This window comes from Saccopteryx leptura, chromosome 2, assembly GCF_036850995.1.
Source record: "Saccopteryx leptura isolate mSacLep1 chromosome 2, mSacLep1_pri_phased_curated, whole genome shotgun sequence".
NCBI lineage: Eukaryota > Metazoa > Chordata > Mammalia > Chiroptera > Emballonuridae > Saccopteryx > Saccopteryx leptura.
Window position 1 is genome coordinate 381436465 of NC_089504.1, and position 251662 is coordinate 381688126.

Below are 251662 nucleotides of genomic sequence, written 5' to 3' on the forward strand. Positions count from 1 at the left end.
TAGGATGAAGCTTGGCCTGATGAAAGCCAGGAAAACAGAGATCAGCCCCAGGGCCTGGACTGCAGAGGTCCCATGGTTGCTCCATGAGCCCACCTCCCATTCCCTGCTGACAATTGAGCAGCGGCCAAAGCAGATTAACCCGGGTGCTAATCCCCCCTAATGGCTTCAGAATCCCCGGTACGGAGCAGCTAAGCCTGCCTTTCTCCGCTGTCACGGCCGGCCTCCTTGGCGGCTTCAGACCCGCGGCCCGGCGATGCTATCTCCTCCCGGCGGCCGCAAGTCCGCGCTAATCCCCACCGCTCGCTTTCTTCCCCGTCCCGCTCGAGATCGGGCCGATTGGCGTTTGATTACGGCCTCTATCGAGGCCCTCTTTGTGAGATCCGTTCTAAATCCTCTAATTCCGTGATAAAGGAGGCATTAGCGGGCGTTTGCTGCAGAGAAAGGCACCACGATGAAAGAAAGCAATCAGGGGAATCCTGATGGCATCGCCTGCTGCCCGCTGGGGAGGAAGGTGGGAAAGAGGGTCCAAGTGGGGGATGGGGAAAGAGGGAGGGAAGAAGCCTCTGAGAGCAGAGAGCATCCCTAGCTCCCCACCTCCATCCCCTGTCTGCCTTCCCCAACCCTGAGCTGCACCCACCCTGGACCCTCTCCCCACCTCTATCCTGGGAGCCATCTCGGCTGAATGCTGAGAGACCACACAAAACCCACTCTCCTCTAGCCTCACCCCTGCTCTTGCTGAGACCTAACCCCAAACCCACTTTGGACCTTGCTGGGCCTACCTTTCTGTTCTGGCCTCTGACAGTCCAGTCAGTGGTCTCTCAGGACTCATCTGCACATCCATTCCTCCCTGGCCCCTGATGCTCCCCTAGTCCTTCCCACTACCCCACCTCCACAGGCCCTTCCCTTCCCTTCCCTTTTGCACTGACCATCTTTGACCAGTCCTGGAAGCAGGTGGGCCTGCTCTTCAGTGCTCTTCAGTCTGAGAAACAGAAGTGATGGCAGCTAGGATTGTCAGTAAGTGTGTGCATGTGGAGGGAGCCTGAGACCTCCGTTGGAGGGCAGGTGGGATAAGTTGAGAGGGACCCTCTTCTGAGGCCACAGTGAGCCCCAGAGCAGGCACACTGAGCCCCAGGGTGGCTGAGAGGGACCAGGCTGGCTGAAAGCGGTGTGAATTGGAAGAGCTGATTTGGAGACTGCACAGCTGGAGAGAGGAGGCAGAAACCTGATGGGACAGATGGACTGCAGTGGCAGAGAACAGGGGCCGAAGGACCATGGGGATGGGCAGCTGATCCTCTTATCCTGAGAGTTTGAAGCAGGGGAGCACCTTGACTAGATTTGTGTTTGCAGAGATCACAGCCTCTGGGGTAGGCTCACATTAGAAAGGATTCAGGGGCCCTGGCCGGTTGGCTCAGCGGTAGAGCGTCGGCCTGGCGTGTGGGGGACCCGGGTTCGATTCCCGGCCAGGGCACATAGGAGAAGCACCCATTTGCTTCTCCACCCCCCCTTCCTCTCTGTCTCTCTCTTCCCCTCCCCAGCCAAGGCTCCATTGGAGCAAAGATGGCCCGGGCGCTAGGGATGGCTCCTTGGCCTCTGCCCCAGGCGCTAGAGTGGCTCTGGTCGCAGCAAAGTGACGCCCTGGAGGGGCAGAGCATCGCCCCCTGGCGGGCAGAGCATTGCCCCTGGTGGGTGTGCCGGGTGGATCCCGGTCAGGCCATGCGGGAGTCTAACTGTCTCTCCCCGTTTCCAGCTTCAGAAAAAAAAGAAAGAAAGAAAGAAAGAAAAGATTCAGGGAGGGAAAGTGGCTAGAAGTGGGTTGGACAGTGATGGTAGGGGCCCACGTAGCAGGAATCTGCAGCTAGCACTGTGAAGGGAGCAGTGCAGAGGTCCAGACTCAGGCAATAAATCCAATGAGATTTGGGGGTGGGATGCAAAGGGAATATCAAGCTTGAGTTTGAGGCTTGAGCAGCTCTGGGGCAGGTGAAGGCTTACCAAGGTGCACAGGTAGGTGAATTGGTGGAACGCTTACCTGAGTGGATGGGTGTGCATTTACCAAGGTCAACAGGAGTCTTGGTGCGTGTTTACCCAGGCAGGTAGGTGGAAAGATGAGCCTTTAACCAAGGGAGAGAAGTGAATACTGGTGAGTGGTGCTTTGGAGGCCACTGGGCTTTGCCCAGATCCTTTCAGTAGTCAGTGCATCCATCCTGCTTCTCTGAGTGTTAGTGGCTAATGGCACACATCAGCTTCCACCTGGGAGCATTGCCCTGGGTGATGAAGCTGCTCATACAACAGCGGTCCAGAGCTGGAGGCAGAGCTCAGACAAGGACCGACAGGCATGGACATAAAAATGTAGACCCTGCTTTGCCTCAAGGTGGTTCAATTCTGAAGCACTCTGTGTCTGTGACCCACTTCCATGAGGATTAATGGACATTGGCCTCTAACTGAGACCACCTTCTTGTTTAGTACTCTGTACCCCATTCCCAGCTCTGTCCTGCTTCCAGGGTGACCAACCATCTGTTTCCCAAGAGGCAAGACTCTGAGTGCATAAACTAGGATATTTAGTCATCCTATGTTTCTGTTGTGTCTCCCAAAAGGGATGTTGAAGACATAAGACCTGGTACCTGTAAATGTGCACTTAATTTGGAAATAGAGGCTTTGCAAGTGTAATTTAGATGTAAATTAAGATGAGATCATACTGGAGTAACACGGGCTCTTAATCCAATATGATTGATAGCTTTCTTTTTTTTTCTTTCTTTCCTTCTTTCTTTCATTTTATCTTTTTAAGCAAGAGGAGGGTAGGCAGTGACAGACTCCTGCTAGCACCCTGACCAGGATCCACCCAGCAAGCCCCTACAGGACAATGCTCTGCCCATCTGGAGCATTGCTCCATTGCTCAGCAACTGAGCTATTTTAGTGCCTGAGGCAGAAGCCATGGAGCCATCCTCAGCACCCAGGAGCAACTTGTTCCAATCAACAATCAAGCCATGGCTGCAGGAGAGGAGGAGGAGGAGGAGGAAGAGGAGAGACAGAGAGAGAACAGAGAGAGAGACAGAGAGAGAGAAGCAAGAGGGGGAGGGTGGAGAAGCAGATGGTTGCTTCTCCTGTGTGCCCTGACCAGGAATCGAACCCAAGACATCCATATGCTGGTCCAACGCTCTATCACTGAGCCAACTGGCCAGGACCTAGACTCCTTTTTTTGTAGAGAAAAAGGGATAGAGAGAGACAGAAACATTGATCTGTTCCTGTAAGTGTCCTGATCAGGGATTGAACCCACAACCTGTGTGTGGTGGAACAATGTTCTAACCAACCAAGCTATCTGGCCAGGGCAACTGACATCCTTCTAAGGAGAGGAGGAGAGACACAGATGTTGGAATTAGCAAACAACATTCTTAGAAAACCATTTTACTAAAGCACACTAAACTACCATAAACCACATGTATTTAGCCTGGCTAGATGGCTCGGTTTGTTAGAGTGTTGCCTGGATATGCAAAGGTTAAGGGATTGATCCCCAGTCGGGGCACATACAGATACAGATTGATGTTTCTGTCTGTTTGTCTCTCTTCCTTCCTCTCTCCAAAATTAATAAATAAAATTTAAAAACAGTAAAGTTTATATGCCCTGTCTAAGTAGCTGAGTTGGTTAGACTGTCATCCTGATATGCCAAGGTTGTGGGTTCAATCCCCAGTCAGGGCATGTACAAGGCCTGTGGTGTTGCAGTGGATAAGCATCTATCTAGTATGCTAAGGTCGCCTGTTCAAGACCCTGGGCTTGCCTGGTCAAGGTACATATGACAAGCAACAAGCAGTAATGAGCAACTAAAGTGAAGCAACTATGAGTTGATACTTCTTGCTCCCCAGCCTCCTGTAAAATCAATAGATAAAATATAAAAATAGAATATATTAAATAATTTAAAACAGGGACTCAAGTAGATATTATACATCCACAATCACAACAGCACTATTTAGAATAGTCAGTGGAAACAACCCAAATGTTCACCAGTAAATAAGTGGATTTAATTTTATTTTTTTTTTAATTTATTGATTGATTTTTAGAGAGACAGAGAGAGGAAGGGAGAGCAAGAGAGAGAGAGGGAAGCATTCATTTGTTGTTGCACTTAGTTGTGCTTCCCGTATGTGCACCGACTGGGAATCAAACCTGCAAGCTTGGCATTTTGGGAGGGTGCCCCAACTGACTGAGCTAACAGCCAGGGAAGGTAAATTGATTTTTAAATGTATTATAGTATATGCATTTAATTGATTTCAGCCATAAACCCTGATTGTCAGGCATTAAAGGTGGGAGGAAATAAAGTGTTAGTGATTATTTAATGAGTATAGAGTTTCTGTAAGGGATAATAAAAATGATCTCCAAGTGATAGTGATGATGGTTATACAACATTGTGAATGGACTTAATGCCAGTGACTTGTGTACTTTAAAACAGTTAAAACAGCCTGACCTGTGGTAGCCCAGTGGATAAAGCATCAACCTGGAACACTGAGGTTGCCGGTTCAAAACTCTGGGCTTGCCTGGTCAAGGCACATATGGAAGTTGATGCTTCCTGCTCCTCCCTCTTCTCTCTCTCTGTCTCTTCTCTCTAAAATTAATTTAAAAAATTAAAATAGTTAAAACAGTAAATTCTATATTGTGTGTATTTCACCACATTAAAAAATAAATATGGCCAGGGCATAAACAGGAGCAGCTCAGTGTTCCTGTCTCTCTCTCTCCCTGCCTCTTTCAAAAAATAAAAATTAAACAAATGCCCTGGCTGGATAGCTCAGTTGGTTGGAGAATTGTCCCAAAGTGCAGAGGTTGCCCATTCAATATGCAGTCAGGGGCACATACAACAACAGATGTTCCTGTCTCTCTGCTCTTTCCCTTTCTTTTTCTAAAGTCAATGAAATAAACAAAGGTAAGTGAATAAATAAAAATAATAGAAAAGCAAGAGGCTGAGGTCACTAGATCTAATGGACTCTCATGATCTCTTGCACAATTTCTAGCCAGTTCTCAGGCCCAGATATTATCTACTGAAGTCCTCTTTCCATGAGGAAGTATCCAGCAACACCATGAAAAATATTTATAGGAGTGATGCTCATAACCCTTCTGCAAAGGGACCTATGTCCTTCTCCTCAGGTAATTGTATACTGAAAAAAGGGAAAATCCAGATCATTATAGAGTTGTTGGATACATGTTCCCAATTAACACTCACACAGTAGATCTATGGGGTTCATAACCTACATACTGGTTCTTTCTCCAGTTTCTGAATGTATAATTGGAATATACACATTTGGCATTTGCCAGAACTTCCACAGTGGTTTCTGACCTTTAGGGTAGGACTTATTATGTGAGAGCTCCTGAACTGTCCCTCCTACCAAAAAAAAAACAAAACAAATAAATAATGCTGTCTCAGAGGAAGAACATCAGAGGTGAATGTCATGGTTAAAGACTTAAAAGATGCAGGGTGGTGTTCTCTAGCAAATTTCTATTTAATTTACTAGTCTGGCTCCTGCAAAAACTGGGTGGGTCATACAAAACTCCTTAATGATAAAACACTCAACAAACCTGCAACAGAAGGGAACACCCTCAACTTGATAAAGGGCGTCTATAAAAAATACACAGCTAACATCATACTTCATGATGGAGACTAAATCCTTCACCTCCAAGATCATGAGCAATATGAGAATGCCCACTCTCACCACTTTTGGTTGACACTGTATTGGATGTTCTAGTAAGGGCAGTTACACAAGAAAATGAAGTAGAAGGCAGATTGTAAAGACATAAAGATTTCGCCCTGGCCAGATAGCTCAGTTGGTTAGAGCATCAACCCAGAGTGCAAAGGTTGCTGGTTCAATCCCTGGTTAGGACACATACAAGAACAGATGTTGTCTCTCTCTCTCTCTCCTGCTCTCTCCCTTTCTTTCACTAAAAAAAAAAATAAAAAAAAAAATAAAAAAAAATAAAAAAAAATAAAAAATCAATAAAGAAAACCCAAAAAAGTTATAAAAAACATTTAAGACATAAAGATCTCTGTTCATAAATGACATGATCCAGTATATAGAAAATCATATAGATTTCACACCAAAAATAAACCCCACAATCGTATTAGTTTTTTTTTTTTTAATTTTTAATTTTTTTTTAATTTTTTTTTACAGAGACAGAGAGTCAGAGAGAGGGATAGATAGGGACAGACAGACAGGAACGGAGAGAGATAAGAAGCATCAATCATCAATTTTTTGTTGCAACACCTTAGTTCTTCATTGATTGCTTTCTCATATGTGCCTTGACCGTGGGCCTTCAGCAGACCGAGTGATCCCTTGCTTGAGCTAGTGACCTTGGGTCCAAGCTGGTGAGCTTTGCTCAAACCAGATGAGCCCTCGCTCAAGCTAGCGACTTGGGGGTCTCGAACCTGGGCCCTTCCACATCCCGTCCAACGCTCTATCCACTGCACCACCGCCTGGTCAGGCAATCCTATTAGATTTAATAAACAAGTCCATCAGGTTGCAAGATAAAAGGTCGATGTACAAAAATCATTTGTATTTCTATACACTTGCAGTGAACAATCTGAAAATGAAGATAACCATTCATAATAACATTAAATAGAACAAAATAACTAGAAGTACACTTAACCAAATAAGTGAACATACTATACTTTGAAAATCACAAAACATAACTAAAATAAAGAAGAGCTAAATAAATGGAAGACATCCCCTGTTTATGGGTTGGAAGAATTAATGTCAAGATGGTAGTACTACCCAAACTGATAAATGTATAAAGATTCAATGCAATCTCTGTAAAAATTCCAGCTGATTTCTTTGCAGCAACTGAAAAACTGGTCCTAAAATTTAATTGAAATTCAAGAGAACCAGAATAGCTCAACCAATGTTGAAAAAGAACAAAGTTGGAGAGCTCACACTTTCCTGTCACAAAACTGACTGCAAGAATTCAGCAAGGCAGCATAGTATTGCCATTAGAGGAGGCACATGGATCAATGGAGCACAGTTCATAATAAACAAGTCCTTTCATTTATGGTCAATTTATTTGTTTGTTTGTTTGGGACAGATGGGGACCAACAAGAAAGGAGAGAGATAAGCATCAACTTAAAGTAGCAGCACATTAGTTGTTCATTGATTGCTTTCTCACATGTGCCTTGACCAGGGGGTTCCAGCTGACCCAGTAACCTCTTGCTCAAGCCAGCAACCTTAGGCTCAATCCTGCGACCATGGGGTCATGTCTATGATCCCACGTGCAAGCCAGTGCTGCCGCGGACCAGCGCGGCTCCAAATAACGGTGCGGAATTGAGAAAACACACTTTGTCAGAACAAAACCAATGGGACCGGGAGGACTCCTCAAACTGCCTGGCAGTATCCTGGTGCCTCATAGCCCCAGTTTGCTTTATTATATAGACCTATGCAAATCAAGGACCCTGATACAAAGTTGCACATCAAAGGCTAAGACAAGAACTCTCCCAAGGCAAAAACAGGATACATTAGTGAAATTTACAAACATCTGAAATAAAGAGTCAGAGGAAGGGCATGTATATTGCTTCCCGCAACCCAAGGAAGCAAGTGGAGTGGGTACAAATACTCAGCATCAAAGCCAAATATGGAGATGGAGGGGGGAGAATTTAGCCTTTTGCTAAGCCTTGAATCTATAATGGCTTCCTGTCATTAACGGTCCACAACACAGTGCTGCGCACTCAAGCTGGTGATTTCAGTTTCCAACGTGGAATGTATGCTCTATCCACTGCGCCACCATCTGGTCAGGCTGATCAACTGATTTTCAACAGGAGTGCAAAAACAGTACAACAGTGGAAAAGAATCTTTACAACAAATGATTCTAGGACAACTGGATAGCTGCATGCAAAAAATTAAATTGGACCCTTACCTCACATCATATATGGAAATTAACTCAAATGTATAAGTTTAAAAGGTAAAACTATAAAACTTATAGTTTATAAAAGTGTAAAACATTGGGGCCAATCTTCATAACCTTGGATTTGATAATGGTTTCTTAGATATGACTCCAAAAGCACAAGCAATCAAAATAAAAAATTATTTGACATTAAAAAAGTAAAAAATTGTGTTAAATTTTTATTTTTTTATTTATTTTTAGAGCAAGAGTAAGAAAGGGAGAGGGAGAAGAGAGAAACATTGACTTGTTGTTCCACTTATTTATGCAATTATTGATTGATTCTTATATTTGCCCTGATGGGATTGAACCCACATCCTTGGTGTCTGGAGTATGCTCTAACGGCTCCAGGGGTGGTCAACCTTTTTATACCTACTGCCCACTTTTGTATCTCTGTTAGCAGTAAAATTTTCTAACCGCCCACCAGTTCCACAGTAGTGGTGATTTATAAAGTGGGTAAGTAACTTTACTTTATAAAATTTATAAAGCAGAGTTACAGCAAGTTAAAGCATATAATAATAATTACTTACCAAGTACTTTATGTTGGACTTTTGCTAAGTTTGGCAGAATAAATCTTTATAAAACAACTTACTATAGTTAAATCTATCTTTTTATTTTATATTTATACTTTGGTTGCTCTGCTACCGCCCACCATGAAAGCTGGAACGCCCACTAGTGGGCGGTAGGGACCAGGTTGACTACCACTGATATCAACCCTGTCTGGTTATCTAGAACTACTACAATCAGGAGGATGGGTTTTTCCAGAGCACTAAGGTATTGAGGGTTGGATAGAATCTCAAAGTCTCCCCTGACTCAGGAAAGAGGCTAGGAATTGGAGGTGTGGAGCCTGGTGCTTTCGGGTTTGGTGATGAGCAGAAATACAGTAGTCACTGTTGTTGCCCCTCATTTCCTCCAGGAGGCTGAGACTAGGCTCCGAAGCTGGTGGGAGGTTTGAGGTCCGTGAGCGGTGGGGTTGTGTGGGGTTGCTGACGGGCCCCATTTGAGGCTGGAGCGCAGCAGTTCTGGGGCTATAAGTCTGTGCAGTTTGAGTGGGTTTCTACAGACCTGTTCACCTGCCTAGGTTGGGCCCCGAAGGGGACAAAGAGCAGCCCTGGCCGCCTTGGCTACAGGAGGAAGGGACCCAGGAGGCACCCACACACTCTGGGGGTTGCCAGAGTCGGCGTCCGCGGGGCGGCGACCCTACCTAGCAGTCAGGCGAGAACGACCAGTCCCCGTGGGCAGTGAGAATCGCCCTCCGTGCCTCCCTGGCCGCCGGACAAGAGGATGTACCTGGGCCCCAGGGCTTCCTGCAGACCCCTCCCCGAGACCTGGCCGGCCCCCGCGGGCCGTTGAGGGGCAGGATTTCCCGCCGCCACGGTCGGGGATTAGCGCGCTCGCTGCCACGCAGCAGGATTAGCCCGCGTGTGGACCAGGCGCCTGGCCCAGAGATTACGGCGCGCTCCCCCCGACGTATATATTCCAGAGGATGCGGCGGCCGGGCCGCGCCAGCATGGCGGCGGCAGGGGGCGCGACGAACCGCGGGGGCCCCGGGCGACCCTGCTCTTTCTCTATCGAGCACATCCTCTTCAGCTTGCCCGAGCGGAGCTCTCCGGCCCGGGCCACCCACCCGCCGCAGCCGGCAGGCCGCCAAAGCCCTGCGGAGCCTGCGGAGTCCGGGGCGCCCGAGGCCGCGCCATGCGCCTGCTGCTGCTGCTGCTGCGGACCCCGCAGGTCCCCGGAGCTGGCCGCCGGGCTGGGTGAGTGGGCGCGGGGCACGGGCGTGGGAGGCTCGGGGTCGCGGCCAGGTCGTTGCTCAGCGCAAACCTGTCCCTGCGCCTCACCGCGCCCTCGCCCCGCAGGCGCGCGGCTGCCCTGGCCGCTGAGGCTGGGGCCTTCGGCACCCTTGCCCTTGACCGTGCCACCTGGAAGCTCCGGAGTGCTGTCTGGCACGGTCGGCCCCGGCCCGCAGCGGCGCACGCGGCGCCACCGCACCATCTTCAGCGAGGAGCAGCTGCAGGCGCTGGAGGCGCTCTTTGTGCAGAACCAGTACCCCGACGTGGGCACGCGCGAGCGCCTGGCCGGCCGCATCCGCCTGCGGGAGGAGCGCGTAGAGGTGGGGGCCCGCCTGCTGGACTGCCAGAAGGTCCCTAAAGGTTTCGGTCGCTGGCTTCCTAACTCCTTTGGCAAAGACCACCTTGGCGCAGGGGGCTGGCAACGAGGCGGGAGGAGGCACGGGAGACCTCGGGACAGCAGTGGGGTGAGGGGTCAGTTCCGAGGCAAGGGGCGGGCGGGGACAGGCACATGCGGGAAAACATCGCTAGAACTAGAAGGGAAGTAAGGCTAGTTTTCCTCTCCTTTGTTTTAAACTTTCTTTTCCCCTGATGGCAAATGAGGCGCGCGTTCATGTTCCAGAATTGGGGGAGCTCAGAAGAGCACAGAGCGGCAGAAAGGGCGCCCTGGGCGCTGCGGGGAAAAGGTGGGGACGGGAAGGGCTTGGGAGGGGATGGTTGTTCCGAGTGGGAAGGGGTTTCCCGTCCGGCGACCGTCTTTGTGGCGAGCAGCCGCTACTTGGTGCCGGCCCCGTAGCCCTCGTCCACCCATACGCCCGTAGGGACGTACGCCTCCAGGTCCACTATTGCGAGCCCGGCGGGACACGGGTTCTGCCTGAGCAGCCCCCTCGTTCTCCTCAGGTCTGGTTCAAGAACCGCCGGGCCAAATGGCGACACCAGAAGCGAGCGTCCGCGGCCGCAAGGCTCCTGCCCGGAGCCAAGAAGGCCTCCAAGGAGAGCTGCTGATCCTCTGTGAGCTATTCCTGGGCTTGGCCGCTTCCAGGCCGGCTCAGAGAGTCAGCACTCCTGCCCGAAAAACAACTGAGAGGACTCCTGCCTCTTCCCGTCTGCACAGCTTCCTTTGTCCTGGAGCTCAAAGCAGGACTCCCTCTGCAGGATCGTGTGTGCCTCCCTGTGCCACCTGCGCATAAAAGAGAACACCCAGTAGCCAGGTGTGCTTTCCTTCCCAGTGGCAAACAGGCAAGAGAACAGGGAGATTTCCTGGGAGGTAGAGGGGTGGGGCACAGAGCAGGTCGGTTTCTTCACCCCTCTTTCCAGACACTAATCTTGCCCCAGGACAGGAATCACCCTTTGTCAACAGGAGACCAGGAGACCTCTTTTCCGGGGATGCGCTGGCCTCCCTCCTCTCCTCAGCCTGGATGTGGCCCCTTGACCTGGCCTACAACCCTCCCGAGGCAGGGGTGAGTGGTGTCTGTGCATCCTGGGGTGGCTGCCAGCTCCAGGGTACTGCACTGGGTTCTGTGCCCATACCTTTATAATGAGAAAGTTGGGTGAGGTCTCTCCAGAAGACCCCCATCCCCAATCCTGTGAGCCTATTATAATAATAGTGAAAAATAAACAAGCAACTAAAAACACCACAAAAGCAATTGAGTCCAAAGTCTGCGCTGGCTTCATTTCCACCCGGGGCAGGGAGGGGACACGACCTACCCCTCTTCTCTCCTTCCCAGGGAGTAGGAGCCAGCTTGTCTTGGGGAGCACAACCCAGAGAGGACTCAGTCTGTGCGCCAGGGTGCCCCTCAGCAGAGCAGACTGCCCAGCAGTAGTGGCCTGGCACCCTGGGGGCATGTACTGGCCTCCAGGAGCTTCTTCATGGGTGGGTGTCCTTGGTTTCCGTCCCCCGCGGTGGGGGTAGATTTCCATGCTGTGGTGTCTGCCTCCCTCACAGAAGTCAATATCTGCCACTCTGTGGGACAAAAGAAGGCACAACTGGGAAGACCTACCTACACACACTGCCTTGGAAAATGTCTGTTCTCCTCTCCATCATCCTGCCCCCCAGATGAAAGAATAGCACGAAAGCTCAACTTCATTTTCCCAAGTAAACCCAAACATTGGGCCCAAGGAACCTAACGCCTCCCATATCTGGCTTGAGAACCTTATTTTGCCCCCTCACAGTTCCCAGAGGGAGTTTGGGGGGAGTGTCGGACAGGAAACACAGTTCACCGTAAAAGTCACAGCTGTGGTTCTCAGAACCGTCCCATGCTGGCCAGCTTAAATAACAGTGAGCAGGCATAGTGTCCCCAGCCAGAACTGCCTAAAACTGCTAGGTGCCTCCAAGGCAGCAGCTGTTGCTTCACCACCCGCTCTGCACACTTCTGGCTGTCACGGAGCCGTTCCCCTGAATCCTGGCATGACCACTGCAGTCTGCCTGTGGAGGTCCCCTGCAGGCTGGGACACCCTGCTCTTGCTGGGTTCCAGGACCCACACCTTCCTTGGCTGAGTGTCTTTTTTTCCATTGTGTGGGGCAACCAGGATCAGAGTTCCACCTACAAGGGACTGGTGGCTATGATGCCATCTTGATTTTTCTCCTTTCTTCTCTTGCTGCTCTTGAGAAGGCTCACCTCACAGCTGGCTGTTAACATAGGTGTCCTTGAGGCTGAATTCCAGGCACTTCCCTCTTAACCTCCATTCCCAGCCTGGTTTATCTTCTCAGCTGCCACATTTACATCTCCAGCTAAGGCCTCTCCTCTGAGCTACATATTTATGTCCAGCTGTCCCTTTGACTACTCTACGTGGAAGCTCCTCTAAGTCACTTTGTCCTGGGAAGGTGACCTCTTCTGTGCACACCAAGTGCATGAACCAGAGGGCAGACAACCACCCCACTCCCAGACCCGCCAGACACAGGCCAACAGCAAGTTGATCTCACTTCCAAAAAACAATCCCAGAATCTACCTTCTTCCTAGCTTCAAATTGCACCAACCTGGTGAAAATCTCCATCATCTCTCACCTTGATCATTGCAATCACTTCCAGTCTTGTGATCTCTGTCCACTCTGGTTCCTCTTTACTTCATTCTTCGTAAAGTCTGCAAGTCTGAACCTGCCTCTCCCCTGCCACCAGCAATCCAAGGGCTTCCATTGCCCCTACAGAAAAGAAAAAACTCACCATGACCCACAAGATCCCACCCCGTGCAGCCTGGCCTGCCGCTCTGGCACCATGTCACCTCACTGCTCTTTGTACTCTGTATATCCAAAGGTCTTCCCCTTCTGGCTGCTGGGCCTGTGCCCATGCTTTTTCCTGTACACCTGATCAACGCCTGTTTCTCTTTTGGATCTGCAATCACATCCTGCTCAGGAAATCTTCCCCTGACTGCCCCTAGATAGCAACCCTCAAGTACAAACTTTTCTTGCTTCTGTCAACTGGAGTTCTAAACTTGTTCATGGGATGACCTAACCAGAGTCTGTCTTCCTCACTGGAATGTCAGCTCTTTGAGAGCAGGAACCATTACCATGGAGACCCTGGTGGATAAAGGAATGACTGTCTATTGTACTAAATCATTCTGGGGCAAAATTTACTTGTTTGACATAATTCACAACCTCCTTTTGGGTAGAAATGATCAGTCCTGAAAAATGCTTAGGTAGTTTCTGGTCCATTTCAATGAAAATTAATGCTCTTCTGGGAAGCCCACTCTGGCAGTTAAGGACCTGATATTTTTAAAAAATGTTTATTGATTTTATTTTTTCTTTAAATTTATTCATTTTTATTAGAGAAATAGAGAGAAGAGAGAGAGAGAGAGAACAGGGGGAGGAGTAGGAAGCATCAACTCCCATATGTGCCTTGACCAGGCAAGCCTGGGGTTTTGAACCAGCGACCTAAGCATTCTAGGTCAATGCTTTATCCACTGCGCCACCACAGGTCAGGCTGTTTATTGATTTTAGAGAGAGTAAGGGGGAGAAGGAGAAAGAGACAGGAATATGAATCTGTTCCCATATGTTCGACCCAGGTTCGAACCAGCAACCTACCAACTGAGCCATCTGGTTAGGGTGGGATCTGATCATTTTTAACCAGACATTTCTTTATTAAAACATCGTATTTTCCTTCCTTCCTTCCTTTTCTTTCTCTTCTCTCTTTTCTTCCTAACTTCCTTTCTAAATTTATTGATTTTGGAGCAAAGGGGGAGGGGGAAAGAAAGAAAGAAACTCTGATCTGTTCCTATATGTACCCTGACTGAGGACCCAATCGGCAACCTCTGCATCTCTGGATGACTCTGACCAACCCAGCTATCTTGCCAGGGCGTATTTTTCTTTTTTCAAAAATTTGTCTCGCCTGACCAGGTGGTGGCACAGTGGATAGAGCATCAGACCGGGATACGGAAAGACCCAGGTTCGAGACCCCGAGGTCACCAGCTTGAGTGCGGGTTCATCTGGCTTGAGCAAAAAGCTCACCAGCTTGATTGGACCCAAGGTCGCTGGCTTGAGCAAGGAGTTACTCGGTCTGCTGAAGGCCCACTTTCACATACGAGAAAGCAATCAATGAACAACTAAGGTGTCGCAATAAAAAACTGATGATTGATGCTTCTCATCTCTCTCTGTTCCTGTTTATCGCTCTCTCTGACCCTCTCTGTCCTTGTAAAAAAAAACCAAAAAACAAACAAACAAAAAACTTGTCTTATCCCTGACGGGTTGGCTCAGCAGTAGAGCTTCGGCCCAGCGTGTAGAAGTCCCAGGTTTGATTCCCAGCCAAGGCACACAGGAGAAGAGCCCATCTGCTTCTCCACCCTTCCCCCTCTCCTTCCCCTCTGTCTCTCTCTTCCCTTCTGCAGCCAAGGCTACATGGGAGCAAAGTTGGCCCCAGCACTGAGGACTGCTCCATGGACTCCACCTAAGGGCTAGAATGGCTGCGATTGCAGTGGAGCAACGCCCCAGAGGGGCTGAGCATCGCCTCCTTGTGGGCATGCTGGGTGGATCCCTGTCGGTTGCTTGTTGGGAGTCTGCCTGTCTGCGCGCCCCACTTTTCATTCCGGAAAAATACAAAAAAAAAAAAAGGCAGAAACTTGTCTCAGGGCATAACCAGGCAATGGTGCAGTGGATAGAACGTTGGACTGGGACACGGAGGAAGCAGGTTCGAAACCCCGAGATCACCAACTTGAGCACGGGCTCATCTGGTTTGAGCAAGGCTCAACAGCTTGAGTACAAGGTTGCTGGCTTGAGTAAGGGGTCAGGTCACTTGGTCTGCTATAGCCCCCAGTTAAGGCACATATGAGAAAGCAATCAACGAACAGCTAAGGTGCCACAACGAAGAACTGATGTTTCTCATCTCTCTCCCTTCCTGTCTGTCCCTAGCTGTGTCTCTCTCTGTCTCTGTCTCTGTCACAAACAGAAAAATCCCAAAAAAACTTGTCTTAGGATTCTTTGCGTGAATAAAGTTCAAATAAAGTCTTTGAAACGCATATATAATCAAATTTTTTGAAGAGTGTGTTTTTGTTAATAATATAGAAGCATACGCAGTGTTTATTTGAGAGAAATTGGAATTCCAAGGCCAAACTTAGCGCAGGAACTTGTCAAGATTAGCGTGAAGGACACGCCCCTTATCCCTACTATCACAGCGCCGCCTAGTGCCCATAGTTCAATTATACATAAACAGTGCGAGGTGGGAAGAAAACTACAGTTCCCATAAGAGCGAGGGCCTGCAGTGACGTCAGAGCGCGGATTGGCCTTTGAAACTCGAAGCTTCCCCATTGGCCAACTATTGGAAGCGCCCTGTACATCTAGCATAGTCCCGCCCCTCTGAGGCTGTGACGCGTCATTTGAGCAATCCTGGGACAGCGATGGAGACGCCCAGTGCGTCTCCCCGGGCCTTGTTGCTCCCTACCGGTTCTGGGCCCGGGAGAAATCGGGCAGCTGGGGAGGCCCGGGCTGCGACAAGGAAGCAACGCGTCTTGGACGAGGAAGAGTATATCGAGGTAAGACCTCAAGTGCGGGCGCCAGCGACTTCTGGGTTCTCCGATCCCCTCCCCTCCCCGCTGCGCTCACTAGGGTGTCTCTTCTCAGGTCGTGGCACTCTCGTCCCCTCGCGGAGATGGATAAGCTCGAATCCCTGCCCTTGGGGTATGGACAGTACGACAGCCAAATAAGCACAATGAAGATTAAGAGGCACTAGCTGTGTTGTCGGGGGAGAGAGGAGGCAGTTCTGCTTGTGTGTGGTAGGGAGCTAGGGAAATGAGGTTTCTATGAAAGCGTGAGGAAGGAAAGAAAAAGCGTAAGCGTGAGGAAGGCTGGCGGCAAAGAGGACTTTCTTGAGAGCAGTTAATAGCAAGTGCAAAGGCTGTGGCAGCACCTTGAAATAATAGATCTTAGTGCTACCGCAGATAGTCTGGAAGGAGGAGTTGGCACGCGATTGGTGGAGGAAGTGCACCAGTTTGGTTTGGGACTGGTTAAGTTTGCCAGGCCTCCAAGCTGTACAAGCAGGTGACATTAGTGGACAGCTGGTTGCAGAGATGTGTATCTGAGGAGCAAGGCCTGGTTGGAGGTACAGATTGGGGATCTGAACTGGTGCTGGTGGTGACTGGCTGACGTCTTCCAGGTAAAGGGTTTATATTGGAAACAAAAAGTTACTGTTGGAATGAAGTTACTGTTGGTCCAGCTGCTGTAGGGCTAGCAAATGAGAATGAGAATGACCAGTTACTGAGGGGAGAGAGAAGGGCTGCATGAAAATCAGTGGAGCGTTTAGTAACCTTAGATGTTGCAGCAAGGCCGCATGTTATATTAGCCTCAGACCAGGTGGTGGCGCAGTGGATAAAGCCTCAGCCTGGGACACTGAGGAACCAGGTAGGTTCGAAACCCGGTGTTTGCTGGCTTGAGTGCAGGGTCACTGGCTCAGCTCCAGCCCCTCCCTCCCCAGGCAGGTATGAGAAAGCAATCAATGAACAACTAAAGTGATAACAACTACAAGTTGATGCTTCTCATCTCTCTCCCTTCCTGTCTGTCTGTCTGTCTGTCTGTCTCTCTCTCTAAAAAAGAAAGAGAAATGCCCTAAGCTCTGGGGATCATTGGCAGAGATTCGAGGCCAGGGGTGGTGGTGATCAGCAACCTTAGCATCGTTGACTGAGAAGTGGGGGGTCCAAGGTGGCAGCTCTGACTTTGATTTTGATCTCCCCTGATAGGGCCTCCAGACAGTCATCCAGAGGGACTTCTTTCCTGACGTGGAAAAGCTGCAGGCACAGAAGGAATACCTGGAGGCTGAGGAGAATGGAGACCTGGAACGGATGCGTCAGATTGCCATCAAGTTTGGCTCTGCTCTGGGCAAGATGTCCCGAGAGCCCCCACCACCCTGTAAGAGGACTCCTGTGATGGGAATACCCGCTGAACTGTTGCCTCAGGCTTGCTTTAATCTCCATTCCCTCTCTTCCCCAGATGTGACTCCAGCCACATTTGAAACCCCTGAGGTGCACACAGGCACTGGATTGGTGGGCCAGAAGCCCCGTGGCAGGGGCCGGGGCCTGGAGGATGGCGATGGTGAGTGAGCGGCCTCTTTCTGTCACCTGTTTGGGATTGACAGGGAATCAGTGGTCCAGAGGCAGGTCACATCTTGTACCTGAGTTGTCTCCTTGCCGAAATGGCAACCTAGTGGGTCAAAGAGCACTGGTCTAGGAGGCAGAAGATCTAGGTCCAGCTCCCAAATGTGGGCCAGTCTTCTGAGCCTCTGGTCCTTTTCCATGCTCTGGGAATCTTGCTTCCTATCTGTGTGCTGGCCTCTGCCTGGTGGGTTTAATAGGCCTCAGAGGGTACCTTTTCTTGCTGTCTCCTTACGATGCCCTAGGGCCTCTGCACCTGTTTCTTCCAAGTTGGCCACTTCCCTTAAATAACGGCACAGCTCACTCCTCTTTCTCCAGGTTTCTTCTCAAATGTTACCCACTTAAGGAACCCTTCCTGACCTCCCAGAAAAAAATCACATCAGCCTTGATGCTCTGTGCTTTACTGGCTTGCTTTTCTCATCAAGGGACATGACATTTAAAGAGGCATTTCTGTTTGTTTATTGTTTCTTCTTTCCACAAGAGCAAGTTCTTTTTTTTTTTTTTTTTTTTTTACAGAGCCAGAGAGAGAGTCAGAGAGCAGGATAGATAGGGACAGACAGACAAGAATGGAGAGAGATGAGAAGCATCAATCATCAGTTTTTTGTTGTGACACCTTAGTTGTTCATTGATTGCTTTCTCATATGTGCCTTGACTGTGGGGTTGCAGAAGACCGAGTAACCCTTTGCTCAAGCCAGCGACCTTGGGCTTCAAGCTGGTGAGCTTTTTTGCTCAAACCAGATGAGCCCGCGCTCAAGCTGGCGACCTCGGGGTCTCGAACCTGGGTCCTCCGCATCCCAGTCCAACGCTCTATCCATTGCGCCACTGCTTGGTCAGGCAAGAGCAGGTTCTTGATCTTGCTTATGTTGACATATTCTGCACTGGAATATGTAGTTCATGGTATGTTGTGTGTCTTCCACAAATATGCATAGAACAAATGAGTAAGTTTTTTCAATACATTTCCTGAGTTGTGTATGATACATCTTGACTTTATGATATCTTTCTAGGGTAGAGCATTCAGAACTCTGTTGAACATAGGTGTACCAAATGCTACAAGATTTCCTCATGGGTTGTTCAGTGTTTTCACCAGTATTATGGTGCCAGTGCCCATACAGACAGACAAGATGCTGTTCTCTATTAGGTGCTGGTCTAGGGTGTGGTGTTATATGCTAACATAGTTGCCCTGTGTATTCACACAAAGATAGTGTTTTCTGCTTAAAAAGCTAATTCTTTTTGCCATTAACACAGTCCATTGTGTTATATCCTTGGACAATGATTCTTCATTGCAGTATGGCACATAAATCACAGGCAACTTGCTGATTCTTTTTCTTTTTTTTCTTTTCTTTTTTGTGTCAGAGACAGAGAGAGTATAGTTAGGGACAGACAGGCAGGAAAGGAGAGAGATGAGAAGCATCAATTCTTTGTTGTGGCTCCTCCCCACTTCTAGCTTAGAGGAAAAAAGAAAAACTATTATGAGAGTGGAAGAAGAATCTCTGCTCCTGACGGCCTTGCTGAAGTTTGCACTGCCGAGCACAGTGTAGGAACACCCCTCGATGGGGATGCCACTTCTGATGGCAGCTGGGGTTGTGGCCCAGTGCCTGTGAGGCCCTGTCCAGAGCACTATATCATACGGAGTCCCTGTCATCGGACCCTTCGATAGGTTGGGAGGCTTAGGTGACAGTCACCCACCGGTACCATAGGTTTGAGGATGGGAGGAGCAGTCTGGGTAAGGGAATCCCAGGGATGGAGGGAGAGCCTGGGCTTTGGAAGCAGGTAGTACAGGACTAGCATAGTTATGTTGGGGGAAGTCTTGCTATGATCACCTGCTCATTCATTGATTGATTTCTCATATGTGCCTTGCCCGTGGGCCTTCAGCAGACTGAGTAACCCCTTGCTTGAGCCAGCGACCTTGGGTCCAAGCTGGTGAGCCTTGCTCAAACCAGATGAGCCCACACTCAAGCTGGCGACCTCGGGTACTCGAACCTGGGTCCTCCACATCCCAGTTTGATGCTCTATCCACTGTGCCACCACCTGGTCAGGCGCTGATTATTTTTCTTTAAGTACTTCTTACTGGTCAGTAAATAGAGGAGTCCTTTTAGTAACCTAAGTGGTATCATCATTGTTCATAGTTATAAATGAGAAATCTGAGGCTCAGGAGGCAGTAACTTCTGCAGATTTCACAGCTGGTTGTGGCATAGTAGAGTTTGAGTCCTCACTTTTCTGACCCTGGTCTTGAACTTTTAGCCACTTTGCTTTGCACAGTCTAGCAAGTATTAGTAGGTGGTCAAGATTGTCACTAGGTTGGCCCTGGTCGGGTAGCTCAGTTGGTTAGAGCATTGTCTTGAAGTGCAGAGGTTGTTGGTTCGATTCTCTGGTTAGGGCACATACAGGAACAGATCAATGTTTCTTTTGTGCTCTCTCTCTGTCCATTTCTCTCTCACTAAAATCAATTTAAAAAAAAAAAAAAGGTGCCTGACCAGGCAGTGGCGCAGTGGATAGAGCGTCGGATTGGGATGAAGAGGACCCAGGTTCGAGACTCCGAGGTCGCCAGCTTGAGCGCAGGCTTATCTGGTTTGAGCAAAAAGCTCACCAGCTTGAACCGAAGGTCGCTGGCTCCAGCAAGGGGTCACTCAGTCGGCTGAAGGCTCGCGGTCAAGGCACATATGAGAAAGCAATCAGGCCCTGGCCGGTTCGCTCAGTGGTAGAGCATCGGCCTGGCGTGCAGAGGTCCCGGGTTCGACTCCCGGCCAGGGCACACAGGAGAAGCACCTATCTGCTTCTCCACCCTTCCCCCTTCTTCCTCTCTGTCTCTCTCTTCCCCTCCCGCAGCCCAGGCTCCATTAGAGCAAAGATGGCCCGGGCTCTGGGGATGGCTCCTTGGCCTCTGCCCCAGGCGCTAGAGCGGCTCTGGTCGCAACAGAGCGGTGCCCCGGAGGGGCAGAGCGTCGCCCCCTGGTGGGCGTGCCGGGGGCAGGGGCGGGAGATCCCGGTCGGGCACATGCGCGAGTCTGTCTGACTGCCTCTCCCCGTTTCAAGCTTCAGAAAGAAAAGAAAAAAAAAAAAAATAATAAAATAAAGAAAGCAATCAATAAACAACTAAGGTGTTGCAATGCGCAATGAAGAACTGATGATTGATGCTTCTCATGTCTCTCCATTCCTGTCTGTCTGTCTCTGTCTATCCCTCTCTCTGACTCACTCTCTGTCTCTGTAAAAAATAAATAAATAAATGAAAGATTAAAAAAAAAGGCCCTGGTTGGATGGCTCAGCGGTAGAGCATCAGTCTGGCATAGAGAGGTCTCAGGTATGATTCCCGGTTGAGACACATAGGAGAAGTGAAAATCTGCTTCTCCACCCCTACTCCTCTCCCTTCTCTCTCTCTTTTTCTCTCTCTTTCTTGCCCTTTCACAACTATGGCTCAATTGGAGCAAGTTGGCCCCGGGCACTGATGTTGGCTCCATAGCGTCTGCCTTTGGTGCTACAAAATGGCTCCGATTAAAAAAAAAAAAAAAAAAAAAAAGGGTCTGATTGCAACGGAGCAATGGCCCCAGATGTATAGAGCATCGCCCTGTAGGGGGCTTGCCAGGTAGATTCTGGTCAGGGCATATGCAGGAGTCTGTCTCTCTGCCTCCCCACTTCTAACTTAGAGGAAAAAAAGAAAGACTATTACTAGAGTGGAAGAAGAATCTCTGCTCCTGACGGCCTTGCTGAAGTCTACACTGCCGAGCACAGTGTAGGGACACCCCTCGATGGGGATGCCACTTCTGATGGCAGCTGGGGTTGTGGCCCAGTGCCTGTGAGGCCCTGTCCAGAGCACTATATCATACGGAGTCCCTGCCATCGGACCCTTCGATAGGTTGGGAGGCTTAGGTGACAGTCAACCACCGGTACCATAGGTATGAGGAAGGGAGGAGCAGTCTGGGTAAGGGAATCCCAGGGATGGAGGGAGAGCCTGGGCTTTGGAATCAGGTAGTACAGGACTAGCATAGTTTTGTTGGGGGAAGTCCTGCTATGATCACCTACCTGCTCTATCTCTAATGCCTTGATGGTCCCCTTCCAGTCAGATAGCACACTTCTCTTGGCTTCCAGCAGATGAGGAAGGCTCCTAAGGGCTCCCTTGGCAGTTGGGGGGGGTGTTGATTCTGCCAATGGGTGGGGAGTTCTCTGTCAGTGTGGACTCTCACAGACAGACATAGGTCCAGGTGTGGGGGTTCTAGCCTTGCTGGTAGGGCGTTGCAGGTCCCAGGACCGACAGACTGCAAAGTGGCATTTATGCCACTGATGGTTCTGTGTCACCCCACCTGTACCCATGAGCAGGAGAGGTAGGAGAGGAGGAGGAGAAGGAGCCCTTGCCCAGCCTGGATGACTTCCTGAGCCGGTACACAAGCGAGGACAACGCCTCCTTCCAGGAGATCATGGAGGTGGCCAAGGAGAAGAGCCGGGCACGCCATGCCTGGCTCTACCAGGCTGAGGAGGAGTTTGAGAAGGTATCCCTGGGTGCAGGGTTAGAAGCACCCTCTGTTGGGGCGGGGGAGTCCCAGAGCCAGGGCACAGTGCCTGGGGGCTCTCTGACCCTCACTTTTCCTCATGTGATGCAGAGGGAGAAAGATAATCTTGCACTCCCATCGGCAGAGCACCAAGCCATTGAGAGCAGCCAGGCCGGTGTGGAGACCTGGAAATACAAGGCCAAGAACTCGCTCATGTACTACCCAGAGGGTGAGCAGGCGATGTGGGCGGGGCTGTGTGTTTGGATCTGGCTTTCAGAGTGTGTCTGTGTTTCTTGCATTCTGGGCCTCGGGGGGTCCTGGTCTGTCTCAGAGCAATTCGGTCTATGTGTGAGGTGAGTGAGGGAGTGAGGCCCTCCCCAGCTGTGTTCAGGTTTTGTGTTGTGGAGACTGAAGTAGGTTCCATGCTTCACTCAGCGGGGAGTGACTTGTCCTCTCTTAGGACCAGAACATGGGGTGGTGGTGGGACCTTCCCACCCCTCTGACACCTGCTATCCTCTCTCCTTGGTATGCCAGGCGTCCCTGATGAGGAGCAGCTATTTAAGAAGCCCCGGCAGGTGGTACATAGGAATACACGCTTCCTCAAGGACCCCTTCAGCCAGGCCCTGAGCAGGTCTCAGCTGCAGCAAGCTGCTGCCCTCAATGCCCAGGTGGGTGGTGGGAGCCAACAGCAGGCTGACTATGTAAAAATAACCTCTTTGGTCTTGGCTATCACTCTTAAATTAGGACTGTTCTTGGGCTTGGTGGAGCTCAGCAGTACAGAGGTATTTGGGCCCCTGTGTGGCAGGGTCCTGAGTCTTCTCGACCCATGTGGTCTTCCACTGGGGTGCTGTTTTGGTCAGAAACATTCTGGGGGTGTCAATTCCCTTGGGGGATAAGGGCATGAGACAGTGGCTCTGGGGGTCATGGGGTTGAAGAGTAGGAGACAGAAGGTAGAGAAATTGCTCTAGAGGCCTTTTGGGAAGAGATCAGAGCATAGGCACCCTACAGGTACCTGAAGTCAGTGGTCCCTGAAAGTACCCTGCGTGGGGTGTGGCCAAGCCTTGCCCTGCGTGGAGGTGGGGTACCGAGGGCAGCTTTCTTCTTTGGGTGCCTGCTCTGACAGGTCCTCAGGGTCTTTGCAAGGATCAGAATCCTCCCTCTCTTTCCTCAAGGGTGCTATGAGCCCCAGAGCCCTGACTCCGCCCTGCGTGGGAGGGAAGTGTTTCCACTGTGTTCCTGTGCACTTGCCCGTCTGCCAGTTGGGGCCCCCTGACACTAGCCTCTCTGCTTGTTCCAGCACAAACAGGGCAAGGTGGGCCCTGACGGCAAGGAGTTGATCCCCCAGGAATCCCCTCGAGTTGGCGGATTTGGATTTGTTGCTACCCCTTCTCCTGCCCCTGGTGAGAAATGTACCTGCTGGCCCATCTGGGGGACGGCCTGGGGAGCAGAGGCTTGGTTGGCCCTGGCCACTCTTGGCGCTCCTGTAGAGTCTGCCCCTCACCTTGTATGACTCAAGGACCCAGTGTCCCATCCACAAGAGCAGGGCTGGTCTTAGGCAGACTTGACCTGAGATGTGTGGGGTCTGGTCTGTTTAGCTGGGGGTCACACTCCCTCACTCTGAGCTGGGCAGGACAAACTGAGTTTGTTGGAAGCAGGGTGTTGGGGCTCTACTGGACAGACTGGTGTGGTGAGCATGCTGAGGGGAACAGGGGGAGGCCTGGGACCTGATCTGCAGTTAGGGCAGTGTAGTTCAGTGGGTGCCAGGCAGGCATCTTCCTAAGTGGAAGGCAAACCATTGCCTGCAGGAGGTGGGGTACACCTGGGGCCTCAAGGGGCCATGCCTGGCCTGTGCGGAGTAGGCAAGATAGGCCTTGGGCAGCTGCAGGATTGTGCCTCTTTCTCAGGCTGCCCACCTCCTGCCACTAGCCTGGGCTAGGGCTGGATGTCCCCTCAGCCCTGAGGTAACGTTTTCTTGTTCCGGGTCTCACGTTAGCAGGTGTACCGTGCTTACAAACCTAAATCCACAGAGCACTGTAAGGAGGCGTCTCTGGGCCTCAGCCCTGCGTCTTCTCCCACAGAAGGTATATGAACCATGGGGACAGTCTCGCAGTACACATGCTGTCCCTCTGCCCTTCCATGCGCTGGCCCTTGCACTCTGGGGAGCTGGTTGCCATGGCACAGGCTAGGTCATGTGGAAATGCCACAGGTGTGCCCAGGATCCTGGGCGACATGAGAGCTCTCGAAGTCCCTGTCTCTTGCCTTGGGGTGAAGTACCATTAGCGACCCCTAGGAGGCTTCCCTGGCCCTGTGCTAGGAAGGGGGAATTTCTGTGTGTGTGTATGTGTGTAAGAGAGAGAGAGGGAGAGAGACAGATAGGGACAGACAGGAAGGGAGAGAGATGAGAAGCATCAATTCTTTGTTGCTGCACCTTAGTTGTTAATTGATTGCTTTATCATATGTGCTTTGGGGCGGGGAGACTTCTGCAGACCAAGTAACCCCTTGCTCAAGCCAGCTACCTTGGACTCAACCAGATGAGCCCACGCTCAAGCTGGTGACCTCGGGGTTTCTAACCTGGGTCCTCTGCGTCCAGTCCGACAGTCCAACACTCTATCTACTGCGCCACCTCCCGGTCAGGTGGAAGAGGGATTTTCTAACCCAGCCCAACTTCTCTAGGGAGCCCCCCTTCTCCAAACTATAGTGGCCCATGTCTGTAAGGGCCTGGGCCTGCCTGGCCTTATAGTGGCCTTGATGTTTCCCTCTCAGAGGACTGAGAAGCCAGGGTTCAAAAGTCCTGGGGAAGGAGAAAGGGCCAGCTAGCTGCCAATTTGGTGGAATGTGCATGGGGTTCGGGGAGATGGCTGTGGTGGGAGGGAGGCTGCATCCTGACTTGGCCTCCCTAGCCTGAGGTGGCTGTGGGTTCTCCATCTGCAGGTGTGAACGAATCCCCACTTATGACCTGGGGGGAGGTTGAGAACACACCATTGAGAGTTGAAGGATCGGAAACCCCCTACGTGGACAGGACACCAGGGCCAGCCTTCAAGGTGGGTTGTGGTGAAGGAGCACAGGTGGGACCCCAAGTGGATGGGTGGTCTTCTGACCACTTCTGGCTCAGTGCACAGGGGTTGGCCTAACTGCCGCTGGTCAAAGTGGAGCTTTGAGAGGACTATGATGACAGGTGGGGTGGACTGGACCCTTGTGGGTGGGCAGCCAGCCTCACTGGTTGGGGACGTTTTTGCATTGTTGGGATCATGGGGGCCGTGGAAAGAGGCAGCCCTCCAGCAGAAAGGGACTGCCTGGCTAATGGCAAGCTGACACACCCACTTTGTAGATCTTGGAGCCTGGCCGCAGGGAGCGTCTGGGGCTAAAGATGGCCAACGAGGCTGCTGCCAAGAACAGAGCCAAGAAGCAGGAGGCCTTGCGGAGAGTGACGGAAAACCTGGCCAGGTGAGGGGTGCTGAGCCTTGTGGGGGTTTCTTCCTGCTCCTGCTTGGACCCACCATTCACAATGTGGACATTCGGTCTGTAGGACAAGCCCAGGGGTCCTTTGATGGCTCCTGGCAGCTCTTCTGGTCCAAAGTGAAGCCCTGTAGGAACCCTCTGTATCTTTGCTTCAGTCTTCTCTTAGACACATCTCTAAGAGGCACCTTTAGACCTTTTGTCCCCTAGCTCCTGTCAGTCCTGTGAAAACAGCTGCCATCATTCCCCTTGGAGGAAGTTGGAGCCCACCCCAGCCCCCTAGTCAAGGAATCCTTAGCACTTGACCTCAAGTTAGGCTGGTGCTCTCAGCCCAGAATGACCACAGGTCTCCTGTGTGTCTTCTTGTGGAGTTGTGGCAGGATCTGCTGCTGGCATTGCCCCATCCAGCCTAATTCTACCTCTCTTGCTCACCGCCTCCACCCCAGCCTCACCCCCAAAGGCCTGAGCCCAGCCATGTCTCCAGCCCTGCAGCGCCTTGTAAGCAGGACAGCCAGCAAGTACACAGATCGAGCCCTGCGGGCCAGCTACACACCATCCCCAGCACGCTCAACCCACCTCAAGACCCCAGCCGGCGGGCCCCAGACCCCAACGAGCACACCAGCTCCTGGCTCTGCCACGCGCACCCCCCTCAGCCAGGACCCAGCCTCCATTACGGACAACCTGCTGCAACTCCCTGCTCGGCGCAAAGCCTCAGACTTCTTCTAGGGCTAGGCCTGGGCTGGGCTCATGGGAGATTCTTGGAGCCTGCAGGGCAGCTGTCCAATCAGCAGAGAACTCCGGCCTTCTGGGGACCCATGCCCGGGCCAACAGCAGTGACTATTCCAGGAGCCACAGAAGAAAGGTGCCATGTCACAGCCAGGCTGGCACAGGACTCACCCCATGGCTCTTAGGGTGCATCCCAGGTCTCATCTGGTACTCTTTTCTATGGAACCCCTGCCCGTTTCTATTTAACCGTAATTAAAGAACACATAGCCCAGTCTGTAGGGCCATCTCTTTATCCCGCCTCCTTCACGGCCCCAAGGCCGCCCTCCTACTTGCATCGAGGTCTCAGGACTGTGGGCCTCCTGGGGAGGAAGCTGCTGTGTGGGGTGACCCTCGGAGGGCCAGGGTGTCTGGCCCTTCCTGCCACCACCTGTGTTGCTTTCTGTGGCACTGCTGTACTTCTGAACCAAGCTCACAGCATGTTGATTCCCTACTCTGTCCACCCCCACCCCAAGTTCTATTCCCCTGAGAGAGGGACAGAGCCATTGGGAGTTCAGCCTCTAGGGTTCACCTGGGGCTCTGGGTCCAGGTCTGCAACCTCTCCAGCTAGGCCTGGCCTGCATGGTTTGCTAGTACTGCATGGGTCCTACATGAGTGTCAGGCCACACTGTGGCATCAGGGACTTTGCCAGTGCTCTCACCATGACCTTCAAGAGACTGATTTATAGGTCAGGTAGGGCAGGGGTATCTCCATCTGCCTTTCTCTCCTAGTGCTCCAGGCACTGCCATCTATAGGCTGCTGAGTCATCCATCTCCCCTCGTCATTTCCATCCGTAGTAATCCCAGGTAACAGTAACCCAGGCCCCAGTGTCAAGCATTGGAGCCTGGCTCCTTGCAGACCTGACAGCACCACGTGCACCACCAGCCAGCACTTGCTTGGCAGCCTGAGCACATTGGTGCTCAACTGCCAGGAGGCCCAGAGCCAGCTTCTTCGCATGGGGGTGGGGACCAAGACTGTGGCTGCTTGCCAGATGAGTCTCTTCTGGCCTCAAGTGGGGTCAGATTGTGCCCTTGGGGGGCTTGCTGCTCAGGGAGCCAACCTGGAATCCCTCAGACTGGAGTTCTGCTTTGAGCACACCAGCCCTGCATGAGGCCATCTTCCTGGGTACCTTTGCATCGGCCCTCTTCTGCCCTTCATGAGTGCCAATGTCTTCTGGAGGCTGGCGCAGGGCCTTCTGCCTGCCTGGGTACCACTAGCCTAAGCTCAGCAGTGAGTCCCTGCAAGCTTCCAGGGCCGAGCCCTGGCTGTGCCATGTGACCCATCAAGGGGGTTGGGGGTGGACTTAGCAGGTAAGCTTGGACCAAGAGCAGGGACTAGAAAACATGCGTTTTCATGCTTTTCCTTCATAGGGAAGGATGACCTTGGGCCTGAGGGTGCCCCCCAAGAAGTGGGATGCCAGAGGTTTGAGGGGGGGTGAGTGAGATGCAGAGAGGGACACTGCCTGGGCAGTGCTTACCACTACCTAAGGCCAGGTGCTTACCACTTCCAGCACTTGGCTGGCCTATTGGGAGTGTGCCCTGAGGGTGACAGGTGACAAAATAAGACTGCTGTGTGGGGCCGTCAGGGTGTAGTGGAGAGGGTACAGATCAGACGTCTTGGCTGAGGTTACCTGCCTGGTGGGTGAAGGGGGTCCTCTGGAGGGAGGGCAGGAGAGGGAAGAAGAGAACTTTGAAGAAGGGCTGTCTGAGGGAGTGGGCGGGGGTCAGAGAGGGCTGTGCAGCACCTGAGGTGGGAGACATGCATCTATCTATCCAGCCTTGAAGGCGCTGGGCGGGGGCAAGTGAGAGGGAGACCAGTGGTGGCTTGGCAGATGGTCTGTGGCTGTGATCTTTTTGCCCATGAGATCTCTCTGTGAATACCTTTGTCTGAGCACCAGTCCCTGGACCCCTATGCTGGCTGAGTCCTGGATAACAAGACTCTTCAGGGAGCACTCTCAATGTTTATTTACACTTTGTGGTTTATTGAATTGTCAGTAATTACTGTTTTTGCTCCTAAGTGGAAGAAAGCTAATAGAACGTAATCAAAATAGTGGTTTAATTGACAGATTTTACTTGTTCCTTGCACCTGTGCCTTCTTCAGCTCCTACCTACCTACTTAGTTTATGTGGGCACCACCATGTACCACACCTCCCAGCCCTTCGCATCCTAGGTGCCTGCCTTCCCCATCTCAGCTCCGGAGATGTGATGTTCTTTGGCCCTGGAGGTCTCGGCCAGCCTGTCCTCCTTTTTGTTCTCATTCTCAGGTGCCCCCAGCAGCCGGTGCTGGGTTTTAGCCCCCAGCTTGTGATCGGGCCGGTGCTCGGGCCGTGAGCCTGGTCGGGTGTCTAGTTTGCACTCGGCCCGGTACTTGCCCTCACCCTCCCTCTTGAAGGAGACAGAAGACAGGGCTTTGGGCTTGGGGGGCTGCAACCACGAGTGGCTGAGGATCTCGTCGATGTGCAGCCGCCTGCTGACGTCCGGCTGCAGGATACGGTAGATGAGGTCCTTGCACTCACCCGTCAGATTCTTAGAGCGTGGGAAGTCCACACGGTGCTCCTTCTGGATGCGCAGCATCTTCTTGATGTCAGAGTCATCGTAGGGCATGGAGCCACAGACCATGATGTAGAGGATCACGCCCAGGCTCCAGATGTCATAGACCTTGGGCTGGTAGGGGATGCCCTGGAGGACCTCAGGGGCCGCGTACGCTGCTGACCCACAGAAGGTCTTGCTGAGAATGATGCGCCCGCTGCAATCACGCAGGCAGCGCTTGGAGAAGCCAAAGTCAGACAGCTTGATGTTGAAGTCCTTGTCAAGGAGAAGGTTCTCGCACTTGAGGTCTCGGTGGACGACATCCAAGTCATGACAGTACTTAACAGCTGAGGAGAGCTGGCGGAACATCTTGCGTGCCACATCCTCGTGCAGGGCCCCCCGGCACTTGATGAATTCAAGGAGGTCGCCCTGGACGCCAAGCTCCATGACAATGTAGATGCGCCCATCCGAGGTCTCGAAGATCTCATAAGTCTTGATGATGGAGCGGTGATTGACAGTTGCCAGGATGTCCATCTCCCGAGGAAGGAATCTCTCCACAAAGTCGGTGGGTGTTTTCTTGCGGTCAATAATCTTGACCGCCACATTGAACTTGAGGCGCTCGGAGTAGGCTGATTTGACTTTTGCGTAGGAGCCCTTTCCAAGACTGATGCCTACGATGTAACCCTTCTTCCTTAGGACCGTGGCATCGTCCATGGTGCCAGGAGCGGCCGGCGCCCTCTACATCCCCTCCCCACGTGGGCCAGCAGGCATTGTCCTCATTTACAGCATGGGGAGCTGTCTAGCTGGGCTGGCCTGGACCTGTTGAGGAATGCTCAGCATTATCTCCATGTGACTTCAGCATGTGAAGTCATAAAGCCAGGCAGCCAGGAGTGGGGACTAGGCTGGGGGGAACAGGGCCCCTGGAACCCTGGAAGCCAGGCTGACCTGGCAGGAGTGCCCACTCCCTACCCACTGGAAGGAAGCTGGCACCCAGGACTGTGGTAATCTGTCCTGCTTCTCCTCGCCATGGCTTACCTGTCACAAGTCAGGCCCAATGTGGGGGCTGCCCAGGTCCATCTGGAGCACCAGCCCTGTGCTAGTTTTCTTCTCCTGGCTGTGGGGACTGACCCTGCTTTGGTTCCTGTCTCACTAAGGCCAGTTTCCTGCAGCTTCTTTGGGGTGTGAAGAAAACTGCATCTAGGGCTTGTGTCCTCGGAACTGGCAGTGCTTGGGAGGGACTGCTTTAGTCTGGCCAGCCTGGTGGTGGTTCCAAGAGCAGCCTCTGTTTGGGGCAGAGAACTAGGTGGATGAGTGCTGCTGCCGCAGTGAGCAGAACATGCACGGGGTGGAAGGACAGGAAAGGCTCTGGGGTGCTGCAGGTCCCAGGTTCGCAGATGAGTTCCAAGGATTGGGGCAGGCCTGGAGGCTGAGTCCGGCTCCAGTCAGGTAGAGGAGGTGATGAGGCTCCCAGGTAGAGAAGAGCCTGGGGGAGGAGAGGGCTTGTTCTGAGAATGGCTGAGTCTAACAGGCAGGAGGGAAATGGAGGTAAGTTAAGGGCCTTTCCCTGAATGATAGAGAGCCATTGCAGGGCACAGGGCAAGAAGAGCTGTGACCCAAGTCACATTTAAAGATGGCATCATAGAGAATGGACTTCGGGGTTAGTGGAGGCTGGTGCCTTTGCCTGGGCAAGAGGAGGTGGGCCTGGAAGTCTGGGGGACAGAGAAACAACAGTGTCCAGTGTACTGATCAGCAATCAGGCAGGGCCCTGGGAAGAGCCTTGGTGCTGGGGTCCTGGCGATGCTGAGGGCCAGCAGCACCCAGAGCATCAACTGTTAAGCCCAAGCACCTGGCTGAGAAGAGGTCCTATATTATGTCAGTTTGGGTTTTGTGAGGAATGGCATGTTGTAGCTGTTGGAACCCTGGGAAAGTACATTGTTCGCATCTCTCAGATCGCCTTTTGAGCTTGGGAGCAATGTGAAAACCCTCTTTAAGGGTACATGTGTGGTGTTCTGCTTTGGAAAATAGGGTCTCCTCTATACATCCCTTAGATACTTTGAAAGCCCTGCTATTAATTTGTTTTCTGTCATAGGCACCCCGTGCCCACATGTAGCAAATTGTCAGAACAGGTGTGCCATGTACTCTATTCAGAGGAGAGGGAGGAAGTCCTGCTTCTGTGTGCGTGGCTAGGGGCTGAGATGGAGCTGGCAAGCAGCTTCACCAGTAGGGCTCCACCATGGTGACAGGAGGCAAGACATGACAGGCGATGTAACGTATTGACCAGAGCATGGCCGTGTGGATGCACCTGGAGCACGTGAGGAGTACCCTGTGTCTGGAGCCCCATGTGGAAGTTGGTAGCAGCAGGGCAGCCAGAGTACAGGTGCCTGGCGGGAGTGACTGGTCTGGGCAGGATGAGCCCACAGCGGGCAACTAGCATGAACCTTCAGCAGCCAGGCCACTTTAGGGCCCGCTTTCTCCTGGGGGCTCTATCTGGCCTAAATGACCAGTACTTTACTCCTTTGTGTCCCAGAAAGGGCTGGCTATGAGAATTTGCAGGTCAGGGCTCAGTTCTGTCCTCACAGCTGGGTGAGGATGACTCCCCAACTTTCTTCTGTGCCCCAAATGTTCTACTTGGAGTAATCCTGCATGTCTTCCTTCTTGGCTGACTCTGCTGACACATTTTGTGGATTCTACTCCCCCATACCCTGCTCTTTCTTGGACAGTGTGGCCTCTTTGGTTTTTTTGTTTTGTTTTGTTTTGTTTTGCCTCTTTGGTTCTTGGAGGAGGCAGGTCTCAGCATCGTGCAGGGGTATAAAGCAGGTAGCTTTGTCCAGGATGTGCATGCCGAGGCAGGAACTCTTGGTGTGTTGGAGGCAGGAGCTTAGGCTTAATGGTTGATGCTCTGGGTGCTGCTGGCCCCCAGCATCACTAGGACCCCTGGTGTGTAAGCCTGGACCAGGGGCCCTCCAATGGGACTCCGAACTGGCAGTCCTTTGGGTCAGAGACCTGCAGACTCTGGGAATGCCACTCTTGAGCTATGGTTTCCCTCATAAATTTAGTGCCCACTTGTCCATTCACCTCGTAGGCTTTTGAGGGTCAGGTCCAGGTGCTGGGGTACACTGATGAACTAGAAAGGGCTCATGCCTTCCTGGAGCCCAGACGTCAGGGAGGCTGAGTGTCACACCAGTAAGTGTGAATGCCCCATATTGACTGTGTTGTGACACCAGGAACATGAAGCAATGACAACAGAACTGGGGACTGGACTTGGAAAGACTGGAAAGCTAGGGAAGGCTGAAGTTGTAGGAGTTAGCCACATGGAGGAGGATGAGGACTGCTAGTGTACAGGATGGCCTGAATGGACAATGTGTTGAGAGCGTGCAGCGCTGGGAGGGAGGGCGCACTGGGCCACAGTGTCCATGCCAAGGGTCCTGATTTTAAAGGCTTTAGTGGGTCACTGAAGGGGTCTAAACCAGGAACGAGCCCCGTTCATTGGGCAGCTCACAGGACTGACCTGCATATTTGGCTACCTGGGGAGGTGTGGCTTCAGTCACCCACTGCTACTCCATATTGTGTGATTCAGGAAGTCCTCTATTCTTTTTTTCTTTTCTTTTTTTTTTCTGAAGCTGGAAACGGGGAGAGACAGTCAGACAGACTCCCGCATGCGCCTGACCGGAATCCGCCCGACCGGGATCCACCCGGCACGCCCACCAGGGTCGATGCTCTGCCCCTCTGGGGCGTCGCTCTGCCGTGACCAGAGCCACTCTAGTGCCTGGGGCAGAGGCCAAGGAGCCATCCCCAGCGCCAGGGCCATCTTTGCTCCAGTGGAGCCTTGGCTGCAGGGGGTGGGGGGGAGAGACAGAGAGAAAGGGGGGGCGGGGGTGGAGAAGCAAATGGGCGCTTCTCCTATGTGCCCTGGCCGGGAATCGAACCCGGGTCCCCCGCAAGCCAGGCCGACGCTCTTCCGCTGAGCCAACCGGCCAGTGCCAAGTCCTCTATTCTTGCTGAGCTGTCTCCCCACCTGGAGAGCATACACTAAGAGCTCCTTCCTGCAGCCTCTACCGCCTAGGCCCTCTTGCCACACATTGCCCACTGCCTTGAGGACTGCAGCAGGCTGCAGAGAGGACCGCAGAACCCCCATCCCAATTCTACTCCATCGTACTCTGCAATTCCACTCCACCACCAGTCAAGTTGCATGGCTCTAGGCTCTTGGAGCCTTTAGTCTTACTATAATTTTTTTAAATTGTATTTTAGAGAGAAAGAAACAACGATTTGTTGCTTCACTCATTCATGCCATCATTGGTTGATTCTTTGTGTGTGGCAGAGACAGAGATAGTCAGAGAGAAGGACAGATAAGGACAGACAGACAGGAAGGGAGAGAGATGAGAAACATCAATTCTTCATTGTGGCTCCTTAGTTGTTCATTGATTGCTTTCTCACAGCAGACTGAGTGACCCCTTGCTCAAGCCAGCGACCTTGGGCTCAACCTGGTGAGACTTGCTCAAATCAGATGAGCCCGTACTCAAGCTGGAAACCTTGGGGTCTCGAGCCTGGATCCTCTGCATCCCAGTCCAACACTCTATCCACTGTGCCACCGCCTGGTCAGGCGGCTCCTGCCCTTTTAGTGGCCAACCACATGAGGCTGTCAGAGTGAGTGCAGGGCAGGGAGAGAAAGGGCCATCACAGCAGAGGTGAGGACTGCACAAGGAAGGGCCCTGCAGAGCATGGTGGTTGGTGATGCAAAATGCAAGCTTGCTCCCACTGTGGGAGACTGATGGCTGCAGGGTCCAGGCATGCATTGTGAGGATACCTGTCCTGTCTCTTGCTCACTGGTATCAGCTTATCCACTCTGGCAGGGAGCATCACGCCTGAGGACAGACTGAGAGTATAGGGAAACAAACCGGGTGTGGTCAAGGCCACATAGTTGTGGGACAAGCAGGCTGGAGTATGGCTGGGCTGTCCAGTAGCGCCCTGCTTCCCCTGGGTCAGGGGGAATGATCACAGGGTGGGATGACTCAGGGCACCATTGAGAACTGGGAGCCAGGTGAACACAAGGGAACTCCCAGTGGACAGAGTAGAAAAACTAAGTTGCCAAGAGAGTCTGAGAAGCTGGTCCACTGCCCTCTGCAGGTCTCTCCCCACCAGCAGCCTTGTGGGTTCTCTTCCCACCCTTCTCTACTGGCAGCCACCTTGCCCTCCTTGGTCCTGTCTTCTCCATGTCCCCTCCCCCCAGCACCATACTCATGGCCTCCCTCTTGATGCAGCATCTTCCTCATTCAACGCTCTGTGCTGGTCCAGGGCCTGAGATCATGGTCAGGGCTGGGCACAATGAGATATATTTTCCAAACTTGGGGGGTGGGTGGAGTGGCATAGGATGGATGGACGACCAGAGTCAGCTCAGGCAAACACATTCACCTTAGAGTCTGCACTAATATAGTGATTTATTGCCCTTTACCATGTGGGTTACCACATTCAAAGGAAGGGAAAAGAAATTGATAAGAAACAGTTGCTCATCCAGGACTATCTTCCTTCACTGGCTTGTCCCTTGGCTTTTTAGAGCTCAGGCTCGAAGCTGTGAGCTCGGCCTCATTCCCTACCAGCCCATGGGCCATGAGAGGCTCAATCGGTGTGTGTCTCTGGAGGCTTCAGGGATCCCCCTGCCACTGGCTCCTTGCTTGGCTGCTTATCTGTGAGCCTAAGGTTCATGGTCTGCAACTGGTTTGACACCTGCATTTCCAGCCTATCCTTCTTGGATTTGGACTCCTGCTTCATGTTGGGCTGTGCCTCCTCCTGGGGCTCTGGCTTGGTGACAGCCTTCTTGGGGAGCTCAGCATCTTGGGGGCTCTCTTCCTCCTTGTTGATGGCTGCAGAGGACAGGCACTGGGCCTTGGGCTGCACCCAGCAGTGGTTGAGGATCTCGTCGATGTGCAGCCGCCTGCTGACATCTGGCTGTAACATGCGGTAGATGAGGTCCTTGCACTCACCCGTCAGGTTCTTGAGGCGAGGGAAGTTAATGCGGTGCTCCTTCTGGATGCGCAGCATCTTCTTCATATTGGAGTCATCATAGGGCATGGAGCCACAGACCATGATGTAGAGGATCACGCCCAGGCTCCAGATGTCATAGACCTTGGGCTGGTAGGGGATGCCCTGCAGGACCTCGGGGGCCGCGTACGCTGCTGACCCACAGAAGGTCTTGCTCAGTGTCAGGTGGCCACCATCATCCCGCAGGCAGCGCTTGGAGAAGCCAAAGTCAGACAGCTTGATGTTGAAGTCCTTGTCGAGGAGAAGGTTCTCACACTTGAGGTCTCGGTGGACAATGTCCAGGTCATGACAGTACTTGATGGCTGAGGAGAGCTGGTGGAACTTCTTGCGAGCATCATCTTCATGTAGGGCCCCCCGGGTTTTGATGAACTCGAGGAGGTCACCCTGGACTCCGAGTTCCATGACAATATAGACTTTGCCATGTGATGTCTCGAAGATCTCGTAGGTCTTGATGATGGAGCGGTGGTTTAGCATGGTCAGAATCTCAATTTCCCGGGGAAGGAATTTCTCCAAGAAGTCTGTGGGGGCTTTCTTGCGGTCGATGATCTTGACTGCCACATTGAACTTTAGACGCTCAGAATAAGCGGATTTGACTTTTGCATATGAGCCCTCTCCCAAGTTTATCCCCATGATGTAGCCTCGTCGCTTGAGGATGGTAGCGTCATCCATGGTGCCAGGAGTACCCAGTGCCTCTGAGGCTGCCCTCTACATCTGTGCAAGACGTGGGCCAGCAGTGTCCTCATTTATACTGTGGACGGAGAGTCCTCTGGGCAAGCCTACTATCCCTGCCTCCTAGAGGCCCAGACTCTGGAGTGGAACGTTCAGGATTGTTGCCCAGGTGATTCAGTGGGTGAAGTCATAAAGGAGGAGTACCCTGGGGAATGAGTCTCTCTCTGGCTTAAGCCACTTGGACTTGGAACCCTGGAAGGTCAGCCAGTGGGCTGGACCAAACCAAAGGCCCACAGAGAGTGGCCCTGCACTTAGTTGGGACTCTAGATAGCAGGGGTTCGTGGGGACACATTGGTCTGCCCATGCCTACAAACCCAGAGCCAAGACTGCTTGTTGAGTGGTGGGACTGATTAGTGCAACTTGGGAAATCCAGGGCAGGTGGTTGTATCAGTCCAGGTCCCTATAGGAAACAAGACATACTCCAGTTGGGGCAGTCTGAGAGTTTACAAAGGAGGGAGCAGAGTGTAGGAAACCCCAACAGTCACATAGTTCTGGAAGAAGGGAGGGATGATCACAGGAACCTGGAAGGGGTAGTTTAGGGAGGGTGACCTTGAGAGAGGCAGTTACCTTAAGTGGAGACCACAGTGACCCCACAGACAAGGAGCCAGGGAGAAATGTCCCTGATCTTTTCCCCTTCCAGTCCTGGAAGCCCTTACCTGTGTCCACACAGGTGGCCTGCCAGCCATGCAGCAGGGTGAGGGTGGAGGTGGATCAAGAGGGAAAAAGACTCCAGGCCCAGGGGTTTCTGTCTTTAGGAGGCCAGGGCTCTGCCTTCTCCTGCATGGTTTGGCTGGACTCTTCACCTCCTTGTACCTCTTATTCCTCATCCAAACCTTTGCCGGACTGTTTCTATGACAGTGACTCTGTGCAGGGGACAAATGGCAGGAATTTCTTCTCTTGGCCATGTGTTCCCCCTTGGGGTTCTGTCAAGTTGGTAGCCTTGGCTGGGCTCCCAGGGCAGATCTTGGGCTGGGGCATTAGCTGGACCTGGATCTTGCTTTGAGTGCCATCAGCTGCTCCCGGAATGCTTCCTGAGGACAATGCAAGTGCAGAGATCAGCAGTGACCAGGGACTAGTTTCTGCCAGGAGTAGAGGCCCTCTGCTGTGACAGCTCCTTGCACTTGCTTGGGACCATGCCCTTAGAAGCAAGAGCAGGCAGGTCTGGACTTGCTTTGGGTTTAACCTTGGCTATATCTACCCAGAGGGAGTGGGTGTGTATCTCTCAGATGACCCCGAGTGTCCCAGGATTAAGAGACATTCAGGAGAACCATGGCTTGTGGGAGCGTTGAGAGGACTGCTCCTGGGGAGTGAGTCCGTGGTGCTAGAGGTGGGGCAGGTAGGGATGGGTCTTCACCAGCCTTGGCCTTTCTTCTGTCTCTACTCCCACCATTACCCTCTTTTCCAGCCCTGACACCCTGCACCAGCCTTATGAGCATGACTGTTGGCTCTTCCTTTGGACAGTTTGCTCCTCTCTCTCCTGCTGAGAACACCCTATGTGCTGTGTCCCCTCTCCCCTCTCATGGTCACCTTGTTCCCAATAACAGGTGCAATGTCAGTACTTAGAGCTTTGTCCCCAGTGGCTATCTTCATCAGATGTGACCTGATGTGGCAGCAGCTCTGTCCAGTGTTCCTTCCCTCCCCCATTGTGTAGGCAGGGCCCTTCCTCCAGAAGCCAGCTTTACTACAGGGTCTCTAGAATCGGGCTTCCCTGTCACCTCTCCTTATATGACACTCCTTTAAGCTATTTCCTCATCTATCTGAAACATTTTCAGTTGTGTGTGCCGATGAAATCACACCTACCTGTGCCTGACAGCACTGATCCTCCTCCTTCCCCACCTCCTCAAAGATAGTCTGGATCCTTACAGTTTCCCTCATCCCTTTCTTGCAGCCTGTTGGTCAAATAAGTTTGTAAATATGATATATATGTTTGCTCGCTTGTGACTTATATTGGGTGTGGGAGACAGGCTATAAGTAGGCCAGGTCGTTGTAGCCTAAGGTTTGGTTTTAGGACTAAGCTTTTCCCCACACCCTTGACTGGTTGTATGATCTGGGTGGTGCACTCTCATGAGGAATCCAATTATGCCTTGGATAAGTGACTTTGTATCAGAGACTTCCTTGTTTGTATATTGGATTAAGGGATTTTGGTTTTCTACACTATAAAATGGGACAGACCAGGAGCTGGCTCACTCAGTTCCTGCTATCACGATTGCAGGGGCTTCCCTGATCCCTTGCCCTTCATGGGAAAAGCTGGTTTTCTGCTTTTCCCTTGTCTTCTTTTGTGGTTTGCCTGTCTTGGTGAGACACCAATAAATAGGATGGCCCCCCATCCTCCGACTCCGCCATTTCTTTATCGTCTGCCCGAATCCAATGGGAACCTGCATGTGAATGGCCAAGATGGCGGCTCCTGGCCTTACACAGCCCTTCTCTCCTGTGTTTTTTTTTTTACAACCCTTCTTAAAAAGGCCACTTTAGGCAGCACTCTTGGGCCTCTGACAGGACCTCGGCCTGCGGGTATGCAAGGTGTGAAGACCTTTTGTGTCTCTGTTTCTCTTGCTTCCTCTGAGTTCCGTCCCTCTTCTTTCACGCTCCACCCCGTGGGCCACCCACGGCCCCTCGGGTCCCCACCTCTTGGCCCATTGTGCCTCGCCCCTTTCCGTGTCGGTCATCTTGGTCCTGTTAGATTCAGGGAGTACTGATATGCTGGTGCTGCCAAGAGTGTAACGATTGAAGGAACAGGGAGTGCTGACAAGGTCCCTGTGACGCCGAGAACAAAGAGTTCAGATGAGTCAGAGACCCTTATCAGAAGTTTATGTTTGAAATTCTCCACTGAGGAATACCCCCCCCCCGTAACTGCGCACGACCTCCCTAGCCAATAGCTAACAGCCACATCAGCTTCTGTAGAATGCTTGCTCAACCTAGATAGCCACCCTATAAAAAGGAGCCATTTTAGAAGCTCGGGGCTGCAGTGTTCCCCTGTGTGGGTTACCTGCAGTCCCTGCACAGGTTTGGGGGGCTGCAGTGTTCCCCTGTGTGGGTTACCTGCAGTCTCTGTGCAGGTTTGGGGGGCTGCAGTGTTCCCCTGTGTGGGTTACCTGCAGTCCCTGCACAGGTTTGGGGGGCTGCAGTGTTCCCCTGTGTGGGTTACCTGCAGTCCCTGCGCAGGTTTGCAATAAAACTTATAAAATTCACTTTGTGTCTGCTGTGGTCTATCTCGCTGGGATATAACACATGGAGGCCCCAGCGAGATAGACCGTGTAAGATCCCTCCTCGCGGAGTGGGCTGCAGCAGACGTTGGCAGCTGGCCAGCCTCCGGCAGTTGCCGTTTGGAAACTGAATTTGGCTGATTCGAAATATTTGGAGTCTCGAGACTGTTTGGTAAGGAAGCTTCCTCTTTGAATATTTGGAAACTGAGCTCTGGTTAGAAAAGGGTGTAGTGGAGCAGGCGGGACACCACCTGATTTCTCCCCACCCGGTCAGTCGGGGAACTCAGGACGCTGCCTTCTCCCTTTGGTTTTGGTTTAGAAGTTTTGTTTGTTTTGTGTGCATATTTGGTTTGTTTGTCTGCTTTGCCCATTGCTTCCTCACAGGATTCCTTCGAGGGTCAAGGGCCATGGGTCAGGGGCAATCTGCTGCCCTAATGCCTCTTCAGTGCTTGCTTGATAACTTTTCTGATTTCTCTCGCAGGGCACGAGACTATAGGACTCCTGTTGATTCTGCCACATTGCGGACTCTTTATGAACTAGAATGGCCAATTTAAGAGCAGACTGGCCAAAGCAAGGATTGCTAGACCCATAGAAAACATAGAGAGTCTAGCGTACTATCACCAGCACTCACCCGCAGGCAGGTGGCATGGTCAGTATGCAGCCCAGTATAGCAGCAGAAGTAGAGAAAGAAAAGGCAGCCAGGCTGCAGCTGGCTGCAGGAGAAGTGGCAGGCTCCCCTCACAGTTTCAGGCACTTGCTCCTCCCCCTTGGGCACCGGCTCAAGGGCTGAGCCACTGCTTAGTGAGGCAAAAGATAACAGCGCTGTAAGTTAGAGGTTATCATCACCTTGCTACAGCCCCTGCCCTCCTCTGCTTTGGCTCCGGGGAATCCCCACCTCCTATCTGGAGCCAGACCCGAGGAGAAGATTTAGGGAATACGGCCCCTTCTAAACCCACTGCCTTAGGGTTCTTTAAATACAGGATTCCCAATTTTGCTCTCCTAGTCAAACCCCTCAGTGAGATCTTCTGAGCATGGTTTTTAAGGTCTATAATGACCAAGGAAGTAACAGAAAAGGCAAATAAGGCCCAAAGGAAGTCAGGAAATACCAACTTTTGGCTCCAGCGCCCTAAGGCGCTTCATAGCATGTCATCAAGGCCCTGCTCCAGAGTGGAAAGAAAGGTCATTGAACTGAAGCCTGCCAGGCTTCCCTGCCCCACCGGTTGAGACACCTGTGCTTTGGAAAGAGGGACATGAGAAGGTTGTTGCACTCGCCGGGTAAAACAAACACTGGAGACATTTGGAGAGTTTTCGACAAAGTTTTATGGCCAAGAGAAAAAGAAAAAAAAAACAAACCTGCGCAGGGGTGAGCTCAGGTGGCAGTCACCAGAGTCACACCGAGCGCCTACAGTCTAGGGGTTTTTATAGCGTAGCAAGCAAGCAGTTCATACAGAAGCTGATGTGGCTGTTAGTCATTGGCTAGGGAGGTGGTGCGCAGTTACAGGGGGGGTATTACTCAGTGGAGAATTTCAAACATAAACTTTTGATAAGGGTCTGTGACTCAATGCAGGATGTTGCTGAACTCTTTGTTCTCAGCATCACAGGGACCTTGTACACTCTTGGCAGCCCCAGCATGTCAGTACTCCTTGAATCTAACATTCCCCCATCTCTTTTGGGCATAAATCAAATCCTTGATTCTTCATCAGTGGGGAGAATGGTATAAGGCTGGGGCTCATGAGAATTTTCTACTTTAGCTGTAGGTATAGGCTAATTAGGTCAGGGGTCCTCCCTAGTATGTGCTGGCACGCTGATAGTGTGCCCATAGTACTACAAGCTTTATTATTCTATAGTGGTAGCTATGAGCACATATATAACTTTCATTTACCTTGTAGCTTCTCTCTCAGCCAAGGGACTTACACCCCCTTTCTGTATGACTCATAGCAGTACATGCATCAAACCTTAAGATGACTTACTTGGCTTTCCTTTACCTTAGTTTCCCTCCCTCCCCAAAGTCTCCATGCGTGGACCAGTTAACTTCTGGTTTATGGCTGAAGCAGGGCATGCTGTCCTTCTCAGGGTCAGCTTACAAGGGTTGGCGAGGTCAGTCTTCGCTGTCCACAAAGGTGTCTCTGCTGGGACTGCAAGCTTCAGCCGGCTGCGGTGGCCCCAGGCGGGTATGCCTTCTACCTTGGCAGTAGGGGGAGTGGTCAGGATCATGGTGTCTGGACCCATCTACATGGGAGTCAGTCCTTGGGTGGTGTACTGCTAGAAGTGCCTCTTGAACAGTCTTTGAACAGTTTTCTGAGTAACCTATAAAACCTGTAAGTACTTAGGGAAAGGGTGTTACATTTCTACACTTTGCAGTTAGAGTTAAGTCCTAGTGACTACTGCTTCTAGCTGGAATTAGCAGCAGGTCCCAGTCTATAATAGGCATGGGGCATCGAGATAAGAGAAATAAAGGAGACACTAAACATAAAGCAATAAAACCAAACTGTCAATACCCACAGTAGAGATCTTTGAGGGATAAATAAAACTTAAATATTCAAGCAAGGCATAGTAGATGGCCCTTGTGTTATTAGCTTATCTGCTACTTGGAAGAAATACCTTAGGCTCCTGAACGATGTCCTTAGGCCTTCAGTGGGCAATTCCCAGCATGCTGGGCAAGGTCAGGTCACAGGTAGCTGGAGCAGGGCTAGAAGAGACTGAACCCTCCCTCCATGGAGCAAGGGGGCAGCTTACCTTCTCATGTCCCTCTTTCCACAGCACAGGTGTGTCAACCTGTGGGACCAGGAAGCCTGGTGGCTTCAGTTCAATGACCTTTCTTTCCACTCTGGAGCAGGGCCTTGATGACATGCTATGAAGCACCTTAGGGTGCTAGAGCCAAAAGTTGGTATTTCCTGACTTCTTTTGGGCCTTATTTGCCTTTTCTGTTATTTCCTTGGTCATTATAGACCTTAAAAGCCATGCTCAGAAGATCTCACTGAGGGGCTTGACTAAGAGAGCAAAATTGGGAATCCTGTATTTAAAGAACCCTAAGGCAGTGGGTTTAGAAGGGGCCGTATTCCCTAAATCTTCTCCTCGGGTCTGGCTCCAGATAGGAGGCGGGGATTCCCCGGAGCCAAAGCAGAGGAGGGCAGAGGGTTGTAGCAAGTTGATGATAGCCTCTAGCTAACTGTGCTGTTATCTTTTGTCTGACTAAGCAGTGGCACAGCCCTTGAGCCGGTGCCCAAGTGGGAGGGGCAAGTGCCTGAAACTGTGAGGGGAGCCTGCCACTTCTCCTGCAGCCAGCTGCAGCCTGGCTGCCTTTTCTTTCTCTACCTCTGCTGCTATCCTGGGCTGCATACTGACTGTGCCACCTGCCTGCAGGTGGGTGCTGGTGATAGTACGCTAGACTCTCTGTGTTTTCTAATAGTTCACTCCTATTCTTTCCCTCAAATCCTTCTATTTTCTGGAGCTTTTTTCTAATGTCTGGGGTTGCCTGAGTGACGAAGGCTATGTTTATTAGCCTCCGATTTTCCTCTGCCTCAGGATCAATAGGGGTATAAACCCGGTAGGCCTCCATTAGCCGCTCTAAATATGCAGCAGGGGACTCATCCCTACCCTGAATTACCTCACCTACCTTACTAAAGTTGGTTGGTTTCTTAGCAGCTGCCTTTATTCCCATTAATAGAGCCCGGCGATATTGGGTAAGTGATTCCCTATCCCTGGTATTGTTTGGATCCCAACTGGGGGGGGGGGCTCCTGGGGAGCGTCCTCTCTAGTTCCCTTTCAGTGCCCCCATCTTCCTTAAATACTTTTTCAGCTTCTTGGCCGATGTGGGTTCTTTCTTCCGTTGTGAACAGAGTGTGCAAAAGCTGCTGACAATCATCCCAAGTTGGTTGATGGGTCCTGAAAACAGTCTCAAGCAAAGAAATTAACCCCTGGGGTTTCTCTGAAAATGACGGGGTCTGCTGTTTCCAATTATAAAGGTCACTAGTAGAGAAAGGAATATAAATCATTCGGGACGGTGCGTGTGGTCCTTCATCTAGTGGGGGCAGCACCTCCCTAAGAGGTAACATTGGGGCACTTCCAGCAAAGGGAGGTTGAGCATAAGGGGTTCCCCCCCCCGAGTGTGGGGAGGACTCTGGACATTCTCGGGCACAGTTGAATCCGGCTCCCTGGGCTTCTGATAAGGAGGAGGATAATTTACAGGGTCTACTATATCCTCAGTAACGTCAGGAAGGACCGGATACGATTTGGGAGGCTCTTTTTCAGGTGCAGGTGGAGCGGAGGGAGGGCGAGGCTTAATGTCTGCTGCGCTCACACAAAAAGCTCTCTTAACCTTTTGATTTGCTTTTATGCACCTCTTAATGTACCCAGGTTTGTCTGTAGCTATATCTATCCAAATATCTATATACACATATTGATCTGGATGAGGCACCTGATATATAATGGCTCTTACTTCAAAAACTATGGGCAGATCAAAGGTTCCTTCAGATGGCCATCCAACCTTAAGAGATCGCCACTCCACTTGGCTTAAGGTCCGGAGAGTTTCTCGATCGGGTGGAGGTCCCCCATAACCCTGAGCTCTCTTCTGAAAATCAGAGAAGTTACTTAAAATGCAGTCAAGAGGGGATTTAAGTGTAGATTCTTGCTGTCCCATCTCGCGGTACTTGTTCTTCTTAGCCAGGTATGCTTCTAGTCCTACAAAGACAACACACAGGATTCCCCACCCTATAAGCAGGGTGATCCAGATAGATGAACGTTGATCACACTGTACTGGCAAACAAATTAACACCACAACAGTGCAGCAAATCTGAGGAGGGCAATACACAAAATTTCCCACACAGTCATTCAGGCTAAACAAACAACCAGACAGCAGCGCGGCGCGGCGCAAGTGAGCTCACGACTTCAAAACGATCGATCGATTTCAGACAGAAACAGAAACCTCGGCCGGCAGCGTCCTGCCCTTGGCCCGAGTGTCTGGGCGGGTCACTGACAGCGTCCTGTCTGCCACCACAGACTGCAAATGCTCCGAAGCCAGATTACAGAAACAAGGAATTCCACAACAAAATACTCACCAGCTCGAGCTGTTCCGCCTGTCCCCAGCCAAAATTCCTGTAATGGGAATCCCGGGACGAGCCCCCATAAATGTTGCACTCGCCGGGTAAAACAAACACTGGAGACGTTTGGAGAGTTTTAGACAAAGTTTTATGGCCAAGAGAAAAAGAAAAAAAAAAACAAACCTGCGCAGGGGTGAGCTCAGGTAGCAGTCACCAGAGTCACACCGAGCGCCTACAGTCTAGGGGTTTTTATAGCATAGCAAGCAAGTGGTTCATACAGAAGCTGATGTGGCTGTTAGTCATTGGCTAGGGAGGTGGTGTGCAGTTACAGGGGGGGTATTACTCAGTGGAGAATTTCAAACATAAACTTTTGATAAGGGTCTGTGACTCAATGCAGGATTTTGCTGAACTCTTTGTTCTCAGTGTCACAGGGACCTTGTACACTCTTGGCAGCCCCAGCATGTCAGTACTCCTTGAATCTAAAAAGGTAAGCTGCCCCCTTGCTCCATGGAGGAAGGGTTCAGTCTCTTCTAGCCCTGCTCCAGCTACCTGTGACCTGACCTTGCCCAGGGTGCTGGGAATTGCCACTGAAGGCCCAAGGACATCGTTCACGAGCCTAAGGTATTTCTTCCAAGTAGCAGATAAGCTAATCTCATTTCTTGTAAACACAAGGGCCAATACTATGCCTTGCTTGAATATTTAAGTTTTATTTATCCCTCAAAGATCTCTACTGTGGGTATTGACAGTCTGATTTTATTATTTTATTTAATGTTTAGTATCTCCTTTATTTCTCTTATCTCAATGCCCCATGCCTATTATAGACTGGGACCTGCTGCTAATTCCAGCTAGAAGCAGTGGTCACTAGGACTTAAACTCTAACTGCAAAGTGTAGAAATGTAACACCCTTTTCCTAAGTACTTGCAGGTTTTATAGGTTACTCAGCAAACTGTTCAAAGACTGTCCAAGAGGCACTTCTAGCAGTACACCTCCCAAGGACTGACTCCCATGTAGATGGGTCCAGACACCATGATCCTGACTACTCCCACTGCTGCCAAGGTAGAAGGCATACCCGCCTGGGGCCACCGCAGCCGGCTGAAGCTTGCAGTCCCAGCAGAGACCTTTGTGAACAGCGAAGACTGACCCCACCAACCCTTGTAAGCTGACCCTGAGAAGGACAGCATGCCCTGCTTCAGCCACAAACCAGAAGTTAACTGGTCCACGCATGGCTAATGCCTAGAGAAACTCACTAAGGACCTCCTTTTAATTAGACTTTGGGGAGGGAGGGAAACTAAGGTAAAGGAAAGCCAAGTAAGTCATCTTAAGGTTTGATGCATGTACTGCTATGAGTCATACAGAAAGGGGGTGTAGGTCCTTTGGCTGAGAGAGAAGCTACAAGGTAAATGAAAATGATATATGTGCTCATAGCTACCACTATAAAATAACCTATGAATATTGGTCATGTGTCCAATAGGCTACTTAGGAAAAGGACACCCCCAAAAAGCAATCTTTAAAAGAGGATTACTTATTGCTAACTTAGTCCTTGCTGAAGGTTAAGGTTTTTAGGAATTAAGAATTCTGATTAGTTAGAAAGGAATTGTATGGTTTGATAATAGAAGGTATAAGGTGTAGAGGTACTTTTGAAAAGGAAAGGAAAAAGTAAGTTGTTATGAAGGCCAGTTATTTCTGGATAAGTGTAAGGCCAGGAGCCATGGCTGTCACTATCAAAGCAGCCGCCTGGCCCATGGAGGTTCCCATTGGATTCAGGCAGATGGTAAAGAAACGGCGGAGTCGGTGGATGGTGGGCCATCCTATTTATTGGTGTCTCACCAAGACAGGCAAACCACAAAAGAAGACAAGGGAAAAGCAGAAAACCAGCTTTTCCCATGAAGGGCAAGGGATCAAGGAAGCCCCTGTGTTGGGCAGATAAAATGTATTATGCTCACTTTGTTAAAGAGGCCATTGCCCAGGTGATATTAATGTGTGTTGAGAATCCTTGTAGCCTGGGACTTGGTTTTTGGATTAAGCCTTTCCCACCCATTTTGATGTGGGGTGGTACAATCCAATCATGCCTCAGAGAAGTGACTGTATTAGAGACTTCCCTATTTTGTATATTGGATTAAGGGTTTGGATTTCTACACTATAAAATAGGGACTGAGCGGGACCTTGCACTCTTGGTTCCTGAGATTATCATTAGAAGAGAGAGCAGAGGAGAGCAGAGAAAGGCCACGTGGAGGAGGCCAGGAGAAGCAGCCAAGATGGTGGAGTGCTGAGTGAGATGCCAGTTTGTGTAGAGTTTGTATTTGGGATAAGGAAGGAGATGGGGAACAGAGGTGAATAAGTCTGGTGAGCTAGAAACCTTTGATTCTAGGAAACTCGGATAAGTCAGTGGCTTTGTGAGCACTGAATGTGACTGGGTTTTGGAGCCCAGTGTGTGTTTTTACTTGCCTGCCGGGTGCAAGCTAGAATTAAAGACTATGGCCCATCAGTTCTTGGCTCTGCTGTTTCTTTACCGACTGTCCGAATCCAATGTGAACCTGCATGAGCTGGGCTGCTCTGATAGTGGCCCTGGCCCTGCCTCCTGGCTTTACACCTTGGCCACTGGCTTTACACCCTGCAATCGTGATAGCAGGAACTGAGTGAACAAGCTCCTGGTCTGTCCCACTTTATAGTGTAGAAAACCAAAATCGCTTAATCCAATATACAAACAAGGAAGTCTCTGATACAAAGTCACTTATCCAAGGCATAATTGGATTCCTCATGAGAGTGCACCACCCAGGTCATACAATCAGTCAAGGGTGTGGGGAAAAGCTTAGTCCTAAAACCAAACCTTAGGCTACAACGACCTGGCCTGCTTATAGCCTGTCCCCCACACCCAATATAAGTCACAAGCGAGCAAACATATATATTATATTTATAAATTTATTTGACCAACAATAAGAAAGTGCATAAAAGTTGAAGGTTTAGGGGTACAGAGAGAACTGGAGGGTGGCGGAGGACGATCTCTCTTCGGGTGATGGTTATGCAACAGAACTAAATGACAAGATAACCTGGAAATGTTTTCTTTGAATGTATGTACCCTGATTTATTGATGTCACCCCATTAAAATAAAAATTTATTTATAAAAAAAAAAAGTTGAAGGTTTGTGTAAGTTGCAGAAGGTTAGTGTAAGTTGCAGAAGGTTTGTGCAAGTTGTAAGAAGTTAGTACAGAGAAGAAAAATGCAAGGCAGAAAGAAATTAGTTCGTAAAGCGTGTAGTACTAAGGGCACACTATCAGCATACCAGCACATACTAGTGCGGACCCCTGACCCAATTAGCTTTTAGCTACAGCTAAAGTAGAAAATTCTCATGAGCCCCAGCCTTATACCATTCTCCCCACTGATGAAGAATCAAGGGTTTGATTTATGCCCAAAAGAGATGGGGGAATGTTAGATTCAGGGAGTACTGATATGCTGGGGCTGCCAAGTGTGTAACTATTGAAGGAACAGGGAGTGCTGACAAGGTCCCTGTGACGCCGAGAACAAAGAGTTCAGATGAGTCAGAGACCCTTATCAGAAATTTATGTTTGAAATTCTCCACTGAGCAATATGCCCCCCCCCCAACTGCGCGCGACCTCCCTAGCCATAGCTGACAGCCACATCAGCTTCTGTAGAATGCTTGCTCAACCTAGATAGCCACCCTATAAAAAGGAGTTATTTTAGAAGCTCCGGGCTGCAGTGTTCCCCTGTGTGGGTTACCTGCAGTCCCTGCGCATGTTTGGGGGACTGCAGTGTTCTCCTGTGTGGGTTACCTGCAGTCCCTGTGCAGGTTTGCAATAAAACTTATAATATTCACTTTGTGTCTGCTGTGGTCTCTCTCGCTGGAATGAAACAGTCTCATTGCCCCTCTCCTACCGCCGCTACCCTGAGCCCTACCCCTAAGATTCCACTACCAAGCCCCACCTCTCTGTTTAGCCAATGGCACACCTCACTTCTTAAATCCTTCTTTCCGTTGGGCCCGCCCCTCGCCATCCCGACCTTAGGCCTCGCCCCTTTCGGGCACTAATGCCCAGGCTCCGCCTCAGCTCGGCCAATGGTCCATACGCACTGGCATTGCGCAGGCCCCGCCCCTCTCGGCGCTCATTGGCCAGCGCCGGCACTAAGGGCGGGAGGCGCGGCGTCGCGGAGCGGAGAAGGACGGCTGCCATCTTGCGCGGAGCCGGAGTTGATATCTCAGGTTGCGGCCGAGAGTGAGCGCGAGCCCGCGGCCCAGTGCAGCCGCGGCCCAGTCGGAGTCCTCTCCCCCCGCCTCTCTGCACCCGGCTTCGGCCCGACCCCGACCCTCAGCCAGGCCCGGTCCGACCTCCCCGCGGGGTCAAACGGCCGCCTCGGGGACGATGAACGGAGGATAATTGGTGCCCAAGGCAGACAGCGGTGCCTTTCTGCTGCTCTTCCTGCTCGTGCTCACCGTCACCGAGCCGCTGCGACCAGGTGCGCGGCGCGGAGTGTGCAGGCGGGCGGCCAGGGGCGGGGCGAGCGGGGCCGGGGTCGCCAGGGACCTCCTTCCACCTGGCGGGCCGCGTCCGGGCAGGCCGCCGGCTGAGGCCTGACTGCAGGCCTCCGCGTCCCCCGCCCCGGACCGTGCACCTCCGGGACCATACCTTGAGTTTACCTGGGTCCGAGCGCTTCCTACACCATGGAACTTTGTTTTCGATGGATGTTGCCCTTGGGTCCACGATCGGGAAGCAGTACATGCTTTGAGGTTGACGGGACGGAGATTGATGGAGTCCTCTCGCCTAGGACCTGCGCCCTGGGCGCGAGCTCTTTGCTGGTCCAGCGGCTGTGATTAGGCTGGAATGCTGGGGGTCGAGAGGCACCTAGTTTCTCTTGCAGTGGGTTGGTGCCAAGCGTCTCAACCCTGGAAATCCCTCGGCTAGAAGGCGGTAGCCGTGTCGTTTATTGTCACTCAGGTGTTACACTTGAGAAGTACTCAGTTCAGAGAGCGGCCCCGAGGAGGTGCTAGGAGGCCGCTCAGCCTCGCGCGCGGGGGTGGGGGGGTGGGGCTGAGGAAGAGACTGACGCGCTGCCCCCCAGGTGTGTTTCAGTCGTAGGAACCTTGACAGTGCCTGGTACTTAAGACTACTCTTTGTATGTGATGATTAAATGCTTTCGGAAGTCCCGTTCGAACTGTGTTTCTATAAAAAAAAAAAAAGTCTGTCTGTGTAGGGGGAAATGGATTCAAAATCAAAGCAGCTTAAGGTCCCAGACAATTTTTATTTGTTCCTGGAGGACCACTCCTCTGAACTGTAGCAATAAATCGAATCTCCAAGTGCAGGACCTATTTATTTATCTAACAGGCACAGGAGATGCAATGCTGGGTGCTCACAGTGCCCCTAAAAGGGGACTGTGCAAATGATTTTTTTTTAAATAAGCAGGGAAATAAAAAACTTTTAGGTCAAAGAAAATGAATTGTGCATATATACACATTCATTTTATAACAGTACAGTTGAAAAGTATGGTTCTTAGCTTTTTTTTTGTTTTTAGTGCAGAAAGGGGTCCCTGAAGGTAGAAGTGCCTAGGGCCTCTTCTGTAAGCACTGTCAGGCCTCAGTGGGTAAAGGCAGGCTGGAGAGCAGAGCTGTTTGTGGCCCTCCACCATACCCTAGCCTGGCTCCTCCCACCTCAGACACACTGAACGTCTGGATTCCGTAGTGCCTACCTAGTGGCCAAGGCCCTGGGCCCGCACTCAACCTGGAGTCTTTCCAGTGATACTTCTCAGGGCTCCCTGAGTAGAGCTGGTTGCTCATTGCTTTTAGATGTTCTCTTGGCAGCAGGGTGACTGGTTCTGAGATAGCCGTGGTAGGATGGAGACCTGGAAAAGGCCTACCTGTCTAGGAGGGTACTGTATAGGCTCTTGGGGACCAGAGCCAATGGACTATGGGTTGTGATTACGGTAAGTCCTTTAGAAAACATGTCTACTTCTGTAGAAAGGTGAGAGAGACATTATCCTATTCTGGCTCCTGGGTCTCAGTTTTGCACATCAAGTGACTGGACCCTGAGGGGTGAACCCATGCATCACGGATACCTATCTTCCTTGGGGTGCCTCTGGTTCCAGATTCAGCATCTCTTGCCAGGACGATAGAGGTGACCAATGTCCCCAGCTCCTTTTCTCTCTGTCCACATATCCTGCCAGCTGGCCAGCAGCTATTCAACAAGTGTCTGAGTGCTTGATGCCTGCCCATCCCTAGGGATGCTCAAATGGAGAGAATAAACCCCTCCCTCTGGGAGTGCCCTTTCGGTGTGGAAGGAGAGACAAGGTATAAATCAGTCCATTGAGTGTGGGAGCCCAGGCAGGTAGCAGAGGTGGCCGACCATTTGTATCTTTGAAGCAGGGGAGGGCTTCTTCATGGAAGACATCCTGCTTAGGTCTGTGTTGGGGCACGGAAGCATCTCTGGCAGAGGAAGTAAACTTACCCTTTTCATTTCACGACTCTTCAGAACTTCACAGCGGCCCCCAGTGGTGTATAGACTTGCCCTCCAAAATTGGGGAAATCCAATTGGCTCCCTGACTTTGGGCAGTGAGGGCACATCTCACTTTGGGTCAAGTGTTCTCCTTGTGTGCCAAATGTGCTCTCCGTCCTTCCAGGCAGGAGTCTGCTGGCTGGCATTTTCTGGTCTTAGCCTGCATTCTTTCTGTTGGGTTCCTGACAGACTTATACTTGGGGTTGTGAGGAAGGCACCAGTTAGAACGTGTTTCCTGGGAAGGAGGCAGGCAGGCAGGCGAGTGCGGAGGGTCCTCTGATTTCTGTCAGATGGAACCCTTGACGACTGGAACCAAGCCACTTTTGGCTACTCTCTTATGCAGGCTAGGGTGTGAGGCCTTTCACAGAGTGGGATCAATGGGCAACACAAGAGTGCAGAACTTGACTTTTCACCAAAGTTTCTTAGAGCATTGTCCCTATATGCCAAGGTTGTAGGTTCAATTCCTGGTCAGGGCATATGCAAGAATCAACTGAAGAATGAATAAATAAGTGAAACATTGAGTCGATATTTCTCTCTTCCCTTTCTTCTCTCTCTAAAATCAATAAAAAAAGATTAAAAAACAATAAAATGCATGTCTCATTGAGGATGTGTTACATGTCAGGTACTGTAGTACCAACACATGTTGATTAATTTTACTCTCAGGTGGCCCTCTGAGGTAGATATCGTTATTAGCCCCGTTTACAGATGGGGAAGTTTGAATATGGAGATCTCATCAAGCTAAGTGACTGGAATGAGATTCAGTCCTAGAATTCTGGCCTGACTCCAACATAAACCCTTCCCAGGGGTTTGTGTATGTCCTGCTTGCTGTCTTTACCCCTTGCTGTGGAGCCCCAGCCCACTTCTCTTCTGATGGACCCAGTGGTTTACCAGGTGGGATGCTGAGGCTTACTCCATCTGAGTACCCTGATCTGAGGGTTAGAACCAACTCTTCTCCAAAATTCCTTCTGTGGTTAACCATAATGACCAACAGAGATGTGCATTATGTCTACCAGGGGTGTGGTGTGAATGAAAGGTTGGAGCTCTCTGCCAAAGGGTGACAAATGAGCATTTTAGGGGCCACTGACTAGGGTATCATCTCACTGACCCTTTATCTGTACAGGGAATGCAGCATCAATTACTGATTCTAGCCTGACCAGGCGGTGGTGCAGTGGATAGAGCGTCAGCCAAGGATGCTGAGGATTCAGGTTCAAAACTGCAAGGTCATTGGCCTGAGCACGGACTCACCAGCTTGAGTGTGGGGTTGCCAGCTTCCCGATGGTCAGTGGCTTGAGCAAGGGGTTACTGGCTTGGCTAGAGCCCTGCAGTCAAGGCACATATGAGAAAGCAATGAACAACTAAGATGCTGCAACTGTGAGTTGATGCTTCTTATCTCTCTCCCTCTCTTTTTCTTGCTAAAACAAACAAACAAAAAAAATAAGTGCTGATTCTAAAACTGTTTTTCTAGCATCGACAATGAAAGAAAATCATGCCATTGTTTTAGCCACAGCTTCATCCAAAGTGACCTCACCATGCATAGCTGAGAAAACATTTACCTTTACCGAGTGAACACAGTCTCAGCTGAGATCCCCAGCCCTATAAAAGGCTTGTGCTTGCCTGACCTGTGGTGGCGCAGTGGATAAAGCCTCGACCTGGAAATGCTGAGGTTTCCGGTTCGAAACCCTGGGCTTGCCTGGTCAAGGCACATATGGGAGTTGATGCTTCTAGCTCCTCCCCCCTGCTCTCTCTATGTCTCTCTCCTCTCTCTCTTCCTCTCTGTCTCTCTCTCTCCCTTTCTCTCTCCTCTCTAAAATGAATAAATAAAATTAAAAAAAAAAAAAAAAAAAGGTGCTTGGCCAGGCCGCTTGGTGAGGTAGCAGGACTATAGAGCTGTGTTTCTTGGGAGAAGGGAAGCTGGCTGGGAGAGGCAGGTGACTTGTATAAAGTCACATAGCTGAGCTGGTAAGCAGCATAGCTGGGATTCAAACCCAGGTAAGCTGGCTCTTAGTTCAGGGTTCCTTCCCCTTGGCCATTAGGGACTATGAGAGGCCTGCTGGGTATGCTGGACTGGTAAGTACTCAGTGAGCTGAGAAGTGGCTGCAGTACCATGCGGGTTAACAAATAGGAAGTGTGTGAATATTTTATAAGCAGAAAAGTGGCTAAGGTGCTTTTTGAGTTTGGAGCTCTTTCTTCCACAGCCTATCACACTATAGAACTTGCCCTGCTAGCAAACTGGGCTTTGGGCTTTACAATTTCATTCTTTTTTTATTTTTCAGGGACAGAGAGAGAGTTAGAAAGACAGATAGGGACAGACAGACAGGAACAGAGAGAGATGAGAAGCATCAATCATTAGTTTTTCATTGCGCGTTGCAACACCTTAGTTGTTCATTGATTGCTTTCTCATATGTGCCTTGACCGTGGGCCTTCAGCAGACTGAGTAACCCCTTGCTGGATCCAGCGACCTTGGGTTCAAGCTGGTGGGCTTTTTTGCTCAAACCAGATGAGCCCGCGCTCAAGCCAGAGACCTCGGGGTCTTGAACCTGGGTCCTCTGCAACCCAGTCCGATGCTCTATCCACTGCGCCACTGCCTGGTCAGGCCAGGCACTTCCCTCTTAACCTCCATTCCCAGCCTGGTTTATCTAATTCGTTCTCAGCTGCCACATTTACGTCTCCAGCTAAGGCCTTTCCTCTGAGCTATATATTTATGTCCAACTGTCCCTTTGACTATACGTGGAAGCTCCTCTAAGTCACTTTGTCCTGGGAAGGTGACCTCTTCTGTGCACACCAGGTGCATGAACCAGAGGGCAGACAACCACCCCACTCCCAGACCCGCCAGACACAGGCCAACAGCAAGTTGATCTCACTTCCAAAAAACAATCCCAGAATCTACCTTCTTCCTAGCTTCAAATTGCACCAACCTGGTGAAAATCTCCATCATCTCTCACCTTGATCATTGCAATCACTTCCAGTCTTGTGATCTCTGTCCACTCTGGTTCCTCTTTACTTCATTCTTCGTAAAGTCTGCAAGTCTGAACCTGCCTCTCCCCTGCCACCAGCAATCCAAGGGCTTCCATTGCCCCTACAGAAAAGAAAAAACTCACCATGACCCACAAGATCCCACCCCGTGCAGCCTGGCCTGCCGCTCTGGCACCATGTCACCTCACTGCTCTTTGTACTCTGTATATCCAAAGGTCTTCCCCTTCTGGCTGCTGGGCCTGTGCCCATGCTTTTTCCTGTACACCTGATCAACGCCTGTTTCTCTTTTGGATCTGCAATCACATCCTGCTCAGGAAATCTTCCCCTGACTGCCCCTAGATAGCAACCCTCAAGTACAAACTTTTCTTGCTTCTGTCAACTGGAGTTCTAAACTTGTTCATGGGATGACCTAACCAGAGTCTGTCTTCCTCACTGGAATGTCAGCTCTTTGAGAGCAGGAACCATTACCATGGAGACCCTGGTGGATAAAGGAATGACTGTCTATTGTACTAAATCATTCTGGGGCAAAATTTACTTGTTTGACATAATTCACAACCTCTTTGGGTAGAAATGATCAGTTCTGAAAAATGTTTAGGTAGTTTCTGGTCCAATTCAATGAAAATTAATGCTCTTCTGGGAAGCCCACTCTGGCAGTTAAGGACCTGATATATATATATATATATATATATTTTAATGTTTATTGATTTTAGAGAGAGTAAGGGAGAGAAGGTGAGAGAGACAGGACTATGGATCTGTTCCCATATGTTCAACCCAGGCTTGAACCTGCAACCTCTGTGCTTTGGGAGGATGCTCTAACCAACTGAGTCATCTGGTTACGGTGGGATCTGATCATTTTTAACCAGACATTTCTTTATTAAAACATCGTATTTTCCTTCCTTCCTTTTCTTTCTCTTCTCTCTTTTCTTCCTAATTTCCTTTCTAAATTTATTGATTTTGGAGCAAAGGGGGAGGGGGAGAGAAAGAGAAACTCTGATTTGTTCCTATATATACCCTGACTGAGGGCCCAGTCGGCAACCTCTGCATCTCTGGATGATTCTGACCAACCAAGGTATCTTGCCAGGGCGTTTTTTTGTTTTTGTTTTTTTTTCTTCAAAAATTTGTCTTGCCTGACCTGGTGGTGGCGCAGTGGATAGAGCGTCGGACTGGGATGCACAAAGACCCAGGTTTGAGACCCCGAGGTCACCACTTGAGTGCAGGCTTATCTGGCTTGAGCAAAAAGCTCACCAGGTTGATTGGACCCAAGGTCGCTGGCTCCGGCAAGGGGTTACTCGGTCTGCTGAAGGCCCGCTGTCAAGGCACATATGAGAAAGCAATCTATGAACAACTAAGGCAGGGGTCCCCAAACTTTTTACACAGGGGGCCAGTTCACTGTCCCTCAGACTGTTGGAGGGCTGGACTATAAAAAAAACTATGAACAAATCCCTATGCACACTGCACATATCTTATTTTAAAGTAAAAAATCAAAACGGGAACAAATACAATATTTAAAATAAAGAACAAGTAAATTTAAATCAACAAACTGACCAGTATTTCTTTTTTTATTATTATTTATTTAATTTTTTTTTTTTTTCCATTTTTCTGAAGCTGGAAACAGAGAGAGACAGTCAGACAGACTCCCGCATGCGCCCGACTGGGATCTACCCGGCACGCCCACCATGGGGCCACGCTCTGCCCACCAGGGGGCGATGCTCTGCCCATCCTGGGCGTCGCCATGTTGCGACCAGAGCCACTCCAGCGCCTGGGGGAGAGGCCAGAGAGCCATCCCCAGCACCCGGGCCATGTTTGCTCCAATGGAGCCTTGGCTGCAGGAGGGGAAGAGAGAGACAGAGAGGAAAGCGCGACGGAGGGGTGGAGAAGCAAATGGGCGCTTCTCCTGTGTGCCCTGGCCGGGAATCGAACCCGGGTCCTCCGCACGCTAGGCCGACGCTCTACCGCTGAGCCAACCGGCCAGGGCGCTGACCAGTATTTCTATGGGAACTATGCTCCTCTCACTGACCACCAATGAAAGATGTGCCCCTTCCGGAAGTGCGGCGGGGGCCGGATAAATGACCTCAGGGGGCCGCATGCGGCCCGCGGGCCGTAGTTTGGGGACCCCTGAACTAAGGTGTTGCAATGAAAAACTGATGATTGATGCTTCTCTCTCTCCCCGTTCCTGTCTGTCTATCCCTTTCTCTGACTCTCTCTGTCCTTGTAAGAAAAAAACTCAAAAAACAAACAAAAAAAATTGTCTTAGCCCTGGCGGGTTGGCTCACCAGTAGAGCGTTGGCCCAGCGTGTAGAAGTCTCAGGTTTGATTCCCGGGCAAGGCACACAGGAGAAGCACCTATCTGCTTCTCCACCCTTCCCCCTCTCCTTCCCCTCTGTCTCTCTCTTCCCTTCTGTAGCCAAGGATACATGGGAGCAAAGTTGGTCCCAACACTGACCACTGCTCCATGGCCTCCACCTTAGGGCTAGAATGGCTGTAATTGCAGTGGAGCAACGCCCCAGAGGGGCTGAGCACCGCCCCCTTCTGGGCATGCTGGGTGGATCCCTGTCTGGCGCTTGTGGGAGTCTGTCTGTCTGCGCGTCCCACTTTTCATTTCGGAAAAATACAAAAAAAAAAAAAACCCAAAAAACAAACTTGTCTTAGGGCGTAACCAGGCAATGGCGCAGTTGATATAGCGTCAGACTGGGACACAGTGGACGCAGGTTTGAAACCCCGAGGTCACCAACTTGAGCATGGGCTTATCTGGTTTGAGCAAGGCTCAATGTCTTGAGTCCAAGGTTGCTGGCTTGAGTAAGAGGTCAGGTCACTCGGTCTGCTGTAGCCTCCAGTCAAGGTACATATGAGAAAGCAATCAATGAACAGCTAAGGTGCCACAACGAAGAACTGATGCTTCTCATCTCTCTCCAGTCCTGTCTGTCTGTCCCTAACTGTGTCTCTCTTTGTCTCTGTCAAAAAAAGAAAAACCCAAAAAAACTTGTCTTAGGATTCTTTGCGTGCATAAAGTTCAAATAAAGGCTTTGAAACGCGTGTATAATCAAGTTTTTTGAAGAGTGTGTTTTTGTTAATAATATAGAAGCATACGCAGTGATTATTTGAGAGAAATTGGAATTCCAAGGCCATACTTAGCGCAGGAAGTTTTCGAGATTAGCGTGAAGGACACGCCCCTTATCCCTACTATCACAGCGCCGCCTAGTGCCCACAGTCTAATTATTCTTAAACAGCGCGAGGTGGGAAGAAAACTACAGTTCCCATAAGAGCGAGGGCCTGCAGTTGGGAGCGCGTATTGGCCTTTGAAACTCGAAGCTTCCCCATTCGCCAACTATTGAAAGCGCCCTGTACATCTAGCATAGTCCCGCCCCTTTGACGCTGTGACGCGTCATTTGAGCAATCCTGGGACAGCGATGGAAACCCCCAGTGCGTCTCCCAGGGCCCGGTTGCTCCCTACCGGATCTGGGCCGGGGAGAAAGCGGGCAGCAGAGGAGGCCCGGGCTGTGACAAGGAAGCATCGGGTCTTGGACGAGGAAGAGTATATCGAGGTAAGACCTCGGTGCGGGCGCCAGCGACTTCTGGGTTCTTCTCCGATCCCCTCCCCTCCGCGCTGGGCTCCTAGGCTATCTCTTCTCAGGTCGTGGCACTCTCGGAGATGGATAAGCCCGAGTGCCTGCCCTTGGGGTATGGACAGTACGACAGCCAAATAAGCACAATGAAGATTATGAGGCACAGGCTGTGTTGTCGGGGGAGAGAGAAGGCAGTTCTGCTTGTGTGTGGTAGGGAGCTAGGGAAATGAGGTTTCTATGAAAGCGTGAGGAAGGAAAGAAAAAGCGTAAGCGTGAGGAAGGCTGGCGGCAAAGAGGACTTTCTTGAGAGCAGTTAATAGCAAGTGCAAAGGCTGTGGCAGCACCTTGAAATAATAGATCTTAGTGCTACCGCAGATAGGCTGGAAGGAGGAGTTGGCACGCAATTGGTGGAGGAAGTGCACCAGTTTGGTTTGGGACTGGTTAAGTTTGCCAGGCCTCTAAGCTGTACAAGCAGGTGACATTAGTGGACAGCTGGCTGCAGAGATGTGTATCTGAGGAGCAAGGCCTGGTTGGAGGTACAGATTGGGGATCTGAACTGGTGCTGGTGGTGACTGGCTGACGTCTTCCAGGTAAAGGGTTTATATTGGAAACAAAAAGTTACTGTTGGAATGAAGTTACTGTTGGTCCAGCTGCTGTAGGGCTAGCAAATGAGAATGAGAATGACCAGTTACTGAGGGGAGAGAGAAGGGCTGCATGAAAATCAGTGGAGCGTTTAGTAACCTTAGATGTTGCAGCAAGGCCGCATGTTATATTAGCCTCAGACCAGGTGGTGTTGCAGTGGATAAAACCTCAGCCTGGGACACTGAGGAACCAGGTAGGTTCGAAACCCGGTGTTTGCTGGCTTGAGTGCAGGCTCATCTGGCTTCAGCGTGGGATCAGAGACATAGAGACATGACTGTGTGGTTGCTGGCTTGAAGCCCAAGGTTGCTGGCTTGAGTACAGGGTCACTGGCTCAGCTCCAGCCCCTCCCTCCCCAGGCAGGTATGAGAAAGCAATCAATGAACAACTAAAGTGATAACAACTACAAGTTGATGCTTCTCATCTCTCTCCCTTCCTGTCTGTCTGTCTCTCTCTCTAAAAAAGAAAGAGAAATGCCCTAAGCTCTGGTGATCATTGGGCAGAGATTCAGGGCCAAGGGGTGGTGGTGAACGGCAACCTTAGCATCGTTAACTCAGAAGTGGGGGATCCAAGGTGGCAGCTCTGACTTTGATTTTATTTTATTATTTTATTTTATTTTTTATGAATGCTCTTTTATTATTTTATTTTAGTCATTTATTTTAGAGAGGAGAGAGAGAGAGAGAGAAGGAGGGGAGGAGCAGGAAGCATCAACTCCCATATGTGCCTTGACCAGGTGAGCCCAGGGTATCGATCCAGTGACCTCAGTGTTTCCAGGTCGACGCTTTATCCACTGCCACCACAGGTCAGGCCTGACTTTGATTTTGATCTCCCCTGATAGGGCCTCCAGACAGTCATCCAGAGGGACTTCTTTCCTGACGTGGAAAAGCTGCAGGCACAGAAGGAATACCTGGAGGCTGAGGAGAATGGAGACCTGGAACGGATGCGTCAGATTGCCATCAAGTTTGGCTCTGCTCTGGGCAAGATGTCCCGAGAGCCCCCACCACCCTGTAAGAGGACTCCTGTGATGGGAATACCCGCTGAACTGTTGCCTCAGGCTTGCTTTAATCTCCATTCCCTCTCTTCCCCAGATGTGACTCCAGCCACATTTTAAACCCTTGAGGTGCACACAGGCACTGGAGTGGTGGGCCAGAAGCCCCGTGGCAAGGGCCGGGGCCTGGAAGATGGTGATGGTGCGTGAGCGGCCTCTTTCTGTTACCTGTTTGGGAATGACAGGGAATCAGTGGTCCAGAGGCAGGTCACATCTTGTACCTGAGGTGTCTCCTTGCCGAAAAGGCAACCCACTGGGTCAAAGAGCACTGGTCTAGGAGGCAGAAGATCTAGGTTCTGCTTCCAAATGTGGGTCAGTCCTCTGAGCCTCTGGTCCTTTTCCATGCTCTGGGAATCTTGCTTCCTATCTGTGTGCTGGCCTCTGCCTGGTGGGTTTCATAGGCCTAAGAGGGTAGCTTTTCTTGTTGGGTCAGGGGGAATGATCACAGGGTGGGATGACTCAGGGCACCATTGAGAACTGGGAGCCAGGTGAACACAAGGGAACTCCCAGTGGACAGAGTAGAAAAACTAAGTTGCCAAGAGAGTCTGAGAAGCTGGTCCACTGCCCTCTGCAGGTCTCTCCCCACCAGCAGCCTTGTGGGTTCTCTTCCCACCCTTCCTCTACTGGCAGCCACCTTGCCCTCCTTGGTCCTGTCTTCTCCATGTCCCCTCCCCCCAGCACCATACTCATGGCCTCCCTCTTGATGCAGCATCTTCCTCATTCAACGCTCTGTGCTGGTCCAGGGCCTGAGGTCATGGTCAGGGCTGGGCACAATGAGATATATTTTCCAAACTTGGGGGGTGGGTGGGGTGGCATAGGATGGATACTCTTATTGGACGACCACAGTCAGCTCAGGCAAACACATTCACCTTAGAGTCTGCACTAATATAGTGATTTATTGCCCTTTACCATGTGGGTTACCACGTTCAAAGGAAGGGAAAAGAAATTGATAAGAAACAGTTGCTCATCCAGGACTATCTTCCTTCACTGGCTTGTCCCTTGGCTTTTTGGAGCTCAGGCTCGAAGCTGTGAACTCGGCCTCATTCCCTACCAGCCCATGGGCCATGAGAGGCTCAATCGGTGTGTGTCTCTGGAGGCTTCCGGGAGCCCCCTGCCACTGGCTCCTTGCTTGGCTGCTTATCTGTGAGCCTAAGGTTCATGGTCTGCAACTGGTTTGACACCTGCATTTTCAACTTTTCCTCCTTGTGTTTGGACTCCTACTTCATGCTGGGTTGTGCCTCCTCCTGGGGCTCCGGCTTGGTGACAGCCTTCTTGTTGGGGAGCTCAGCATCTTGGGGGCTCTCTTCCTCCTTGTTGATGGCTGCAGAGGACAGGCACTGGGCCTTGGGCTGCACCCAGCAGTGGTTGAGGATCTCATCGATGTGCAGCCGCCTGCTATCATCTGGCTGTAACATGCGGTAGATGAGGTCCTTGCACTCACCCGTCAGGTTCTTGAAGCGAGGGAAGTTAATGCGGTGCTCCTTCTGGATGCGCAGCATATTCATATTGGAGTCATCATAGGGCATGGAGCCACAGACCATGATGTAGAGGATCACGCCCAGGCTCCAGATGTCATAGACCTTGGACTGGTAGGGGATGCCCTGCAGGACCTCGGGGGCCGCGTACGCTGCTGACCCACAGAAGGTCTTGCTCAGTGTCAGGTGGCCACCATCATCCCGCAGGCAGCGCTTGGAGAAGCCAAAGTCAGACAGCTTGATGTTGAAGTCCTTGTCGAGGAGAAGGTTCTCACACTTGAGGTCTCGGTGGACAATGTCCAGGTCATGACAGTACTTGATGGCTGAGGAGAGCTGGTGGAACTTCTTGCGAGCATCATCTTCATGTAGGGCCCCCCGGGTTTTTTTTTTTTTGTTTTTGTTTTTGTTTTTTTTTTTTTCCTGAAGAAAAACACAAACTTTAAATTTATTCTAACTTTTAAAAGTACAAAGTGTGAAAACTTAGTGTGATTGACTCATTTGAGAGAGTAGAGAAAGTTTCACACCAGCACATTTGAGCTCTTAGCACCTTTGAGCAGAAATCGAGTTAAGACAAGTGGCGGCCCAGGCTTCTACTGCCTGTGGTGAACAACTCCTATGACGAGGTGTGCCGACTGCAGAACAGTGCGGTCGTTTGGTGTTTTCTCTCCATTTTGAGAGTGCTACAAAAACAAAGAACGGGGAAGGTGCTCACTGAATTCACGGCTGGTGGTTAGCAGATGGAGAGAGGGTGCCAGAGGAGAAGAGCGCGGGCGACGACGAGGTCAGATGGACAGCCCGAAGGTGGTGATGATGCAGTACATGGTGTTGTTCTCCCACCGCACGGTGCAGCTCCCGTCAGTAGAGTTGTCCCAGAAGCAAGAACTCGCTGAGTGCAATCCTGCTCCGTTCTTCTGCATAATTACACAGGTCACAATGTATTTAAATGGTTTTCCCAGCTTGCTGAGTTGGCTCAGAGTTTTTTCCACTACGTCGTTGGTCCACTGCTTGACCTTGCTGTGCTTGTAGGCGCTGCCTCAGATGACACTTTCCACGGCCTCTTTTACAATTTTGCTCACTTCATCAACAACAAACGTCTCCTCTGGGGAACCCTGAGGGTTTTCCATCTTCCCTCCAACGCGTTGCCAACGCCTCGCCTTGCCCCCCCTGGGTTTTGATGAACTCAAGGAGGTCTCCCTGGACTCCGAGTTCCATGACAATATAGACTTTGCCATATGATGTCTTAAAGATCTCGTAGGTCTTGATAGAGTGGTGGTTTAGCATGGTCAGAATCTCAATTTCCGGGGAAGGAATTTCTCCAAGAAGACTGTGGGGGCTTTCTTGCGGTCGATGATCTTGACTGCCACATTGAACTTTAGACGCTCAGAATAAGCGAATTTGACTTTTGCATATGAGCCCTCTCCCAAGTTTATCCCCATGATGTAGCCCCGTCGCTTGAGGATGGCAGCGTATCCATGGTGCCAGGAGTACCCAGTGCCTCTGAGGCTGCCCTCAACATCTGTGCAAGACGTGGGCCAGCAGTGTCCTCATTTACACTGTGGACAGAGAGTCCTCTGGGCAAGCCTACTATCCCTGCCTCCTAGAGGCCCAGACTCGAGTGGAACGTTCAGCATTGTTGCCCAGGTGATTCAGTGGGTGAAGTCATAAAGGAGGAGTACCCTGGGGAATGAGTCTCTCTCTGGCTTAAGCCACTTGGACTTGGAACCCTGAAAGGTCAGCCAGTGGGCTGGACCAAACCAAAGGCCCACAGAGAGTGGCCCTGCACTTAGTTGGGACTCAAGATAGCAGGGGTTTTGGGGACACATTGGTCTGCCCATGCCTCCAAACCCAGAGCCAAGACTGCTTGTTGAGTGGTGGGACTGATTAGTGCAACTTGGGAAATCCAGGGCAGGTGGTTGTATCAGTCCAGGTCCCTGTAGGAAACAAGACATACTCCAGTTGGGGCAGTCTGAGAGTTTAATAAGGCCATGGTTTACAAAGGAGGGAGCAGAGTGTAGGAAACCCCAACAGTCACATAGTTCTGGAAGAAGGGAGGGATGATCACAGGAACCTGGAAGGGGTAGTTTAGAGAGGGTGACCTTGAGAGAGGCAGTTACCTTAAGTGGAGACCACAGTGACCCCACAGACAAGGAGCCAGGGAGAAATGTCCCTGATCTTTTCCCCTTCCAGTCCTGGAAGCCCTTACCTGTGTCCACACAGGTGGCCTGCCAGCCATGCAGCAGGGTGAGGGTGGAGGTGGATCAAGAGGGAAAAAGACTCCAGGCCCAGGGGTTTCTGTCTTTAGGAGGCCAGGGCTCTGCCTTCTCCTGCATGGTTTGGCTGGACTCTTCACCTCCTTGTACTTCTTATTCCTCATCCAAACCTTTGCCGGACTGTTACTATGACAGTGACTCTGTGCAGGGGACAAATGGCAGGAATTTCTTCTCTTGGCCATGTGTTCCCCCTTGGGGTTCTGTCAAGTTGGTAGCCTTGGCTGGGCTCCCAGGGCAGATCTTGGGCTGGGGCATTAGCTGGACCTGGATCTTGTTTTGAGTGCCATCAGCTGCTCCCGGAATGCTTCCTGAGGACAATGCAAGTGGAGAGATCAGCAGTGACCAGGGACTAGTTTCTGCCAGGAGTAGAGGCCCTCTGCTGTGACAACTCCTTGCACTTGCTTGGGACCATGCCCTTAGAAGCAAGAGCAGGCAGGTCTGGACTTGCTTTGGGTTTAACCTTGGCTATATCTACCCAGAAGGAGTGGGTGTGTATCTCTCAGATGACCCCTAGTGTCCCAGGATTAAGAGACATTCAGGAGAACCATGGCTTGTGGGAGCGTTGAGAGGACTGCTCCTGGGGAGTGAGTCCGTGGTGCTAGAGGTGGGGCAGGTAGGGATGGGTCTTCACCAGCCTTGGCCTTTCTTCTGTCTCTACTCCCACCATTACCCTCTTTTCCAGCCCTGACACCCTGCACCAGCCTTATGAGCATGACTGTTGGCTCTTCCTTTGGACAGTTTGCTCCTCTCTCTCCTGCTGAGAACACCCTATGTACTGTGTCCCCTCTCCCCTCTCATGGTCACCTTGTTCCCAATAACAGGTGCAATGTCAGTACTTAGAGCTTTGTCCCCAGTGGCTATCTTCATCAGATGTGACCTGATGTGGCAGCAGCTCTGTCCAGTGTTCCTTCCCTCCCCCATTGTGTAGGCAGGGCCCTTCCTCCAGAAGCCAGCTTTACTACAGGGTCTCTAGAATCGGGGCTTCCCTGTCACCTCTCCTTATATGACACTCCTTTAAGCTATTTCCTCATCTATCTGAAACATTTTCAGTTGTGTGTGCCGATGAAATCACACCTACCTGTGCCTGACAGCACTGATCCTCCTCCTTCCCCACCTCCTCAAAGATAGTCTGGATCCTTTCAGTTTTCCTCATCCTTTTCTTGCAGCCCTTCTCTCCTGTTTTTTTATTTTTTATTTTTTTTACAACCCTTCTTAAAAAGGCCACTTTAGGCAGCACTCTTGGGCCTCTGACTGGACCTCGGCCTGCGGGTATGCAAGGTGTGAAGACCTTTTGTGTCTCTGTTCCTCTTGCTCCCTCTGAGTTCCTTCCCTCTCCTTTCACGCTCCACCCCGTGGGCTACCCACGGCCCCTCGGGTCCTCACCTCTTGGCCCATTGTGCCTCGCCCCTTTCCGTGTTGGTCATCTTGGTCCTGTTAGATTTAGGGAGTACTGATATGCTGGTGCTGCCAAGAGTGTAACTATTGAAGGAACAGGGAGTGCTGACAAGGTCCCTGTGACGCCGAGAACAAAGAGTTCAGATGAATCAGAGACCCTTATCAGAAGTTTATGTTAGAAATTCTCCACTGAGCAATACTCTCCCCCCGTAACTGCGCACAATCTCCCTAGCCAATAGCTAACAGCCACATCAGCTTCTGTATAATGCTTGCTAACCTAGATAGCCACCATATATAAAGGAGCCATTTTAGAAGCTCGGGGCTGCAGTGTTCCCCTGTGTGGGTTACCTGCAGTCCCTGCGCAGGTTTGCGGGGCTGCAGTGTTCCCCTGTGTGGGTTACCTGCAGTCCCTGCACAGGTTTGGGGGGCTGCAGTGTTCCCCTGTGTGGGTTACCTGCAGTCCCTGCGCAGGTTTGGGGGCTGCAGTGTTCCCCTGTGTTGGTTACCTGCAGTCCCTGCGCAGGTTTGCAATAAAACTTATAAAATTCACTTTGTGTCTGCTGTGGTCTATCTCGCATGCGATGTAACACATGGAGGCCCCAGCGAGGTAGACCGTGTAAGATCCCTCCTCGCGGAGTGGGCTGCAGCAGACGTTGGCAGCTGGCCAGCCTCCGGCATTTGCCATTTGAAAACTGAATTTGGCTGATTCGAAACATTTGGAGTCTCGAGACTGTTTGGTAAGGAAGCTTCCTCTTTGAATATTTGGAAACAGAGCTCTGGTTAGAAAAGGGTGTAGTGGAGCAGGCGGGACACCACCTGATTTCTCCCCACCCGGTTAGTCGGGGAACTCAGGACGCTGCCTTCTCCCTTTGGTTTTGGTTTAGAAGTTTTGTTTGTTTTGTGTGCATATTTGGTTTGTTTGTCTGCTTTGCCCATTGCTTCCTCACAGGATTCCTTCGAGGGTCAAGGGCCATGGGTCAGGGGCAATCTGCTGCCCTAATGCCTCTTCAGTGCTTGCTTGATAACTTTTCTGATTTCTCTCGCAGGGCACGAGACTATAGGACTCCTGTTGATTCTGCCACATTGCGGACTCTTTATGAACTAGAATGGCCAATTTAAGAGCAGACTGGCCAAAGCAAGGATTGCTAGACCCATAGAAAACATAGAGAGTCTAGCGTACTATCACCAGCACTCACCCGCAGGCAGGTGGCATGGTCAGTATGCAGCCAGTATAGCAGCAGAGGTAGAGAAAGAAAAGGCAGCCAGGCTGCAGCTGGCTGCAGGAGAAGTGGCAGGCTCCCCTCACAGTTTCAGGCACTTGCTCCTCCCCCTTGGGCACCGGCTCAAGGGCTGAGCCACTGCTTAGTGAGGCAAAAGATAACAGCGCTGTAAGTTAGAGGTTATCATCACCTTGCTACAGCCCCTGCCCTCCTCTGCTTTGGCTCCGGGGAATCCCTGCCTCCTATCTGGAGCCAGACCCGAGGAGAAGATTTAGGGAATACGGCCCCTTCTAAACCCACTGCCTTAGGGTTCTTTAAATACAGGATTCCCAATTTTGCTCTCCTAGTCAAACCCCTCAGTGAGATCTTCTGAGCATGGCTTTTAAGGTCTATAATGACCAAGGAAGTAACAGAAAAGGCAAATAAGGCCCAAAGGAAGTCAGGAAATACCAACTTTTGGCTCCAGCGCCCTAAGGCGCTTCATAGCATGTCATCAAGGCCCTGCTCCAGAGTGGAAAGAAAGGTCATTGAACTGAAGCCTGCCAGGCTTCCCTGCCCCACCGTTTGAGACACCTGTGCTTTGGAAAGAGGGACATGAGAAGGTAAGCTGCCCCCTTGCTCCATGGAGGGAGGGTTCAGTCTCTTCTAGCCCTGCTCCAGCTACCTGTGACCTGACCTTTCCCAGGGTGCTGGGAATTGCCACTGAAGGCCCAAGGACATCGTTCACGAGCCTAAGGTATTTCTTCCAAGTAGCAGATAAGCTAATCTCATTTCTTGTAAACACAAGGGCCAATACTATGCCTTGCTTGAATATTTAAGTTTTATTTATCCCTCAAAGATCTCTACTGTGGGTATTGACAGTCTGATTTTATTACTTTATTTAATGTTTAGTATCTCCTTTATTTCTCTTATCTAAATGCCCCATGCCTATTATAGGCTGGGACCTGCTGCTAATTCCAGCTAGAAGCAGTGGTCACTAGGACTTAAATTCTAACTGCAAAGTGTAGAAATGTAACACCCTTTCCCTAAGTACTTGCAGGTTTTATAGGTTACTCAGCAAACTGTTCAAAGACTGTCCAAGAGGCACTTCTAGCAGTACACCACCCAAGGACTGACTCCCATGTAGATGGGTCCAGACACCATGATCCTGACCACTCCCACTGCTGCTAAGGTAGAAGGCATACCCACCTGGGGCCACCGCATCGGCTGAAGCTTGCAGTCCCAGCAGAGACCTTTGTGAACAGCGAAGACTGACCCCACCAACCCTTGTAAGCTGACCCTGAGAAGGACAGCATGCCCTGCTTCAGCCATAAACCAGAAGTTAACTGGTCCACAATTGGCTAATGCCTAGAGAAACTCACTAAGGACCTCCTTTTAATTAGACTTTGGGGAGGGAGGGAAACTAAGGTAAAGGAAAGCGAAGTAAGTCATCTTAAGGTTTGATGCATGTACTGCTAGGAGTCATACAGAAAGGGGGTGTAGGTCCTTTGGCTGAGAGAGAAGCTACAAGGTAAATGAAAATGATATATGTGCTCATAGCTACCACTGTAAAATAACCTATGAATATTGGTCATGTGTCCAATAGGCTACTTAGGAAAAGGACACCCCCAAAAAGCAATCTTTAAAAGAGGATTACTTATTGCTAACTTAGTCCTCGCTGAAGGTTAAGGTTTTTAGGAATTAAGAATTCTGATTAGTTAGAAAGGAATTGTATGGTTTGATAATAGAAGGTATAAGGTGTAGAGGTACTTTTGAAAAGGAAAGGAAAAAGTAAGTTGTTATGAAGGCCAGTTATTTCTGGATAAGAAAGTGCATAAAAGTTGAAGGTTTGTGTAAGTTGCAGAAGGTTAGTGTAAGTTGCAGAAGGTTTGTGCAAGTTGTAAGAAGTTAGTACAGAGAAGAAAAATGCAAGGCAGAAAGAAATTAGTTCGTAAAGCTTGTAGTACTAAGGGCACACTATCAGCATACCAGCACATACTAGGGAGGACCCCTGACCCAATTAGCTTATAGCTACAGCTAAAGTAGAAAATTCTCATGAGCCCCAGCCTTATACCATTCTCCCCACTGATGAAGAATCAAGGGTTTGATTTATGCCCAAAAGAGATGGGGGAATGTTAGCTTCAGGGAGTACTGATATGCTGGGGCTGCCAAGTGTGTAACTATTGAAGGAACAGGGAGTGCTGACAAGGTCCCTGTGACGCCGAGAACAAAGAGTTCAGATGAGTCAGAGACCCTTATCAGAATTTTATGTTTGAAATTCTCCACTGAGCAATATGCCACCCCCCCCCCCCCCCGCCACCCCCCCCCCACCCCCGTAACTGCGTGCGACCTCCCTAGCCATAGCTAACAGCCACATCAGCTTCTGTAGAATGCTTGCTCAACCTAGATAGCCACCTTATAAAAAGGAGTTATTTTAGAAGCTCGGGGCTGCAGTGTTCCCCTGTGTGGCTTACCTGCAGTCCCTGTGCAGGTTTGCAATAAAACTTATAATATTCACTTTGTGTCTGCTGTGGTCTCTCTCGCTGGGATGAAACAGTCCCATTTCCCCTCTCCTACCGCCCCTGTCCTGAGCCCTACCGCTAAGATTCCACTACCAAGCCCCACCTCTCTGTTTAGCCAATGGCACACCTCACTTCTTAAGTCCTGGCTTTCCGTTGGGCCCGCCCCTCGGCGTCCGGACCTTAGGCCTCGCCCCTTTCGGGCACTAATGCCCAGGTCCCGCCTCAGCTCCGCAAATGGGCCGTACGCACTGGAATTGCGCAGGCCCCGCCCCTCTTGGTGTTCATTGGCCAATGCCGGCACTAAGGGTGGGAGGCGGGGCGTCGCGGAGCCGAGCAGGACGGCCGCCATCTTGCGCGGAGCCGGAGTTGGAATCTCAGGTTGCGCCCAAGGGTGAGCGAGAGCCCGCGGCCCAGTGCAGCCGCGGCCCAATCGGAGTCCTCTCCCGCCACCTCTCTGCACCCGGCTTCGGCCCGACCCCGACCCTCAGCCAGGCCCGGTCCGACCTCCCCGCGGGGTCAAGCAGCCGCCCCGGGGACGATGAACGGAGGATAAATGGTGCCCAACGCAGACAGCGGTGCCTTTCTGCTGCTCTTCCTGCTCGTGCTCACCGTCACCGAGCCGCTGCGACCAGGTGCGCGGCGCGGAGTGTGCAGGCGGGCGGCCAGGGGCGGGGCGGGCGGCCAGGGGCGGGGCGGGCGGGGCCGGGGTCGCCCGGGACCTCCCTCCACCTGGCGGGCCGCGTCCGGGCAGGCCGCCGGTTGAGTCCTGCCTGCGGGCCGCCGCGTCCCCCGCCCCGGACCGTGCACCTCCGGGACCATGCCTTGAGTTTACCTGGGTCCGAGCGCTTCCTACACCATGGAACTTTTATTTCGATGGATGTTGCCCTTGGGTCCACGATCGTGAAGCAGTACATGCTTTGAGGTTGACGGGACGGAGATTGATGGAGTCCTCTCGCCTAGGACCTGCGCCCTGGGCGCGAGCTCTTTGCTGGTCCAGCGGCTGTGATTAGGCTGGAGTGCTGGGGGTCGAGAGAGCAGCTCGTGGAGGCACCTAGTTTCTCTTGCAGTGGGTTGGTGCCAAGCGTCTCAACCCTGGAAATCCCTCGGCTAGAAGGCGGTAGCCGTGTCGTTTATTGTCACTCAGGTGTTACACTTGAGAAGTACTCAGTTCAGAGAGCGGCCCCGAGGAGGTGCTAGGAGGCCGCTCAGCCTCGCGCGCGGGGGTGGGGGGTGGGGCTGAGGAAGAGACTGACGCGCTGCCTCCCAGGTGTGTTTCAGTCGTAGGAACCTTGACAGTGCCTGGTACTTAAGACTACTCTTTGTATGTGATGATTAAATGCTTTCGGAACTCCCGTTCGAACTGTGTTTCTATAAAAAAAAAAGTCTGTCTGTGTAGGGGGAAATGGATTCAGAATCAAAGCAGCTTAAGGTCCCAGACAATTTTTATTTGTTCCTGGAGGACCAATCCTCTGAACTGTAGCAATAAATCGAATCTCCAAGTGCAGGACCTATTTATTTATCTAACAGGCACAGAAGATGCAATGCTGGGTGCTCACAGTGCCCCTAAAAGGGGACTGCAAATGATTTTTATTTTTTTTTTTTCATTTTTCTGAAGCTGGAAACGGAGAGACAGTCAGACTCCCGCATGCGCCCGACCGGGATCCACCCGGCACGCCCACCAGGGGCGACGCTCTGCCCACCAGGGGGCGATGCTCTGCCCATCCTGGGCGTCGCCATGTTGCGACCAGAGCCACTCTAGCGCCTGAGGAAGAGGCCACAGAGCCATCCCCAGCGCCCGGGCCATCTTTGCTCCAATGGAGCCTTGGCTGCGGGAGGGGAAGAGAGAAACAGAGAGGAAAGCGCGGCGGAGGGGTGGAGAAGCAAATGGGCGCTTCTCCTGTGTGCCCTGGCCGGGAATCGAACCCGGGTCCTCCGCACGCTAGGCCGATGCTCTACCGCTGAGCCAACCGGCCAGGGCCAAATGATTTTTTTTTAAATAAGCAGGGAAATAAAAAACTTATAGGTCAAAGAAAATGAATTGTGCACATATACACATTTATTTTATAACAGTACAGTTGAAAAGTATGGTTTCTAGCTTTTTTTTTTGTTTTTAGTGCAGAAAAGGGGTCCTTGAAGGTAGAAGTGCCTAGGACCTCTTCTGTAAGCACTGTCAGGCCTCAGTGGGTAAAGGCAGGCTGGAGAGCAGAGCTGTTTGTGGCCCTCCACCATGCCCTAGCCTGGCTCCTCCCACCTCAGACACACTGAACGTCTGGATTCCGTAGTGCCTACCTAGTGGCCAAGGCCCTGGGCCCGCACTCAACCTGGAGTCTTTCCAGTGATACTTCTCAGGGCTCCCTGAGTAGAGCTGGTTGCTCATTGCTTTTAGATGTTCTCTTGGCAGCAGGGTGACTGGTTCTGAGATAGCCGTGGTAGGATGGAGACCTGGAAAAGGCCTACCTGTCTAGGACGGTACTGTATATATAGGCTCTTGGGGACCAGAGCCAATGGACTATGGGTTGTGATTACGGTAAGTCCTTTAGAAAACATGTCTACTTCTGTAGAAAGGTGAGAGAGACATTATCCTATTCTGGCTCCTGGGTCTCAGTTTTGCACATCAAGTGACTGGACCCTGAGGGGTGAACCCATGCATCACGGATACCTATCTTCCTTGGGGTGCCTCTGGTTCCAGATTCAGCATCTCTTGCCAGGACGATAGAGGTGACCAATGTCCCCAGCTCCTTTTCTCTCTGTCCACATATCCTGCCAGCTGGCCAGCAGCTATTCAACAAGTGTCTGAGTGCTTGATGCCTGCCCATCCCTAGGGATGCTCAAATGGAGAGAATAAACCCCTCCCTCTGGGAGTGCCCTTTCGGTGTGGAAGGAGAGACAAGGTATAAATCAGTCCATTGAGTGTGGGAGCCCAGGCAGGTAGCAGAGGTGGCCGACCATTTGTATCTTTGAAGCAGGGGAGGGCTTCTTCATGGAAGACATCCTGCTTAGGTCTGTGTTGGGGCACGGAAGCATCTCTGGCAGAGGAAGTAAACTTACCCTTTTCATTTCACGACTCTTCAGAACTTCACAGCGGCCCCCAGTGGTGTATAGACTTGCCCTCCAAAATTGGGGAAATCCAATTGGCTCCCTGACTTTGGGCAGTGAGGGCACATCTCACTTTGGGTCAAGTGTTCTCCTTGTGTGCCAAATGTGCTCTCCGTCCTTCCAGGCAGGAGTCTGCTGGCTGGCATTTTCTGGTCTTAGCCTGCATTCTTTTTGTTGGGGGTGTGAGGAAGGCACCAGTTAGAACGTGTTTCCTGGGAAGGAGGCAGGCAGGCAGGCGAGTGCGGAGGGTCCTCTGATTTCTGTCAGATGGAACCCTTGACGACTGGAACCAAGCCACTTTTGGCTACTCTCTTATGCAGGCTAGGGTGTGAGGCCTTTCACAGAGTGGGATCAATGGGCAACACAAGAGTGCAGAACTTGACTTTTCACCAAAGTTTCTTAGAGCATTGTCCCTATATGCCAAGGTTGTAGGTTCAATTCCTGGTCAGGGCATATGCAAGAATCTACCGAAGAATGAATAAATAAGTGAAACATTGAGTCGATATTTCTCTCTTTCTCTCTTCCCTTTCTTCTCTCTCTAAAATCAATAAAAAAAGATTAAAAAACAATAAAATGCATGTCTCATTGAGGATGTGTTACATGTCAGGTACTGTAGTACCAACACATGTTGATTAATTTTACTCTCAGGTGGCCCTCTGAGGTAGATATCGTTATTAGCCCCGTTTACAGATGGGGAAGTTTGAATATGGAGATCTCATCAAGCTAAGTGACTGGAATGAGATTCAGTCCTAGAATTCTGGCCTGACTCCAACATAAACCCTTCCCAGGGGTTTGTGTATGTCCTGCTTGCTGTCTTTACCCCTTGCTGTGGAGCCCCAGCCCACTTCTCTTCTGATGGACCCAGTGGTTTACCAGGTGGGATGCTGAGGCTTACTCCATCTGAGTACCCTGATCTGAGGGTTAGAACCAACTCTTCTCCAAAATTCCTTCTGTGGTTAACCATAATGACCAACAGAGATGTGCATTATGTCTACCAGGGGTGTGGTGTGAATGAAAGGTTGGAGCTCTCTGCCAAAGGGTGACAAATGAGCATTTTAGGGGCCACTGACTAGGGTATCATCTCACTGACCCTTTATCTGTACAGGGAATGCAGTATCAATTACTGATTCTAGCCTGACCCGGCGGTGGTGCAGTGGATAGAGCGTCAGCCAAGGATGCTGAGGATTCAGGTTCAAAACTGCAAGGTCATTGGCCTGAGCACGGACTCACCAGCTTGAGTGTGGGGTTGCCAGCTTCCCGATGGTCAGTGGCTTGAGCAAGGGGTTACTGGCTTGGCTAGAGCCCTGCAGTCAAGGCACATATGAGAAAGCAATGAACAACTAAGATGCTGCAACTGTGAGTTGATGCTTCTTATCTCTCTCTCTCTTTTTCTTGCTAAAACAAACAAACAAAAAAAACAATGCTGATGCTAAAACGGTTTTTCTAGCATCGACAATGAAAGAAAATCATGCCATTGTTTTAGCCACAGCTTCATCCAAAGTGACCCCATCATGCATAGCTGAGAAAACATTTACCTTTACCGAGTGAACACAGTCTCAGCTGAGATCCCCAGCCCTATAAAAGGCTTGTGCTTGCCTGACCTGTGGTGGCGCAGTGGATAAAGCCTCGACCTGGAAATGCTGAGGTTTCCGGTTCGAAACCCTGGGCTTGCCTGGTCAAGGCACATATGGGAGTTGATGCTTCTAGCTCCTCCCCCCTGCTCTCTCTATGTCTCTCTCCTCTCTCTCTTCCTCTCTGTCTCTCTCTCTCCCTTTCTCTCTCCTCTCTAAAATGAATAAATAAAATTAAAAAAAAAAAAAAAAAAAAAAAGGTGCTTGGCCAGGCCGCTTGGTGAGGTAGCAGGACTATAGAGCTGTGTTCCTTGGGAGAAGGGAAGCTGGCTGGGAGAGGCAGGTGACTTGTATAAAGTCACATAGCTGAGCTGGTAAGCAGCATAGCTGGGATTCAAACCCAGGTAAGCTGGCTCTTAGTTCAGGGTTCCTTCCCCTTGGCCATTAGGGACTATGAGAGGCCTGCTGGGTATGCTGGACTGGTAAGTCCTCAGTGAGCTGAGAAGTGGCTGCAGTACCATGCGGGTTAACAAATAGGAAGTGTGTGAATATTTTATAAGCAGAAAATTGGCTAAGGTGCTTTTTTTGAGTTTGGAGCTCTTTCTTCCACAGCCTATCACACTATAGAACTTGCCCTGCTAGCAAACTGGGCTTTGGGCTTTACAATTTCATTCTTTTTTTTTCAGGGACAGAGAGAGAGAAGGACAGACAGGGACAGACAGACAGGAACAAAGAGAGATGAGAAGCATCAATCATCAGTTTTTTGTTTTGATACCTTAGTTGTTCATTGATTGCTTTCTCATATGTGCCTTGACCGCGGGCCGTCAGCAGACCAAGTAACCCCTTGCTGGAGCCAGCGACCTTGGGTTCAAGCTGGTGGGCTTTTTTGCTCAAACCAGATGAGCCCGCGCTCACGCCAGAGACCTTGAGTTCTTGAACCTGGGTCCTCTGCATCCCTGTCCGATGCTCTATCCACTGCGCCACTGCCTGGTCAGGCCAGGCACTTCCCTCTTAACCTCCATTCCCAGCCTGGTTTATCTTCTTCGTTCTCAGCTGCCACATTTACGTCTCCAGCTAAGGCCTTTCCTCTGAGCTATATATTTATGTCCAACTGTCGCTTTGACTACTCTACGTGGAAGCTCCTCTAAGTCACTTTGTCCTGGGAAGGTGACCTCTTCTGTGCACACCAAGTGCATGAACCAGAGGGCAGACAACCACCCCACTCCCAGACCCGCCAGACACAGGCCAACAGCAAGTTGATCTCACTTCCAAAAAACAATCCCAGAATCTACCTTCTTCCTAGCTTCAAATTGCACCAACCTGGTGAAAATCTCCATCATCTCTCACCTTGATCATTGCAATCACTTCCAGTCTTGTGATCTCTGTCCACTCTGGTTCCTCTTTACTTCATTCTTCGTAAAGTCTGCAAGTCTGAACCTGCCTCTCCCCTGCCACCAGCAATCCAAGGGCTTCCATTGCCCCTACAGAAAAGAAAAAACTCACCATGACCCACAAGATCCCACCCCGTGCAGCCTGGCCTGCCGCTCTGGCACCATGTCACCTCACTGCTCTTTGTACTCTGTATATCCAAAGGTCTTCCCCTTCTGGCTGCTGGGCCTGTGCCCATGCTTTTTCCTGTACACCTGATCAACGCCTGTTTCTCTTTTGGATCTGCAATCACACCCTGCTCAGGAAAACTTCCCCTGACTGCCCCTAGATAGCAACCCTCAAGTACAAACTTTTCTTGCTTCTGTCAACTGGAGTTCTAAACTTGTTCATGGGATGACCTAACCAGAGTCTGTCTTCCTCACTGGAATGTCAGCTCTTTGAGAGCAGGAACCATTACCATGGAGACCCTGGTGGATAAAGGAATGACTGTCTATTGTACTAAATCATTCTGGGGCAAAATTTACTTGTTTGACATAATTCACAACCTCCTTTTGGGTAGAAATGATCAGTCCTGAAAAATGCTTAGGTAGTTTCTGGTCCATTTCAATGAAAATTAATGCTCTTCTGGGAAGCCCACTCTGGCAGTTAAGGACCTGATATTTTTAAAAAATGTTTATTGATTTTAGAGAGAGTAAGGGGGAGAAGGAGAGAGAGACAGGAATATGGATCTGTTCCCATATGTTCGACCCAGGCTCGAACCAGCAACCTACCAACTGAGCCATTCGATGTGGGCGGGATCTGATCATTTTTTTTTTTTTTCTTTTTTTTCTTTTTTTTTTTTCATTTTTCTGAAGCTGGAAACGGGGAGAGACAGTCAGACAGACTCCCGCATGCGCCCGACCGGGATCCACCCGGCACGCCCACCATGGGGCGACGCTCTGCCCACCAGGGGGCGATGCTCTGCCCATCCTGGGCGTCGCCATATTGCGACCAGAGCCACTCTAGCGCCTGGGACAGAGGCCACAGAGCCATCCCCATCGCCCGGGCCATCTTTGCTCCAATGGAGCCTTGGCTGCGGGAGGGGAAGAGAGAGACAGAGAGGAAAGCGCGGCGGAGGGGTGGAGAAGCAAATGGGCGCCTCTCCCGTGTGCCCTGGCTGGGAATCGAACCCGGGTCCTCCGCACGCCAGGCCGACGCTCTACCGCTGAGCCAACCGGCCAGGGCCGGATCTGATCATTTTTAACCAGACGTTTCTTTATTAAAACATTGTATTTTCCTTCCTTCCTTCCTTTTCTTTCTCTTCTCTCTTTTCTTCCTAACTTCCTTTCTAAATTTATTGATTTAGGAGCAAAGGAGGAGGGGGAAAGAAAGAGACAGAAACTCTGATCTGTTTCTATATGTACCCTGACTGAGGGCCCAGTCGGCAACCTCTGCATCTCTGGATGACTGACCAACCCAGCTATCTTGCCAGGGCGTATTTTTCTTTTTTCAAAAACTTGTCTCGAGGAGACAAAATGACGCTGGAGTAGGCGGACGTACCAACATCCACCTCCCAGAACCAAAGTGGATTACAAACTAATTTTATGAACTATCATCTGGAAAAACCAACTTTGGAGTAAACTAAGAGGACTCTTCAACCACGGAACACTGAAGAAGCCACACCGAGACTGCTTAGTGTATCCCAAGGTTCTCTTTACCATGCTACAGTCGCAGAGCTCCAGGAAAGAGCAACCTGGTCTCATCTCTCCAGGCAGAGGAGAACAGAAGCTCCACATTCACGCATACTGCAAATAAATGGCTTTTCCAGTCTACCTGAATCCTTACCAGCTAGAAGCAGCGGTCATTGGGACTTGGACATGAGCTGCAAAGTATAGAATGGTGACAACAATTCCAGTGCCATGCGGACTTTTCCTGGATATGGACTTTTCCTGGACTCCTGCTCCCTGTGACAGCTCCTAACAGACTGAACTGTGGTTAGGTTGCATTTTTCAGGAATTTGGCATGGTGATGGGGCCATGTTGGACTTGGTGAACATGTTGAGGACACTACTCTTTTATGGATTCTTGCTGTATTGGCCAAGAGTTTGCTTAAAGGCTTTAATCACTGTAAAAAAAAAAATAGAAGACTGGATAAAGAAGATGGGGCACATATACACCATGGTATACTATTCAGCTAGAAGAAATGATGACATCGGATCATTTACAGCAGAATGGTGGAATCTTGATAACATTATGTGGAGTGAAATAAGTGAATTAGAAAAAACAAGAACTGCAGGATTCCATACAGTGGTGGGACATAAAAACGAGACTAAGAGACATGGACAGGAGTGGGGTGGTTACGGGGTGGGGGGGGTGGGGGGAGGGGAGGAGGGAGAGGGGGAGGGGGAGAGGGAGGGGTACAAAGAAAACTGGATAGAGGGGGACGGAGGATGATCTCTCTTTGGGTGATGGGTATGCAACAGAACTAAGTGACAAGATAACCTGGAAATGTTTTCTTTGAATATATGTACCCTGATTTATTGATGTCACCTCATTAAAATAAAAATTTATTTATTAAAAAAAAAAAAAGAAAACCCTGTAGTGGTACAATGGGTAAAGCATCGACCTGGAACTCTGAGGTTTCTGGTTAGAAACCCTGGGCTCGCCCAGTCAAGGCACAAAGGAGAAGCAACAGCTATGAGTTGATGCTTCCTGCTCCTACCCCACCACCTTTCTCTCTCTCCTCTCTCTCTCTAAAATCAATAAGTAAAATTTTAAAAAAATGATTTTAAGGAAAAAACAAACAAAAAAAAACTTGACTCGCCTGACCAGGTGGTTGCGCAGTGGATAGAGCGTCGGACTGGGATGAAGAAAGACTCAGGTTCGAGACCCCAAGGTCACCAGCTTGAGTGTGGGCTCATCTGGCTTGAGCAAAAAGCTCACCAGCTTAATTGGACCCAAGGTCGCTGGCTCAAGCAAGGAGTTACTCCGTCTGCTGAAGGCCCGCTGTCAAGGCACATATGAGAAAGCAGTCAATGAACAACTAAGGTGTCGCAATGAAAAACTGATGATTGATGCTTCTCATCTCTCTCTGTTCCTGTTTATTCCTCTCTCTGACTCTCTCTGTCCTTGTAAAAAAAAACCCAAAAACAAACAAACAAACAAAACCCTTGTGTTAGCCCTGTCGGGTTGGCTCAGCAGTAGAGCTTGGGCCCAGCGTGTAGAAGTCCCAGGTTTGAATCCCAGCCAAGGCACACAGGAGAAGAACCCATCTGCTTCTCCACCCTTCCCCCCTCCTTCCCCCTCTCCTTCCCCTCTGTCTCTCTCTTCCCTTCTGCAGCCAAGGCTACATGGGAGCAAAGCTAGCCCCAGCACTGAGGACTGCTCTATGGACTCCACCTCAGGGTTAGAATGGCTGCGATTGCAGTGGAGCAACGCCCCAGAGGGGCTGAGCATCGCCCCCTTGTGGGCATGCTGGGTGGATCCCTGTCGGACGCTTGTTGGGAGTCTGTCTGTCTGCGCACCCCACTTTTCATTTCCAGAAAAATAAAAAATAAAAAAAGGCAGAAACTTGTCTTAGGGCGTAACCAGGCAATGGTGCAGTGGATAGAGTGTTGGACTGGGACACGGAGGACGCAGGTTCAAAACCCCGAGGTCACCAACTTGTGCACGGGCTCATCTGGTTTGAGCAAGGCTCAACAGCTTGAGTCCAAGGTTCCTGGCTTGAGTAAGGGGTCAGTTCACTCGATCTGCTGTAGCCCCCAGTTAAGGCACATATGAGAAAGCAATCAACGAACAGCTAAGGTGCCACAACGAAGAACTGATGTTTCTCATCCCTCTCCGTTCCTGTCTGTCACTAGGGTATCTCTTCTCAGGTCGAGGCACTCTCGTCCCCTCTCAGAGATGGATAAGCTTGAGTCCCTGCTCTTGGGGGTATGGACAGTACGACAGCCAAATAAGCATAATGAAGATTAAGAGGCACTAGCTGTGTTGTCGGGGGAGAGAGGGGGCAGTTCTGCTTGTGTGTGGTAGGGAGCTAGGGAAATGAGGTTTCTATGAAAGCATGAGGAAGGAAAGAAAAAGCGTAAGCGTGAGGAAGGCTGGCGGCAAAGAGGACTTTCTTGAGAGCAGTTAATAGCAAGTGCAAAGGCTGTGGCAGCACCTTGAAATAATAGATCTTAGTGCTACTGCAGATAGGCTGGAAGGAGGAGCTGGCACGCGATTGGTGGAGGAAGTGCACCAGTTTGGTTTGGGACTGGTTAAGTTTGCCAGGCCTCCAAGCTGTACAAGCAGGTGACATTAGTGGACAGCTGGCTGCAGAGATGTGTATCTGAGGAGCAAGGCCTGGTTGGAGGTACAGATTGGGGATCTGAACTGGTGCTGGTGGTGACTGGCTGACGTCTTCCAGGTAAAGGGTTTATATTGGAAACAAAAAGTTACTGTTGGAATGAAGTTACTGTTGGTCCAGCTGCTGTAGGGCTAGCAAATGAGAATGAGAATGACCAGTTACTGAGGGGAGAGAGAAGGGCTGCATGAAAATCAGTGGAGCGTTTAGTAACCTTAGATGTTGCAGCAAGGCCGCATGTTATATTAGCCTCAGACCAGGTGGTGGCGCAGTGGATAAAGCCTCAGCCTGGGACACTGAGGAACCAGGTAGGTTCGAAACCCGGTGTTTGCTGGCTTGAGTGCAGGGTCACTGGCTCAGCTCCAGCCCCTCCCTCCCCAGGCAGGTATGAGAAAGCAATCAATGAACAACTAAAGTGATAACAACTACAAGTTGATGCTTCTCATCTCTCTCCCTTCCTGTCTGTCTGTCTGTCTGTCTGTCTCTCTCTCTAAAAAAGAAAGAGAAATGCCCTAAGCTCTGGGGATCATTGGCAGAGATTCGAGGCCAGGGGTGGTGGTGATCAGCAACCTTAGCATCGTTGACTGAGAAGTGGGGGGTCCAAGGTGGCAGCTCTGACTTTGATTTTGATCTCCCCTGATAGGGCCTCCAGACAGTCATCCAGAGGGACTTCTTTCCTGACGTGGAAAAGCTGCAGGCACAGAAGGAATACCTGGAGGCTGAGGAGAATGGAGACCTGGAACGGATGCGTCAGATTGCCATCAAGTTTGGCTCTGCTCTGGGCAAGATGTCCCGAGAGCCCCCACCACCCTGTAAGAGGACTCCTGTGATGGGAATACCCGCTGAACTGTTGCCTCAGGCTTGCTTTAATCTCCATTCCCTCTCTTCCCCAGATGTGACTCCAGCCACATTTGAAACCCCTGAGGTGCACACAGGCACTGGATTGGTGGGCCAGAAGCCCCGTGGCAGGGGCCGGGGCCTGGAGGATGGCGATGGTGAGTGAGCGGCCTCTTTCTGTCACCTGTTTGGGATTGACAGGGAATCAGTGGTCCAGAGGCAGGTCACATCTTGTACCTGAGTTGTCTCCTTGCCGAAATGGCAACCTAGTGGGTCAAAGAGCACTGGTCTAGGAGGCAGAAGATCTAGGTCCAGCTCCCAAATGTGGGCCAGTCTTCTGAGCCTCTGGTCCTTTTCCATGCTCTGGGAATCTTGCTTCCTATCTGTGTGCTGGCCTCTGCCTGGTGGGTTTCATAGAAGGCCTCAGAGGGTACCTTTTCTTGCTGTCTCCTTACGATGCCCTAGGGCCTCTGCACCTGTTTCTTCCAAGTTGGCCACTTCCCTTAAATAACGGCACAGCTCACTCCTCTTTCTCCAGGTTTCTTCTCAAATGTTACCCACTTAAGGAACCCTTCCTGACCTCCCAGAAAAAAGTCACATCACCCCTGATGCTCTGTGCTTTACTGTCTTGGTTTTCTCATCAAGGGACATGACATTTAAAGAGGCGTTTCTGTTTGTTTATTGTTTCTTCTTTCCACAAGAGCAAGTTCTTTTTTTTTTTTTTTTTTACAGAGCCAGAGAGAGAGTCAGAGAGCAGGATAGATAGGGACAGACAGACAAGAATGGAGAGAGATGAGAAGCATCAATCATCAGTTTTTTGTTGTGACACCTTAGTTGTTCATTGATTGCTTTCTCATGTGTGTCTTGACTGTGGGGCTACAGAAGACCGAGTAACCCTTTGCTCAAGCCAGCGACCTTGGGCTTCAAGCTGGTGAGCTTTTTTGCTCAAACCAGATGAGCCCGCGCTCAAGCTGGCGACCTCGGGGTCTCGAACCTGGGTCCTCCGCATCCCAGTCCAACGCTCTATCCATTGCGCCACTGCTTGGTCAGGCAAGAGCAGGTTCTTGATCTTGCTTATGTTGACATATTCTGCACTGGAATATGTAGTTCATGGTATGTTGTGTGTCTTCCACAAATATGCATAGAATAAATGAGTAAGTTTTTTCAACACATTTTCTGAGTTGTATATGATACATCTTGACTTTATGACGACATCTTTCTAGGGTAGAGCATTCAGAACCCTGTTGAACATAGGTGTACCAAATGCTACAAGATTTCCTCATGGGTTGTTCAGTGTTTTCACCAGTATTATGGTGCCAGTGCCCATACAGACAGACAAGATGCTGTTCTCTATTAGGTGCTGGTCTAGGGTGTGGTGTTATATGCTAACATAGTTGCCCTGTGTATTCACACAAAGATAGTGTTTTCTGCTTTAAAAGCTAATTCTTTTTGCCATTAACACAGTCCATTGCTCAAACCAGATGAGCCCGCATTCAAGCTGGCGACCTCGGGTACTCGAACCTGGGTCCTCCACATCCCAGTTTGATGCTCTATCCACTGTGCCACCACCTGGTCAGGCGCTGATTATTTTTCTTTAAGTACTTCTTACTGGTCAGTAAATAGAGGAGTCCTTTTAGTAACCTAAGTGGTATCATCATTGTTCATAGTTATAAATGAGAAATCTGAGGCTCAGGAGGCAGTAACTTCTGCAGATTTCACAGCTGGTTGTGGCATAGTAGAGTTTGAGTCCTCACTTTTCTGACCCTGGTCTTGAACTTTTAGCCACTTTGCTTTGCACAGTCTAGCAAGTATTAGTAGGTGGTCAAGATTGTCACTAGGTTGGCCCTGGTCGGGTAGCTCAGTTGGTTAGAGCATTGTCTTGAAGTGCAGAGGTTGTTGGTTCGATTCTCTGGTTAGGGCACATACAGGAACAGATCAATGTTTCTTTTGTGCTCTCTCTCTGTCCATTTCTCTCTCACTAAAATCAATTTAAAAAGAAAAAAAAGGTGCCTGACCAGGCAGTGGCGCAGTGGATAGAGTGTCGGACTGGGATGAAGAGGACCCAGGTTCGAGACTCCGAGGTCGCCAGCTTGAGCGCAGGCTTATCTGGTTTGAGCAAAAAGCTCACCAGCTTGAACCGAAGGTCGCTGGCTCCAGCAAGGGGTCACTCAGTCGGCTGAAGGCTCGCGGTCAAGGCACATATGAGAAAGCAATCAGGCCCTGGCCGGTTCGCTCAGTGGTAGAGCATCGGCCTGGCGTGCAGAGGTCCCGGGTTCAATTCCCGGCCAGGGCACACAGGAGAAGCACCCATCTGCTTCTCCACCCCTCCCCCTCCTTCCTCTCTGTCTCTCTCTTCCCCTCCCACAGCTAAGGCTCCATTGGAGCAAAGATGGCCCGGGCTCTGGGGATGGCTCCTTGGCCTCTGCCCCAGGCGCTAGAGCGGCTCTGGTCGCAACAGAGCGGTCGCCCCCTGGTGGGCGTGCCGGGGGGGGGGGGGGGGGAGATCCCAGTCGGGTGCATGCGGGAGTCTGTCTGACTGTCTCTCCCCGTTTCCAGCTTCAGAAAGAAAAGAAAAAAAATAAAATAAAATAAAATAAAGAAAGCAATCAATGAACAACTAAGGTGTTGCAATGCGCAATGAAGAACTGATGATTGATGCTTCTCATGTCTCTCCATTCCTGTCTGTCTGTCTCTGTCTATCCCTCTCTCTGACTCTCTCTCTGTCTCTGTAAAAAATAAATAAATAAATGAAAGTTTAAAAAAAAAAGGCCCTGGTTGGTTGGCTCAGCGGTAGAGCATCAGTCTGGCATAGAGAGGTCCCAGGTATGATTCCCGGTTGAGACACATAGGAGAAGTGAAAATCTGCTTCTCCACCCCTACTCCTCTCCCTTCTCTCTCTCTTTTTCTCTCTCTTTCTTGCCCTTTCACAGCTATGGCTCAATTGGAGCAAGTTGGCCCCGGGCACTGATGTTGGCTCCATGGCGTCTGCCTTTGGTGCTACAAAATGGCTCCGATTTAAAAAAAAAAAAAAAAAAAAAGGTTCCGATTGCAACGGGGCAATGGCCCCAGATGTATAGAGCATCGCCCTGTAGGGGGCTTGCCAGGTAGATTCTGGTCAGGGCATATGCAGGAGTCTGTCTCTCTGCCTCCCCACTTCTAACTTAGAGGAAAAAAAGAAAGACTATTACTAGAGTGGAAGAAGAATCTCTGCTCCTGACGGCCTTGCTGAAGTCTACACTGCCGAGCACAGTGTAGGGACACCCCTCGATGGGGATGCCACTTCTGATGGCAGCTGGGGTTGTGGCCCAGTGCCTGTGAGGCCCTGTCCAGAGCACTATATCATACGGAGTCCCTGCCATCGGACCCTTCGATAGGTTGGGAGGCTTAGGTGACAGTCAACCACCGGTACCATAGGTATGAGGAAGGGAGGAGCAGTCTGGGTAAGGGAATCCCAGGGATGGAGGGAGAGCCTGGGCTTTGGAAGCAGGTAGTACAGGACTAGCATAGTTTTGTTGGGGGAAGTCCTGCTATGATCACCTATCTGCTCTATCTCTAATGCCTTGATGGTCCCCTTCCAGTCAGACAGCACACTTCTCTTGGCTTCCAGCAGATGAGGAAGGCTCCTAAGGGCTCCCTAGGCAGTTGCGGGGGGGGTGTTGATTCTGCCAATGGGTGGGGAGTTCTCTGTCAGTGTGGACTCTCACAGACAGACATAGGTCCAGGTGTGGGGGTTCTATCCTTGCTGGTAGGGCGTTGCAGGTCCCAGGACCGACAGACTGCAAAGTGGCATTTATGCCACTGATGGTTCTGTGTCACCCCACCTGTACCCATGAGCAGGAGAGGTAGGAGAGGAGGAGGAGAAGGAGCCCTTGCCCAGCCTGGATGACTTCCTGAGCCGGTACACAAGTGAGGACAACGCCTCCTTCCAGGAGACCATGGAGGTGGCCAAGGAGAAGAGCCGGGCACGCCATGCCTGGCTCTACCAGGCTGAGGAGGAGTTTGAGAAGGTATCCCTGGGTGCAGGGTTAGAAGCACCCTCTGTTGGGGCGGGGGAGTCCCAGAGCCAGGGCACAGTGCCTGGGGGCTCTCTGACCCTCACTTTTCCTCATGTGATGCAGAGGGAGAAAGATAATCTTGCACTCCCATCGGCAGAGCACCAAGCCATTGAGAGCAGCCAGGCCGGTGTGGAGACCTGGAAATACAAGGCCAAGAACTCGCTCATGTACTACCTAGAGGGTGAGCAGGCGGTGTGGGCGGGGCTGTGTGTTTGGATCTGGCTTTCAGAGTGTGTCTGTGTTTCTTGCATTCTGGGCCTCGGGGGGTCCTGGTCTGTCTCAGAGCAATTCAGTCTATGTGTGAGGTGAGTGAGGGAGTGAGGCCCTCCCCAGCTGTGTTCAGGTTTTGTGTTGTGGAGACTGAAGTAGGTTCCATGCTTCACTCAGCGGGGAGTGACTTGTCCTCTCTTAGGACCAGAACATGGGGTGGTGATGGGACCTTCCCACCCCTCTGACACCTGCTATCCTCTCTCCTTGGTATGCCAGGCGTCCCTGATGAGGAGCAGCTATTTAAGAAGCCCCAGCAGGTGGTACATAGGAATACACGCTTCCTCAGGGACCCCTTCAGCCAGGCCCTGAGCAGGTCTCAGCTGCAGCAAGCTGCTGCCCTCAATGCCCAGGTGGGTGGTGGGAGCCAACAGCAGGCTGACTATGTAAAAATAACCTCTTTGGTCTTGGCTATCACTCTTAAATTAGGACTGTTCTTGGGCTTGGTGGAGCTCAGCAGTACAGAGGTATTTGGGCCCCTGTGTGGCAGGGTCCTGAGTCTTCTCGACCCATGTGGTCTTCCACTGGGGTGCTGTTTTGGTCAGAAACATTCTGGGGGTGTCAATTCCCTTGGGGGATAAGGGCATGAGACAGTGGCTCTGGGGGTCATGGGGTTGAAGAGTAGGAGACAGGAGGTAGAGAAATTGCTCTAGAGGCCTTTTTGGAAGAGATCAGAGCATAGGCACCCTACAGGTACCTGAAGTCAGTGGTCCCTGAAAGTACCCTGCGTGGGGTGTGGCCAAGCCTTGCCCTTCGTGGAGGTGGGGTACCGAGGGCAGCTTTCTTCTTTGGGTGCCTGCTCTGACAGGTCCTCAGGGTCTTTGCAAGGATCAGAATCCTCCCTCTCTTTCCTCAAGGGTGCTATGAGCCCCAGAGCCCTGACTCCGCCCTGCGTGGGAGGGAAGTGTTTCCACTGTGTTCCTGTGCACTTGCCCGTCTGCCAGTTGGGGCCCCCTGACACTAGCCTCTCTGCTTGTTCCAGCACAAACAGGGCAAGGTGGGCCCTGACGGCAAGGAGTTGATCCCCCAGGAATCCCCTCGAGTTGGCGGATTTGGATTTGTTGCTTCCCCTTCTCCTGCCACTGGTGAGAAATGTACCTGCTGGCCCATCTGGGGGACGGCCTGGGGAGCAGAGGCTTGGTTGGCCCTGGCCACTCTTGGCGCTCCTGTAGAGTCTGCCCCTCACCTTGTATGACTCAAGGACCCAGTGTCCCATCCACAAGAGCAGGGCTGGTCTTAGGCAGACTTGACCTGAGATGTGTGGGGTCTGGTCTGTTTAGCTGGGGGGTCACACTCCCTCACTCTGAGCTGGGCAGGACAAACTGAGTTTGTTGGAAGCAGGGTGTTGGGGCTCTACTGGACAGACTGGTGTGGTGAGCATGCTGAGGGGAACAGGGGGAGGCCTGGGACCTGATCTGCAGTTAGGGCAGTGTAGTTCAGTGGGTGCCAGGCAGGCATCTTCCTAAGTGGAAGGCAAACCATTGCCTGCAGGAGGTGGGGTGCACCTGGGGCCTCAAGGGGCCATGCCTGGCCTGTGCGGAGTAGGCAAGATAGGCCTTGGGCAGCTGCAGGATTGTGCCTCTTTCTCAGGCTGCCCACCTCCTGCCACTAGCCTGGGCTAGGTCTGGATGTCCCCTCAGCCCTGAGGTAACGTTTTCTTGTTCCGGGCCTCACGTTAGCAGGTGTACCGTGCTTACAAACGTAAATCCACAGAGCACTGTAAGAAGGCGTCTCTGGGCCTCAGCCCTGCGTCTTCTCCCACAGAAGGTATATGAACCATGGGGACAGTCTCGCAGTACACATGCTGTCCCTCTGCCCTTCCATGCGCTGGCCCTTGCACTCTGGGGAGCTGGTTGCCATGGCACAGGCTAGGTCATGTGGAAATGCCACAGGTGTGCCCAGGATCCTGGGCGACATGAGAGCTCTCGAAGTCCCTGTCTCTTGCCTTGGGGTGAAGTACCATTAGCGACCCCTAGGAGGCTTCCCTGGCCCTGTGCTAGGAAGGGGGAATTTCTGTGTGTGTGTATGTGTGTAAGAGAGAGAGAGGGAGAGAGACAGATAGGGACAGACAGGAAGGGAGAGAGATGAGAAGCATCAATTCTTTGTTGCTGTACCTTAGTTGTTAATTGATTGCTTTATCATATGTGCTTTGGGGCGGGGAGACTTCTGCAGACCAAGTAACCCCTTGCTCAAGCCAGCTACTTTGGACTCAACCAGATGAGCCCACGCTCAAGCTGGTGACCTCGGGGTTTCTAACCTGGGTCCTCTGCGTCCAGTCCGACAGTCCAACACTCTATCTACTGCGCCACCTCCCGGTCAGGTGGAAGAGGGATTTTCTAACCCAGCCCAACTTCTCTAGGGAGCCCCCCTTCTCCAAACTATAGTGGCCCATGTCTGTAAGGGCCTGGGCCTGCCTGGCCTTATAGTGGCCTTGATGTTTCCCTCTCAGAGGACTGAGAAGCCAGGGTTCAAAAGTCCTGGGGAAGGAGAAAGGGCCAGCTAGCTGCCAATTTGGTGGAATGTGCATGGGGTTCGGGGAGATGGCTGTGGTGGGAGGGAGGCTGCATCCTGACTTGGCCTCCCTAGCCTGAGGTGGCTGTGGGTTCTCCATCTGCAGGTGTGAACGAATCCCCACTTATGACCTGGGGGGAGGTTGAGAACACACCATTGAGAGTTGAAGGATCGGAAACCCCCTACGTGGACAGGACACCAGGGCCAGCCTTCAAGGTGGGTTGTGGTGAAGGAGCACAGGTGGGACCCCAAGTGGATGGGTGGTCTTCTGACCACTTCTGGCTCAGTGCACAGGGGTTGGCCTAACTGCCGCTGGTCAAAGTGGAGCTTTGAGAGGACTATGATGACAGGTGGGGTGGACTGGACCCTTGTGGGTGGGCAGCCAGCCTCACTGGTTGGGGACGTTTTTGCATTGTTGGGATCATGGGGGCCGTGGAAAGAGGCAGCCCTCCAGCAGAAAGGGACTGCCTGGCTAATGGCAAGCTGACACACCCACTTTGTAGATCTTGGAGCCTGGCCGCAGGGAGCGTCTGGGGCTAAAGATGGCCAACGAGGCTGCTGCCAAGAACAGAGCCAAGAAGCAGGAGGCCTTGCGGAGAGTGACGGAAAACCTGGCCAGGTGAGGGGTGCTGAGCCTTGTGGGGGTTTCTTCCTGCTCCTGCTTGGACCCACCATTCACAATGTGGACATTCGGTCTGTAGGACAAGCCCAGGGGTCCTTTGATGGCTCCTGGCAGCTCTTCTGGTCCAAAGTGAAGCCCTGTAGGAACCCTCTGTATCTTTGCTTCAGTCTTCTCTTAGACACATCTCTAAGAGGCACCTTTAGACCTTTTGTCCCCTAGCTCCTGTCAGTCCTGTGAAAACAGCTGCCATCATTCCCCTTGGAGGAAGTTGGAGCCCACCCCAGCCCCCTAGTTAAGGCATCCTTAGCACTTGACCTCAAGTTAGGCTGGTGCTCTCAGCCCAGAATGACCACAGGTCTCCTGTGTGTCTTCTTGTGGAGTTGTGGCAGGATCTGCTGCTGGCATTGCCCCATCCAGCCTAATTCTACCTCTCTTGCTCACCGCCTCCACCCCAGCCTCACCCCCAAAGGCCTGAGCCCAGCCATGTCTCCAGCCCTGCAGCGCCTTGTAAGCAGGACAGCCAGCAAGTACACAGATCGAGCCCTGCGGGCCAGCTACACACCATCCCCAGCACGCTCAACCCACCTCAAGACCCCGGCCGGCGGGCCACAGACCCCAACGAGCACACCAGCTCCTGTCTCTGCCACGCGCACCCACCTCAGCCAGGACCCAGCCTCCATTACGGACAACCTGCTGCAACTCCCTGCTCGGCGCAAAGCCTCAGACTTCTTCTAGGGCTAGGCCTGGGCTGGGCTCATGGGAGATTCTTGGAGCCTGCAGGGCAGCTGTCCAATCAGCAGAGAACTCCGGCCTTCTGGGGACCCATGCCCTGGCCAACAGCAGTGACTATTCCAGGAGCCACAGAAGAAAGGTGCCATGTCACAGCCAGGCTGGCACAGGACTCACCCCATGGCTCTTAGGGTGCATCCCAGGTCTCATCTGGTACTCTTTTCTATGGAACCCCTGCCCGTTTCTATTTAACCGTAATTAAAGAACACATAGCCCAATCTGTAGGGCCATCTCTTTATCCCGCCTCCTTCACGGCCCCAAGGCCGCCCTCCTACTTGCATCGAGGTCTCAGGACTGTGGGCCTCCTGGGGAGGAAGCTGCTGTGTGGGGTGACCCTCGGAGGGCCAGGGTGTCTGGCCCTTCCTGCCACCACCTGTGTTGCTTTCTGTGGCACTGCTGTACTTCTGAACCAAGCTCACAGCATGTTGATTCCCTACTCTGTCCACCCCCACCCCAAGTTCTATTCCCCTGAGAGAGGGACAGAGCCATTGGGAGTTCAGCCTCTAGGGTTCACCTGGGGCTCTGGGTCCAGGTCTGCAACCTCTCCAGCTAGGCCTGGCCTGCATGGTTTGCTAGTACTGCATGGGTCCTACATGAGTGTCAGGCCACACTGTGGCATCAGGGACTTTGCCAGTGCCCTCACCATGACCTTCAAGAGACTGATTTATAGGTCAGGTAGGGCAGGGGTATCTCCATCTGCCTTTCTCTCCTAGTGCTCCAGGCACTGCCATCTATAGGCTGCTGAGTCATCCATCTCCCCTCGTCATTTCCATCCGTAGTAATCCCAGGTAACAGTAACCCAGGCCCCAGTGTCAAGCATTGGAGCCTGGCTCCTTGCAGACCTGACAGCACCACGTGCACCACCAGCCAGCACTTGCTTGGCAGCCTGAGCACATTGGTGCTCAACTGCCAGGAGGCCCAGAGCCAGCTTCTTCGCATGGGGGTGGGGACCAAGACTGTGGCTGCTTGCCAGATGAGTCTCTTCTGGCCTCAAGTGGGGTCAGATTGTGCCCTTGGGGGGCTTGCTGCTCAGGGAGCCAACCTGGAATCCCTCAGACTGGAGTTCTGCTTTGAGCACACCAACCCCGCATGAGGCCATCTTCCTGGGTACCTTTGCATCGGCCCTCTTCTGCCCTTCATGAGTGCCAATGTCTTCTGGAGGCTGGCGCAGGGCCTTCTGCCTGCCTGGGTACCACTAGCCTAAGCTCAGCAGTGAGTCCCTGCAAGCTTCCAGGGCCGAGCCCTGGCTGTGCCATGTGACCCATCAAGGGGGTTGGGGGTGGACTTAGCAGGTAAGCTTGGACCAAGAGCAGGGACTAGAAAACATGCGTTTTCATGCTTTTCCTTCATAGGGAAGGATGACCTTGGGCCTGAGGGTGCCCCCCAAGAAGTGGGATGCCAGAGGTTTGAGGGGGGGTGAGTGAGATGCAGAGAGGGACACTGCCTGGGCAGTGCTTACCACTACCTAAGGCCAGGTGCTTACCACTTCCAGCACTTGGCTGGCCTATTGGGAGTGTGCCCTGAGGGTGACAGGTGACAAAATAAGACTGCTGTGTGGGGCCGTCAGGGTGTAGTGGAGAGGGTACAGATCAGACGTCTTGGCTGAGGTTACCTGCCTGGTGGGTGAAGGGGGTCCTCTGGAGGGAGGGCAGGAGAGGGAAGAAGAGAACTTTGAAGAAGGGCTGTCTGAGGGAGTGGGCGGGGGTCAGAGAGGGCTGTGCAGCACCTGAGGTGGGAGACATGCATCTATCTATCCAGCCTTGAAGGCGCTGGGCGGGGGCAAGTGAGAGGGAGACCAGTGGTGGCTTGGCAGATGGTCTGTGGCTGTGATCTTTTTGCCCATGAGATCTCTCTGTGAATACCTTTGTCTGAGCACCAGTCCCTGGACCCCTATGCTGGCTGAGTCCTGGATAACAAGACTCTTCAGGGAGCACTCTCAATGTTTATTTACACTTTGTGGTTTATTGAATTGTCAGTAATTACTGTTTTTGCTCCTAAGTGGAAGAAAGCTAATAGAACGTAATCAAAATAGTGGTTTAATTGACAGATTTTACTTGTTCCTTGCACCTGTGCCTTCTTCAGCTCCTACCTACCTACTTAGTTTATGTGGGCACCACCATGTACCACACCTCCCAGCCCTTCGCATCCTAGGTGCCTGCCTTCCCCATCTCAGCTCCGGAGATGTGATGTTCTTTGGCCCTGGAGGTCTCGGCCAGCCTGTCCTCCTTTTTGTTCTCATTCTCAGGTGCCCCCAGCAGCCGGTGCTGGGTTTTAGCCCCCAGCTTGTGATCGGGCCGGTGCTCGGGCCGTGAGCCTGGTCGGGTGTCTAGTTTGCACTCGGCCCGGTACTTGCCCTCACCCTCCCTCTTGAAGGAGACAGAAGACAGGGCTTTGGGCTTGGGGGGCTGCAACCACGAGTGGCTGAGGATCTCGTCGATGTGCAGCCGCCTGCTGACGTCCGGCTGCAGGATACGGTAGATGAGGTCCTTGCACTCACCCGTCAGATTCTTAGAGCGTGGGAAGTCCACACGGTGCTCCTTCTGGATGCGCAGCATCTTCTTGATGTCAGAGTCATCGTAGGGCATGGAGCCACAGACCATGATGTAGAGGATCACGCCCAGGCTCCAGATGTCATAGACCTTGGGCTGGTAGGGGATGCCCTGGAGGACCTCAGGGGCCGCGTACGCTGCTGACCCACAGAAGGTCTTGCTGAGAATGATGCGCCCGCTGCAATCACGCAGGCAGCGCTTGGAGAAGCCAAAGTCAGACAGCTTGATGTTGAAGTCCTTGTCAAGGAGAAGGTTCTCGCACTTGAGGTCTCGGTGGACGACATCCAAGTCATGACAGTACTTAACAGCTGAGGAGAGCTGGCGGAACATCTTGCGTGCCACATCCTCGTGCAGGGCCCCCCGGCACTTGATGAATTCAAGGAGGTCGCCCTGGACGCCAAGCTCCATGACAATGTAGATGCGCCCATCCGAGGTCTCGAAGATCTCATAAGTCTTGATGATGGAGCGGTGATTGACAGTTGCCAGGATGTCCATCTCCCGAGGAAGGAATCTCTCCACAAAGTCGGTGGGTGTTTTCTTGCGGTCAATAATCTTGACCGCCACATTGAACTTGAGGCGCTCGGAGTAGGCTGATTTGACTTTTGCGTAGGAGCCCTTTCCAAGACTGATGCCTACGATGTAACCCTTCTTCCTTAGGACCGTGGCATCGTCCATGGTGCCAGGAGCGGCCGGCGCCCTCTACATCCCCTCCCCACGTGGGCCAGCAGGCATTGTCCTCATTTACAGCATGGGGAGCTGTCTAGCTGGGCTGGCCTGGACCTGTTGAGGAATGCTCAGCATTATCTCCATGTGACTTCAGCATGTGAAGTCATAAAGCCAGGCAGCCAGGAGTGGGGACTAGGCTGGGGGGAACAGGGCCCCTGGAACCCTGGAAGCCAGGCTGACCTGGCAGGAGTGCCCACTCCCTACCCACTGGAAGGAAGCTGGCACCCAGGACTGTGGTAATCTGTCCTGCTTCTCCTCGCCATGGCTTACCTGTCACAAGTCAGGCCCAATGTGGGGGCTGCCCAGGTCCATCTGGAGCACCAGCCCTGTGCTAGTTTTCTTCTCCTGGCTGTGGGGACTGACCCTGCTTTGGTTCCTGTCTCACTAAGGCCAGTTTCCTGCAGCTTCTTTGGGGTGTGAAGAAAACTGCATCTAGGGCTTGTGTCCTCGGAACTGGCAGTGCTTGGGAGGGACTGCTTTAGTCTGGCCAGCCTGGTGGTGGTTCCAAGAGCAGCCTCTGTTTGGGGCAGAGAACTAGGTGGATGAGTGCTGCTGCCGCAGTGAGCAGGACATGCACGGGGTGGAAGGACAGGAAGGGCTCTGGGGTGCTGCAGGTCCCAGGTTGGCAGATGAGTTCCAAGGATTGGGGCAGGCCTGGAGGCTGAGTCCGGCTCCAGTCAGGTAGAGGAGGTGATGAGGCTCCCAGGTAGAGAAGAGCCTGGGGGAGGAGAGGGCTTGTTCTGAGAATGGCTGAGTCTAACAGGCAGGAGGGAAATGGAGGTAAGTTAAGGGCCTTTCCCTGAATGATAGAGAGCCATTGCAGGGCACAGGGCAAGAAGAGCTGTGACCCAAGTCACATTTAAAGATGGCATCATAGAGAATGGACTTCGGGGTTAGTGGAGGCTGGTGCCTTTGCCTGGGCAAGAGGAGGTGGGCCTGGAAGTCTGGGGGACAGAGAAACAACAGTGTCCAGTGTACTGATCAGCAATCAGGCAGGGCCCTGGGAAGAGCCTTGGTGCTGGGGTCCTGGCGATGCTGAGGGCCAGCAGCACCCAGAGCATCAACTGTTAAGCCCAAGCACCTGGCTGAGAAGAGGTCCTATATTATGTCAGTTTGGGTTTTGTGAGGAATGGCATGTTGTAGCTGTTGGAACCCTGGGAAAGTACATTGTTCGCATCTCTCAGATCGCCTTTTGAGCTTGGGAGCAATGTGAAAACCCTCTTTAAGGGTACATGTGTGGTGTTCTGCTTTGGAAAATAGGGTCTCCTCTATACATCCCTTAGATACTTTGAAAGCCCTGCTATTAATTTGTTTTCTGTCATAGGCACCCCGTGCCCACATGTAGCAAATTGTCAGAACAGGTGTGCCATGTACTCTATTCAGAGGAGAGGGAGGAAGTCTGTGTGCGTGGCTAGGGGCTGAGATGGAGCTGGCAAGCAGCTTCACCAGTAGGGCTCCACCATGGTGACAGGAGGCAAGACATGACAGGCGATGTAACGTATTGACCAGAGCATGGCCATGTGGATGCACCTGGAGCACGTGAGGAGTACCCTGTGTCTGGAGCCCCATGTGGAAGTTGGTAGCAGCAGGGCAGCCAGAGTACAGGTGCCTGGCGGGAGTGACTGGTCTGGGCAGGATGAGCCCACAGCGGGCAACTAGCATGAACCTTCAGCAGCCAGGCCACTTTAGGGCCCGCTTTCTCCTGGGGGCTCTGTCTGGCCTAAATGACCAGTACTTTACTCCTTTGTGTCCCAGAAAGGGCTGGCTATGAGAATTTGCAGGTCAGGGCTCAGTTCTGTCCTCACAGCTGGGTGAGGATGACTCCCCAACTTTCTTCTGTGCCCCAAATGTTCTACTTGGAGTAATCCTGCATGTCTTCCTTCTTGGCTGACTCTGCTGACACATTTTGTGGATTCTACTCCCCCATACCCTGCTCTTTCTTGGACAGTGTGGCCTCTTTGGTTTTTTTGTTTTGTTTTGTTTTGTTTTGCCTCTTTGGTTCTTGGAGGAGGCAGGTCTCAGCATCGTGCAGGGGTATAAAGCAGGTAGCTTTGTCCAGGATGTGCATGCCGAGGCAGGAACTCTTGGTGTGTTGGAGGCAGGAGCTTAGGCTTAATGGTTGATGCTCTGGGTGCTGCTGGCCCCCAGCATCACTAGGACCCCTGGTGTGTAAGCCTGGACCAGGGGCCCTCCAATGGGACTCCGAACTGGCAGTCCTTTGGGTCAGAGACCTGCAGACTCTGGGAATGCCACTCTTGAGCTATGGTTTCCCTCATAAATTTAGTGCCCACTTGTCCATTCACCTCGTAGGCTTTTGAGGGTCAGGTCCAGGTGCTGGAGTACACTGATGAACTAGAAAGGGCTCATGCCTTCCTGGAGCCCAGACGTCAGGGAGGCTGAGTGTCACACCAGTAATTGTGAATGCCCCATATTGACTGTGTTGTGACACCAAGGAACATGAAGCGATGACAACAGAACTGGGGACTGGACTTGGAAAGACTGGAAAGCTAGGGAAGGCTGAAGTTGTAGGAGTTAGCCACATGGAGGAGGATGAGGACTGCTAGTGTACAGGATGGCCTGAATGGACAATGTGTTGAGAGCGTGCAGCGCTGGGAGGGAGGGCGCACTGGGCCACAGTGTCCATGCCAAGGGTCCTGATTTTAAAGGCTTTAGTGGGTCACTGAAGGGGTCTAAACCAGGAACGAGCCCCGTTCATTGGGCAGCTCACAGGACTGACCTGCATATTTGGCTACCTGGGGAGGTGTGGCTTCAGTCACCCACTGCTACTCCATATTGTGTGATTCAGGAAGTCCTCTATTCTTTTTTTCTTTTCTTTTTTTTTTCTGAAGCTGGAAACGGGGAGAGACAGTCAGACAGACTCCCGCATGCGCCCTACCGGGATCCACCCGGCACGCCCACCAGGGGGCGACGCTCTGCCCACCAGGGGGCGATGCTCTGCCCTTCCGGGCATCACTCTGTTGTGACCAGAGCCACTCTAGCGCCTGGGGCAGAGGCCAAGGAGCCATCCCCAGCGCCCGGGCCATCTTTACTCCAATGGAGCCTTGGCTGCGGGAGGGGAAGAGAGAGACAGAGAGGAAGGAGGGGGGAGGGGGGGAGAAGCAGATGGGCGCTTCTCCTGTGTGCCCTGGTCAGGAATCGAACCCGGGACTTCTGCACGCTAGGCCGACGCTCTACCACTGAGCCAACCGGCCAGGGCCAAGTCCTCTATTCTTTCTTTTCTTTTTTTTTTTTTTTTTTTTTTTTTGTATTTTTCTGAAGCTGGAAACAGGGAGAGACAGTCAGACAGACTCCTGCATGCGCCCGACCGGGATCCACCCGGCACGCCCACCAGGGGCGATGCTCTGCCCCTCCGGGGCATCGCTCTGCCGTGACCAGAGCCACTCTAGCGCCTGGGGCAGAGGCCAAGGAGCCATCCCCAGCGCCAGGGCCATCTTTGCTCCAATGGAGCCTTGGCTGCGGGAGGGGAAGAGAGAGACAGAGAGGAAGGAGGGGGGTAAGGGGGGAGAAGCAGATGGGCGCTTCTCCTGTGTGCCCTGGCCGGGAATCGAACCGGGACTTCTGCACGCCAGGCCGACACTCTACCACTGATCCAACCGGCCAGGGCCAAGTCCTTTATTCTTGCTGAGCTGTCTCCCCACCTGGAGAGCATACACTAAGAGCTCCTTCCTGCAGCCTCTACCGCCTAGGCCCTCTTGCCACACATTGCCCACTGCCTTGAGGACTGCAGCAGGCTGCAGAGAGGACCGCAGAACCCCCATCCCAATTCTACTCCATCGTACTCTGCAATTCCACTCCACCACCAGTCAAGTTGCATGGCTCTAGGCTCTTGGAGCCTTTAGTCTTACTATAATTTTTTTAAATTGTATTTTAGAGAGAGAGAAACAACAATTTGTTGCTTCACTCATTCATGCCATCATTGGTTGATTCTTTTTGTGTGTGTGGCAGAGACAGAGATAGTCAGAGAGAAGGACAGATAAGGACAGACAGACAGGAAGGGAGAGAGATGAGAAACATCAATTCTTCATTGTGGCTCCTTAGTTGTTCATTGATTGCTTTCTCACAGCAGACTGAGTGACCCCTTGCTCAAGCCAGCGACCTTGGGCTCAACCTGGTTAGACTTGCTCAAACCAGATGAGCCCGTGCTCAAGCTGGCAACCTTGGGGTCTCGAACCTGTGTCCTCCACATCCCAGTCCAATGCTCTATCCACTGCACCACCGCCTGGTCAGGCCATTGGTTGATTCTTGTATGTGCCCGGACCAGTGATCAAACCTACAACCTTGGCATGTGGGACCACACTCTGATCAACTGTGCTACCCACCCAGAAGCTGGAGCCTTCAGTCTTCACTAAAAAATTGGGTGGTTACTCCAGTATTACTAGGGCCTGTTCTGTGCCTGGTCCCTGGACACTCACTGGTCTGTTCTGGGTGAGCTCAGCAGCTGGCTGCCGAGTACTGTTGAGGCTCCCAGAAGGCCTTGTTGGAGGCCATGGACCCTTGGCTGAGCCTGGAGAAATGGGCAGGGTCTGCAGGGATGCATCCACAAGCATGAGTTAACATGTACATGTGGGGTATGGGGTTGAGGGAAGAGTCCGGGAGGCCAGGATGAGGCCAGACCTGGGAGGACCTTAAGGCCAAGCACTGGGACCCTTCCCTCAGCAGAGGAAGCCAGACTGGGTGCTGTGGGAGGCGATAGCAGGGCAGGGACAGAGGCCTTGATGGTGGCTGAGCAATGACACACAGGAACACGGAGACATGAGGACACAGTCTATATGAAGGTGGCTGTGGGTTGCGTGGCAGAGGGCTGGTCCGGGCTACTTGCCAGGTCTCACTTCTCACTGAAGCCTGCAGGTTGGAATCTTCCCAAGAAGATGTGGGGGAAGAGGTGAGTCTAAAGGCTCCTGCCCAATTTTTTTTTTTTTTTTTTTTTTTTTACAGACAGAGTCAGACAGAGGGATAGATAGGGACAGACAGGAATGGAGAGAAATGAGAAGCATCAATCATTAGTTTTTCGTTGAGACACCTTAGTTGTTCATTGATTGCTTTCTCATATGTGCCTTGACCATGGGGCTACAGCAGACCACGTGATCCCTTGCTTGAGCCAGCGACCTTGGGCTCCAGCTGGTGAGCTTTGCTCAAACCAGATGAGCCCGCGCTCAAGCTGGCAACCTCGAGGTCTCGAGCCTGGATCCTCTGCATCCCAGTCCAACGCTCTATCCACTGCGCCACCGCCCGGTCAGGCGGCTCCTGCCCTTTTAGTGGCCTACCACATGAGGCTGTCAGAGTGAGTGCAGGGCAGGGAGAGAAAGGGCCATCACAGCAGAGGTGAGGACTGCACAAGGAAGGGCCCTGCAGAGCATGGTGGTTGGTGATGCAAAATGCAAGCTTGCTCCCACTGTGGGAGACTGATGGCTGCAGGGTCCAGGCATGCATTGTGAGGATACCTGTCCTGTCTCTTGCTCACTGGTATCAGCTTATCCACTCTGGCAGGGAGCATCACGCCTGAGGACAGACTGAGAGTATAGGGAAACAAACCGGGTGTGGTCAAGGCCACATAGTTGTGGGACAAGCAGGCTGGAGTATGGCTAGGCTGTCCAGCAGCGCCCTGCTTCCCCTGGGTCAGGGGGAATGATCACAGGGTGGGATGACTCAGGGCACCATTGAGAACTGGGAGCCAGGTGAACACAAGGGAACTCCCAGTGGACAGAGTAGAAAAACTAAGTTGCCAAGAGAGTCTGAGAAGCTGGTCCACTGCCCTCTGCAGGTCTCTCCCCACCAGCAGCCTTGTGGGTTCTCTTCCCACCCTTCCTCTACTGGCAGCCACCTTGCCCTCCTTGGTCCTGTCTTCTCCATGTCCCCTCCCCCCAGCACCATACTCATGGCTTCCCTCTTTTTTTTTTTTTTTTTTATATTTTCTTTATTGATTTTTAGAGAGAGAGGAGAGAGAGAGAGAGAGGGAGAGAGAAGGGGGAGGAGCAGGAAGCATCAACTCCCATATGTGCCTTGACCAGGCAAGCCCAAGGTTTCGCTTTTTTTTTTTTTTTTATTTATTCATTTTATAGAGGAGAGGGTGGAACAGAGAGAGAGAGAGAGAGAGAGAGAGAGAGAGAAGAGACAGAGAGAGAGAAGTGGGGGAGAAGCTGGAAGCATCAACTCCTATATGTGCCTTGACCAGGCAAGCCCAGGGTTTCGAACCGACGACCTCAGCATTTCCAGGTCAACGCTTTATCCACTGTGCCACCACAGGTCAGGCCAAGCCCAAGGTTTCGAACCGGTGACCTCAGTGTTCCAGGTCAACGCTTTATCCCACTGCGCCACCACAGGTCAGGCCCATGGCCTCCCTCTTGATGCAGCATCTTCCTCATTCAACGCTCTGCGCTGGTCCAGGGTCTGAGGTCATGGTCAGGGCTGGGCACAATGAGATATATTTTCCAAACTTGGGGGGTGGGTGGGGTGGCATAGGATGGATACTCTTATTGGACGACCACAGTCAGCTCAGGCAAACACATTCACCTTAGAGTCTGCACTAATATAGTGATTTATTGCCCTTTACCATGTGGGTTACCACGTTCAAAGGAAGGGAAAAGAAATCGATAAGAAACAGTTGCTCATCCAGTACTATCTTCCTTCACTGGCTTGTCCCTTGGCTTTTTAGAGCTCAGGCTCGAAGCTGTGAGCTCGGCCTCATTCCCTACCAGCCCATGGGCCATGAGAGGCTCAATCGGTGTGTGTCTCAGGAGGCTTCAGGGAGCCCCCTGCCACTGGCTCCTTGCTTGGCTGCTTATCTGTGAGCCTAAGGTTCATGGTCTGCAACTGGTTTGACACCTGCATTTCCAGCCTATCCTTCTTGGATTTGGACTCCTGCTTCATGTTGGGCTGTGCCTCCTCCTGGGGCTCTGGCTTGGTGACAGCCTTCTTGGGGAGCTCAGCATCTTGGGGGCTCTCTCCCTCCTTGTTGATGGCTGCAGAGGACAGGCACTGGGCCTTGGGCTGCACCCAGCAGTGGTTGAGGATCTCGTCGATGTGCAACCGCCTGCTGACATCTGGCTGTAACATGCGGTAGATGAGGTCCTTGCACTCACCCGTCAGGTTCTTGAAGCGAGGGAAGTTAATGCGGTGCTCCTTCTGGATGCGCAGCATCTTCTTCATATTGGAGTCATCGTAGGGCATGGAGCCACAGACCATGATGTAGAGGATCACGCCTAGGCTCCAGATGTCATAGACCTTGGGCTGGTAGGGGATGCCCTGCAGGACCTCGGGGGCCGCGTACGCTGCTGACCCACAGAAGGTCTTGCTCAGTGTCAGGTGGCCACCATCATCCCGCAGGCAGCGCTTGGAGAAGCCAAAGTCAGACAGCTTGATGTTGAAGTCCTTGTCGAGGAGAAGGTTCTCACACTTGAGGTCTCGGTGGACAATGTCCAGGTCATGACAGTACTTGATGGCTGAGGAGAGCTGGTGGAACTTCTTGCGAGCATCATCTTCATGTAGGGCCCCCCGGGTTTTGATGAACTCGAGGAGGTCACCCTGGACTCCGAGTTCCATGACAATATAGACTTTGCCATGTGATGTCTCGAAGATCTCGTAGGTCTTGATGATGGAGCGGTGGTTTAGCATGGTCAGAATCTCAATTTCCCGGGGAAGGAATTTCTCCAAGAAGTCTGTGGGGGCTTTCTTGCGGTCGATGATCTTGACTGCCACATTGAACTTTAGACGCTCAGAATAAGCGAATTTGACTTTTGCAAATGAGCCCTCTCCCAAGTTTATCCCCATGATGTAGCCTCGTCGCTTGAGGATGGCAGCGTCATCCATGGTGCCAGGAGTACCCAGTGCCTCTGAGGCTGCCCTCTACATCTGTGCAAGACGTGAGCCAGCAGTGTCCTCATTTACACTGTGGACGGAGGGTCCTCTGGGCAAGCCTACTATCCCTGCCTCCTAGAGGCCCAGACTCTGGAGTGGAACGTTCAGCATTGTTGCCCAGGTGATTCAGTGGGTGAAGTCATAAAGGAGGAGTACCTTGGGGAATGAGTCTCTCTCTGGCTTAAGCCACTTGGACTTGGAACCCTGGAAGGTCAGCCAGTGGGCTGGACCAAACCAAAGGCCCACAGAGAGTGGCCCTGCACTTAGTTGGGACTCAAGATAGCAGGGGTTTTGGGGACACATTGGTCTGCCCATGCCTCCAAACCCAGAGCCAAGACTGCTTGTTGAGTGGTGGGAGTGATTAGTGCAACTTGGGAAATCCAGGGCAAGTGGTTGTATCAGTCCAGGTCCCTGTAGGAAACAAGACATACTCTAGTTGGGGCAGTCTGAGAGTTTAATAAGGGCATGGTTTACAAAGGAGGGAGCAGAGTGTAGGAAACCCCAACAGTCACATAGTTCTGGAAGAAGGGAGGGATGATCACAGGAACCTGGAAGGGGTAGTTTAGGGAGGGTGACCTTGAGAGAGGCAGTTACCTTAAGTGGAGACCACAGTGACCCCACAGACAAGGAGCCAGGGAGAAATGTCGCTGATCTTTTCCCCTTCCAGTCCTGGAAGCCCTTACCTGTGTCCACACAGGTGGCCTGCCAGCCATGCAGCAGGGTGAGGGTGGAGGTGGATCAAGAGGGAAAAAGACTCCAGGCCCAGGGGTTTCTGTCTTTAGGAGGCCAGGGCTCTGCCTTCTCCTGCATGGTTTGGCTGGACTCTTCACCTCCTTGTACCTCTTATTCCTCATCCAAACCTTTGCCGGACTGTTTCTATGACAGTGACTCTGTGCAGGGGACAAATGGCAGGAATTTCTTCTCTTGGCCATGTGTTCCCCCTTGGGGTTCTGTCAAGTTGGTAGCCTTGGCTGGGCTCCCAGGGCAGATCTTGGGCTGGGGCATTAGCTGGACCTGGATCTTGTTTTGAGTGCCATCAGCTGCTCCCGGAATGCTTCCTGAGGACGATGCAAGTGTTGAGATCAGCAGTGACCAGGGACTAGTTTCTGCCAGGAGTAGAGGCCCTCTGCTGTGACAGCTCCTTGCACTTGCTTGGGACCATGCCCTTAGAAGCAAGAGCAGGCAGGTCTGGACTTGCTTTGGGTTTAACCTTGGCTATATCTACCCAGAGGGAGTGGGTGTGTATCTCTCAGATGACCCCGAGTGTCCCAGGATTAAGAGACATTCAGGAGAACCATGGCTTGTGGGAGCTTTGAGAGGACTGCTCCTGGGGAGTGAGTCCGTGGTGCTAGAGGTGGGGCAGGTAGGGATGGGTCTTCACCAGCCTTGGCCTTTCTTCTGTCTCTACTCCCACCATTACCCTCTTTTCCAGCCCTGACACCCTGCACCAGCCTTATGAGCATGACTGTTGGCTCTTCCTTTGGACAGTTTGCTCCTCTCTCTCCTGCTGAGAACACCCTATGTGCTGTGTCCCCTCTCCCCTCTCATGGTCACCTTGTTCCCAATAACAGGTGCAATGTCAGTACTTAGAGCTTTGTCCCCAGTGGCTATCTTCATCAGATGTGACCTGATGTGGCAGCAGCTCTGTCCAGTGTTCCTTCCCTCCCCCATTGTGTAGGCAGGGCCCTTCCTCCAGAAGCCAGCTTTACTACAGGGTCTCTAGAATCGGGGCTTCCCTGTCACCTCTCCTTATATGACACTCCTTTAAGCTATTTCCTCATCTATCTGAAACATTTTCAGTTGTGTGTGCCGATGAAATCACACCTACCTGTGCCTGACAGCACTGATCCTCCTCCTTCCCCACCTCCTCAAAGATAGTCTGGATCCTTTCAGTTTTCCTCATCCTTTTCTTGCAGCCCTTCTCTCCTGTTTTTTTATTTTTTATTTTTTTTACAACCCTTCTTAAAAAGGCCACTTTAGGCAGCACTCCTCGGCCTCTGACTGGACCTCGGCCTGCGGGTATGCAAGGTGTGAAGACCTTTTGTGTCTCTGTTCCTCTTGCTCCGTCTGAGTTCCGTCCCTCTCCTTTCACTCTCCTCCCCGTGGGCCACCCACGGTCCCTCGGGTCCCCACCTCTTGGCCCATTGTGCCTCGCCCCTTTCCGCGTTGGTCATCTTGGCCCCATTTCCCCTCTCCTACCGCCCCTGTCCTGAGCCCTACCGTAAGGTTCCACTACCAAGCCCCACCTCTCTGTTTAGCCAATGGCACACCTCACTTCTTAAGTCCTGGCTTTCCGTTGAGCCCGCCCCTCGGCGTCCCGACCTTAGGCCTCGCCCCTTTCGGGCACTAATACCCAGGTCCCGCCTCAGCTCGGCCAATGGGCCGTACGCACTGGAATTGCGCAGGCCCCGCCCCTCTCCTCGGTGTTCATTGGCCAATGCCGGCACTAAGGGTGGGAGGCGGGGCGTCGCGGAGCCGAGCAGGACGGCCGCCATCTTGCGCGGAGCCGGAGTTGGAATCTCGGGTTGCGTCCAAGAGTGAGCGAGAGCCCGCGGCCCAGTGCAGCCGCGTCCCAATCGGAGTCTTCTCCCGCCACCTCTCTGCACCCGGCTTCGGCCCGACCCCGACCCTCAGCCAGGCCCGGTCCGGCCTCCCCGCGGGGTCAAGCGGCCGCCCCGGGGACGATGAACGGAGGATAAATGGTGCCCAAGGCAGACAGCGGTGCCTTTCTGCTGCTCTTCCTGCTCGTGCTCACCGTCACCGAGCCGCTGCGACCAGGTGCGCGGCGCGGAGTGTGCAGGCGGGCGGCCAGGGGCGGGGCGGGCGGGGCCGGGGTCGCCCGGGACCTCCCTCCACCTGGCGGGCCGCCTCCGTGCAGGACGCCGGCTGAGGCCTGCCTGCGGGCCGCCGCGTCCCCCGCCCCGGACCGTGCACCTCCGGGATCATGCCTTGAGTTTACCAGGGTCCGAGAGCTTCCTACACCATGGAACTTTGTTTTCGATGGATGTTGCCCTTGGGTCCACGATCGTGAAGCAGTACATGCTTTGAGGTTGACGGGACGGAGATTGATGGAGTCCTCTCGCCTAGGACCTGCGCCCTGGGCGCGAGCTCTTTGCTGGTCCAGCGGCTGTGATTAGGCTGGAGTGCTGGGGGTCGAGAGAGCAGCTCGTGGAGGCACCTAGTTTCTCTTGCAGTGGGTTGGTGCCAAGCGTCTCAACCCTGGAAATCCCTCGGCTAGAAGGCGGTAGCCGTGTCGTTTATTGTCACTCAGGTGTTACACTTGAGAAGTACTCAGTTCAGAGAGCGGCCCCGAGGAGGTGCTAGGAGGCCGCTCAGCCTCGCGCGCGGGGGTGGGGGGGTGGGGCTGAGGAAGAGACTGACGCGCTGCCCCCCAGGTGTGTTTCAGTCGTAGGAACCTTGACAGTGCCTGGTACTTAAGACTACTCTTTGTATGTGATGATTAAATGCTTTCGGAAGTCCCGTTCGAACTGTGTTTCTATAAAAAAAAAAAGTCTGTCTGTGCAGGGGGAAATGGATTTAGAATCAAAGCAGTTTAAGGTCCCAGACAATTTTTATTTGTTCCTGGAGGACCACTCCTCTGAACTGCAGCAAAAAAATCGAATCTCCAAGTGCAGGACCTATTTATTTATCTAACAGGCACAGGAGATGCAATGCTGGGTGCTCACAGTGCCCCTAAAAGGGGACTGTGCAAATGATTTTTTTTTAAATAAGCAGGGAAATAAAAAACTTTTAGGTCAAAGAAAATGAATTCTGCACATATACACATTCATTTTATAACAGTACAGTTGAAAAGTATGGTTCTTAGCTTTTTTTTTGTTTTTAGTGCAGAAAGGGGTCCCTGAAGGTAGAAGTGCCTAGGGCCTCTTCTGTAAGCACTGTCAGGCCTCAGTGGGTAAAGGCAGGCTGGAGAGCAGAGCTGTTTGTGGCCCTCCACCATGCCCTAGCCTGGCTCCTCCCACCTCAGACACACTGAACGTCTGGATTCCGTAGTGCCTACCTAGTGGCCAAGGCCCTGGGCCCACACTCAACCTGGAGTCTTTCCAGTGATACTTCTCAGGGCTCCCTGAGTAGAGCTGGTTGCTCATTGCTTTTAGATGTTCTCTTGGCAGCAGGGTGACTGGTTCTGAGATAGCCGTGGTAGGATGGAAACCAGGAAAAGGCCTACCTGTCTAGGAGGGTACTGTACAGGCTCTTGGGGACCAGAGCCAATGGACTATGGGTTGTGATTACGGTAAATCCTTTAGAAAACATGTCTACTTCTGTAGAAAGGTGAGACATTATCTTCTTCTGGCTCCTGGGTCTCAGTTTTGCACCTCAAGTGACTGGACCCTGAGGGGTGAACCCATGCATCACGCATACCTATCTTCCTTGGGGTGCCTCTGGTTCCAGATTCAGCATCTCTTGCCTGGACGATCGAGGTGACCAATGTCCCCAGCTCCTTTTCTCTCTGTCCACATATCCTGCCAGCTGGCCAGCAGCTATTCAACAAGTGTCTGAGTGCTTGATGCCTGCCCATCCCTAGGGATGCTCAAATGGAGAGAATAAACCCCTCCCTCTGGGAGTGCCCTTTCGGTGTGGAAGGAGAGACAAGGTATAAATCAGTCCATTGAGTGTGGGAGCCCAGGCAGGTAGCAGAGGTGGCCGACCATTTGTATCTTTGAAGCAGGGGAGGGCTTCTTCATGGAAGACATCCTGCTTAGGTCTGTGTTGGGGCACGGAAGCATCTCTGGCAGAGGAAGTAAACTTACCCTTTTCATTTCACGACTCTTCAGAACTTCACAGCGGCCCCCAGTGGTGTATAGACTTGCCCTCCAAAATTGGGGAAATCCAATTGGCTCCCTGACTTTGGGCAGTGAGGGCACATCTCACTTTGGGTCAAGTGTTCTCCTTGTGTGCCAAATGTGCTCTCCGTCCTTCCAGGCAGGAGTCTGCTGGCTGGCATTTTCTGGTCTTAGCCTGCATTCTTTCTGTTGGGTTCCTGACAGACTTATACTTGGGGTTGTGAGGAAGGCACCAGTTAGAACGTGTTTCCTGGGAAGGAGGCAGGCAGGCAGGCGAGTGTGGAGGGTCCTCTGATTTCTGTCAGATGGAACCCTTGACGACTGGAACCAAGCCACTTTTGGCTACTCTCTTATGCAGGCTAGGGTGTGAGGCCTTTCACAGAGTGGGATCAATGGGCAACACAAGAGTGCAGAACTTGACTTTTCACCAAAGTTTCTTAGAGCATTGTCCCTATATGCCAAGGTTGTAGGTTCAATTCCTGGTCAGGGCATATGCAAGAATCAACCGAAGAATGAATAAATAAGTGAAACATTAAGTCGATATTTCTCTCTTTCTCTCTTCCCTTTCTTCTCTCTCTAAAATCAATAAAAAAAGATTAAAAAACAATAAAATGCATGTCTCATTGAGGATGTGTTACATGTCAGGTACTGTAGTACCAACACATATGTTGATTAATTTTACTCTCAGGTGGCCCTCTGAGGTAGATATCGTTATTAGCCCCATTTATAGATGGGGAAGTTTGAATATGGAGATCTCATCAAGCTAAGTGACTGGAATGAGATTCAGTCCTAGAATTCTGGCCTGACTCCAACATAAACCCTTCCCAGGGGTTTGTGTATGTCCTGCTTGCTGTCTTTACCCCTTGCTGTGGAGCCCCAGCCCACTTCTCTTCTGATGGACCCAGTGGTTTACCAGGTGGGATGCTGTGGCTTACTCTATCTGAGTACCCTGATCTGAGGGTTAGAACCAACCCTCCTCCAAAATTCCTTCTGTGGTTAACCATAATGACCAACAGAGATGTGCATTATGTCTACCAGGGGTGTGGTGAGAATAAAAGGTTGGAGCTCTTTGCCAAAGGGTGACAAATGAGCATTTTAGGGACCAATGACTAGGTTATCATCTCACTGACCCTTTATCTGTACAGGGAATGCAGCATCAATTACTGATTCTAGCCTGACCAGGCGGTGGTGCAGTGGATAGAGCATCAGCCAAGGATGCTGAGGATTCAGGTTCAAAACTGCAAGGTCATTGGCCTGAGCACGGACTCACCAGCTTGAGTGTGGGGTTGCCAGCTTCCCGATGGTCAGTGGCTTGAGCAAGGGGTTACTGGCTTGGCTAGAGCCCTGCAGTCAAGGCACATATGAGAAAGCAATGAACAACTAAGATGCTGCAACTATGAGTCGATGCTTCTTATCTCTCTCCCTCTCTTTTTCTTGCTAAAACAAACAAAAAAAACAATTGCTGATTCTAAAACTGTTTTTCTAGCATCGACAATGAAAGAAAATCATGCCATTGTTTTAGCCACAGCTTCATCCAAAGTGACCCCACCATGCATAGCTGAGAAAATATTTACCTTTACCGAGTGAACACAGTCTCAGCTGAGGTCCCCAGCCCTATAGAAGGCTTGTGCTTGCCTGACCTGTGGTGGCGCAGTGGATAAAGCCTCGACCTGGAAATGCTGAGGTTTCCGGTTCGAAACCCTGGGCTTGCCTGGTCAAGGCACATATGGGAGTTGATGCTTCTAGCTCCTCCCCCCTGCTCTCTCTATCTCTCTCTCCTCTCTCTCTCCTTTTTGTCTCTCTCTGTCCTCTCTAAAATGAATGAATAAAATTAAAAAAAAAAAAAAAAAGGTGCTTGGCCAGGCCGCTTGGTGAGGTAGCAGGACTAGAGCTGTGTTTCTTGGGAGAAGGGAAGCTGGCTGGGAGAGGCAGGTGACTTGTATAAAGTCACATAGCTGAGCTGGTAAGCAGCATAGCTGGGATTCAAACCCAGGTAAGCTGGCTCTTAGTTCAGAGTTCCTTCCCCTTGGCCATTAGGGACTATGAGAGGCCTGCTGGGTATGCTGGACTGGTAAGTCCTCAGTGAGCTGAGAAGTGGCTGCAGTACCATGCGGGTTAACAAATAGGAAGTGTGTGAATATTTTATAAGCAGAAAAGTGGCTAAGGTGCTTTTTGAGTTTGGAGCTCTTTCTTCCACAGCCTATCACACTATAGAACTTGCCCTGCTAGCAAACTGGGCTTTGGGCTTTACAATTTCATTCTTTTTCTTTCAGGGACAGAGAGAGAGAAGGACAGACAGGGACAGACAGACAGGAACAAAGAGAGATGAGAAGCATCAATCATCAGTTTTTTGTTTTGACACCTTAGTTGTTCATTGATTGCTTTCTCATATGTGCCTTGACCGCTGGCCTTTAGCAGACCGAGTAACCAGCGACCTTGGGTCCAAACTGGTGAGCTTTTTGCTCAAACCAGATGAACCCGCGCTTAAGCTGGCGACTTCAGGGTCTTGAACCTGGGTCCTTCCGCATCCCCGACGCTCTATCTACTGCGCCACCGCCTGGTCAGGCCAATTTCATTGTTTTTAGTTAGAAAGTAGTCTGACACTTTCCAACTTCACTAGCTAATGAATTATTATTTTTTTTAAATCTTTTTTTGGAAAATAATTTCAAACTTACAGAAAAGTTGCAAGAATACAATTAGTGCAGAGAACGCTTGCATATCCTGTACTAGACATACCTGTTATTAGCATTTTGTTTTATTTGCCTTATCCCTCCTTGTGTCTGTACTTTTGCATAGAAATGTATGCATGCATAAAATTTTTTCCGAATCATTTGATGGTAAGCTGCCTATGTTATGGCCCTTTTCCCCCTGAACAGTTAGATCACTTCTGAGAACAGCAGCAGGCTCCTGGTACTTAGTACCCCTGAGAGATATAAGGTGATGGTCCCCACCCCATTGCTTGCATTCATCCTGTAACAAGCCCTCACTACCACCTGCTGTGTGCCAGGCACTGTGTCACCACAGATGGTATTGCAGGTACAGGATGTGCTGTGGTTAAAGCTTCAGTTTGCCCAGGTGGCAGCTAGTCAGGGTTCGTATTTCAGTTGGTGGTTCTAGTCTTAGAAGTGAAGAATGTACTGTTATTGCACACTTTGACAAATGTGTCTGTACCTTCTTGCTCCTGTTAGGCTATGTCTTTCCTGTTCCTCTGGTCCAGATCGCTGTTGCCTCAGCTTTCTTGTCCTTCTTTCCATGCCTAGCTCCTGGCACTGTCTTCCCCCTGCCCTCCCTTGATAGTTAGTTCTGCAGCACTTAATAAAGGCATACATCATGGGAGGTGATCTAGTTGTGGGCCCTCCCTGCAAGTAATGATATCTTCTTACCTCTGTTCCTCTCCCTCTTGGCATAGGTGAACACCAAGTAAATTCTTGACTCTATGTGGAATGTGTCAGTGACAACATTTAGGACCTAGTAGATAGCAAGAAACTGATTAAATGTCTTGTGCTGCTAGATTGTTCCCTTGTCACATGTGATTTTTTTTTTTTTGTATTTTTTTGTATTTTTTTCTGAAGTTGGAAACGGGGAGGCAGTCAGACTCCCGCATGTGCCTGACCAGGATCCACCCAGGCATGCCCACCAGGGGGTGATGCTCCGCCCATCGGGAACGTTGCTCTGTTGCAACCAGAGCCATTCTAGCACCTGAGGTAGAGGTCACAGAGCCATCCTCAGCGCCTGGGCAAACTCTGGTCCAATGGAGCCTCGGCTGTGGGAGGGCAAGAGAGAGACAGAGAGGAAGGAGAGGAGAAGGGGTGGAGAAGCAGATGGGCGCCTCTCCTGTGTGCCCTGGCCGGGAATCTAACCTGGGACTCCTGCACGCCAGGCCGACGCTCTACCACTGAGCCAACCGGCCAGGGCCCACATGTGCTTTTGTGTTTGAGTTGTTGAAGAGCTGGTGACCAATCCCTTCCACTTGCTGTCTGCAGAACATTTCAGTAATCCCAAGAGCCCAATTTTGGGCCATCATTTTGCCAGAGGAAGGGTGGGATCACCGTATCGTTTTTTTTTTGTAACCCTGATACTGATTTACCAACCGACTTGGCATGTTTAGTAAAAGACAGTCCTGCCATACTTACCTGGCAGGGGAGAGACCATGATCATAAAGGTGATTTTCCCAGGGTGAGGCTTATCCATTGCACTCTGGATGTGCTGACCCCTGCACTTTCCCCAAATGTGGGAAACTTGTGCAGAATTTGTGGTAATGGGGGCCTGCATTCGCACTGTCCCCTGAAAAATAAGAATAAAAAAAGACAGTCTTGCCACTTCAAGATGGGCCATGGTCTGGGCAGGGCAATTCCAGGGGAGGGTGAATGGTATGTGGGCAGTGGTCAAGAGTGCAGCAGGCTGTGGACCCAGAGTGTCCTGGGGCTTCTGGGCGTCGACCTGGGAGGAATGAAAGCTCAGGTTTGGCGTTATTCTAAGTGAGCTGTCTGTAGAGGAGTGCTGCGATTAGATCAAGGTGAGTTGTGGTTTAAGAATATGAACCATAGAGCCGCACTGCTTGGTGTCAGGTCTCAATCTGCAACCCACTCTGTGACTTCTTTGTGCCTCAGTTTCCTTATCTGTAACATGGACATAACAATAGAACTTCATACAGATGTTGTGAGAATTAAAATGGGTAGATATAAAGTTCTAAGAATTTGATATAAAACAAATGCTTTGTAAAGTCCAACTGTGTTATCCATGAATGGACATCAGGGAGTGTAGGGACACTGCCTTAAACTGTAAGCAAGACTGCACACACACACACACACACACACACACACATACACACACGCGTGCGCATGCATGGGCGTGCGGCCTATTTATCAGCAGAGGGTCTGGTTCGTGTGTGTCTTGCCCCAGGCAGCAGAACACAGTGGCTTTCAGCAGTGTCTGATACATAGTGCTGAATGAGTCTACCATTTTTGATGGTCTGGGTGGGGGTGTGTAGCTTGCAGAGAGGCCACCAAATAGCCGCAGTACTTTGGACAGGGCTAGGATTGTTCATATGGACATGTTTTGCTCTTTGTCACGTTTGTGCTATGTTCCCTGGGCCTGGTCTGGCACAGAGTGGGCTTTCGGAAATCAGTTATTGAATAAAACACAAATGGCTATTTATATTTTGACATAAAGAGCAACAGCTCCCTTAGCCAGTGAGCCTTGCAGCTGCCCCTGGTTGCCGGGAGTGGTGAGGACAGGGTCCTTGTGGCTGCCTACAAGAATGCCTATGGAAGACTTTGGCGGGGGGTGTTGCCGTAGAGCCAGCTGACCTGACTCACAATGGGGGCAGCTTGCTTCTGCAGATATGGGCTGAGTTGAGAGGTAAGGGCAGGTGAGGGCTTCTCACAAACAGGGATCCTTGCTGAAACTCATCCCCCACCCAGCCTGGAATTTGAAGGGACTGGGGGCCTGGCTGCTTCTCTGATGGACTTGCCTGGCTCTGAGGCTTTAGAAGTGGATTGCCTCCTGCATGAGGAAGTGACTTGCCCTTCCACAGGCCATTGCACAGTTCAGACTTACTTGAGAGGTGGTAGTTCAGGGACTGCGCACACCTATTAGCCATCTCTTTCTCTTCTCTGCCTGGTGTGACTGTCACTTCAATAAACCAGGACTGGTTATTGTCTTTAGTCAGTGCCCCTGCTCCCTTCCGGTCCCTCTGTGTAAGCTGACTTCTGGATCCCTGGCAGCCAGCCATTAGTTTGATCAGTTTCTTGTCTGTCTGGCCTCAGCTGTTGACTGCTCTGTGTTGGACAGGATAGAGCTGAGAGCAGAGCCTTATTGGGTATTCTGGACCTAGATGGACTGCAGGTCCACCCTGCGCGCTGCCTTGTCTCAGAAGTCTTGTTCCCTGGGGACTTTGCTTAGGATTTCATCACTTTTGAGAGAATTGCTCGGGGCTGTGCAGGGCATTGGACAAGGGGCAGGAACCACAGTAGGGTGCATCCCAGAAGCCAGCCAGGAGACGTGAGCTTCCAGGACCCGCATGCCATTAGATTGACATCATGTCTCTTGATGCAGGGTGCTTTCAAGTGCCAGTGGTTACCTCTAGGGTTCCTGGATCGATTGGAATACCAGCAAAGCTTTGTGGTCTTAGAAGACAGAATAAGAGGACTTGTATACAGTACCTGAAAGGGATGAGGCTCGCTTGGGGCTCTGGCAGGCTTTTGCTGCAGCCCTTAGTCTTTGTTGATCATACCTGGGAGGGAAGATTATCTTCAGATTCCCCTCCACCCTATTGGTGTGAAGAATGCATGTACAGACACCAGCATGGTGAGCCACAGTGAAAGCCTAGGACAGTCGAGAAAACATTCATACACAAAGTATTTTTTTTTTATTTTATTTTTGTATTTTTCCGAAGTTGGAAATGGGGAGGCAGTCAGACAGACTCCCGCATGTGCCCAACCAGGATCCACCTGGCATGCCCACCAGGGGGCGATACTCTGCCCATCTGGGGCGTTGCTCTGTTGCTACCAGAGCCATTCTAGCGCCTGAGGCAGAGGCCATGGAGCCATCCTCAGCGCCCGGGCCAGCTTTGCTCCAATGGAGCCTCGGCTGCGGGAGGGGAAGAGAGAGACAGAGAGGAAGGAGAGGGGGAGGGGTGGAGAAGCAGATGGGCACTTCTCCTGTGTGCCCTGGCCGGGAATCGAACCCGGGACTCCTGCACGCCAGGCCGATGCTCTCTACCACTGAGCCAACCGGCCAGGGCCCACAAAGTATTTTATATACATTGAATTAATACTTTTTATATGATTTTTGATGTTTTAATTTGACAATGTTTGGGGGATCTTTGTAAGTTACTTCATTCTTTTTCTTTATAAGACAGAACTTTCCTCAGTCTTATTTTGTCTCTGGGGTATGGTTCTGGGAGAGACCTCTTATCAAAACTTTTCATCAACCAGAGCTGCAATTTAGTGAAATTTACAATTGGAGACGGTATATAGCCAATAGGCTGGGATACCCAACTCATGAAATACACAGAGAGTGCTTAAAACTGTTAATCCAACTCTTGTGGATTTGTCTAATTTGAAAACTGTATCTGCAATATTTCCAGTCTGGACTCCTGATTTTTACAAGTCTTTGTATTGTAACTCAAATTTGTGTGCTGATAGAGCTAAATGGCATAATTTCATCAAGAATAATTTAGAATTAAAGTGGTCATTTAGGTCCTGGCCGGTTGGCTCAGTGGTAGAGCATCAGCCTAGCATGCAGGAGTCCTGGGTTCGATTCCCGGCCAGAGCACACAGGAGAAGCGCCCATCTGCTTCTCCACCCCTCCCCCTCTCCTTCCTCTCTGTCTCTCTTCCCCTCTCACAGCCGAGGCTCCATTGGAGCAAAAGTTGGCCTGGGCGCTGAGGATGGCTCCATGGCCTCACCTCAGGTGCTAGAATGGCTCTGGTCACAACAGAGCAACGCCCCAGATGGGCAGAGCATCGCCCCCTGGTGGGCATGCCAGATGGATCCTGGTTGGTTGCATGCAGGAGTCTGACTGCCTCCCTGTTTCCAACTTCAGAAAAATACACACACACACACACACACACAAAAAGTGGTCGTTTAGGGGAATTTTGACGTAAACAAAATTATTTTAGCCTTAAGAGCAAAACCTAAATCTAGTGGTCTACATTGTTTTATTGTTACGAGGAAGCCTTAATTCCAAAAATAATTAAGATTTCAAAACATCTCCCTTCAGAGTGGGGGATATTTCATTCTTTTTTTAAAAACTTTGTAAACATTTCATACCTACAGAAAAGTTGCAAGAATGGTATGAATTCCAGCTGTATATAGTTCATCTAACACCAGTTAACATTTGACTCACCATATATTTGCACAGGCTCTCTCTGTGAGTGTACACAGATGTATTATCTGTATGCACTATGCACAGGCACAATTTTTTTGTTTTGGCAGAAATACTTGAAACTAAGTTGCATACATTATGACCCTTCTTAGTTTATACTTTCTAAGAGCAGGCCATTCTTTTTTAAATTTTATTTATTGATATTATAGAGGGATGGAGAGAGAGATAGAAACAGCAGTCTGTTCCAGTACATTCCCTGACCGGGGATCAAAACCTGTAACTCTTGTGTTTCAGGAAGATGCTCCAACCAACCGAGCCATCTTGCCAAGGCAAGGCCATTCTTACAAGCAAGGTGCCGTTAGCAAATGTACTAAGTTTAATATTGATATAGTATTGTTAGCCATACCTTTGTTTTGCCAGTGCATTTTTTTCCTCCAATCCAGCACAGCTAAGCAGGGATTGGGTCAGGAATTGGGTTGGAATTGAAGTTACCCCTTGCCAGGATGCCCTTCGTTTTGATTTGAGGTGTAGCCAACCCATCCTCTTCAAAGGACTGGGTCCAGACTTTCCGCTTCTGACCTATTTCCTCTTTGTTAAGACAGAAGACAGGACTTATGAAATGCTGTGCCTCCACAGAGTCCAGCAGTGCAAAGCCCCAGGGAATCAGGAGTGTTTGCCAGTGGGGATCTGCAGAGTCAGGGATGTACAAGATATACTGTGAACATGAAGACACTTCTGTTGTGCCCTGGCCAGGTAGCTCAGTTGGTTGAAGCATCATCCTGATATGCCAAGATTGCTGTTTTGGTCCTTGATCAAGGTACATACACGAGTCAGCCAATGAATGCATGAATGGGTGAAAGAACAGAAAGTCAATGTTTTCCTCTCTCTCCCTCTCTAGAATAAATATAAATAAAAAGAAAGATCATCTTTAAAAAAAAAAAAAAAAAAAAGTCCTGCTTAGCAGAGTTGCTCTCTGTTGTGTGTTTTTAGTGAATTATATTGTCGTCAGTGGTTTCTGTCCCCTCTTGAAGGTGTCCAGAGAGTAGACACCTGGCCCAAGTTGTATGGTGCTAGATAGGACCCAGCATCCCACAGGAGCTGTCCTTCTAGAGTTGTCATGTCACTTGTACAACAGGGCTCAGCCAGCCCTTATTTTCCAATCTTCTCCCTTCTGGTTCTAACTGGTGTGCTGGATAAATATCTCTGTCCCAGTGCTGCCCTGTATAGGGAATAGAATGAGTACCCATGGAAACATCCCGCCCTACTGGGAAGCAGATGTTAGCTCTTTCCAAGGAAGAATGTTGCAATAGTCTGATGGAGGCTCCACTGCCCACTGGGAAGCTGGGACCTCCTGGTCCTGGGGTGAGTGCTCCAACGTGGCACAGGGGCTAAGGATCTCCGTTTACTGGTATAAGCCATAGAGTGGTCTGTGGGCAGTGGGAAGAGGTGGGGTAGCATTCTCTCTTGCATTTCTTGGCAGGAAATTTTTTGATTTCCTGAGTGATGTGACTGCACATATGTACTTCCACTGTACTCTGTCTTCCTCTATTTCTTTGTGGACAAATGTTGAAAAATCAGTTCCAAACAATTCAGACAGTATACTAAATTTCACACAGTAATTTGAGACAGCTCAGTTTACATAATTCAAAATGAGGCCAAGGCTTGCTGACAAAGAATAAATGGAATCTAAAGAAAGACTGTATTGCAGAAACTTGTAAATTTCTATAGGGCATGAATCCTTTAATTCTCAGACATTGCATACTTAAAAGGAGTAGTTCTTCAAGTGGGGCCCAGGGATCTGGGGGTGGGGGGTCTACTATGTCAAAACTATTTTTATAATAATACCAAGGTGTTATTTGCTCCTCTCTTGTTCTCTCACAAATGCACAGTGGTGTTTCCAGAGGCTGCTTAACATGTATTGATGGCTAACAGAATGTTTGGTTGGGGTTCCATCTCTTTTTATTTATTTATTTTTTTTGCTTTTTTTTTTTTTTTTTTACAGAGACAGAGAGAGAGTCAGAGAGAGGGATAGATAGGAACAGACAGACAGGAATGGAGAGAGATGAGAAGCATCAATCATTAGTTTTTTGTTGCGACACCTTAGTTGTTCATTGATTGCTTTCTCATATGTGCCTTGACCACGAGCCTTCAGCAGACCGAGTAACCCCTTGCTCAAGCCAGTGACCTTGGGTCCAAGCTGGTGAACTTTTGCTCAAAGCAGATGAGCCCACGCTCAAGCTGGCAACCTCGGGGTCTCGAACCCGGGTCTTCCGCATCCCAGTCCGATGCTCTATCCACTGCGCCACTGCCTGGTCAGGCCCTTCTCTTTTTATTTTTTAAAGGATTTTTAAATATTGTGATAGAATACACATAACAAAATTTACCACTTTAACCATTGTTAAGTGTACACTTAAGTGGCAGTAAATATGTTGTGACAGTGTTGTACAACTATCACCCAGTGTTTATTTCCAGAACTTTTTCATTTTCCCAAACTGAAACTCTATATCCCTTAAAGCAGTGGTCTTCAATTTTTTTTGGCCCATGGACCGGTTTAATGTCAGAAAAAAAATTTTTTTTTTTCATTTTTCTGAAGCTGGAAACAGGGAGAGACAGTCAGACAGACTCCCGCATGCGCCCGACTGGGATCCACCCGGCATGCCCACCATGGGGCAATGCTCTGCCCATCCTGGGCATCGCCATGTTGCAACCAGAGCCACTCCAGCGCCTGAGGCAGAGGCCACAGAGCCATCCCCAGCGCCCGGGCCATCTTTGCTCCAATGGAGCCTTGGCTGTGGGAGGGGAAGAGAGAGACAGAGAGGAAAGCGCGGCGGAGGGGTGGAGAAGCAAATGGGCGCTTCTCCTGTGTGCCCTGGCCGGGAATCGAACTCGGGTCCTCCGCATGCTAGGCCGACGCTCTACCGCTGAGCCAACCGGCCAGGGCTGTCAGAAAATATTTTAACGGACTGGCCTTTAGGGTGGGACGGATAAATGTATCACGTGACCGAGACAAGCGTATAGAGTGAGTCTTAGACGGATGTAACAGAGGGAATCTGGTCATTTTTTAAAAATAAAACATCGTTCAGACTTAAATATAAATAAAACAGAAATAATGTAAGTTATTTATTCTTTCTCTGCAGACCGGTACCAAATGGCCCACGGACCGGTACCGGTCCACGGCCCGGGGTTTGGAGACCACTGCCTTAAAGTGTAACTCCCTATCACTTCTCCCTCAGCCCCTGGCAACCTACGTTCTACTTTGTGTCTGTGTATTTGACTACTCTAGGGACCCCATATAAGTAGAATCATATAGCATTCGTCCTTCTCTGTCTAGCTTATTTCACCCAGCATCATATCTTTAGGGTCCCTCCATTTTGTAGTATGTGCCTGTTTCCTGCTTTTTTATGACCCAGTAATATTCTATAGCAGGGGTCCCCAAACTTTTTACACAGGGGGCCAGTTCACTATCCCTCAGACCATTGGAGGGCCAGACTATAAAAAAAACTATGAACAAATCCCTATGCACACTGCACATATCTTATTTATTTATTTATTTTGCACATATCTTATTTTAAAGTAAAAATACAAAATGGGAACAAATACAATATTTAAAATAAAGAACAAGTAAATTTAAATCAACAAACTGACCAGTTTTTCAATGGAAACTATGGGCCTGCTTTTGGCTAATGATATGGTCAATGTGTTCCTCTCACTGACCATCAATGAAAGAGGTGCCCCTTCCGGAAGTGTGGCGGGGGCCGGATAAATGGCCTCAGGGGGCCGCAGTTTGGGGACCCCTTTTCTTTCTTTCTTTATTTATTCATTTTAGAGAGGAGAGAGAGAGAGAGAGAGACAGAAAGAGAGAGGAGAGAGAGACGGGGGGAGGAGCTGGAAGCATCAACTCCCATATGTGCCTTGACCAGGCAAGCCCAGGGTTTCGAACCGGTGACCTCAGCATTTCCAGGTCGACGCTTTATCCACTGCGCCACCACAGGTCAGGCTGGGGACCCCTTTTCTATAATATAGCTTATACCACATTTTGTTTATCCATTCATCTGTTGGTGAACATTTAGGTTGTTTCCACCTTGTGTTTGAGTCCCTGCTTTTACCTAGGAGTGAGATTGCTAAAACATGTGGTAGGTGTGTGTTTAACCTTTTGAGTATATACTTGGGAATCGTATGTATGTATGTATATATGTATGTATGTATGTATGTATTTATTTCAGAGAGAGGGACAGATAGGGACAGACAGAAAGGGAGAGAGATGAGAAGCATCAATTCTTTTTTTTTTTTTTTTTTTTTTTTTAAACAGAGCTTATTTTTTTTTTAATTTATTTATTCATTTTTAGAGAGGAGAGAGAGAGAGGGAGAGAGAGAGAGAGAGACAGAGAGGGAGAAAGAGGAGAGGGGAGGAGCTGGAAGTATCAACTCCCATATGTGCCTTGACCAGGCAAGCCCAGGGTTTTGAACCGGCGACCTCAGCATTTCCAGGTCGACGCTTTATCCACTGCGCCACCACAGGTTAGGCAAGAAGCATCAATTCTTTGTTGCAGCACCTTAGTTGTTCATTGATTGCTTTCTCATATGTGCCTTGACCGGGGGAGGAGGGCTACAGCAGACCGAGTACCCCTTGCTCAAGCCAGCGACTTTGGGGTCAAGCTAGTGAGCCTTGCTTAAACTAGATGAACCTGTGCTCAGCTGGCGACCTCAGGGTCTCGAACCTGGGTCCTCTGCATCCTAGTCCTATGCTCTATCCATTGCGCCACTGCCTTGTCAGGCTGGGAGTCTTATGTTTAAAAACATTTATTGCCTGACCACATGGTGGTGCAGTGGATAGAGTGGTTGGTCTGGGATACTGAGGACCCAGTTTCAAAACCTTGATGTTGCCAGCTTGAGCAAGGGGTCACTGGCTTGACTGGAGCCTCCCAGTCAAGGCACGTATGAGAAAGCAATCAATGAACAACTAAGGTGCTGCAACTATGAGTTTATGTTTTTCATCTCTTTTCCTTCCTTTCTTCCTTTCTGTCTGTCTCTGTCGCTAAAAAACAACAACAACAACAAAAAAATCACTCCTGGGCCCTGGCTGGTTGGCTCAGTGGTAGAGCGTCGGCCTGACGTGCAGAGGTCCCGGGTTCGATTCCCAGCCAGGGCACACAGGAGAAGTGCCCATCTGCTTCTCCACCCCTCCCCCTCTTCTTCCTCTCTGTCTCTCTCTTCCCCTCCCGCAGCCAAGGCTCCACTGGAGCAAAGATGGCCCGGGCGCTGGGGATGGCTCCTTGGCCTCTGCCCCAGGCGCTAGAGTGGCTCTGGTCGCAACAGAGCGACGCCCCAGAGGGGCAGAACATTGCCCCCTGGTGGGCGTGCCGGGTGGATCCCGGTCCGGCGCATGCGGGAGTCTGTCTGACTGTCTCTCCCCGTTTCTGGCTTCAGAAAAATACAGAAGGGAAAAAAAAACAAAACATCGCTCCTGGCTGCATGGTTCCATGGATAAAGTGTCAACCTGGCATGCCAGACGTCACAGGGTTTGAATGGGCATGTTTGAAAAGCAATCACTTAATGAGTACACAACTAGAGTGAAACATTGATGCTTCTCTTGCTCTCCTGCTGTTTCTCCCTCTCTCTCTTGAATCATTGGAAAAAATTTAAAAAAAATTCTTTTCTCATTTTTAATTTCTCATACAGTAAATGTCAATAGGTATAACCCACATAAACAAAAGATCTTTGTGGTCTTCAGAAATTTTAAGAGTGTAATGGGGTCTTGGGAGCAAAAACGTTTGAGAACGAAAAAAGCATGTTCGAGAACAGCTAATGTGATAGAAGCTTAGTATTGTGACCTTGCACTTACATGATGAGGGCATGGATTATTTCAAAAAGTATCAACAGTCCGTTGGCTAGGAAGAGCCTGCTTAGCTCTCCCATTTTACACCCAGGAGATAGTCATCACAACAGAAGGCCTGGGATAGGACCTTGGCAAAGCCAGTAGTGAGAGGAGAAGGTGACTGTTTTGAGCAACTTTGAGGCAGAAATTGTGCTGGACTAAAGAAGAAAGGAATGGAATGTTGATTTATATGCAGGGGTAGTCAACCTTTTATACCTACTGCCCACTTTTGTATCTCTGTTAGTAAAATTTTCCAACTGCCCACCAGTTCCACAGTAATGGTGATTTATAAAGTAGGGAAGTAACTTTACTTTATAAAATTTATAAAGCAAAGTTACAGCAAGTTAAAGCATATAATAATAATTACTTACCAAGTACTTTATGTCGGATTTTCGCTAAGTTTGGCAGAATAAATCTTTATAAAACAACTTACTATATAGTTAAATCTTTTATTTATACTTTGGTTGCTCTGCTACCGCCCACCATGAAAGCTGGAATGCCCACTAGTGGGCGGTAGGGACCAGGTTGACTACCACTGATTTAAAGCAAGAGTCATGCAAATTAGAACCATTGGAATTACTCGCTGACGCTGACGTACTAAGCAGCTGAAGGAGCATCAGTCTCCCCCACACAATGCATGTTCTGGGGTTTAACTGCTCTGTTTGTTACTCTGACCCAGTCACCTGGAGAGTTGCCTGGAACAAAGGAGGTGCTCAGTAAATAATTTTTGAATGAGTGACTCACGTGTATTAACCAGTGACTCACATGCTGGATTGATTGCAGAATAGCCCCTGTGCTAGAGTTGAATCAGTACCGGACAGAACTTTCCCCAGATATCAGAGGATTGTTGACATTGTTATGGACTTAAAGAATAGAGGAAGATCTTTGACTAGCTCAGTTCATCAGACATTTAGTGACTGCCTTCCTTTGCTGGATGTTGGGTATGGGGTGGAACATAAAGTATTATCCCTACACTTAAACTGTTGGCAGACTACAGCCTACAGCTGACCTCTTGTTTTTTGCTCTGTTTTACTTTATTTTTACATGTTGCTGTGTATATCTGTGGTTCATTCCTTTTTATTGTTGAGTAATATTCCATTGTACGATCATACTGCAATTGGTTTATCTATTCACTTGTTTTGGGCATTTGGGTTGTTTCCAGCTTTTGGCTATTACAAATAAAATTACTTTGAACAAGTCTTTGTATGGACATGTACTTTCATTTCTCCTGGGTTGATAAATAGGAGTGGAGTGACTGGTTCATATGGTAGGTATATATTCAACATTTTAGAAACTGTCACTTGTTTTCAAAGTAGTTGTACTATTTTGCATTCCCATTAACAATGTAGGAAAGTTCCAGTTACTTCATATATTTGCCAACACTTCATGGTATTCTTTTATGGTTTTAATTTCCATTTCCTTATGTGCTTATTTGCCATCTGTATATCTTCTTTGGTTAAGTGTCCATTAAAATCTGTTGCCCATTTAAAAAATTCGGTGGGTTTTTTAACAAATAAAATAAAGTAAAATGTTTTTTATTGATTCTAGAGAGAGGAAGAGAGTAAGTGAGAGAGAGAGAGATAGAAAAACATTGATTTGTTCTTTCACTCATTCATTCATTCATTGGTTGATTCATGTATGTGCCCTGACTGGGGATCAAGCTCACAACTTTGACATGTTGGGAAGATCCTCTGACCAACTGAACTACCTGGCCATGTTGAGTGGGTTGTTTTTTTATTGAAATTTGAAAGTTCTTAATATATTCTGGATATAAGTACCTTATCAGATACTTGATTTACAAATGTTTTCTTCCATTATGTCACTTGTCTTTATTCTCTTAACAGTATCTTTTGAAGAAGAAAAGTTCTCAACTTTTTATTCCTCTTATTTCTTTTTCTTTTTTAATGAGGGAGGGGAGATAGTGAGACAGACTCCTGCATGGACCCTGACTGGGACACAACCGGCAACCCCATCTGGGACCAATGCTTGAGTACCTAGCTATTTTTAGTGACTGAGGCTGACACTCTCAAACCAACCAAGCTATCCTCAGCACCCGGGGCTACACTTGAACCATTTGAGCCACTGCCTGCAAAAAGGGGAGAGGGAGAGAGAGAGAGAAGATATTTACTTCTCCTATGTGTCCTGACTGGGAATCGAACCCAAGATATCCATACACTGGACCAATGCTCTATCCACTGAGCCATTGGCCAGGGCCAAAAAGTTCTCAGTTTTATTGAAGTCCAATTTATCAAGCTTTTTTTTTTTTTTTATAGTGAGAGAGAGAGAGAGAGACGGGGAAAGACAAGAAGGGAGAGAAATGAGAAGCCTCAACTCTTCATTGTGGCACCTTAGTTGTTCATTGATTGTTTTCTCATATGTGCCTTGACTAGGGGGCTACAGCGACCCCTTGCTCAAGCCAGTGACCTTGGACTCAAGCCAACAACCTTGGGTTTCAAGCCAGCAACTTTTGGGCTCAAGCCAGCAACTATGGGGTCATGTCTATGATCCCATTCTCAAGCCAGCAACCCTGCACTCAAGCCAAATGAGCCTGTGCTCAAGCCAGCGACCTTGGGGTTTCAAACCTGGTGGGTCCTCAGCATCTCAGGCTGACACTCTTATTCTCTGCACCACCTCCTGGTCAGGCTCAACTTTTTCTTTTGTGAATCATACTTCTGAAACGTGTCTAAGAAATTTTTGCCTAACCCAGGGTCACAAAGATTTTTTCTTATTTCTTCTAGAAGTTTTGCAGTTTTAGGTTTTCCAGTTAGGTCTATGATATATTTTGAGTTAATTTTTGATACATGGAATAAATCAAAGTTGTTTTTTTTTTGTTGTTGTTGTTTTTACAGAGACAGAGTGAGTCAGAGAGAGGGATAGTAGACAGGGACAGACAGACAGGAACGGAGAGAGATGAGAAGCATCAATTATTAGTTCTTCACTGTGCGTTGCAACACCTTAGTTGTTCATTGATTGCTTTCTCATATGTGCCCTGACCGCGGGCCTTCAGCAGACCGAGTAGCCCCTTGCTGGAGCCAGCAACCTTGGGTTCAAGCTGGTGGGCTTGGCTTTTGCTCAAACCAGATGAGCCCGCGCTCAAGCTGGTGACCTCGGGTCTCGAACCTGGGTCTTCTGCATCCCAGTCTGATGCTCTATTCACTGCGCCACCGCCTGGTCAGGCTTTTTTTTTTTTTAATGGATATCTAGTTGTCCCAGTACTATTTGTTGAAAGGACTATTCTTTCTCCAGGGAATTACTCATAAATCAGTTGCCCATATATGGGTGGGCCTATTTCTGGACACTTTTCTAGTTCCCTTGTTGTTTTTTTTGTGGCAGAGACAGAATCAGAGAGAGGGACAGATAGGGACAGACAGACACGAAGGGAGAGAGATGAGAAACATCAATTCTTTGTTGCGACACCTTAGTTGTTCATTGATTGATTTCTCATATGTGCTTTGACGGGGCGGGGGGGGGGCGGGGAGCTACAGCAGACTGAGTGACTCCTTGCTCGAGCCGGCGACCTTGGGCTCAAGCTGGTGAGCCTTGCTCAAACCAGATGAGCCTGCGCTCAAGCTGGCGACCTTGGGGTCTCAAACCTGGGTCCTCCGCATCCCAGTCTGACGCTCTATACACTGCGCCACCGCCTGGTCAAGCATGGTTCCATTGGTCTTGATGTTTATCTTGATGCTTACGCCACACTGTCTTGATTATTGTACCTTTATAGTAAGTACTCACGTTAAGTACCTGTATTGTGGGTCCTCCAGCTTTGTTCTTCCTTTTCAAAGTTGTCTTGGGTATTCTATGTCTTTTGCATTTCCATATGAGTTTTAGAGTCCGTTTGTCAATTCCTACAAAAAGGCCAACTGGAGTATTGATTGAGATTGCATTGAAACTGAAATGAATTTGAGTAGAATTGTTATCTTAGCAGTGTTGAGTTTACTGATCTGTGAGCACTTAGTGTATCCCCATAGATTTAGGTTTTTAAAAAGTTTCTCTTAGTGCTTGACCAGGCGGTGTGCAGTGGATAAAATGTTGAACTAGGATGCGGAGGACCCAGGTTCGAAACTTCAAGGTCACCAGCTTGAGTGCAGGGTTGCCGGCTTGAGTGTGGGATCGTAGACATGACCCCCAAGGTCGCTGGTTTGAGCAAGGGGTCACTCACTCTGCTTTAGCCTCCCTGTCAAGGCACATATGAGAAAGCAATCACTGAACAATTGAGCTGCAACGAGAATTGATGCTTCTCATCTCTTTCCCTTCCTGTCTGTCTGTCCCTCCTTGGCTCTGTAAAAAAAAAAAAATTTCTCTTAACAATGTTCTATAGTTTTCAGTGTCTATAATTTGCACACCTGTCATTACATTTACCCCTAAGTGTTTTCTGTTGTTGATACTATTGTTATGGTAATTTTTATATATTTAAATTTTTGGAAGAGTTTGTATGGAATTGGTGTTATTTCTTCCTTAAATATTTAGTAGAACTTTCCAGTCAAGACATCTTGGCCTAGATTTTTATTTATGTGAAGTTTTTAAACTAAAAATTAAATTTCTTTTGTAGCTACAAGGCTACTCAGATTATTGATTTCTTTTTTCTTTTCTTTTTTTTTAGCAAGCGAGAGAGACAGACAGGAAGGGAGAGAGGTGAGAAGCATCAGCTCACAATTGCGTCACCTTAGTTGTTCACTGATTGCTTTCTCCTATGTGCCTTGACTGGGAGGTTGCAGCTGAGCCAGTGACCCCTTGCTCAAGCCAGTGACCTTTAGGCTCATGCCAGCGACCATGGGGTTATGTCTATGATCCCATGCTCAAACCTGCGATCCCACACTCAAGCCGATGACCCTGTGCTCAGGTTGGTGACCTCAGGGTTTCAAACCTGGGTTCTTAGCATTCCAAGCCAATGCCCTATTCACTGAGCTACCACCTGGTCAGGCAGACAGCTATTTCTTTTTTCAGAACTTAACAATGTTTCTCTACTTCTTATAGCTTGTATTGTTTATAGTGAGAAATCTGTTGTTGATACTTGTTTTTCTGTGTCATATGTCTTTTTTCCTCTGGCTACTTTTAAGATTTTCTCTATTCGTGGCTTTAAGCAATTTGATTATGATGTGCCTTGGAGTAATTTTCTTTATATTTCTCATGTTTGGGTTCATTGAGCTTTTGGATCTGTAGGTTCATAGTTTCTATAAAATTGGGAAGTTTTGGCCCTGGCCGGTTGGCTCAGCGGTAGAGCGTCGGCCTGGCATGTGGGGGACCCAGGTTCGATTCCCGGCCAGGGCACACGGGAGAAGCGCCTATTTGCTTTTCCACCCCCGCCTTCCTCTCTGTCTCTCTCTTCCCCTCCAGCAGCCGAGGCTCCATTGGAGCAGAGATGGCCCGGGCGCTGGGGATGGCTCCTTGGCCTCTGCCCAGGCGCCGGAGTGGCTCTGGTCTTGGCAGAGCGACGCCCCGGAGGGGCAGAGCATCGCCCCCTGGTGGGCAGAGCTTCGCCCCTGGTGGGCGTGCCGGGTGGATCCCGGTCGGGTGCATGCGGGAGTCTGTCTGACTGTCTCTCCCCGTTTCCAGCTTCAGAAAAATACAAAAAAAAAAATTTAAAAAATTGGGAAGTTTTTCTGCTATTGTTTCTTCAAGTATTTTTGCCTGATCCCCCCTCTAAGAACATGTATGTTAGGGTGCTTGAAGGGTTTTGTTTTGTTTTGTTTTTTGGTGACAGGGAAACAGAGAGAGGGACAGATAGACAGATAGGAAGGGAAAGAGATGAGAAGCATCAATTCTTGATTGCAGCACCTTAGCTGTTCATTGATTGCTTTCTCATATGTGCCTTGACCACCAGGGGCTACAGTCGACCGAGTGACCTCTTGCTCAAGCCAGCAACCTTGGGCTTCAAGCCAGTAACCATGGGGTCATGTCTGTGATCTCATGCTCAAACTGGTGAGCCTGCACTCAAGCCAGCGACCTCGGGGTTTCGAACCTGGGTCCTCTGTGTACCAGACCGACACTCTATCCACTGCGCCACCGCCTGGTTAGGCAGGGTGCTTGAAGTTATCCCACAGCTCACAGTCCATTTATCCCAGCAGTTTTGTTTTATGTGGTTTAGTTTAGAGAACCTCTGTTGTCTTCAGGTCTCCATTTCTTCAGTCCATAAAACTGAATCTTTTAATCTTATGTAGTATATTTTTCATCTCAGACACTGTAATTCTCATCTCTAGAAAGTAGGTTTGCTTCTTTTTTAAATCTTCCATATCTCTACTTTAATGTTTTTAATTTTCCGTCTAGCTTCTTGAGCATTTGTGATAGTTAGAATGTTCAGTGTTCTTGTTTATGTTCTCATTTGTACCATTTATCAATCAATTTTGATTGTATTTTTTTCTCATTTTGGCTGTAATTTCATGTTTCTTTGCATGTCAGGAATTTTTAATTAATTTCTTTAGCAAGTGAGAGAGACAGGAACAGATAGAAAGGGAGAAAGATGAGAAGCATCAACTTGTAGTTGCTGCACTCTAGTTCATTGATTGCTTTCTCATACGTGCCTTGACTGGGGGTCTCTAGCTGAGCCAGTGACCCCTTGCTCAAGCCAGTGACCTTGGGCTCCAAGCCAGAGAGACCTTGGGATCATGTCGATGATTCGATGCTTAAGCTGAAGACATTGGGGTTTCATACCTGGGTCCTCAGTATGCCAGGTAATTGCTCTGTCCACTGTGCTACCACCTGGCTGTCTGGTAATTTTTTATTGAATTCCATACTTTGTGAATTTTGCCTTTTGGGCTGTTGCATATTTTTCCATTCCTATAAATATTCTTGAGCTTTGTTTTAGGCTGCAACTTGGAAACAATTTGATTTTGTCAGCTCTTTCTTTTAATCTTTGTTAGGTAATGCTTTGAGCAGCATTTAGTCTGGAGTTCTTTTTTGCCCACTAAGAAGGCAAGACTCTTCTGAATACTTGATTCAGTGCCCCATGGATTGTGAATTTTTCAGTTCTGGCTCAGATCAGGGACTATTTGTAGCCTTGCTGAATTTTGGTTCCTCTTTCCTCTTCCCTTTTAGGTTGGTCTTTCTTCAGGCTGGGGTAGTTTCCTCATACCACACACTGATCAGCACTCTCCCTACTGCCTCAGGGGTCCCTATGTGCGTCTCTGGAGTCTTGTCTGTACAGCTGTTTCTTGTCCCGTGATCTCCAGAGTGCTGCCCCATGAGAGCTACCTGCCTCAGTTTTTAGCTGCATCCACTTATTTCCAAGTGTCTTCCAGGCCCCCCTGGAGTCCCTGTCCCTGCTCTATAGCCTGGAAAAGCTAGTCAGACAGTAAGGCTTGTATGTTTCCTGACTCTTCAGGGATCTCTCTTCTTTGTTGTCTGATGTCCAGATTCTGGAGACCTTTCTTATATTTTGTCCTTTGTTGCTACAGGGGAGTGGTTAAATTCATTCCTATAATTTCATCTATTCTTCCTCTTATCACATTGGTGTGCAGGGCCTCATTCCTCACCCCTCAAGTGTTTTTCCTTGGCTTCAATGTTTGCCCCTTTATCACCTGCCACCTCAGTTCTGGAGGCTGCCAACTTTTTCTTGAAGGACCAGAGAGTAAATATTTTCAGCTCTGCAGGTCATACAGTCTCTCATACAACCATTCAACTCTGCTGTTGTAGCTTGAAAGCAGCCATAGACAAGATATATTTGTGGCTGAGTTCCAATAAAACAGGGGTCCCCAAACTACGGCTCTGCTGCACTTCCAGAAGGGGCACCTCTTTCATTGGTGGTCAGTGAGAGGAACATAGTTCCCATTGAAATACTGGTCAGTTTGTTGATTTAAATTTACTTGTTCTTTATTTTAAATAGTGTATTTGTTCCCATTTTGTTTTTTTACTTTAAAATAAGATATGTGCAGTATGCATAGGGATTTGTTCATAGTGTTTTTTATAGTCTGGCCCTCCAGTGGTCTGAGGGACAGTGAACTGGCCCCCTGTGTAAAAAGTTTGGGGACCCCTGCAATAAAACTTTATTTTATAAAACCAGTGGGAAGGGCAAGAGTTGGCCTGTGGGCTATGATTGCTGACCTCGGCCTCAGTTGGAGATCTTACTTGGTTGAGTTATTTAAAATTTTTGTCCCCTACTTTAATTGCTTCCAGAAACCATTGCCAGTGATATCTGCTTAAAATACAGATTTTTTTTTTTTTTTTTTTTTTTTTTTTTTTTTTTTACAGGGACAGAGAGAGAGTCAGAGAGAGGGATAGATGGGGACAGACAGACAGGAACAGAGAGAGATGAGAAGCATCAATCATCAGTTTTTCGTTGCGACACCTTAGTTGTTCATTGATTGCTTTCTCAAATGTGCCCTGACGGCAGGCCTTCAACAGACTGAGCAACCCCTTGCTGGAGCCAGCGACCTTGGGTCCAAGCTAGTGAGCTTTTTTTTTTTTTGCTCAAGCCAGATGAGCTCGTGCTCAAGCCAGCCACCTTGAGGTCTCGAACCTGGGTCCTCCGCATCCCAGTCCGACACTCCATCCACTGCACCACCGCCTGGTCAGGCTAAAACACATCTTATCACATTACTTGTTGACTCTCTACAACATACCAAGTAAAGGTCAGAATTATCTTACTGTGGTAGCCTCCACAGTCTGATTCCTCTTACATTTCCAATCTTGCCTCCAGTGATTCCGCATCCGTCAGCTCATAACATCTAATTGGCATGTTCTCTGCCCTGTGATGTTTCCTTAAGTCCTGTCTTTTTTGTGTTGCTCTTCCCTTCCTATTATGGTACATGTACCATCTGAAACCATTGACCTGCCTTGGGAACTGTGTTCACATCTGACCTTCTTCAAGAAGCATTCCAGAACCCTGCAAGTGGAGGCCATTTCTACTTCATGTTGTTTTAGCATGCTGTTTGCGTGCTCCTGTGGTGGTGACCTCTGCCTGCGTTTTGTCAGAAACCTTGACTGTGTGTGTTTGTCTGTATATGTGTATCAAATGTATGTGTTCTCTATTGACCCAGAATCCCTCAGGAGGTGAGAGCGGTGCCCTCTTGTTTCTGTTTCCTCTGAGTGTAGCACAGATCCTGATGTGAAGCAGAACTACAGTAGTGTATGTTTGACTTGGCACATGAAGACCAATGTCTTGGGGGGGATATGATGCTTTGGGGAGTTATGGCATATTGATTGGGTATAGCTTTTGGCTCCTCCTTAGGGTGTACATGCAGTTCCCTAAGGAGGTGGGCTATAGGCAGGTTCCCCGGTGTCTAGCCCAAATTCATGGGGACTGGACAGTGGCAGGACCAGGCCGTGGCAGGCCTGGCTACTCCAGGTTTCTGCTGCTACTGCCGCTTCCTCAATGGCCTCTTGCCCTTTGGTTTCACAGAGCTGCGGTGCAACCCTGGGCAGTTTGCCTGTCGCAGCGGCACCATCCAGTGCATCCCCCTCCCCTGGCAGTGTGACGGCTGGGTGACTTGTGAGGATGAGAGCGACGAAGCCGACTGTCCAGGTGAGTGTGCCGGGCAGGTAGATGCATGTGCCCAGTGCTTCCCATCAAGGGGAGATGGTGTCAGCCGCTAACCTATGCTATATCCACACATTGGACAGTTACTTTGAGCTCTTCCTCCCCTTTCTCTTTCCCTGTCTTTTTAAAAAATAGATGCCCAACACGGATAGATCTTAGAACTTGTAAGATGGCAGGGTCAGGGCTGTGGTGAGGCAAGAGAGGTGCCCATAATGTCACATTTTGGGAGGTGCTGCTGGCCCTGAGAACAGTGCTCTGAAATGTGGTACTGTCTTGTCTCCCTCTTGCCCAGCTTTGGAGGTAGGTGCCTTTGAGACTTGGCTAGAATCCTGACATGGAAATTTGGACTGGCTTTGGCTCTGCCTATCTGTCCTGCTCACTCAGTCACTAGTAGTCTTTCACTTGGGGGTTTTCTTCTTCTGTGTGTGCTCATAAAGATATCAAATGCTGGAGAAAGTCCAGATTGTTGGTTCTCCATTTGTTCTGCTCCAACACCCTCAAAGAAAATAATACACCCCATGAGTAATGGTGTTCACTACATCCCTGGTTCTCAACTTGGGCTAGGGTGGACAGTGTAGTGTCTTGTGTGTACTCCTAATAGAGGCCCTAGGAGAAGGGTGAGTCTTATTCCAGCCTGAGAATCTTAGACCTAAACTCTTTTGCCTGGCATTCAAATTTCTTCACAGTCTGGCTTGGTTTTTTGCCAGTCCAATTTATTACTATTTTCCCTTCAGTGACTTAGCTAGGCTGTTTCCTGTGCCCACTTCATTAAGAACTTCCTAGGTAGGTGCTTCATTTATGCCTTTGTCTTCTGGAATCCTCTGTTCTTTTTCTGTGTGGACAGATCCTGCCCATCCTTCAAGGCTTGACTACATGATTCCACAAGAAGGCATCTCTGGTTGTAGGTTGACTTCTCTAACACTTGCTCTTTCTCTCTCTGACCACACATAGAATCGTTGGTAATTCTTACCATCACTTAGGCCCATGCTTGATCTCTCCTTCCAGACTGAGCTCGCTGAGGGCAGGAGACCTGTCTTTTTCCTCAGTGGGACCTGGCCTAGGATGAGATCCTTTTTAGCGCTCAGTAAATGAAAAGAGTATTGTAATTTCTGTAGATCAGGTGCTGAAGAAAACGGATCAACTGCAACCAAGAGATCAAGTGGGACATCAAGTAGAATTTGACATTTGAGCTTGGGACAGTTCATTGAGGGGTGTTCCAAAATAAGAAATAGAGGTGGTCTGTTTGGACTATATTTACCTATAAAGACCCCTTTTAATTATCCCTTGTGCCTGTTCTTCCTTCATTGGATGCGAATGTCTGTGGTTGAGGTGTCTGCCTTTTCAAATGAGAGTTGGAATGGCGGTGGCTGGATTAGGAGCCTTTGGGATAGTCTTTGTGTCTGGGAGCCCACTGGTCATTCCTTGAGTCACAGCCAAGAGAATGTGAACTTCCCAGTGCTTGGGACACAGGTACTATGTGCTGGGTCAGCCTGGTGAGGACTGCAGATCATGCCTGGGAGCTTCCCCTGGACTGACTTGGGGGGTGAGACTTCATATCTAACCTCCTAGAGAATTTTTTGAACAAAGAACTAAATGGTTCTTGGCTTGCTTTAAAAGAGAAACATGATTCTCTGCTGTTCTCAAAACACCTTTTGGCTTAGCTTTTAAGATTATATGTGATAACTGCCCTGTTATAGATACTGAAGACAATGCTAGGCACTTTTGTGGTTCAGCTTGTTCATCTATCAATGCACTGTGGACTTGGTGCAGGCAAGAACGAGATCTGATTTCTCTTTTGGGTCATGTGTTTGACACAGAGGGTGACAAGTCTGCTCAGTTACTTGTTGACTTGAAATTACATAGGTTTCTATATTTTCTCCCCAGACAGAAAAGTAAAGTCTGTGCTACAGGAGCCCAGAGTTCTGAGTAGATGGCATGTTCCAGGCCCTGACAATTGACAATGATGACAACAACAGTATGCGCAAACTCACTGAGTCCTGACAGAGGCTGGCATACTCGAGGAGGGGTGAGAAGGCTGAGGCCCTGTTGGACCTCTGAACTCACTCCTACTTTCCTCAGCTTCCTGGTACTGTGCCTTTCTTGTGTTATAGTGCCACACCATGATCCAGGTAGAATAATAGCTGATTGATTTCTCATTGTTTTAGAGTTGGGATTCTGAGAAATTTAAGTTGTCAACATACACAAAGAATAGCCTGACCTGTGGTGGCGCAGTGGATAAAACGTTTACCTGGAATGCTGAGGTTGCCAGTTCAAAGCCCTGGGCTTGTCTGGTCAAGACACATATGGGAAACAACTACTATATAAGTTGATGCTTCCCACTTCCCCCTTCTCTCTCCTTCCCCCTCCCTCTCTCCTCTCTCTAAAAATTAATAAATTTAAAACATCTTAAAATATGTGTATGCATATATATATATATATATACACACACACACACAAAGAATAATATAATATTTGTTTCTCACTTCCTTGAATTAATAACTGCTGAAATTTCTGTATATCACTTAGTTCATAAGATCCTTCCAGTGAAATTTGGGAGGTGGAAGAGAGGTAGAAGAATCCTTCTTCCTCTGGCACTGGTGTGAGTTTGTGGACTTGGACCTAGATAAGGGGGTGTAGTGACTCACATTCCCCTATCATTTTTTTCTAGTTTATTTTAAAAGAAATTAAAAATTTTTTTTTAAAGATTATATTTATTGATTTTACAGAAGATGGGGTGACAAGAAGTATCAACACAGAGTTGCTTCACTTTAGTTGTTCATTGCTTGCTTGCTGTATGTGCCTTGACCATGCAAGCCCAGGGCTTCAAACTGGTGACTTCAGTGTTTTAGGTCACTGCTGTATTCACTGCACGACCACAGGCCAGGCAAAATTAATTTTTTCTAACATTGTGAATAAACATAGGTTAAGTACCATTAACCTATACAAGGAGTTTGTGGACAGGAAGTTAATTAGCTAATGACCACCTTTGCTGTGGCCTTCCTCTCTGTAGGGAGAGTTTAAGTAAACCATTGGGAAGCCCTAAGCATGCATGCTTGATCAGTTTGCTTTTAAACATGGGGATTATTTCATTGCTCTGCTAAAAGCCTGTTAAAATTACAGTAAAAGATATAAAACCACAGGGTCAAAGAAAATAGACAAAGATGTAAAAGTAGATCAGTAATTTCAGTGTGGTTTCAGAAGATAGAAAATGGGTAGTATGCTAGATATAGTCTAGGCGTTTGGTACATTCCTGTCTTTCGAGGCTGGAGCTGTACCACTCAGACTGCCTGCCAGGTGGCTTCTGGATGTCACTTAGTCCATAAGATCCTTCTAGTGAAATTTGGCCTGACCAGGCGGTGGCGCAGTGGATAGAGCGTCGGACTGGGATGCAGAGGACCCAGGTTCGAGACCCCAAGGTCGCTGGCTCCAGCAAGGGGTTACTCGGTCAGCTGTAGCCCCACGGTCAAGGCACATATGAGAAAGCAAGCAATGAACAACTAAGGTGTCACAACGTGCAACGAAAAACTAATGATTGATGCTTCTCATCTCTCTCCGTTCCTGTCTATCTGTGCTTGTCTATCCCTCCCTCTGACTCTCTGTAAAAAAAATAAAAATTAAAAAAATTTAAAAAAAAAATGAGAGGAGGGGAGATAGACAGACTCCTGATGTGCCCTGACCAGGCTCTACCTGGCAACCCCCATCTGGGGCTGATGTTTGAATCAACTGAGCTATCTTCAGTGCTTGAGGCCAACACTAGGAATAACCAAGCTATCCTCAGTGCCCAGGGATGATGCTCAAACCATTTGAGCCATTGGCTGCGAGAGGGAGAAAGGGAGGGGAAGAGAAGCAGATGGTTGCTTATCATGTGTGTCCTGACTGGGGATTGAACCCAGGACATCTGTACATCGGGTAGACACTCTATCCACTGAGCCAACTGGGCAAGTACAGAAAAGATTAAAAAAAATTATTTTCTATTGACTTAAGAGAAAAGAAGTAGGGGAATGGGGAAGAAGCATCAACTTGCTGTTCCACTTAGTTGTGTACTCATTGTTTGCTTCTCCTATGTGTCTTGATGGTTGATCGAACCATGACCTCAGCATACTGGGACAATGCTTTATTCCTTGAGCCAGCCAGCGAGGGCAAGAAAATATCTTGAGACAAATGAAAATGAAAACACAACATACCAAAACTAGTAAGATGCAATGAAAACAATGCCAAGAGGTCCTGGCCGGTTGGCTCAGTGGTAGAGCGTCGGCCTGGCGTGCAGAAGTCCCGGGTTCGATTCCCGGCCAGGGCACACAGGAGAAGTGCCCATCTGCTTCTCCACCCCTCCCCCTCTTCTTCCTCTCTGTCTCTCTCTTCCCCTCCCACAGCGAGGCTCCATTGGAGCAAAGATGGCCCTGGCGCTGGGGATGGCTCCTTGGCCTCTGCCCCAGGCACTGGAGTGGCTCTGGTCGCAACAGAGCGATGCCCCCTGGTGGGCAGAGCGTAGCCCCCTGGTGGGCGTGCCAGGTGGATCCCGGTCGGGCGTATGCGGGAGTCTGTCTGACTGTCTCTCCCCGTTTCCAGCTTCAGAAAAATACACGAAAAAAAAAAGAAAAGAAAAGAAAACAATGCCAAGAAAGAAATATATAGCTATAAACCCTTAAATTTTAAAAAGAAAGATTTAAATCAACAACCTAACTTTACATCTTAAGGAACTAGAAATAGAACAAATTAAACCCAAAGGTAGAAGATAAAGAACAGAAAAACAATTGAGAGCCTGACCAGGCAGTGGCGCCGTGGATAGAGCATTGGACTGGGACACAGAAGACCCAGGTTTTAAACCCCGAGGTCACTGGCTTGAGTGCGGGCTCATCTGGTTTGAGCAAGGGGTCATTCGGTCTGCTGTAACCCCCCAGGTCATGGCACATATGAGAAAGCAATCAATGAACAACTAAGGCGCCGTAAAGAAGAGTTGTTACTTTTCATCTCTCTCCCTTCCTGTCTGTCTGTCTGTCTCTCTCTCTCTCTCTCTCTCTCACACACATACACACACACAATTGAGAAAAATTACTAAAACCAAAGATCAACAAAATTGAAAACCTTTAGCTAGATTGACTAGAGAGAGAACATCCAGAAAGTTCTCCAAACTGAAAAGGATTATAAGAGAGTACTCTGAAGAATTGTATGTCAAGAAATTGGATAGCCTAGATGAAATATACAAATTTCTAGGAACACAACCTGCCAAAAGAAAATAATAGGACAATATTCCATGAACACTGATGCAAAAACCCTGAACAGAGTACTGCCAAAGAGAATTTAATAGCATATTAAAAGGATTACATACCATGACCAAATGCATTTATTTTTGAAATACAAGGACGGTCCAACAAACTCAAATCAGTGTAATATACCACAGTAACAGAATGGGGTGGGGAGAACCGCAGGACCATCAAACTGCAGAAAAAGCATTTGACAAAATTGAACATTCTTTTATGCACCAACCACAAGCCCAGGCTCTTCCCTGTGCTTCTTACCAACCAGCTGTAGATAGAGGTTTCAACAACCCTCTCTTTAGGTTCAGTTAATTTGTCAGAACTGCTCAGAACTCAGGTCACCATGAAAACATCAGCAATCAGTGTGACATTAGACATCTTAGCACAGCACTGATATGAGTGCTGCCTGGATCTAAGAGCCACTGATTTTAATTGACAGTCAAAATTTTAGGGTTTTTTTTTTCCAGGTTATTTATACACACAAATTGAATATTCAAATAGGTCTGTAACTTTTTATTTAAAAAATAGCACTCCCAATGGGCCCCTTCAGTTTCCACTTCTCAGAAGCAAATACTTGAAATTACTTTAGCTATTCCATTTGGTGTGCATCTGTGCCTTTAAATTGCATGGTTGCAGGCATTCTCTATTGACTTGCCCTAAACAAGGTGGCTGACTCTTCGGCCCTCATCTCTTCACTCCCAGAGTTCTCTCTCACTGCAGGTGCTACTCTTAGCTGGGCCATGGTAGAGGGGCTCCATTTCCATTTTGCTGTCACAACATTTTGTTTTTACCTTAGAGTTGAACACTGTTATTAGCTTCTTTTTGTTGTTTTGATAATAGCTTTATTGAAATGTAATTCCGAAATTTGCTGACTTAGCATGGTTTTCAGGATATTTGCAGAGTTGTACAGCCGTCACCACAATCAATTTTAGAACATTTTTGTCACGCCAAAATGAAACCTGGTACCCATCAGCAAGCACTCTCCATTTCTTCTCAAGCCTCAGCCCTAGGCAACCACTAATCTACCTCTGTCTCTGTGGATTTGCCTCTTCTGCACATTTCACAGAAGTGGAGTCAAACACCATGTGGTCTTCTGTGTCTGGCTTCTTTCACTTAGCATAATGTTTTTAAGGTTGATCCATGTCATTTTGTTTTACTTTTATTTAAACCTACATATATACTTAAAAAGAAACCTTTATGTGTCCTTTTAGTCTTTTAATTTTTAATAGCATTATTGACAGAAGTTATGTACCAAGAGATTTACTGGTTTTAACAGTGTACAAGTTAGTGATTTTTGGCAAATTAACAGAATTCTGCTCTCATCCACCACAGTGAATTTAGAACATTTCCATCACCCCCACAGGATCCCTGTGTCCATTTGCAGTTGCTCCCTGTTCTCTCCCCCATTCCCAGGGACCTACTAATCTATTTTGTCTTTTACAGAATTGCTTTTCTGGACACTAGATATAAAATGAATCATACAATCTGTGTTCTTCTGTGTCTGGCTTATTTCACTTAGCATAATGATTTTATAGATCATCCATGTGTCAGTTTGTTCCTTTTCCTCACCAAATATTCCCTTGTATGGATAATACCATACTTTGTTTAACCATCTGTTTATTTGGCAGGTATTTTAATTGCTTCCATTTTGTGAATAAAGTGGCAATGAACATTAGCATACATGTTTTTGATGGGACATATGCTTTCATTTCTCTTGGGCAAATATGGAGGAGTGGAATTTGTGGGTCATATTGTAAATTTAAGATTAACTTTTTAAGAAGTTGCCAAATTGTTTTCCAAAGTAGCTACAGATGTACTTTTTTTTTTTTTTTTTAAATATCCTTACTAGGACCTCTTTCCTGATTTTCCTTCAGTTGTAGATCTATCACATATTCTTCCAGAGTCATTTCAGAATCCTTTTTCCTGGAGACCCTGACTTTGCCATTCAGGTTTGGTACTGACAGGCTCACTGCCCACTTTCTTTTCTTTTTTTCTTTACAGGGACAGAGAGAGAGTCAGAAAGAGGGATAGATAGGGACAGACAGACAGGAACAGAGAGAGATGAGAAGCATCAATCATCAGTTTTTCTTTGTGACACCTTAGTTGTTTATTGATTGCTTTCTCATATGTGCCTTGACCACGGGTCTTCAGCAGACCGAGTAACCCCTTGGTCGAGCCAGTGACCTTGGGTCCAAGCTGATGAGCTTTTTTGCTCAAGCCAGATGAGCCCGTGCGACCTCAGGGTCTCGAACCTGGGTCCTCCGCATCCCAGTCCGACATTCTATCCACTGTGCCACCACCTGGTCAGGCTCGCTGCCCACTTTCCCATCTGCCCTCTTGGTGTTTCCCATCATCACCAGCATGAAAGGATCAGAGTTCTCCGTGTCTCTCTATTCTGATTTCCTGTTTTGATTTATTCCCTCATTTAAGAGGTACACTTCCTTCAGTTACTTCTGCAAAAGAAGAACACAGGAAACAAAAGTCTGAAAGTGCCATTATTTTACCCTCAAAACTGATAGATTGGGCTGGATTTTAGAATTATAAGCTAGATATCATTTTCCCCTATAATTTTGAAGATCTTTATTTTTTACAAGCTTCCAATGTTGTTGATGGTTTTTTGAATGTATATAACCTGTTTCCTTCTTCATGGAAATTGTCAAAGAGCCTGACCTATGGTGGCGCAGTGAATAAACCATCGACCTGGAGCACTGAGGTCACCAATTTGAAACCCTGTGATTGCCTGGTCAAGGCACATTATGGGATTTGATGTTTCCTGCTCCTCCCCTCTTCTCTCTCTCTTTCTCTTTCTCTCTCTCCCTCTACCCCTTTCCTCTCTAAAAAATGAATAAATAAAAACTATTTTTTTTTCCTTCCATTTTTCTGAAGCTGGAAACGGAGAGACAGTCAGACAGACTCCCGCATGCGCCCGACCGGGATCCACCCGGTACGCCCACCAGGGGCGACGCTCTGCCCACCAGGGGGGCGATGCTCTGCCCATCCTGGGCGTCGCCATATTGCGACCAGAGCCACTCTAGCGCCTGAGGCAGAGGCCACAGAGCCATCCCCAGCGCCCGGGCCATCTTTGCTCCAATGGAGCCTCGGCTGCGGGAGGGGAAGAGAGAGACAGAGAGGAAAGCGCGGCGGAGGGGTGGAGAAGCAAATGGGTGCTTCTCCTATGTGCCCTGGCCGGGAATCGAACCCGGGTCCTCCGCACGCTAGGCTGACGCTATAAAAACTTTTTAAAAAATTGTAAAAGAGCCCTGGCCGGTTGGCTTAGTGGTAGAGCGTCGGCCTGGAGTGCAGGAGTCCCGGGTTCGATTCCCGGCCAGGGCACACAGGAGAAGCGCCCATATGCTTCTCCACTCCTCCCCCTCTCCTTCCTCTCTGTCTCTCTCTTCCCCTCCTACAGCCGAGGCTCCATTGGAGCAAGGTTGGCCCGGGCGCTGAGGATGGCTCCAAGGCCTCTGCCTCACGCGCTAAAATGGCTCTGGTTGCAACAGAGCAACGCCCCAGATGGGCAGAGCATTGCCCCCTGGTGGGCGTGCCGGGTGGATCTCAGTCGGGCGCATGCGTGAGTCTCTCTGACTGCGTCCCCGTTTCCAACTTCAGAAAATACAAAAAAAAAAAAAAAAATTGTAAAAGAAAGGGGGGTGCAGGGAGCAGCAGGAAGCATCCACTCATAGTTGCTTGTCATATGTGCCTTGACCAGGCAAGCACTGGGTTTTGAACTAGCTACTTCAGCTCTCCAGATTGATGACTTACCCACTGTGCCACCACAGGTCACGCAAGGAAAACTATTTTTAAAAATAATAAGTCCAGGCCTGACCAGGCAGTGGCGCAGTGGGTAGAGCGTCACACTGGGACGCGGAGGGCTCAGGTTTGAGACTTCGAGGTCGCCAGCTTGAGCGCAGGTTCATCTGGTTTGAGCAAGACTCACCAGCTTGGGCCCAAGGTTGCTGACTCGAGCAAGGGGTCACTTGATCTGCTGTAGCCCCCCTGGTCAAAGCACATATGAGAAAGTAATCAATGAACAACTAAAGTGCTGCAACAAAAAATTGATGCTTTTCATCTCTCCCTTCCTGTCTGTCCCTATCTATCCCTCTCTCTGACTCTCTCTCTCTCTCTCTCTGTAAAAAAAAAAAAGTTGAGGCCCTGGCCAGTTGGCTCAGAGGTAGAGTATCGGCCTGGCGTGTGGAAATCCTGGGTTCAATTCCTCTGCTTCTTCACCCTTCCCTCTCCTTTCTCTCTCTCTCTCTCCCTCCTGCAGCCAAGGCTCCAGTGGAGCAAAGTTGGCCTGGGCGCTAAGGATGGCTCCATGGCCTCTGCCTCAGGCACTAGAATGGCTCAGGTTGTAACCGAGCAATGCCCCAGATGGGCATAGCATCACCCCCTAGTGGGCATGCCGGGTGTATCCCGACCAGTCGCATGCGGGAGTCTGTCTGTCTGCCTCCCTGCTTCTCACTTCAGAAAAATACCAAAAAATAAAAAAATAAAAAAAAATAATAGTTTAGTGCTTGCCTCAGCAGCACATAAACTAAAAATAATAAGTTTATATTTATTGATACCTCAGATTCTGATCTACATTAGAGATCTTCCTCTCCTTCTTCCATCTCATATTTATATTTCTTTTTTCCCCATAGTAAGAACACTGGTGTCCAATATCCTTTATATGTCTACCCATTTGGCCAATCCAAAAATACACATAAAAGAGTTTTGGAATAACTATGTCTATACCACCACTACTAAGAACAAATCTATTAGCAAAGTCTGGGACTTCTTCTCAGTTTTTTATGTTGTTAGGCTATTTCCCCACAGAGGGTGTAAAATCTGGTCTCTTGTCAAAAAGTCATTAAAATTCTCTTTTCTCTTTGATTAGGTTAACATTTGATTCTGTTTGTACCCAGTTTTAGGATTGCTTCCTCATCTTGTTGATTTTTTTTTTTTTTTCATTTTTCTGAAGCTGGAAACGGAGAGACAGTCAGACAGACTCCCGCAAGCGCCCGACCGGGATCCACCCGGCACGCCCACCATGGGTGATGCTCTGCCCACCAGGGGGCGATGCTCTGCCCATCCTGGGCGTCGCCATGTTGCGACCAGAGCCACTCTAGCGCCTGGGGCAGAGGCCACAGAGCCATCCCCAGCGCCCGGGCCATCTTTGCTCCAATGGAGCCTTGGCTGCGGGAGGGGACGAGAGAGACAGAGTTGGAAAGCGCGGCGGAGGGGTGGAGAAGCAAATGGGTGCTTCTCCTGTGTGCCCTGGCCGGGAATCAAACCTGGGTCCTCCGCACGCTAGGCCGACGCTCTACCGCTGAGCCAACCAGCCAGGGCATCTTGTTGATTTTTAACTTGATTGCGATATAAATTCATGTACCATAAACTTCACCTCTTTATGGTATATAATTTCATGGGTTTTAGTATATTTTCAAGGTTGTGTAACTGATATAATTTTAGAATATGTAAAACATAAAACAAGATTCAAAAGTTGTAACTAAAAAAAAGTTGTAACTATATAAAGGCATAATCTTAGAAGTTCTATTTCCTTTTATATTCCTTTGTCCTGATCCCACTCACTTCCTATAGGTATTTTGATTAGTTTCTAGTTTTATCTTTCCTGAGTTTTTGTTTTTACTTTTATTAATCACAAAAATAAGAAAATATGTATATTTTTACTTCTTTTCCTTTGCTCCTTTCTTATGTAAGAAGGTATTTCACAGTATATATATATATATATATATATATATATATATATACTCCCTGCACTGACTTTCTTTTTAACAAAATATTCTTGAAATCACTCTTATTTATTCATAGGAATTTTTTTTTTCATAGACAGAGAGGGATAGACAGGGACAGACAGGAACGGAGAGATGAGAAGCATCAATCATTAGATTTTCGTTGCACATTGCAACACTTTAGTTGTTCATTGATTGCATTCTCATATGTGCCTTGACCGCGGGCCTTCAGCAGACCTAGTAACCCCTTGCTGGAGCCAGCGACCTTGGGTCCAAGCTGGTGAGCTTTTTTGCTCTAACCAGATGAGCCCGCGCTCAAGTTGGCAACCTCAGAGTCTCGAACCTGGATCCTCTGCGTCTCAATCCGATGCACTATCCACTGCGCCACTGCCTGGTTAGGCTATTCATAGGATTAAAAAATATATATTGATTTGGTGAAAGAGGCTGGGAGGGTAGAGAGAGGAACATCAAGCTGTTCCTGTATGTGCCCTGACTGGGGATCGAACTGGCAACCTCTGTGCTTCGGGACAACACTCTTAACCAATTGAACATCCGGCCAGGGCCAAAGGATCTTTTTCATTCTTTTTTTTTTGTTTTTTTGTTGTTGTTTTTTTGTATTTTTCTGAAGCTGGAAATGGGGAGAGACAGTCAGACAGACTCCCGCATTCGCCCGACCAGGATCCACCCGGCACGCCCACCAGGGGGCGACGCTCTGCCGCGACCAGAGCCACTCTAGTGCCTGGGGCAGAGGCCAAGGAGCCATCCCCAGCACCCGGGCCATCTTTGCTCCAATGGAGCCTCGGCTGCGGGAGGGGAAGAGAGACAGAGAGGAAGGAGAGGGGGAGGGGTGGAGAAGCAGATGGGCGCTTCTCCTGTGTGCCCTGGCCGGGAATCGAACCCGGGACTTCTGCACGCCAGGCCGACGCTCTACCGCTGAGCCAACTGGCCAGGGCTCATTCTTTTTTTACAGCTATATTGCACTCCATCTTAGGGATGTACCATATGTTATTTAACCAATCTTCTGTGTATGCGCCTTTAGGTTGTTCTCATTGGTTTGCTATTATATTGCCACAAAAAATAATCTTGTGCATATGTATCATGCCCCTCCTTAAATTGTTGGAAATATAGCTTCAGTATAAAATCTTAAATGTTAAATTGCTGGGTTAAAGTCTCAATGCAACCTGACCAGGCAGTGGCGCAGTGGATAGAGTGTCGGACTGGGATGCGGAGGACCCAGGTTCAAGACCCCAAGGTCGCCAACTTGAGTGCAAGCTCATCTGGTTTGAGCAAAAGCTCACCAGCGTGGACCCAAGGTTGCTGGCTTGAGCAAGGGGTTACTTGGTCTGCTGTAGCCCCATGGTCAAGGCACATATGAGAAAGCAATCAATGAACAACTAAGGTGTCGCAACAAAAAACTAATGATTGATGCTTCTCATCTCTCTCAGTTCCTGTCTGTCTGTCCCTGTCCATCTCTCTCTCTCTTTCTGTCTCTAAAAAAAAAAAAAAAAGTCTCAATGCATACGTAGTTTTGCTAAATATTGTCAGATTCCTTTTCCACTTTTTTTTTTTTTTGTATTTTTCTGAAGTTGGAAACAGAGAGGCAGTCAGACAGACTCCCGCATGTGCCCGACCGGGATCCACCCGGCACATCTACCAGGGGGCAATGCTCTGCCCATCTGGGCTTTACTCTGTTGCAACCAGAGTCATTCTAGCGCCTGAAGCAGAGGCCATAGAGCCATCCTCAGTGCCCGGGCTATCTTTGCTCTAATGGAGCCCTGGCTGTGGGAGGGGAAGAGAGAGAGAGGAAGGAGAGGGGGAGGGGTGGAGAAGCAGATGGGGGCTTCTCCTGTGTGCCCTGGCCGGGAATCGAACCCGGGACTCCTGCACTCCAGGCCGACGCTCTACCTCTGAGCCAACCGGCCAGGGCCTCCTTTTCCACTTTTGAAGCTATTGGCCTAGGATTTAGCTTTCTGAGCTCAAATAAGTTTAGACTGATTTATTTCTAAAATAAAACAATTCTTGAGACTAAAAAATACTAAAAAGTTTAGGAAAGGATTCTGAGACACTAGCATAAATAGGCATTTCCAAATGCAAATTACAAGGTGTGATGGTCACCTTCTCTAAGTTAATTATCACTTTGTCCTTGGTTTTCCAATTTTTAGAACTTTGTCATCCGCTTCTGTATTGTTTGTTCTTGTAACTTTGTGCCTTTTTAAAAAAATTCTATTACAATTTTGTTAATGTGTTCCAGGAGAGGCTAAAGGTTAATAAACATGTTTGTTCAATCTGATATCTTTAACTGGAAGCTTCAGTTTTCAGAAATTTTCAGTTGGTCTGCCCTTTTTTAGGAAGATGTGATCTTGTAAAAGGAGAGAATAAAGCAAGAAAGAAGATGGCCTGGGGTCCAGGAAACAGAATCCCAGCCATCTGCAGGCCAGAGGACCACTCATTCAAATTGGTGCTGGAAGGTGGGCAGAGGAGAGGCTTTCCAGGGAACAAAGCAGAGCAGGAGACTGAGACAGTATTTTTTGTGTCTTAAATTTTTATTTTTAGCTTTTTTTATTTGCTGTAACAGCTAAAAAAAATTAGTGGTAGCTAGCCTGACCTGTGGTGGCGCAGTGGATAAAGCGTTGAACTGGAATGCTGAGGTTGCCAGTTCAAAACCCTGGGCTTGCCCGGTCAAGGCACATATGGGAGTTGAAGCTTCCTGCTCCTCCCCCTTCTCTCTCTCTCAATCTCTCTCTCTCTCTCTCTCTCTCCTCTAAAATGAATAAAAAAAAAAAAAAAAATTAGTGGTAGCTATACGGAATACCTGAAAATCAATGCAAATAATAACTTTTGGAAAAAAAGTTGTTAAAGAATTAAAATAACCTTAGTATGTATGCCTGACCTGTGGTAGCACAATGGATAAAGTGTCGACCTGGAATGCTGAGGTTGCCAGTTTGAAGCCTGGTCAACGCACAAACCAGAAGCAACTACTAGGAGTTGATGTTTCCCGCTCCCTCTAAAATCAATAAATAAAATCTTTTTAAGAAACAGTAACCTTGGCCTTGGGTGGTTGGCTCAGCAGTAGAGTGTTGGCCTGGTATGTGGAAGTCCCAGGTTTGATTCCCGGTCAGGGCACACAGGAGAAGCACCCATTTGCTTCTCTGCACTTCCTCCTCTTCTTCCTCTCTCTATCTCCTGCAGCCAAGGCTCCATTGGAGCAGAGTTGGCCCGGGCATTGAGGACGGCTCCTTGGCCTCTGCCTCAGGCACTAGAATGGCTCCGACCACAGCGGAGCAACATCACAGATGGGTAGAGCATCGCCCCATGGTGAGCATACCAGGTGGATCCTGGTCGGGCACATACAGGAGTCTGACTGCCTCCCTGCTTCTAACTTTGGACAAATAAAAAAACAAACAAACAGAAAACAAAGAAACAACAACAATAACCTTAGTATAATCTTTGGCTAACATACATTATTATGTTGTTCTATTGGCTTTAGTTAAGAAATTGATTCTACTCTGTTGGGAAGGTAAGAGTGTGTGGGAGCTAAATCTTCACCCACTCTAACATGAGTCAATTGGTATATCAAAAGAAATAAAACAGTTGTCTATGAGAAAGGGATTAGGAACAGAGTGCTGGGAAGAGGGGAAGCAGGGTTTTCTGTTTTATCTTGTGATATACATATGTAGCAATTAAGACCTTGGATGAGGTGTTCTACCCAGGTCAGTCTGTTTCTGCCATATCTCTGCTGGCAGTTGAGACCAAAGGCTACAGCTTGAGTGTCATAGGACTGTCTCAGCTCTTATTAGGGCCAGTAGCAAAGGTAAGATATTCCATTTGTGACCTTGTGCTGGAGACATTTGAGGACTCAGAAGCAACAGGACAGAGGCGATTTTTGGAGCTAACAGGGCTGTCTCTTTGCAGTTATTCTCTGTATTGTGTTATTCATGTCCACATGGGCGTAAAATGGGACGACAGAAGTGCTCCTATTGGTGTTTCAGAAGCTTAGGTCTCAAGACCCTGATAGAATAGAAACAAAGATGGTGGTCACTGGGCTAACAAAAGCTTAGCCCGCAGTGAGATTCTCATCAGTGAGGCCACCCTGGCCCCACCTGGGAGGAAGAAGAAAATTTAAAGAACATGTATGACATAATGGAAACACTATTAGGAATTTCATATTTTTAGGCTCTCATGCTAGAAATCCTGTATTGGTAATCAGGTATTAAACTTGACTTACTGAGTAACATCTGATTTTTTACCATGATGCTAAACCTGTTTTGGTATAAAATAGGAAAGTGATGTGTATTCTGACAGCTTGGAGTGCTGAAGAGTCTCCAGTTCATCTTACCCTCTCCTTCATTCAGAGAAGTTATAACCTCTTCTGGACCCTACTATTGTATTTAGACAAGTTCTAGAAACAAATTAGAATCACTCACATTTTGTCTTTTATTGGCAAATAATCCTCATTTCTGGCCAAATGCTATTGAGGAGTAAACATGCCACTACCTGCTCTGACTCAGTTTCCCTATTGGACTTTAGGCTATCGAGTGGCCGCCCAGCCACTTTGAGGCATGTGTTAAGAAAGCAGAAAGTCCGGTGCCCCAGTGGAGCTGAATGCCAGGAAAGGAGGTGGCTGCCCAGGGGTCCAGGCGTTGAGGTGTGGTGGCTCACATCCTGTTCTACTTCGGTTCTGAAACAAGTCTCATAACACTTCTGAGCCTGCTTTACTGTTTGTAAAACAGTTGCCTTTTTTCTCATTTGGTTTGTTTGTTTAGTAGCAAGTCAACCATGTTGGCTTCTTGCTTCACACCTCTGTCTGTGAGCTCCCATTCAGTCTTTGATGGCCAGAGCTGCTTGAAGTCCTGGTGAGGACTTCTGAGGAGAGAAGAGCACAAATGGCAGCCTGTGGTGCAGGAAGCACTCTTTCCAGGAATTCAGGGATGGACTTGGAGTTGGGTAATGGACTTGGACTCAGCCCCATCTCAGTCCCAGTCACAGCCAGTTGCTAGTGGAAGCAGAGCACTGAGGAGGGTGTGTCTTATCACTAAGGGTCACAGGGTCATCTGCTGTTTTGTTCACTGCTCACTGCAGTATTCCCCATGCCTAGAACAGGGCCTGGCACTAAGATGGAGAGGGCATGGAGGGAGAGGGAAAGTTGTTTTGGGGTGTCTGCATAGCTGCATCTGAATTGGCTCAGCTGCGAGAGCAGCACACCCTCCAGCTGGCCCTAATGGGGAAACACTGTCTAGGTCTCAGAAGCAAGTTCTTTATTGTCAAAGACAATCCTAAGAGGTCTATAAGTATGCTAGTCCTATACTCTGTCTCCTCCCAGCCGCTCCATCTCCTGCTCCTCCAGGTCACTCAGGAACCCCTTGTCTGTCATCATCATCTTCTTGTCCAAGCCCTTCCACTTCTTGCTGGCAAAGGCTCATGTCTTGTTGGTGTGTTTCCTTGGCAGCATGTAATAGGCACTAAATAAACGAGTGATGAGGAGATGGATGTGAGCATGCAGATAGGAAGAGAAATGATGGAAAAGAGAAGGGCTCAAAATGGCCACCTGAACCTCAGAGGAGCCTGCTCAGCACAAAGTAGCTTCTTTCATCACCACTGTGCTTTCTTTCCCTAATATTTCACCTGTTCCACTTCACCTCAGGCTGCAGGTGGCTGCTTTCCTGTGAAGTCAGCATGTAGGCCACCTCATGGTCAGTACCCTGTAACCAGCACAACACCCTTCTTTCTCTTCCCACTCTGTCCTAGATCAGCAATTTTCAACCGGTGTGCTGCAAGAAATTTTAAAACATGGAATATCTGACTATTTAGTCAGAGACTTTGACCCCTTTTCCCTTAGATTGTCAAATAGAAAAAGTGACAACTGCCAATGCAACACAATGTGAATGAATCAAAATTATACCTATTTTTTTTGTCAGATCAGCAAAAAATAATTTTTTGGTGTGCCATAGAATTTAGATAATTAGTTTATGTATGCCATGAAATAGAAAAGGTTGGAAATCGCTGTCCTAGTTCCATCTGTCTTTCTGTGAGCATTGTGGCCTGTTATAGACCAGATGCTGTTCTTGGGCTTGGGAAGAAGCCAAGACACAAAGTGGTATTTCAGGTCTTGCTTGTTTGAGCAGATAGAAAGGAGATGCGAAATTTAGGCATAGCTTCTGCCACACCCAAGCTTGTCCTCAAGCCTGTCCCAGACCTGCCTGCCCTTGCCCAAGCAGTGCCCTCCGCTGGAAGTCCTTGTGTTCCCCTCCCTCATCGCTGAAGCTTAAGTTCACCCTCCTCCGAAGGCCATTCTGGTTCTTCCTGATCCTCTGCCCTCCTGGGGAAGGGAAGAGAGGGGCCTTGAGCACTGTCCCTGTATCAGAGCTACCAGTCTCTTCCTAGAAGCTGTGGTGCTTAGGACATATGCATGGGGCATTCCAGTCCAAGAGATGGAATCGCTGACCCCTAAGGCTGGGTGTTGGAAGAAAGCGGCTATAGCCTCTGGCACCTTCCACAGGGACAGCAGCACATGAGGCAGTTGTGTTGGTTGTGAGGTTGCTCTGAAGGCCTTGGAGATATTTCTTCTTTTTAAAATTTTTTTAATTTAATTTTTAAAACTTCCCCTTGATTTTGGTGGGGGGGGGGGGTAAGGGGAAAAGCATCATCTTGTTCCACTTAGTAGTTCCATTTAGTTGTGTACTCATTGGTTGTTTCTCACATGTGCCTGGACAAGAGATCAAACCCTCAACCTCAGTGCACAGGGATGATGTTCTACCCACTGAGCCACTCAGCCAGGACCAAGATACTTCTTTGAGATTTTTGCTTTATGTTGAGCTTATCTCAGACATTGGTAGCATTTATTGTATTTTAGAATGATTCACAGTCAACTGGCACCTGATCTCCATCATATGCCTGAGAAAGAGCTGGAAATACTCTCCTGAATACTTAGTGGGGGGAAAAGTTGAATCTAGTAGGGCTCATAACTGTCCAGGAGCTCAGAAGTAAATGAGGCACAAAAAGGTTTCTGTACAGGTCGTTCTGTGCAACCCTTTGTAGAGTAACAGACGAATGCAAACAACCTGAACTTTGACTTTTTAAAAAACTTTATTTTATTGATTTTACAGAGAGAGGAAGGGGGGGAGAGAGAAAGACAGGAACCTCAGTCTATTCCTCTATGTTCCCTGACTAGAGTCAAACCAGTAATCTCTGCTCTTCCAGAAGGTGTTCTAATCAACTGAGTTATCTGGCCAGGGCTAACAACCTAAACTTTGTACTATAGGAGATTGTAGTGATTAAAGAAACCCATTCACAGAATACTATGCAGCTATTAAAAGTGATCTTCTTAAGTTTATTTAGAAATATGGAAAGCTGTTTATAGTCTTAAGCTTACAAAGCAAATCCTAAAATAAAGTGTTTGATGTGATCCTAATATTTTTAGGGATTATATAGAAAAAAAGAGACTGAAGGATGGACCTTAACAAAGTTATAGTTAGTGTGTTTCATCTTTCCAAATTTTAATATTTTTCAAAGATTTCACATTGAATATTTCTCATGTTATAATGAGAAAGATGGGTAATTTATGAAATAAAAACAGTATCAATCAGAGTCTGTGATCATAGCAGAACAAGATGTTGGAGAAGCTTTAGTCAGTGGGGCTAACTGCCAGCCAGAGTCAGGGAAGGTGGGTTTGTGGGACACCACCCCACCCTGCAACTTCTTGCCCTTGATCTGCTATACTCTTCCACCACCCCCCTATGCCATGCCATGCCATACCATGCCAGTTGCCAAGCCAAACCCAAGCCCACTGTGTCCTTTGCCTCAGGCTAGCCATGCACACCAGTGGCTCGGGTGTCTGGTTTTGTCTGTAATATAGCCATGCAGACCAAGTTTGTTACTGTCTGTCCTGACTTTACACCAGGTATCCTTCACTGTGTACCAAGGTGCCCCCTGCAGGCAGAGTGGGAGGAGGGTGGCTTAGGAGGGACATTGTCTCTCACTCTTTCCTACACTGTGCCATGGGTAAATCCCCTTCCTTCTCTGAAAGGGAGGAGAGTGGTTCTCTTACATGGGGTTGGAGAATCCCAAAAAGAGACTGGAAGGACTGACCTACAAGTTACTGTTAGACCATGATACATAAAACTAGAACTCTTCCTCATCTTCAACTTCCTATTCACACTTCCAACCATGCATCGAGGTCTGCTGCACACCAAGGCCTCAGGCACCAGGGGGCTAGGTAGGACTGTACCGAGACCCTACCCCTGAGACTGTGAGAGGGACCAGCAGGGAGGTGGACAAATGGCAACTCAGGCCCAGTGCCAAGAGGGTCACACAGCGGTTTTCCCTTTATGCTAACGGGAGGCTCCCTGGCGGCCTAGTCTCTGGAAGAAACCCCCCATGAGGCTGAGAGTTTTTGGCAAGAATGACTGACCCTGTGCTGTGCTAGTAGTAGCCTGTTAGAAAATGCAATGAATGAGAGACCTCATTTCATGACAGTTGTAAAGAAATGAAGACTTCTGAGAGATCCTTTTTAAAACTTTTTCCATTGATTTGAGGAAGGTGGGGAGAGAGAGAAACATCAACTCATTCCACTTAGCTGTTCCATTTAGTTGTACACTAAGGGATAATTTTAATAAGACCCATTTGATAAAATCAGTAACATTTTATGGTGTTCTTGAGAAAACCTGAATACATTGAATATGTACTGCACCCACCTCTGGTGCTCCCAGGTTCAAGCAGTTTGCACTGTGGGGAGAGCGGTGCTGACAGCCCACTTCTCTCTTTGCTTTCAGAAGTGACTGGGGACTCACGTTCTTACCATGGGAAGGAGGCCGTGGATCCGAGTCAGGGGCGGGCCCGAGGTGGTGACCCTCCGCATTTCCACGTAGTGAATGTGGCGCAGCCTGTCCGCTTCAGCAGTAAGTTGCAGACCTGCCCTGTTTGTGCCCTAAGCCTCACAACCCCACATGTTCCCTGGTTCTGCTGGTGCCACTGGCTACGAGAGGAGTGCGATGCATCTTTTAAAACAGCCTTTCAGGGTGGTCTGGAATCATCTTCCTATAATAAGAGGCTGCATGGTGACCTACCCAAGGCCATCCAAGCCGAGAATGGTGAAGCCTTCCTGCCAACCCAGGCTCTGGAACCAGGCTGCTTATTTTCACAAGATGGCTGCCTTTCAGAGCTGGGCTGCAGAAGCCCTTCCCTAGATGGGAACAGGCTCCAAGAAACTAGGTATAGCTGATGACTTGGGAAGGTTCTAAAAATGTAAACATTTCTTTGTTTTTTCCCTTTTTTCGGAGACGGAGTCAGAGAGAGGGATAGACAAGGGACAGACAGGAACGGAGAGATGAGAAGCATCAATCATTAGTTTTTCGTTGTGCGTTGCGACACCTTAGTTGTTCATTGATTGCTTTCTCATATGTGCCTTGACTGCGGGCCTTCAGCAGACCGAGTAACCCCTTGCTCGAGCCAGCGACCTTGGGTCCAAGCTGGTGAGCTTTTGCTCAAACCAGATAAGCCTGCGCTCAAGCTGGTGACCTCAGGGTCTCAAACCTGGGTCGTCTGCATCCCAGTCTGACGCTCTATCCACTGCGCCACCACCTGGTCAGGCTAAACATTTCTTAAGTAACTGTAATGACATTAAGATTTTAGAGGAGCATAACAAGATTAAGGAGGGTTGGAAGGCAGAAAAGCCACAGCCAGACAGACCTGCTTAGGTGTGATGCCATGCATAGTAGGTATGGTGAGCAGTGATTCTCTAAGACAGGAGGAGCTGGCATGACATGTGATACTGGGCCTAGGTGTTGGGTGGTCATATTACTCCTCAGCACATGGCGAGTGAGGAAACTGAGCCTCCAAGAAGTCACGTAGCCAACATGGCAGCCCATAGAATTGTGACTCTCGGTTCCATGCGCTTTCTTTCCATCACTTACCTACTTTCTTTTGAATAGGTAACGTAGGTAATACTGGGAATAATTCAACAAGTTCAACAGGTGAAAAGAGATATTCCCTCTGTCTGTTGCTCCCACTCACTGGCTTCTTTCCTCAGAGGGCTTCCTGTATTTATCCCAAGAATGTGGGTGAGGAGCCAGGGTTGAAGCCTGAGCTGACGCTCACCAGCCAAGATGCTTGGCCTCTGCACACCTCAGTGTCCCCTTTTCTAGCCTGGGGACAGGATGGAATAGGGGGCCTGTGGCAGGTTAAACACATCGTCATGGTAGGGAGCTTAGAAAACATGCAGTGAAAGACAGCCTGGTGATGCCTCGATCTTCACACCTATGCCACACACTCCTCACACCTCCCTGTTCCCTGTGTGGTAGTCCCTGAGGGCTGGCTCCTGTCTACAGTGCAGGCCTTCCTGTGAGCTCAGTCGTATGCAAGCAGTCCCTCCCAGTGGACAGGTGGCTCTGTCCTGCTGTTTATGTTGCAGCAGTGCTGGGCATACCTTGTTGGCTCTGGGGCCAGAGATAACTTTTCTTTCAGGTAATCTCAATCCCATTGTTCATAAGTCACACACACATGTGCTCTAAATAATAAAATCACAAGCATCAGTCTTTAAGTTTTACTAGTTCCACAGGATGTTAATGCATGGAAAAAATTGCATTTTGTTAACTGGCTTTGTTAAAAAGTGTTATTCTTCATCAGTGTACTCTGCAGCTAGGAGGTAGGTTCCCCAGCATTTGAAGGTTATAGATCCTGTAGAACAGGTTGTTACCCTGACCCAAAGCCAGCCATATGGTATGGAGCTTTGCCAGCCCTTGGGGTGCGTCCACCTTTCATGGAAATACCTAGCTCAGCTCAAATAGTGGAGACTCTGACCTCAACTGGCTACTACACTTTTGCCTGCTGTGGAACCAGCGAGGCCTCATGTTTTCATCTGTGGGAGGCAAGAGTTGGTCCACAGTCTCAATGGTTTTTCCAGCTCTGATCTCCTGAACTTCTGTTTTAGGAAAGCACTGGCCAGCACCCAAGTGAACAGAAAAAGAAGGCCGAGGACTAGGTTCAGGAAGCAGTGCATTTGCTGACAGGGTGTCCAATGAGCCAGCAAGGGCAGTGTGGGCAGGGAGCCTCTTTGCTCACTCCCATCAGGACTTGCAGTGAGCTGATGTGGGCAGTTCTGCTGTCTTGTCAAACCAGACTTAACCAGAGAATAAAATCCACTTTCTTGAAAGAATTCAGCAGCCCGTCTTTACTGTCAAGTAAATTAAAGACTATAGAAATAGGAGGAACAACTGAATATACTTGAACCTTGGGTTGCATCCACATCTTAGAGAAACATGAGTATTTCACAAAGTACGTGCATAGTCTCAGAGGCAGAACTTTTCCTCTTGAGCCTCAGTTTCCCCATTTCTCAAGTGATTTCTGAGCAGCATATATACTGTATTTCCCCATGTATAAGATGCACCTTCATTTTAGAGCCCAAAAATTGGGAGGGAAAATGTATTCCATAAAGTTATTGAACTCAAGTTTTATTCATCATAAAATTCATACAAGTATCCTCATCTGCGCAAAAAAAGTGGGAAATGCAAATAAAATAAACTACAACCACTGTATAAGATGCACCCAGTTTTTAGACCCCAAATTTTTTTGAAAAGGGTTGCATCTTATACATGGGAAAATACGGTAGTTTTGTTTTGGAGCAAGGATCCTAATTTGGGGGGACAACTCCCCTCTGTTCTTCATGTTTCCTAGGGAAGTGCCCGACAGGGTGGCACCACTATGAAGGCACAGCCAGCTGCTACAGGGTCTACCTAAGCGGGGAGAACTACTGGGATGCTGCGCAGACCTGCCAGCGTGTCAACGGCTCCCTCGCCACCTTCTCCACTGACCAGGAGCTGCGCTTCGTCCTGGCCCAGGAATGGGAGCAGCCAGAGCGGAGTTTTGCTTGGCAGGACCAACACAAGTGAGTCCTGGGTGGGGAATCGGGGGTTGGGCCAGTGCCCACCAAGCACATGGCCTCTTGGCCACTATTAACAGTTTTAAGACATAACAGCTGGCATTTTGGGGAAAAGCACCACTTGGAAAGGCAGAGACAGGCTGCCATCTTGTGTTGCCTTGAAGCAGTTCCTTTTGTTGGTCTTCTTAATAAGTTCAGCTACAGATGCTGACCTGCAAAGGCACCTGGCCTGTGTTAGGAGGGGTTAAAGGCCAGCACAAGGGGTGCACAGGTGGGTGGTAGTTCCTTCTGAGAAAGTGGACTCTGCCAGGCCTTCTGCTCAGCACTTTCCATGGGCTCACTCATTCAGTCCTTCCAGAAACCACAGGCGGCCTGTAGGTGAGAAGACTGAGGCCCAGGTGGGCAAACCCATGACCTTTGGCACACACTAGCTGGGGTGTGCCTGGGTTCCAACCAAGGCACTCTGGCTCCAGAAACTGGTCTTGACCCCCAGGCTTTGTAGCATTGAAGAGACTATGGAAACTAGCCAACTGCCATCATCTGCCAGCCCCCGAGTTGTAGGGCAGGCATGTGCTGAGGCCTGTGGTCTGTGGCCTCATGTTGCCCCATCCGCACTGCTGGGAGCAGGAGTGTGAATTGCAGGTGTTGCCAGATGGACAGTACTCCCTTTCAGTGATGGCACAGGCTACCATGCCACCATAGGAACAAGATAATCATGTCAGGTGGGCAGAGAGCCTTCATTTTAAGATAAGAGCTGGGTTTGGGCTCTACATCGTACCCCATGACATTGGCAAATCGGGAGACCACGCTGATTTATCTTCTGCAGCTATGAACTGAGGAAAATAACTCCTAACTCACAGGGTGGTTATAAGTTCATGGAAAAGCAAGAGGGCCCTGCCCAGAGGGCTGTCTTCTCAAAGTGGGTATGTCCATAGGCTGAAGGGGCAGAGTGGTACTAGCCAGGGATTCCTCAGTAGTAGTGGACCTGCTGAAGGTACCTCTTGGCCTGGGCTGGAAGGCTGGAGTGAGGGATCCACACTCAGCAGGTGTCTGTGGCAGTCATAGGCTTGAGACAAAGGTGTGGCTTGAGCAACGTGTCACTGTCTCAGCTGGAGCCCCCCCCATCAAGGCACATATGAGAAACGATCAATGAACAACTAAAATGCCACAACTACGAGTTGATGCTTCTCATCTTCCTTCTTGTCCGTCTGTGTCTCTCTCGCTTAAAAAAAAGTGAAAGCTTTTTTCTTTTCTTAGAGAGGAAGCGGGTGAAGAGAGAGAGCACTGCTTTCATTTGTTGTTCCACTTAGTTATGCTTTCATTGGTCGCTTCTCGTATGTGCCCTCACCAGAAATTGAACCCGCAACCTTGGCATTTTGGGACCCACTGAGCTAAGCAGCTAGGGTCAGAATCTGAAAGCTTTTTTGGGTCAACTAATAATAAGAGTCTTGACAGGAGTCCCTCAAAATAAAACTTTCTGACCTATGAACTTATTGTTCAGAACTTTAATATATTTCATTAAAATTAAGTATGAAAAACTTAAAAAATCATTAGTACTTTAGAAGTTTTATACTGTAATGATCAGTGTAACTGTTAAATTACACTACATTCATGCACAATCAGTGGCTGCTTCTCTGCTACAGTGCTGAGGTCCCCTGTGTTTCTGTCCTCTCACAGGTTGTGGGTTGGCTATCAGTATGTCGTCACTGGCCGGAACCACTCCGTAGAGGGTCATTGGGAAGTAGCATTCAAAGGTAAGCCTTTCTGATTTTTCAAAAGAGTTGTTGAATTCGAAATTGGGATATGTGATTGTGACTAGGGGTATATTGCTAGGGTCTCCTCTCCTCCCCCTCCTCCTCATCAATGGTGCCTGGCCTGTATAGGTACTTGACAACAGGGGACATGGAGAGGAATGAACCCACATCACGGGGAGGACTATGATGATGGGCATACACCCCAGGGTCAGGCCCCTTTCCAGGTCGGGGCCTTTTCTGGAACCTATGGCTGTTTCTCACTTGGTCAGATTTCTAGACCAACCATTCTCCTTTTACAGTTAAGGACTTTAATTAGGGCATAAATATTAGCCTACAAAGTGTGAGCTGGCATGAGCCAGCAAGGGAAGGACAAGTTCTTTAGGACAGAGAAGTTCAGAAATCCAAAACTTGAAGGAAAGCTATCAGACAATAAAATATAGGAATGTGCTAGAGCCGGAGACATAGGGGTCCCCCTGACTCTTCATATCACACACCCTTTCAGACACGTCCAAAATCTTACTTGTTGCCCGATCGCAGCTGCCAGATCTGCCGTCACTCATCTAAATTACTTCAGCCACCACTGCCAGCCTGATCTCTTTGCTCCATCATCCACCTACCCCCTTCTCTGCAAATGTCTGAGGGTCCTCTACTTCTCTGCCCGCATTGCCCCCCCCCCCATTCTTGACTCTCCTTCCACAAAGGCATTATCCTCACTGAGGCCTGTAGTGCCTTTCCCTCTGCCGTCCCCTTCCACCACTCCCCTGGCCCTCCTCTTCAGCCACAGGGATGCTGCTCTTCTCACCTGCTCTTCCCACGGGTCACCTTTGCTCCCACCGAAGCCCTCCTTGGGCCACTGCTTCCCGGCCCAGGGCTCATTCCCGTGCAGTGTAGCCAGGCTGGCCCTGGCTAGCATTTGGGACCAGCTTGGGGAGTAGTTGGAGGCTGCTATGCCACGCTGCCTGGACTACACAGATGGGGATTTATGGTGAACATCTGTTTCCCTTAGCAAATTGTGGTGGGCAGGGGGTTGGTACCCCGGCAAATTGTAGGCAGGCGGTTGGCACCCATGCATGCTTTCTGAGCAGAAATGTGTTGCAGTGCTGCTGGCAGTGGCCTGCTCTCTGGCACCTTCTTTTATTTTTATTTATTTATTTATTTATTTTTGTGACAGAGACAGGAGAGAGGGACAAATACGGACAGACAGACCAAAAGAGAGAGAGATGAGAAGCATCAGTTTTTCACTGCAGCACCTTAGTTGTTCATTGATTGCTTTCTCATGTGCCTTGACCATGGGCTACAGAAGACTGAGTGACCCCTTGCTCAAGCCAGCGACCTTGGGCTCAAGCTGGTGAGCCCTTGCTCAAACCAGAAGAACCCGCGCTCAAGCTGGTGACCTCGGGGTTTTGAACCTGGGTCCTTCACGTCCCAGTCTGACACTTTATCCCCTGTGCCACCGCCTGGTCAGGCTGTGTGGTACCTTGCTTGGAGGGCAAGTGCTGGGGAAGCCTGGCCTGGATTTTTCCAGACTCTGCCTGAACTGTCCCTTCCCTTGCTGCTGGTGTATCTTGCTGCATCGCTGTCATAAGTCTTAGCCATGACTATGATTAGATGCAGGGTCCCTAGAGTCCTAGCAAAGCAGTGAGCCAGTAGATAGCGTGAGACCCCAACCCAAGCATTGTCAGGAATGTTGGAGTACCCCCTTCCTCCATTCTCTGCTCCAAAGCGTGCCTTCCCCTTCGTGCTTCAGCTTTTTGTTTTAGCAGCCATGACTTTCTGATAGGTATTCCTCACTCTGTAGTTGGACATCTGTCTCTACCATTTACACACCCCACTCAGATGTCAACTCCACAAGGCTAGTTGTTGTTGCCCAATGTACTCCTGCCCATTTACAGGATTAGAGCTTGCCAGTATTTGTTAAATCTCAAGGGAGAATGATCAGGAGGCTGTGTGAGATTCTTGGGACTTAGAAAAGAAGCTTAGGTTCACGGCCCCTCCTCCAACACCCCTGCACCCCCACCTTGGGCTGTAGTGGTATTGTGGTTTCTGATTGCCTGATTTCCGGCTTGGAAGGCAGTAGCTGAGTGGCTGACACAGAGGCTCCCTGGAGCTGGGAGTGAGTCCCAGGGAGCCAGTGCTTTCCAGGAGTTCACCTGGTCAGCTGGTGCTCCTGTTGGATGTGGGAGCCACGATTCTGCCTAAATTATCCTTTCATGGCAGGTACAATGGGCTTCTTCTTGAGTTCTCTAACAGTCAACACTCTGTTGTAAGGGAGAACTTTCCCCTCTCCTCCCTTATATCTGTTTGTTTTACCCATATGAACTCATGCATTTTCTCCCTCACTTTTAATTTAATTTGTTTATCTATTTATTTATTTTTATTAGGGTGATGCTAGGTAACATAATTATACAGGTTGCACAAACTCATACATTATCACTACCATGTTATAACCCATTGCTTCACTCTGCATGTTGTTGCTCTACCTTTAAATATCCCCGGCTAAGCATGATCCTCCTCAGGCTCTCAGTATGGTTTGTTTGTGTACTTCCCTCCCTGGCTCCACAGAAGCATGACCCCTGTCATCTGGTGCCCATACCTGCACTTACTGGAGCTAAGGGAGGTTGTGAATGAATGCCGAAACTACAGTCCAGCTCTGCTTGGTGGTGCATGAGCTCTTTGATAGTGTACTTATGGGGGCACTATTCCTGTTGGGATGTTGACATGGTGTAATGGCCAGCCCTCCCTTTTGTCTCCCCAAACAGGTTCCTCAGAGGTTTTCCTACCCCCAGACCCCATCTTCGCCTCGGCCATGTCTGAAAGTGACAACGTGTTCTGTGCCCAGCTCCAGTGCTTCCACTTCCCCACCCTCCGCCACCACGACCTGCACAGCTGGCATGCTGAGAACTGCTATGAGAAGTCCTCATTTCTTTGTAAAAGAAGTAAGCCACCTTGAACATGACTCCTTTAGTGAGCTGTAAGAAATGTCGCTTCTTGTGAGCATGTGGCTTTCTAATTTCTGAAACCTTGATGTCGACCTTGAGTGGACTTAGCCATTTTATAGTGAGCAGCAGGCATCCTGTGCCTGGCTGGCCTGCTACTTAGTTCTGTGACCTGGGCAGCAATTGCTATTTCTGTCCCTCATTTCTCTTTCCCCGGATAGAGGTAATAATTCCTACCCTCTCCACCTGGGTGGTGTTAGGGGATTAAATGAAAATGGTGATGGGACTTGCCAATATCATGGTATCAAGGAGCCTCTGACTCCTTTGGTCACCTCCCCCTCCTTTCTGTAGTCTTTCTAAGACCCCTCATTCTGCTTCTGAGTCCTGTCTGGACCGCTCCCCCTCTTCAGTTGGGTCTTGCCCTGTCTCTCTGCCAGCTCTCACCCACGTTCTACATCAAGGTCTCTTCCAGCTTTGGGGGCTTACAGTGTGGTTGTGCAGACCTAAGGGAGGGCTCCCTTCCCAGCTTGAGTGTAGGGTCATAGTCACGACCTGATGGTCACTGGCTTGAGCCCAAGGTCACTGACTTGAGCAAGGGGTCACTGGCACAGCTGGAGCCCCCCAGTCAAGGCACATATGAGAAAGCAATCAATGAACAACTAAAGTGCTGCAACCAGTTGATACTTCTCATCTCTCTCCCTTTCTGTCTGTCTCTGTCTCTCCCTCTCTCCCACTTAAAAAATGTATTTTATTTATTGATTTTAGAGAGAGGAAAGAGAGAAATCAGGAAGAGGAGAAGCAGGAAGCATCAACTCATAGTAGTTGCTTCTCGTAGGTGCTTTGACCGGGCAAGCCCGGGATTTTGAACTGGCAACCTCAGCATTCTAGGTCAATGCTTCATCCACTGTGCCACCACAGGTCAGGCCTTGAATAAGTTTCTTGAGCTCTGTCCCTTGGGCTCCACATTAGGGAAAAAGGGTAACAGAACACCCACCTCATCATGTTGTTGGGAGAAATTAGTATATACAGTGCAAAGAATACTCCTTGGCATATAGAAAGCTCTCAGTACACAGTAACTTTTTATGATTATTACGTCATATTTTTGTGCTAGCTTTCTTTTAATATACTTTTTCACACTTTTTTTTTTTTTTTTTTTTTTAGGTGAGAGGCAGGGAGTTAGTGAGGCAAGCTTCTGCATGCACCCCAACCAGCAACCCCTTCTGGGGCTAATGTGTGAGCTACTTTTAGAGCCTGAGGCTGTTGTACTCCAGTGGAGGAGCTTTCCTCAGTGTCCAAGGCCACACTCGAACCAATGAAGCCACTGGCTGTGGGAAGGGAAGAGGGAGAGGAGACGGGGGTGGGGTGGGTGGTTCTGAGGTTTGCTTCTCCTGTGTGCCCTGACAGGCAATCAAACCCAGGACCTCCATATGCTGAGCCAATGCGTTATCCTTGAGCCACTGGCCAGGACAATTTTTACACTTTTTTTTTTTTTTTTTACAGAGAGAGCGATAGATAACGACAGACAGACAGGAATGGAGAGAGATGAGAAGCATCAATCATTAGTTTTTCGTTGCGGCACCTTAGTTGTTCATTGATTGCTTTCTCATATGTGCCTTGACCGCGGGCATTCAGCAGACCCAGTAACCCCTTGCTCAAGCCAGCAACCTTGGGTCCAAGCTGGTGAGCCTTGCTCAAACCAGATGAGCCCGCGCTCAAGCTGGCGACCTTGGGGTCTTGAACCTGGGTTCTCTGCATCCCAGTCCGACTCTCTATCCACTGTGCCACCGCCTGGTCAGACAGACACATTAGATCTCTTAATGTTACAAATCCAATCATACATTGTTGTAATTACTTGTCATCTGCAGTCATTTTCTCAGCCCAGTACACCTTTGTTTCCATATACCTTCTTGGTGCTATTACTGGTAAATAACATTATACAAATACTATTACTTGCATATTATTTGATACAATTGATTTTTAAGTTAAGAGTATTGGAGAAAAAATATTCATTTATACTTATGTATTTTATAATGCATAATTACCTTTACTGTTGCTTTTTTTTTTTTTCCTTTTCCGAAGCTGTAAACGGGGAGGCAGTCAGACAGACTCCCGCATGCGCCCGACCTGGTACGCCCACCAGGGGTGATGCTCTGCCCATCCGGGGCGTCACTCTGTTGCGACCAGAGCCACTCTAGCGCCTGAGGCAGAGGCCATGGAGCCATTCCCAGCGCCTGGGCTATCTTTGCTCCATTGGAGCCTCGGCTGCGAGAGGGGAAGAGAGACAGAGAGGAAGGAGAGGGGGAAGGGTGGAGAAGCAGATGGGCGCTTCTCCTGTGTGCCCTGGCCAGGAATCGATCCCGGGACCCCCGCATGCCAGGCCGACACTCTACCACTGAGCCAACCGGCCAGGGCCCACTGTTGCTTTTTGTTTCTGTGTATGGACTCAAAATTCTCTCTGAGTGTCACTTCCTTTTAGACTTAAGAACTTCCTTTGGTGTTTCTTGTACAACAAGTTCTCTTGTTTTTGTTTATCTAGGAAAGCATTTTATCTTCATTTTTTGAAAGATAGCCTTGCTGGATATAGGAGTCTTCATTGACAGTTTTTTCTTTGATTTGAAAATGTTGTTTTACTTTCTCTAGCCTCTATTTTTTCTGCTAAAAAGTCAGCTATTAAACTTATTAGGGTTTCCTTATAAGAAACTAGTTATCTTTTGCTTAGTATTTTTAAGATTTTTCCCTTGCTTTTGACATTCAGCATTTTTGCTGTGGTGTGTCTGAGGTGTTAGGTCTTTGCAATGATACTATTGCATTTTGTTATACTTCCCAGATATCTAGGTTTTAGATTTTCAATGAATTTGAGAAGTCTTCAGCTATTGTCTCTTCAGATTTTTTTTTTTTGCTCCTTACCCTCCCTTCTCCTGTAGGTCCTTCCATTCTGTGTATGTTGGTGCACTTGATGTGTCCCATTTTGCTTCAGTGCTCTCTCATTTCTCCTTGCTCTTTTATTCTCTGTTTTACAGAGAACAATTCTATGTGAGTTTCATCATTGCTCTATATATAATATGAGTTATATATAGATTTGACTCCAACCTTAAGTGAGGCATAAACCAATGGTTTTGAAATTTTTAAAAAGTTTTTGTAGACATTCCTACCTTATTTAGAGACCAGAGTCAAGGTTTTTTCTTGTCTCATCTTTCACTGAGCATGCATCCCTTTGGAGACCGCCTCCACTTGATCCCTAGTCCCTTTTGCAAGCATATGTCGTGTTTGCCAGCTTAAGGCTCTGAGTTCTCAGCTTTCTCCTGACTCTGGCCATGGTTATTCCTCTTCCTCTAGTTCCAGGTCAGCTCTGCACAGTTTGTTGTGTGTGTCTTAGTAGTGGACTGAGTGGACTGTCTTCCTAAGTAGTACCAGCAACTTCTTAGGAGACTCATTCAAGACACATTTGAATTTTTAAATGGTTAATATGTGTAGCAGCTTCACCTTAGAATTGAGGAACTTTCAAAAGTAAACTGCGTAGGCACATTAAAAATCAGACCCTTCCATGGGCTTTCCCCTGGAGTCTGGCACTGTCCTCTGCCCTGGTTGTCGAGGCTTGTGGCTGGGTGTGCCTTGGCCAGGTGCACTTTTTCCTAACAGTTCTGTCATGACCACTCTTGAACAGCTTTTTACAGGAGGGCTCTCAGGTTGGTCTTGCCATCTCCTCTGTAGTTGTGTTTATGGGGATTGTCAGGGCTGGTTCTGCTGCTAACACGTATGTTTGTGCTTTTGTGTGCCTGTTGCAGGTCAAACGTGTGTTGACATCAAGGACAATGTAGTGGATGAAGGGTTCTACTTCACTCCCAAAGGAGATGACCCGTGTTTGAGCTGCGCCTGCCATGGAGGGGAACCAGAGATGTGTGTGGCTGCCCTCTGTGAGCGGCCCCAGGGCTGCCAGCAGTACCGCAAGGACCCGAAGGAGTGCTGCAAGTTCATGTGCCTGGACCCAGGTGAGACAGATGGTGGGTCACAAGTCAGCTTCCCCGTTCGAGGCCAAAGGCTCTGTGGCTTATCACTTTCTCGGCAGGGACTTGTGAGAGCTCACAGCACAGGCTGTAGCAGCGATGGCAGCGTTTGCTCACAGAGCTATTTCACATCTTTGATGGACAAATACTCTAATGAGCATGTGCCTCTAATACAGCCTGGCTTTCTCTAACTTCCACCTTGCCAGGGCTCATTTCAGATCTTGGGTAATACATATGAACTTGAACCTGAGTGTAGCAGTATGTTCACAAATCAACTGTAAGTTATGGCTTCAGACCTGTCTTTCTCCTCTCCTTTAAGACTAAGAGCAAGACTTCCAACTTACATCCCCATTTAAGCATTTCCTATCTTCTGAGTATGGTGATTTGATGGGAAATGAGTTTTCATTGCTTATAGTCATCAATTCATCAGTTTTTACTATTAGAATCTTTAAGAAAAAAAGTACCATATTTTTCACTCCAGAACATGCACCTAACCATAAGACACACTTAGGGTTTTAAGGAGGAAAATAAGAAAAAAAATATTCTGAACCAAATGGTGTGTTAAAATATTTAATAGCCTGACCAGGTGGTGGCACAGTGGATAGAGCATCAGACTGGGATGCGGAAGACCCAGGTTCGAGACCCCGAGGTCGCCAGCTTGAGTGCGGGCTCATCTGTCTTGAGCAAAAAGCTCACCAGGTTGGAGCCAAGGTCACTGGCTCAAGCAAGGCGTTACTCAGTCTGCTGAAGGCCCGCAGTCAAGGCACATGTGAGAAAGCAATCAATGAACAACTAAAGTGTCGCAATGAAAAACTAATGATTGATGCCTCTCATCTCTTTGTTCCTGCCTGTCTGTCCCCATCTATCCCTCTCTCTGACTCTCTCTCTCTGTCCCTGTAAGTAAATAAATAAATAAATAAATAAATAAATAAATAAAATAAAAATAAAAAAGAATATAAAAAAAGATAGTGGCTGAATAGCCAATTATCTATCAAAAAAAAATTTAATAAAATATCATATTTTTCACTCCATAAGATGCACGGGCATTTTGCCCTCCACTTTGGGGGGGGGTGCATTTTATGGAGTGAAAAATATAGCAAATACTACCCTGAGTTTCATGATAAAAATTCCCACTCTGTTCTATCTATGAACAAGTTGGAAATTGACATTTTAAGAATAATACAGCTAAAATATAAAAAGAAGAGTACCATGTACAATAGCCGAAAAGCATGAAATATTTTGGTATTAATCTTACAAAATATGTGCATATCTGTATGCTACAAATGATAAAACACTGATGAGCAAAATCAAAGGTATAGATAAAAGGAGAACTATACCATGGTCATGGATTAGAAGACTCAATATCATTAGGAGGTGAATTCTCCCCAAATTATCTGTAGATTCAGTGCAGTCCCAACCAAAATTCTAGCACATTTTTTGTAGACATTGACAAGCTGATTCTAAAATGTATGTGGAAAGGGCTGGCTTTGGCTCAGCAGTTGCTTCGAGTCAAGTACTTGAAAATATTTAGCCTGCTAAAATGTATGGGGGTGCCCTGGCCGGTTGGCTCAGCGGTAGAGCATCGGCCTAGCGTGCGGAGGACCCGGGTTCGATTCCCGGCCAGGGCACACAGGAGAAGCGCCCATTTGCTTCTCCACCCCTCCGCCGCGCTTTCCTCTCTGTCTCTCTCTTCCCCTCCCGCAGCCAAGGCTCCATTGGAGCAAAGATGGCCCGGGCGCTGGGGATGGCTCTGTGGCCTCTGCCTCAGGCGCTAGAGTGGCTCTGGTCGCAACATGGCGACGTCCAGGATGGGCAGAGCATCGCCCCCTGGTGGGCAGAGCGTCGCCCCTGGTGGGCGTGCCGGGTGGATCCCGGTCGGGCGCATGCGGGAGTCTGTCTGACTGTCTCTCCCTGTTTCCAGCTTCAGAAAAATGAAAACAAACAAACAAACAAACAAAAAAAAAAACAAATAAAATGTATGGGGGAAGGCAAAGGAATTAGAATAACCAAAACAGTTTTTAAAAAGAAGAAACTTGGATTCATGTTACCTGATTTAAAATTACTATACAGTCATAATCAAAACAATGTCCATTCACAAAAGAATGGACACATAGATCAGTGAAATAGAATAAAGAGTCTAGAAATACTGTCACATTTACATGGTCAACTATGACAAAAGCACACAGGCAGCATTTTTAGATACGACATCAAAAGTGTGACCCATAAAAGGAAAGCTGATAAATTTGACTTTATTAAAATTGAAAATTTCAGGCCCTGAGTGGAATGCTCAGAATATAGAGCAGTGGTTCTCAACCTTTCTAATGCTGTGACCCCACAATACAGTTCCTCATGTTGCAGTGACCCCAAACCAAAAAATAATTTTGGTGGCTACTTCATAACTGTAATTTTGCTACAGTTATGATTCGGAATGTAAATACCTGATATGCATTATGTATTTTCTGATGGCTTTAGGGGTCGCAACCCACAGGTTGAGAACCGCTGATATATAGCATTGTCCCATTGTACCAAGGTCGCAGGTTTGATTCATAGTCAGGGCACATACGAGAAGCAACCAGTGAGTTCACAAGTACATGAAACAACTGCTGTAACTGGAACAGCAAGTTGATGCCTCTCTCTCTCTCTCTCTTTTATTTCTATTTCTCCCTCCCTCCTCCCTCTCTCTCCGTCTCCCTCTCCCTCTCCCTCCCTCTTTCCTTTTCCCTTCCCCTCCTTCCTCTCCCCACACCCAAATCAGTGGGAAAAAAAATATTTTTAATCTTTTTATTGATTTTAGAGAGAGAGCCAGAAACATTGATTTGGTTCGGTATGTGCCCTGACCAGGATCAAACCCGCAACCTTTGTGTTTCGGGACAATGTTCTAACCAACCAAACTATCCTCAGCTCCAGAGATCAACACTCGAAAGAACCAGTCGTGCCACTGGCTATGATAAGGGAAGAGAGAGAGAAGAGAGAGAAGGAGGGGAAAAGAAGCAGGTAGTCGCTTCTCATATGTTGCCCTGACTGGGGATCAAACCCAGGAGGTGTGCACGCCAGGCCAGTGCCCCACTGAGCAAATCGACCAGGGCCTAGAAAAAAAATGTTTTTTAATTGAAAATTTCTGCTCTTTGAAAGACATTTAAGGGAATGAAAAGATAAACCGTGATCTAAGAGAAAATATTTGCAAAAAATGAGTTGGACAAAGGGTCTTGTGTTCAGAGTATATAAAGAACTGTAAACACTCAATGATAAGAAACTACCCAATTAAGGGCTATTAGTCAAGGTTTCAGAGGCCCTGACCAGGTAACTCAGTTAGTTGGAGCGTCATCCTTAAACAAAAAGGTAGTGGATTTGATCCTAGGTCAGAGTACATGTGGGAAGCAGCCAATGAGTGCACAACTAAGTGAAACAACAAATGAATGCTTCTCTCTCTTTCTCTCTTTTTTTCTTTCTCCCTCTCTCTCCTCTCTCCGTTCCCTCATCTTTCCTCTTCCTCCTTCCCTCCCTCTCCTCTCTTCCTTCCTTTCTCTCTCTGAAAGCAAGAAATTAAAGAAAAATATGGCACAGAATATAAGTAAATGCAGTCTTTACATCCTCCCACAACCACATCAAAATTGTAACTAAACTATAAAACAGCCATTAATGAGAGCTGCCTGAAATCTAGCTAAACAGAAGCCTTAAAACTAACGATATAAACAATTCATGTCGAGACTGGTAGGAGGGGTGGAGATACTCAACAGACTGGTCCCACGCCCATGTGTGGTGTGTTAAAAATCGAGATATCCCAGCTTTGGAGGTACCATGATAAGCTAGGGACCCTAGCCCCACACCAGGCTCCCCAACCCAGGGTTTCAGTGTTGGGAAGAGAAGTCCCCATAACTTCTGGCTATGAAAACCAGCAGGGATTATAGCTGAGTGAGATGGTGAGAGTACCAGGCAATTCCTCCTAAAGGGCTCACAGACTTACTCGGACTCTCTTGCTCTGAGCTCCATGGACAAATGGGGAGAAATTGAATTGTCCAACTTCGGTGCGGGGGCTGGAGGGGCAGCTTTCTCCCAGGCAAAAGTTCTGACAAAGGTCATTGTTTCTTTATTGTGCCCTTCCCCCACAGAGCCACCAGGCCAGTGACATATCTGAGTGTCCGTCAACCTGGCTAACACTGTTCATCCTACCCTGGGAGTTTCCTGAGACCCTGCCCTACCCAACTTGCTGTTTCTGGTGGCTTTTCTATGCAGATAGCCTGTCATGGCTCATGGCAATGGACTTTCCTAAAATCTCAAAGATCCACAAACCCCAAGCAAGTAGCATCTGGCTTTGGTGTGCCTTGTTTGTCTTGCTAAGCATCCTTAAGTCTGGCACTAGCAGCAGCCTACCCATTTCCCAGCTTGCCCCTTCCCAGGTACTTCTAGGGTCAACATAAGTGGCAACCATCTGCAAATCATTTTGTAGCAATTGCTGAGTGGCCTTGGGCAGGGCATAGGCAGTGGCTAACCTTGGCCTGCACCTTCTAGGAAGCCCCAGAACCAGTACACCCATTGAGGAGCTCCAGCTAGAGCACCACCCAACCACATCCATGAATATATTTAAGTGAGTCCTGCTTCATGGGGTAGGCTTCTGCACAGCAACTCCTCCACTGTGGTTGTGGCCAGTCTTTTTAGCCTATCAGCCTTGGGGGTAAATCCAATCCATTGATGTGTCAACAGCAATCAAAGTTCAATTACAACAGGTACACACAGCCCACAAGGAGGGTGGGGGGGCACAGCTGGAGCAACCCCATTTGGATGATCCAGGAGACTGCACCACTGTGGCCTGCAGTACACCTACTATATAAGGCCACTCTACAAAGACTGGGAGATATAGCAGCTCTACATAATAACACAGTAACAGAGAGGCAGCCAAAATGGGAAGACAAAGAAATGTCCCAAATGAAAGAACATTACAAAACTCCAGAGCCCTGGCCATTTGGCTCAGTGTTAGAGCATTGGCCCAGCGTGTAGAAGGCCCAGGTTTGATTCCCAGCCAGGGCACACAGGAGAAGCGCCCATCTGCTTCTCCACTCTTCCCCTCTACTTTCTCTCTCTCTCTCTCTTCCCTTCCCACAGCCAAGGCTCCACTGGAGCAAAGTTGGCCCAGGCACTGAGGTTGGCTCCATGGCCTCCATCTCAGGCGCTAGAATGGCTCTGATTGCAGCGGAGCAGCCCCAGAGGGACTGAGCATCGCCCCCTGGTGGGCATGCCAGGTGGATCCTGGTCGGGTGCATGCAGGAGTCTGTCTGCCTGCCTCCCCCTGCTTCTCACTTCGGAAAAATTAAAAAAAAAAAAAAAAAAAGGGAAAAAAAAATAGAAAAAGAACCAAACAAAATGGAGACAGGCTATCTCCCAGATACAGAATTCAGAATGCTGGTTATAAGGATGCTCAAAGAACTTATGGGACTGACCAGTAGTGGCTCAGTGGATAAAGTGTCAACCTGGAAACATTGAGGTTGCCAGTTCAAAACCCTGGGCTTGCCTGGTCAAGGCACATATGGGAGTTGATACTTCTGGCTCCTCCCCCCCCCCCCCCCTCTCTCTTCCCTCTCTAAAAAAAAATGAATAAATCTTAAAAAAAAAAAAAAAAAGAACTTATGGGAACTTCAACAAAAGTGGGTGATACAAAACATAGGAAAGAACCATTTAGAAAGCAGATTACAATAACTGAAATGAAGCATACATTGCAGGGAATCAACAGTAGAATAGATGAAGCAGAGAATCACATCAGTGGTTTGGAAGATAAGGAAACAAGAAACACCCAATCAGAACTGCAAAGAAGAAAAAAATGATTGTTTAAGGAGCCTCTGGGGCAACTTTAATTGTACCGATATTCACAGCATGGGGGGTGCCAGAAGGAGGAGAGAGAGATAGCAAGGAATTAAAAACCTACTGGAAAAAATAATGATGGAACTTTTCTAAACTGGTGAAGGAAATAGACATCCCAGTCCAGGAAACGCAGAGTGTCCCAAAGACACATCCATCCCAAGATGAACCTAAAGAGCTCACACCAAGACACATCATGATTAAAATGCCAAAGGTTCAAGACAGACAATCTTTTTTGTAAGGTTTTACTTATTGATTTTAGAGAGAGAGAAATGGGGAGGGGGGCAGAAAGATCTTTTTGTAGTTGCTTCTAGTATGTACCTTGACCAGGCAAGCCCATGGTTTGAACCGGTGACCTCAGTGTTTCAGGTTGATACTTGATCCACTGTGCCACCCCAGTCATACAGAAGAGACAATCTTAAAAGCAACAAGAGAAAAGCAGTTCGTTTTCTACAAGAGAGCTCCCATAAGACTCAGCTGATTTCTCAACAGAAACTTTGCAAGCCAGAAGGAATTGGTATGAAAGAGTCAAAGTGATGAAAAGCAATGACCGCCTAACCAGGCGGTGGTGCAGTGGATAGAACGTAGGACTGGAATGTGGAGGACCCAGGTTCAAGACTCTGAGGTCGCCAGCTTGAGCACGGGCTCATCTGGTTTGAGCAAAGCTCACCAGCTTGGACCCAAGGTCGCTGGCTTGAGCAAGAGGTTACTCGGTCTACTGAAGGCCCATGGTCAAGGCACATATGAGAAAGCAATCAATGAACAACTAAGATGTTGCAACGAAAAACTGATGATTGATGCTTCTCGTCTCTCTCCGTTCCTGTCTGTCTGTCCCTATGTATCCCTCTCTCTGACTCTCTCTCTGTCTCTGTAAAACAAAAAGGAAAAGAAAAGAAAAGCAATGATGTACAGCCAAGATTACTCTACCCAGCAAAGCTATCATTTAGAATGGAAGGACATATAAAGAATTCCCCAGTGCCTGACCAGGCGGTGGCGCAGTGGATAGAGCGTCGGACTGGGATGCCGAGGACCCAGGTTTGAGACCCCAAGGTCGCCAGCTTGAGTGCGGGCTCATCTGGTTTGAGCAAAAGCTCACTAGCTTGGACCCAAGGTCGCTGGCTCGAGCAAGGAGTAACTCGGTCTGCTGAAGGCCCACGGTCAAGGCACGTATGAGAAAGCAATCAATGAACAACTAAGATGTCGCAATGTGCAACGAAAAACTAATGATTGATGCTTCTCATCTCTTCATTCTTGTCTGTCTGTCCCTGTCTATCCCTCTCTCTGACTGTCTCTGTAAAAAAATAAATAAAATAAAAAATAAAAAAAGAGTTCCCCAGATAAGAAAAAACTAAAGGAGTTTATCACCACCAAACTAATATTACAAGAAATGTCAAAGGCCTTCTTTAAGAAGAAGAAGAAGGGGGAAAAATATGAATAATAAATGGCAGTAGGTACATGCTTATCAACAATTACTTTAAATGCAAGTGGATTAAATACTCCAATCAAAAGTTATAGAGTTACTGAATGGATAAGAAAACAAGTCCCTTATATACTCTGTTTACAAGAGAGTCACTTTAGATAGAAATAGACAGACTGAAAGTAAAGGGATGGAAAAAGATATTTCATTAAAATGGAAATAAGCCTGACCAGGCGGTGGCGCAGTGGATAGAGCATCAGACTGGAATGCGGAGGACCCAGGTTCGAGACCCTGAGGTCACCAGTTTGAACGCGGGCTCATCTGGTTTGAGCAAAGCTCACCAGCTTGGGCCCAAGGTCGCTGGCTCGAGCAAGGGGTTACTCGGTCTGCTGAAGGCCCACGGTCAAGGCACATATGAGAAAGCAATCAATGAACAACTAAGGTGTTGGCACGAAAAACTGATGATTGATGCTTCTCATCTCTCTCTGTTCCTGTCTGTCTGTCCCTATCTATCCCTCTCTCTGACTCTCTGTCTCTGTAAAAAAAATTTAAAAAGAAATGGAAATGAAAAAAAATTGCTAGGATAGCAATACTTACATAGGATACCAATACTTAAATCAGACAAAATAGACTTCAAAACAAGACAAATAAGGACCCAGCAGTTCCACTTTTGGGTATTTATCCAAAGAAACCAAAAACCCCAAATCGAAAAGACATATGCATCTATATGTTTATTGCAGCATTATTTATCATAGCCATGGCATGGAAGTAACCTAAATGTCCATCAATAGATTAATGGATCAAGAAGTGGTGTATATATACAGTGGAATGATTCAGCCATAAAAAGAATGAAATCTTGCCATCTGCAACAACTTGGATGGACCTAGAGGGTACTCTGCTGATTGAAATAAGTCAGACAGAGAAAGATGCCAAATGATTTCATCTATATGTGGATTCAAAAGAAAATAAGCAATAAAACAGAAACAAACTCACAGATGCAGAGAACGTTTCAGCTGGGTTAAAAAAAAATCAAGAAATTAGGAAGTACAAATTAGTAGTTACAGAATAGTCATGGGAATGTCAAGTCCAACAGAGGGAATACAGTCAACAGTATTATAATGTGTATAGTGTCAGATGGTAGCTAGATTTATTGGGGTGATCACTTCATAAGTTATATAAATATCTGTCTAATCACTGAATTTTATACCTTAAAGTAATATATTATTTTGTGTCAACTATAATTGAAAAATAAATGATTTTGAGAAAAAAGAAAATGGACCCTAGCTGGTGGCTCAGTGAGTGGATAGAGTATCAGCCCAGCATATGGGTGTCCTGGGTTTGATTCCTGGTCAAGGCACACGAGAAGTGACCGTGGCCCCAGGCACTGAGGATAGCTCAGTTGGTCCAAGTGATCAGCCTCTGGTGCTAAAAATAGCTCAGTTGATTTGAGCACTGGCCTTAGACAGGGGTTGCCGGGTGGATCCTGGTCAGGGCACATGTGGGAGTCTGTCTATCTTCACTCCTTTCACCTAAAAAAACAAACTACCCTTTAAAAAATGATCAAAATACAAGCAGTCAAGCACATGCAAGGATGATCAATAGTGGTCATTAGGGAGACAAATTGAATCCATGTGAGTTATCATACCTAGTGGATAGGCTAACTCCACCTGACTGCAATTCTCCCGGTATTCTCCCCTCCTGTTGCAAGGGTTTCCTGGAGCATCCCTGGGGCACACAGCTGTGAGATAGAAGGATGTAAAGTGCCCAGCTGTGTAGCAGCCTATAGCAGAGCACGTGTTAGGGTCCAGGATACCAGCCTTTGATTCTAACTGAGCTTCTGCCCCACCTGCTATCTCTGGTAGAAATTTGGAGCCATTTCCATGTAATCAAGATCAGTGACATTGTAGAGCTCTTCACATTCAGGCTGGAGAAGACTGGTGATGATTCAGGCATCAGACCAAGGGTCAGACCAGGTGGACTTCAGGGCACCTTTAGTTCCAACAGCATCTTTAGCAGATGTGTCCTCTATCTGTGGCATAGGGCTAGCTAAGGACTAGCAGCTCTAAAGACAGCCCTGTCTTGTATGGTCCAGAGCTCCATGGAGGGACTAGCCATGTCAAGGGTCCCTAGGGACCGTGGGTTGGCCTCTGGCTCCTGTGAAAGTGCTCTCTTCTTTTTGTTCTAACTGCAGGTGGCTTGGCTCTAGGATATGCTACTTCCTAATGACCACTGTGGAGGGATGATCGGGGCCTTGACCATGTCCTTGGGTTTATTTTAGAACTAATTAAGAGTTGGGCCTGTCCGGAGGTGGTGCAGTGGATAGAGCATTGACTTGGGACACCAAGGTCCTAAGGTCACTGACTCGAGCCCAAAGGTCGCTGGCTTGAGCAAGGGGTCACTAGCTCAGCTTGAGCCCCCCAGTCAAGGCACGTATGAGAAGCAAAGTGAACTAAAGCAAGCGATGCTTCTCATCTCTCTCCCTTCTCATCTCTCTCCCTTCCTGTCTCTCTCAATGAATGAATGAATGAATGAATGAATGAATGAATGAGATGCTTAAGTTGGTAATTACACAGGGAATGCTACTTTAAGTGCCTCCCTGGGATCTCTTAACTACCTACCAATTAACAGACATGTCAGCAGCCTTCTAGGCTGATGGACTTTCTCCCACAGGCAGGGACGAAGTGTTTTTTTGAAATTGGGAGAGGATCAGAGATACCATGAAAAGCAGATAATTGGTGAGAGAATATATCCTTCCCACATATTCACTTCAGAAGCATTGTCACCAGTAAATGCAACTTTGGGTTAGCTTTCTGGCCCCGTAATTGGAAGGCAAGAGTGAGCTCTGGCTATCTGCACTGGCACAGAAGCTGGTGGGCCAGCAAGAGTAGTAGGAGGACTCGAGGAGCCTGGCTTCTCACACTGGAACCTGTGTTGGCTGTGAAGTGACTCCAGGGATGATAGTTTGGGACCGCCCCATGGGGCTGTCACAAGGTGGGTATTGACAGTCCTCCTATGCAAAGGCCTCCTGCTTCCAAGGGCTGCAGGTCACTCCTCTCCTGATGCCTCTCCCTTATCCCCTCAGCCCTGTATTCCCAGGACCACTTTCTGGCTCCATTATTCTGTGACATGGTGCTAGTGATCCATCTCATCTAGGTGAAAGGACCTGGAAATGGTTATCACATCATAGGCACTTGGCCAGTACAAGTCCTCTTCCTTCATACCTTGTCCCAAGAGCATCATCTCTCAGCTGAGAGAAACCCCAGTGAGCAACTGGGTGAGGCAAGGTGTCTCCAGTGCTAACATTTGGGGCCAGACACTGTGCTGTGGGGTTTCTTATGCACAGCAGGATGAGCAGCATCCCTGGCCTCTGCCTACCAGATGCCAGTAGTACTTCCACATGTGCCTGGTGATGACCAAAAGTGTCTCCAGACATTGCTAAATGTCCCCTGGGTGGGGGTGGGGTATACAGAGTTACCCCAGGTAAGAACCCCTGATCTAGTGTCCAGGGGCTTAGTCACTGTGCCTGACTCTATACTGTGTGGTCTGGGGCTCTGGGGCCCATGACAGAGTGCCCTCTAGCTGCAGCCCCAGTAAGTTTAGCCAGAAGGACCACATCACCTGGGACTTAAGAATGCTAGGCTGCCCTGGCCAGATGGCTCGGTTGGTTGGAACCTCATCCTGATACTCCTGATACTCAAAGGGTTCCAGTTCAATCTCTGGTTAGGGAACATACAGAAACAGATTGATGTTTTTCTGTCTCTCTCTAAAATCAGTAAATAAATTAAAAAACAAAATAAAATAACGCCAGGCTGGAGAGTGAGGCAAGTGCCCACCACAGAGCTGGGCTCTAGAACCCCACTGCCTCTGCCCTGAGATATTGGGTGCAGTCCAGACTCCAGCTCTCTACTGAAGCTGCTGTGGAATACCAGGTCCACCATGGAGCTGGCCAACAGCAGGGACATAACCTCAGCTTTCTCAGCCTCAGACTGTGGCCCAGGTTCATCGCTATGTGAGGAGTTGCTTCCCGTGTCTCTCCTCCCCATCCCTCTAGATGGTGAGTGCCAAAAGCAAGCTGAGCCCTTGGCAGTGCTGGACACACTCCAATAAATGTTGTGCTCCCCACCAACAGAGAGGGTTGGGAGAAGTGGGGTGTGGGAAGGTTAAGAATTAGAACAGCCACTGGTGGGCAAAGGAGGATGGGGGCTGTAAACAGGAACTCTGGGAGCCCAGTAGGAGCCACATCCTCACCCTCCTCCCTTATCACCTACAGGGCTCCAGGTGACTTTGGCCTCCACATTCAAGCACTGCTGGATGCTGGAGAGGGGCAGAGAACTCTGGGAAGTACCCTGATGGGGTTGGAGCCCAGGTCTGAGCCTTAGTTCTCTCTGTAGAGAGCCCGTTTCTCTGTTGTAGGGTTGTGAGGCAGCAGGGAGGTGCTAGATGCTGCAGCCAGGTGTACAGCCCTATTCTATTTGGCACCTCCTATCAAGCCCCTCTTGTAGCTTCTGGGCTCTCACATCCTAGCGAAAGGGATAGGTGGGGGGTATGGGGCGGGCACAGGGGGATCTGGGAAAGACTGAGGGAGGTACAAGCTTCCTGGACAGTAGAGTGAGCATCTCCATAGCCTCTTCCCCTGCACACTCACCAACAGAGCTGTGGCTGGGCTGTGGCGTCGGTGGAGTGCCTCTGGGCCCATCACTCATGCTGTGTAGTGAAGGTCAGCACGTGCCTTTGAGAGTGCTTGCCTTCACATGTGTGTCTGGGGCTGGTGTCAGATGGGGAGGGGTGTTTCTCTATTGTGATATAAGGATTGAGATGACGAGTTCCTCTGTAGCTGCAGTAGTCTTATTATTTGTGAGACAAGGCCCTGGGCTAACCGTCCTTCCCCAACAGTCACTTCAGATGGCAGCCACTCCAGGCCCATCTGTAAATCTGAATATAGCTGGATCCCATGCTGTCACTTCTCCTTTGTCACCACCCCTAGTCCAGGCCACTGTTATTTCCCTGCTGATACCTCCTCACTGACTTCTCTGATGCTCTTATACTCCTTCCCCTTCGGCCTTCCTCCATGCGGCACTGTGGAGCCAGATCCCTCCAGAGGCAACACTCCTCACTCCAGATCACGTGACAAAAGGCTTCTTGTCACGTGAGAATAAAATGCAGAGACCTAGCCCCGACCTATCTGTGCCCTGGTCCCCTGCCCTTGGGCCCTCCCCATGTCTTCAGGAAGGCCCTCCCTACTGCCACCTCACAGGACACACCTCCCCATTACCTTGCTCCACTGTGTTCAGTGCACTTCATGTAATTTAGAATTACACATGGCGCTACTGTCTAATTCTCAGAAGTATGGATGCTCAGTGAGGATGGTGACATTGATGAGTTTTCCTCAGTTGGAGCAAGAGGGTGTGCACTGAGTACCTGGAGAAAGGCATGTGGTCTCTGCAGGGGTTGCTCCTCCCTGGGCATGCTGAGCACAATTTTCATCTCATTCGCTCTCTTAGAAATGCCAGTCTCAGAAGATGGCTTCCTTGCTTACCAGGCATCCTAGATACTTGCACACAGGAGATATCAAGCCTATAGCTCTTTTTGTTTTTTTAATTGATTTTCAGAAAGAAAGGTAAAGAGAGAAGAACATTGATTTTGCTGCTCCACTCATTTATGTATCCCCTTCCCCCCCACCCTGAATTGATTGTTGTGTGTGGCCTGACCAGGGATCAAACCCACACCCTTGGCATATCAGGACATTGCTCTAACCAACTGAGATACCAGGCCAGGGCTAGGCCTGCAGCTCTTAAAGGAAGGTGTTTGGTCGCCCAACACATGAGCTAGGTGAGGCCCAGCCACCTCTCTGAGCAGAAATGGGGCTCTCATGACATTTGAAGCAGGCAGAGGGGTGTATCACCCTTGTCACATCAAAAAATTTTTCCTGGCCCATTATCTGCTTCTCTGATATGGTGTTATCACAGTATTTTATTTTCAGGTTTTCATTTCTGCCATCATAAGATTGAATCAGAAAGTGAGTTACCTTGCCCAGGTAGTTGGGGGGGTTGGTTGGGGGGAATGGCCTTCTCATAGCACTAAGCACCTGGGGTCAGGACTTTTTTTTTTTAACAGCGAGAGAGAGAGACAGGGACAAAGTACAGACAGGATTGACAGACAGACAGGAAGGGAGAGAGATGAGAAGCATCAACTCTTAGTTGTGGCACCTTAGTTATTCATTGATTGCTTTCTCATATGTGCCTTGATCTGGGGCTCCAACCAAGCCTGTGACTCCTTGCTCAAACCAGCGACCTTGGGGTTTCAAACCTGGGTCCTCAGCATCCCAGGTCAATTCTCTATCCACTGTGCCGTTGCTGGTCAAGCAGGACCTTTTCTGAGAGCAGTGGGTTTCTTTCCTTTGCCTCTAACAGATGGGAATAGCCTGTTCGACTCTATGGCCAGTGGGATGCGTCTCATTGTTAGCTGCATCTCCTCCTTCCTCATCCTGTCCCTGCTGCTTTTCATGGTCCACCGGCTACGCCAGAGACGCCGGGAGCGCATCGAGTCTCTGATTGGAGCAAACTGTGAGTGCCCCAATCCCTGCCTATGACAGCCACAGTGCAGGCCTGCCTCTGGCTGTGTCCCCAGGAGGAATGGGGACACAGGAAGCAGAAGCAGGAAGGGGCAGGGAGAAGGGGAAGGCCTGATGGAGGGTGCCAGAGTTGTCCTGTCCAACCCACCTATCTGCTCCTGGGTGAGTGCACACTTGGGCACTAGAGGAGCTCTTTGCGGAACCCAAAATCAGAGACCATGGGTGTATGGAGGAAGGACATACTTCCAATGCCAGCTGACCCTGGGCTCCCCAGCCCTCTGAAGCAGGATGGCCTAGGCCAGTAGTTTTTAACCTTTTACATTTGGGAAACAGGAGAATTATTTTGGGAATCACTAAGGCAAAATCACCCTGAGCATAAGCAAATTCAACTAAGATCACTGGGTCTATGATATTTACATAACATTGGGGTAGTTAACTCTTTCACAGACCAGCACGACAGTTGAAACACTCTGGCCTCAGCCAGGAGAAGGAGCAGCAGATGTCCATCCATGGCTGAAAGCAGCTTAAAGAGTGCAACTCACCCTCCTCAGTTCAGTTTACCTGCTGTGGCTTATGCCCCCAACACAGCTTCTGAAATCACCCCTCTCCCTATGTCAGTGAGCAAGCTGGGCTTCCCAGTCCTGTGTGGACGGCGCAGGACAGGTGCAGGCAGGCAGGGGAAGATTCAGAATCATGGTGGCAAGAATGCTAAGGGGGCCCTCAACAGCTTCAGTGAGGGACCTTGGTGTCTCCCAGGAGCCCAGATAAGGTCTGAGGTCCCCACATTAGTGTGGGCCAACAAGGTTTTTCCCAAGACCTTCCTCGATTCTTACTGAGCTGCAGGGAGGGCAGAACTCCCAAGGCAGTCGTGGGTCAGACAGCCAAAAACATATTCGAGCTGGAGGGGTGTGGTGAGGGCTGGAACACAGCAGGCAGACTTGTTGCGCATGGGTGATGGGCGGGGATATACTAATAGGAAGGGGCCTGAGTGAGTTTCAGGGCTCTAGTGGGCATGATAAGGCTGACAGGCAGGCGGCAGGCAGCTAGCCACAGCATTGTGACAGTCGGAATGTCAGGCACCCTGGGCTGGGGGAGGTGGGGCTCACGAGCTGAGCAGTGCATCTGAGTGACATGATCCTGTTGCTTCTTTCTCATTTCCATTGCCCAGTGCACCACTTCAACCTTGGCCGGAGGATTCCCGGCTTTGATTATGGCCCAGATGGGTTCGGCACAGGCCTAACTCCACTACACCTTTCTGATGATGGAGAAGGCGGGACTTTCCACTTCCATGACCCTCCGCCCCCCTACACTGCGTACAAGTACCCAGATATTGACCAACCTGATGACCCACCACCACCATACGAGGCCTCCATCAACCCTGACAGTGTGTTCTACGACCCTGCAGGTGCTTCCCCTACAGGGAAAGGGAGCAGCCTGTCACCAAGCACCTGGCCTGCAGGCCTGGAGGCCTGGGGGTCCTCCTCGTGCACAGAGTTGTGAACCCCGCTTCTTCCCAGCCTTCTGTTGCTCTCTGGTTTTCCCTTTAAAGTGGAACTGCCACCTGTTGGACAGGTTCTTTCCCAGGTTTGCACATGTAGATGACCGCTGACAGTGGCCACACTGCCTCTTGCCTCTGCCTAGGAACACCTATTAGCAAACAGCTCTCCACACCCAACTCTGGCTCTGTGGAGAGCTGGGGACCAGGCATTGGCAGTCATGGGCTGTAAAGACATGTGCATGTGTGGTGAGCTGAAGAGACACCACGGTGACATTCTTTTGTGTCCTGAGGCAGCTTGTGACATGGGAAGAAAACACTGGCTCTGTGATGTTGGGCAAGTTACTTGAGTATGTTGCTCCCAGGGCTGTGCAGCAAAGAAGGAATTGCAGGTGCCTTGCCCATTACCTGTCTTGTCCCTATTCCTGTCTCTGGTGTGCAGTGCAGATGTCCCACCTTTTCCCTTTTTTTTTTTTTTTTTTTTTTTTCTTTTTCTGAAGCTGAAAACCGGGAGAGACAGTCAGACAGACTCCCGCATGCGCCCGACCGGGATCCACCCGGCACGCCCACCAGGGGGCGACACTCTGCCCACCAGGGGACGATGCTCTGCCCCTCCAGGGTGTCGCTCTGTTGTGACCAGAGCCACTCTAGCGCCTGGGGCAGAGGCCAAGGAGCCATCCCAAGCGCCCGGGCCATCTTTGCTCCAATGGAGCCTCGCTGCGGGAGGGGAAGAGAGAGACAGAGAAGAAGGGGAGGGGTGGAGAAGCAGATGGGCACTTCTCCTGTGTGCCCTGGCCGGGAATCGAACCCGAGACTTCTGCACGCCAGGCCGACGCTCTACCACTGAGCCAACCGGCCAGGGCTACCACCTTTTCCCTTTATGTTACCCCCTGTGACCCACACATACCCCCACCAGATATTGCAGGCAGCACCCACCCCAGGGCAGCTGGCTCTGCCCACAAAGCACAGTAGAATGGCATTGTGAGGCCAGCACTGCTGTGTTCTTTGTTCTCTTTGTTCATTTGGTTACCGAACACCGCTCCTGGTCTGTGTGGGCTGGAGAAGTTTGGATATGACCCCGGCCCTCAGGATAGATTGTCACCATCTGCTGTCAGGGGAACAGGGTAGAACAAACTTCCCAGGGATGCTGCTGGGTGCCTAGCCCCTCCACAGACCAGGCTGTAGTGGAGCAGATGGTCCTAGGACAGGACAGCAGGACTGCTGGGATCAGGGGGAGTCAGCCAGGACAGGGGCACATAGTGGGCCCGGTGCCCTGGGCTGGAAGAGTGAGCCTATGATGATATAGAGCAGGCACACCAGAGTGTGTGAGCTGCCCCAGAGCATCTGTCAGACCAGAGCTTTCTGCAGACCCCTGCGCAATTTGAAGGGCTGCGTGCTCTGGCCCCATCTCATGCTGTGAACGAACGGTCTTGTTCCCATATTCCAGCTGCAGCTCCTGGTCTGGGGGCTGTGAATCTGCCTATCTGGGGCCCAGTAACGCACAGTAATGTCATGTGAGCCATGGTTCAACCCCCACTCAGTCTGAGAGGGTTTCCTTATCTTTTACCTTTGTTCTCCTGACTCTGTCAAAGCATTTGCCCCCCACCACACTCTGGGCTTGTTCATGACTGTCCCCTACACCTTGTACCATGACAGCCTGCAGTCGTGGTGAGGGGGAGGGGTGAGCACAGCAGAGCTCCAACTTTGGTGGGAGCGTTCAGGTGAGAGAAGCATTCCCTGGTTCTGTCTCCCCACCCTCTTTCCTCACGCCAAACCCACCACCCTGCTGACTGACACCCCTCTGTCTCCTGCAGATGATGATGCTTTTGAGCCAGCAGAGGCTAGCCTCCCAACCCCAAGGGATGGTGACAGTGAAGGTGCATCGTCCCGGCGCCTGGAGCAGCCTCTGCCTGCCGCAGGGGTCTCCCTGGCAGACCTGGAAGACTCAGCCGACAGCAGCAGCGCCCTGCTCGTGCCCCCCGACCCTGCCCAGAGTGGGAACCCCCCAGCCACCGAGGCACTGCCAGGCAGTGGCTGCCACAGCCGCAGTTCCCTGAATACTGTGGTGTAGAGGATGACCAGTCCTTGGCCCCAAGAGGCATGGAGCACCTGTTTGCTGTTAAAAAAATTGATTCCCATGGAGACTTGAAGGGCCCCAGTGTGAGCTGGACCCAGCTGCACTGCTGCACACACCACCACTACCACCCCCGAAGATGTGCATGTGTGCTTAGAGACTGTACCAGTCTCCCAAGGGAGTGAGCACTTGCACCAAGTCTCCTTGAAGGCTTCAAAAACATGCATAGCTTTGAGTCACTCTCTTTTTAAGGGACAAAAGAATGACAAAGGTTCATACCACACGTTTCAGAAATAGGGAACAAAGAAGGCACTGTGGGCCTGGGTGGGGGCCTAACTACACCTGGCTTTGATGGGCCTGCTTGCAGCAGCATATCATGCAGAGGAGGCTACCGCCTAGCCACGAAACCCAGAACTGCCATGATGCGCCTTGCTGGCCACTGCTCAGGAAGGCTCTTCCAGGCACCATTGTTTGTGGACTGTCAGGATTGTCTGGGCAGTGGGTCTGCTTCAGGGCGTATGGCCTGGAGGCTGCTATAATGGCTGTTCTGGGATGGACTCCCACAGGTCTAGCTTGAACATTAAAGATGACCCTGCCCAGGCTGGAGGCTGGCCAGGGGCTCTGGTGCCCAAGGCCCTAAGAAGGGGAGCTTGGAAGGAGATTGAACTCTATTCTGTCTTTCCAGCTGGGCTCTGCAAAGCCCAGTTTTGTGCCAGAAAGCCCTATCCCTAGTCCTACAGATATCTCCCCAACATTGTTGTGCATGGCGACCCCAGGAGGCAGCTCTGGAGTTGGGCTGAGGCCTGTAGCCATGCATGAGTGTCCTGGCCCTGGATCCTCCCCTGGGGTGTGGGGGCTAAGCTGGCTCCTATCTGTTACCCTCTGGAGCCCTCTTTCTATTGAATTTGCCCCTGGGCCTGGCCTGCGTCCACCCTACCTTTTTTGTGCCATAAAGGGCTGTTTCTTTGGGGGGGAGGGTGGCTGAAATTAACGTCCTGGGCTGTGTTCACTTCCTGAAAGTCCACTTCTTGCACGCCACCGCTAGAGCCAAGTGCCCAGTGGCTGCATGCCACCTTCCTGTCCTCTGCAGCACAGGGTGCTGGGTGCCCTGTCCATGGGCCTTTTGATCAAGGGACCCTGTTGCCTACTCCTGGGCAGTGGTCTTGTCTCCTGACACCAGGCTTTTAGCATTTCTGAGGTTTGGAGATTAAGTGGGTTCTGTGCGATTATTTAGCACATCCATACTTTTCTACGTTGAATGTGTAGATCTTTGTGTGTGTGTGTGTGTGTGTGTGTGTGTTCAAGTGTTTGCAGGTGGTTTGGTACATGAAAACTCAGTCGATTTCCTGGATCTGCCATGGCCTCTGGGTGGCACTGAGGCATGGCCTGGTCTGTGCCTATTCTGAGAGCACAGAGCCCTGCTCCTGGTCCCCCTTTCAACCTTTCCAGACCAGTGTGCAGCAAGGGGAGAGCTGACTTGAAGTGGGGCTCTGTGATAACAGACCTCCAAGGCACAGCCCAGTTCTAGGCACATTCTCACACTTCAGTTGGAAACCCATTTTGTTCTTCCAATATGAAATGAGATTCTTGAGTTGCCCACAAGGCTGACTAGTGGTGTGAGTTTTGTCACTGAACTGTGAGCTCCACCTGCAGGAGGCAGAGTGTGTGTTCCTCTTGCTGCTTCCTTGAGAATGGCATGTGTGCTGGGCGCAGGGCAGCTGAGTTCCAGAGCAGCTGTTATGTCTCAGTGGTGCTGGGTGAGGGTCCTGAGCAGGCCTGCTTTGAAATGACCACAGCACAGGGTCCCCCTATCCCAATGTCTCTGGCCCAGGCCTCAACTGTGTGTATCAGTCTGGGTGGCTGGCACTGTGTTGGACTGGGGGACTTCCTTTGCAAACTGAAGGACTGCTGGAGACAGGCATGCAGGAGGTACTAAGGAGAAGGTGGGCCTGTGTCTGGCCAGGGTTCTGTCCAAGGTGGCTCAGCCCATTAGCATCCTTGGGCTAGGTAGAAGGCTGCCTGCTGCCCACTGTGTCTCTAGAAGCTGAACTCTGCTTGAATATGGTTGTGAGGGAATCAAGGGGAAAGCTGTGGTCTTCTCCTCTGACTTTGGCTTCTTTGTTAAGATCTGATTGTGCTCCATGGTCCTACCCTGGCTAAGATGCTTGTGTTCCTGTAAGAGGACCCCAACCCCATGCACACTGGGCCTCCAGAGGAATGGCCTATGGTTTTGGGAGGGGCCTCCTCCCCCAGGACCCGACCTGGGAGTCAAATCTGTACAATGTCTCTGCCTGTTTTATATATGTTTTCCTTTCACTAAGGGTTTTTAGTTTGGGTTTATTTTTGATTGGGTTGGCACTAATCCTTAAGATGCTGTGAGAACCATTTCATCCAAATGCCAAATAAATTTGTGTTCTGGAAGAAGTGTAGTCAGCCCTTGGTGTGACCCATGTTGGGGGAGGGGAGGCTCTGGCCACACTGGAGCTGAGACACAGGTGTGGAGATGGGGGGAGGGGAATTTGTCCATCTGTGGAACCAGGGGCAGGCTTGGGTCTCTGAGACCCCTCTGTCCCTTTTCTCGGGCAGTGGTGCTTTCAATAATTTTCTAGTATGTGCTGTGGCACAAGAGGGCACTCTAGAGACTCAACTTTGGGCAGGCTCTTGTGCTCTCACCTTCCTAACCCAGCCTCCTGGCCATAGCCGGGTTAGGGAAGGGATCAAGGTTATGAAAGGAGCCATTGTGTCACTTGGCGGGAATAGGAGCTTTCAGGAGATGGTCGCTCACTTTTGGACACATCTGTGGGACGGTAGGCTGTCAGCACCCTGGGTGCTCAGCACCGGGGACAGCTCCATTCACAGGGGACCTGCCCCATTCATAGAAGTGGAAAGAGCTCAGCCTTTGGGATTGGAAAGAGGTGCTGGGTGCAGACGTATCTCCCACCTCCTGCACACTCAACTTGCTGGTACAGTCATGCTCACACCGGTGGGAATACTTGCGCCTGGTGTGGCAGTTTCCAGGAGAGCGAACTGAGTTGAGGCTCAAGCCCCTGCCTGGGGTCCATGCCATGACTGCTGAGGATGCTCAGTCCCCACCTGGGCTGGATGATTGGGGTGAGCTGTGGCTTCCCAGAGACCTGTTGTTGGGGTAGTTCTCCCAAGGGGGCTGTTTAGAGATCCATTGCACATCTGGTCAGCAAAGGGAGTGGGTGGAAGGACATCTAGTCTTGGGGTTGAGAAGAGAGACCCTCCTACACCCTCCCCATTCCAGCACCTCGAGTCAAGGACACTAATATTCAGGATACATTCTCCCTTGAATTTCCGCCCTTGACCTTGCCATGTCACTCCTAGTCTCCAGCCTCCATTTTCTCATCTGTAAATGGGCATCTTTATAGCTCCTACTCCTGAGAGGGTTAATTGAGGCAGTTGGGATCCACGTGAAGCTTTTAGCACTGGGAAATGGCAATTGTTGCTGGTACACAGCCCCGGTATCAAAGCCTGGGAGTCTGAAGCTCCCTCTCCCCTGCTGTTAGCCCTGCCTGGGCACTGCCCCTCTGACCTATTCCTTGAGCCCACCCAGCTAATAAATATACAGCTGCCAGCTGCACCAGCCTCTGCACCACGTGGTCCTCTGTCTTCGCACTCACTTTCCTCGCTGTGCTGCTGGTGGTGCATGGGGACTTGCAGGGCATCAGCCCCAACTGTGCATGACCAGTGGACACTTCATAGTCTCCTCCGCAGGAGCAGGGCTCTGACACCAACTTCTGGGCTAATTTTGTCAGGCCTGAAGAACGTGTTTGCGCCGCAGTGAGCAGCCTGGGTTGCTCCTGGCATGTGGGCCAAAGGAGGCTGGTTCCAATCTCACTTCCCAGAGTCTCGGTGACTCTGGCACCCACCTTTCCACTGGCCTCGTTGCTGCAGAGCTCCTCCAGCCTCTCGCACTAATTTTTTTTTTTTTTTTGTACTTTTCTGAAGTTGGAAACGGGGAGGCAGTCAGACAGACTCCCGCATGCGCCTGACCGGGATCCACCCGCACACCCACCAGGGGGCGATGCTCTGCCCATCTGGGGCGTCGCTCTGTTACAACCAGAGCCATTCTAGCGCCTGAGGCAGAGGCCACAGAGCCATCCTCAGCGCCCGGGCCAACTTTGCTCCAATTGAGCCTTGGCTGCGGGAGGGGAAGAGAGAGAGAGAGGAAGGAGAGGGGGAGGGGTGGAGAAGCAAATGGGCCCTTCTGTGTGCCCTGGCTGGGAATCGAACCCGGGACTCCTGCACGCCAGGCTGACGCTCTACCACTGAGCCAACCGGCCAGGGCCTCAGCCTCTCGCACTATTATCATCACTACTCAGGTTAGCCGACCACGCCCGGCTGTGAGTCTGCGGTGCTCTGGACAGCATTCAAGGACATCGTGCACATTGGTCGTGCGCAGGTGGGGCTGATGCACGCGCGCACACACACACACACACACAAGCAAGCGTGCATACCTGTCCTTCCGACTCCCAGCAGCTCAGCCATCAGCGTGGCCTGGTTCCAGACTATGCCCCACGCTGGGACCCCGGGCTCTCGTCCTGCACCCACTCAAGAAGAATTTGCAGCAGCCTCTCCTGGGGGAGGGGGCCGCAGGGTCTGTGCCACAGCCCACCCCCCACCTGACCCCAGCCCTCCTGCTCATGGATCCACTGGTTCTGGAACTCCACTGGAGTCTGTCTGACTGCCTCCCTGTTTCCAACGGGGATCCACTGGTTCTGGAACTAAGCCTGTGGTTCAGGGATCCACTGGTTCTGGAACTTAGCCTGTGGCCCCTAGAATCCAGAAGCAACCTTGTTCCTGCAATAAACCATACACAGAGAGGCCTTGGTTTCATGTGGCTGGGGACACGAGGGTGGGGGGCTAGTACACACTGCACCTCCCACAGAAGTGGGATCCCTACCTTAAACCCACTGAGGCCTTAATGTGCCTATTCATACAAGGGGAACACCCTAACCAACCCTGTCCTACCCTACCATAGTCTCAGAACCCCATTCAGGACCCCTAGAGAGAGAAGTCATCCATACTCACAACCTACACATATGTCTGAATCCCCTGGTCAGATGGAAGAAAAGCTAGCAGGGTCTAAAAACATCAGCTGCTAAAGCTTGAGATTACACATTTTATTTCAAAATTGAACTGGCCCCAATCCCGGTCACTGCAAGCTGTTAAATGAAGACTCCAGATGTTTCCTGGAGACCAGGAGGTGAGAAGCACTGCCTCCAGAATCCACTTCAGGCTGCCGTCTGTCGATCCTGGCCATAGGGATAGCTAAAACTGCATGTAGATGACACTGGGAGGTTAGGCTGTGGAGTCTGAGTGTACATGACACTTTCTGAAGAGACACTGACATTCAGATGGCTGCCTATAGTGAGGCTAAGTGCAAAGATAAGTGTCCTGGGTGTCACTGTCCAAAGTGAAGCTAAGAATGCAGGTGTGGCCTGACCAGGTAGTGGCGCAGTGGATAGAGCTCCTGACTGGGATGCGGAGGACCCAGGTTCAAGACCCTGAGGTTGCCAACTTGAGCGTGGGCTCATTTGGTTTGAGCAAAGCTCACCAGCTTGGACCCAGGGTCGCTGGCTTGAGCAAGGGGTTACTCGGTCTGCTAAAGGCCTGTGGTCAAGGCACATGAGAAAGCAATCAATGAACAGCTAAGGTGTCACAACAAAAAACTAATGATTGATGCTTCTCATCTCTCTCTGTTCCTGTCTGTCCCTATCTATCCCTCTTTCTGACTCTGTCTCTGAAAAAAAAAAAAAAATGCAGATGTGGCTGCTGACCAGATGTGGCTGTGTCCAGGCCATGCTGTTCTATGGGGGGCTGGGGCTGGCAGTCAGTAGAGTGAAGTCCAGTCAGGACTGTCCAGTTGGTGGCCTGTGGAGTGTGAGTGACATTGATCAAGTGATACTGAGTCCAGGTGACAATGTCCCAGCAGCCCATGTATCCCTGGTGTCTGCTGCTTGGTGTGGGTCACACTCTTTATCCCAGTGCGTGAAGGCCCTGCCTCCTCAAAGGGAGGGCGGGGGACGACCTTGCAACCTCGTCTAGTCCAGGAGTCCATCCTGCGCAAGCCCTCGGCTCTACGCCAAAGCTGATAAACCTCAGGCCCAAATCTTCCCCAGCTCTAAGGCCAAAAGCGGCTCCACGCTTCCTCCAGCCCGAACTCAGCCTCCAGAAGTGACCACTGCGTTGAGCTGTCCGCACTCCCCAGACGCCATCTGAGCCGCCACACCCGAATACCCGAGCGCTAGCACGTCGGCGTCGGCGTCGGAGAACTCTTCCTCTCCGAACCAGGTCCGCGAGGTGGCAGGTCTGTCCATTCGCCCCTCCAGCCAGTGGCGCCTCCAGCACTGCGCCTGGCCCACCCTTGGTGCAACCTCCCTCAATCCCCGCCGCCCTGCGGGGCTCCGGGGGACACTGGCGTCTTCTTGAGGTTCTTCCGGGCCAAGGCCCGGTTCGTGCCGCTGTTGACGGGTCCGTCTGAGGCGTCGTCGGTGGGCCGGGTGACCACAGCCAGGGCGTTCACGGTGCCAAGAGCCCGCAGCAGGGCGGGGCCGCGGGCCGCGGCGCGGGGGGCGGCACGGGGCTCGCGGCGGACGGGTGGACGTGGCGATGGCTGGGGCGGCAGCAGCGCACGCAGGGCGACCAGCTCAGCCCGCAGCTCTGTGCGCAGCGCCTCGAGCTCCGCGCCCAGCTCCGCACGCACGGCCGCCAGGCCCTCCTGCAGACGTTGCTCGCTCACCTCCAGGACGCCGGCTGGGTAGGTGGCCCCGAGGCGTGGTTCCCCGCACACCGAGCACACAGAGCCTCGGCTGCTCGTGTCTGCCCGCTCCCCAGCCCCCGCTGCTCTGGCCCCTGCCCCCTCCGCTGCCCCCACGCGTTCCACCAGCCGCAGTAACCGGGGAGCGTCGGCCCGTGCCTCCGCCTCAGCCCGGAGCTGGCCCCTCAGGCGAGCCAGGCGACCGGCAGCGCGGGCTTCTTCAGGGCCCAGCCCATTGGGTTGAGGCGCCGGATCCCGCCGGCGGTCCACGCCGCACCTCAGTGCCTCGCTCACGGCGTATGCGCTGCGAGCCTGGGCCCACGGACGCCGGGACTCCGCCGCCATGCGCGTTGTTGCCGCCACAGCCAGCGCCTCTAGCGCGCGCCTTGGCCTGGAGCCCCAGTCTGCAGCCTAGCGACCGCTGGGGCCCGAGCAACACGAGGTGGAGAGGGCCTCCGGGAGGGCTGTGGGAACATCCGAGGCCTCGAAGGATCCTGCCTGCAGCCGGGAGAACCCCAGCAAGGCTGAGACCCACGTGGCAGGGCCCCAGGGGACCCTGGAGGGGGGGGCAGTGGTGCAGACTTCAGTGTGTTGGACTTGCCCGCGGGGACGCGCTGTCATGTGTTACAACAAAGGGCTTGGACCAGCTTCTGGGCAGAGGTGACAAGGTGTGGAACAATGGTTGCAGAAGCCCAGTCTCCAAGACCAGAGTCAGTAACCAAACTGATAATCTCCATCACAGGGGAAAGCAGATGTAGTCATGGACCCAGCAGCCCTCCTCACTGGCCAGAGCCACCTCCTTCCATAGCATAGTCTAGGCCAGGGGTCCCCAAACTACGCCCGCGGGCTGCATGCGGCCCCCTGAGGCCATTTATCCGGCCCCCGTCGCACTTCTGGAAGGGGCACCTCTTTCATTGGTGGTCAGTGAGAGGAGCATAGTTCCCATTGAAATACTGGTCAGTTTGTTGATTTAAATTTACTTGTTCTTTATTTTAAATATTGTATTTGTTCCTGTTTTGTTTTTTTACTTTAAAATAAGGTATGTGCAGTGTTCATAGGGATTTGGTCATAGTTTTTTTTTTATAGTCCGGCCCTTCAACGGTCTGAGGGACAGTGAACTGACCCCTTGTGTAAAAAGTTTGGGGACCCCTGGTCTAGGCCACTATTATCTCTCTACTCCGTCCCCTACAGTCCACACACAGCTGCAGAAATCCATCCTGTTATGGGCACTTCCATTCAAGCTCTTCAAGGTTCTTGCCACTGTGTGCTGGCCTCAGAAGGCACTGGAGGTCCCAGCCCATCTCACAATGTTTGGCCACATCTTTTTTAACCTCCTCTAACCCAACAACCTTCCCTACTACTCTGGGTCTTTACTTGGGCCAGTTTTCCTGCCTGGAATGTCCCCTGCACACCCCCACTTGCCTGGCCAAATGCATTCATCCCACTTCTGTATGCCAGCCTTCCTTGACCACCCAACCCCAACCAGGTAACTCAAGTCCCTTCCCCAGAGCACCCCTCACAGTGTAACCGATTTTTTTTTTTTTTCTGAAGCTGGAAACGGGGAGGCAGTCAGACAGACTCCCGCATGGGCCCGACGGGGATGGATCCACCCAGCACGCCCATCAGGGGGCGATGCTCTGTTGCAACCAGAGCCATTCTAGCACCTGAGGCAGAGGCCACAGAGCCATCCTCAGCGCCTGGGCCAACCTTGCTCCAATGGATCCTTGGCTGCAGGAGGGGAAGAGAGAGATAGAGAGGAAGGAGAGAGGGAGGGGTGGAGAAGCAGATGGGCACTTCTCCTGTGTGCCTTGGCCGGGAATTGAACCTGGGACTCCTGTACACCAGGCCCACGCTCTACCACTGAGCCAACCGGCCAGGGCAGTGTAACCGATTTTATGTTCCGTTCACCTGGATCCACAGAAGGGTGCCTAAGGACAGGGCTGGATCATGTGGTACTCAATGATGCTAATCATGCTGAATATTGGATGAAGGAGCCTAGGGCTGAGGGTCCTTGGTAGAATGCACCTCCTCACCCCCTTTCCCTCCCAGCCAGGGCAGCCCTTAAATGCCTCCTCCGCCTGGCATTTAAGGCCCTTACGGCCATCCGTGCTGCCTTTCCAGCCCTGCCACCTTCTATGGAAGCCCCTCACCACTGCACTGTGTCCTTTTTCACCCCCGTGCCTTCACATGTGCAATTTTGCTTATCACAGGGCCATAGGTAGTGCAAGCTGTGGGCCCCTCTGGAGAGCAGTATCCCTACCCAGCATGTTGTTCACACTGCGCCCTAGGGGCTAGTTAGGACTCTAGGTGCCATGGGGCCTCCCCAACAAATTGTGGAGAAGGAGAGCCTGGAGTGGATCCAGGCTGTGCTGGGATCCCAGGCCCCACAGAGGCCTAGCCTCTCTGCAGGGGTGTGTGTGTGTGTGTGTGTGTGTGTGTGTGTGTGTGTGTGTGTGTGTGTTTTGTGGTGGTGGGGAATACTATGGACCCCGTTCCCCGGCAGACCTGACCCCAGCCACTGTAAAGAAGTCCTGAGTCCCCTCTATTTGTTAGTTCATTCATACACTCATTTGTTCACTGCAGCCTGTCTCTCTGGAAGGTACAGGGAAAGTGAGAACTTGGCCCTCTGTCAACCCCTGACTGTCCCATTCCTGATGAGTCACCTGGCCTGCTGGGACATCCAGGATCTGGCTCTGCTGATCCCTCAAGCCTCATTAACCATCCCCTGCTCCTCCCCCAGTAATTAAAATACTGCTGACAAAACAGCTGTGGATTCTCTCCTCAGCCTGCAGCAGCCAGGCTGTGTGACCCGTGGGCTCTGGCCTCTCTGAGTCAGATTGAGTTCTCATCTGTGAAATTTAGGAGAGCTTCAGAATAGGTCAACAAGGAGGCCAGGAGTGTAGGAGAGAGCTCAGAAGATTTACTGTGGCTCGAAGAGCCTAGAGGGGCAAGGGTGGGCTGCCAGGGTCCCTGGAATCCTGGGCACGTAGAGGCTTTGTTGTCTCTGTGAGGCTAATGGTAAGGGGGAGGGGGAGGTAATAGGAACAAAGCCTTTGCAGTAAAGAGTTAAGGTTCCTGCAGGGGCTACAGGCTTGTGGTAGAGGGTCCCAAAGCCACACGTGGGGAGAAGATAGATTGCATAGGAGCAAATACAGAATTGGGGAGAGGCCCTGGGGACCCCAGTGGGTCCTGAGGAGGGCTGCAGCTGTATTGGTGAGGAGGAACAGGCAGGTTTGATCAACCTGACCCTGAGCCCCTGAGGTCAAGTGCGGTGAGGGGAGAAGTAAGTTTTGACCTGGCCTGAGCTTCATAGATGGAGAGGCTGGGGCAAAGCTTAGGACTGGAGGTGAGGGGATGGGTTAGGGAGTCCTTGCTGAGGCTGGCTGGTTAGAGTGGCGGTAGATGTCCCTACAGGGCAAGAAGCAGGGACAGAGGTTCTGGGGGGGTGGTATGAAGAGAGGCTTGCTTTCTGGTTCCTCCTGGAAGCTCCTTACAGCCCAGCCTGCCCAGTGGCTCTCTCTGCACAGAGGAACTGACTGGGATCCAGTGCAGAGCCCAGCTCCTTCCCAGTTTCATTGCCCCCTCTTTGTGCCCAGGACCAGGGGCCAGGCCTGCTAGGGGTGGGGAAGCAGGCTGTGTCTGTGAGAAGCCATTAGCACAAAGGAATGTCCCCAGCCTGGCCCAGTGCATTCAGGCCATTAGCGCCTTGCCATTCATTAACTCATTAACAGTGGGGAGCCTCAACAGGGCAAAGGAGAGAAAGTCCTGGGGCTCTGCCTCAGCCTAGAGATGAGGTTCTGTAGGCTTGCTCTTAAGTTAAATTTGTATGTAAGTTAGAACAAGTACACTTACCTATTAAATGCAACTCAGATGTTTGTCTTAACATAGTATTTATTTTTACCTTTCTGTGTATATAAATACTTAAACATTTTCAAGTCTACAGAACCTATCTTGTTTGTAACCCAGGGATAGCGTATACGGTAAGTCCCCAAGTTTCAAACATCTGATTTACATACAATTCATACTTACAAACAGAGCACCGTAAGGGCTATTGGTGATCAACTGCAGTTGGACATCAGTAAAAATGATATCATAGAGTTACTCGACTCCCATGGCAAAGAACTAATGGATAAAGACCTTATGAAACGAGAGCAGCAGATGATAGCATTTAGGGAAGAAAACAAAGAACTGGAAACTCCAGAACCAAAAACATTTTCTACAAAAGAGCTAGCTGAAGCTTTTCATCTCATTGAAGCAGGCGTGACAAAAGTTAGAGGAGCAAGATTCTGATACAGAGAGGCTCACTAGAGTTTATCATACAGTTACCAAAGGCCTGAGAAGCTACAGGACCATTTCTGATGAGAAAAAGAAAAGCTCTGTACCTGTACTACTTCCCTTGATGCTTAAGGCATCAAAGTGAGAGAAAGGGAGAATCATCAATTTGTTGTTCCCTTGAACTTTTTTTTTTTTGCTTTTTTTCCGAAGTTGGAAACGGAGGCAGTCAGACTCCCGCATGCGCCCGACCGGGATCCACCCGGCATGCCCACCAGGGGGCAATGCTCTGTCCATCTTGGGGCATCGCTCTGCTGCAATCAGAGCCATTCTAGGGCCTGAGGCAGAGGCCACAGAGCTATCCTCAGCGCCTGGGCAAACTTTGCTCCAATGGAGCCTTGGCTGCGGGAGGGGAAGGAGAGGGGGAGGGGTGGAGAAGCAGATGGGCACTTCTCCTGTGTGCCCTGGCCGGGAATCGAACCTGGGACTCCTGCATGCCAGGCCGACGCTCTACCATTGAACCAATATGCCAGGGCCCTTGAACTTTTTTTTTTTTTTTTTAATTTATTCATCTTTAGAGAGGAGAGGGAGAGACAGAGAGAGAAGGGGGGAGGAGCTGGAAGTATCAACTCCCATATGTGCCTTGACCAGGCAAGCCCAGGGTTTTGAACCGGCGACTTCAGCATTTCCAGGTCGACACTTTATCCACTGCGCCACCACAGGTCAGACAGGGCCCTTGAACTTTAAGGCAGCAGAATCAAACCCTGACTCTCTAACATCAGTTTCATCCTCTCCAACAAGTCCATCATCTTCTGCATCATCCAAGATTGTTTAAGGTTGTATTTGAAAATTTTAAGGTATTTATATGCACAGAAAGGTCAAAATAAATACTATGGTAAGACAAACATCTGTCTATGTGGCATTTAATTATTTTGTCTTATTTGCACTTAATAGGTTAATGTACATGTTCCAACTTACATATAAATTCAACCTAAGAACAAACCTACAGAACATACTTCATATGTGACCTGAGGACTGCCTGTACTGGAATTAGTTATCTGCATTAATTATATGTACCACTTTTCTCTGTATTTGTCATCTATTGCTGTACAGCAAATCACCCCTAAATTAGTGACTTAAAACAACAAACTTTTCTTATTAGCACGTCTGATTATCCTGTGTTGTTCTGGCTCAAGATTTCTCATAAGGTTGCGGTCAAGATGTCATCAAGGGCTGGAGTGTCCACTTTCAAGATCAATCCCCTTTGTGGTGGCAAATTGCTACAGGCTGTAGGCAGGAGGCTTCAGTTTCCTTCCTTCCTTCCTTCCTTCCTTCCTTCCTTCCTCCCTCCCTCCCTCCCTCCCTCCCTCCCTCCCTTCCTTCCTCCCTCCCTCCCTCCCTCCCTCCCTCCCTCCCTCCCTCCTTTCCTTCCTCCCTCCCTCCCTCCCCTCCCTTCCCTCCCTTCCCTCCCTTCCCTTCCTTGAATGAAAGTGAGAGAGAGAGAGAATCATTGATTTGTTGTTCCATTTATTGGTTGATTCTTGTATGTGCCCTGACCAGGGATCAAACCCGCAACCTTGGTGTATTTGGATGACACTCTGACCAACTAAGCTACCCAGACAGGGCCAGGAGGCCTCAGTCTCTTGCCATGTGGACCTCACCATAGACTGCTGGAGTGTCCTTAGGATGTGGTATTGGGTTCCCAAAGACTGAATGATCCAAGAGAGCAAGGCTGAAGCTGCAGTCAATGTATTTATGACTGAGCTTCATGATTCACATACCAGCATTTCCACAATATTCTTTTTTGCCTGACCAGGCGGTGGCGCAGTGGATAGAGCGTCGGACTGGGATGCGAAAGGACCCAGGTTCGAGACCCCGAGGTTGCCAGCTTGAGCATGGGCTCATCTGGTTTGAGCAAAAAGCTCACCAGCTTGGACCCAAGGTCAGTGGCTCGAGCAGGGGAGTTACTCGGTCTGCTGAAGGCCCGCGGTCATGGCACATATGAGAAAGCAATCAATGAACAACTATGGTGTTGCAACGAAAAACTGATGATTGATGCTTCTCATCTCTCTCCATTCCTGTCTGTCTGTCCCTGTCTATCCCTCTATCTGACTCTCTCTCTGTCCCTATAAAAAAAAAATTAAAAAAAAAAATTCTTTTTTGTTACACAAGTCAGTTGTATTCATTGTGGGAGATGCTACACAAGGGTCTAAATACTGTGGTGTGCTGATGCTGGCTGGGTACAGCTTGTGGCCAAAACTGAGCCTGGGGTCCACGTCAGGGAGGGTGGCAGTGTTAGAGCATTGTATCAGGCTGGGCCACTACCCAGACCCACTTTCCTTAGCTCCTGAGTGTGGACAGAGGTAACGGCCAGGCCACCTGGTCTGAGAGCAGAGCTGAAGCTTTACCTCCTCCCTCCCCTCCCTCCACGGGGGCCTCAAGTGCCTCTCTCTAGAAGAGGCAGGGTCCCTAGGCAGGGCCCCGGAAACCTACTGGCAGCACACCCACCACCTCTAGCGTACCTAGGGGCGGGGACCTGAGCCTCTCCTTCAAAGATGGAGGTGGGCCAGAGCCAACCTGACTCCACCTGGAGACACCTACACAGATATGACAATTCCACGTTCCCGGGCACTTTCCTTTGAATAGCTCTCCAATTAGACACACGCAGCAACCGGGCGTGCATCCACGAACGGACATAGACATACTCAAAATATTGCCGCAATGGGGTGCGCGGGGCGGGGCGGGGCGGGGAGTGAGTGTATCTTCTCTGACCCTAAAACTACATTTTCCAGAAGGCTGTGCTACACGCTCGTCCGGGTCGTGACGTCAAAGCAGCTTCGGTACTCCGACGCCGTCTGGGAAATGGAGTCGGCCGAGAGTGCGGCTGAGAGTCTGGGGATTAGTAGTTCCTGTCCGGCTTGTGCGGGCTCCTTTTCCCGCGGCTGCTGTCCCGCTGCCCCTTTGTGGCGGGCTCTTCATTTGTGACGGTCTGCTAGGTCGCACAGCCGTCCGACTGCCGGTCGGTTTGTCCGTCCGCCCCGGGGCCTTTCTGCCGGCCGCGCTCAGCGCCCGCGGTCCCCAGGAGGAGTGTGTGGCAGACTACCGGGGGGCCCGGCCATGGGGCGTGAACGCTGCCTGGAGTGCGGAACTCCCGCTGAACCTCCCTGGCCCCGATCGCGGCGGGGCGCAGGGCCAATGTGACCGTGCAACCGCGAGTACATGCGCGACCCCGCGGGGCTCCCCTACAGGCCGCTGTCCCTGAGCCTCCGGAGCAGGACCCACTCTCTGGGCCTGGTCTGGGGCACAGGTAGCTGGAAAACTGCCCACACCTCCGGGGACGCTGCCGAGGGGCGCCATTGAGACTCCCTGCCCCGAAACCCCAGAGAGAGGTACAGCTTCGTTCTATGTCTGTGGATTTGTATTTGAAGAGACTGAGGGTGAGTTTTTCTGTTATCAGTTCCTATACGGAAAACCCAGAAATGGGAGCTACAGGAAACACTAATGAGTCTTACCTCTGCACTGTTAAGCAAGCACACACTTACACAGAAATTCATACAGAATGATTCCATTAATATAACGTTCAAAACCTGGCGAAAAATAAAGTGTTTTTAATTTTTTCCCCATTGATTTGAGAGAGAGAGAGAGAAGCATCAACTCATCCATTTAGTTGTTCCATTTAGTTGTGCACACATTGGTGGCTTCTCCTGTGTGCCCTGACTGGGGATCAAACCTGACCTCTGCTGGTGGGGGTTGACAATCTACTGATCCACCCAGCCAGGGCCAAAATAATTATTTCAAAGCTGACAAAAAATGAGCATTTAGGTGCTGGGTAGGGTTGGGGAGTCCTCTCTGAACCACAGTTCTGAGCCCCACAAGAGCAGACGCTAATGTCTTCCTTCTCTTTTTGCAGCGTTTTCTGGATAAGAGGACATGTCCGAGGCACAGGTGACACTGAGGACTTTGCTTTCTGTGCAGGTGTGAGTCAGGGAGGGTGTGTGTATTCTCTCACTGAGAGCATTGACTGTTCTGATCTTTACACATTTATTTATTGGGGGCATAATGGTTATTTACAACCCATTTCTATGAACTCCTTTTTAAAATTTTATTTATTGATTTTTTATTTATTTTTTTGTATTTTTCTGAAGCTAGAAACGGAGAGACAGTCCGACAGACTCCCGCATGCGCCCGACCGAGATCCACCCGGTACGCCCACCAGGGGGCGACGCTCTGTCCCTCCGGGGCGTCGCTCTGCCGCGACCAGAGCCACTCCAGCGCCTGGGGCAGAGGCCAAGGAGCCATCCCCAGCGCCCGGGCCATCTTTGCTCCAGTGGAGCCTTGGCTGCGGGAGGGGAAGAGAGAGACAGAGAGGAAGAGGGGGAGGGGTGGAGAAGCAGATGGGCGCTTCTCCTGTGTGCCCTGGCCGGGAATCGAACCCGGGACTTCTGCACGCCAGGCCGACGCTCTACCACTGAGCCAACCAGCCAGGGCCTATTGATTTATTTTAGAGAGAGAGGAAGGAGAGAGAAAGAGAAAGAAACATCAATTTGTTGTTTCACTATTAATGCATTAATTGATTCATTCTTGTTTGTGCCCTGACTGAGGATTGAAACCCCAACCATGGTCTATCAGGACAATGCTAACCAGCTGAGCTACCTGGCCAGGGCTGAATTCTTTTTTTTTTTTTAAAGTAATTAAATTTTTTGCAGAAGTAATACATGCACAGAATTCAATTTCAAACATAAAAACAGTGAATAGAAAAATTCAAGTGTCCTATTTCTGCCCCTAAATACCCAGTTTCCTCTCCAGACCAGTCCTTGTTCATTCTTTCAGTGATGATTGTACACACGCAACCATGAGATTATATCCTTTGTCCAGTTCTTTTTAACCCAGGTATTGGAATGCTAACACACAAGTTACTGCTTTGCTTTTTTTTTTTATTGTGTTAAGATATATATATATATATATATATATATATGTATATGTATATGTATATGTATATATATATTATAAAATTTGCCATTTTCACTAATTTTTAGTATACAATCCAGTGACATTAATTACATTGACAATATTTTGCAACCATCACTATCTATACAGTTATCATCATCCCGAACAGAAACTCTGCACAAGTTAAAAATTACTCTGTTTTTTACATGTAATATATGTTGTAGCATATATCAAAACTTTATTCCTTTCTATAGTGAATAATTTTTCATTGTATACATAGGCCACATTTTATTTATTCGGTCATCTGTTAATGGACACTTGGTTTGTTTTTACTTTTTAGCTACTGTGAATAATTCTGTTATGAATGGTAGTGTACAAGTATCTGTTTGAGTCCCTGTTTTCTATTCTTTTGGTTATATATACCTAGAAGTGGGATTGTTGGGTTATGTCTTTACCTTTTTTTCATATATAGTATGTTTTATTCTTGGTAGCCATGATTAGTGTTCTTCAGATAAGACCATAATCAAGTATTGGGAAAAATATGTATTCAACAATATATTTTTCATTACATTATCCAATTACTGAAAGTTTCTGTTATTTCATTCCTTTTTCTGAAAGTAAAAAATCAGTACACAATATATCATTTCAGTCAGCCTCCCTGTGAGATCTTTCCAAAGGACTTTACTTTTTTCCTCAAGTACATGATTAAAAGAGGCCCTTTGTCTTTAATATATTTAAAGCGTTTAACACTAAAAACCTTACATGCAGTCCTTTAATTATTAATGTGTAAAGGGAAACGGTCCATTCTGAAATTTCTACATAAGTTATTAGCTGTACCTTTAAAAACGACTTTGTATTTTAGATACCGAATTTCCAAGAGGAACTGATCATAAGACTTAGTAGGATATGGATAAATGAATTGCTTAGTCATAAAGATTCTTAATTTGTCATCATGTTGGACTTACATATTTAACCCAGAAGCAAAGAATCAATTTGCAGCCAAACCAATGACACTATAAGTCTCTATTTAAATCTTTTTTTTTTTTTTTTTTGGTATTTTTCCGAAGCTGGAAACGGGGAGGCAGTCAGACAGACTCCCGCATGCGCCCGACCGGGATCCACCCGGCATGCCCACCAGGGGGTGATGCTTTGCCCATCTTGGGGCATCGCTCTGCCGCAATCAGAGCCATTCTAGCGCCTAAGGCAGAAGCCACAGAGCCATCCTCAGCGCCCGGGCAAACGTTGCTCCAGTGGAGCCTTGGCTGCGGGAGGGAAAGAGAGAGACAGAGAGGAAGGAGAGGGGGAGGGGTGGAGAAGCAGATGGGCGCTTCTCCTGTGTGCCCTGGCCGGGAATCGAACCCCGGACTCCTGCACGCCAGGCCGATGCTCTACCACTGAGCAAACCGGCCAGGGCCCCTATTTAAATCTTTAAATCAATTTATTACATCCAAAGCCTGTTGCTCACATAGGTAGGAATTTTAAATAAAGAACAATTTATTATTTTGTTGATTTATATTGCATACTTATCCTTTCCTGACTTCTCTTGTTCTCTTTTTTTTAATTTATTGATCTTAGAGAGGAAAGGAGCAAGAGAGGCAGAAACATCAGTCGGTTCTTATATGTGCCCTGAGTGTGGATCAAACCCACAATCTTTGCATATCAGGTTGATTCTTTAACCCAGTGGTAGTCAACCTGGTCCCTACCGCCCACTAGTGGGCATTCCAGCTTTCATGGTGGGCGGTAGCAGAGCAACCAAAGTATAAATAAAAAGATATATTTAACTATAGTAAGTTGTTTTATAAAGATTTATTCTGCCAAACTTAGCGAAAATTCGACATAAAGTACTTGGTAAGTGATTATTATTATTATATGCTTTAACTTGCTGTAACTCTACTTTATAAATTTTATAAAGTAAAGTTACTTCCCTACTTTATAAATCACCATTACTGTGGAACTGGTGGGCAGTTAGAAAATTTTACTACTGCCTGGCTAGGTGGTGGTGCAGTGGATAGAGCGTCAGACTGGGATGCGGAGGACCCAGGTTCGAGACCCGAGGTCGCCAGCTTGAGCGCGGGCTCATCTGGTTTGAGCAAAAAACTCACCAGCTTGGACCCAAGGTCGCTGGCTTGAGCAGGGGGTTACTTGGTCTGCTGAAGGCCTGCGGTCAAGGCATATATGAGAAAGCAATCAATGAACAACTAAGGTGTTGCAACGAGAAACTGATGATTGATGCTTCTCATCTCTCTCCGTTCCTGTCTGTCTGTCCCTATCTATCCCTCTCTCTGACTCTCTCTCTGTCCCTGTAAAAATAAATAAATAAATTAATTAATTAATTAATTTAAAAAAAAGAAAGAAAATTTTACTACTAACAGATACAAAAGTGAATGGTAGGGCCCTGGCCGGTTGGCTCAGCGGTAGAGCGTCGGCCTAGCGTGCGGAGGACCCGGGTTCGATTCCTGGCCAGGGCACACAGGAGAAGCGCCCATTTGCTTCTCCACCCCTCCGCCGCGCTTTCCTCTCTGTCTCTCTCTTCCCCTCCTGCAGCCAAGGCTCCATTGGAGCAAAGATGGCCCGGGCGCTGGGGATGGCTCCTTGGCCTCTGCCCCAGGCGCTAGAGTGGCTCTGGTCGCAACATGGCGACGCCCAGGATGGGCAGAGCATCGCCCCCTGGTGGGCAGAGCGTCGCCCCATGGTGGGCGTGCCGGGTGGATCCCGGTCGGGCACATGCGGGAGTCTGTCTGACTGTCTCTCCCCATTTCCAGCTTCAGAAAAATGAAAAAAAAAAAAAATGAATGGTAGGTATAAAAAGGTTGACTACCCCTGCTCTAACCAAACAAGCTATTCGGCCAAAACTTGACTTCTCTTATTCTTATTAATTAAAATTATTAAACTCTTAGTAATAGGTGCTTGTAGCTTTTTACTGTTGAAAATCAAATCATAAAATTTTTTTATTTTTTTATTTTTCTGAAGCTGGAAACGGGAAGAGACTGTCAGACAGACTCCCGCATGCGCCCGACCAGGATCCACCCGGCACGCCCACCAGGGGGCGACGCTCTGCCCACCAGGGGGTGATGCTCTGCCCCTCCGGGGCGTCACTCTGTTGCGACCAGAGCCACTCTAGCGCCTGGGGCAGAGGCCAAGGAGCCATCCCCAGCTCCCGGGCCATCTTTTGCTCCAATGGAGCCTCGCTGCAGGAGGGGAAGAGAGAGACAGAGAGGAAGGAGAGGGGGAGGGGTGGAGAAGCAGATGGGCGCTTCTCCTGTGTGCCCTGGCCGGGAATCGAACCCGGGACTTCTGCACGCCAGGCCGACACTCTACCACTGAGCCAACCTGCCAGGGCCTAGTGTCTTGTTCTTGCTTGAACAAGACTGTCACTAGTGTTTTGTGTTCAGCTCAATATAGGTTACTGGTTTCTTTGCATCTACCTTCCTCTGCCTGTGTGATGCTATGCTCTAACATGCTGTATGTGGCGTTCCTACTGCCTAGGTCTGTTGTGTGTAATGCCTCAGGTCCCACTGACATTCCAGGATGTGGCTGTGGAGTTTACCCAGGAGGAGTGAGAGCACCTGCATGCCGCTCAGAGGCCCTGTACCGGGAGATGATGCTGGAGAACTACAAGAGCCTGGCCTCTCTGGGTAAGGGCCACCATCTGCACTATGCTGGGGGTTGGGCGTGCCAGGCAGCATTCTGGTATGAACAGGGACACAGGAGTTGTCTGCCCAGATTGCCTGCTTAGCTGATGGGAAGAAGGAGGAAAAGTTAAATAATTTAACTGGCAAGTAATTATTTTTATGTTAGACAGCTATGTTATAGTAAAAATATGCATGATTTTAATTTTTTTTTTTTTGTATTTTTCTGAAGCTGGAAACGGGGAGAGACAGTCAGACAGACTCCCACATGCGCCAGACCAGGATCTACCCGGCACGCCCACCAGGGGCGATGCTCTGCCCACCAGGGGGTGATGCTCTGCCCCTCCGGGGCGTCGCTCTGCCGCGACCAGAGCCACTCTAGCGCCTGGGGCAGAGGCCAAGGAGCCATCCCCAGCGCCCAGGCCATCTTTGCTCCAATGGAGCCTTGGCTGTGGGGCGGGGGGGGAGAGACAGAGAGGAAGTGGGGGTGGAGAAGCAAATGGGCGCTTCTCCTATGTGCCCTGGCTGGGAATCGAACCCGGGTCCCCCGCATGCCAGGCCGATGCTCTACCATGCATGATTTTAAAAGATGCAACTGGGGAGAATTTTTAGACTTGCAGAGGCATAATGGGCTGGCGATCCTTGGAGGCCTGTGTGCACCTTCTCTGCTGACAGAGGTTGGAGAATTTGAGGGTCAGCTTCTCTATCCAAATTTTGAATCCTAAGGCCCTAGGGCCTCTGATCCATGGAACCATATTTTGATGTTTGGAGGACATGAACTTGGGGTGTTTCTGCTAGGCGAGCCTACTGGGGATATCCTCATGACCAGACACCACCTGCTAAACTCACATTGTGATTCCCTATTCCCTGCCACATTCAACCTTGGAGAGACTTCCCATAATCATCCTCTAGTTCACTCAGCTCCTACTCCCTGTCTCACGTACCCCCTCACCTGTGTCAGATTCTGCATGCAACCTTTTTGCCCATTATTTGCTAACTCAGTGACTCTTAGTCTATTTAACAGTGACTGTGGGTTGCCTCAGATAGCAGGAGGGGAATGGGTGGAATGGGGGCATTGTTAGAGAGCCGGTGAATTGGTGTTTTGGGGAAGTTAACTGTGGCAACTTATAAGATGGACACACAGGGAAAAGAGGTTGTGGGCTGAGAGATTGGTGGTGACATTTCACAGTGACCCAGGCATATGGTTACTCCACTTTATACCTGTATTTCCCCCACTGCTTACTATTATAATAACTCACCTTATCTCCACCCCCTTGGCCATTCTTAGGGTCATGGTTTTTACTCTTCATTCATCCCAGAAGGGACCTCCTCCTCCTTTGCTTTACTTATCAACACCCCTATAACCATTTCCCAGTTCCCTTTCATTTCTGTCTTGTTTCTGTGCACAGTGCCTCTTGGCTTACATAACATATTTTAAATCGATCTAAGCCTCATACTTCAGTATAGGTAATCAAAGAATAAAAGTAATAGAAACATATGTGGTTTTGACTAGTTCACATTATCTATCTCTCTAAATGGTCATATATCCTCCATTTTTTTATATCTTTCAGACCAAGAGACTGGATCTAAAACTGAAGAGTCAAATCTAAAGCAAGTAATTGTTAAAGAATTTTCCCAGGGCACAATAATCAACAAAGGTAAATAGAATGGAGTCTGTTACTCTACCAGAAAAGTTCCAGAACCTCTAGGGCAGATGGCACTTGCCCATAAAAGAAGCCTGACTCTGGAGAACATTCATGAAAATAATGAATTTGAGGAAGAGTTTAGACCGCAACCAAACTTTGTTACTCAAAACAAAATCTCTTTGGGGAAAATAGTGTATGAAGATGACAACAATGACAGCAGCTTTTTACATAACCTTGATATAATTAACCATCAAGAAACCTTATACAGCCTGACCAGGCAGTGGCGCAGTGGATAGAGCGTTGGACTGGGATGCCGAGGACCCAGGGTCGAGACCCCAAGGTCACCAGCTTGAGCGCGGGCTCATCTGGTTTGAGCAAAAAAAGCTCACCAGCTTAGACCCAAGGTTGCTGGCTCGAGCAAGGGGTTACTCGGTCTGCTGAAGGCCCGCAGTCAAGGCACATATGAGAGGACAATCAATGAACAACTAAGGTGTTGCAATGCGCAACGAAAAACTAATGATTGATGCTTCTCATCTCTCCGTTCCTGTCTGTCTGTCCCTGTTTATCCCTCTCTCTGACTTTCTCTCTGTCTCTGAAAAAAAAAAAAAGAATTAAAAAAAACTCAGAAACCTATACAAGTGCCCGACCAGGCAGTGGTACAGTGGATAGAGTGTCAGACTGGGATACCTAGGACCCAGGTTCAAGACCCTGAGGTCAACAGCTTGAGCACAGGCTCATCTGGTTTGAGCAAAAGCTCACCAGCTTGGACCCAAGGTTAGTGGCTCGAGCAAGGGGTTACTTGGTTTGCTGAAGGCCCATGGTCAAGGCACATATGAGAAAGCAATCAATGAACAACTAAGGTGTCGCAATGAAAAACTAATGATTGATGCTTCTCATCTCTCTCCATTCCTGTCTGTCTGTCCTTATCTATCCCACTCTCTGACTCTCTTTCTGTCTCTGTAAAAGAAATAAAAAAGAAACCTACAGGCCCTGGCCAGTTGGCTCAGTGGTAGAGCGTCGGCCTGGTGTGCAGGAATCCTGGGTTCGATTCCCAGCCAGGGCACACAGGAGAAGCACCCATCTGCTTCTCCACCCCTCCCCCTCTCCTGCCTCTCTGTCTCTCTCTTCCCCTGCAGCAGCCAAGGCTCCACTGGAGCAAAGTTGGCCCGGGCGCTGAGGAAGGCTCCATGGCCTCTGCCTCAAGCGCTAGAATGGCTCTGGTTGCAACAGAGCGACGCCTCAGATGGGCAGAGCATCGCCCCCTGGTGGGCATGCCAGGTGGATCCTGGTCGGGCGCATGCGGGAGTCTGTCTGACTGCCTCCCATTTCCAACTTCAGAAAAATACAAAAAACAAAAAAGCACACACACTTGTATGTGTGTACAAAAAAAAGAAACCTACACAAGTGAAGAATTCTACATATAAGATAAATGTGGCAAATACTTTAGCTGTGGTTTAGATCTCACCCAGCACCAGGATACTCATCCTTGAGTTAATCCATATGTTATCAGATGTCAGAAGGTGGGTGCTAGGGACAAAGCCCTTCAAATGCAAAAATTGTAGGAAATCTTTCAGCAGGGGAACACACCTACCTCATACAGCATGAAAGATGCCACATAGGAGAGTGACCGTAAGAATGTAATATATGTGGGAAGTCATTCAGCTGGGACTCATCCCTTATTCTACATCAGAGAACTCATACTGGAGAAAAACACTATGAGTATAGTCAGTGTGGGAAAGCCTTCAGCCAAAGTACGTGCCTCATGCAGCATCAGAGGATTCACACAGGAGAGAAACCTTGTGAATGTAACCAGAGTGGGAAGGCCTTTAGCCAAAGCTCACATCTTCCTATGCATCAGAAAACTCATACTGGGGAGAAACCCTATGAATGTAATCAATGTGGCAAAGCCTTTATTCAGAGCATTCAACTTACCCTGCATCTAAGAACTAATTCTGGAGAGAAACCTTATGAATGTACTGAATGTGGTAAAACCTATACTCATAGCTCATCACTGATGCAACATAAGAGAATTCATATTGGAGAAAAACCCTTTGAATATAAAGAATGTGGGAAGGCCTTTACCCAAAGCATCCAGTTTACTTTACATCTGAGAACACATACTGGAGAGAAACTCTATGAATGTACTGAATGTAGCAAAGCCTATAAGGTCATCCCTTATTTAACATAAGAGGATCCATACTAAGAGAAAACCTTTGAATGTAATGATTGTGGGAAAGCTTTCTGATGGAATGCACACCTTACTCAACATCAGAGTATTCATACTGGAGAGAAACCTTATAAATGCAAAAAAATGTGATAAATCTTTCAGCAGAAGCACACACCTAAATCAACACCAGAGAACTCATGCTGAAGAAAAACCCTGCCTGACCAGGCAGTGGCACAGTGAAATTCAGACTGGAGAGAAATTCAACAAATGTACTTAATGTGGCAAATATTCCAGCAGAAAAGTAGGCATTCCTCAACATCAATAAATTAGTAAAGAAAACCTATAAATATAATTGTAAGAAATACTTTATCGGTAGCATATCATGAAGTCAATAAGTACATTATAAAGAAAATTAAGGCCTGCCTGACCGGGTGGTGGTGCAGTGGATAGAGTATTGGACTGGGATGCGGGAAGACCCAGGTTCGAGACCCCGAGGTCTCCAGCTTGAGCGCGGGCTCATCTGGTTTGAGCAAAAGCTCACCAGATTGAGCCCAGGGTCGCTGGCTCAAGCAAGGGGTTACTCGGTCTGTTGTAGCCTCCCGGTCAAGGTACATATGAGAAAGCAATCAATGAACAACTAAGGTGTAACAACAAATAATTTATACTTCTCACCTCTCTCCCTTTCCTGTCTGTCTGTCCCTATCTGTCCCTCTCTCTGTCTCTCTCTGTCCTTGTCACAAAAAAAAAAATAAAAAAAGAAAATCAAGAAAGTAAAAAAAGTGTGAAATGCTTTAGTGTAATATAATTTCATACTAAAAATTAAAAAGCAGAGGAACTTTATAAGATTAATGCTATACAATAATACCTTTAAAAAATTTTTTTAGGCCCTGGCCGGTTGGCTCAATGGTAGAGCGTCGGCCTGGCGTGCAGAAGTCCCGGGTTCGATTCCCGGCCAGGGCACACAGGAGAAGCGCCCATCTGCTTCTCCACCCCTCCCCTTCTCTTTCCTCTCTGTCTCTCTCTTCCCCTCCTGCAGCCAAGGCTCCATTGGAGCAAAGATGGCCCGGATGCTGGGGATGGCTCCTTGGCCTCTGCCCCAGGCGCTAGAGTGGCTCTGGTTGCAACAGAGCGACGACCCGGAGGGGCAGAGCATTGCCCCCTGGTGGGCAGAGTGTCGCCCCCTGGTGGGCGTGCCGGGTGGATCCCGGTCGGGCGCATGCGGGAGTCTGTCTGACTGTCTCTCCCCGTTTCCAGCTTCAGAAAATTACAAAAAAAATTAAAAAAAATTTTTTTAATTTATTTTAGAGAGGAGAGAGAGAGATTGACAAACGGGGGAGGAGCAGGAAGCTTCAACTCCCATACGTGCCTTGACCAGGCAAATCCAGGGTTTTGAACCAGCAACCTCAGCACTCCAGGCCAAACGCTTTATCCACTGCCACCACAGGTCAGGCAATAATACTTTTTAATAATATACTTTTAAACCATGAAGTCATACATGAAAGTTAAATTTTTTTATACATCATGTTGAGTTTCTAGAAAATGTGTAGAAATAATGTTTCTTGAATGTATAAATGATATTATATATGAGGAAGTGAGGCTTACACTTCAAATCTGGTGCCTCTCTTTATATAGGCATAGCTTTAAATACTGTAGATCAGGGGTCAGCAAACTGTGGCCCATGGGCCAAAGCCAGTCGGTACCTGTTTTTTGTAAATTAAGTTTTGTTGGAACATTGTCACAATTATTTATTTATTGTCAGTGGCTGCTTTTACTCTACAGAGTTGGATAGTTGCGACAGAGACTGTACAACTTCATTTTTTAAAGATTTTATTAATTTTTAGAGAGAGGATAGATAGAAAGATAGGGGAGAGGAGTGGAAAGCAGCTCATAGTTGCTTCCTGGTACGTGCCCTGATCTGACGAGCCTGGGGTTTCAAACTGGCAACCTCAGCATACCAGGTTGACGCTTTATCCACTGGGCCACCACAGCCCAGGCTGTACAACCTCTTATAGCCTCCTGGGACTTCTGTAACAGATTACCACAGATAGGTGGCTCAAACAATAGACAACTTATTGCCTCATAGTTCTGGACACTGGAAGACTGAGATCAAGGTACTGGAAGGTTTGGTTTCTCCTTGACATGCAGATGGTCATTTTCTCATATGTCCTCACATGGTCTTCTGTACACATCCTTGGTGTCTCTTCCTCTTCTTTTTTTTTTTTGTATTTTTCTGAAGCTGGAAACGGGGAGAGATAGACAGACTCCCGCATGCACCCGACCGGGATCCACCCGGCACGCCCACCAGGGGGTGATGCTCTGCCCATTCGGGGCATTGCTCTGTTGCGACCAGAGCCACTCTAGCGCCTGAAGCAGAGGCCACGGAGCCATCCCCAGCGCCCGGGCCATCCTTGCTCCAATGGATCCTCAGCTATGGGAGGGGAAGAGAGAGACAGAGAGGAAGGAGAGGGGGAGGGGTGGAGAAGCAGATGGGCGCTTCTCCTGTGTGCCCTGGCCGGGAATCGAACCTGGGACTTCTGCACGCCAGGCCGACGCTCTACCACTGAGCCAACCGGCCAGGGCCTCTTCCTCTTCTTATAAGACACCAGTCCTATTGGATTCGGGCCCCATTCTTATGACCTCATTTAACTTTAATTAACTCTTTAAAGGCCTTATCTTTAAATATAGTCACACTGGGCTTGACCAGGTGGTGGCACAGTGGATAGAGCGTCGGACTGGGATGCAGAGGACCCAGGTTCAAGACCCTGAGGTCGCCAGCTTGAGTGCGGGCTCATCTAGTTTGAGCAAGGCTCACCAGCTTGAGCCCAAGGTCACTGGCTCCAGCAAGGGGTTACTCAGTCTGCTGAAGGCCCGTGGTCAAGGCACGTATGAGAAAGCAATCAATGAACAACTAAGGTGTTGCAACGCGCAATGAAAAACTAATGATTGATGCTTCTCATCTCTCTTTGTTCCTGTCTATCTGTCCTTGTCTATCCCTCTCTCTGACTCTATCTCTGTAAAAAATAAATAAATATAGTCACACTGGGGTTTAGGCTTTATTTTCATCTGCTCAGGCTACTATAACAAATATACCATAGACTGGGAGGCTCAGAAACTACAGATACTTATTTCTCACTGTTTTGGAGGCTGGGAAGTTCAAGATCAAAGTGTTGGCAGATTCAGTGTCTGATGAAGGCCCATTTCCAGGTAGGTTCACAGAAGGTCATTGTTTTGCTGTGTTCTTATATGGTAGAAACAGGAATTTCTTTGGAGCCTTTTTTATAAAAGCACTAATCCTATTCATGAGGGCTCTACCTTCATAACCTAGTCACTCCCCAAACACCCCCCCCCCATAGCATCACCTTGGAGATTAGGATGTGAACATATGAATTTAGGGTGACACATTCAGAATAGCAGCCTCCAACGTAGGTGAAGGAAATGTTTAACTCATGTTCTTTTTTTTTTTTTTTTTTTTTTACAGAGGCAGAGATAGACAGGGACAGACAGGAACGGAGAGAGATGAGAAGCATCAATCATCAGTTTCTCGTTGCGCGTTGCGACTTCTTAGTTGTTCATTGATTGCTTTCTCACATGTGCCTTGACCACGGGCCTTCAGCAGACCAAGTAACCCCCTGCTGGAGCCAGCGACCTTGGGTCCAAGCTGGTGAGCTCTTTGCTCAAGCCAGATGAGCCCGCGCTCAAGCTGGCGACCTCGGGGTCTCGAACCTGGGTGCTTCCACATCCCAGTCCGACGCTCTATCCACTGCATCACCACCTGGTCAGGCCAACTCATGTTCTTTTCTTCAACTAATTCCCAATCCCCTTCATTCGGGTTCCTTCGACCAGGGACTACAATGAGAAATAACTAACTTGTTTACCAATCTCCCAGCCCCCTTTGTCTGGTCATCTGGGTTTTTGTTTTTCCGACCATTCCCCAACCCCCTTACCTAGTTAATGATATCCCCATCTCTCCTTTCCACCTTGGTGCGGCCATTTAAACTAGCCAATTGAGAAAAAATAAGACTGTATGGTCAACACTCCAGCCAATGGAGTAAGACCCAGCATCCTAGGGCCTGCATTAGGGATAAAACAGAATTTGCCCTCTGCTCACCTGGATGGCTTTCAATAGCAGCAGCACGCCCTTCTGCAGAAGTTATTAAAGTTGCCTTGCTGAGGTATTTTGTCTCCACGAGTCTTGCGTAATTCCACCTCTAACAGTAGGGATTTGGGGTAACACATAGTCCGTAACAAGCCTGTAAAGCAGGGGTCCCCAAACTTTTTTCACAGGGGGCCAGTTCACTGTCCCTCAGACCGTTGGAGGGCCAGACTATAAAAAAAACTATGAACAAATCCCTATGCACACTGTACATATCTTATTTTAAAGTAAAAAAACAAAACGGGAACAAATACAATATTTAAAATAAAGAACAAGTAAATTTAAATCAACAAACTGACCAGTATTTCAATGGGAACTATGCTCCTCTCACTGACCACCAATGAAATAGGTGCCCCTTCCGAAGTGCGGCGGGGGCCAGATAAATGGCCTCAGGGGGCCGCATGCAGCCCGCTGGCCGTAGTTTGGGGACCCCGGCTGTAAAGCCTAAAATAGCATCTAGTCCAGGGGTCTCAAACTCAACTCAGCATGTGGGCCGCAGAGCAAGATCACAGCCGTTTGTCGGGCCGCACTAGGTCTACAAAAGGCAACTGTTACGCAACACTTTTCTCACTGCAGTTGAAAACAAAAAAAAATCAGTACAAGCACAATCATACATGCAGTTTACTCAGTGTCACAAAACGACCAGAAACTGTAGTTCGCATCACAACTGCTATTAACTAAGCTAATATCTAGCTAGGATGCTAGAGAAATGAAAAATACAAGTAGGCCCCTAGGCTTACTTAATTTTATCCAAAATATTTTGAACTTCGTGGATTAGTCTGTGGGCCGCACAAAATTGTTCGGCGGGCCGCGAGTTTCAGACCCCTGATCTAGTCCTTCACAGAAGTTTCCTGAACCTTGTGGGTGTAGATAATCAACTATAATTATGTCAACATTTTACATATACAGATTTCTAAAATATATATAATTTAAATTAGAGCTACGTAGTAGTAAAGCATTGTATAATTGTTGGATTATTTTTTTAAAGATTTTACTTACTGATTTTACAGAGAGGAGGGGGGTTAGTTAGCTTCACGTTAGTTGTTCATTGGTTGCTTGTCATATGTGCCTTGACTGGACAAGCCCAGGGTTTCAAACTGGCGACCTCAGTATTCCAGGTCGACCCTCCATGTACCCTGTGCCATCACAGGTCAGGCTAATTGTTGAATTATTTTACAAAAATTAGATAAGGAGCCTGACCTGTGGTGGCACAGTGGATAAAGTGTCGATCTGGAATGCTGAGGTCGCCGGTTCAAAACCCTGGGATTACCTGGTCAAGGCACATATGGGAGTTGATACTTCCTGCTCCTCCCCCCTTCTCTCTCTCTCTCTCTCTCTCTCTCCTCCTTCTCTCCTCTCTAAAATGAATAAATAAATAAAAAAGTCTTTAAAAAAAAAGGCAGAAACTAAAAAAATAATTAAAAAAAATTAGATAAGGAATAATGTTTTCTGGAAATAGAAGGTAGAACTGTTTTTGTTTTTTGTTTGTTTTGAAAATTCTATGCCTGAGCTGTGGTGGTGCAGGGGATAAAACATCGACCTGGAACACTGAGGTTGCCGGTTCGAAACCCTGCACTTGTCTGGTCAAGGCACATATGGGAGATGATGCTTCCTGCTCCTTCCTTCCTTCCTTCCTTCCTTCCTTCCTTCCTTCCTTCCTTCCTTCCTTCCTTCCTTCCTTCCTTCCTTCCTTCCTTCCTTCCTTCCTTCCCTCCCTCCCTCCCTCCCTCCCTCCCTCCCTCCCTCCCTCCCTCCCTCCCTCCCTCCCTCCCTCCCTCCCTCCCTCCTTCCTTCCTTCCTTCCTTCCTCTTCTTTCTTTCTTTCTTTCTTTCTCTCTCTCTCTCTCTCTTTTTCTCTCTCTCTCTCACTTTCTCCTCTCTAAAATGAATAAATAAAATAAATTTTAAAAAAAGAAAGAAAACTCTAGCCTGACCAGGGACCAAACCTGCAATATCCTTATCTGGACAATGTTCAAACCAACTGAGCTACCCATACAGGGCAAAATATTCTTTTTTTTTTTTTTTTTTTGTATTTTTCTGAAGCTGGAAATGGGGAGAGACAGTCAGACAGACTCCCGCATGCGCCCTACCGGGATCCACCCGGCATGCCCACCAGGGGCGACGCTTTGCCCACCAGGGGGTGATGCTCTGCCCCTCCGGGGTGTCGCTCTGCAGCAACCAGAGCCACTCTAGCGCCTGGGGCAGAAGCCAAGGAGCCATCCCCAGCGCCCGGGCCATCTTTGCTCCAATGGAGCCTTGGCTGCGGGAAGGGAAGAGAGAGACAGAGAGGAAGGAGGGGGGGGGTGGAGAAGCAAATGGGCGCTTCTCCTATGTACCCTGGCCTGGAATCGAACCCGGGTCCCCCGCATGCCAGGCCAACGCTCTACCGCTGAACCAACTGGCCAGGGCCTTTTTCTTTCTTTCTTTTTTTTTTTTTACAGAGACAGAGTCAGACAGACAGGAACGGAGAGAGATGAGAAGCATCAATCATCAGTTTTTCATTGCGACACCTTAGTTGTTTATTGATTGCTTTATCATATGTGCCTTGACTGTGGGCCTTCAGCAGACCGAGTAACCCCTTGCTTGAGCCAGCGACCTTGGGCTCAAGCTGGTAAACTCTGCTCAAACCAGATGAGCCTGCGCTCAAGCTGGCGACCTTGGGGTCTCGAACCTGGTTCCTCCGCATCCCAGTGCGACGCTCTATCCACTGTGCCACCACCTGGTCCGGCCAAAATATTCTTGATTAAATATCTTTCACACATCCAGAATTCTATAGTCAGTAGAATGCAATAACTGCATCTTCTCACCTACTCCCTTATGTTAGCCTGAACACATTTCTGTAGGTACAGTCTTGTTACTTTTCAGGACACATGAGTGTACAAATCACTAAACATAGAACCCCTGGGATTGTGCTGATTTACATTCAGATGACAACCAGATCTCTGTGAGACCCATAATGACATACAAATGTGCACAGGGGCACAGATAAACAAAGACACACATACTGATGAGCACTGTGGGTATACACACACGGAATGATGTACAGAGGAATATATACAGCACACACAAAGTCACAACTAGACCCAAAGTCCCACAAACTTACAGAGGTGCATACCCACCCAGTCACAAACCAAACCAGAATTGTAAGCGAACAACCACACGCAACAGAGGTTTACAGATTTACATGTAAAGGCATATACACACTGCCTCAAAGAACACACCCAGGCACCAGATATAGTTGATCCTATAAGCCATCTACAATCACACATAAAAGAGCATACAGAGGGGCACATGCACAAATATACAGTCATTTATTCAGACTGTGGCAGCATAGTGGGACACACACACATACACATGAGCACATATTATAGACTCAGCCCAGACCTGTAAGTCAAAAGCTATACGCCACCACACACAGAATCACACCAGGCTCACAAGTGAGTACACAGGTGCACACAAGGTACTCTCCCATGTACAGGCACCTGCACACATCCAGACACCTCAGAACTGGGAGACAACAGCCACTGTAGGCACAGCTGACTCCATCTTGAAGCTAATCTGCCAGCTTAATTTCTAAGTGAATGAGCCCCAACCTTTGACCCCCACCCCTTTCCCTGGGTGGACTCTGGAATGTGTACAGAGGTTTCGGGCTAATGCTGGAATTACCATTACTCCTGCATCTGGGGCAAGGTGCCCTAGATGTTATTTATTTCTTAACTCACCTTGGCACCAGAGCTTCCCAGTATCTGGCCTCTTGATTGCCCGTAACAACCCACATGTTCCTTTCCTAGCACATAGGTTCATCTCTAAGGGGGGCTAAAAGAGGGTGCTCTGAGGATGAAAAGTGCAGAGTCCTGACTGTCCTCTGGTTGCCCAGGACCCATTTCTGTAGTAAGTTCTCTGTTAAGCCCATTTGACAAGCTGGACTTGGCTGCCTCATTTCTTTAGTCTCTTGGCTCCTTGGGCATTTGGGGGCTGCTTTTCCTACACAGCATTTTTGTGGAACAGCAATATACAGGGTGCAGATTCACCTGTACACAGGTGCATGTATACTTTCTCAGAGGCACACCCCCACATTTGCACAGATGAGAAATGTGAGGCAAGAACCAAAGTCAGAAATTAGCATAGAGTGGTTGTGTGCACATATCAATATGAACTTAACTAGATGTGAAAGACCCATAGAGACAAATACATACACTTGTTCACCTATACACACGCACACATTAACCAGTCCTCTAAGGCAACAGTCACTCTCCACCACACACAGGTCCACAATCAGACTTGTGAGGTTCAGGTATATACAGTCCCAATCTTTCCCAGGCTCCTGTCCTGGGGTTGCTATTGACACTATTCCTGCATGGTGCACAGGAATGCTTATGCAGGCCCTGGCCACAGAGATATCAACTGAGAGCCTGTGGCCAAACCTATCTGGGGTTGGAGTGGGAGTCAAAACAGTTTCCAGACTGTACTCTTTCTGTCCCACCCATGATCAGCTCTCAGTAAGAACCTAGTAATAAACCAGTTCTGGAGTTACTCAGCCTGGATTTAAGCCTAGCTCCATGTCCCCTGGGCTGTGTGACTTGGGACAAGTTACCCCACCTTTCTGTGCCTCAGATTTTTCATCTCTAAAATGGGGGTAATAATAGCTACCAAACTTCACTGGGCAGTTGTGAGAATACTACCAGAAAATACACATCAAGCCCTTTGAAACGTTCCTGGCATGGTCAGTGCTTAATAAATATTGGCATCATCACTGTATTAATGTTAGAGGCTGTGCCAAGGCTGTGCCACTGCCCAGACCCTTCTTCCCAAGCTCCTGATGGGGAAACAGCGGTTAGGACCACTGGATCTGAAAACTGAGGGGGAACTCTCCTTCTCCAGGAGTCCCAGCTGCCGGCGCACCAACCTTTGTGTCCCTAATTCCAGAGGCCTGAGTCTTTCCTGAACAGATGGATGTGGGTGGGGAGCCCATCCGACTCCACCTGGATATATGTAAGCACTGACAGGCCGCAGGGGGCGGAGGAGGCTGCAGAGCTGCTCACACCACCAGAGGATCCTGCCGACAGCTCCGTGAACACCTGGGCACCGTCCTCCTAATTAGATACACACGCTCCCCCCCCACACACACACACATACACGTGTGCACGCACGCAAGCATACACAAAAGATACTACCACTACAAGGGGTGGGGCAGGGAACGGAGAGGGACCAGAGCTCTCGGTTTTGGGGCACTTGAACTACATTTCCCAGAAGGGTGTGCTACACTCCCGGTTGGAATTGTCAAAGCAGCTCTGGTACCCCGATGCTCTCTGGGAAATTGAGTTCGCTGCCTGCGCGGTGCAAAGGCTCCTGGGGACAGTAGTTTGCGCCCGGTCCGCGCAGGCGCACTTTGCCACGGCGGCCGCCGGGCTGCTCCTTTGTAGTGGCCGTTGTCCTTTTGTGGGAAGCTTGGTGGCTCGCTTGCTTATTCGTCGGTCTGTCCGTCCGCCCCGAGGCCTGTCTGCAGGCCGCGCTCCACGACGCTGGCTCCGAGTGTCTGAGCCCCAGGCATGCTTGGCCCCGGAGAGAAGTTTGTGACGGGCTGCGTGAGGCGCAGCGATGGGGCGTGAGCGCAGCCTTGAGTGCGGGACTCCCGCTGAGCCTGCCTAGCCCCGACCTCAGCGGGGCGCAGGGCCAGTGTGACCGTGCAACCGGGAGTGCGTGCGCGACGCTGCGGGGCTCCCCTGCAGGCCCCTGCCCCTGAGCCCCCGGTACAGAACCGGCTCTCTGGACCTGGCCTGGGGCCCAGGAGGCTGCAGAGCTGCCCACACCTCCGGAGACGCTGCCGAGAGGCGCCATGGAGACCCCTGCCCCGAAGCCCCAGGAGACAGGTACAATTGGCTTTTTTAGTCAGTGGTTCTATGGGTTGGCAATTGAGGAGACTGACATTCGGAGAGGTCAAGCTAGTTTCCCAGAACACCAGCAGAATCTGGCCTCCTGGCTCTTCACCGTGCACAACCATTTGTTCTCAGTTTTGAACATGTGATGAGAGGAAGGAAATGGCAATGTTTTTCCTTAGAGTTTCTGACGCTGAGTGGCAGAATTAACCCCTGATGCTGCATCAGACGTGCCAGATATCGGGGCTCGCTCCCCACCCCATCTGCAGGGGCTGGCCCCCAACCCCATCTGATTCTCCCCGGTGCCAGGGGTGGAGTGGGTCTTAGCTCAGTCAATGCACCTAATGGCTATGGCTGCACAGCCTCCCCCACCCCCTCATTCTCTCTCCCAGCTCTGTCCTCTCAGGACCTTGTTCTTCCTCTCAAAGAGAATCCAGAGGATACATTGGGCCAGAGTCTCCTGGAAGCCAGATCTGAGGTGAGTTACTGTCTTTTCTTCCTTCTGAACATCTTGTTCTTTACGAAAAGAGTTGGCAGCGTCTTTCCCCTGCCCAGGATCTTCAGTCACCCAAGGAACCTCCATCTGGAGGCCTGCTCTCCTGTCCTCGCAAGCTCTGGGCCTGGGAACAGCTCTAGCTGGAGAGTCCAGGTGACGTTCCAGGGATGCCCTCAAGATGAGTGCCCCTTCCAGCCTGATTCAGTCCAATGGGTGGGTCAGTTGCCCAGGACCTGTATACCTGCACTGTTCCAGGAGCTCTGAAGAGTGGTGGAACTCCACCACTCTTAGTGGAACTCCAGCAAGAAGGTCACACGAGATCACTTTGCTCATCTCCACATGAAGACCCAGTCGATGTTTGTGGTGGTTTGTCCTTGTTTGGGGGAGTTTTCTGCCATAGAATCTGGGGTGGAACAGCTAAAGGAAGGGCTGTGCACTGAGGTAGGAGTGATGGTACGGGGTACGTATGTCCATACTGGGCCCTGATGTGGGGCCCTCATGAAGTACCTAGAGTTTTAGAGGATCTGGAGGCTCAGCAAGGAATTACTTCTGCAGCTAAGCAGGGCCCAAATCCCTCCTTTTACAGACTTGAGGGGTTTTATTCTACCACCTAAACTACCTCTACTCATCATAGTATTTATTTATTTATTTATTTATGACAGAGACAGTAAGAGTCAGAGAGAGGGACTGAGAGGGACAGACAGGAAGGGAGAGAGATGAGAAGCATCTTCATTACGGCACCTTAGTTGTTCATTGATTGCATTCTCACATGTGCCTTGATGGGGGAGGGAGGGGCTACAGCAGAGTAGGTGACCCCTGCTTAAGCCAGCGACCCTGGGCTCAAGCTGGTGAGGCCACACTCAAGCCGGCGACCTCAGAGTGTTGAACCTGGGTCCTCCACATCCCAGTCCAGCACCTATCCACTGCGCCACCACCTGGTCAGACTCATCATAATATTTAGAAGGATGCGGTTGATTAGGAGAGCATGGGAGTGAAAAGGTCTGGAGGATTGACTTTTAGGATTTTGTGATTTTATTAACCTCCCACTTGAAAGAGGTGAGGTTTGATTACCAGTAGAAATAGCTGTCAAACATATTGTGAGCCAACCAGTTGGTGGTACAGTGGATAGAGCATTGGCCTGAGATGCGGAGGGCCCAGGTTCGAGACCCTGAGGTCTCCGGCTTAAACAGCTTGAGTGCGGGCTCACTAGCTTGAGTGCAGGATCATAGACATGACCCCATTGTTGCTGACATGAGCCCAAAGTTGCTGGCTTGAAGCCCAAAGTAGCCCCCCAGTCAAGGCACATATGAGAATGCAATCAATGAACAATGAAAGATCAGCAATGAAGAATTGATCTTCTCGAGCAAAAAAAAAAAAAAAAAGAATTGATCTTCTCATCTCTCTCCCTTCCTGTCTGTCCCTCTCTCTAACTCTATCTCTGTCTGTCCAAAAGAAAACAACAAAACACGTATTGTGAGATGTGCCCAGCTTCTGTAATGTGTTAGAATGCTCTATAGTTCTGTAAAATACACGAGACATGACAATCAAATGCAATACATGATTCTCAATGTGTCACAGGTCCAAAAATATTCCATCAAATGCAGTTTGGGGACAGTTGAGAAACTTGAAAATGGATTGTATCTTAGATCATATTGTATCAATATTAAATTTTTTGGGTGTGATGGTGGCCCAGCGATTGTGTAAAAAAATATCCTTAGGAGATACAAGCTGAAAAATGTAGGGTGCAATGTCATCATGTTTGCAACCTAACCTTCAAATGGTTCAGCTATGTGTGCATGTGTGTATGTGTGTGTGTGTGCATGTGAGTAACTACCTTGAGGTAATGCCCTTCTTGTGCATAGGTGTTATTTCTAAAATATTAACTTCTGGAGTAACTGGTCCTCCTCTCCTGAGTACTCCTCTCTCCAGCAATCTGACTCACACTCATGGTCAAGTGTTTTGCTATCTTGGGACATCCCCACGGTCTATTCTGACTTCTCTGCTAATTTATTGCCATGTCTGCATTTGATTCACTTAGACACTCCCTGGGCTTTTTGTTTCCTGTCCTGCAGAATTAAAACACACCAGACATGCTCTTCTCCCAGTAGGTTAGGAATATCCCTCCTCTAATAAGGGCTTGTGCAAGGCTCAGATTGTACCCTGCTCTTGCTTGTCGATACCCCCACACTGAAGCCATGTAACATCTGACAGCCCCTCTCACCTGCACCACATTCTGAGGTTTCTGAAGCTTTGATTTGCCCATTTTTCCTTTCCTGTGCCGATGCCACCACCATTATGCGTCATTCTTGTGTGCCTCAGTTATGGGTGTGTTCTCAGAGTATGTCTTCACTCCCACCTTCACAGCTCCCTGAAATCCAGTAGGGTTTTTGAATTAGGTTTATTTATTTTTTTAATGTGTATTTTATTGATTTTAGAGGAAAGGAAGGGAGAGAGAGAGAGAGAGACATGAACATCAATCTGTTCCTGTATGTGCCCTGACCGAAGATCAAACCAGCAACCTCTGTGCTTTGGGACAATGCTCTAACCAGCTGAACTATACGACCAGGACTGAATCAGATTTATTGAGATAATTTATATACAATAAAATTTTCCAACTTTAAGTGTAGGATTAGATGATTTTGGGCAAGTTTGTACAATTGTATAGCCAGTACCACAATCAGGACATGAAACATTTCCATCACCCAAAAAGTTTTTCATGTCCCTTTGCAGTCAGTCCTCTCACTGTCAAGTGATACAGTATGTAGTCTTTGGTTTGTGACTAATTTCACTTAGCAAAATGCTTTTGAGTTCATGTCATTATATGAATCAGTAATTTGTTTCTTTTTATTGTTGAGTAATATTCCATTTTTAATAGTTTACAAGAGGCTGCTATTGCGAAGTGTCACCAACTGGCTAGCTCCAACAATGGGAGTGTACTGGAGGCTGGAAGTCCAAGATCAAGAAGTCAGCGGAGTTGGTTTCTTCTGAGGCCTCTCTCCTTGGTTTATAAATGGCACCTTCTCCTTGTGTCCTCACACGCTCTTTTCTCTGTATATGTCTTTACCAATATTCTCTTCTTGTAAGGACCTTAGTACTGTTCAATTAGGGCTCACCATAATGACCCTATTTTACCTTAGTCACGTCTTTAAAGACCCTCTTTTCAAATACATCACATTCGGAGGTCTGAGGGCAGGTTAGGGTATCAATATATGAATTTGGAGGTGACACAATTCAGCCCATAGCACCATTGTATGTATATTCCACAATTTGTTTATCCAGCTATCAGCTGATGGATATTTAGGTTGTTTTCAAATTTTGTCTATTACAAATAAATTTGCTATAAATATTTGAGTATGAATATAGACTTTTTTAAAAAAAAATTTTTAATTTATTCATTTTAGAGAGGAAAGGGAGAGAGAGAGAGAGAGGAAAGACAGAGAGAGAGAAGGGGGGAGGAGCTGGAAGCATCAACTCCCATATGTGCCTTGACCAGGCAAGCCAGAGTTTTGAACCGGCGACCTCAGCATTTCCAGGTCGACGCTTTATCCCACTGCGCCACCACAGGTCAGGCCTGAATATAGACTTTTTAAAAGAGATTTTACTTTTACTTATTGATTTTAGAGAGAGGAGAGAGAGAGGGTGGAGGAGCAGGAAGTATCAACTCATAGTAGTTGCTTCCTGTATGTGCCTTGACCAGGCAAGGCTGGGGTTTTGAACCAGTGATCTCAGTGTTCCAGGTCAGTGCTTTATCCACTGTCCCATCACAGGTCAGGTGGATATATATGTGTTTTAATTTCTCTTAAATAAATATCTAAGAGTGGAATTGCTAAGTCAGGTCGTAAATACTGGTATATGTTTAATTATCAATGTTATTGATCTTTTCAAAGAATCATCTTTTGGTTTCATTGATTTTTCTCTATTCTTTGTTTTCTATTTTGTTGATTTCTGATCCTTATTATTTCCTTCTTTTGATTTCTTTTTTTTTTTCCTTTGGTATTTTTCTGAAGTTGGAAACAGGGAGGCAGTCAACAGACTCCTGCATGTGCCCTACCAGGATCCACCCAGCATGCCCACCATGGGGCGATGCTCTGCCCATCGGGGGCATCGCTCTGTCGCGACCAGAGCCATTCTAGCACCTGAGGCAGAGGCCATAGAGCCACCCCCAGCGCCCGGGCCAACTCTGCTCCAATGGAGCCCTGGCTTCAGGAGGGAAAGAGAGACAGAGAGGAAGGAGAGGGGAAGGGGTGGAGAAGTAGATGGGTGCTTCTCCTGTGTGCCCTGGCCGGGAATCGAACCCGGGACTCCTGCACGCCAGGCCAACGCTCTAGCACTGAGCCAACTGGCCAGGGCCTCCTTCTTTTGAGTTCTTAAGATTGAATCTTGGATATTGATTTTACACCTTCTTTTCTCATATAGCATTCAGTGCTATAAACTTCCCTCGAAGCACTGCCTTGGGTACATCCCACAAATTTTATGTTGTATTTTCATTTTCAGTTCAAAATAGTTTCTAATTTCCTTTGTGATTTCTTCTTCAACCATGTATTATTTAGTTATGTGTTGTTTAATTTCCAAACATTTGGGAGATTTTCCAGATATCTCTCTATTATGGATTTCTAATTTAATTTCTTTTTTTAAGTGAGAGGAGGGGAGATAATGAGACAGACTCCCACATGCGCCTAGGCTGGGATCCACCCGGTAATGTCTTCTAGGGCTGATGCACAAGTACCGAGCTATCTTCAGTACCCGGGTCCATGCTTGAACCAATTGAGCCACTGGCTGCAGGAGGAGAAGACAGAGAGAAGGGGGAGAAGATGGAGGAAAGAAGCAGATGGTCGCTTCTTCTGTGTGTCCTGAGAATTGAACCTGGGACATTCATATGCCAGGCTGACACTCTACTACTGAGCTGCTGGCCAGGGCCTCTAATTTAATTTTTTTATAGTTAGAAAAGGAACTCTATATGATTTGAATTCTTTTAAATGTATTATTTATTGCCCAGAATGTGGTTTATCCTGGTACATGTTCTGTGTGCACTTGAAAAAATGTGTATTCTGATTTTGTTGTCTAGAGTGTTCTATAAATATCAATTAATACAAATTGAATAATAGTGTTACTCAATTCTATATCCTTACAGACTTCCTGCTTGTGTATTCTATCAATTATTTTTTTTTATTTTTCTTTTATTAATTTTTAAAGAGAGAGAATGAGAGAGAGAGAGAGAGAAAGAGAGAGAGAGGGAGAAGGGGGAGGGAGGAGCAGGAAGCATCAACTCCCATATGTGCCTTGACCAGGCAAGCCCAGGGTTTTGAACCGGCGACCTCAGAGTTCCAGGTCGACGCTTTATCCACTGCGCCACCACAGGTCAGGCTATTCTATCAATTATTGAGAGAGATTATCGTTGAAATCACCAAGTATAATGGTGGATTTGTCTGTAACTCTTTTCAGTTTTGTCAGACTCTGGACGTAGCACAGACTGCTGTTTCTTCTCATAGGGGCAGGGGCAGGGTCTCCAACCTCTTGGAGTGCACAGCCAGGGGTGTGGGAAATGGCCACATGGTTCAACTACTATGGAAACAGTTTGGTGTTCCTTCAAAAAGTCAAACATAGAATTACCATATGATCCAACAATCCCACTTCTAGGTGTATACTCAGAAAAACTGAAAGCTGGGCCGTGGGCAGTTAGCTCAGTCAGTTAGTGTTGTTCTGAAACCCTAAGGGTTGTGGCTTCAATCCCCAGTCAGAGCACATATGAGAAGTGACCAATGAATGCACAACTAAGTGGAACAACACATGAGTGCTTTCCTCTTTCTTTTTCCTTCCCCTTCCTCTCTTTCTAAAATCAATAAATTTAAAAAAAGTTTAAAAGTCAAAACTCTTGTGACCCAGATGGGATCCCAGCTTTTGCCAACTGCCTGGTAAACACCTGGTAGGCATGAGGCCTCTTCTCAAGGCTGGACAGCTGTGCCCTCGCCTTACTCTCGGTGCTGATGTGGATCCAGAGCTTCTTGAGGAACCTGGTGGCCCCTGGGAGCATGGCCCCATTCCAGACACTCCCCAGAAAATGCTTACAAGGTGGGAACCAGGCCTCCCTCCATTGGTTTACTCTTCACTCTTTTTTTTTTTTTCCTTAAGTTGGAAACGGGGAAGCAGTCAGACAGACTCCCTCATGCGCCCGACCGGATCCACCCGGCATGCCCACCAGGGGGCGATGCTCTGCCCATCTGGGGCATTGCTCTGTTGCAACCAGAGTCAGAGGCCACAGAGCCATCCTCAGTGCCCAGGCCAACTTTGCTCCAGTGGAACCTTGGCTGCGGGAGGGGAAGAGAGAGACAGAGAGGAAGGAGAGGGGGAGGAGTGGAGAAGCAGATGGGCGCTTCTCCTGTGTGCCCTGGCCGGGAATAGAACCCAGGACTCCTGCACGCCAGGCCGATGCTTTACCACTGAGCCATCCAGCCAGGGCCTACTCTTCACTCTTTTTTTTTTTTTTTACTCTTCACTCTTATATCTACCTGAACTGCATCCTAACTACAGTTTAAGCCAGGGTGCCATGGTGTCAGCATCTTTGAAGAGAGAGCAGTTAGCTGCTACTTAGAAAGCAGTCTCCACACCCTTGCTACCTGAAGTCAGAGCCCTAGTGGGCCTTGAGAACTTCTTTCCTGCCAGGGCGGGATCCAGAGCAGTGTTGGAGCTTGACGACTGTGGAGCCTGTTAGGGGCGACAGCCTGGAGGCTCCAGAGTGGGTGAGAAGCCCCGGGTGGCAGAAGAACCTAGGATTTGAGGGCAGAAGTACAGGTGGAGTCAGTTGGGGTATTTGTGACAGTTGGACCCAGAGTGACCAAGTAGGTGTAGGGGTTACCCTGCAATCAGTGAGCAGTATTGGAGGAGGATGGGAGCAGGTCAGGTATGGGACAGGCCAGGACTCAGGTCTGCAAAGGGCAGGGGTGCATGAGTTTTGGTGGGAAGGAGTGAGGGGCAGGTGGCAAGGACACAGAATGGCTCCTTTGGTCTCTTAGGCACAGAACTTGCTGATAAGTACAGAGTTTCCTTCCTGAGGGTATAATAATGGCTTTGTGTCTATGGACAAATCCTTTTGCTGTGGTGAGATTTGAACAGGGTTTCTGGGTTCTTTGTGGTATTATTTCAAGTTCTCTAAGTTTGACATTCTTGACCCAGGTAAGCATAGCATCTTACCCAGAACATATCAGTAGCTTTCTGTCCACCGTGGCATCGCGCACACAGGCTGCCCAGTTAGGCCCTTCTGGTTCAGAAGGCCAGGTCCAAACAGTGATTCCTGGCCCAGCTTGTGGTGTGTACATCAGGACTATACAACAGATGGTATCTAAGCTCAAACTTCCATGCTCAGGAGCAGGTTGCCAAGATTAACCTTTACCTCACTTGGAAGCATGAATGTAATTGGAATCACTCCCATCCTCGATGACTGAGAACATTGTACATGTCGTCCCAGGAATTGGTGACTTTCAAAGATGTGGCTGTAGACTTCACCCAAGAGGAGTGGGGCCAGCTGGACTCTCCTCAGAGGGCCCTGTACCGGGACGTGATGTTAGAGAACTACCAGAACCTTCTTGCCCTGGGTAAGACTGCTCCTGAGGCTCAGAGACTGCATTCTGGGCATTCTGTCACTCCATAGGTATTATGGAGTCTCCCTTCAGCACCAGCCCTGGGGCCAGCTTAGCAGGGTGTGAGTGTTGTGGTCTCTGTGCCCACGCCCTTTTGGCAGGGCTCTGAGGTGTCACTGGCATCTTTGCCTGGAGGTATGGCTGGTCACAAGATGAGCCAGAACAAGATGGGGTAGATAGGTTACTGGGAGCCCAGCCTGCTCTGCACCTTTCCAAGAGATGGGGGCAGTGGGGCGTCCATACCCATGGGTTACTCAGAGTATATGCCTCAGTTTGGGTTCTGAGACCCCCATTCCCGAGGATGGCACACACCCCTCAGTTCCAGCCTGTGTTCTTCGGGGAGTTGTCCTGTCCTGTCGCCTGATTCTAGAGAGCCGCAGCGCACAGAGCCATGCCTCTTCCTCCCCACAAGCAGGGCCTCCGGTCTGTAAGCCAGACGTGATCTCCCATCTGGAACGAGGCGAAGAGCCATGGCAGGTGCCCAGAAAAGTCCCTGGAGGGGCTCTTCCAGGTGAGAGGGGGATGCAGTGGAAGGGTATGGATCCCCCCTCCAGCGCCCCTCCCACCACCCCATGTGGCTCTCCCATCACTGTGTTTTCCTTCCACAGTCCACTGCCCCACCTCCATCTGTGCCTGCTCAGTGCCCCTTCTAGAACCGTCCCTCTTCCCTTCCTTCAGGACAGACGTCAAGCACTGACTGTGTTCCAGAAACTGTGCTGGGAGAAGAGCAGGAAAACAGGCAGAGACAGCTGCCTTCTGTTGGCAGGAGGCAGAAGTAATTTCTGCACATACAGAAATATTTAACAAACGGTGACCATCAGATGGCACCAAGAAAAATGAAGCAGGACAGGGCGGGAGTTGTGTGTGAAACTGGGGTCAGGGCTTTCTCGTTGAGAAAATGGCAGTCAGCCTGAAGGCGGGGAGAGACGGGGGACAGTTCACAGAGGTGACTCCGAGGAAGAGGTCCTTCTGGGATACAGAGCTGGCAGAGGCTCACTTAACGAGACGTGTGTACATCTCAGGGACAGAGTACATGCAGTTTCAAGTGTTCTAAAGAAGATGCTAAGGAGAGGTGGAGTGGGCGGTTATTTTTCCCCTCTGGAACAAGAGACATTTTTTTTTAGAGGTAGAGGAAGGGAGAGAGAGAAACAGATTTGTCTTCACTTATAAATGCATTTATTGATTGATTCTTGTATGTGCATTTATTGATTGATTCTTGTATGTGTCCTGACTGGGGATTGAACCCGTGACCTCAGCATAGCAGGACAATGCTCTAACCAACTAAGCTAACTGGCCCAAGCTGGAGCAAGGGACATTTTAAATTTAATTACTGCTTTTGGACTTGTATTTATCCTGGCCAGCACTAACCGGGTTCTGACGCACAGCAGTCTCTCAGTTGATGATGCAATGAGTGAATCATATCCATGAGCCTTCCTCCCTTTCTTACCCCTGGCTCTTTTCGAATTCCCTTCAGGGGCTCCTTTCTGTTTCTTTTTCCTCTTCCCTTCTTGCCAGCTTGTCCTCCTGTCTCACCCTACATGTGCTACCCCCGCCCCCCGCCCCCCATCGCTCTGCTTTTGAGTTCCCTCCCTCTGTTAGTCTCGGCTCTCTTCTCTCTGCTTATGCACTTCTGGGTCAGATCTCTCCAGGACCAGCCTTTGCCTGCTTAGGAGAATTGTATTTCTGTTTTGTACAGAATGGATGCCCAAGCCCGAGATGATGGAGTTGTGTCAACAGCAGGGCATCTGCGGAGAAGAGGCAGCACAGGAGTTGACTGCAGAGGGGCTGGCGAGGTCCAGTCTCTGCAGCCTCGGTCCAGGTGATGGGTGGGTCTGGGAGGGCCCAGCAGCCACCCTGTCAAGAGGCGAGGCTGTGCTCTGGAGGCACGCGCCCACCAGCCGTGGGGAGATTTCCACAGCGGCGTGCTGGCAGGGACATGAGGCATCTGAGGAGGCTTTTCCCCTCGGGTGCACCCCCTTCGCCCAGCAGCGCAAAGGCACTCTTATTCCCACAGAGGGAGAGTCTATGGACAGCCACACTGAGGATTTCCAGCCCCGTGAGACTGTAGCCCAGCACCAGAGAGCGTGCGCAGGGAGAAACGATCGCAAGTCCAGTGGACACGGAAACACTCCATCTGGGAACAGGCGCCAGGGCACGGGTGCTGGGGAGGGGCTTTTCTTGTGTGGCCAGTGTGGGAAAGCCTTCCACCAGAGCTCCTCCCTCTCCCTGCACCAGCGATGGCACACACGGGAGAAAGCCTACAGGTGTAATGAGTGCGGCAAGGCCTTCACCTGGAGGACCAATCTCATCGAGCACCAGAGAATCCACACAGGAGAGAAGCCCTTCCTCTGTGGTGAGTGTGGGAAAGCCTTCAGCTGCCACTCATCCCTGAACGTGCATCACAGGATTCACACAGGGGAGAGGCCCTACAAGTGCAACACCTGCGAGAAGGCCTTTAGCTGCAGCTCGCTGCTGAACATGCACCTCAGGGTTCACACCGGGGAGAAGCCCTACAAGTGCAGTGAATGCGGGAAGGCCTTCAACCAGAGGACGCACCTGACGCGACACCACAGAATCCACACGGGAGAGAAGCCGTATAAGTGTGATGAGTGCGGGAAGGCCTTCACTTGCCACTCATCCCTGACCGTGCATGAGAAAATCCACAATGGAGACAAGCCATTTAAATGCAATGACTGTGCCAAGGCCTTCAATAACCGTTCACGTCTCACCCTCCACCAGAGAATTCACACGGGAGAGAAGCCCTTCAAATGTGGTGATTGCGGGAAGGGCTTTAGCTGCCACTCCTACCTGGTTGTGCACCAGAGGATCCACAGTGGGGAAAAGCCCTTCAAGTGTAACGAGTGTGGAAAAGCCTTCAGCTCCCACTCCTACCTCATTGTGCACCAGAGGATCCACACAGGGGAGAAGCCCTTTGACTGCAGCCGGTGCTGGAAGGCCTTCAGCTGCCACTCGTCCCTCATCGTGCATCAGCGAATCCACACCGGAGAAAAGCCCTATAAATGCAGCCAGTGCGGCAAAGCGTTCAGCCAGAATCACTGTCTCATTAAACATCAGAAAGTCCACTCCGGGGAGAAGTCATTTAAATGTGAGGAGTGTGGTGAAATGTTCAACTGGAGTGCCCACCTCACCGAACACCAGAGACTACACAGGGAAGAAAAGCCTTTTGCTATCCAGTTCAACAATCATTTGCTGAGTACGTACTATGTTCCCAGCAGCCTGCTGGATGCGGGTGGCATGGGTGTGAGAGGCATGGACCCCATAAATTCCCTGGACATGGCAAAGTTCTTGTGTGTGGTTCAGCCTTCAGCCAGCAGGAACTTCCCCCTGGGCAGCAAACCTGGAAATTAATGTGGTGTGCTTGTCATCTGGCTTCTTCCCCGGGGTGGCCGGGGAAAACACAGTGGCTCATAGGTACGTGCTGCAACAGACACTCTTATTGGCGGTTGTCACCTCTGGGAAGGGATACACTGTAGGAGGTTAGAATTGAGGGCCATTTGAGGATGTCCCATGGTCCTGTTTCCTTTGATGGGTTTGGAAGTCACTGACCAGGGGAATAGATCTTTCCTGTATATTAAAAGGTATGTCAACCGTTCTGTCCTCAGGCAGGCTCCAGGCACGATTTCAATTAGGAATTTCATCTGTGAACTGTTAGGTTTAGAGTAATATGAAGAATTTTTAAAAACCAGAATTATGAACAGTATTACCTTCAAGCGAACGTTACTATATTCCCGGAGAGGAGAATAGTCTTGGATGGTGGGAGTTGGGGAAGAAGCGGATTTCCTGGACTCACCTCACTTAAGTGGTTCTGCTGCAGTCATTTTTTAGAGGTGACACAGGCATCACAGAAGCACAGAACAGCTTCAGAGTAGCCAGATCCCGACATGCCAGCATCACGCCTGCCCACCTGGTCCATGGTGGAAGACTGGCAGCACATAGGCCATGCCCAGTGCATCCAGGGACGATGGGTGCAGTGTCAAGGTAGTTGTGTTTAGAAGCACACTTCACGCAGTGCCACTCCACGCACCAGGTAGCTCAGCTCATCAGTGCAACCCTGAGGGAGAAGTCCCTCCACGGAGACCATCCCCATGCTCCTGGAGGGTAGGAATTAATGTTACTTCTGCTCAGTTCTAAACAAGTACAAGATGCCTTCTCAGTGATAATACTTTACATTTGTACAGAGTGCTATAGTTTATGAAATGCTTTTTAGTATACTTTTTAAATTATGGAGGCAAAAGAACCACATTTCAGAAAATGTGGAATAAAGGAGAGAAAACACCCATAATTTTTTTTTAAAGATTTTATTTATTGATTTTAGAGAGAGGAGAGAGAGCGCAAGAGAGAAGGTGGGGGAGGAGCGGGCATCATCATTTCATAGTAATTGTTTCTTGTATGTGCCTTGACTGGGGAAGCTCAGAGTTTTGAACCGGCAACCTCAGCATTCCAGGTCGACACTTTATCCACTGCGCCAAAATAGGTCAGTCCATAATACTTAATAAAACTGTATTTTTCACTCTGAAACATTATTTCTGCTTTTTTCATATTGCTTTTTACATCACTTTAAACATAGTAGATATATCATTTTTTAATTTTTATTTATTTATTCATTTTAGAGAGGACAGGGAGAGACAGAGAGAGAGAGAGGAGAGACAGAGAGAGAGAAGGGGGGGAGGAGCTGGAAGCATCAACTCCCATATGTGCCTTGACCAGGTAAGCCCTGGGCTTCGAACCCGCGACCTCAGCATTTCCAGGTCAACATTTTATCCACTGCGCCACCACAGGTCAGGCAGATATATCATTTTAATCTTTTTTTTTTCCATTTAGCAGCATAGAACTTTTTCCAAAATTACTGCACTGTCTTCGGAATCATAATTCTAAATGGAACCATAGTATTCTATTAGATATTCTTTTGTTGGTGTAAAGGTTACTCTATGTCTTTCATTGCTATAAGTCATTCTTTATAGAGCATGGTTTGCATTATACTTCTTTAGCATTTTTTCTTTTTTTTTTAGATTTATTTATTCATTTTAAAGAGGGGATAGCGGGAGAGAGAGAGAGAGAGAGAGAGAAGGGAGGAGGAGCAGGAAGCATCAATTCCCATATGTGCCTTGACCAGGCAAGCCCAGGGCCTCGAACCAGCGACCTCAGCATTCCAGTTCAACACTTTATCCACTGCACCACCACCGGTCAGGCTCTTTAGCATTTTTTTAGAGTAAACTTCTAGATGTGAACATTTTGAGATAAAGGAAATGAATAGCCTAAGGAATCATCTCCATTTGTTTTAAGTTCTGTGTTTGCAAAGTCATACTGTTTCAATATGAAGCCACTCAGCAGCTCTGGTCAGGCAGGAACACCACATGCCTGGCCATCTCCGGAACACAGGCACTATTCACAGTTGGATGTGCAGATGGTCTTTTTCAGGGCATGGTGGCAACATAGCCATGATCCTGGGAGCCTGCTGCTCCATTGCCTTCCTCCAGAGTGTCTGTGAGCTAGCTGGCCTGGCGTTATGTGGGCCCCGGGGCCTGTCATGGCAGTCGTGGGCCCTTCCTTCATGACAAATAGGAAAAGGATTTTTTTTTTTTGTCATTTTTATTATTGATTTTAGTGAAAGAGGGAAGCAGAGAGAGAGAGAGAGAGAGAGAGAGAGAGAGACAGGGACATCAATCTGTTCCTATATGCCCTGACGGGATCAAACCGGCAACCTCTGTGCTTCAGGACAATGTTCCAACCGAGTTACTCGGCCGGAGCGCAAAGTTCTATTTTACGACTGCATTGGGAAAAGACAAGTATAATCTAGGCTTGATTTTGATACGTTGCAATGTTGTTTTTTCATGTTTTTTTTACCATTTTTTCCCCTTCATGTGAATTGTCTATTCCTATCTTTTGTCCAATATTTCATTTTTTGTTAAGTATTTATACACACATATACATATATACACATATACATATCACCTTGGCACATACATTTTTCTATCTTTGTTACTGCATGTTTTATGTACAGAGGTTTTCAAATTCTGTATAATAAGGTCTATTTGATTTTTTTTCCTTTATATTTTTCTTTGGCTCTTAGAAAGCCTCTTCCTTAAGTCCTTTTTTGGGTTCATATTTTATATTTAACTCTTAAATCCTCCATCTGTTTGGGATGTAAAATTCAGGGTCCCTGCATCACTTTTTTTTTTTTTTAGAGACAGGATGGGAGAGAGATGAGAAGCATCAACTCGTAGTTACATCATTTTAGTTGTTCATTGATTGCTTGTCTCATATGGGCCTTGACCAGGAGGCTCCAGCCGATCCATTGACCCTTTTCCTCAAGCCAGCAACCTTTGGGCTCAAGCTAGCGACCAGGGAATCATATCTATGATCCCATGCTCAAGCCAGCTACCTTGGGATTTTGAACCTGTGTCCTCAGCGTCCCAGGTCAACGCTCTAGCCACTGTGCCACCACTAATCAGGCTGCATATTGTGGGGTTTTTTCTTGAGTTTAGAGAGGGAGGAAGTGAGAGAGAAAGACAGAAACATTGATCTGTTCCTTTATGGGCCCTGACGGGATCAAACCTGCAACCTTCCCATTTTGAGACAGTTCTTTAACCAACCGAGCTATCCAGCCAGGGCAGCCTGCATCAATCTTGAATTGCATTCCACTCTGTTTATAGACCTCTTTTCTATTATTATTATTATTATTATTATTATTTTTTTTTTTTGTATTTTTTTGAAGCTAGAAACAGGGAGAGACAGACAGACTCCCGCATGCGCCCGACCGGGATCCACCTGGCACGCCCACCAGGGGGCGACGCTCTGCCCACCAGGGGGCGATGCTCTGCCCCTCTGGGGCATCGCTCTGCCGAGACCAGAGCCACTCTAGCGCCTGGGGCAGAGGCCAAGGAGCCATCCCCAGTGCCCAGGCCATCTTTGCTCCAATGGAGCCTCGGCTGCGGGAGGGGAAGAGAGAGACAGAGAGGAAGGAGAGGGGAAGGGGTGGAGAAGCAGATGGGCGCTTCTCCTGTGTGCCCTGGCTGGGAATCGAACCCAGGACTTCTGCACACCAGGCCGACGCTCTACCACTGAGCCAACCGGCCAGGGCCACTCTTTTCTATTATTGTAGCTCCATAATCACTTAACATATGGTAGGACCAGGACCACATTCTTAGTTGTTTTTTTTTTATTATTATAAATAAATTTTTATTTTAATGGGGTGACATCAATAAATCAGGGTACATACATTCAAAGAAAACATTTCCAGGTTATCTTGTCATTTAGTTCTGTTGCATACCCATCACCCGAAGAGAGATCGTCTTCCGCCACCCTCCATCCAGTTCTCTCTGTACCCCCTCTCCCCCTCTCCCTCCTTCCCTCCCCCCACCCCCCTCTTAGTTGTTTTTTAAAGTTATCTTATGTATTTTTTCAGGTGAACCAAGAATCATTTTCTCAGAACTTAACTTCTTCATTCCCCTGCATAGCTCATTGGGATTTTGATTAGAATTGACTAGTTTGGGAAAAATTAAGTTTCATATAATATTAAGTGTTCACATCAAAGAATGTGGTAGATAACTGTTCATTCAAATCTATCTCTAACCATCAGAAAAGTTTTATAGTTTTCTTCATTAATGTTCTTACATTTATTCTTAAAGTTCATTCTGATTTTGTGGGGTTTATAAATTGATTCTTTCTGTTATAAAACATATAGGACCACTATTGGTTGTATATATCTTCTTGTATATTTATTTTATCCTTAGCAACTTTACTTAGTTATTTTTTATTGGGTTTTCTAGGTAAACAATCATATCGGTTGGAAATAAAAAGTTTGCTTTTTGTCTTTTCATAGAGATAGCCTTTTATTTCATTTCTTTTTAAAACCCACATTGGCCATCGCTTCCAGAGTATCACTCAGTGTTGGTGGCAGTGGTGTGTCTGTCTCAAAACATTTTGGCAGGTATGTGGCAGATGTGTGTCTATCTGAAAACATTTTGCCTCTAAGACTCAGTTTTAGCTGGGGTGGCCACGTGGCCCATTTCTGACCCATGCGCCTGAAGTGGAGGTCAGCCAGAGGTTTTGAAAAAGTCTTTGCTGGCCCTGGCCGGTTAGCTCAGTGGCAGAGCGTCGGCCTGGCGTGCAGGAGTCCCAGGTTCGATTCCCGGCCAGGGCACACAGGAGAAGCACCCATCTGCTTCTCCACCCCTCCCCCTCTCCTTCTTCTGTCTCTCTCTTCCCCTCCTGCAGCCAAGGCTCCATTGGAGCAAAAGTTTGCCCGGCTGCTGAGGATGGCTCTGTGGCCTCTGCCTCAGGCGCTAGAATGGCTCTGATTGCGGCAGAGCGACGCCCCGGATGGGCAGAGAATCACCCCCTGGTGGGCATGCCGGGTGGATCCCGGTCGGGCGCATGCGGGAGTCTGTCTGACTGCCTCCCCATTTCTAACTTCAGAAAAATGCAAAAAAAAAAAAGAAAGTCTTTGCTTTCCTGATAGGAAACTGTTCCTTCCTCCTCCCCTTCTCCTTCCTGCCTGGAACTTAGATGCAAAGCCCAGAGTTATAGTAGCCATCTTGCAACCATGAGACAGTTGAGTACAGAGCCACACATAGTGAAATGGAAAAATAGAAGGATCCTAGGCCTTGGATGACATTTTGGAGCAGCTGTTTCAGCCACTGACATTCAGGTCCCTGAGTTCTTGCTATGTAAGAAAAACAAACAGCTCAAGTCCATTTGTCGCTCCTCACAGCCATTTCATTCCTCAATGGTACAGCATCTGGGTCTTTATTCTGACCTGAAGGGAGACAGAACTGGAGTTTTTTTTTTTTTTTCTTTCCTTTTTGTATTTTTCTGAAGCTGGAAACGGGGAGAGACAGTCAGACAGACTCCTGCATGCGCCCGACTGGGATCCACCCGGCATGCGCACCAGGGGCGACGCTCTGCCCACCAGGGGGCGATGCTCTGTCGCGACCAGAGCCACTCCAGCGCCTGGGGCAGAGGCCAAGGAGCCATCCCCAGCGCCCGGGCCATCTTTGCTCCAATGGAGCCTTGGCTGCGGAAGGGGAAGAGAGAGACAGAGAGGAAGGAGAGGGGGAGGGGTGGAGAAGCAGATGGGCGCTTCTTCTGTGTTCCCTGGCCGGGAATAGAACCCGGGACCTCCGCACGCCAGGCCGACGCTCCACCACTGAGCCAACCGGCCAGGGCCCAGAGCTGGAGTTTTGCTGTTGGGAAAATGCCAGCTCTTTGCCATGACTCATTGTTTATTACATTAATGAACTATCTTCATAGACCTAGTTTGCTAGACTGAAAAATCAGGATTCAATGCTGAATTTGACCAAACACTTTCTTGGCATACCTCAGAAATGATTATATGGGTTTGCTTCCTTGTTATGGAGATATAGTTGGATTTATAAAAATATTTTCTGACATACCATCTTTTTGTTATTGGAATAAACCCCGTTTAGCAATGGTAAATTAATGTTTACTACGTGTGGAATGGCTTTTCTAGAGTTTAGGGTGCAACAAGCAGAATTGCCCAGCAGTGAGAGTGAGCCTTTGGGGCCATTTTTCTTTTTCTTTTTCTTTCTTTTCTTTTCTTTTTTTGTGTGTGTGTGTGTGACAGAGACAGAGAAAGAGAGAGGGACAGATAGGAACAGACAGATAGGAAGGGAGAGAGATGAGAAGCATCAATTCTTTGTTGCGGCTCCTTAGTTGTTCATTGATTGCTTTCTCATATGTGCCTTGATGGGGGGGGCTACAGCAGACCGAGTGACCCCTTGCTCAAGCCAGTGACCTTGAGCTCAAGCTGGTGAGCCGTGCTCAAACCAGATGAGCCTGTGCTCAAGCTGGCGACCTCGGAGTTTCGAACCTGGGTCTTCTGCGTTCCAGTCTGACGCTCTATCCACTGTGCCACTGCCTGATCAGGCTGGGGCCATTTTTCTTAAGTGTTGGTGCTACTGGACACCTTGCACGTTTTTATTTACACTGAGAATCAGCACCTTAATGTAGCAGAGGTATGGGTGGTGGCAGTGACTGCAAAACTATTTAGGCCTCAGAGGGTCCCAATGAGCCATCTGTTCTTAAGAGTATGGTCCTCAGCCTGACCAGGCAGTGGCGCAGTGGATAGAGCGTTGGACTGGGATGCCGAGGACCCAGATTCGAAACCCCGAGATCGCCACTTGAGCGCGGGCTCATCTGGTTTGAGCAAAAGCTCACCAGCTTGGACCCAAGGTCGCTGGCTCGAGCAAGGGGTTACTCAGTCTGCTGAAGGCTCGCAGTCAAGGCACATATGAGAAAGCAATCAATGAACAACTAAGGTGTCACAATGCGCAACGAAAAACTAATGACTGATGCTTCTTATCTCTCCATTCCTGTCTGTCCCTGTCTATCCCTCTCTCTGACTCTCTCTCTGTCTCTGTAAAAAAAAAAAAAAAAGAGTATGGACCTCAGCATGTTGCCTGTTACTAGTGATCTTCACACAGTCATCACCCAATGGTCCTGTGTGGCACAGGGTATCAGTTTTCCCGAGTGCCCTATATAATGAGGGTCACTCCTGGTAGATACACAATCAACACAGAGTAACAGAGCTTCCCCTGACCCCTTATGCTGATAAAGGGGGCCCCAATCTTTATACCCTTCCCCAAAGTGACCCAGATCATAATTCCATAACAAAGGCTGAGTAGGGACTAGCAAGTAGAACACAGCTCAGCACACCTCACAGGCAAGGTCATCCAGGAAGTGGGGAACCAATACACTCACCACAAGTCGAGGTTTATACTCTATGACCAAGAGCAAGAGATAAAAGATCTCAGAAGATGGCAGTCCCAGCCTGGACCATCCCAACTGTTTGGCAATTATTCTGTGCTTACCCCATGAAAATGCGATAGGCTTGCTTCCAATAACAGGTCCGCTGTCCCCTGGAAGGGCAGCTCCATTGGTTAGAGCAGTGGTAGTCAACCTGGTTCCTACCACCCACTAGTGGGCGTCCCAGCTTTCATGGTGGGTGGTAGTGGAGCAACCAAAGTATAAATAAAAAGGTAGATTTAACTATAGTAAGTTGTTTTATAAAGATTTATTCTGCCAAACTTAGCAAAAATTCGACATAAAGTACTTGGTAAGTAATTATTAATTATATGCTTTAACTTGCTGTAACTCTGCTTTATAAATTTTATAAAGTAAAGTTACTTCCCCATTTTATAAATCACCACTACTGTGGAACTGGTGGGCGGTTAGAAAATTTTACTGCTAACAGAGACACAAAAGTGGGCAGTAGATATAAAAAGGTTGACTACCCATGGGTTAGAGCATTGTCCTGATACACCAAAGATGCAAGTTCAATCTCCCACCAGGGTACATACAAAAATCAACCAATGAAGGCATAAATAAGTGAAACAACAAATTGATGTCTCTCTCTCTCTCCCACTTCCTTTCTCTCTAAAACCAATAATAGGTCAGTTGTGGCCTGACCTGTGGAGGCACAGTGGATAAAGCATCAACCTGGAATGCTGAGCTCACTGGTTCAACACCTAGGCTTGCCTGGTCAAGATACATAGTTGATGCTTCCTGCTCCTCCCCCTTTCTCTCTCTCTCTTCCTCCTCTAAAATGAATAAAACCCCCAAAAAATTTTATTTTAAAAAATAATAGGTTACCTATGGAAGCTGGTGACATTCCACATAACAGTAATATTTGAAAGAAACTTAGTCATACAAGGGACTCAGTAGGGAGAGCAAGTGGGCATAAGTGGCTCCTGCCGAGTATATGTCAGGCCTTCATACTGGCTTGGGGTAGGATTAGGGCAAGGTCTCAAGTGAGGGCTGGGTCCTAGGTTTGAAGTTCCACAGATGAAATGGGAGCACCTTGTGGGGCAGGAGGAAAGTAAGAGTTGACCACTTTCAAGGATCAAACATCAAAAACAAAATCTGACTATTTTAATTCTACCTATTGTGACATTGTAATTTTATTTTTAATATTTTTAATTTATTTTAGAGAGAGAGGAGGAGAGAGAGAGAAACATCAGTTTGTTGTTCTACCTATTCATGCATTCATTGGTTGATTCTTGTACATGTCCTGACCAGGGATTGAACTGGCAACCCCTGCGCTTCCAGATGATGCTGTAACCAACCGAGCTATCCAGCCAGGACCTGATATGATTTTTAATAAGACACATATATATTTGGTCTTTATCCTAATTCTGGCAAAGCCCTTGAAATTTGCTAAGTATTAAGAGGGGTAAATGTGTCTTTTGTTGGTTTTTTTATTTTTTTTTTATTTTATTATTTTTTACAGAGACAGATAGAGAGTCAGAGGGATAGACAGGGACAGACAGACAGGAATGGAGACAGATGAGAAGCATCAATCATTAGTTTTTCGTTGCGCATTGCGACTTCTTAGTTTTTCATTGATTGCTTTATCATATGTGCCTTGACTGCGGGCCTTCAGCAGACCGAGTAACCTCTTGCTGGAGCCAGTGACCCTGGGTCCAAGCTGGTGAGCTTTTTGCTCAAGCCAGATGAGCAGCCCACGCTCAAGCTGGCGACCTCGGGGTCTCGAACCTGGGTCCTTCCACATCCCAGTCCAACGCTCTATCCACTGCGCCACTGCCTGGTCAGGCTCTTTTGTTGTTAATGAAGTGTCTTTTGGACCCCGCAGGGTAAAGAGGGGACTGGTAACCAGAAGAACCTACTACATAATTAGAGGGTTGGAGTTTTTAGTCCCAACCACTGAAGGGGGAGGGGCTAGAGGCTGAGTTCAATCACCAGTGGCCAATGACTTTAGCAATTATGCCTATGTAATGAAGCATCCATAAAAATCCAAAAAGGACAGGCTCTAAGAGCTCCCAGGTTGGTGAACAGAGGAGGTTCTGGGGCAGTAGTGCGCTTAGAGAGCATGGACGATCTGTGCCCTTTCTCCATACCTTACCCTATGCAGCTCTTCCAACTGGCTATTCCTGAATAGTATCTTTTTACAATAGGAATTAGTGAAATGTTTCCCTGAGTTCTGTGAGCCACTTTAAAATTTTATTTATTTATTTATTTATTATTATTATTTTTTACAGAGATAGAGTGGGATAGATAGGGACAGACAGACAGGAACGGAAAGAGATGAGAAGCATCAAACATCAGTTATTCATTTTGACACCTTAGTTGTTCATTGATTGCTTTCTCATATGTGCCTTGACTGTGGGCCTTCAGCAGACCGAGTAACCCCTTGCTCAAGCCAGCAACCTTGGATCCAAGCTGGTGAGCTCTTTTTGCTCAAGCCAGATGAGCCGGTGCTCAAGCTGGCGAGCTCAGGGTCTTGAACCTGGGTCTCCCGCATCCCAGTCCGACGCTCTTATCCACTGCGCCACTGCCTGGTCAGGCTCTATGAGCCACTTTAGCAAATTTCTATCTCTGTGTACTTGTCCCTTTTGTTTCTGACTTCTTTCACTCAGCATAATGCCCTCGAGGCTCTTCCATGTTTTAGCCTGTGTCAGAATTTCCTTCTTTCCTGTGGCCAACCACATTCACCTTTTTTTTTTTTTTAGGATTTTATTGATTTTTACAGAGGGGGGAGAGGAATAAGAAATAACTCATAGTTGTTCATCATTGATTGATTGTCATATGTGCCTTAACCAGGCAAGCCCAGGGATGTGAACTGGCGACTTCAGCATTCCAGGTCGATGCTCTATCCACCGTGCCACCATGGGCCAGGTCACATTCACTTTTGAAGAGGTACAACCCACCATTCCTTGTTTGACCACGGGTAGCACAGTCCTGTGCCCCCAAGATCTTGAGGGGAGATTCCACAGTCACTTTTGCACACCCCCTGAAGAGGGAGGGGTTTGGTCACACATAAGGTACAAGGCTCTGTGCCTCAGTGAAATTCTTATACAGCCACTGGTCCACACTACACCCATGTTGATCAGGGTCCACTTGGTGTTTCAGGTTATAAAGCATCCACATCAGACAGATGCTATAACTCAGCCTTCTGGCTTTTCTCACCTAGGTATGCCTACTTTGGGGAATAATCTGGGCCTTGAACATCGCATCCCACTGGGTGGGCGCCATCTGGCAACAGGAAAGTATTATCTTGAGTTTATTTGGGCCCTTACATTATGCTGCCACAGTCAACCACTAGATGGCACCATTGTTCCATTTCCACCTAGTGGGCAAAATGTTCTGTTTGCAATTTGAAATGCACTAGGAGTCCACCCACAGAAGGCAGCACATATATTCAGAATGTCCCCTGATAGGTTTCTTGACCTACGTCCACACCTTACCTCTCAAAATGCAAGTCAGTTTCCCTGGCCGGATAGCTGGGTTGGTTAGAACATTGTCCCCATACGCAAAGGTTGCTGGTTTGATACCCATTCAGGGCACCTACAAGAACAGATTCATGTTTCTGTCTATCTCTCTTTCTAACTCTCTCGCTAAAATCAATAAATAAACATTTTTAAAAATTCATGTCAGACCATTCATTAAAAGCTGTTGGAAACAACCAAGATGTCCTTCAGTAGGTGAATGGATAGTAAACTGTGGTCCATCAAGACAATAGAATGTTATGCAGTGCTAAAAGGAAATGAGATATCGCCTGACCTGTAGTGGCACAGTGGATAAAGCATCAACCTGGAATGCTGAAGTTGCCGGTTCGAAACCCTGTGCTTGCCCTGTCAAGGTACATACAACAAGCCTTACCAGGTGGTGGCACATAGAGTGTCAGACTGGGATGCAAGGGACCCAAGTTTGAAACCCCGAGGTTACTGGCTTGAGCATGGGCTCACCAGTTTGAGTGTGGGGTTGCTGTCTTGAGCATGGATGGGATCGTAGACATGACCCCATGGTCGCTGGCTTGAGCAAGGTGTCACTCGCTCTGCTGTGGCTCCTTGGTCTCCTTAGTTGTTCATTGATTGCTTTCTCATCTGTGCCTTGACCGAGAGGCTACAGCAAAGCAAGTGACCCCTTGCTCAAGCCAGTGACCTTGGGCTCAAGCTGACCCCTTGCTCAAGCCAGCGACCTTGGGCTCAAACCAGTGACCTTTGGGCTCAAGCCAGTGACAATGGGGTCATGTCTATGATCCCACACTCAAGCCAGCGACCCTGTGCTCAAGATGAATGAGCCTGCACTCAAGCCAGCGACCTTGGGGTTTTGAACCTGGGTCCTCTGCATCCCAGTCCAATGCTCTATCCACTGCTCCACCACCTGGTCAGGCACCATCTTAACTTTATTTATTTTTTTATTTTTATTTTTTACAGAGACAGAGAGTGAGTCAGAGAGAGGGATAGACAGGGACAGACAGACAGGAACAGAGAGAGATGAGAAGCACCAATCATTAGTTTTTCATTGCGCATTGCAACACCTTAGTTGTTCATTGATTGCTTTCTCATATGTGCCTTGACCGTGGGCCTTCAGCAGACCAAGTAAACCCTTGCTGGAGCCAGCGACCTTGGGTTCAAGCTGGCGGGCTTTTCCTCAAACCAGATGAGCCCGCACTCAAGCTGGCGACCTCGGGGTCTTGAACCCGGGTCCTCTGCATCCCAGTCCGATGCTCTATCCACTGTGCCACCGCCTGGTCAGGCCATCTTAACTTTTTTAAGTGTACAGTTCAGGGATATTAAATGCAGCCATCACAGCCATCAATCCCCATAACTTTTTATTTTGTGAAAATGGAAACAAGTGCTCCCCATTTTCCCCTCCCTGCAGCCCCTCACAACCACCATCCCATTTTCTGTCTATGATTTTGACAACTCTAAGTATCTCATATAAGTGGCATCAGACAATATTTATCTATTTGTGACTGAATTTTTTAATTTAGCATAATGTCCTCCAGGTTTATGCATGATGAAGTCTTTGTCAGAATTTCTTTCCTTTTTAAGGCTGAATAATATTCCATAGTATGGATATACCACATTCTGGTTGATGGACAACTTGGGTTGCTTCCACGTATTAGCTATTTAAAACGAACCAACTCCTTTTTTTTTTTTTTTTTTTTTTTTTGTATTTTTCCGAAGCCAGAAACGGGGAGGCGGTCAGACAGACTCCCGCATGTGCCCGACCGGGATTCACCAGGCATGCCCACCAGGGGGCGATGCTCTGCCCATCTCGGGGGGTCGCTCTGTTGTGACCAGAGCCATTCTAGTGCCTGAGGCAGAGGCCACAGAGCCATCCTCAGCACCCGGACCAACTTTGCTCCAATGGAGCCTTGGCTGCGGGAGGGGAAGAGAGAGACAGAGAGGAAGGAGAGGGGGAGGGGTAGAAAAGCAGATGGACGCTTCTCCTGTGTGCCCTGGCCGGGAATCAAACCCGGGACTCCTGCACGCCAGGCCAACGCTCTACCACTGAGCCAACCAGCCAGGACCATGAACCAACTTACTGACTAAAACAGGTGACCTCAGCCCTGCAACTTACCTCACCAGAACATGGAATGTCCTTGATGATGACCCTGGTGCAGTCATTTCTGGTCCACACCTCACTGTTCTCCCTCAGAAGTTGCCTCCCCCTAGACTTCTTTATCTTCCACTTGCCCTCCTCTTCTTCCTTGTGGGCCCCAACCGCACCTGTTTTTCAGGTCTGGCTTTCTGCTTCCCAGACCTCTGCTCTCTTAACCCCGCCCCTATACCCCTGCCCTCTCAGGAGGCATTGCCAAGCGTTTGAGCCTCATCAAGGTGTACCAACTGTTGGACAAGTCACAAGCACCCATTTGCTTACCTGTTCGTATTACAGCCTCTCTGACAGATCTTAACAAAATTTGTGATAGCACAACTCTTCCCATCTACTGGCCAAATCTCCAAATCATCTTCCCAGCAGATATAAGCTCTTAATTGTTCAAGCTCCAAAGAAACAAACAGAAAAGACTAATAGGCAAGATGAAATGGTCAGATCATGAAACCAAAAGGCTCTAGTATCAGAAATCAACAAGTGCTTAAAAAGAATCAAAATCAAATTCTTACTATGAAGTGATGAACAAGAGCCCAGAGCACAGGACCAGAGTGGAACTGCCGGTGGGGCCCAGGCTTGCCAGTCAGGAGTGGCACATGAGGCCTCCAAGAGGCCCACTTCCTAGAGGGAATGAATGGGGACCCAGAACAAGGTTCAATCCATGCCAAGTTGGGGCCCCAGAACCATGGGGGAAACGCAGCAGACACTTAGGGAGGTGATTTCATTCAGGCTATGGCAACAAGAAGAAAGTTCACTAACAAGATACATCTGCAAGGAAAGGAAGGGCTTGGGTTTTTCTAGAGGCAGATAAACAAGGGAGTCATAAGGAAGGGTGAGGGCAAGTGGTCTTTTAGGATCAGCCATTTCTCAGAACACAGAAAAATGGGAGATTCTCTAACTATCTGCTCTTCCTGAGCAGGGGGCTCAGAAAAATCTCAATATTAATAGCATCTGTGTGCTCGGTAGATTGTGTGTGTTTCCACAGTGTGTATCTCGGTGCTCTGTGTGTCTGAAGGTATGTCTGCACATGTGCAGAACTCAGATCTGTGTTTCCAGTGAAGTATGTGTGTGTGTTTCAGGGTGAGGGCCTGGCTCAGCATTAGTTGGACCTAGTGGGCTATGTGTGGCTGTTGCAGGCTGGCTTCCTGTTACTGTGTTTCTGTCTGTTGTGGAATGTGTGTGTTTCTTGGTGTCTGTGTGTCTCACTGTGTCAAGTGATGTGTGTGTTTATAAGGTATGTATCAATATTTCTATGGATCTGGTGGAATGTATGTGTGTTGCACTGGATTTCTGTTTGGTGGTGTGTGTGTATGTGTCTCAGCATGTGTCCATCTGGGTGTCTCTGCTGGAGGGTGTATGTGATTGCAGAGTGAGTGCCTCTTGGTGCTTCTGTGGGTCTGGGCTGTGTGTGTGTGTGTGTGTGTGTTACAGGGTTGTGCCACATATGGTTTCCCTGTGGCCTATGGTGTGTATGTGCCCTGCAGCAAGCATCTGTCTCGTGTTCCTGTATCTGGTAGTACCTAGTGTGTATTGCGGAGTGAGTCTTTTCTTCTGTTCTGTACGTTATCTGGACGGTATGTGTGTCTTGCAGGGTGAGAGTGCCTCCTGTGCTCCTGCGGGCTCACTCTGTGTATGCTGGTTACAGTGCATGTCTCTCCTGGTCTTTGACTGGGTGCGTGTGTGCAGAGTTGCAGAATGTGTTTCTTTCTGTCTTTCTGTGTGATGGCTTGTGTGTTTGTGTTGGAGAGGAAGTATTTCTTTGGTTCTGATTGCCTGTGTGGGTATATGTCACAGAAAGTGTGTCAATCTTGGTGTTTTGGGGGGTCTGGTGGCATGTTTTGTGTCGCGGGTGAATGTCTCAGCATTTCTGTGAGTCTGGTGTTGTATGTATGTGTGTGTGTGCGCGCGCGTGCACGCGTGTGCTGTGTTCCTGTTTGGAACCTTGGCCCAGCTCAGGCCTTCTCCAGTCCCACATTCCTCCCGCTCCTTTGTGCTCTGTGCTACAAAAAATATTTGCGTTTTCCACGACTCATAATTTTTCTTCCTCAATCGCTACCAGATGTGGGTCCTGTGGTCCCTGTCTCCATGGCAACAGAGGTTTCAGCAGCCGTGGTTCCCTTTTGTGGTGCCTGCCTTGGGAGCTGGCACTGCTGCAGGCAGGCCAAGGGGGTGGGGAGTGAGTGCGTGTCGGACAGGGGGGTTTTGAAGAGGTCCCGGCAGCTCCCTCCCCAGATGACCACCTGGATCACCCTAAGGGTGAGCTTCTTGGCATGGGTTCTGCCTGGCCTCCAGGCCATAGCATCTGACCTACAAGGTGGGAAGTGGCAGGGGTTACCAGCCGAAACTTCAGGAGCTGCCTCTCCTGGGAAGCACCCACACAGAGGGGTTCCTGAAGGCTGGGATCTGGGACCCCTGGAAGTCTCCCAGGGCAAGGGAAGGAGAGACTCCAAGAAAGTCCTGGTCAAGCCTGACCAAGGCGGTGGTGCAGTGGATAGAGCGTCGGACTGGGATGCCGAGGACCCAGGTTCGAGACCCCAAGGTCACCAGCTTGATCATGGCTCATCTGGTTTGAGCAAAAGCTCACCAGCTTGGACCCAAGGTCACTGGCTCGAGCAAGGGGTTACTTGCTCTGCTGTAGCCCCACAGTCAAGGCACATATGAGAAAGCAATCAATGAACAACTAAGATGTCGCAGCGAAAAACTGATGATTGATACTTCTCATCTCTCTCCATTCCTATCTATCTGTCTGTCCCTATCTATCCCTCTCTCTGACTCTCTATCTGTAAAAAAAAGAAAAGAAAAAAAGAAAGTCCTGGTCAAGATGACCATTGCTGGTCCAGGCTGGAGGAAGAGGGATAGATGGAGCTAACTAGGGGTGAAGGGTCAGGATCCACAGTGTGATGAGTGGTGGTGATGGAGGGGCAAGGGGTACAGCAAGAGTGTGGCCTGAGCCACTGCACTGTCCACCCCTACCCCCTCAGTCACTGCCCTGCCCTCACTGGGCCCAGCTGGCCATGTACCCCTCCTGGCCAATTTTTGAGCCTGTGTTCTCAGCCCTTAGCAGCCAGTATGGCCCGGTGCCCAAATGGATCAGAGGCCAGCCAGCTGCAGGGCCATGGCTAGGAGGGTGCCCAGCTGGCCCAAGAGAAGCAGCATGTCCTGGAGATACAGAACCCATGTGCTGCCTAATCAGGCCAGATGCAGGCACTGTTTGTGCAAGACCCACCAGATGTCCCATTTGTGGCATGAGGCCATCTCCACTCAGGTGGCTGAGTCCCTGAATGGGTTACTGAAGTTGACCTCAATGTGGTATCCAGCCAGATGGCCAGAGACTTGTTAGTTGAGACCCCTGAAGTGCCAGCATTGGTCAGACTTGTGTGCACTGTGGTCCACAGTGCAGGGGTAGAAGATGATTAGAGTCTTGTCAGAATCTCCTGAACAAAATTGCTGGGCATCAAAATATGGGGAAGAGGTGCGACAGGCAGAGGAAGGGAGATAGGAAGAGCCCAGATGGATGGAGAACAGTGAGCGCCCCAGCAAAATAAGGCTCTAAAGCTCAGGAAGATCTTTAGGAGACCTGCCCGAGGGCCAGAAGCATTGAAGACACTGGGAGACACATGTTCAGATAGAAGGTGAGGCCAGAGAGAGGGGCTGCCTCCGAGGCCAGCCAGGGCTCTGGGCCAGGCCTGCTTCCCTCCTTCTCCCCCCAACACCCGCAGACTGGCAGGGTGGGTGGGTGAATGTTTCCGGCTGAGGACAAGGAGCTCATTGAGGCAGACAGCGGGGCTCTGTGCAGTGGCAGACCGTCTTGTTTGTGCCAGATGAGGCCCAGCTGGAGGCTGTGCCCATGGCTTACTGCCCCCAGCCTCAGCCTCTGACCTGACCTAGCCACACCAAACAGCTCAGAGTCCCCAAGTGTAACAACAGTGGCCAACAGGGAAAGCACAGGTCAGATGCAGCCCCACGCACCCACTACTTATAGTCAAGGGATTCCAACTGATTTGTTCTGACCAATTCTTCATCCTGAGCTGCCAGTCCAGGATGGAGCAAGCCAAAATGAATGAGAAATTAACTTGATAAATGAATGAGGGCAGATGGACACACCCTCTTCCAACGTGGTACTGGGAGACCCACACCTGGTCTCCTGGGCTCCACTTAGGTTGATGGATACTTGGAGTGTGAATGCCAGCTGGAAGAGATCACACGCAACTTGGGAGGGACATCTTTGTCCAAGACTCCTCAGATAGGAAGCAGTCAGAGCACAGAGGGAAAAAGGCACTTTATTAAGAAAGCTTTAGGCAAGCCCCTGCCGGGAGACGCCCATCCTGGGGCACCCGGTTGAGGTGGGAGCAGCCCTGCCCGGGGCCTATAAATATATCTCCTCAGGCTACTGGAGTGCCCCTCGGATTCCCACCAGAGTGTGGCCTGGTGGGAGGCCATCAAAACCAGCTGACAGCTGAGGGGCTAGGGCTGGGGAGGCTGGGGCAAGGGAAACAGCGAGAAGAAGAGTGGGAAGGACTGAGCCCAGGATGCTGAGACACTGAGGAGCAGAGACCAGCCCTCCTCCGCAGGCTCAGGTCAGCCAGATGCCCTGAAGCCCTGCCAGTGGAAGTAGCCTGGGGATGCAGTCAAGGAAAGGAGACTCCAGCCAGAGGCGCCAGGCCCTGGCAATGAGAGGCAGATGGGGCAGAAGTGCTTCTGGCCTCAGTCAATAAGAAGGTAGGCCCAGCCAAGTGCACGCTTGGCCAGTAAGAGGTGGTCTCTAGGCAGAAACCTCTGGTCCTGGCCCTTGAGACCCTGGCTAGCCCGAGCCTTACATAACTCGGTCAATGCAAAGGGAGTCGCCGGCAAAGCGCTTGTCAGGCTTTGACCAATGGGAGCCGCCACTGGGGCCTGAGCCAACGAAAGGCAGCCTCCCTCCTGACGGGTCTGGCCTCAGCCCCCGCGAGGCCGCAGCGCCTAGGCTGCTGCATGAGACGCCGGGCGGGCACCGAACAAGGGTCGGCAAGCAGCGCTGCGAAGCCAGGTGAAGCTGCAGGCGAGGCTGGGCAGCCGCCCGCTACAGGGTGGGTGCGCCCGCCCTGCCCAGCTCGCCCGCCGCTTCCCGGCTCTTCTTGCGCGGTGGCTTCTGGATGGGGGTCTTCTTCCGGGGGGTGTCTGGCACGGGTGCGCAGGCCACCGCCTTCTCCAGCCCTGGGGCTTCAGGCGCAGGGGGCGTGCGGGCCGGCGAGGCGGACAGCACAGAGCGCTTGGCCTTCTGTGGCGGCGCCGGCTTCTCCCGGGGTCCTTGTGCGCCCGAGGTCCCCTCGGCGCGACCCAGGCTGCGAGTCTTGTCGCGCAGCTCCGCGGCCAGCATAGAGGCGGCCTCTGGCGCGCTGCGCGGGGGACCACTAGCGTCCGTGGGCTCCGGCAGGCCAGGGCCACGGCCCCGCGCCCGAGCCCGGGGTGGCGAGGGAGCGGCGAGGGCTGGCTTCTCCTCGACCAGCCCCGGGGGCCGTGGCGTCGGGTCGCGGGTCCTGGGGCTGCCGGGTTCTTCTGGCCGCGCCGACGTGTCGCTGGGCGTCCGTTTCCTCTTGCTGGGGCTGGGTGCCACCTCGGGGCCCAGAGGTGGTGGTGAAGGCGCACGTGCAGCGCCGGCAGCACTGTGTTTGCCGTGGATCCAAGACACTTTGGGTTTGGTGGCAGGGTCAGGTGGGGGTGGTTTCCTTCGCTCGGGCGATGGTGAAAGCGACAGGGCTCCAGCCTCTCCCCGGGCCCGGGCCCGGGCCGGCCGGGCTTCGCGCCGGGCCACGCGTGCGTACAGCGCCCCGCCTGGCCCCTCCACGCTAGATGCCGACCGCTCGCTGTCAGAGGACGCGGGGAGAGGCGTTGCCTCCTCCGATGATGCTAGCGTGGTCACTGGCGCCGGGGACGGCGCCTGCGCCTCCGAAGGGGCAGTGGGGACTTCTCGCTCTCCGCTCTCGGTTGCCGCCTCTGACAAAGGAAGAAGAGGACAGTCACCACCAACAGAAAGAGGCCGAGCGGTCCAGCCTCCAGGTCCAAACTTTTCCTCCTCCTCCCTTCCTCTCTCTGCCCTTACTGGTGTTTGATCGACCTGGCATCCAAACCTGTGTGGTGCATTCGTAACACCACAAATCTAGTTCTTAGCCCCAGAGCTGTAGCTGAATGATGGAGGGCGGGGTGGGGGTGAAAAGTAGTTCCCAGCTAAAGCCCCAACCTCAGCCTGGTCTTGACCCCTCCCATACTACATCCCGGGCCTGGGGGACACTATGAACCCCCAAGGGGATTCACATTATCTTCCTTTAAGAAATAAGGGTTCTAAGGCTCAGGTTAGCTACCTGCCCAAGGTCACTCAGGTGGATGGTAGAGGAGGAAAGAAGCCAGAATCCTAGTCAGTTAGGCTCCTTCTTGCTGTTTGTGGACCAGGCTTCAGCCAAAGGGTGTGCCATATACTGTAGACCTTCCCTCCTGTCAACTCTGCCACCGCCTACTCAGGCTCAGCCTGAGTCTTCCCCAGAAATGAACCTGGGCTGTGCTTAGAAAAAGGAGAGCCCACCCCATCTCCCCAGACCCCACAGAACCCCGCTCTGCAACTTCTGATGCCCATTTATAGCATCACTACACTCTTCCTCTCCATGCTGCCTATACCTCAGAGCACAGAGATTTTTTTTTCTTTTTTGTATTTTTCTGAAGCTGGAAATGGGGAGGCAGTCAGACAGACTCCTGCATGCACCCGACCGAGATCCACCTGGCATGCCCACCAGGGGGCGATGCTCTGCCCATCTGGGGCGTTGCTCTGTTGCAACCAGAGCCATTCTAGATAGAACCTGAGGCAGAGGTCATAGAGCCATCCTCAGTGCCAGGGCCAACTTTGCTCCAATTGAGCCTTGGCTGCGGGAGGGGAAGAGAGAGACAGAGAGGAAGGAGAGGGGGAGGGGTGGAGAAGCAGATGGGCGCTTCTCCTGTGTGCCCTGACCGGGAATCGAACCCGGGACTCCTGCACGCCAGGCCGACGCTCTACCACTGAGCCATCTGGCCAAGGCCAGAGCACAGAGATCTTTTAAGCTGGACATTCACTGGGCTGGAGCAAGGCTTAAGCAGAGTGGTACTTACCCTCATGAGGTACGCAGTACACAGGGCCTTCATCAGTGGTGTCAAAGGAGGAGAAGGAGGCCCGGGAGGACCATGATGGTGAGGGCTGCTCCAGTCCTGAGGGCGGCTCCAGGAAGCTGCAGTTGAGTGTGTTGTCCGGGTCGTGATGGGCCACTGGGGAAGGAGGGAGGCACAGCTGCCAGGGGCCCCGCCCCGCCCCAGCCTGTATCTTCCATAGCCATCCTGCCACAAATGATGAAGCACTAGCCCTACTCTAAGACTGTGGGTGGGACAGGCAGAGTGACACTAGGCCAGAGTGGCAGAATGGGTAGCGATGAATCAGGGTAAATAAACATACTCAAAGGTTCAAAGCATGTGTGTGCAGCCAGCAAGCTGGAAAAGATTGAACTGAAGTGTTGGGAAAAGGCAAGGCTGGAGCCTGACCAGGTGGTGGTGCAGTGGATAGAGTGTCAACCTTGGACGCTGAGGACCTAGGAACCCCAGGTTGCTAGCCTGAGCATTGGCTCACCACCTTAAGCGTGGGGCCTGGATTGCTGGCTTGAGCTTGGGATCCTAAACATGACCCTATGGTTGCTGGCTTGAGCCCAAAAGTTGCTGGCTTGAAGCCCAAAGCTGCTGGCTTGAGCAAGAGGTCATTGGCTTGGCTGGAGCCCCCAAGTCAAGGCACATATGAGAAGCAATCAATGAACAACTGAAGAGCTGCAACTATGAGTTAGAGATGATGCTTCTCATCTCCCTTCCTATCTATCTCTGTCTCTGTCTCTCTCAAAATAAATAAATAAATAAATAAACAAAAAGAGGCAAGGTCGGAGAGAACACCTGACTGGGATAGGCCACCATAGTCTTCAAGCCATGCTTCAGACCCTGCCTCATAGAACCCAGGAAGCTCTGGAGCACTTCTGAGCCCAAAATGTGCAAATCCAACTTTGGCTCAGCCCATCTTAGCAGGTGTACCCCCAGGCCTCTACAGATGCAGACCTTATAATGGGGTAATCCCACAGGCTGGCTGGCCTGTCCCCCATTTCATAGATGGGATGTGGGGTCCAGCCCCTACACCTGTATCCAAAGATTCACTCTGCTGGGTGGGCCAAGGGGTTTCTCAATTGTCTCTATCTTTACCTCCCAGAAGACTGAGTCTCCCTCTCACCCTCATTTTTGAAACTAAGAGGAAAAGAGAGAGTCCATTTCTGGTGTCGGTCAGTGCAGATGAAGAGAAGAAGCACCTCCTCCCCACAACCCAGGGTCCTTTGGTAGGGTCTGGGCCCCAGGGCCAGCCTGCCCAATTTCCAGGAAGGACCCAGGGCACTGCAGGAGATCCAGGCAGGGGGGTGAATCATCTTTTGGTGCCAGCAATTGCCTTGCACAGGTGCCCCACAATTCACCTGCAACTCCAAATGAATGTACCAGGCCTTAGCATATACTCCTACAGACTGTGGGGGGCTTGCCCAGCCCAGATGTCCACACACCCCCACTGCACCCCAGATGCATTTGCACTCACAGAGTCAGGGCCCAAGGCCTCCCATACATGCCCCCACATCTGCCTGCACACCTAGACCTCCTATCTTCCTTCCTGACTCATCATCCCCTTTTCTTCTCTCAGATTGCACCTCCCCAGGGCCACTCACGTCAACATTCAAGGCCAAGCATTTCCCCACACGGACGCCTTCACACCTATTTCCCAGCAGCCTCATGCGTGAGAAGGTGAGAAGGTGTTCCCCCAGAGACTCTGTGCGGGCATCTTTACCTACGACCTTGGGTAGCTTCTGCCTGCGGAGCGGGATCCGGGGCAGCTTCATGCTGATACGGCTGAAGCGGCCGCACAGTCTTTGCGGTGCCTTCTTCCTCCCAAGTGAGAGCTCCCTGCGGGGGCGGGGCCTGAGTGAAGGGTGGGGCCTGGGTGGGGCGGGGGGGGGGGCTGAGCGAGGTCTGGAGAGGGAGGTTCGATCTCGGCTACAGCCGAAACAGACAGGGTGGCGCCTGAGCTGAAAAGAGGGAAGGGCCACACTTCAAGGGTGGGGCCAGGGCTCGGGCCAGAGAGTGGGATCGGTGGGAAAAGGTCCCGCAGAACCACTGGCAGGGTGTGTCCTCAGGCCAAGAGAGAACCGGACGGCATTGGCCCTCACCTGCGCGCGGGGTCCTTGCCGCGGCAGGCGCAGCAACAGCCGAGCAGCGAGAGCAGCAGTCCCAGGAGCAAGGCAAGCAGCGCACCTGCGCCCATCACCCCCTTGCGCTGGTTGGTCTCTGTGGAGTATTAGGGTCAGCTAGGGTGCCCGCATGCCCGCATATCTCACAACCAGACACCGCGCTCACCAACTCACCAAGTCGGCAGGCACCGGTGACTGGGTCGCACGAGTCCTCATGACAGCTGCAGGCCTGGGAGCAGTCCACACCGTGGAGCCCCGGCGGGCACGTCAGGTTACAGCTGTGGAGGCGCAGGTTTAGGAAGGGCCACATCGATCCTCCATGAAGGCTCCCGTCCTCGCCCCCGCGGCCAACCAACCCCGGTCCTGGGGCTCCATTCTCTATTAATTGATGCCCACCTCCACCTTCGGGCACACACTCGACAATCATATTAGAAATGAATGTGTGTGTGCACACCAGCGGGAGGGGGTCCTGAGAGACCGACCAGTGATCACTGGGCCGCAGTGCCCATTTCTTGGGCTGATTCTTGTGTAGGCGGGAAGAGAGGCTGCTAGATCAGACCCTTGACTGTAAATGGAGGTCCCTACTCGCTCTACACCAGCTCAGGGTCAACCTCAGCTCTGTAGTCCTTAGGAGCCCATTGACCACAGGCTGAACTGGTTGCCGGATCCGGCTCAAAGCGCCGGCTCCACACCAAGAACCTGTTGCCTAAAGAACCTGTTGTCACTCTCTAGCTAAGGTAAAAAGGCCAAAGTTGAAGGGTCAAACTTGGGTCACACCAACAAAGAAGCCCCTGGGGTCTGGCTGCATTGGGTTGTATCCTTCAACCTCCTTTTGGTCCTCAGGCACTCACTGGGGTCCGTGGACTCCAGGACTGCACAGGCAACGACCAGATTGGAAGTCGCAGTGGCCGCTGCCGCAGTCGGCGCACACAAATGCGCAGTCCTCGCCGTAAGTGCCATTACTGCACTTAGTCTCACACCTGAAAAGAGGGGACGGAGAGCGGAAATGGAGGCAAACAAACCCAAGCCCATAGTGCTCTTCGGAGAGGGCTTCGGGGAAGGCGGGGTTGGGGGGTTGCGGAGCTGAGACCAATTCTGGCACGGGCTGCTCACCGGTCGCCGATCCAGCCCGCGTTGCAGCGTGTGCACTTGCCAGTGACGTGGTTGCAGGCATGCCCATCACGACATGGTGGGCAGCGGTGGCTGCAGGCCTCGCCGTAGAAGCCGGTGGCACACGGCTGGTCGCACTTTGTGCCGTTCCAGCCGGGTTCGCAGGTCAGGCAGCGGCCCTCCGCCACTGTGCATGGCTGCTGGCCCTTGCACTGACCGCATCTGGGGAAGGGGCGGGAGGCTAGGCGGGGCCCGGAGCCACCTAACTCCCTCCCCCTTCAGCAGCCTGCCCTTCCTCCTCCCCATCCTGGGCCGGGAACCCGCGCTTACCGGCGGCGACAGCCCAGGCCATAGAGGCCCGCAGGGCATGGCTCCCGGCAGTACTTGCCGCGGTAGCCCGGCTCGCAGGCGCACGTGCCATCCACAGGGTGGCAGCGGCCGCGGAAGCACTGACAGTAGCGCTCGCAGCGCGCGCCGAACGTTCGCTCACGGCACTGGCAGCGGCCGCTTTGTTGCTCGCACGGCGACGTGTTGCAGGCACACTGATTGTTGCAGCTGCGGCCCCACCAGCCTGCATGGCACAGGCACGCGCCCGTCTGTGGGTCGCAGCGCGACGTGGCGCTGCAGTAGCATGCGCTGGAGCACTGAGCGCCCCACCAGCCAGGCTCGCAGCGACACGCGCCGCTCCGCGGGTGGCACGCGCCATGCTGGCACTGGCACGCATGTTCGCAGCGTGCTCCCCAGCGCCGCGCGTGACACGTACACTGGCCAGTCACGTCCTCGCACTGCCCGTGGGGGTGACAGATACACAGCTCCTTGCAGTCGGGTCCCCAGAACTGGCGCGGGCACTCTACAGGGGCGAGCGGAGAGAGTGGGAGGCCCGGGCACTGGCGAGGGTGCCGAAACCCATCCTGAACCTGTCTGCTTTCCCCACACTCGACCCCCTACTCCCCCACCATACCCCCACTTCTGGGAACTAGCTCTCGACCTTGATCCAGTTCCCGGATCAGACACCGCCCTACTCACAGGCCCCGCCCCTCTCTCTAGTATCCAGCCCCACCGCCCAGCGCCCCGCCGAGATCAGCGCTCACTGGTGTCGCAGTTGGCACCGAAGTAGCCATGGCGGCAGCGGCACTCGCCCGGCCGCACGCACACCTCGTTCTCCGAGCACGTGGAGTTGCCTTCACACACCGCTGCGGACGAGAAGGGCCCAAGCTGCCGCGTGTCCAGACCCCACACTATTCCCGCCTTTCCGTATCCCACCCATTGCCCAGGTCCCCAGGATGTCCCACTCACCGATCCCACACTCGTCTCCCTGCTGCCTCCAGCCAGCACAGCACGTGAGCTCCTGGGAGCTGCAGGCAGAGAGAGGAGCCTGAGCTCCAATCCCTGTCCTCACTGGGGCTTTCCTAACCTCCACTGTGCCTTGGGAAAGTGGTTATCAGGGTCCCTCAGTGTATCCTGGCCAGGTACTGTTCTAGTTTCTAGGTTTGGGAGAGTCCCAGAGAATAAGAAAGACAAATTCCAGCCCTCTAGCATTTGACACTGGTAGGTAGCAGAGGGCAGACCACCAATAAAACTAACTTTTTAGAACTTCCCAGTCCTCTCTACAAGGAGTCTTCCCATCCCACCTAACTTTCAGTACCCTCCTCCCCACTCAGTAGGCCTGAGAAAGAGACCCCACATGTCCCAGGAGGGACAGCAGTGAGATAGGGGCAGGGGAGAGGTATCTGGGCCTCTCAGACCTGCTCAAGCATGACATCTTGGTTGACCAGTTAAGGTTAGCCACGGCAGATGTGCAGCCTCTGGGTGAGGTGAATGTGGACACACTGAGGCGTCCACTCAGTGGAGGGGTCTTCTAGAGGGGCAGGGCACAACCCAAGAGTCCTTCACAAGAGTAAGGAAGATAAACTGTGAGGTCTCCAGAGCACCAGGGCAAGACTTGAGGTGAAGGAAGGAGATACTAAAACATTTACTTCTATGTTTTAAAATCTTGTTTAATTTTGTCTTTACAAGGTACATGATGTCACCTCAATAGGAGGCAAATAATTTATAATTGTCACATTTCAAGGTAGTACAATGTCCAAAAAATCCTGGGCTGATGGGGTGTGTGGGCATAAAGGTTTGGAGGCCCTGCCTAATGAAGCCACAACTATTGCAGAGGATGCACAAGGGCTGAAGTGAGGTGTTCCCACACTTGGGGGGCAAAGGAGGCTGGGAGGCTGAGAAGGAACAGAAACTCAGGTGCAAATTCATAGGGTCCCATCAAACCTAGAACTTCATCCAAATCCTAAAGGCACACAGCAGCCATTCACATTTTAGAAAAAAGGAATATGCTTTTTTCCCCCCCCAGAAGAATCTGAACCAGGATGTGGTGGTGGGAAGAGGTTGGGAGGGGGCCTAAGGAACCTGGGGAGTGGGCCAAGCTGGGAAGGGAAAAGCTGCAGCTGCCCTACATCATGCCCCTCAGAAGATGACTCCAACAACCATTTCCCAGCTCCAGGACATCAGTACACCCTGGATGGGACTCAGGGTCCCACTCTACCAAAAGAGCTTGATTCTCCCTCAGGCCAAAGATGTGGCACCTGGGGAACAGGATCCATAAAACCTCAAAGTGGAGGAAAGGGGCCTAGCTTATTTTCCAAAACAGAACTGGAAACTCAACACAGGACCACAAAGGAGGCCTGGCTTCTCCTGCCCCCTTCCAGGCCTGCCCCAGGGCTCCTGGTGCCCATCTGAGGGAGATCAGGTTTGCATGCCCATCCCTCTCCTTATTTTCTGCCAGTTCTGAACCCAGGTCTATGGGAGGAGAGGCTCTGCAGGTGTCCTCCTGCAGGCAGCCTTGCCTTATAGCCTGTTGAGATGGTCCTGGAGCACTGACCACCTTCCGCCTGGCTTCATGGCTCTGTGGTTAGAAGCCTGGTTTTAGGCCCTAGTGAGCTGGATTCGATGGCTGCATCTGCCACTTGCTGTGTGATCTTAGGCACAGAACTTAACTTCTCTGAGCTTTAGGCTCCTTATCTATAGAATGGAGCCCATAGATTTGGCAGGATTAGGAAAGCCAGGATGTCTCAAGCATTTGGCACAAACTAAACTCAGTCAAGCCTGTAGTCAGCTTCCCCACCCATGCTGAGAAGGCTCCAGGCTCCTATCCTATACCTGCTGGCTGCTCCCCTGAACACCCCTCCTCTTCTCTCCAGAAGCTCACCTCACCAGTTCCATCAAGATACCAATAATGCCTTGGAGTCTTCTTGGGGGGGGGGGCTCCTCCCAACACTGAATTCCTAGCTTCCCCTCATCTCAGGGAAGCCCTGTCTTTTCAGGCTGGGAGGCTGAACCCCCTGACTGCACTCTTACAGTACACACATGCATGGTGCTACCTCCTAAAATGGACTAAGATGCGACAGGCCACTTCTCTGCTCTGCCCCAGCCCTGTGAGAGCCACCCTGGCTCTCCCTGATTTCTCCTGACCCCCTAACTGGCCCCATCTTCTGCCATCCCGCCCCCAGTTCCTCAGCCACCTGAAAGCCAACCCTTGTCAGGTCCCACTTCTCTTCTGCAAAACCCCTGTGAGCTTTTGTCCCTCGGCCCTCAGACAAAAAGTCCAAGTCCTCAGAGCAGTGGGCAGACCCCCCTGTGGTCAGCACCCTCACTCTAGCCTCTCCTCCACCATCCCCCTCCCAGGCTCTACCTAGCCTCCATGGTCTTTCCAGCAGGCCCTCTGCACTCAGGGCCTCACCCTGACACCAGAAGGCTCTGCCTCCCCTTCTGCAGGTCTCTACCCACTTATTACCTCTCAGAGGGTCTCCCAGATCACCCTAAAGGAAACAGCACTCCCCAGCTGAACACTCCTCCCCAGCCCTTGCTAGATGTCAGATGACTTGCTGTAAGTCTCCTCCACCACAGGGAGATGGGTGTTTGTCTCCCTGTTGTACCCCTGCACCAACCACAGGTCTGACACGCACAAGACGCATAGGATTTTATTGGGTGAGTGTTCGCTCCCCTCCCCTGGCGCAACAACTCTGGGGAAAGGTAACTGCTGGTGGGAGCCTTGTGACAGTAACATGGCCCAGGCCCCAGTTGGGCAGTGCCCAAAGTGGCTGTCCTTGCCACTAACCAGCTCCACACATGATTGTAGTCATCCCTCCGTGAGGTGGGAACCATCACCGAACCCATTTGACAGAGGCAGAGACAGGCCCAGAGGTTAAGCAATTTGCCCAGAGCCATACAGATGGAGAGAGGTAGCAACAGATTCTGAAACCCAAGTCTGGGTTGTTGGCTACTAGAAAGGGCCGCCTCATTGGGAGGTCTCCGGGTAACGGGAAGTAGGATCGAAAGTCTCAGACTTCCGACAGTTCCAGCCTGCCACCGGATCCCCCAGCACCGACCCTAAGAGGAAGAACGGCTGAGGCCGATAGGCAGGGCCTGAGGCGATCGCGCCCTCCCCCTCTCCAGGCAGGGCCCCGCCCGCCACCGCCGCTGCATTCCTTCGGCCGGGGAGGCCCGGGAGGCTGTGTCGGCGTCGATGCGAAGCAGATGGCGGGCCAGGCCGGCCTCCGCCTCGGAGGCGGGGCTCGCAGCGGGGAGGGGTCTGCGCGCCTCGGGATCCAAACTCGGAAACCCCGCGCGGCCTCATCGCAGCCCCTTGTCTGGGGAGACGGCCAGCCAAGCCCCCGGACGCGGCCTCCCAGGGCCCTATAGCCCAAAGAGCCCCGACGGGACCCAGGCCGAACCCCGCGGCTGCTTCTCCAGCTTCCCACTCGCGCGGCGCCTCCCAACATGCGCCAAGGAACGCCGGCTCCTTGCCCCTGTGCGGAGATGTCCTTGACCTCGCTGTGGCCTTTGACTGGTCCACCAGGTCCTCCGACACTTGTGCTCAATCCTGGACCCGCCGCCCTTCCGCAGGGCCTGCCTCATGCCTGTCCTACACTGGCTTCCCCGTCCTGGTGACGCCCCAGTATCCCCACCGGGGAAGTTCCACATCCTCCGACCCCTCTGCACATCATTGTCCTTCCAATTCCCGCTTCTGGTTGAACTCTGAGCGCAGGTTCCTCGGTGCCCACCTCCACCACCACCGTTCTTCCACCCGCGCCCGATCTTTCTAAGAAACACATCTGTCCTTCTGAATCTCGACTGCCTCAAGACCTTCTCGGCTCCTACCTCTCTACAGCGCAGTTCCACCTCCTCTCGACCCTTAACCTCCCTCATAACTGGAGTCACTGGAGTCACACTCGTGCCCCGGGTCTTTGCACATACTATTCCATCTACTTGGAATACCTTTCCCGGCTTCTCCCTACGGTCTTCATAACCCAGCCAAAGGATCACTTTTTAAGGTCTGAAATCTTGGACACCGTGTGTCACCCCTCCCGGCGCCCACTACACTCCGTTCTCCCCTCTGCTGACTTCTCGTCTCGGGTATCCTCGGATGCTCCGTCGTGGCCCGGTGCCCAGTCTTGGCCTGGAGCGGAGCCGGCGTCTGCGAGGGTGGCTGAAGGGGCCGGCGCTTTTGGCGTAGGGAGGTCCTGGGTGCCCACCCCTCCCCCCGCCCAAGGCCTGACCCGCTCTCCTCCGGCCCCGAGAGTCCACCTCGGTCCCCTCCCCCGGCCAGGCCGGGTTCCTACCCGGGCGCACGGCACACGTTGCGGCCGCGCGGGTTCAGCTCCTGGGGCGCCGCGGGGCCAGGCAGCAGCCAGAGCAGAAGCAGCAGCGGCGGCAGCAGCAGCGGCGGCGGCGGCCCCCCGGCTCCCCGGCGCCGCGCCGGCCCGTCCCCCCGGGGCCCTGCGCCCTCCATGCGGCGCGGGGCAAGCGCGGGGCGGGCGCGGGTGCGGCCGCAGCGAGAACGGCCGGAAGCGGAGTGCGCGGCCGGGCGGGGGGCGGCAGGAGGGGCGCCGGGGCGGGCAGGAAATTCCACATCGGCTCCCTGATCCCGGGCCAGCCGCGGCCGGCCAGGCGGCAGCGCCCGCCCCGCGCGCCAGACCCCACCCTCCGGCCGCGCCACCGCCCCTCCGCGCGGACCCCGCCCCCAAGCGGCCGCTCTCAAACTTGGGGCGAACTCAAAAAGGGTCCGCGGAGCACTGGGGGAAGGCGGGGCCGCGGGGGAGCACCCGAGGAATTCCAGGTCCTTTCGTATATCCCTTCCCTCCACGGACACCCACCTTCTAGAGAAGTTGCCTCTGTAGGCTCACTATGCGGCCAGGCCCGGGGCAGAAAGAGGGCTAGAGAACAAGAGCGCGACGCACCAAAGCCCCCTTTGCTTCTAGCGCTACGGAACTGGCCTGGGGAGGGCGTCCCGCAGACGACCCAGGTCAAGGCCGCAAGCCAGCCTCTGTAACCCCCACCCAGCCCCCACTCCCAGAAGCCCCGTGGTGCCCAGCTGGTGGTCACTGTATTCAGTGCAAAGCCTGCAGTGAACAGAGCAGGATGCTTGAGGCCCATGGTAGGCACGGTAGGGATGGATTGGATATACCAGAGGTAGAACGGCCCAACCATGGGCTCCCATAGAATGTGGGGGTAAAGGCAGAGAAGGCAGGGGAAAGCTTCATGGGTAAGACCCTTCAATCCTTGTCAGGGGTTGAAAAGGGTCTGGGAGCCTGGGAGAGCAATTCTGCTTGAGTAGGCTGCTGGATCACCAGAGGGAAAAGTCCAGGAGGTGGAGTCAGGGCTAGAGACTTAAGAACTCCTGCATCCGGAGGGCAGGTAGTGACAGCACAAAGCAGAGCAGGGGCAGCAGGGAAGGAGGAAGGGAAACAAGACTGAGAAGAACAGGGTCTAGGACCAACAGAAAGAGGAATTCTGGGCTTGGGAAGTAGCTGGGTGCCTGGTGCTTTGGGGAATGGCAGGTCCAACTCCAGGGCCCATGGGGCAGTGTAGGTAGATGGGCAGGCTTGGAGATGGAACAAGAGTGGCAGCCAGGTCCCAGTAAAAATGAGCATGGGGACTTAAGAGTTGGCAGGAGACCCTGAGCAGGGAGAGGGTACCTGCCTTCTCTCTGGAAGCAGGCTACATGCAGACCTTCTGAGGAGGGAGGAGTGGTATCTTTCCTTAGTGATATGGAGGCCTGTCAGGGTGGAAAGTGAGACTAGAAGAGACTTAGAAGAAGGGCCACCAAAAGGCCCACGGCTGGGGACATCACCAGACTGGCTGAGCCAGGGGCCTAAGACAGGCTGGTGGAGGGTGGAACAGGAAGGAGCAGGGTAAGGGGATTCTGAGGTTAGGGTTCCTCAGTCATGCTGGCGCAGGAGGGAGACCAGAGGTAGTTAACAGTTGGGTAGACTGGAAGGGGAAGTCACACCCCTGTGATCACAAATGCAAACACTTCTTGGAGACAAGTAAACAGGCCAAACCACTTCTGGGCAGTACCTCCTGGGCATGGTCATGACCTCAGCAGTGCCCTCCCAGCGCTAAAGCCCCTCCCATGGAGGCCCCCTTGGCTGCCACTGACAGCATTAGTCCATGTGGCAGCAGTGACTGCCCAGCAGTTTGTGGTGGCCTCACCCTGGCACAGACCCCAAGGCTGGAAGCACCCCAGCGGGACAGAGCTCATGAACAGGAACTTCAAACTCCATCACCTTCTTTCTCCTTCCTCCACAAAAAGCTCCTCATCCCCAAATTCCCACCTGTGAAAAACACCACTGGACAATGCCTCCACTCCTGAATGTCTCAGATCTCTACCCACCCCCATCTACATACCACCCAGAGTAGTCTCTAATCTCATATCTGGCTGTCTCCTCCACTGCCTGCAGAACAAGGACCATCCCAACCTCATGTCACTTAGACCCACAGCCCCTGCATGTGTGCCGTCACGGTCATCTCACAGCTGATGGTGAGATCTGGTGTCAAAGGCAGTGCCCATTATCTGTCTAAGACACCACTACACTGTTATCTAGAGACTAAGAAATGTGGATTGAGTGAATGATGTCCATGCACCTGGCCTGGTGCCAGGTGAATACCAGAATGAAGAAGCTGTGGGTTCTTTGGCACCCACAGACCACTGACCACCACACAGGTAAACTGTGGGAGCCTAGAGCCCAAGCCGACCATTTCTGGTCAGGATGGCTTCCCAGAGGAGGTCAACATCAAAGGATGAGAATTTTGCAGGCTGAAAGAGATGAACAAGCCAAATGAATACAGGGCCTGCGAGCTTGGGCTGCCAAAGCCCAGGGGCAGGAGGTGGTGGGAAGTGTGACCACAAATGCCAGGCTGGGCCCCAAGGCTGCAGTGGTTAGGTCAGGTTGCTGCCCATCCTCTAGGACCCCTTCAATGGCTCTAGTCTACCCCACCCCATGTTCTGCAGAGCGCCACAGACCCTACCCTCTTCCCCTGCAGCCCAGAGGTCTCTTGTCAAGTTGTGGTCAGGAACTCATGGCTCTAGGTGGAGAGAAGCACCAGCAGATTTGGGACATATTTAAGATGTGCGGCAGGGGGAGCATTGCTGGTGCTCTCCTTCCCAGATACCTCTGGGGTCTTCAGGAACTGCTAGCCTGGCCTGCCAGGTGGTGGCAGAGATAGGAAGTAATGGGTCCCTATTCTGAGCCCATGTTCTCATACCTCACCCTCAAGAGCAGGGCAGAAGACATTGGAGAATGTGATCACCTTGTCCCACTGGAAGTGACCGACCAGGGTCAACACTGGGCTTGCAACCCTGAAGTGCAAGTGCATATCACATTG

The 251662-nt window shown here is 50.0% G+C and overlaps 11 protein-coding genes, 1 long non-coding RNA gene, 1 other non-coding gene and 2 pseudogenes across 24 annotated transcripts; 7 read left to right on the top strand and 8 right to left on the bottom strand.

The window, feature by feature from the left end:
• Window positions 1-9409: 9409 nt before the first annotated feature.
• On the top strand, window positions 9410-10694 carry GSC2 (goosecoid homeobox 2). The gene is made up of 3 exons (XM_066365382.1): window positions 9410-9656; window positions 9759-10012; window positions 10590-10694. The coding sequence occupies exons 1-3, from the start codon at window positions 9410-9412 to the stop codon at window positions 10692-10694; spliced, it is 606 nt and encodes a 201-aa protein (XP_066221479.1).
• A 4804-nt stretch (window positions 10695-15498) lies between these two features.
• Window positions 15499-26194, top strand: ESS2 (ess-2 splicing factor homolog). The gene is made up of 10 exons (XM_066365383.1): window positions 15499-15646; window positions 16847-17015; window positions 17097-17198; window positions 21569-21738; window positions 21850-21967; window positions 22273-22406; window positions 23036-23138; window positions 24670-24779; window positions 25067-25182; window positions 25641-26194. Exons 1-10 carry the CDS (start codon window positions 15512-15514, stop codon window positions 25918-25920), a joined length of 1437 nt encoding a protein of 478 aa, XP_066221480.1. The 5' UTR covers window positions 15499-15511; the 3' UTR covers window positions 25921-26194.
• Window positions 26195-28121: 1927 nt separating this feature from the next.
• LOC136393839 (testis-specific serine/threonine-protein kinase 2) lies at window positions 28122-29198 on the bottom strand. Its single transcript, XM_066366488.1, has one exon. It carries the CDS (start codon window positions 29196-29198, stop codon window positions 28122-28124), a length of 1077 nt encoding a protein of 358 aa, XP_066222585.1.
• Window positions 29199-33662: 4464 nt separating this feature from the next.
• LOC136392786 (testis-specific serine/threonine-protein kinase 1-like) lies at window positions 33663-35695 on the bottom strand. Its single transcript, XM_066365384.1, has one exon. The coding sequence runs from the start codon at window positions 35187-35189 to the stop codon at window positions 34098-34100; it is 1092 nt and encodes a 363-aa protein (XP_066221481.1). The 5' UTR covers window positions 35190-35695; the 3' UTR covers window positions 33663-34097.
• Window positions 35696-47646: 11951 nt separating this feature from the next.
• Window positions 47647-86743, top strand: LOC136392787 (splicing factor ESS-2 homolog). Of its 4 annotated transcripts, none has more exons than XM_066365389.1 (11): window positions 47647-47958; window positions 56353-56503; window positions 58002-58170; window positions 78345-78446; window positions 82126-82295; window positions 82407-82524; window positions 82830-82963; window positions 83593-83695; window positions 85228-85337; window positions 85625-85740; window positions 86199-86743. In XM_066365389.1, exons 2-11 carry the CDS (start codon window positions 56369-56371, stop codon window positions 86476-86478), a joined length of 1437 nt encoding a protein of 478 aa, XP_066221486.1. In that variant the 5' UTR covers window positions 47647-47958; window positions 56353-56368; the 3' UTR covers window positions 86479-86743. The 4 variants fall into 4 exon arrangements, with proteins under 4 accessions (XP_066221486.1, XP_066221483.1, XP_066221484.1 ...); XM_066365386.1 differs by lacking the exons at window positions 47647-47958; window positions 56353-56503; window positions 58002-58170 and adding exons at window positions 67391-67704; window positions 71274-71373; window positions 78095-78263; XM_066365387.1 differs by lacking the exons at window positions 47647-47958; window positions 56353-56503; window positions 58002-58170 and adding exons at window positions 67391-67704; window positions 78095-78263.
• On the bottom strand, window positions 58282-62060 carry LOC136394630 (testis-specific serine/threonine-protein kinase 1-like; annotated as a pseudogene).
• LOC136392788 (dynein light chain Tctex-type 1 pseudogene) lies at window positions 60114-60810 on the bottom strand (annotated as a pseudogene).
• Window positions 86744-88679: 1936 nt separating the features above from the next.
• Window positions 88680-89756, bottom strand: LOC136393840 (testis-specific serine/threonine-protein kinase 2). The gene has a single exon (XM_066366489.1). It carries the CDS (start codon window positions 89754-89756, stop codon window positions 88680-88682), a length of 1077 nt encoding a protein of 358 aa, XP_066222586.1.
• A 6470-nt stretch (window positions 89757-96226) lies between these two features.
• On the bottom strand, window positions 96227-99876 carry LOC136392789 (testis-specific serine/threonine-protein kinase 1-like). Its single transcript, XM_066365390.1, has one exon. The coding sequence runs from the start codon at window positions 97632-97634 to the stop codon at window positions 96543-96545; it is 1092 nt and encodes a 363-aa protein (XP_066221487.1). The 5' UTR covers window positions 97635-99876; the 3' UTR covers window positions 96227-96542.
• A 270-nt stretch (window positions 99877-100146) lies between these two features.
• DGCR2 (DiGeorge syndrome critical region gene 2) lies at window positions 100147-177048 on the top strand. 4 transcript variants are annotated; one of them, XM_066365391.1, is made up of 10 exons: window positions 100147-100460; window positions 125524-125646; window positions 145420-145545; window positions 148319-148529; window positions 150201-150277; window positions 153037-153213; window positions 156999-157202; window positions 170895-171047; window positions 172224-172460; window positions 174365-177048. In XM_066365391.1, exons 1-10 carry the CDS (start codon window positions 100382-100384, stop codon window positions 174619-174621), a joined length of 1644 nt encoding a protein of 547 aa, XP_066221488.1. In that variant the 5' UTR covers window positions 100147-100381; the 3' UTR covers window positions 174622-177048. The 4 variants fall into 4 exon arrangements, with proteins under 4 accessions (XP_066221488.1, XP_066221490.1, XP_066221489.1 ...); XM_066365393.1 differs by lacking the exon at window positions 145420-145545; XM_066365392.1 differs by lacking the exon at window positions 125524-125646.
• Window positions 106610-106771, top strand: LOC136396237 (U1 spliceosomal RNA). The gene has a single exon (XR_010749630.1). It is a non-coding gene; the product is annotated as a U1 spliceosomal RNA (small nuclear RNA).
• A 2716-nt stretch (window positions 177049-179764) lies between the features above and the next one.
• Window positions 179765-181827, bottom strand: LOC136392791 (protein FAM246B-like). Its single transcript, XM_066365396.1, has one exon. It carries the CDS (start codon window positions 181751-181753, stop codon window positions 181031-181033), a length of 723 nt encoding a protein of 240 aa, XP_066221493.1. The 5' UTR covers window positions 181754-181827; the 3' UTR covers window positions 179765-181030.
• Window positions 181828-188566: 6739 nt separating this feature from the next.
• On the top strand, window positions 188567-198474 carry LOC136392792 (uncharacterized). 4 transcript variants are annotated; one of them, XR_010748983.1, is made up of 4 exons: window positions 188567-189117; window positions 189591-189655; window positions 194114-194262; window positions 195828-198474. It is a non-coding gene; the product is annotated as an uncharacterized lncRNA (long non-coding RNA). The 4 variants fall into 4 exon arrangements; XR_010748982.1 differs by having other exon boundaries at window positions 194137-194262; XR_010748984.1 differs by having other exon boundaries at window positions 188567-189069.
• A 9154-nt stretch (window positions 198475-207628) lies between these two features.
• Window positions 207629-220753, top strand: ZNF74 (zinc finger protein 74). Of its 3 annotated transcripts, XM_066365400.1 has the most exons (6): window positions 207629-208091; window positions 208490-208575; window positions 216056-216182; window positions 216640-216738; window positions 217924-218046; window positions 218242-220753. In XM_066365400.1, the coding sequence occupies exons 1-6, from the start codon at window positions 208058-208060 to the stop codon at window positions 219594-219596; spliced, it is 1824 nt and encodes a 607-aa protein (XP_066221497.1). In that variant the 5' UTR covers window positions 207629-208057; the 3' UTR covers window positions 219597-220753. The 3 variants fall into 3 exon arrangements, with proteins under 3 accessions (XP_066221497.1, XP_066221495.1, XP_066221496.1); XM_066365398.1 differs by having other exon boundaries at window positions 217924-220753; XM_066365399.1 differs by having other exon boundaries at window positions 216643-216738; window positions 217924-220753.
• Window positions 220754-236890: 16137 nt separating this feature from the next.
• Window positions 236891-248898, bottom strand: SCARF2 (scavenger receptor class F member 2). The gene is made up of 11 exons (XM_066365397.1): window positions 248617-248898; window positions 244292-244350; window positions 244087-244188; window positions 243326-243845; window positions 242999-243217; window positions 242737-242865; window positions 242060-242163; window positions 241865-241982; window positions 241486-241601; window positions 239742-239894; window positions 236891-238601 (listed from the first exon to the last, which is right to left on the bottom strand). Exons 1-11 carry the CDS (start codon window positions 248784-248786, stop codon window positions 237688-237690), a joined length of 2604 nt encoding a protein of 867 aa, XP_066221494.1. The 5' UTR covers window positions 248787-248898; the 3' UTR covers window positions 236891-237687.
• Window positions 248899-251662: the final 2764 nt, after the last annotated feature.

Excerpts from the sequence above, each read along its gene's own strand:
- GSC2 (XM_066365382.1), top strand. The coding sequence starts at position 9,410 with ATGGCGGCGGCAGGGGGCGCGACGAACCGCGGGGGCCCCGGGCGACCC. Across the intron at positions 9,657-9,758 it reads GGAGCTGGCCGCCGGGCTGG|GCGCGCGGCTGCCCTGGCCG; the intron begins GTGAGTGGGCGC and ends CTCGCCCCGCAG. Across the intron at positions 10,013-10,589 it reads TGCGGGAGGAGCGCGTAGAG|GTCTGGTTCAAGAACCGCCG; the intron begins GTGGGGGCCCGC and ends CGTTCTCCTCAG.
- ESS2 (XM_066365383.1), top strand. The coding sequence starts at position 15,512 with ATGGAGACGCCCAGTGCGTCTCCCCGGGCCTTGTTGCTCCCTACCGGT. Across the intron at positions 15,647-16,846 it reads ACGAGGAAGAGTATATCGAG|GGCCTCCAGACAGTCATCCA; the intron begins GTAAGACCTCAA and ends CTCCCCTGATAG. Across the intron at positions 24,780-25,066 it reads CACCAGGGCCAGCCTTCAAG|ATCTTGGAGCCTGGCCGCAG; the intron begins GTGGGTTGTGGT and ends CCCACTTTGTAG.
- LOC136393839 (XM_066366488.1), bottom strand. The coding sequence starts at position 29,198 with ATGGACGATGCCACGGTCCTAAGGAAGAAGGGTTACATCGTAGGCATC.
- LOC136392786 (XM_066365384.1), bottom strand. The coding sequence starts at position 35,189 with ATGGATGACGCTACCATCCTCAAGCGACGAGGCTACATCATGGGGATA.
- LOC136392787 (XM_066365389.1), top strand. The coding sequence starts at position 56,369 with ATGGAAACCCCCAGTGCGTCTCCCAGGGCCCGGTTGCTCCCTACCGGA. Across the intron at positions 82,525-82,829 it reads GCTCATGTACTACCTAGAGG|GCGTCCCTGATGAGGAGCAG; the intron begins GTGAGCAGGCGG and ends TTGGTATGCCAG. Across the intron at positions 85,338-85,624 it reads CACCAGGGCCAGCCTTCAAG|ATCTTGGAGCCTGGCCGCAG; the intron begins GTGGGTTGTGGT and ends CCCACTTTGTAG.
- LOC136393840 (XM_066366489.1), bottom strand. The coding sequence starts at position 89,756 with ATGGACGATGCCACGGTCCTAAGGAAGAAGGGTTACATCGTAGGCATC.
- LOC136392789 (XM_066365390.1), bottom strand. The coding sequence starts at position 97,634 with ATGGATGACGCTGCCATCCTCAAGCGACGAGGCTACATCATGGGGATA.
- DGCR2 (XM_066365391.1), top strand. The coding sequence starts at position 100,382 with ATGGTGCCCAAGGCAGACAGCGGTGCCTTTCTGCTGCTCTTCCTGCTC. Across the intron at positions 145,546-148,318 it reads GCAGCCTGTCCGCTTCAGCA|GGAAGTGCCCGACAGGGTGG; the intron begins GTAAGTTGCAGA and ends CATGTTTCCTAG. Across the intron at positions 172,461-174,364 it reads TGTGTTCTACGACCCTGCAG|ATGATGATGCTTTTGAGCCA; the intron begins GTGCTTCCCCTA and ends TGTCTCCTGCAG.
- LOC136392791 (XM_066365396.1), bottom strand. The coding sequence starts at position 181,753 with ATGGCGGCGGAGTCCCGGCGTCCGTGGGCCCAGGCTCGCAGCGCATAC.
- ZNF74 (XM_066365398.1), top strand. The coding sequence starts at position 208,058 with ATGGAGACCCCTGCCCCGAAGCCCCAGGAGACAG. Across the intron at positions 208,092-208,489 it reads CCCGAAGCCCCAGGAGACAG|CTCTGTCCTCTCAGGACCTT; the intron begins GTACAATTGGCT and ends TCTCTCTCCCAG. Across the intron at positions 208,576-216,055 it reads TCCTGGAAGCCAGATCTGAG|GAATTGGTGACTTTCAAAGA; the intron begins GTGAGTTACTGT and ends ATGTCGTCCCAG.
- SCARF2 (XM_066365397.1), bottom strand. The coding sequence starts at position 248,786 with ATGGAGGGCGCAGGGCCCCGGGGGGACGGGCCGGCGCGGCGCCGGGGA. Across the intron at positions 239,895-241,485 it reads GAAGCTACCCAAGGTCGTAG|TGGCCCATCACGACCCGGAC; the intron begins GTAAAGATGCCC and ends CTCCTTCCCCAG. Across the intron at positions 238,602-239,741 it reads GTACTGCGTACCTCATGAGG|AGGCGGCAACCGAGAGCGGA; the intron begins GTAAGTACCACT and ends TTCCTTTGTCAG.